Raw genomic sequence first — 288,358 nt, 5'->3', positions numbered from 1 at the left:
CCATCACAGGGGGTCTCCATTCCTTTCACAATACATTGGTTCTGGTCTGGTGGTTGGGTCCTGTTTGGCTTTTTTTCCTTTAATTCTAACTGTCCCTGATGGTGATTGTGCTGTCAACTTGATTCCCAATCATTAGCACTTGGTTTCTATCAGAGGCAAATGGAATGAGTTTTTTTCTTTATCCTGGGGCAAAATGTTAGGGATCATTTAAAAAAATATTAATAAATCAAGAACTGTCAGAAAAAAAACAATAAAGTCTGTTTTTGAAACTGACATAAATATTTACTTCAATGTAATGTGTAGCTTTATTTAGCCCTGAGTTTTTTTAAGCGTGTCAAACCAGTAAATCCCCTTGGGTCTACATGTAATAAATGTATGTCCATATCCTTCATTTCTGTTGATCCTATCCAAAACAAAACAAAAAAAATGCCACAGGCTTACATATAATGAACCGTCTCTACTCTTTTGCCTCTGGTTTGGACACATTTGAGGATGTTCATTCATATCTTCCCAATGACATTCACACACTGAAACCTAAGAATACAAGAAAAACAAGACAAAGCTTCTGGTGGAGAGATGCCTCCTTTTTTGTTATCTAAAGATGTGCAATCAGTTCAAGGAATAGAAGATAATGTCATTAGGACTATGAAAATACAGTAGAGCTTTGGGCAAAATGAATGGACTGGACAGTGGAAATAACACTGAAGGTGCCTTTCCTAATTTACATGTTCAGCTGATGAACGCTATTGGCTAATTGAGATAATTGGAATACTGGTAAATAACCAGTATCAATCATCATTAACGAAAGATGATATTTTAATGCATACCAAAGAAATATACAAGTCAACGCAGACAATCACATATCACTGGGACACTGGACATCCATGTAACGATGGATCCAAAAAAGAAGAGATTCCTATTCCTACACAACATAGATCACAGTTACAGTTGGCCCACCAGCAGCTTTGATATAGTCCAAAATAAAGAGCATGACCTAGAACACTTCATGCAGATGAATAGAATTTGTCCAGCCTTTACAACCCTAAAAACCAGGCAAGTTCTTGAACCAGATCAAAAATGGACCAAATCTGGGCTGGTGACAACCCTAGTTCCTAAAAAGAAGCTGGTTTCACATTAGCGGGTGCATCTAAAGAGTCTCAGAACCAATGTGACAGTAATGTTCTCGCATGTTCCAAAATCAATTCTGTCTCCTGTGGTTGTGCTTACCAGATCTCATCTTTAGATACCATACTATAGTTAAATGAGGTCAGATGAATTGACAATGACGAGCCAGAATGGTGCCTTTAAGTCTAAGGACAAAGAGAGTGAGAAGCATTTATTGGTGTTTTGTTTCCTTACTCTGTGTCTGCCCCAAGGATATTTAGCACTGGTTTCTTCTTCTGCTCTTATCTTTTGTCTCATTCTGCTCTTAAATCCAGTCTTTCCTCCTTCCATTGCTTTCTATTAAAAACCAAACCACCTTGCAGAGGATAGAAAAAAGCCTGTATCTTTTCTCTATTCCACCCCAAATCTCCATATATATCAGGTGCACCCCAATGTAAGAATGGCATGCTCAATGTAAAGTGTTCAATTGATGTTAAACTGTTTTTATACCTGAAAATAGTGTGAATATGTGATTAGATTAGTTTAAGGGCAATAGTGCATGGGTACCAAGTTTAATTTTCTGCTGATTCGATAAGATTGCACATACCCAGTGCTGGAATTGGGGAGGGATGTACAGGGATGTCATCCCTTCACTTCTTTATTTCTGTGAAATAGTATCCCCTCAGAGGGAATGCAAGATTTTCGAATCTTGGGACTCTCTTTGCTCCTCTCCACCTCTGCATGCAAATAAAATGGAGAGGTAAGGTAAAATATAGCTAAATATATAGAAGATAAAAGGAGAGAAATAGAGAAGAGATAGAGAAGTGTTAAACAGATAAAGAAGGTGGAGGCATCAGAGAGGGTTATGGAGAAAAGGAGAGAAGAGGGGAAACAAAAAGAGAAAATGAAGGTATTAAACAGCAGCAGATTATGAAAAAGGGAGAGAATTATATATATGAAATAATCTTGGGTAATATAGAATATGATGGGGTTGTGCTATGAAAAGGTGCTTTTTTCTGAGAAAGCTGAATTTGCAGCTAGTGATGGGCTAATTTATTCTCCGCCGACGAATACATTTGTGAAAAAAAATGGACGTTGGTTTTTTTGGATGCCGCTGAATGTGAGTCGGCATCTGAAAAACAGACACCGGCATCAAAAATGAGACCCCAGCACCGTATCGCCCCAAATTCACCCATCACTATTGGCAGCCAATAAAAAGTCATATGCACAATTTTTGTTTTGGGGGTCCCTACAGGTCACATATGTAAATCTATGCATACTGGGCATCAAACTGTGCTTTAGAAGGAAATACCTAAAAGGAAATAGCAAAATTGCTTTGCTTTAAAGTGGGTGAAACCAGAAAGTATTGGTGCGCGAGGCTTTTAATAACAATGGGTGTGGCTTATGGTTGTGGGAGAGGCTTGTTTAAGCAAGCCGCGCTACGCTCACCACACAGAGCATCCCTCCACTTTTTTCTTTTTTTTTTCTTTTAAGTTTTTTATTGATTTTCAGTCATAAATTTACAAAATTACAACAAACAAAAATATAATAAACAAAATAATAAAAAAAAAAGAAATAAGTGTTAAATTATATATTCCAAATAAATGAACGTGACTCTGGGAAACAGACACTTTACAATAATCTGTATTTGTGGGATTAGATAATTACACATGTCTTGATATCAGTCATTACATATATGGATACATTGCCAATAACTTGCTGTCTTGGAGATTGTCCCCTGAGTGCGGCCAAATGAGCATAAATTGCCGTTTGATTTAGTTTATGAACAATTGACTGAATTGGAGGGAAATCTGAAGACTTCCATTTCCTTGCAATTGCCATTCTGGTTGCAAATAAAGTTTGTTACATTGTAGTATTAGCCTTGAGTCCATTATAATTAATAACAGAATTTTAGTGATCTTTTGGATCATAATTTCCACTGATTTCCATAGAGTTTGTATAACCGGACCACCAAATATGCAAAAAACTACCCAGGCCGCCACAATTTCTCCGACATTTGTTTGGTGCTCCATTTGTTTTTTGTAATTTATTTGGTATTAAATACCATAGATGAATTTCCTGGTGCTCTCAAGGGGATTAACTCACTTGGAATATAGGGATGGAGATTTAAACGATTCATTCCATTGTTGCGTTGTAAATGTTTGTTGTAAATCTGCTTCCCATTTTTGCATGAACCGATGTTTAGGTGGTGTCAGGACTGCCAGAAGTACCCGACGGCGCTGTTTAAATTCCCGGCGGTCACAGTGAAGATCCAAGATGGCGGCGCCCATGCTGAACACATGGCTGCAGCGTCGCTGCATGATGATGTCATCACTGGTGCCGGGATCTCGTCATAAAAGGGCGCCCAAAACACTGTGACGGCGCCCAAGAATAGGATTTGCTGCCATTGATCCTGGGTTCCTGTTTGTGTTTCCTGATTCCTGATTCCAGCCTGTTTCCAGCTCCCAGTCTGTTTCTAGCTCCTGCCTTGGTTCTGACCCCCTGCCTGAACGCTTGATATTTGTTTCTGATCTAACCTGCCCTCGTTAACTCCTGCCTGTGACCACTACTACTGATTCTGCTTAACCCTTTGGATACCGCGACCTTGCTCCCTCAAGAGGGCTTCCTCCTTGATCCAGACTACATCCCTGGAGGGAGCTCCCGGCTCCCTGACAGGTGGATCCTCTAATAATACTAACAATTTATACACTTTTTTCACTCCAATTCAAGCACTGCACATTCCCCTAATTAGTTTAAACCCCCACTTGAATGTCCAATCTTTGGCCAAGGCCCCAATTGAGGGTCCCAATGTGCTGTTCTCCTCATAGTTAATTGCATATGTTATTATCAATCCTTCTTTATCTATGTTATTTTCTGTGCATTGTTGTACTGCTGCCATCTGCTGGCCAAAATTTGCATGCTGCACGCCTCTGTTCTTGTTAGTAAAGTTTTTCCTCTCGGGGGCGTGGTTTTCTGCCAGCTCAGTCCTTCTCACTTCCGGCAGCCATTTTTAGTGCCTCATTACTGTGTGACTGGACATTCAGACATTTTGGGCTTGTGAAGGCATCAGTTTTTGACCAGCAGTTAGCCTCAGGAAAGTCATCTACAGGCCAGTATTGATACCACTACTACAGAACAGTATTGTATCATCGTTTATTGCTGTATTCTGGATCAAATAAACCCAGGCTGATTTCATCCCTGTGTCTACGTTTGAATCCATCCAACCTGAGCGTCTGCCGGTCCGGTCTGCCCCACTGCTTGGATACGAAGGTAGGAAGCCACACAGCTAATGTTAGTTATACCTTCATTCGCCTTCATGTGGGGACAGAACAGTCAAAAACTGCCTTAATGCCCATACCCCGGGCCACAGATTACCTCACAGTTCAGTACCACACTCAGGAATCTCCCTGGCAACAGGCCCACCTGCAGCAAATCTGCCCAGATACAGTGCACTTCACAGAAGCCAAAGAGCAAGCACCACGTGTCTGCAGTATCTATACTCTCACCTGAAAGTCCTCCACAACCCATCAAGCCATTTTCTACATCCTGTATTAACCTTCGCTCGCATAGTACAAGAATTGTTAATGCACGCGGGGTCCCCCTCCAACCAAACCCCGCAATTCACTGAAAACACCTTAGGAACCTTGTCAGGGTGCCTCAGCGGAGCCGCACTGCTATTTTCAGCCCCCAATTCAAAAGTTTATTTTCTTAAAGAGACAGCGCACCTTAAATCAAAATGGCCGAAAAAGACCTCGCACAGTTTCCCAGTGATGAAACAATGCTAATGCAACCTGATACTGATCATTATGAAGAACAGGAAGCAGATTCCACACTTCCAGCAGACCAAGTCGTGCGACCAAGACGCTCTCTCAAACCGACAATAAAGGTCAGAGAAAACTATCAAACCAAGAAAGATGAGCTATGCGATAGCCTGGAAGAGCTATGGGAACAAGTCTCCTCCATCATGTCAGGACTTAAATCCTCAGGTGATGCCACAAGCTTACAAGTTGCTATAGGGCGGCTGAATACAGCTCATGAAAGATATAAGAGACTGTCCACAAGGTATATAACCTTTCTAAAAGATGCTAATAATGATGAAGCCCCGTCAGAACTGAGCAAGGCAGAATTAATAGACGGACAAAGAGACGCCATGGTGCTGCGTGCTAAAGATAAAGCGGAACTCCGTATCTCCCATCTGCAAGAAACTAGATCCCACAGATCAAATTCATCTAAACATTCCTCTCGGTCATACAGATCATCGTGCTCAAGAAGCTCAGCCCTAAGCGACCGACTACTAGAGGCCCGCATAAATGCAGAGCAATCCAAGGTGAGACGCTCCTTCACTGAAAAAGAAGCTCTCGCAAGGGCAGAAGCAGAGACAAAAAGAGCAGACGCAGAGGCTAAGAGGGCAGAAGCAGAGGCTCGGATAAAGATTCTTGAATCAGAGATGGAAGAGGAAATTGCATTAGCTAAAGTAAGACTACTTGAGCAAGCATTGAGCCAAGGCCTTGACCCAGTCTGCTTGCCACCACAGGAGATAGATGATCCAGCTGATCGCACCAGTGACTATGTACTGAAACAGTTACCTGCACCACCCCCAGTTTGCAGTACTGTCCAAGCCGACAACACTGAAACCCTCAAGTCAACCCTACCTACAGTGCCACCCACAGCACCTGAGCAACCTGATGACGTTCACCCAGATGTGCCCTCTCAAGGACAGGTGTTACAGCAAAAAGGCTACCCGGCATTTCCCGGCCTACCGCCACAGCTCAAGCAGCAGTCATCACAATCTACAGAGGCTAGACCACAGCTCAACCCTGCAGCAACATCATTCTACCCGGAAGCATCTCACCCTTTTACGCCACGCAGCCCACACGCCCCGGGGGCATCACAAGTTGTCATGGCAACAAGCAGTGAGAAATCGGATATGTCCGAGTTTGCCAGGTTTATGGTGAGCAGAGAGCTAATTAACACAAGTCTCTCAAAATTTGATGACCGTGCAGAGAGCTACAGAGCCTGGAAAGCAACCTTCAAAGCCGCCATTGCCAACCTCAACCTGACCGCAGAGCAGGAGCTCGACCTCTTGATCAAATGGCTGGGCCCAGGCTCCACAAGTCGTATTAAGAGCCTCAGAACTGTCTATGTGGGACAAGCAGAAGCAGGCCTCGCTGCCGACTGGCAGAGACTCGAACGTACGTTCGGCAGTGCAGAAGCAATAGAGAAAGCCCTATTCAAGAGACTGCAGAACGTCCCAAAGATCAATCTCAAGGATGTCCATAAGCTTCAGGATTTGAGTGATCTGCTCATGGAATTAGAGCTTGCCAAAAGAGACCCTCGCTTGACCGGCCTGTGCTACCTGGATACAGCCCACGGAGTGAACCCAATTGTCGTGAAGTTACCCTACAGTCTGCAAGAAAAGTGGGTGGCATCAGTCTCAAGGTACAAAAGAGTGCATAACGTCACCTTTCCCCCATTTATTCATTTCTGCAGATTCATCGATGAACAGTCCCAGATGAGGAATGACCCCAGCCTCGATTTCCTGGAGTTCAACACTACAGCTTCAGCGACACCATCTTCAAGGTATGAAAGTGTCTTGCATAAAAACAGAGACTTTAAGAGCAGCATGAGTGTCAGAAAGACTAACCTACCATCACCTGCAGCACCCACGGGTAAACAGTACAATACCTCATCAGGAGACAAGTCCTTCAATCGTGAATGTCCCATTCATAAAAAACCACACTCACTGAACAAATGCAGAGAGTTTAGATCTAAAACCATACAGGAGCGGAAGAAAGTCCTCAGCGAGCTTGGGGTGTGTTTCAGATGCTGCGCTTCATTGGAGCACATGGCTAAGGACTGTAAATCCATCATCAAGTGTGAGGAGTGTCATAGTGAAAGACATGCCTCAGCTATGCACCCAATTCCGCTCACCAGAGACTCAACAGCTGTCTTCACCACCAGTCCTGCTCCAAGTCATGGCGGGGAGCCTCAGAATCTCGCTAACACAGCCACCGCTGTTTCCTGCTCATGTTTGGAAGTATGTGGCGACAGCCAGAGTGAGAAATGTTGTGCCCGAATATGCCTAATCAAGGTCTATCCAGAGGGACTACCAGAAAAGGCAGTAAAAATGTATGCTATCATTGACGACCAAAGCAACCGGTCCCTAGCAGGACCTAAATTCTTCGATGCCTTTGGAATAGAGGGACCATCAGAACCCTACATCTTAAACACCTGCTCGGGCCGCATAGAGACTAGCGGAAGGAGGGCACAAGGATTCATTGCTTCTCCCATCAATGGGAATACAGAAATACCCCTACCAACACTGATCGAATGCGATCAAATACCTAACCATAGGGACGAGATCCCTACCCCAGAAGCTGCATTTCACCAGCCACACCTAAGGCACCTTGCCAACGTTATCCCACCTATGGACAACAACGCAGAGATTCTACTCCTGCTCGGCAGAGACAATCTAAGGGTGCACAAGGTGCGCCAACAATGTAATGGTCCCGACTACGCGCCATATGCCCAGAGACTGGACTTGGGATGGGTAGTCATAGGAAATGTATGCTCGGATCAACCAAGAATTAACTCCTTCAAAACGTACGTGTGTGGAGATGGACGCACAACTTGCATTAAGCCGTGTCCTCATCACTATGAAGTGAAAGAGAAGTCTCCAGACCTCATACAACCACCTGACATCATTTCTCCCCTTTTTGCTGACAACTTGGGGAGATCGGTCTTTCACACAACCAAAGATGACGATAAAGTAGCCTTGTCAGTAGAGGACAGAGAGTTTGTCAAGATAATGGACAGTGAGTTCTTTAAAGACAAAACCAATCACTGGGTTTCTCCATTACCCTTCCGAGCCACCAGGCCTATGTCTATAGGTTCTTTTACTAACTCTTCTTGGCTTACAGGTCCAGAGTTTCTGCTAGGAGAGGCGGATGAATGTGTACAGGAAGATTTCAGCATCCAGGATCCGGATAATGATCCAGAAATCCGCGCTGAAGTTAGTGCATTAGTCACTGAAGCAAGGCAAACCTCCAGCCTCCATTGTCATCGCTTTGAACGTTTCTCCAGTTGGATGAGACTCATTAGAACTATTGCAAGGTTAATGCACATCGCTAGATGTTATCACAATACTCAGGAAGATAAAGATTGTCATGGTTGGCATGTCTGCCATAAACCCTTCTCTGCTGAGGACATTTCTCATAGCGAGTCTCTCATAATACATCACGTCCAGCAGGGAGAATTTAACGTAGAATGGAAGTGCTTGTACAACAGACAGCAGATTCCTATAAAAAGTCCTCTTGCCAACCTAAATCCATTTATAGACAGTTTTGGCCTGCTCAGAGTTGGTGGTCATTTGAATCAAGCCCACCTAGGAGTTGCAGAACAAAATCCTCTAATTATTCCCAGCAAACATCATATCACCGTGTTGCTGATCCGACATTACCACAAAAAGGCTGAACACCAGGGCAGACAAATCACCGAAGGCAAGTTAAGGTCTGCAGGTCTTTGGATTATAGGTATGAAAAAACATGTAGCCCAAATACTGCATGACTGTGTGCACTGTCGCAGAGCAAGAGGGAAACAGCTACACCAACAAATGGCCGATTTGCCTGCGGATAGACTATGTTCAGAACCGCCCTTCACCTATACTGGCCTGGACGTCTTTGGGCCATGGATGGTGTCCGCACGCAGAACCCGTGGCGGTCACACAAACAGTAAACGCTGGCTGTGCTATTTACTTGCATGAGTGAGCCGTTCACATAGAGGTGATAGAATCCATGGACACATCCAGTCTCATTAATGCCTTAAGACGGTTCTTCGCAATCAGAGGACCAGTGAAACAGTTGAGGTCAGACCAAGGAAGTAACTTCATTGGAGCCTGTAGAGAACTGAACATCGACAATAAGCCCATTCAAGATCAGTTGACGGAGAAAGGTTGCACCTGGATCTTCAATCCTCCTCATAGTTCCCATATGGGGGGTTCCTGGGAGAGAATGATCGGGATCTCACGCAACATCTTAAATTCTATGTTGATGGATGTAAACTCTTCAAGACTCACACATGAGACTCTTGTCACCCTTCTTGCTGAAGTTTCGGCTATTATCAATTCAAGACCCCTTGTGCCAGTGTCTATGGATCCTGAAACACCAGCCATACTGACTCCAGCTACTCTACTTACCCAAAAAACCGAGAATATACTAATACCTAGTGAAGAATTTACTCACGCGACTATCTACCAAAAACACTGGAAACGTCCACAATACCTGGCGGATTACTTCTGGAACAGATGGCGAAAGGAGTATCTCAATATTCTTCAAGGAAGAAGAAAATGGCAACACCAAAAACCAAACTTGAAAGAAGGAGACCTTGTATTGATGAAGGAGCAACAAACCGAAAGGATTGCCTGGCCTATGGGACTAATTACAAAGGTTTTCCCTAGCAAGGATGGCAAAGTCCGAAAAGTGGAGTTGAAGATCTCCAGGAAGGGCGAGCTTAAAACGTTCGCAAGGCCAATTAACGAACTCATTTTGATATTACCAATCGAGAACGTTCCTGCAGGATGAACAGGACTGAAGTTGAACTATAGACATCTTCTCCACTACAAGCCAAGAAAGCCAACTATATTGTTATGTTTATTGCATTCTAACATGTTTTTGTTGCAGGTTTGTGTTATATTTCATGGACATTCGTCATAGTGAAATCTCCAAAGTAAATTTCAGACGGGGAGTGTGCTGTTCTCCTCATAGTTAATTGCATATGTTATTATCAATCCTTCTTTATCTATGTTATTTTCTGTGCATTGTTGTACTGCTGCCATCTGCTGGCCAAAATTTGCATGCTGCACGCCTCTGTTCTTGTTAGTAAAGTTTTTCCTCTCGGGGGCGTGGTTTTCTGCCAGCTCTGTCCTTCTCACTTCCGGCAGCCATTTTTAGTGCCTCATTACTGTGTGACTGGACATTCAGACATTTTGGGCCTGTGAAGGCATCAGTTTTTGACCAGCAGTTAGCCTCAGGAAAGTCATCTACAGGCCAGTATTGATACCACTACTACAGAACAGTATTGTATCATCGTTTATTGCTGTATTCTGGATCAAATAAACCCAGGCTGATTTCATCCCTGTGTCTACGTTTGAATCCATCCAACCTGAGCGTCTGCCGGTCCGGTCTGCCCCACTGCTTGGATACGAAGGTAGGAAGCCACACAGCTAATGTTAGTTATACCTTCATTCGCCTTCATGTGGGGACAGAACAGTCAAAAACTGCCTTAATGCCCATACCCCGGGCCACAGATTACCTCACAGTTCAGTACCACACTCAGGAATCTCCCTGGCAACAGGCCCACCTGCAGCAAATCTGCCCAGATACAGTGCACTTCACAGAAGCCAAAGAGCAAGCACCACGTGTCTGCAGTATCTATACTCTCACCTGAAAGTCCTCCACAACCCATCAAGCCATTTTCTACATCCTGTATTAACCTTCGCTCGCATAGTACAAGAATTGTTAATGCACGCGGGGTCCCCCTCCAACCAAACCCCGCAATTCACTGAAAACACCTTAGGAACCTTGTCAGGGTGCCTCAGCGGAGCCGCACTGCTATTTTCAGCCCCCAATTCAAAAGTTTATTTTCTTAAAGAGACAGCGCACCTTAAATCAAAATAGCCGAAAAAGACCTCGCACAGTTTCCCAGTGATGAAACAATGCTAATGCAACCTGATACTGATCAGTATGAAGAACAGGAAGCAGATTCCACACTTCCAGCAGACCAAGTCGTGCGACCAAGACGCTCTCTCAAACCGACAATAAAGGTCAGAGAAAACTATCAAACCAAGAAAGATGAGCTATGCGATAGCCTGGAAGAGCTATGGGAACAAGTCTCCTCCATCATGTCAGGACTTAAATCCTCAGGTGATGCCACAAGCTTACAAGTTGCTATAGGGCGGCTGAATACAGCTCATGAAAGATATAAGAGACTGTCCACAAGGTATATAACCTTAGTTATACCTTCATTCGCCTTCATGTGGGGACAGAACACCCAATTAGATCTTGAAATACATACAACTTTACTATATCAGGAAATCAATCATTGCTTCAATAATATCTATGGAAACAAATACATATTCACCCAAAATCTTTTCCTTTAAGTGACCATCAAGCTGGACTTTCAGCCAGGCCCGGACTGGCAATCTGTGGCTTCTGGCAAATACCAGAGGGGCTGCTGTAAGATGCCATAGACAGTCACTATTTATTGGGCCGGTGGAGGGTTGTTTGGGCCTTTGTGTACTTGAAATGCTAAGGCCTTTTTGAATCCCAGTCCAGACCTGCTTTCAGATGTATCTAGTAGAGCAACTGGGCAGTCTATCCAATTCTCACCATAGTCTGTGCCCTTCTGCCACTGCTCCAGAATTAAAGGGGACCCGTCACCCAAAAACATTATTAAAAATCTTATTTTATCACATTAGCAAGCAAAATGAACTTCATTTACACTATATAAATTATTTGAATCTTGTTTCCTTCAGTCTGGGAATTCATAATTATAACAAGCAGGCAGGAGCCATTTTGTGGACACTGTTATTAAGACAAGCCTTGTATCCGCTCAGAATCTTGTTTGTGCACCAGAATGGGGGACCTGATGTCCATTCCCATGTACTGGCTACACAATTAAATGGTGAAGAGAACGGTGGAATGTGGGGAGAGCAGTGACATGTAGGAAGTGCTGAATGGAAAGTGAAAGTAATTGTATTTAATTGTATGCCCAGGGCATAGAGGAGGGGCAGACAATATTTGATTGACAGCTGAGATTTTTAAATGAGCTTACAACAGCTATGAATGCTTTAATGAAAAATAAAAATTGGATTTCATGTTTAATTTGAAAAGGACTTTAATTATACAGATTTTTGTGTCTGGGTGACAGGTCCACTTTAAGGAATCCTTTCTGTGCCATCTTATGTCTGTTGCAATGAAACATGGGATGTGGTCAGGGTTATATTTACCGCACCCTGGGCACTGGACCTTTCACTTATGTGAGAACATTGCTTCCGGTGTTCCCACACTGGGTCCTGTACCCCTCCCCCCTTTCCGGATTTAAGCTGAAAGTCTCCACAGTGGCTGGAGGATTTTTTTATTTAATTCTGGAATAAAAAATCAAATATATTGGCACCCTAGGGCCACCCCCCAAAAGCTGCCAGCCTAGGCACAGGCCCTCGGGTGCCAATATAAATAGAACCCTGGATATGGTATAGGTCAAAAAATACACAGAAGAATGCTGGTAAATAAACATCAGAACGGCAAAAAGAAAATTATGAAAAATATTTTTAGAAACCAGCAACAGGACAAACTCTGAATGGTTTGATTTGCCTCCTCTCTATTTCGTTTCACTTGAACTTCATCTTTTACGGTGACATTTTTTTGTTGCTGCTGTTGACAACATTGCTGGCCCAGCGCCACCAGAGCAGACAATTCTGCAAAGAACAATAACACCAGACATTTAACGGGAGGGCAATAAAATTCATTAACGTTTCATTTACAACGTCATGCCCATTTGTTTTCATTGCACAAATTTCGCCGTGCCGTTTTTCCCAGCTGTTCCCTACGGTGCTACATGAACAAAAAGAATGTCCGTGTGAGGCTGAATAGAGTTGCTAGTGAAATAGTGTCCCACAGAGGCTGACTGTCATGGAGATAGCAGTGTGGCCCTTTGCATTTTATTGCACTGTTAATGGATACGACTGGATTTATGTACGGTGGCCTATTGACATTGATTAGAAATGCACAGGGTTCAAATGTTTTTAAGTAGAAGAAGATAAAAGAATCGTTGCTCAGGGGGTTCATTGTTTCTCTGTGGGATTATTTGATTTGTCTTTTAACTCTGGATTAGTTCTGGGGAGATATAATAGGATAACTCTGCATGTATTAAGTGCCAACAATATATATATATATATATATATATATATATATGCATTTATATTAAGAGCTGAATGTATAGTAATGTTCTTCATCCAGGTAAGATCTAATATAGGCCCACCATTCTTCACTGACTTCAAGTGGCCGCTTTCCTTATAACTTCAAATAACCTTCCTATAGGGTGATAACTGCCCGATAAGGGTGTGATCTGGTCTAAAGGGAACTTTGTCTGATGTTAATGAGATGCTGGCAGTTGGAAAGTATCCAGTTACCAGTTATCTTTGCTCATAACCTTAACAGGATTGGACTGGGGAGTGTGAGGCCCATCCCTGTGGCCCCCACACCCCTCTGGGACCTCTGCCACCCACCTGCTCAACCTCTGCCAGCCCCTCCCCGCATACGCGCACCTTATAATTACTTTTGCCGAGATCGGAGGAGGAAGGGAAGACAAAGAGCGATGGAGGGAGGGTAGGTGGGTATCATATCTGGGTCGCCGGGGCCCATTGGGTTTTTTTTTCCATCGTCCGCTGGCCCAGTCTGACCCTGATCCTTTACATAGAAGCACAATAAAACTATCCCAAAATAGACAATCCCTTGTACTAAGCACAACCCAATATAAAGTGGTCCCAATGTTTATTAATAGCCTGTACAAAGAGAGAGATATCTTTAACTATGCCGGCATAGGTATTCCCCTGTAATAAACACAATCCTGCAGGAACAGCTCATAGTCTAGGCCAGCATTAAAGGAGAATTCAACCCTAATTCTAGAAAAAAACCCTTCCCCCAACCCTACATAGACCCATCTCCCTCCTCCCCCCAGCATAAGTGATACCCCAGGCAAATGCCCCGAACGTGTTACTTACCACTCGGTGCAGATCCAAACATCGGAGTTCACTGGCGCCATCTTCAGCCGCTTCTGTAAACTTCGGAAAGAGACCGTCGGTTTGACAACTTTCGCGAGTTACCGCGCGTGCGCATGCACCACCATGCCGGTCTCAATCCGAAGATTTCTGAAGAGAAGAAGATGGCGCCAGTGAACTCCGTTAGGGTTGAATTCTCCTTTAAGATACTTCCATATATTTAGTTCCATCATCAGTAGGAACATTGCATTGCACAGTAACCTATCTAATTCCATTGCATTGTGTTGACCAAACATCTCACATCTAGAGGAATCTGCCCCCCACTTGTCACCCCAATGACCCCTGCCACCCAATCACCCCAGGATCTTAATAATAACCCCTCTGTCTATCAATGAGAATAAAGTTGTGGTAAGGAACCTGATCATGGGTCAACGTATAATATAGGAATAAATCTTAAAAGCTCAAGTATATAGTCTTCTTCTATATCAGTACCAAACAGCACAATATACAACCTATCATTCCCTGAATTTTCTCTCTGTGTATTGTAAAAGTGTAACTGTCCATGTCAGTAGGGTCTTAGTCACTGTGAATTATTGTTGTCGTTGTTTTCATTGGGAAGTTACAAAAGAAACCCCCCTCCTCTCTCTGGTCTGTACAACTCTGCACTATGGGGATTGCAGGCTTTGTGGCATACTGGACAGTTAATTGCCTGGAAATGAAGTTGACTGTGAGTTTTTATGACTCTGTAAACCCAAGTTTCCTCTGCAAAATATCTTCATAATATAATGTATAATATATTTAGCAGTGGCCTCCCGGCATGTGAAAGAATTTTGATCACTAGAATTTTCCTGTAAAAAAAAAAAAGCCCACTAGGAGGTTGGAGCATCTGGAGATCCTATATATATATATATATTGTGCTTCTGATATCAGCCTTGTATTAAAACAGATCATTATGGATTCATTTGAGAACGTGGCTCATTACTTCCATTAAATGAAGAATTGCTTTGGAAATGTTTGGTGTAACCTGATGGTTCTGCAATTCACCATAATTGTTCATCTTGTCTTCTTCTCTGAGGACCCAGGTTCAGCTTAAGAACCATCTCTACTACAAGTATGGGATCCATTATCTGTAAACCTGTTATCCAGAAAGCTCCGAAATCCAGGATGGCCATCTCCCATAGACTCCATTTTATCCAAATAATAAACATTTTTAAAAATGATTTCCTTTTTCTGTGTAATAATAAAACAGTAGCTTGTACTTGATCCCAACTAAGATATAATTAATCCTTATTGGAAGCAAAACCAGCCTATTGGGTTTATTCAATGTTTACATGATTTTCTAGTAGACTTAAGGTCTGAAGATTCAAATTACAGAAAGATCCGTTATCCAGAAAACCCTAGGTCCCAAGCATTCTGTATTACAGTAGTAATGTTTGTGCCTTTTTAATAGAAGAAGAAAAGATACAAAACAAAATTGTAGGAGTAACTTTCACAGCATAAGGACTGTTTATTGGGTCAACACTTTATATTAGAGTCTCTACATTAGACAAGTTGTATGTAAATCTTATAGAACTGTGTAATAATTGCCTGACTGGGCCACATTCCTGTTTGTAGATAGTGATGGGCAAATAAATTCGCCAGACAATAATTTGCGGCGAACTTCCACGTTTTGCCGCCAGCGAATACATTTGCGAAACTGCTGCAAAAATTTGCCGGCAAAAAATGTGCTGCGTTAAAAAAAATTGGTGCACGCATAAAAATTGTCACGCGTCAAAATTATTTTGCCTCCCATTGACTTTAATGCATTTGGACAAAATAGTTGCGCTTATAAAAATTGTTGCTTGCGCCAAAATTGACGTGCGCCAAAATGATCTTGACGCCCATTGAATTCAATGCCTTTCGAGAAAGTTGCAGTCATCACATTTTTCATTAGGTCATCACATTTGTAGATATTGATATTGTAGATATTGATACATTTGAAGCGGTTGGGGCACAAAAGGGCTTATTTATAAACACAAGTGCAGTTGCACAATTTTTATACTCGCAACTCTTTTTCCGAATGCATTAAAGTCAATGGGAGGCAAAATAATTTTGACATGCAACAATTTTTTTTGTCGCAGCAAATTTTTCCAAGCCGAATCCATGCCTGGTGATTAAATTCGCCCATCACCAATTGCAATAGGTGCCATTGTATCCACCTCTTCTGCACTATTGATGTTGTGGTTCCCTGAGATACCTCCAGGGCAAACATGGTGTCATTCCCAGGGTTCCAGTGCATTTTGCACATGGCTATAAATGAGCCCTAAAATATATCAGACATAACACTGGGGAGCACAGACAGCATTTTAGTTAGTGCCGGTAGTAGAGAATGTACTAAACTGCCCCATCAGGCATAATAAAGCATTTATTAGCTTACCCCAGAACATTAAGAAGGGGTGTGATTATTGAGTGGCTTTACATCCTGCGCAGTTTAGTAATTGAACCCAAATGTCCCATTCAAGTGCTGTTTGGTACAGTATAACGGAATACAAGAGCATGCCTATTAGAAAAAATACATTTTAAATCATTGCTGCACATTACTAGAATGTCTTGATTGACACAGTAGATTATTTCAAGAAAGGGCTGGATGCACTTTTTTAATAGCAAATCTAAAAATGCATTGTTTCTGATATTATTACTGTAATGAACTTACCCTGGTGGTCTAGCGACAGCGGGGTCCACGCCGCGTCCTCGGCGTGGTCGCCCGCTGTGCTGCCTTCTTCCTCCTATGCCGGTTCCTCTAGGGCGCGCGCACCGCGCGCGTGCATTCTTTAAAGGCGCAGTCGCGCTGGCGTCAACACGCCAGCACGCAATTGGCGCGAAATTCAAATGTATAAAAGGGGGAATTTGGCTTTCAGGTATTGCCCGTTGTTAGGTTCAATTAGCCTTGTTCCTGGGTGTTGTATACTACCTCTTCTGACTGATCTATTGTGTTTTGACCCTTGCCTGCCTGAATTTCTCCTCTGAGCTCTCCAATCCTGATCCTGCCTGTCTGTGACTATTCTGACCTCTCCAACCTGACCTTTGCCTGGCCATCGACTATTCTTCGCTCCAATCCTGATCCTGCCTGTCTTTGACTATTCTACTGCTTGGGCTGGTCCGGCCTACCTGTTCCTGGTGACTTCCTATCTTCCAGCATCCTTGTAAAACAGTCGTGCCCCATTGCCTGCCAGAACTTATGCCTTGCACCTCTCGTTAAGTCCAGGTGGCATCTGAGTAAGCCGAGGGCTCCTCCCGAGGCCAAAGGCGGTCACTTAACTGGTGAAGTCGAGCCGAGACCAGGGTGCTTGGCATCTGTTCTGGTGTAGGGTGCCGACCGTGACAATTACATATTATAGTGTGTTCACATATTCGTTGTGTTTGATTTGATTTGATACCTTTTTTGGCATCAACATAATTATTTAAAAATATAAGTATGGGTTCTATTATCTAGGAAGCTGTGAATTGTATAAACAAAACAGGTGGCACTTTAAGTTTGTTGAAGGCACTTGGGTGCAGATCTTTCCCAGCTTGGGTCCCGCCATATCACCATTGGTCTCAGGTGTGGTTGCCCTTATGGCAAGACTTAACCATGATGTTAATGCATCTTCTACCAGCTTCAGCGCGTATGAATATGTGAAATATGTCAGTTTGTTTGTGTCCGTATGAGTGAGAGTGGGCTGCGGGGAGCACCAGGTGTCAGGAATCGGGCGTCACAAATCCAATACTGAAGGATAAAGTGCTTTGCTGTCAAAGAGGGTTAATGTCGCACATTCAAGATATCTGCCCTGTTTGACTCCTATACATAGGAAATGAATAATCAGCAGGGTGAACTCATCTGCACCTGTTTTCCACCAGCCCACTTTTCCATATGCCATTAGAAATAATTGCAATTTCATAAGGGATTTGTGTTGTACAAGCAGCACGCCGTGCCATGGTTCAATTTATACTGAAGCAGCCGGTCTCAGTGTTAGACGTTTCTGAAACATGATCAACCCATGGAGAAGCATCATAAAGAAGAATATAATGACAAATATATATTCTCCTGCAGAAAAATAAAAAGACTCTTATAAACAGTTACACTGCCTCCACAGTAATCATAGTGATGCCATTGTTGATGGTGTAAAGGGTGTCCATCAAGAGCAGCCCTTAGCTTTTGTTATTCTCATTTATCTTTTCAATTAGCAGAAAGCCTGAACCAATATGTTTGTGAAAGAGAAATGAATACTTCCCAACTCCAATATGGCAGTTGCACGATCTTCCTGGTCAGTAATCCTGGAGCTCTGGTATCTAAAGAGAAGTCAAAAAGTCAATGAAGCAACTGTGTCACAAAGGTAAACAACTGGATTATACTGATCCCACCAGCTGCTTCTCTATGGGCCAATCAAAATGTTGCAGGGCAGCTCAATTTATTGGATTTGGCAATGATCCTATATAGGTGCAGATGGGTGTCAATGGTCAATATGGATATCTGTTATGGTCTTATGATCAGATTCATCTATTGTTTCATATACAGTAGGTGCTAATGTGCATCAAAGGTTTCCGTGTGTAATTTGTTATAGTTTGATGATTAGGTTAAGCAATAATCCCAAATATACTGTAGGTGCTGATATGTTTCAATGGTAACCATGGATATCTGTTATGGTCTTAATAAACAAAGAATAAAGTTTGGCAATGATTCCATACAGGTGCTTGTCATCATGGATATCTGTTATGATATGGATATCTGTCTGATTATGAAGTTTGGCAATGATGCCATATAGGTACTGATGGACATCAATGCTCATATCTGTTATAATTTGATAATTTGATGATTAGGTTAAGCAATAATCCCATATAGGTGCTGATCTGTGTCAGTGATAGCCATAGATAGCTGTTATGTTCTTAGAATTAGGTTTGGCAATGATTCCATGCAGGTGCTGATGGGCATCCATGGCCAACATGGATATATGTTATAGTCTGATTATGAAGTTTGGCAATTATCCCATATAGATACTGATGGACATCAATTGTCATCATGGGTATCTGTTTTAATTTTTGATTTGGTAAAGCAATAATCCCATATAGGTGCTGAACTGTGTCAATAATAACTATGGATATCTGTTATGGTCTTAGAATAAGGTTTGGCAATGAGTCCATACAGGTGCTGATGGTCATCAATGGTCAACATGAATATCTGTTATGGTCTGATTAGGAAGTTTGGCAATGATCCCATATAGGGCAGATGGGTGTCAATGGTCACCATGGATATCTGTTTTGGTCTGATAATCATACACTTTAGTCAGCAATAAACAACTGCTAGATTGGATCAACCAGAGTCAAAACATTTGCTAGGCTCAGCTCAGGACTGTTAGTTTAAAGCACAAAAAGTGAGGGCCAATTAAGTATGTTTTGTTCACAGTGGCCCAACAGCCATGTAAGGTCCAGAATCAGTTGTTTTGCTTGATGAAGGCCTTTACAAGCCGTTTTCTTCAACTTACTTCACCATCAAGGTGATGGCACCTTTTCAGTTGATCTAGAACATGGCTAGATTCAGATAATTGCCCCTAGTAATGCAAAAAGGTTGGGGCCCACATCTGGGGGAGGAATACAACCTAAATCAAGGATATTCAACCTGCAAAGTGATCGATAAACTTTGACATTGGCTGTCAAGGATGTCTAGAAGCCCGTGGGCAGTCTATACTAAAAATGTGTATATCAGTTGCCCTGCAAACTGCAACTGCACCAAGATCCCAGAATTCCATTATCAGCTCTTGCCACCGGGGGTCTTGGGATATCAGTTATTTGCTCAACTTTCAAGACCTTGCTGCTCTAGCAGTCTTTTAGGGAAATTCAATATTATGAATCTAATTGTACAATGATGAAATGCTGTGGGAATTTGATCAAATTACCAAACTTATTGTTATGGCATCATATTTATTATTGCCACCTGTTCATATTCAGAAGCAATGTAATTTCATACTGAGATCAACTGTGTGTTTATTTGCCGGGGGGATTAGAAATGTCTTCCCTGGAATGATTGATTGGGGTGCGTTGTTTCAGTGCCTCGGAATGTCATTGCCGCAGGCTACACACAATAACTGCAGAGATTCTCAGATACAAATCACAGCCCTCTCTGTACTCATTAAGCATCTGCCTTTACATGAATGAGTGGATCTTAAGGGAAACTTTGTCATTAAAAAGAATTTTTATGTATAGGGTTTTTTATTTTGTGCTATTTGCTTCGAACACAGAAAAAAACAACAAAAAATAAAAAATAAACCTGAAATTGGTGCTAAGAGAAAACAAAAAAAGATGCAAATTGGACCATTAAAATATTTGATGGTAAAGCTTTCTGAATCCAATTGGTGGCAAAACAATCAATTAAGGTATGGAGATCTAAATGACAGAAAACCCAGGTCCCAAGCGTTTCAGATAATAGATCCCATATTGTATTTTATGTTAGACGTGTTGCTTTAGGACAGTGTTCCCCAAACAGTGGCTCATGCGCAACATTTACTCACCCACCCATTAGAAGTTGCTCCCAGTGGCCTCAAAGCAGGTGCTTAGTTTTGAATTCCAGGCTTGGAGGCAAACTTTAGGTGCATAAAAATACCAGTCAATTAGGGGCCCATTTACTTAGCTCGAGTGAAGGAATAGAATAAAAAAAACTTCGAATTTCGAATGATTTTTTGGGCTACTTCGACCATCGAATTGGCTACTTCGACTACTACTTGACTTCGAATCGAACGATTCTAACTGAAAATCGTTCAAATATTCGACAATTCGATAATCGAAGTACTGTCTCTTTAAAAAAAACTTCGACCCCCTACTTCGCCACCTAAAACCTACCGAGGTGCAATGTTAGCCTATGGGGAAGGTCCCCATAGGCTTTCTAAAAATTTCTTTGGTCGAAGAAAAATCGTTCGATCGATGGATTAAAATCCTTCTAATCGAACGCTTCGAAAGATGTAATCGTTCGATCGAACGATTTTTCGTTTGAAGGTTCGCTCAAACTATTTGCGGCAAATCCTTCGACTTCGATATTCGAAGTCGAAGGATTCACATTCGGCAGTCGAATATCGAGGGTTAATTAACCCTCGATATTCGACCATATGTAAATCTGCCCCTTAGTGTTTAGCGCTTAACCGTGATCTTCTGGTGTGAATCGCTCAATATGAACGTATTTCGGCTTCCTTAACTCTTGCCGCCTCTGTGTAGGAACTCAAAACAGGTGGGAACACTACAAGGAGGCGCATATAAAACTCATGGGGGGAACGGAATATGCTTTGTTATCACAAAAAAAAACATTTGTAATGACGCTTGCTCCCGTTATGGACCGTTTTTGACCTCAACAACTTCCTCGCAAAGTTTGCGACCAAACTGCTTTTGTTACCGAGTGTATGTGAGTAAGTTTTGAGTGAAGTGATTGACATCATGCGCGTCACGTTGCAAATGCATGTGCAGGGGGTGCAAACGCGTTCAGAAAAGGCCTCACTTGTTCCTAATCATTTTGGAGTGTTTGTAGTTGGCTCATGAGTAAAAAAGGTTGGGGACTCCTGATTTAGGATTATTTGCATTCCAAGTGGCTCTCCAGTTTGCCATATAAACTGTTACCTGGATCCTGCCTGAAGGTCAGAATTAATATGAATTTGGAAAACTCATTTGGAGGTTTATGGAGCTAAAGTGAAGAATGCTATTTGTAAGTATTCCCAGTGCCTAGATATTTCCTTGCATGCCAAGGACCTGGAGATCCCAGGGGTTCCAATTTCTAAATAGTAAAAAGCTTTTTGGGTCTCCCCTCATCTCCTACAGTGGTATTTGCTGTGCCCCCCGAAATCAATTCTTTGTATTCTAACTTCAAATGGAGCACTTCTATAATATCCAAACTACTCTAGTCTGGTACACTATTGGGGTTATGTAATAAAAGACACTAAGTTGCCCCCGGAGCAATATCCCATGGCAACCAATGAGCAGTTAGCATTTATTGGTCACCTGTTTAAAAGCAAACATTTTGTACAGTCAGTACAAACCTTTTATTTGTATTCTGGCAAGAATACAAATAAAAGGTTACCTCCACTTTCAATGCCCACCTCCAGGTCATTAATAAACAAGTTGTGATGAGCAGATTTATTAGCCAGCCATGGATTCAAAGCGAAATTATGAATTCCGGCATTTGTGAATTTTTCGCAAAACTGCGGAAAAATTCCCAGAGACCCATAAGACCCATAAGAAAAAATGCCCATTGACTTTCATGCGTTATGACAAAAAAAGTCGCAATAAGATAAAATGCCGATCGACTATAATGCATTTGGAGCAAGAAAAACTGTTGCACGCGTAAAAACACGCGCGTTGACTTTATCGAGCCTTGTTTTTTTTTTGCAGTTTCACAAATTTTATCACAGTTTTGCAAATTTTTCAGCAAAGCAAAAACGGACAGATTCATCACTATAAACAAATACAGAGTCATGTGGTAACACTGGACCAATTAGAAAATGTTCCATTCCAAATTACACTGGGTACATTACGATACGCCTGATATAACTGTTTGAAATAACAAAAGCCAGACATTGACTGTTAATTTGCTTTTTATTTTCATTTTTCTTTTTTTTTCTTAGATTTTTTTTTTCTTAGATTTTTCCTTTTTCTTATTTCTTCATTTAAACATGTAACATGAAACATGTTTCCTTTGCTTTACATTTGCCCTTGTTTTGTTATATAATTGAAAATGCATAAATAAAGAGATACTGTGCAAATAGCAGAGGATGAACATGAAAGCCAATTCAATACTGACCAGAGCTGGGAATTCACGAGGAAACTTCGGGCGACTTCGGAAAACCAAAGTTATCTGAGTGCCATCCTGCTGGTGATTCACATTCTTGCCGGCGGGAAGGCATTTCGGGGAGATTGGTTGTCCGAAAAAGAGATTTGTAGCTGGTTGACTTATCTCCTTGGAATCTTAACGTGTGCAACCACCCTAAAGAGAGTGAGGGTGGAGACAAACAGAGAAGAAGAGGCAGCAACTGTCTTTATGGACAACCACAAAGAGTGAACTCTGAATTACTACTTACCATGCAGATTTGTATCCATGATAGTCCTACCAGTACAGGTAGAAACAATAAGGGATAGCATGTATTGCAGGAAAAATGGCAGCAGTAGAAATAAACGGCAGCAATAGAACAAAAGCATCATGAGAAAGGCAAAACAGCAACAAACACTTTGCCCTTCAGTTGCTGTAGTCCAACCATCTACAATTTGTGCCCCTCCAAAACACAATGGTGCTGGGGGTGCAGAGTAACTTCTCGTTCTTCCATGGTCTTCGTTCTTCAGAAGTAGCTCCTAGAGCTTGTGGGTGTACATTGGTGTGAAATGGGTTAATATGTAAATGTATATGTGTATACGTGTGCTAGATCAATGGATTTATTTCAAGATAACAAGCCTCTGGGATCACATTGTGTAGGTGGGTTTGTGTGGGATGGTGCCTTTGCATTAATCAAAGCACACAAACACTTCAATCAAACGATGGAAGCCCAGGAAAAAAAAGTCTGAGACTAAAGAAAGCAACCGGGGAATCAAAAAATCAGAAAGATGCCCTTGGGCTAGCTCGATATCAGTGGGGGGCTTCTAAATACAATGCGGTTCTGAATATATTACTAAATGCAAATCTGTTTTATTTATGCTGTTTAATCCTAATACAGCTACTGCTTTACTTATGTCCTTACAATAACAATGGTCATAGCACATAGTCTTAAAGGAATAGTTCAGTGTGAAAAGAAAAACTGGATAAATACATAGGCTGTGCAAAATAAAAAATGTTTCTAATATAGTTAGTTAGGCAAAAATGTAATGTATAAAGGCTGGAGTGACTGGATGTCTAATAAAACAGCCACAATCCAACTTCCTGCTTTTCAGCTCTCTAACTCTGAGTTAGTCAGCGACTTGAAGGGGGGCCACATGGTACATTTCTGTTCAGTGAGTTTGTAATTGATCCTCAGCATTCAGCTCAGATTCAAAAGCAACAGATATGACCCATGTGGCACCCCCTCAAGTCTCTGATTGGTTACTGCCTGGTAACCAGGGTAACCAGTCAGTGTAAACCAAGAGAGCTGAAAAGCAGGAAGTAGTGTCTGACTGACAAGTTATACATCAAATCACTCCAGCCTTCATACATTACATTTTTGGCTAACTAACTATATTAGAAACATTTTTTATTTTGCATAGCCTATCTATTTACCTAGTTTTTATTTTTACACTGAACAATTCCTTTACATGAAACCAATTCCCTAAGACTCCCAGCCATTAATGCATTGCTTATAAGTCAGGCTTAGCCTGCAAAGAAACTAAAATACCAGGACAGAATTAATTGTGTAGACAGAAAATGTTATTTACATGTATCAGCTGGACTGAGACTCGGCATTGTACTTGTCCAGAGTATATTCTGCATAAACTGAATTAATTGACCTCCACAGAGGTAGATGCCTTAATTACCGGTAATGCAAAGAGATGAAAGGATAAACACTACTTGTAAGTATGGGATCTTTTCATAAGAGTTCTATTAACAGGGTATAGTTTGTTGTTTCAGATGCTCCCTTCAATAATGGTATAATGGTCTCTATGCTATCAGTCAAGGAGTATCCATGGCAACAAATAAGCACCAAACCCACCCTAATTGTCCTTCAGACTGGGGCCCCTTAGATAATATCAAGATATTCAAAAATGGGGGTATCATTCTCCTGCTATAGATCCAGATGTATATAGGGCAGAAAATAAACATTCTAAAACACCCTAAATCTCACTCCAGGCCCCCTTAGCTCATAACAAGGTTACAGATATGTAGAAATATTAGGGTAACAGTCACCCTTCTATAGTTCCAGGGGTACCCAGGGCACAAATAAGCACTCACCCCAAATCTCCCCCTAACTGGCCTTCAGGCTGGACCCCCTTAGCTCATAACAAGGTTACTGATATATAGAAACATTGGGGTAACAGTCACCCTTCTATAGTTCCAGGGGTACCCAGGGTACAATTAAGCACTCACCCCAAATCTCCCCCTAACTGGCCTTCAGACTGGGCCCCCTTAGCTCATAACAAGGTTACAGATATATAGAAACATTGGGGTAACAGTCACCTTGCTATAGTTCCAGGGGTATAAATGGCAGCAGATGAGGTTCAGCCCATGTTTCATCCTCAGCATCAGGTTGTCCCACCCCTACACCCATTGCGTTGGTGCCTCCCTAACTGTGTCAGTCCAACGTTAGGAAACGACAGTCTATGCCGTGTTGAAACCAGTGCAGCCCTGCATTAAGCATTTATAATAAACCCCACTTATTTAAATGAAGTATTTGGAAACAAGTATGACAGCACATAAACAACGACATAAAATATATAAATACCTGTACAATTATTCTGCAGCCAATTAATGTGAAACAAGAATGTTCTCTTCTCCGGCTGCCCCTGGTCGTCTGTATCATTGAACTAATTACTTAAAAACATTCCGGAAATGTTTCGGTGCACAACTGCATAATTATCCTCCAGAACTGATGCAAAAGAGATAATTGTCTATAAAGACGACTCATCTGAGCACTTCATAGAGCGGAGGAGCGTAATTGGTTCCATAATAACTACCTAGGGGAAAAGGCTACCTCTTTTCACAACTTACCTAATGAAGTAGCGAATATCATTAACAAACATTAACTGGAAAATATTCTACAGATGCAGCCGACGCGCTGGTGGATTTTCCCCTCCAGTTTGTCTGGGTGCTAATGTGGCATCTTCATTGCTACTCGGAGACATTTGTTTTGGCACTGGAGTTTCTCTTGAGGCTCAGTTTGCCCCAAAAGTATTCAACGTTTTAATTTTCTGACCAGATTGATGCAAATTGCACTTGCATTGATAGAAATAAAATACGAAGAAAATTTGCGTCCAACACTGGTCAATTGCAGAAGTGGGTGCATGTTTCTATATGGGCACCCCCCAATTATTCAGGGATCTGTGCCATAGCATTGCATTGTGAGCAAAGTAACAAGGTGGATTCAATGCATTTTGTTGGTAAATAAGCCCCATGCAAAAGCATTAGTGATGGATTTTTCGCTGCAAATTTTCTACGCAGTTTCGTAGGCGGCGAAACACAGAAATTCGCAGCGAATCCATCCCTGCCTAATTTATTCACCCATCACTAATCAGCATCTCCCTATACATACTGGACTGGTTCCCTTTAGGGCAAGGGCAGACGTGGCGTATTTACGTTCCGTTTTTAAAAAAGCTCGGTTGGGCGTAAATACGCCACTGAAACCACACGCGACGATCAACATGCATTTTATCATGCGTTTTTCAGCACATAGGTTTCTTTTCCCAACATGCACTTCTCATTGGTCTCGTTCCCCATAATTCCGCTGGCTAGAAATAGAAAAGCTATTTACATGCAAAATGGGGCAGGAACGATCGTCAATACGCAACGTAATTATGTCAAAGCCTAATAAGTAGTGATGGGCGAATTTGCGCCATTTCGCTTTGCTGGAAAATTAGCAAATTTCCAGCGAAATTCGCAAAACTGCGAAAAATTTGCGAAAAATTTGCAAAACTGCAAAACTCCTTTTTTGACGCCGGCGTCCGTTTTTTTTTTTTGAACAAATTTTTTTGTCAGCGAATTTTTTCGCGGGCATTTTGTGAATCACACAAATTCGCGCCTGGCGAATAAATTCGCCCATCACTACTAATAAGCTGTAAAAACTTATATGCGTCATTTGTCTCGCAGGAATTTGGACACAATATTTAAAATATAGTATTTACGTAAAGTGTATTTTCAAACGTTCAGATCCCATAGAGTCTATGGATTTGTTTGTTTCTTGACGTATTGGTGTTTCTGCTGAAAAACTCCAATACTGGCGTCCTGTGGCGGATTTTGGCTTGCAAGCGCCCTGTGAGAATTGCCATAGTGTGTTTTCCCATTCGTTTCAGTGGTAGTGCAGTTTATGTGTATTTACGCCCGAAAGAGCTTTTTTAAAAGTGTAACGTAAAAACTCCATGTCTGGCCTTGCCCTTAGTGCTCATATAAAGACGACTACTGCCACGGGTCTCGATGTGCCTGGAATCTGGATATTGTTAAGCAGAAAATTAAGTTATTGAGAAGAGGAAAGTTTTGGGATGTGTTCTTCTTGGTTAGAGGAAATATTGGATGACTCTTTTCTGCTCATCAACTTCATCTTCTGACAAGAGCTACATGACTAAACTTTCCTGGTATTAATAATGATGTCTGAGCCTCTCCTGGACCAAGACAAAGGGAATTTCAGTGGCAGTTTACATGAAATAAAACATTTCTGTCTCTTATTTTCAGCACTTTACTCCTTATAGGAGAAGGAAAGCTACGGAGACATTTTATAGCCACAATAAGCTATAACACTATATTTATTCTGCAGAATGCTTTACCATTCCTGAGTAAAAAGCTCTAGAAGCTCTCCCTGTTTGTTTAGGATAGCAGCTGCCATATTAGTTTGGTGTGACATCATTTCCTGCCTGAGTCTCTCCCTGCTCACTTATAGCTCTGGGCTCAGACTACAGAAGAGAAGGGAGGAGAGAGGGAGAGAGAAGCAAACTGAGCATGCCCAAGCCCTAGCCCTGGAGGTTTAAGCTGAAAACAGGAAGTCTGATACAAATACTTCGTTTTAACCTTTTAACCTTTCCTTTATATTATAAATCAAATTGGTGGTTCAGGCTAAACGTGGCTTGTAAAAGGGGTCTCTGGTTCAACATCTATCTGTTCAGTTTTATACAAGTAGGTAATCTCTACTCACTGGGGCTCATTTATAAACTTTGCGCAGGGCAGATTGGTTCTCACAGTGAATATATTTGCCCTGCACACGGTTACATTTATACATTTATAAAGCTGAATAAGTGTGGTGCAAACAGAATTGCCATTTTTATTTTCAGACTGCGAATGTCTATAAGAGCTTTTTTAAATATGTCAAAAATCGCAAAATGATTGCACACTCTGCGTTTAAATTACGCCACAACTTTGGTGGCGGAGAAAATATTCACAAAACAGTTTCGCAAATTGCAAATTTAAGTTACTGTCAATGCTATTTTTGCACACAACAACCTCGCACACTGGGCGCACTCACGCAAACACCCGTCTCATTTGTGAGCCATTTGCGGAAATTTATCCTCAATGCGAATTCGCAAAAAAAACGGAGGGGCACAGCAGTGCAATATTTTAGCGTTCAGGAAAAAACACGGGCAATACAAACACTTGCGAATAAATATGCACTGTGCGAACGTTATAAATGACCTCCACTGTCTCTTCAGCTCTCATTTATGGCCATAGATAGACTTCCAGTACTCTAGGACTGTTATATGCGCTTCTTTCTACTGCCAGGCTCTCCCATATAAATTGTAGTAGGGGCCCTTTACCCGGGTCAAAGAGCAGTAAGAGGCACAACAGTGCTCCCCTTTAGTGTTCAAGCAGAGGGTGGGTGCAGTGTCGGACTTGCCCACCAAGAAAACTCCCGGTGGGCCCAGATGTCAGTGGGCCTCTTGCTTCTAACCATTTGGTCTATTTCATGGTCATTTCTTATTTCTATAGAACAGAGAGACTTAATAATGGAAGAATAAAGTAGAGTATGTAGTGAAAAGAGACTAGTAGAATAAAGAGGTTGAGTGAGGAGAGGAGGTATAATATTTTGGAAAGTGGGCCCTCAGCCTAAGGTTTTCTGGCAGGCCCCTGCCATTCCAGTCCGACACTGTTGGGGTCGTTGGATGATGTCTGTCAGTGGTTGGGGTGGGGATATTTAGTGGGAGACTCGTGATGTCAGGGGCAGGACTATGACATGGTCTATTTGCTGATCAATGTCCAGATTTCCCAATTTGGAAAAACTGTCAGTCTGTTTTGACACGGACAGTCCCTACATAATCCAGGCAATACCAGATAGGTGGCAACCCTAGCAGTGTGCCTTGTGCCATAAAAAATCTGTTGGGAGCCACAGGGCATACCATTAGTGGGCACAAGCCAGGCTTGTCCTTACCACCTCCCATAGGGTAAGGAGTAGGTACAGGGCCCCTGTTAGGGTCTGTGTCCACCATCACTCATTGACTTGCTGTCTCCCTTGGCCGCTCATGAATACAGTGCTACTTCAAACAGGCAGCTCTGCTCTGTATTCATGGGGGCAGTTGCAGGTTTCTGTTTCCGAAACAGAGCGCAGCCACCTGCACCAATTCATTTAGGCAGAAGTACATACAATTTGTGCACTTTGCACCCTGCCTAACAGTTACATTTCATGTACTCACTGTGTAGCTGTATATTATAACATACTAACAGTAACAGTTATAGAAGATATCCATAGGTATAAACTGAGGTACAAGCAGGGGCAAACAACTCAAGAGGGTGCTATACAGAGAAAAAGGAGAGTAGAAATGGACTTTCCACACGCCAGAATATGTTAAAATCCAAAAGCTTTATTAGTCCATGGTTAAAAGACACACATCACGTCTAGCTTGACGCGTTTCGGGCACATGAGCCCTTAATCATAAGCAAAGACTATTGACCAAGGCTTTTGTGCTGAAACATTGGGGTATTCTCATCCTTTGGCAAAGTGTATCCGTCCCTTGTGGTTTGTTTTTCTTCTTTTGCTTTGAAATTGGTGGTATGTATATACTTGTTAGTACTACTAGTATAGATATTGATCTATTTGATGCATATTTGATATCTATATATAAAAAGAAATTTACTCTACCACATTTGGTTTGTATATTATTTAGAATGTGTGAACCCACTATATGCAATACTGAATTTTGGGTTACTTGTTGGTGCTATCCCTGGGTTATCAGCACCTCTGACATTTGCTATATTATTGCATAAAAACCTTTTTTTCTAACTGGAGTGCCCTCCTTCGATTTTTGTTTAAATAAAGGAGATGATACAACCCCCCTCCTTGTACGTGTTACATACATCACACAAGTACAAGCTGCTTCATTATGTTTCTTGGGTGTAGGAATAAAGCACAATCCTTTGGGATTTGGAAGAAGAACATGAGGCATTTATTTAAATATCAGTCCATCTGGTTAGATGACAGTTTCCATATGCTTTAAAGCAATGGGGGGTAACGGATTATGGCATGTGGAACATTTCATGGGGACACAATGACCGAACATGTCCATCTCCGCATTGTCACAGAATTCCAGTGGTGTCAGTTATTCAGAGTCTTCCTGCAGTTCATAAGAGGTGAACTGATCTTATGAGCCGTGTCGGAATTTCAAATGACAGAGTACAGTATGTCAACTTCTAATCGATTCCTTTCTCGGGTCCCACAGTGCCGCTGATTAGTTGAAGTGTGTCTTTTATTAGGAGTTCTGCACCAGCATATTCCAGCCAAGAATCAATCTAGTCTTCTTTATATTCTAAACGGTTTTCGGAATCTTCAGCCCAGGAGATACATCACAGGTGCTGCTCAGATGTAGCCGGTTTGGTATTGTGGAATGAACTGATAAAACGAATCAGGCAGGAAGAAAAGAAAGTCTTTTCTGCTTTATGGAGTCCTAGATGATTTCAAATCAGAGTTGTCATTTACCTTCATTCCTTGGGAGAACACTTCTTCTTACGCTGGTTTGGTGGGGATAATCATCTCTGGGAAGGGAGTGTGACTGTGGGATAGCAGGTATAGTAGGGAGAGATGGTGCCTATAGTAACAGTGGATAATAGTCTCTGGGAAGGGAGTGTGACTGTGGGATAGCAGGTATAGTAGGGAGAGATGGTGCCTATAGTAACAGTGGATAATAGTCTCTGGGAAGGGAGTGTGACTGTGGGATAGCAGGTATAGTAGGGAGAGATGGTGCCTATAGTAACAGTGGATAATAGTCTCTGGGAAGGGAGTGTGACTGTGGGATAGTAGGTATAGTAGGGAGAGATGGTGCCTATAGTAACAGTGGGATAATAGTCTCTGGGAAGGGAGTGTGACTGTGGGATAGCAAGTATAGTAGGGAGAGATGGTGCCTATAGTAACAGTAGATAATAGTCTCTGGGAAGGGAGTGTGACTGTGGGATAGCAGGTATAGTAGGGAGAGATGGTGCCTATAGTAACAGTGGGATAATAGTCTCTGGGAAGGGAGTGTGACTGTGGGATAGCAAGTATAGTAGGGAGAGATGGTGCCTATAGTAACAGTGGATAATAGTCTCTGGGAAGGGAGTGTGACTGTGGGATAGCAGGTATAGTAGGGAGAGATGGTGTCTATAGTAACGGTGGATAATAGTCTCTGGGAAGGGAGTGTGACTGTGGGATAGCAGGTATAGTAGGGAGAGATGGTGTCTATAGTAACAGTGGATAATAGTCTCTGGGAAGGGAGTGTGACTGTGGGATAGCAGGTATAGTAGGGAGAGATGGTGCCTATAGTAACAGTGGATAATAGTCTCTGGGAAGGGAGTGTGACTGTGGGATAGTAGGTATAGTAGGGAGAGATGGTGTCTATAGTAACAGTGGGATAATAGTCTCTGGGAAGGGAGTGTGACTGTGGGATAGCAAGTATAGTAGGGAGAGATGGTGCCTATAGTAACAGTAGATAATAGTCTCTGGGAAGGGAGTGTGACTGTGGGATAGCAGGTATAGTAGGGAGAGATGGTGCCTATAGTAACAGTGGGATAATAGTCTCTGGGAAGGGAGTGTGACTGTGGGATAGCAAGTATAGTAGGGAGAGATGGTGCCTATAGTAACAGTGGATAATAGTCTCTGGGAAGGGAGTGTGACTGTGGGATAGCAGGTATAGTAGGGAGAGATGGTGTCTATAGTAACAGTGGATAATAGTCTCTGGGAAGGGAGTGTGACTGTGGGATAGCAGGTATAGTAGGGAGAGATGGTGTCTATAGTAACAGTGGATAATAGTCTCTGGGAAGGGAGTTTGACTGTGGGATAGCAGGTATAGTAGGGAGAGATGGTGTCTATAGTAACAGTGGACAATAGTCTCTGGGAAGGGAGTGTGACTGTGGAATAGCAGGTATAGTAGGGAGAGATGGTGTCTATAGTAACAGTGGATAATAGTCTCTGGGAAGGGAGTGTGACTGTGGGATAGCAGGTATAGTAGGGAGAGATGGTGTCTATAGTAACAGTGGGATAATAGTCTCGGGGATGGGAGTGTGACTGTGGGATAGCAGGTATAGTAGGGAGAGATGGTGTCTATAGTAACAGTGGATAATAGTCTCTGGGAAGGGAGTGTGACTGTGGGATAGCAGGTATAGTAGGGAGAGATGGTGCCTATAGTAACAGTGGATAATAGTCTCTGGGAAGGGAGTGTGACTGTGGGATAGCAGGTATAGTAGGGAGAGATGGTGTCTATAGTAACAGTGGATAATAGTCTCTGGGAAGGGAGTGTGACTGTGGGATAGCAGGTATAGTAGGGAGAGATGGTGTCTATAGTAACAGTGGGATAATAGTCTCTGGGATGGGAGTGTGACTGTGGGATAGCAGGTATAGTAGGGAGAGATGGTGTCTATAGTAACAGTGGATAATAGTCTCTGGGAAGGGAGTGTGACTGTGGGATAGCAGGTATAGTAGGGAGAGATGGTGCCTATAGTAACAGTGGATAATAGTCTCTGGGAAGGGAGTGTGACTGTGGGATAGCAGGTATAGTAGGGAGAGATGGTGCCTATAGTAACAGTGGATAATAGTCTCTGGGAAGGGAGTGTGACTGTGGGATAGCAGGTATAGTAGGGAGAGATGGTGCCTATAGTAACAGTGGATAATAGTCTCTGGGAAGGGAGTGTGACTGTGGGATAGTAGGTATAGTAGGGAGAGATGGTGCCTATAGTAACAGTGGGATAATAGTCTCTGGGAAGGGAGTGTGACTGTGGGATAGCAAGTATAGTAGGGAGAGATGGTGCCTATAGTAACAGTAGATAATAGTATCTGGGAAGGGAGTGTGACTGTGGGATAGCAGGTATAGTAGGGAGAGATGGTGCCTATAGTAACAGTGGGATAATAGTCTCTGGGAAGGGAGTGTGACTGTGGGATAGCAAGTATAGTAGGGAGAGATGGTGCCTATAGTAACAGTGGATAATAGTCTCTGGGAAGGGAGTGTGACTGTGGGATAGCAGGTATAGTAGGGAGAGATGGTGTCTATAGTAACAGTGGATAATAGTCTCTGGGAAGGGAGTGTGACTGTGGGATAGCAGGTATAGTAGGGAGAGATGGTGTCTATAGTAACAGTGGATAATAGTCTCTGGGAAGGGAGTGTGACTGTGGGATAGCAGGTATAGTAGGGAGAGATGGTGTCTATAGTAACAGTGGACAATAGTCTCTGGGAAGGGAGTGTGACTGTGGGATAGCAGGTATAGTAGGGAGAGATGGTGTCTATAGTAACAGTGGATAATAGTCTCTGGGAAGGGAGTGTGACTGTGGGATAGCAGGTATAGTAGGGAGAGATGGTGTCTATAGTAACAGTGGGATAATAGTCTCGGGGATGGGAGTGTGACTGTGGGATAGCAGGTATAGTAGGGAGAGATGGTGTCTATAGTAACAGTGGATAATAGTCTCTGGGAAGGGAGTGTGACTGTGGGATAGCAGGTATAGTAGGGAGAGATGGTGCCTATAGTAACAGTGGATAATAGTCTCTGGGAAGGGAGTGTGACTGTGGGATAGCAGGTATAGTAGGGAGAGATGGTGCCTATAGTAACAGTGGATAATAGTCTCTGGGAAGGGAGTGTGACTGTGGGATAGCAGGTATAGTAGGGAGAGATGGTGCCTATAGTAACAGTGGATAATAGTCTCTGGGAAGGGAGTGTGACTGTGGGATAGTAGGTATAGTAGGGAGAGATGGTGCCTATAGTAACAGTGGGATAATAGTCTCTGGGAAGGGAGTGTGACTGTGGGATAGCAAGTATAGTAGGGAGAGATGGTGCCTATAGTAACAATAGATAATAGTCTCTGGGAAGGGAGTGTGACTGTGGGATAGCAGGTATAGTAGGGAGAGATGGTGCCTATAGTAACAGTGGGATAATAGTCTCTGGGAAGGGAGTGTGACTGTGGGATAGCAAGTATAGTAGGGAGAGATGGTGCCTATAGTAACAGTGGATAATAGTCTCTGGGAAGGGAGTGTGACTGTGGGATAGCAGGTATAGTAGGGAGAGATGGTGTCTATAGTAACAGTGGATAATAGTCTCTGGGAAGGGAGTGTGACTGTGGGATAGCAGGTATAGTAGGGAGAGATGGTGTCTATAGTAACAGTAGATAATAGTCTCTGGGAAGGGAGTGTGACTGTGGGATAGCAGGTATAGTAGGGAGAGATGGTGCCTATAGTAACAGTGGATAATAGTCTCTGGGAAGGGAGTGTGACTGTGGGATAGCAGGTATAGTAGGGAGAGATGGTGTCTATAGTAACAGTGGATAATAGTCTCTGGGAAGGGAGTGTGACTGTGGGATAGCAGGTATAGTAGGGAGAGATGGTGTCTATAGTAACAGTGGGATAATAGTCTCTGGGATGGGAGTGTGACTGTGGGATAGCAGATGTAGTAGGGAGAGATGGTGTCTATAGTAACAGTGGATAATAGTCTCTGGGAAGGGAGTGTGACTGTGGGATAGCAGGTATAGTAGGGAGAGATGGTGCCTATAGTAACAGTGGATAATAGTCTCTGGGAAGGGAGTGTGACTGTGGGATAGCAGGTATAGTAGGGAGAGATGGTGCCTATAGTAACAGTGGATCAGGCCCGGACTGGCAATCTGTGGGTTCTGGCAAATGCCAGAGGGGCTGCTGTATGGTTCCATAGAAAGTTACCATATAGTGGGCTGGTAGGAGGCTGTGTGGGCTGGTAGGGGGCTGTTTGGACCTCTGTGTACTTGGAATGGCAGGGCCTATTTTGACTCCCAGTCCAGGCCTGCAGTGGATAATAGTCTCTGGGAAGGGAGTGTGACTGTGGGATAGTAGGTATAGTAGGGAGAGATGGTGCCTATAGTAACAGTGGGATAATAGTCTCTGGGAAGGGAGTGTGACTGTGGGATAGCAGGTATAGTAGGGAGAGATGGTGCCTATAGTAACAGTGGGATAATAGTCTCTGGGAAGGGAGTGTGACTGTGGGATAGCAGGTATAGTAGGGAGAGATGGTGCCTATAGTAACAGTGGGATAATAGTCTCTGGGAAGGGAGTGTGACTGTGGGATAGCAGGTATAGTAGGGAGAGATGGTGCCTATAGTAACAGTGGGATAATAGTCTCTGGGAAGGGAGTGTGACTGTGGGATAGCAGGTATAGTAGGGAGAGATGGCGCCTATAGTAACAGTGGGATAATAGTCTCTGGGAAGGGAGTGTGACTGTGGGATAGCAGGTATAGTAGGGAGAGATGGTGCCTATAGTAACAGTGGGATAATAGTCTCTGGGAAGGGAGTGTGACTGTGGGATAGCAAGTATAGTAGGGAGAGATGGTGCCTATAGTCATGGGTGTCCGCAGAAAATTTTCCAGGGTGGGGCAAGGAGGCATCTGTGGGCGGGCCTGTGAGATAGGTGGGTGTGTCACTGCCATCAGGGGGTGGAGCTATGCCACGGCGATCAGCCGATCGCCGGGTCAATCAAGGGAATCCTGCACAGTTTCCTTAATTTGAAAAACCATCCAGGAAGTTTTGACCCGGGCAACCCTTCAAAATACCGGTTGTCTGACAAGTGGCAACCCTAGTTCACACAAAGATGGCAAAGTGGCAAGTTCATGTATAAATACCCCCAGAACTCACAAACAGATGGCACAGGGGCAAGTACATGTATAAATACCCCCAGAACTCACAAACAGATGGCACAGGGGCAAGTTCATGTATAAATACCCCCAGAACTCACAAACAGATGGCACAGGGGCAAGTACATGTATAAATACCCCCAGAACTCACAAACAGATGGTACAGGGGCAAGTAATTGTATAAATACCCCCAGAACTCACAAGTACAAGGCTGCAGACTGCAATAGATATAGGGCTTTCCTTCCTTCGTTTTCTCCCGCGCTGCAATCTGTGCTACTGGCCAATCAGATGCTCCCTGGCTGCTCTCTCTCTCTGTCACAGCTGAAGTAATACGATCCGGCAGCACCGTGACAAGGGAGGGGGGAGCGAGCAGCTAGGGAAGGAGCTAAAAGAAAACTCTGCTGCACAGAAGAAAAATCTTCGAGGGATCGCGACAGAAACCACAGTAAGCTGGGGCCAATGCACGAACAGGTGGAAACTTATGTGCACAGTCCCAGGGGCATACCTCCCAGCATTTGTGATTAAAAAAGAGGGACAGAAGGTTCTGCCGCGCGCGCAAAATTTTTTGGCCATGCCCACTTTATGGCCACTCCCCCATAAGTCACGCCCATTTAACAAAAACATTCACAAAAATGCAGCTTGGTATGTTTGTTACCCTTTAGATAAGACTCTATTCACTCCTTTATCCTGCCTGCAGGGCCGTAACTATAGAGGAAGCAGACCATGCAGCTGCAGGGGGCCCAGGATTTATAGGGCCCCATGAGGCCCTAATTCATATACAATTATAATAATACTTGGTAAAACACAAATTCTAAACGTTTTCAGGGCCTGAAAAATAATTTGCTATGGGGCCCAGTAATATCTAGTTACGCCACTGCCTGCCTGCATACCTTGCTTAGATCTACCCCTCCAATTACGATACTCAGCCTTCAAGTCTCAGTGTCTCTGTGAAACTCAATGAAAAAACAATATAACAGCACTGTCAGTGGTCAGAATATCAGATTCAAGAGTTAAGCTGTCAAAGAAACAGTTATATAGGCAAACAAGAGCCACTTCCCTAAAGCCACAGACCTAGGCACATGCCTTTAGGTGCCTATATATTAAAGAGGGATGTTCACCTTCAAATTCACTGTTCGTATGATGTAGAGAGGGATATTCTCAAACAATTTGCAATTGGTTTTAATTATTTTATTGGTTTGTTTTGAGTTATTTAGCTTTTTATTCAGCAGCTCTGCAGTTTGCAATTTCATCAGTCTGGTTGCTAGGGTCCAAATTCCCCTAGCAACCATGCACTGATTTGAATAAGAGACTGGAATATGAGTAGGAGAGGCCTGAATAGAAAGATGAGGAATAAAAAGTAGCAATAACAATAAATGTGCAGCTTTACAGAACATTTGTTTTTAGATAGGGTCAGTGACCTGACCCCCATTTGAAAGCTAGAAAGAGTCAGAAAAAGCAGGTATTTAATTAAAAAAACCATAGAATATAAATAATGAAGACCAATTGAAAAGTTGCTTAGAATTAGCCATTCTGTAAAATACTTAAAGTTAACTTATAGGTGAAACACACATTTAATGCAGCCCTGGTAGCACTGCAGCTACATGCTAGGCAGGCAAATCATGGCTAATGATAACTGTAGAAAAATTATGATTAAAGAATGTTTCATAAAAAAAGCTACCTTTTTCCTCAATTTAACCACCTAAATACAGTCTAGTGAAGTGAGATTAAATACTTCTTTCTGTGCTCCTCCACGCCCCCCCCCCCTTCCCCACACACAACTTCAGCTCTCTCCTGCTTCAACTCCCCAGACAGTAACAGTGTATAATAGTCTCTGGGAAGGGAGTGTGACTGTGGGATAGTAGGTATAGTAGGGAGAGATGGTGCCTATAGTAACAGTGGGATAATAGTCTCTGGGAAGGGAGTGTGACTGTGGGATAGCAGGTATAGTAGGGAGAGATGGTGCCTATAGTAACAGTGGGATAATAGTCTCTGGGAAGGGAGTGTGACTGTGGGATAGCAGGTATAGTAGGGAGAGATGGCGCCTATAGTAACAGTGGGATAATAGTCTCTGGGAAGGGAGTGTGACTGTGGGATAGCAGGTATAGTAGGGAGAGATGGTGCCTATAGTAACAGTGGGATAATAGTCTCTGGGAAGGGAGTGTGACTGTGGGATAGCAAGTATAGTAGGGAGAGATGGTGCCTATAGTAACAGTGGATAATAGTCTCTGGGAAGGGAGTGTGACTGTGGGACAGCAGGTATTGTAGGGAGAGATGGTGTCTATAGTAACAGTGGATAATAGTCTCTGGGAAGGGAGTGTGACTGTGGGATAGCAGGTATAGTAGGGAGAGATGGTGCCTATAGTAACAGTGGATAATAGTCTCTGGGAAGGGAGTGTGACTGTGGGATAGCAGGTATAGTAGGGAGAGATGGTACCTATAGTAATAGTGGGATAATAGTCTCTGGGAAGGGAGTGTGACTGTGGGATAGCAGGTATTGTAGGGAGAGATGGTGTCTATAGTAACAGTGGATAATAGTCTCTGGGAAGGGAGTGTGACTGTGGGATAGCAGGTATAGTAGGGAGAGATGGTGCCTATAGTAACAGTGGATAATAGTCTCTGGGAAGGGAGTGTGACTGTGGGATAGCAGGTATAGTAGGGAGAGATGGTGCCTATAGTAACAGTGGGATAATAGTCTCTGGGAAGGGAGTGTGACTGTGGGATAGCAGGTATAGTAGGGAGAGATGGTGTCTATAGTAACAGTGGATAATATTCTCTGGGAAGGGAGTGTGACTGTGGGATAGCAGGTATAGTAGGGAGAGATGGTGTCTATAGTAACAGTGGGATAATAGTCTCTGGGAAGGGAGTGTGACTGTGGGATAGCAGGTATAGTAGGGAGAGATGGTGTCTATAGTAACAGTGGATAATAGTCTCTGGGAAGGGAGTGTGACTGTGGGATAGCAGGTATAGTAGGGAGAGATGGTGTCTATAGTAACAGTAGGATAATAGTCTCTGGGAAGGGAGTGTGACTGTGGGATAGCAGGTATAGTAGGGAGAGATGGTGCCTATAGTAACAGTGGATAATAGTCTCTGGGAAGGGAGTGTGACTGTGGGATAGCAGGTATAGTAGGGAGAGATGGTGTCTATAGTAACAGTGGATAATATTCTCTGGGAAGGGAGTGTGACTGTGGGATAGCAGGTATAGTAGGGAGAGATGGTGCCTATAGTAACAGTGGGATAATAGTCTCTGGGAAGGGACGGTGGAATAGCAGGTATAGTAGGGGGGAGGTGGTGCCTACAAGGGGCTACCTTTTTACTGTACACTTGGGACAGGACTATACACGTATGAGCCAGAGAAAGCTGTGACAGACAGTACAGGAGTTATTTCAAAGTGAACTTGGGATTTGCTCATAAAAACCAAACTAACTAAGGTATGACTATTCATGAGAACAAGGAACATATTTATGACTTATTTATGAATACAAACCCAAGTGTGAAGCGCAAAATAATGCTCATAATTGAAGGTACTTTAAGCTATGCACCTTGTGCCAATATTCCAGTTCAGATTACTGGGATAAATGATGTGCAAGGTGCAATGTAGAGGCTGACATTTCGGCTGACATTTGGGACAGGTTGCAGTGTTCCCTGCCGGTTCCCCCTGGTTGTCATTGCAGAGGATCTGTTTTTCTGTCTTGCAGCCAATATAAAAGCCTTCTTCCATTAAGTGTGTTGGCAGTAGCACGGCTCCAATCAATATCTGGGTAATTAAAGTCCCCCGTGAGACCCTGTGGTGGTGTCACAACACCGACATACTGCGTTTCAGATTATGCTTAACATACAGAATTACCATCTGCTTTTCTATTTACACTGCCCCTCACACAAGGTAGAGCCGTCAGTATTTAGTGCCCAGTTATTGGACTTATTCAGCCAATGCGGCATAGTGCTCACGTCATGAATGTATTTCAATGAGACAGAAAAAGTGTCATAAAAACACAACACAGAGTTCCCTTCCAAGACTTCAGGATTTTAGGATCAGGTCCATTATTTTTAGACATGACCAATTACATCTGACTCGTAGAATGTGATGGGCAATTGGAGGATATCCAACCAAATCTCAGGAGTAGTACAGCCCTAGCCCTGCTCCCAGGTAGTAGAATGTTTATATATGCCAATACAACTAGCTTCTGGCCCTCTTAATAATCTGAAATAATCCCTTCCACCCAGTGGAACAAGCAGACGCCATGGTCACAGGGGGGCCGAACCTCAGGGTCCACTTCATCTAAAGTTACATGGTACCCACCTCCCCAACTGCTTTCTTACCTTCGGAAGGGGAAGGAAGAGGCGGCTGCCGGGATACTCTGGTGCGGGGCGGGGGCAGGTATGGGCAGTGTGATTGCCCCTTCAAAGATTTTATTTTTGCTTGGGGCCCAGCCTGCTCTAGTTATGCAACTGCTTCCACCTCTCCAGTCCCCTCTGTTCCAGGTTATTCCACTTGCCTGAATTTTCATCAAGTCCCCTTGGAGGACCAAGGGAGTCATTGACAAAGTAACAGATATAGAAAAACATTGATATATTAGTTATTTAGCCATAGTTCCAAGAATATTAAGGACACTGAATACATTGCTGATGCTATATACTGTAATTAAATTATGATTATTTTCACCCCATTTCGTACGCTAATTGACCTTTAAGCTTGGCTTTCAGATGTATGTAGGTGTGAGGAGCACCCGATAGTGCTCCTCTTCAGCACCACATCACATCCAAGATGGCGGCACCCATGGTTCAAGTGTGTTGCAGCATAGGGACGTCATTGCTCCACCAGGACACCAAAGACCCAGGTTCAATGTCTGAATATAGAATCTGTTTCTGAGAGTCCCTGGGTGCACTATAATTGCTATTCCATTGATTTCTGGTTCCTGACCCTTCTGCTTCTATCGTTCTATTTTAAAAGCTGATGGCGGGGGAGGACTAAGCCCTTAGTGAAACCAATGCCCAGGTCTGGAGACACTTATCTTAAGAATTGCTACCATGCAGGGAGGGGCCAGCCTTTGAATACTATGACCGGAGGTAAATAGTTAGGGACCATCATATGGGGTTTACCTTGACTTGGTATGGTGGCTTACCAATTTTACGATCTTAACTTTGTAACTAAAAAACCCTGTTTTTTTTTTGTACATACATACATTTGTATATATACTGAATTACTTATGAGACAGGGGACCAGGGAATGTGTATTGACCAATCCCCCTTGTTTTTCTCTATTATCAGGTGAAACGAGGTGTGTGTAACTGCTATGTGCTGTGTAATCTCCAAAATATGGAGGGCAAAAATTAAACCACCAAGGGAACTCAGTCATCTAGCAGAAGATGAAGATGGTAGGCTTAATCCCACCTTAAGTGGGTGGTCACCTACAACTGAACCTAAACAGCCTGTAAGTGTTGGCAATGGTTAGCAGTAGCAGAGGGGTAGAGGAAAGAGGTCATTATCATTGATTGCAAGCCCAACCTACACAGCCAGGTCCCAGGCTCTAAACCCATCCGCTCCTGACAATAATCTTCTGTATCTCTTTCTACTCCAAGCTTAGTTTAAAACCGCCTTTCATCATCCTCTCCCCAAAGCCTTTGCACCATCATCACTGGAGTTTCGACCCATCCCTACATCCTGTAATAGGATCAGTCCAGTTCTCATAAAGTTCTGGTTGCTCCTCTGATGGAGAACATGGGGAGAACATGTACAAGGGTACTTGGAGAAGTCCCTGCCTTCAGCATTTCACCTACATTTCTTTATGAGGACTTCTCCCACCCCTTCTGGTGCACCACTACCATTAAGGCCAACATTATAGCCAATGCAATTACGCCAGTATTAAACTGATAATGCAGAACATTTGGCCCCTGCAACTACAGTGAAAATTCTAATGTGGCTACCATTATACACCCCCAGGGGTGCAAAGCTATTCCACTCCATAAAATAACTCCAAGATGATGAACCTGAAAGTGGCCGTTGGCAGGTATTCAAGCTATTTGGAGGGTCTTAGTTATTAAGTTTTCCATATTTGTTTTTCCTGGAATAAGGATACGCACAAGGTTATTTCATTATCTTGAGTAAATACATATGGGGTCATTGCAATAACTTCTCAGCAGATCTTTTCATCAATGGAGCTTTGCAAAGGACATGAGGGCATCAGCTGAGATTACAAGAATGACACCTTCACCTTCAGCTCCATAGTAAAGAGTGGCTGATATCCAAGGACTCGGGAGAAACCTGGATAATGTGTTGGATCTCTTGTTAACAAGACATTATATACAAGCTCATAATTGTGGCCCCAGGGTAAAATCTTATTTTCATATATGAAAGCCAATAACGAAATGGCTTTAATGAGTTTTTACAGCCGTGGAACAGAAAGAGCTGCGAAAATAAGTCCAAAGATCTAGGAAGCCCAAAGTCTCAGATACAAGGACTAGTGCAACTAAAAACAGAGAGAAATGTATTTGTTACTTTCCCAAAAATGTTACAGTATCAGAATTCATCCACAAGGTTTTAATTACCAAAATGCAATCGTGCAGCTAATTATTACACGGGGACTCGTTGACTCAGGGGCTGATCTTGCTTAGTTGCATAAAAATTTTATTTTTGCACAAATGACTGCACGTTCAGTTTTTAATAGTTTGTTAGCAGAAAATATGTCAAATTAGGGAGATTTTTCCTTTGTGGGAACAATTGTTTCTTTGTGTTTATTTGAAAGAAACCAAAGAAAAAAAACTAAGGCTGGAAATTTTGTGTTTTTCTATATATTGAACTTACTGTACCAGCCCAGTTTAAAAAGCCGGAGCATGGCTTGTCTTTGGTCTAAGACATGGATTAATAAAAGCTTTTTAATTCTTGAGAAGGTGCTGTTCCTTACTGGATTGAACGTATTGAACTGATCTTGGCCACAATGGAGCGTGCACCAGCTTTTTGGAGGAGTGTGTGTTGACTTAGAAGTTGTCCTGCCCAGAGTTTCAGCAGTCCTATAACAGTAATGATCCAGCCCTTCAAACTTTTCCCCAGCAGCTCCCTCTTGGATCTTGTTAGGCCATATTTAATGTGTCAGTGGCACTGCACATGCTCAGTGTGCTCTAGGCATTTTAAAAGCTGTATTTATATATTGAACTTACTGTACCAGCACAGAGGTTTAACAATCCTATAACAGTAATGATCCAACCCTTCAAAGTTTTTTCCCAGCAGCTCTACATCTTGGATCTTGTTAGGCCATATTTAATGTGTCAGTGGCACTGCACATGCTGATATTCTGAGACACTTTGCAATTGGTTTTCACTTTTTATTATTTGTGGTTTTTGAGTTATTTCGTTTTTTATTCAGCAGCTCTCCAACTTGCAATTTCAGCCACCCGGTTGCTATGGTCCATATTACCCTAGCAACTATGCACTGATTTGAATAAGAGACTGGAATGTGAATAGGAGAGGGAATGAATAGAAAGATGAGAAATAAAAAGTATAAATAACTATACATTTGTAGCCTTACAGAGCATTTGTTTTTAGATGGGGTCAGTGACCCCCTTTTGAAAGCTAGAAAAGTCAAGAAAAAAAGACAAATAATTAAAATCAATAATGAAGATCAATTGAAAAGTTGCTTAGAATTGGCCATTCTATAACATACTAGAAGTTAACTTGAAGGTGAAGCACCCTTTAAAAGCTGTATTTTATATAACTTATTGTAATCGCCCAGAGGTTCAACAATCATGATCCAACCCTTCAAAGTTTTTCCTAGCAGCTCTCCATCTTGTTAGACCATATTTTGTGTGTCAGCGGCACTGCACATGCTCAGTGTTCTCTAGGCATTTTAAAAGCTGTATTTTATATATTGAACTTACTATACCAGTCCAGAGGTTCAACAGTCCTATAACAGTAATGACCCAGGCCTTCATAGTTGAACCAAATCCCCATCTTGGATCTTGTTAGGCCATCTTTTGTGTGCCAGTGGTACTACACATGCTCAGGGGGCTCTAAGCATTTTAAAGGCTGTATTTTATATATTGAACTTACTGTAGCAGCCCAGAGGTTCAGCGGCTCTACAATAGCAATGATCCAGACCTTCAGAGTTGTCCCCAGCAGCTCCCCAGCTTGGATCTTGTTAGTCCATCGTTTGTATATCGGCCCAGTTTAAAAAGCCGGAGCATGGCTTGTCTTTGGTCTAAGACATGGATTAATAAAGGCTTTTTAATTCTTGAGAAGGTGCTGTTCCTTACTGGATTGAACGTATTGAACTGATCTTGGCCACAATGGAGCGTGCACCAGCTTCTTGGAGGAGTGTGTGTTGACTTAGAAGTTGTCCTGCCCAGAGTTTCAGCAGTCCTATAACAGTAATGATCCAGCCCTTCAAACTTTACCCCAGCAGCTCCCTCTTGGATCTTGTTAGGCCATATTTAATGTGTCAGTGGCACTGCACATGCTCAGTGGGTTCTGGACATTTTAAAAACTAAGCTTAGGGGTCATTGAAAATTATCGAAACCTCAGCTGAAAGTGACGTAGCTGATGCTAAAGAATGATTTTAGTTTCTGTGTGGCCATGTCATTTCTAATCAGCCTTTTATTGTGAATTTTATACTATATACAATATATATATATATATATATATATATATATATATATATATATATATATATATTCTGCGCATTGTGAGTCACTTTATATTCAGCATCATTTCATTTCCATAAATATACTGAGCCCGATTCCTATTTTAAAACCTGAGCCGTTCCAAAACCAACTGATTATGCAGAATTCAAATCCTATCAGCTTAGAGCTCCCAGCTGGAATTTTCTGCTGAAGGAAACCGAGAAGAAGGTAAAACTAGCGAGGCCTATTTATCATGTTACAAATGGTATTTCCCAGCACTGGCCGCCTGTGCAAATCCAATAAACCCCCACATCCCAAAGCTACTGTGATAGAGACGTGTTACATTATATTACCAGGCACCATACAGCACAGAAATCTGATAAATATTGAAAATTAATTGTGTTCCTGTTTGCTGCTTGCTCCTCTTTATCTGTGAGACACAGGAATTTGCTTTTGCAGCACGGTGGTTGCTTGGAGACAACTGAGAATAGGTGTCTGAGCTAATATGGCAGTTAAGACAACAATTGGGAGAGTTTGGGTCACCGGGTGATACTGACACCCTCCCCATTGTGATGACTTCAATGACAGGTGGTATTTCCAATCCAGGCTTCAGCCTTCACTGCATTTCTTTGACATTTCAGTTGGGTTTAAGCAGCATATTGTACTGTACAGGAGGAGCAGCCTTAATTCGTATCATTTTGGACAACTTTAATTTTTACTATTGTTAATATGAACAAGTTTAATATAGTTGGTTGTCTGGAGCTGTTATTTAGAAGTTGGTGGGGGGGGGAAACAAAGTCTTTATGGCTTTAGTCTAATGACTGGATCCAACAGGAGTTGAATTGAAAACCTAGACTGGAGCTCATTTATCTGGGCAGTTCCCCTCCTATTTGGACTCCCTATGGAGAGTTCTGGAGTCAGGATGCTTCATTTTAATAACCCACAGCAAGATGAGCTTCACGTTACATCATCGGAATAATCTGTCAGCAGGAAAAGGTCCCTTTGCTATTCTATACAGAGATATCACAGGTCTCCAGAACAGATGTGAGCCTATTTATATCCACCTATTTTAATTAAATGTAGGCGTTTGGAATTTAGAATGCTAAAATATTTCTTTGATCAACTGAATAGTACGATGCACCTGAGAAGGAACGTATAATGAGATTAATTCTGGGCTGGTTTAAGGGTACAGCAGAGAGAGTACTTGCTGTGGGTGCCCACAAACAGAGGGGTCTCTTGGGGATGAGATATAAACTATACTGCCAAAGTATCTAGACACTCCCTTTTAAAAGTAGTATGTCTTTAGCTGGAAAATGCACTGCCAAGCTCCAACATTGTCAGAACAAGAACTGCTAATGGGGAGCATGGCTATTTGATAGGCCCGTAGCTAGAGACAAAGCTACATCAATGTGGGCAATGCCAAACATCAGCTGGAGTGGTCTACAGGTCACTGGACTCTGGAGCAGTATGGGCATGTTCTCTGGAGTAATAAATGGCATTTCATCTGACAGTCTGAAAGATGAGTCTAAAGGTGGCCACAGACGCACAGATATTATCGTATGAAACAAATATTCGTACCATATTCGGTGCGTGTATGGTGGGAGACGACCCGACCAATATTGGCAGAAGACTTGGATATCGGCCCAGGCGGGAAATTTTGATCGGGTGCCTTTGAAGACCCCGGAACATCACCCACTGTTAGTGCTGAATCGTCATATACGAATTCTATTGTGGAATTCTATTGTTCCTACCTGTATATCTGACGATTCTGCTCTACAAGTGTTTATTGAAACAAGTGATCTTTCTAGGAATGATCTTTTCCAGGAAAGATCATAATTGTAACATCTATGGCCACCTTAATTCAACCATTTTCCAAAAAACCCTACCCCCCCACCCCAGATAGAACCCCTCCCCCTTCCCCCCAGCCTAGCTGCCCCCGGGGAAATGCCCCTATCTTTATACCTACCCCTCGGTGCAGATTCAGGCATCAGAGTTCACTACAGGCATCTTCCGGGTCTTCGGTAAGCTGAGTGGGAGATGGCGAAGCGGCGCATGCGCAGTTGGAGCAATTTGCCGGTTTACAACAACTGCGCATGCCTCGTAACAGACGCAAATTACCGAAGCACCAGAAGAAGACACAAAGCCGCGGAAGATGACTGCGGTTAACTCTGATGGCTGAATCTGCACCGAGGGGTAAGTATAAAGTTAGGGGCATTTGCCCAGGGGCAGCTAGGCTTTGGGGGAGGAGGGAGGGGGGTCTACGTGGGGTGGGGGTAGGGTTTTTTTTAGAAAATGGTTTAATTCTACCTTAGGTTGGGATGATGCAACCCGCCTTAATACATGTCAACTGTAACAATTGGCAGAGGAAGGATAATGATCCAGAGCTCACTAATGCTTTGACCTGTTGAATGGGGACTCTTATCACTGGGAGCGGGGGCTCGGTTAGTTAAGATGGGATGAAGTGAGATGGAATTGCTCTAAATGTTCTAAAGACCAGTAAAGCATGATAATGAGTGGCTCCATGTTAATCTGCAAGCAAGGCCCCAAGCAAATGGCTGTCAAGCAGTTGGCTACACTTTAAGCTTTGATGAAAAGTTACGGACCTGCTGTGACATTGAGGTGGAATAGTAATATTTACAAATACCTGTAGGTATCCCATAAGAAACTATTTTAAAGGATGACCCAAATGTGTCCTGGTTGGCAGCTGTTACAAAGTAAAAGCTGACTTTCATGACTTTTGAGTTTTAATGGGCAACCATGGCATAAACGTCTTGTCATTCAGTGAGTATATTTACAAGGAAGGTAAAACATCCACAAGTGAATGAATCTGTCAAAAATAACTTCAGCAAGTACAGTACATGTATAAATGGACAAACAGAACATTTCATTCCAGTTGTCCACAAATAACTCTCCATTACCTGATCTTCACCATCTTCTCTCCAAACCTCAAACTGCTAAAAAGAATGCATGAGTCAGTGCCGATACTATAGCCTAACAATAACTGGGCTATGCCCTACTGAGACTGCCATTAATAGAAGCTTTCTGGGCTGCTTCTGCTTCAGAATCAATTCCAGGTAGAATAGAAACTAAACATACCTTGGTTTTATTATAATTCATCTAATAACCTTTCTTGGTGTCTATATCAGACACATGAATTCATGCTATTAATATAAACCCCAGGAGAGTAACACTAAATAAAGATATGGACTTCATTAAAACTGTAAAGGTATATACATCCATTAAAACTGTATATTTTATGTATAGAAAGAGCAAGAGATGGATGAGTGAACATCATTGGTTTATTTGTTCCATACAGTGTCGGACTGGGATGCCAGGGGCCCACCAGAAAATTTTAGACCATGGGTTCACCCGAACTGTTAAACCAGTTTAACTCAACCAATTTATTCTCCTAGTCTTTTATATTTACTATATTCTTCCATTATTAAGCATTGTTTCCCCATGAAGAAATAGGGAATGACCATGAAATAGGCACCTGGGCCCATCTGGAGTTTTCCTGGTATCTCAGTGGGCCAGTCTGACACTGGTTCCATTCAATAATGTTCATCAAGCAAATTCACCAAATAAAGAAGATCCAACCACACAGTTTCTCTTCTCTGGACTATGCCTCATAGAAGACTCAAGGGTGTGATATGATGGAAATGTATGGCAAGCTTTGAGCACAGACAAGGTGAATGTAGAAGGTTCTATTTCTTTGGTCTACTTCTATGTTCTGTATGATTGCAGATAATATACAAACTTTGGGATGAGTGTGTGATTTTTCACCAGCATTACCTGCTCTGAATATGTCCATCAGCAAATGGGTCACTATCATGTAGATCTAAGAACATCAGTGAATGTCCGCCAACACACCATTAACCATTAAATCATGTATCATCAAAGTGTATGGCCAATGCACTGACAAATAAAATTGGACATTTTGACAGTCCTTCCCTTACCCCAATGTCAGGGAACCGGGAGTTCCCTCTGGGGAGTAGTCCGGATTTAGGAGGAAGCCCCTCAGGAGGGATCAGGATCGTGGTATCCAGGGATTTAGCAGAAGGGGTAATAGAGTTCAGGCAACAGGTCAAAAGGCAGGCAGAATATAAGCAGAGTCCAAAGTCCAGGCAGGGGGTCAACAACAAGAGATCAATCAAGAATATACTCAGGGATAACAGGAACAGCAACAGGGAACCCAGGAATCTATTCAGGAACAAGATCCTATTTTCGGGCGCCATCTTGGCGCCTCAGGCGTCCTTTTAAAGGGGATTTTTGGCGCCCTTGCGTCGGCGTCAGCACGTCTGCGACCGACGCGCTGCGCCTGCGTCCGTCGCGTCGTAGTGACGTCTTCGCGCCTGCGCACTTGCGCGCAGGCGTCTCTGCGCCGGCGCCGCTACCCACGTGGCGGCCATGGGCGCCGCCATTTTGGGAGCGGCGTCGGAAGTGATAGCTGCGCCGCCCGGAGCTCCTGGTCCTGCTCCGGGCGGCGATCGTGACAGTACCCCCCCCCTCACGGGGGGCCTCAGGACCACCGGGACAAGGTTTCTGGGGAAACTTGGCGTGAAAATCCCTCACCAGACGGGGAGCGTGAACATCACGGTGTCCTTCCCAGGAGCATTCTTCAGGACCAAAGCCCCTCCACTGAATGAGGTACTGAAGGGACCCTCTGGAGATCCTGGAGTCAAGGATTTTCTCCACCTCGTACTCGAGTTGACCCTCCACAGAGATGGCAGGAGGAGGAGATTGACCACCAGAAAACCGGTTGGTGATGGCGGGTTTCACCAGAGACACGTGGAACACGTTGGGGATTCTCATCTCTGGTGGAAGCTGAAGTCTGACAGCCACAGGGTTGATTATCTCCAAGATGGGAAATGGACCCACGAATTTTGGACCCAACTTGTGAGATGGTATCTTCAACCGGATATTCCTGGAAGAGAGCCAGACATTATCACCCACCTTGTAGGGAGGAGAAGATCTTCGACGACGATCCGCGAAAGTCTTATGAACCAAAGCGCTCTTCTCTAGGTTCAACTTGGTAGCAGCCCAAATAGCAGACATATGGGCTGCGGAATCGTCAGCAGCCGGGACGTCAGAAAGTACAAAGTCTTGGGGAAAAGCTTGAGGATGCTGCCCATACACCGACATGAACGGAGACCTTCCTGTAGAGGAATGACAAGCATTATTATGAGCGAATTCCGCCCATGGGAGGAGATCAGACCAGTCATCCTGGCAGAGGGATACGTGGTTCCTCAGGAACTGTTCCAGGGCTTGGTTGACACGTTCAGCTGCCCCATTCGTCTGTGGATGGTATGCAGAAGAAAACTGAAGAACAATTCCCAGGTTTTTGCATAGGGAACGCCAGAATTTAGCAGTAAACTGGGTGCCTCTATCAGAGACGATCTCCACCGGGAAACCATGCAGGCGGAAGATGTACTGGATAAATAGCTGGGACAGCTCCACCGCAGAGGGCAACTTCTTCAAAGGGATGAAATGGGCCATTTTGGAGAATCGATCAATGACAACCCAGATCACAGTGTTCCCACAAGAGGGAGGAAGTTCGACAATGAAGTCCATGGACAGGTGGGTCCAGGGACGGGAAGGAACCGGCAAAGGCTGTAGTAACCCACTGGGGCGGGAATGGCTTGACTTAGATGTGGCACAAACATTACAGGCAGCAACAAAGTCCTTCACATCTTTGCGGATATCAGGCCACCAGACCAGGCGTCGTAAGAGTTCAAGAGTCTTAGCTGGACCAGGGTGTCCGGCTTGCCGGGAGCAATGGGTCTGTTGCAGAATAGGCAGACGCAGCTCAGGAGGAACAAATGCCATTCCAATGGGAGTATCTGAAGGAGCAGAAGATTGACCAGCCAGGATTTGATCAGCAAACTGTGGATACAGGGAGGCAATAATCTTGACTGGAGGGATGATTGGCTCTTGTCTCTCAGGAGAGCGGTCCACCGGAGTGAAGCTACGAGACAAGGCGTCGGCCTTCTGATTCTTGGAACCTGGGCGAAAAGTCAAGATAAAATTAAACCGAGAGAAGAAGAGAGCCCACCTTGCTTGCCTGGGGTTTAGCCTCTTGAGGGACTGGATGAACTCGAGATTCTTATGATCGGTGTAAATCTGAACAGGAATCAGAGAACCCTCCAGGAGGTGACGCCACTCTTCAAGAGCAAGTTTAACAGCCAAGAGTTCTCGGTTCCCGACATCGTAGTTCTGCTCTGCGGACGAGAACTTCTTGGAGAAATAAGCACAGGGATGCAACTTCCCATCAGCGGGGTGTCTCTGAGACAGGATGGCTCCGGCTCCGACTTCAGAAGCATCTACTTCGATGCAAAAGGGTAGTTCAGGATTGGGGTGTCGGAGAACAGAAGCGGACATGAAGGCCTCTTTCAAAGACTGAAAAGCTTCAATGGCAGATGGGGGCCACAAGCTGGGTTTACCCCCTTTCCGGATGAGAGCCAGGATAGGTGCAATGCGGGAAGAGAACCCCCGGATGAACTGCCGATAGTAGTTAGCAAATCCGATAAATCTCTGGATTGCCTTGGTACTCAGCGGAATAGGCCACTCCTGGATGGCAGACACTTTCACGGGATCCATCTCAAATCCCTCAGGGGAGATAATGTATCCTAGGAAGGGGATCTTGGACACCTCGAAGACGCACTTCTCCAACTTGGCGAAGAGAGAGTTCTTCCTCAAACGAGAGAGTACCTCCTTCACCTGGGAGCGATGGCTTTCTAGGTCTTTAGAAAAGATCAGGATGTCGTCCAGGTATACGACTACGAACCTTCCTAGGAGATCCCGGAACACATCGTTAACAAACTCCTGGAAGACGGCAGGGGCATTGCAAAGGCCGAAGGGCATAACGAGATATTCATAGTGCCCATCACGAGTGTTGAAAGCCGTCTTCCATTCATCACCCTCACGGATGCGAATGAGATTGTACGCCCCTCGGAGATCCAACTTAGAGAATATCTTCGCCCCCTTCAGCTGGTCGAAGAGCTCTACGATCAAGGGCAGAGGGTACCTGTTTTTTACAGTGATTTTATTCAGGCCCCGGTAATCTATGCATGGCCGAAGGCCTCCGTCCTTCTTCTCCACGAAGAAGAAGCCAGCCCCTGCAGGAGAGGTAGAAGGGCGGATAAACCCCCGCTGGAGATTTTCTTGGATGTATTCCTTCATTGCAGTAGTCTCAGCAGGAGAGAGAGGGTAAGTGCGGCCTCTGGGGGGCATGGCTCCAGGCAGGAGTTCGACAGGACAGTCATAAGAGCGATGTGGAGGAAGGAATTCCGCAGACTTCTTACAGAACACATCGGAGAATTCCTTATAACAGGAGGGAAGAGACTTTAACTCGGTTGAGGAAATAGTTACCTTCTTGAGGGGTTTAGCAGGAAGGCAATGCTGTAGGCAGAATGGGCTCCAACGAGAGACCTGCCCTGTGGACCAGTCTATGGTGGGATTGTGCAGGCGCAGCCAGGGGAGACCCAAAACAACAGGAACATCGGGACAAGAGATGATAAGAAACGAAAGTCTCTCTTTATGCAGGGTCCCAACCTGCACAAATAGTTCACCAGTGGTCATCGTGAGTACAGACTCCAGGGGTTTATCATCAATGGCGACAATCCTCATGGGAGAAGGCAAAGGAAATAGGGGGATTCCCATGTTCTTAGCAAAGAGAGCGTCCATGAAGTTACCCCCGGCTCCGGAATCGAGGAAAGCATTCCCGAAGATGGTCTTATCGGTCAGACGAATCTGGAAGGGAAGGAGAAACCTGTGTGAGTTTTCTTGAGTCTTCCCCAGAGACCTATCTCGAGACTTTTGAGTAGTGCCCCCTACATGAGTTACCATAGACATACCTCGGGGTACAAAACTCTTAGCCTTTGCAGGACAGGCATTAGCGAAGTGGGAATGTCCGCCACAATACAGACACAGGCCTGACATCCGTCTGCGGAGTCTTTCTTGTTCAGTGAGGCGGGTTCTTCCCACTTGCATGGGTTCTTCCTGAAGAGAAATGGATGCTTGGGCAGGAGAGGTGACAGAAGCCTGCAGGAGAGGCCTCTCGAAGCGAGGTGCCAACATGGGTTGAAATTTCCTGACACGAACTCTCAGGGTTTGATGCTCTCTCAGAAGAGTGTCCACCTTGACAGCCAAGGCGATGAGGTCTTCAACTTGCGTGGGTAATTCACGAGAGACCAGGTCATCTTTGATGCGAAGGGAGAGACCATTATAAAATGCAGTATGGTATGCGTCGTTGTTCCAACGAGTCTCAGCAGCAAGTGTACGGAATTCAATAGCATACTCCGCTACACTGCGACTCCCTTGGCGGATTTGGAACAGACGGGACGCAGCGGAAGTCACCCGGCCGGGAGCATCGAAGACGATCTTAAATTCTTTGAGAAATGCTTCTGCGTCATCCATCAGTGGGGACTGCTTCTCCCAGTGTGGAGATGCCCACTCGAGAGCTTTCCCTGCCAGACGAGTAATCACGAACCCCACCTTAGCACGTTCAGAGTCAAATTCAGTGGGGTGTAGGGCAAATCGAATCTGGCACTGATTCACGAATCCTCGACAGGCTTGAGGATCGCCATCGTAGAGAGGCGGAGCAGGAATATGAGGACCAGAAGTGGAGGGCTGGGTAGCCATGGCAGCAGCCACTTGCGGAGGAGGTGCCGCCCGGGGGGTCGCTGGTGTCAACAAGGAGAGCTTTTCCAAGATCGCCTCCAGCGTGAGTCCCACGTAATTCTGCCGGGCTTCATACGCCTCCATGCGGGAATGCAGGCCCCGAAAGGCCCTGCCGAAATCTGGCTGAGCTTCTGGCTGAGCTTCCTCAGTGGAATCCATGGCCCGAAAATAATGTCAGGGAACCGGGAGTTCCCTCTGGGGAGTAGTCCGGATTTAGGAGGAAGCCCCTCAGGAGGGATCAGGATCGTGGTATCCAGGGATTTAGCAGAAGGGGTAATAGAGTTCAGGCAACAGGTCAAAAGGCAGGCAGAATATAAGCAGAGTCCAAAGTCCAGGCAGGGGGTCAACAACAAGAGATCAATCAAGAATATACTCAGGGATAACAGGAACAGCAACAGGGAACCCAGGAATCTATTCAGGAACAAGATCCTATTTTCGGGCGCCATCTTGGCGCCTCAGGCGTCCTTTTAAAGGGGATTTTTGGCGCCCTTGCGTCGGCGTCAGCACGTCTGCGACCGACGCGCTGCGCCTGCGTCCGTCGCGTCGTAGTGACGTCTTCGCGCCTGCGCACTTGCGCGCAGGCGTCTCTGCGCCGGCGCCGCTACCCACGTGGCGGCCATGGGCGCCGCCATTTTGGGAGCGGCGTCGGAAGTGATAGCTGCGCCGCCCGGAGCTCCTGGTCCTGCTCCGGGCGGCGATCGTGACACCCAATAACCCTCCCTCTATCTCTCTCCCTTCCTTACCCCATAACTTATCCCATCTCCCTTCCTTACTCCCATAACTCTTCCCATCTCCTTTCCTTACTCCCATAACTCCTCCCATCTCCCTTCCTTACCCCCATAACTCTTGCTATTTCCGTTATCCCTTCCTTACCCCCATAACTCTTCCCAGCTCTCTTCCATAACCCAATAACTCTCCCATTTCCCATCTCCTTTCCTTACTCTACAGTAAAAACGGTTCCCATATCCCTTCCTTACCCCCATAACTCTCCCGATTTCCCATCCCCCTTCCTTACCCCAATAACTCTCCCCATTTCTCTCTCCCTTCCTTACCCCATAACTCTTGCCATTTCCGTTAACTCCATAACGCTTCCCATCTATCTTCCTTACCCCCAATAACTCTCTCCATTTCTTATCTATCTTCCTTGCCCTATAACTCTCCCCATTTGCCTTCTCCCTTCCTTACTCACATAACTCTTCCTACCTCCCTTCCTTACCCCAATAACTCTCCCCATTTCCTCTCACCCTTCCTTACCCCCAAGATTGTGGTTCATTTAGCAGGCAGGATAGTTTGAATGCATAGATGTCCATTGTAAGTGTAAACATTGATTATCATGATATGTTATTTGCATGTGTTGATGTGGTATTATTTGTTTATTAAAGCTGTGGTCTTTGAACTCCAAACTAGATATGATTCTTTGTCTTGGGGAGAACAATTGTGTCTGCCCCTGTGTCCCCTGTCTCTTTGACACTTTCCCAGTCATAGCTGATTCCTACCGAAAAAGAATCAGTGTTGTGTGTTCCCTTATGTTGCAGAGCTATAGTCTAAAATTTACTTGCCATATAAAAGTGGGGCATTGATAAGAAAACATAAAAAAAACGGAAGGCACAAAAAACCTTGTTAGAGTAATAGATTTTATATATAATTTTTTACATATTTGATATCAACTGACATGAATACAATAGGGAAATAATTTCATATGATAAACATTCTGTATCCAATTACCTCGCCTTATCTCCCCTGGCTACAGGATAGTAAAGCAATAATTAGAGATATACTGTAGATAAGGACCGCTTGTCATACCTTATGATCTCTTATACAGACAGCTACAATCCTATGACTGGAAGAAGGATAAACAGAAAACATGACAATATCTTTATAAAAATAGCATGTTTCAGCACTCTTTTAAGCCACTTCACATTCCATATTGACTTATAATATAATAGATATAAATAAAAAATAAGGGTTAATTCTTAACTGGGAAACACCTAGAAGTGCTTGAGGATACAAGCTGTAAGGCACTCTTGGGATGTGAACTAGGGACTTCCCAGCTCCTCACTGACTTACTTAATACTATGGTAGGAGGGCAGTGAAGATGTCCCTGGTAAACATGGGCTTATATGACTTGTGTATTAAATTCCATAAGCCTCACTGGCTCTTTAGGTCCAAACAATCAATACAACGTTCTCCCTCTACAAGACCTAACATACTTTTGAGCCTGACCATTGTAGCCTGACCCAAACTCGTCATAATAATGGTTCTTTAAACTCCTTGTCCTGCTTTGTATCCTGATTTGTATCCTGAGTTGTATCCAGAGTTGTATCCTGAGTTGTATCCTGAGTCAAGGTATGTGTGGTCCCTCTGTCTCAATGAACCATTTGGCCTTGTGTTCCAATACAATGACCTTTCCCCATTTTCATATGAGAAGAAAAAGAATGAATAAAAAATGGAGAATGAAAAAATCTATTAAGAGAAGAAAATAAAGAAGAAGAGATAAGGATGTAGGATGTTGAAGAATGGACATGTAATCTAATATTTTCTGCTAGGTCTCCAGTACCTCAATACTGTGCAAGGCACTTTTTTTGGTGACTGAGCATTTCTGTGGGTTCAATAATTTATATAAAGTAGGGCCGTCCAACCTCAGTCCTTTCAGCTGTGATACTGTCATAGGAAAACATTTTTTTTCAAAGCACATCAGTTAATAGTGCTACTTCAGCAGAATTCTGCACTGAAATCCATTTTTTAATATTTAATTTTGAAATCTGACATGGTGCTTGAAATATTGTCACTTTCCCAGGTGCCCCCAGTCATGTGACTTGTGGTCTGATACTGTACTGTACTGCAAAATTGAGTGAAATCACCCTCCTCCCCCCCCCCAGCAGCATAACAACAGAACAATGGGAAGGTAACACATAGCAGCTCCCTAACACAAGATAACAGCTCCCTGGTAGATTTAAGAACAACACCCATAAAAATCCAGATCCAACTGTGATACATTCAGTTACACTGAGTAGGAGAAACAACAGCCTGCCAGAAAGCAGTTCCATCCTAAAGTCAGGGGCGTAACTACATAGGAAGCAGACCCTGCAGGGGGGCCCAGGAGGTATAGGGGGCCCCATGAGGCTCTCATTGATGAGCAATTTGAATATATATTGGTAAAAAAGGACAAACACTGGATATGTTGGGGGCCCTAAAATTAATTTGCTGTGGGGCCCAGCAACATCTAGTTACGCCACTGCCTAAAGTGCTGGCTCTTTCTGAAAGCACATGACAAGGCAAAATGACCTGAGATGCCCCTACACACCAATATTACAACTAGAACAAAATACAAATGTTGGTTCAGGAATTAAATGTTATATGGTAGATTGAATTATTTGCAGTGTAAACAGTGTAAATGAGGATATATGGTGTAGGACATATATAAACTACACCATAAAAATCATGACAGAATCCCTTTACAATAACACCTGAAGTCAAGGCAGCCCTGATCAGGACAGTGTATGGGGACCTCAACAGCAGTAGCCTAACACAGATGCCCTAACATCTCTCCTTTCACCACAACTTCATTTACCCATTAAAAACCTACTGTATGTCTAAACCAGTGAGCCTCATCCAGTTGCTCACCCATTGGATATTGTTCCTAGTGGCCTCAAAGCAGATGCTTATTTTTAAATTCCTGCTTTGGAGGCAGGTTTTAGTTGCATAAAAAAACGTGCTAATCACAGCACTTATTTTGCTCCACCCAGGAAAACTTTCACGCTTGTGTTGCTCCCCAACTATTTTTACATCTGAATGTGGCTAACGGTTAATAAAGGACCCCTGGTCTAAACCTTGCAGTGGGTGTAACTAAGAGCAGCCACCCTGTCCCCTTCTGAACCTCTAGCAATGTCCATCTGACCAACCTATTAAGAAAAAGTAGTGTTGCAAGGATGATGAGCACCATCTTGAGCCACTTAATGTTCTCTTCCCAGTGATCTTTTGACAAAAGCATGTCTTGTTGATCTTTTGGCAGTTGATGCTAATCTGGACCTGGCTGGTGACTATCACTTTGAAGAACATCAACCAACCCTGCTAAGATGCTCTGCTTTTTCTGATCAGGTAAGGCAAACACAGCTGTGTAAGGGGCCACAGTGGTGTGGTTTGGGGAGGGAGGCCTCTTTAGGGAAACTAAGTAATATAAATGCTTTTCATTGTCTTTTAAATACTTTGTGCCATGCTGAGGGCCTCTTTGCAGCTGACTGAAGGTCAATGAGCGACAGGTCTTGCAGCTCTGTTGCCATCTTGGTCCTACCAGACCTTGGATAATTTCCCGTATTTGTACCTTCTGCAAACAGCTCTGCCAAGAGTATCAGAAAGTTCCAATTTAGTTGTCACAGAATTGCAGATTCTTGTTACTGTGATAGTAAATTAAAGCTAAAGAGGGAGGGTGAGTGGGAAACTCTAATATCTCCTCAAAGGAGCAAGGTGGAAAGAATCAAAGATGGCCTACAGTTCCAGATTCAATAGAAATGCGTATGTGTGTGCATAACCATAAATAACCCGAAGGCTTTTGTAGATGATGAGAGGCAGCTGTGTTTTCTCTATGACTAATCAGACAATTGGAAAGCACAAGAGCGAAGGAGCGCAGTTACCTGGCTGTGAGCAGAAGGAACAGTGAGCTCCACGCTGGGAAATAACAATACTTTCGCCTTCACAAGAAAAACAGAGCAGAAAGTCTCCCGCAAGAAGCAAAAAGGCTCTTACTAAATTGCTCTCGCCCCTTATTATGTTCAGGGCTGTGAAGTGGCTCCGACGCTGCCTTTTGTAACTGGGGAATGTGAAGAACTTAGTACGGTGCCAGTTTCACAGAAGAAAATCCCTGGCCCAGAAGCACAAAATGTCATGCGCCATTGGAGACGGCCATTGTGCTTGGGACCTTTGAGACACAGAGTAGTCAATAGACCTTCACACAATGTGCCATGCCAAGCTGCTGTAAAGATCTTTTTGTGTGCCTTGGCATTTGGTTTTTCTACTTGGATAGAAATTGCTCCTAAATCCACCTGTGATGCTATTTTGAGCAGCCCCTGGATAGTCAAGAAGTGAATAGGATACACAGGGTTTCTCAGGGGGACCCTGGCTAAAGAACGGTCATGCAGGTTCCACGTATCAGATCATATAAAAATAATAATTCAAAGAAGGCTTTGGCGCTCTTAAATAGAAACATTCCATAGAGGACCACATCTGGCTAGTAAGTTATAAATTAACCTGGTGGTGGTTTATTGAAGGGAGCAGGTGTTAATTGTAGTTGTTAAATAGCAGATGGGATCTCAGCCCTGGCAGCAAATGTATGAAGCTTTCCAAGGTGGAACCATAAGGGGTTTTTCCCTTACGACACTCTTGAGTCCCTACACTGGCACATCATTCCCAGGTAATTGTCTTCTACAGGGATCAGCTTTAAACTGCTCTACTAAGTAACCCAAAGTAGTTCTTACCCTTAGAGTGACTACACAGCCCACTACTTGCTAGTGCACAGGGTCCCTCTTACCCAACTTCTTCTTGTCTTGCCCCCCACCCATGATGCTTTAATGCCTATTCCCCGATAAGCTCTATCCCCCTGACTCTCAGCCCACCCTGCCCACCAGTGCTCATTTCTTCAACGTACAATAATGGGGGTGCGTGGAAGCACTCTAAAGGCTAAGTTATAGTATATTTAAGTATAATGGAAGTGCTAGTTTTAATTTCCTGGTCCCCTCAAAAGTAAGTTTACAAAACAGGGGTTTTTAGTTATAAAGTTATGATCATCAAGTTGAAAAGCCACCATACCACATCAAGGTAAACCCCACATGGCGGTCCCTAACTTGTTTACCTCTGGTCATAGTATAAAAACCTTTTATACTATGACCAGAGGTAAACAAGTTCCCCCTGTTCGCTTTACTTTTCAAAAGTAGAGCAGGCAGTAACACGTCCAATATTCTCCTTGTCTCGCTGTATTATATTTATCTATATAATAGGTACCTACCAAGTGCTACAAACCAACCCCTATATCTGTAGAAAAAGAAGAGCAGCACTTTCAATATCTGTTATTATTGGCTTATTTTTTCCCTGGAGATGCCTGTCCCGGCCATTGCCTTCTTATTGAATCATTGGGATTGGCCAGAAAACACTAGGCCAGTGGCATATGGGTTGGGTTGCTGCCTTTCTTTGGTCAAAACAATCACATGATATGATCCATGTAGCCAATCACATTAAAGTATTGGAAGATATGAGGATACAAAGGCCCCTTTCCCTAATGTGCTTTGGAATCAGCCCCATCAGTGAGACAGAATCGGGTCGGGCAGGAGGAGAAAGGAGCCAATATTGAAAAGAGAATATAAATAATAAAGCCATTCTGGGGAGGGGGTACTATAACTCATAGTAATACATTTATTCACATACGGAGCTGATAAAGTGTAGACAAGACAAAGGATAGAAATGGTGAGAAAATAGCATTGATACCATACAAGCATCTGGCCGTACTCTCTGTGAATACACAACAATAGCTCCCACTTACACTATAACAGCAATTTGGGGCTCAGCAACAGCTGGGGGGACAACAGGTCAGAAAAAATAGAGAAAAGGGATCCAAATATATTGAAAGGCAGGTTAGAGACATCAGAAGTACAGGGGGGCAGTGAGATTAGAGACAGCAGCACTGCATGGGTTAATAAGAGACAGTAGCAATACAGGGGCAGGTTAGAGGCAACAGAAGTACAGGGGTCAGTTAGAGACAGCAGCAATACAGGGGTCAGTTAGAGACAGCAGCAATACAGGGGTCAGTTAGAGACAGCAGCAATACAGGGGCAGATTGGAGACAGCAGCAATACAGGGGCAGATTGGAGACAGCAGCAATACAGGGGCAGGACAGAGACAGCAGCAATACAGGGGCAGGACAGAGACAGCAGCAATACAGAGAGTCAGAGATAGCAGAAATACAGGGGCAGATTGGAGACAGTGACAATACAGGGGCAGGACAGAGACAGCAGCAATACAGGGGCAGGACAGAGACAGCAGCAATACAGGGGCAGGACAGAGACAGCAGCAATACAGGGGTCAGTTAGAGACAGCAGCAATATAGGGGCAGGACAGAGACAATACAGGGGCAGGCTTGAGACAGCAACAATACAGAGAGTCAGAGACAGCAGCAATACAGGGGTCAGTTGGAGACAGCAGCAGGATAACATTTCTTCAGTGGCTTCACTACCTAACAGGATTAAAATTCCATCATTGCCAATGAGTTGGTATGAAATAATGTTTCACACTGGGCACCTTTCTTCAAGTTGATTGGATCACATCAATTTATTTGTAAATACCTTTTCCAACAGTGCCCTCTAGTGGCTGTTCATAAAATCCTCCCTCAAATCCTTCCTTACATGGAATTCCTTTACACCTGCACACTGCGAAAGGCAAGAATCTGTCCAATAAAAATCACATTGATCCTTTATGGGGGAGGAATATTCTGTATTTCTCCAATATGTTTGCAATGCGCCCCATCTCCTTGCCATAGCCTGGATACTGAGTGCATTATGAAAAACATATTCTGATATAGAATTTTGCTAAAATTAAAGGAAATAAGATGGATAAGAAGAGGGGGATCATTCCAGCCATTGGGGCATGAAGAAAGAATATGATTTATAATACTGTCAATGCCATATCTTATGTGTTAATGGAGTTAAGAAATTCAAGTTTGATGGAATGGTTTTATGATTCTCCACCAGAGGGCACTGTCTGAAAAGTTATAAAGAGATACAGGGATCCATTATCCAGAAACCCGTTATCCACAAAGTTCTGAATTATGGTAAGATCATCTAAAATAGACTCCATTTCATTAAAATAATCCAAATTTGTAAAAATGATTTCCTTTTTCTGTGTAATAATAAAACAGTAACTTGTACTTGATCCCAACTAAGATATAATTAATCCTTATTGGAAGCAAAACCAGCCTATTGGGTTTATTTAATATTTACATGATTTTCTAGTAGACTTAAAGTATAAAGAACCGAATTACTGAAAGATCTGTTATCTGGCACACCCCAGGTCCCAAGCATTCTGGATAACAGGTTCCATACCTGTACCATTTAGGGTCAGGGCACACTCTCAGATTTGGGGAGATTAGTCGTCCAGTGACAAATCTCCTCTACTTCAGGGCGACTAATCTCCCAAAACTGCCTCCAGCCGCCTAAAATGTAAATCGCCAGTGGGATGGCACTGGGAACGCTTCGTTTTCCGAAGTCGTCCGAAGTTGCCTCACGAGTTGCCCAAATAAAGAGCAATTTCAACATATATTGGTAAAACAGAACAACCTCTAGATATGTTGGGGGCCCTAAAATTAATTTGCTGTGGGACCCAGTAACATCTAGTTTCGCCACTGATGGGGTCCACTTCCCCCGACTAAGGTGTCCAACATCCCTTAGGATCCAGGTTTCTTCTTTTCCTATTTTAGTCTATCCAGCACCAGCCACTCATCCCATGGAGCAGAGTTTAAAGAGAAAGAACATGGCTCCTCCATTCTAATTGAAAGGATTACCCATAACCAATAGGAACACTCTCCTCCCACAGGGCACAGGTGAGACACACGTGAGACACAGGTGAACTTTTAGTATGATGTAGAGAGGGATATTCTGAGATAATTTGCATTTTGATTTCATTTTTTTTTCATTTGTGGTTTTTGAGTTATTTATCTTTTTATTCAGCAGCTCTCCAGTTTGCAATTTCACCAGTCTGATTGCTAGGGTCCAAATTCCCCTAGCAACCATGCATTGATATGAATAAGAGACTGGAATATGAATAGGAGAGGCCTGAATAGAAAAATGAGTAATAAAAAGTAGCAATAACAATACATTTGTAGCCTTACAGAGCATTTGTTTTTTAGATGGGGTCAGTGACCCACATCTGAAAGCTGGAAAGAGTAAAAAAAGAAAAGGCAAATCATTCAAAAACATAAAAAAAGAAATAATGAAGATTATCTGATATGTTGTTTAGAATTAACCATTCTATAACATACTAAAAATGGACATGTAAAGGCAAAACAATACTTTACTTTCTTTAATAAAAAAGAAACCTATCTCCAATATCCTTTAATTAAAAAATGTGTTCCGTTTTTATTAAAAAAAAACCTGACTGTATGCAGTGAAATTCTCCCTTCATTTATTGCTGTGGATAGGAAACAATCATACATATGAACAGCAGGGGGAGCCCCGCCTTACTTCCCAGCCATGCAGAACTCAAGCAGCTTTGTTTGTTTCCCTGTAGAGCAGTCGGCGACTGTGTAGAGATTTGGATTGGATTTTATTTTTGCCTTTACATCCCCTTTACTGTTTCCAACTCCAGCTGCAGCGACAAAGATCATGGAGCCAGATTTAAACAGATAAACTGGGATTCTATTTGGAGGATTATTTTGCTGCAGCCACTGGTTCTGCAGAGTTGGAGAAAGTTTATATTAAACAATACAAAAACTATAAAATCCACATTAGATTACAAGACAACACAGGACCCAGTGGAGTCTGTATATTCTGATTATAAATCAGTCTTGTTGTATCGGATTCTGGCAGATATTATTTGACTTGTGCTCATGAAGATCCCTAAGCAGCCCAGACCACACTGAGCATGTGCACAGTCTTGGTCTTGCAAAGATGTTTAACAAAGTTACAAGATGGTGACCCCCTGTGGCCAACTTTGAAAGTATAACTCAATTGTTTGATTAGGCTTGTGGTGCAGTAAGTTCATGTTTATATTTAGTACACAAAATACAGCATTTCTAGCCTTATTCTAATTTAGACTTTACTTCCCCTTTAACATAAAGATGAATCACCCCTTTCTAAGAGGGCGCAACCCCAGCCGGCCCGACCAGGTAACCCCCACACATCACAGACAGACCCACAGATGGAAGATGCTGCTGTAGAGCCTTTAGTAACGTGAGAGCTCATTACATTCATTTCAAGTTATTCATCACCATATAAACAACTGAAACACTCAGCTCATTCCCATAAACTGTAATTCTGAGGTCAAACCACCAGGGGGCGACATTGTTCTACACAATGTAAAAGAGAAATAATTGAATGACTGCAGTGATGTCATTGCTGAAAATCTTACCATTGTTCATTCCTCTCATTTCATTTACTTTATATTCCCTCCAGAGAACTTTACTAGTTCAAACAAGTTATACCCACCTATGGCAATGAGGAACTGCTAACTAACCACGCCATTCTATGAGCTAAGATTTACTTATGAATTTGGTACAGTCTGGTACACAATTTGGTACAGTTACATTCCATGCATCATTTGGGATCTTTCACTGGAATATTTTTTAATTTAAGTAAGAGTTTTAAGATTGCAAGCTCTTGAGTCAGGCTGTTATTATATTGCAATGCAATGGAAAAGAGCAGCTTCCCAATATACATTCATTGCACGCTTCCAATGGCTTAAAGTTATTTGTCAATATAATTGCTATTGAATGCAGTGTCTGTCTGGCTGGTTATATTCTTTGAACTGCTGGTTCTGACTAGTGAAACAACATAGTAGGAGCTAGCAGGATACCTAGAGGAGAACTGACATAGTCAGAAACAGAGAGCAGAAATGGTCAGCCCGATAGTGCTTTCAATAAGAATTGTCATGAGTAATGTTTGTATATTGGGCAGTTACTTAGAATTTTGTGGATCGATGGATCGTAGGACCGTATAAACTATCCAATACAGTCCTTGATCACCAAAAAAATCAAACCTGCCCAATATCTGCCCGATTTTTGGCCTGGTACCGATCAGGGAGACCCCTACACAGGCACATAAGCTACCAAATCGGTTCATAGGACTGATATCTGCAGCTTTAATATATACAGTAGCTACATAGGGGCAACCCTGCCCTAGACTGTATAAGGGGAGGGAACATTTGCTTGGCCTCTTCTGGACTCCATTGTAGCAGGAGGTGGATCTGCCAGAAGGCATGAGATGGAGGTAGGTCTTAGTACAAGTTCATCCCTAAGGTCAAAGCACTGTGGTGTCCACTCCGCAGCCACGGTCTGGACCTTTCCTGCTGCCCGTTACATTGGCATCCCTTTAAAGAAGATAATGCAATTGTTTTTAAATGCTGAAATCTGAGTATGCATCCTAATTGTTCAACCTTGACTTCCAATGACATCTGTACCATTGTGCCATCTGACAGTAGGGATGTGTGACTGGCAGTGGCAAGGCCACACTATGCTGCAAGCCAAGATATCACTATTATTGTTTCTACACTGGGCAAGTTATGAAAATGATTTTATGTTTGTACACCATAAAGGAATTTCTAGAGAGATTCTTGCTGCAGGGCTTTCCAATGGTTGTGAGACTATCAGTTATTGGAGCTCCAACATTTGGCTATGGACCCCCTTAGCTCCTACACAACTTCAGATATGGGGAAACATTGGTGTATTAGTCATTCAACCACAGATCCAAGAATATCTAAGAAAGTAAATACATGTTCACCCCAAATCTCACCCTAAGTGACCTTGAAGCTGGGCTTTCAGGCTGGGATTTCAATTGTATTTAGATGAGTAAATAGACATTCTCCCTAAATTTGTCAGACTGGCCTTCAGATGGAGCCTCCATTCGGTTTAGTGACCAATATGTTGCTCACGTGCCTCTGGTTGGGGATCACTGCCCTAAGACATGACAAAAGTCAAAGGAAGAAGCAGTGGTGGGAAATACCAGAGGAATCTATAGCCAATGCCTTTTTTTGTACAAAGCTAATAGTACCAACAGAACATAAAGGATGAAGACTCAGACAACTATCTGAACAGAGCATTACTTCTCTGCTTATTTGCATATAGATATTTAGGAATGGGATCCTTCTAAGCTATATCTTATGTTAGATAGCAACAGTCAAGTCTGACCACCCATTAGATGACAAATTATTGTAAAGGTAGCCACACATGGGCTCATAACAGCTGTGGACTTGTCTCCCCCAGACCAAATCGACAGCATATTGGCACATGTACGAGGTTTTTCCAGTGTTGCCCACCCGGTATCTGGGTGAAAATCAGACAGGAAGCTATAGGACAGCTTAAGAAATCCCACTGGGCAAGACCCCTGTGGGTGGGACATATTTCCCATTTCCCAAGGGTTTTACATCAGTTCCTGATTCCCTAGACCAGGGATCCCCAACCTTTTGAACCCGTGAGCAACATTCAGAAGTAAAAGGTTTTGGGGAGCAACACTAGCATGAAAAATGTTTTTGGGGTGCCAAATAAGTGCTGTGATTGGCCATTTGGTAGCCCCTATGTGGATTGTCAACCTACATTGAGGCTTTGTTTGGCAGCGCACCTTGTCTTTATACAACCAAAACTTGCCTCCGAGTCTGGGATTCAAAAATAAGCACCTGCTTTGAGGCCATTGGGAGCAACATCCAAGGGGTTAGAGAGGTGGAGGTAGGTCTTAGTATAAGGAGACAAGTTCAACCCTAAGGTCACCAATGAAGCTGGGGCAGACTTGGCTCCTCCAGACGCTTATTGGCACGTGTATGAGGCCTTTCCAGTGTTACCCAACCAATATCTGGGGAAGATCAACCTTTTTTGATCTGATACACCTTGATCAGACTACTTTAGTAGATCTGGAGTTTCCTTCTATGACATTAGTTACCACCTCACTGCGCAAATATCAATAGATTATCAATATCAATAGATTTTTTCCATTCTAGGTTAGTTATTTATGGTCAACTGCTTGATTGATCGTTACATTCTTCCACATATTTTCTCATAATGAAGAGGAGCCACCCTCTACACCAGATCCATGGTATAAATGGCCTTCAGGCCTATTTCATCTAATGGGAGAGTGCACTTACTAGACCACAGTCAGGACCATCAGATCTGAAATGGAAGAATAGGAAACAATGGAAGCTTAGCCAAGGCTGAAACTGCAATTTGAGTCTGTTTCACCTTAACAGAAAGAAAGCAAAGAGGAAACAATCCTACGTTTTCCTTTTTAATATTTTCCTTAGTCAAACACAAAGAGAAAATACAAAAGGCTTCCAACATTCCATTCTCTTCTGGAGCATGAATTTCTTCAGATTGATATGTTTCATTAAAATCAGGCCCCTACAGCTTTCCCCCTAAATACCAGATCTATTAAATAGCAGGGAAGTAACAAGGAACCGCCGACGTCTCATTAGTCAGAATACAGCCTAGATTGTCCTGCTACTCCGGCACACTCCCGGGCAAAATAAAAGCATAAATTGGAAGAAAAGGCAAATACAGCATTCTGATTCTCCCAGAGTCCGTGTTTCTACATATCCCTCACTAGCACCGTTGCATTTCTACTCATCTCATCTACTCAGCTCTATTGCTTTTTTATTTTAATGCACCTCAGAGACAGAACTTTTGCCTACTCCAGAATTGTTATAAAATGAAAAGCAGTTGGTGGTTATAGAGAGCATTGCAAAACCTTTAAAGGAAACTATAGCTATTATTAAATATCAGAGGCGCAGATCCGATCTCATCCCCATTGTAAGCAGCATTCCTGTCCTGCTTTACGGCAGTTGAGATTCTAGCTATCTGTATAACAGAGCATTCTGTCCCAGTGGCTGCACAGATCTTATCTGATCCCCATTGTAAGCAGCAGTCCTGCCCTGCTTTATGGCAGCTGAGATTCTAGCTATCTGTATAACAGAGCATTCTGTCCCAGTGGCTGCACAGATCCTATTTGATTCCCATTGTAAGCAGCAGTCCTGTCCTGCTTTATGGCAGCTGAGATTCTAGCTATCTGTATAACAGAACATTCTGTCCCAGTGGCTGCACAGATCCTATCTGATCCCGATTGGAAGCAGCAGTCCTGACCTTCAGAGATCATAGAGGTTGCCCCCCTTCCCCTCAAACATTTTTGATGCTTATTTTATTAATAATAATAATAATATTGTAGGTGCATTTTGAAAAAGTGTTTGTGTATGAAAAGGCAGCACTCGAATAAAAACAAAATATATGTATAAATTAAGGGGGTCAGCATTGCTCAAATATGTTGGGGCCTGAAAGTATTCGTATCATGACTATGGCATCAATAATGGAAAGAGTTAACAGGACTAAAGATGTGCGCTAAGATTCTGTGTTCCTTTCTAAAAAAAAAACATGGTCATATTTGCAGCTTTCCAAATAGAAGTGCGTGTGTGTATAAATATACTGTATATACTGTATAGTTGTATAGTCTTTGTATGAGGAGGTCTTATGTGCTAGAAAAAAAGCAGAAAATCTATAAATAATGTCTGACACCTTCCCGCTCTGCTAGGCTTCTTATTAACTTTGCATTTCTAGAAGGTATGAGCATTCCCTTGCATTAACGCATGAGGGCACCTACATATAGGTCATTCCTTGTTTGTATTTAGTATTTGGGCACCAGACCGTCCTACATGTCATTCCCAACCCAAGGGGATTAATATGAAGTCATTCCTGCTGCAACAGCCCCTACACTTTGGGGAAGGCTTCTCACTAGGTGTTGGACCATTGTTGGTGGGGTTGCTAGAAAGAAGATACAAACTCCATGAAGATTGTGTCCCTGTTAAGCTGGTCATACATGCAAAGATCTCCTCTTTTTTTGAGGTCACCAAATGAAAGGATCTCAACCCGATATGCCCGTCTTGAAGTGGGCTATATTAGGCTGATCTGATTATGAGCTGTAGGGCCCAATGATCAGATCTCAATGACAGGAATACAAAAGGTCAGAGCGAGGATCCCATCAATGAGCAGATGTAGTCCTTGCTCCGACCGGATTTCAAATCCCATTGAAGAGCCCCATACACGTGCCAATAAGATGCCTACATTGTCTATTGGCAGCTTTTATCAGCTTGTGTATGGCCACCTTTAGAAGTAAGCTCAAGTCTACTTTATAGAAATTAAGGGCTCTGCACAGCTTGCTTTGCTCCGGGGGGTCCCCTTCACAAATAACCTTTGGATACCAATCTACAGGACAAGCAGGTGTGATTCATTTTATATTACTGTGCTGTGAGATACTTGTTCACCCTAATAACATGGGAACATGGAACTATAACATAGTCTCACAGCACTGAAGAAAAGGATCGGCCTTGCTGTACTCACCATATACATAGAATTATATCAGCAGGGCACCCATTGTAAATGGTTCCTCCAAAGACTGTAATAAAACAGCACCCTGGAGTGGCTAGAATGGCATGCTAAGATTTCAAATGCTAAGATTTCAAATGCATGCCTGGCTTTATTAAGTAATTGTGTATGAACCAAGAATCTCTCAGACGTGGGAGTACCCTTGATTTCTCTATGACTCCATTCCTGCCAACTGTCCCGTTTTGAGTGGGACAGTCCCGCTTTTGACAGCTCAACCCGATGTCACAAATTTGTACTGATAAGTCCCGGGTTTCTCTTTGATCTGGTGAACAGCCAGAAACAGATACAAAGTTTCTAACTTAATTGGGTCTTGGCAGACAGCCCAGAATAGATACTTGACATACTTTTGTAACAGTTTGATAAGATAAGAACTTAGACTCACAGCTTAAAGGGCAATTCACCTTAATTTGCAAAAGTGTAATAACACATAAAAAGCACAGAAATGTGTTCAAACTTTCATAACCTGAAAAAATTATATAAAATAAACATGTTAATTAGGCCCACAAAAATGGGCGTGGCCACACAAATTGACGGCCTAATCTTTTTGTTCCTCTTTCTGTTTCCTAAATGTTGGGAGGTATGTGACTCTCTATGCAAGGCCACCATCAGGAATGATAAGCTTCATATCCTTCAGGGATAGGTACTGGCAGGGTCCTCTGCCCAAGAAACTCCAATTATTCACACATTGATCACCTGGGCCCTGCCAACAAAACAAATAATTAAAAAAAAATGGCCTGCACACAAATACCCACTCTCTGATCTGTCTTGGTTACTCCACATTATGTTGCAACCCCACCAATTCCCCACAACCTCAACCCACTGATCCCCTTTCATGTCTCTGGGGGCCATATCTTCCATATAGGGATTCGAAGGCCGGTGTCTAGGGTGGCAGCTTTAAGGGAGGGGGTGATTCAGATGCATTTATGGTAAATATAGTTTTTGAGCAAAAAAAAAAAACCTCCTCTAGCTGGGTATATTCCAAGAAATCCGACGGCAGAGGTGGGGAGTATCGGGTGGCAGTTGCAGTGGGTGATAACACAAGCATGCGCAGTACATTGTGGTGTCACTTGCACATACATAGATAGGTGCAAAGAGGTCCAGTGAAATGGGGCGGAACCACAGCCCTGGTCCCTTCTGCACCCTACTCCCCCTGATGGAGGCCCTGTCTCTATGTATTCTCATTTGAACTTTACTTAAGGTTGCTACATTTTTTTGTTTCAATGGGCAGGGGGGGTCCAGTGATGTGGGGGGGGCGTGGTGGGTGACGTGGAGAGGCGGGCTGGTGATGTAAGGGGCAGGACTGACGACGTGGCGATCAGCGATTGACTAATCTTCATGTTATTCACTTCAATGTCCTGTCCGGATTTCTTAATTTCCTGGTTAGTCATAGTGATGGGTGAACCTGTGCCAAAATTCGGTGAAAATTTCGCAAAATGGCCGTCAAAATCATTTTGACACGAGTGTTAATTTTTATACGTGTGACTATTTAGTCCAAATGCATTAAAGGCAATGGGCGTCCAAATAATTTTGACGCGCACCAATTTTTATGTGCGTGCCAATTTTGAGGTGTGATGATTTTTTTTTCAGGTTCCGGATTTTTCACCTGCAGATTTTTCTAAGACAAATTGTCGCCGCAAATTTGTGTCTGCCAAATTCATTCACCCATCACTAGCTAAGTTGTCCTTTGGCCCTCCTGCTCACCTAACCATTTGTTGGGTACAAGGGTGTAGTTCTACAATGGTCATTGCCAAGATAGAAGAATATAAAGAGGAGAGTCTAGGACAGTGGTCCCCAACCAGTAGCTCGTGAGCAACATGTTGCTCTCCAGCCCCTTGGATGTTGCTCCCAGTGGCCTCAAAGCAGGTACTAATTTTTGACTTCCTAGCTTGGAGGCAAGTTTTGGTTGTATAAAAACCAGATGTACTGCCAAACAGAACCTCAATGTAGGATGACAATCCTACTAAATGGCCAATCACACCACTTATTTGGCACCCCAAGAACATTTTTCATGCTAGTGTTGCTCCCCAACTCCTTTTACTTCTGAATGTTGCTCACGGGTTCAAAAGGTTGGGGATCCCTGGTCTAGGAGAATAAACAAGTTTATAGAAGAAAGGAGGTTAATGAATTTGTAGATCCAGTCTGTTACCTAAGGCCTTCTGCCCAACATTGATGATTGACTCCTAATTATATAACAGGAACATTTCAGGTTCTCTCTGATTTTGCAGGGACACTATGGGGTCTCTAACATACTGCAAGGACACAATTAGGTAATCGCACGAACCATTTGGGCTCAGTACTGTTCTACAGAAATGCTACAATACCAACAGAGTTGCAGATTCAGTAGATTATATGAAAGGATAGAATATTCTTGTCCAGGATTTTAACTGGGACAGACTGTGGTTTCAAAATGGGAACGTTTTGCTTGCTGTGCAGCCTGTGTTTATAGTTAGAGTTCTATACTAATTAGCTGTGACATGTGCCAAAAACACTCTTACATGAACTCTGCTCTGACTTCTCCAAGACGATGCTGGAAAAGTAAAACAAAAGCACCAAAAAACAAGATTAAAAGATCAAGAAGAAAACATATTTTGTTGCACAAATAGAATCAAGCCATACTTAGCAAAATGTCCTTCTTAAATTTCAAATAATAACGTATTCGGTGGGTACAGTCTGGGTTTTATGTTATTTAGCCACTCAATAGGTTTGGGATTTATGTCTTGATAAAAGGTAATTAATGTTGGGCTGGGCCTAGAGCTCACCAGAGAACCTGAAATCTAGGGCCCACTTTGTGCATCATTAGCATGTACTAAATGGTATCTGTATTTCACAGCTTTATGGTAGAAATTACTGAACTGATAGGATTTGAGACACTGGGACATTCCCGGGAATCCTGTCAGGCATGTCTGTCCCTGATGATGGGCCATGAAGCCACCATGTCTGTCCCTGATGATGGGCCATGAAGCCACCATGTCTGTCCCTGATGAAGAGCCACGAAGCCACCATGTCTGTCCTTGATGATGGGCCATGTATATCCACCTTGTCTGTTCCTAATGATGGGCCATGAACCACCATGTCTGTCCCTGATGAAGAACCATGAAGCCACCATGTCTGTCCCTGATGATGGGCCATGAATCCACCATGTCTGTCCCTGATGATGGGCCATAAAGCCACCGTGTCTGTCCTTGATGATGGACCATGTATCCACCATGTCTGTCCCTGATGATGGGCCATGAAGCCACCATGTCTGTCCCTGATGATGGGCCATTAAGCACTTTGAAAAGAACTGGACTACTCTTTGCAAATATTTAGGTCCCTGATTACTTCTCTTTCAGTCTGGCATTTTTTTTGGTAGCTAGGTACAGTTGTACAGTATGGATTCTCACTTTCTTGCTCATTGCTATATCAGTAGTAAGAGTGACTGAAGTTTATCAGAGCACAAGTCACATGACTGGGGGCAGCTGGGAAACTCACAATATGTCTAGCCCTGTGTCAGATTTCAAAATTAAATATTAAAAAATCAGTTTGCTCTTTTGAGAGAAATATTTCAGTGCAGAATTCCGCTGGAGAAGCACTATTGACTGATGCTTTCTGAAAAAAACATGTTTTCCCACAGCATCCCTTTAAGAATCACCGGCACCCATTTATTGTGTATTTTATGATATGTGTAGTTCAACAATACCCTGCCGCCATGCCATTGCAAGGGCTCACTCGTATAGAGTCTTATCCAGGCAGCTATATGTTAAAGCTTATAGCTCTGGAGAAATGTGCGGCTCCAATTTACTATTACCTACATATAAATTATAGATTAGGGTCTTTAGTTGCCTTTGAATGGGCATCTTTGTGTTGGGGCATCTACCTTTGTCAATGTCAGTGTTGTTTTTTAATATCCTATACCTGGCATTAGCTCTAGTATCATGCTGCTCCTCAGTCCTGAACCTGGGCATCTTTGTCATCTCTAACTCATTAGCTTGGGCAAATGCCTGTAATTCTGCGTTACCTGCATTCATCTGTAGGTTTTACAAGATAACCATCAACAGAACTCTGTAACTACTGCCATGGCATTAGGCTTCATGGATTAAAAGAAACACTCTAAACTGTAGCTAGATGGAGTCTCGTAGTGCCATGGTGATATCTACAGTAATATTTATGTTCTTGGACTGGTATTTCTAAACAGAAGCTAATGATTTATTTTAATGGCTTTATGCTGGTGGCTCCCTGTTCAGTAGATGTTGGCATTCCCTGGTCCTTCATTTCAGGATAACTTAAACAAGATTTTATCCAACAGATCAACACTGAACGGCCCTGGCACCACCACAAATCTAAGCTCTTACCTCTTCACTGCTGGAATATTCACAAGCACCCGGTTTTTACTTGGCCCTTCCAGTCCAGAGCCATACGATGTTCATATCTAATTCAACTCTACTTTGAAGAATGGCGACTGTGCCACCATTGAAATATGCATTTGATTATTCCCATGAATAGATTTTTCATGTTTTCACTCAATTGTCAAGATTATTTAAGGGGTTTGTTGCAAGATCACACTCAGGATAAGGCTTTGGGGAAAAACAATGAACAACACTTGGCTTTATGTTGAAGAAATATGTTTTCATGGTAAAAATGATAAGATGTTGGGCAGCACTCTTGTAGGAGAGGTGATCAGCTCAAGGTGGCCATGCATGCCCAGAGTGGTTGTTTTATTGCTGTGAGGTTGGTGGTGAAAGGCCTTGAGGAGGCATTAACAGATGTAGACGCATTTTATCTGTTCCTTGACTCATATCAACTCATTGGGGCCATCAGTCCATGTCGCTAAATGACACCATATTGTACATTATTATTTAACCGCTAGTCCCTCATTGGATATCTCCGGGCACATTTACTTAGCTCGAGTGAAGGATTAGTATGAAAAATACTTGAATTTCAAAGGTTTTTTTTGGCTACTTCGACCATCGAATTGGCTACTTCGACCTTCGACTACTACTTCGTATCAAACGATTCGAACTAAAAATCGTTCAACTATTCGACCATTCATTATTCCAAGTACTGTCTCTGTAAAAAAAACTTTGTCACCTAAAACCTACCGAGCACCAATGTTAGCCTATGGGGACCTTCAGTTGTGATCGAAGGAAAATCATTCGATCGATGGATTAAAATCCTTCAAATCGTTTGAAATGCGGTAAATCCTTTGACTTCGATATTCGAAGGATTTTACTTCTATGGTCGAATATCGAGGGTTAATTAACCCTCGATATTCCACCCATAGTAAATGTGCCCCCTCGTGTCTCTGCCATTATATGAGGTCTTTGGATTTTGACAATGTTCCATATACAGAGAGGATGCAAAGAAGGGCAACTAAGCTGGTAAAAGGTATTGAAAATCTTAGCTATGAGGAAAGACTGGCCAAATTGGGGATGTTCACACTGGAGAAGAGGCGCTTAAGGGGTGATATGATAACTATGTATAAATATATAAGGGGATCATATAATATTGTCTCTAATGATTTATTTACCAGTAGGTCTTTCCAGCTGACACAAGGTCACCCATTCCGATTAGAAGAAAAGAGGTTCCAGCTAAATATTGGGAGGGGGTTTGTTACAGTGAGAGCTGTGAAGATGTGTAATTGTCTCCTTGAATCAGTGGTACAGGCTGATACATTAGATAGGTATAAGAAGGGGTTGGATGGTGTTTAGCAAGTGAGGGAATACAGGGATATGGGAGATAGCTCATAGTACAAGTTGATCCAGGGAATGGTCCCATTGCCATTTTGGAGTCGGGAAGGAATTTTTCCCCCTCTGAGGCAAATTGGAGAGGCTTCAGATGGGTTTTTTGCCTTCCTCTGGGTCAACTGGCAGTTAGGCAGGTTGTATATAGACTTAAGGTTGAACCTTCTTACTATGTAACTATACATGTTACATACAGTCTTTTGGTCATGGAAATTATGTTTGTACATGAATAGAGAATATACAAATGGTTTGTGTATAGAGAGTATTTGGCACCTTCTAAGTGAACTCAGGGTTTAAGTGATGCAACATAGGGATCTGTCTGTGCGGCACATTTTCCAATGGTTTGTGACCCAAGAGTAACTGTCAGTATCACATCCTCTAACTAAATTGGCGTTTCAGGTCATTAACCAATGGGTTTTGTGTACATGGATAGTTCATTTACCCTCGGTTGGAACTGAAAATTTTATTGGATGGAATGTTTTTCTTTGCAAATGGCACAAGCCAACTGAAAAAAAGGGAAAGTTATGCTCATTGCTAAACTTGAACATTTGAATACAGTCAAACCCCCATTTTATGGTTTCCAAGGGACTGGGAAAAATGTAAAATTCTAGAAAAAGGGATCTATGTAAAATACGGGGTTTTCTGTAAAAAGGTGGAAACTACAAAAAAAATATTTAAAATGCAGAAAAAGTCACATTCACAGGGGGAAACAAAGGTTTTTAAGAAAAATTGGGCAAACTATGGGGTTAAATGCAGGAAAACATTTGTGAATGGCTCCCCCTGAAATGCATTAGAACATGTAGGGAATGTAAAAATAAAAAATAAAATACAGGTAAAAGTAAAATGAGGGTAAGTTTCCTTGACAGTTAATTAATAAATCATTAAATGAGTTTAAAAAAAAAAAAGGCACACCTGCTCCGTTCTTTGCACACAAGATGCCGCCAGCGATGGAGCTCAGTAACATGTTCTTTTGTCCTTCCCTACAGTCAGATATGACGGGGCCAAGACTTGCCTCATCTAATTAGCTGCACTGGCTTTGGGTACTCACTGCCCTCAGTACAACGCTGGGAGACGGATCAGCAGACTCTGTGAGTTTCTGAATAAAGCAAATCATTATTGGCAGGCTCCAAGGCTTCTCTTCAGCATCACTGCTGTGTGTCTTGGACCTTTGGCCCCTTTGTCAACCAACAGATCATAGTGTGGGACAATACAGACCTGTCGGGAGAGGATGGAACCAAGGCATCTCTTCAGCCCTTGTCCAACAGGATTTCCTACAAGTTAAAAAATAAAATGGGCCCCAGATAATATTTTTTGTGGGAGGGGCCTATAGAGTATTAAAATAATACATTTGTGGCCAGGGGATAAAAAAAATACAAATTGGTGTTCAGCAGAATTGAACTTCTGGCTTCAGGACTTCGGTTTTTGGCTATTTTCGTGGCGTCGGGTCTTTTTGCCGATTCGGGACTTCGGCTGTTCGGCTTTTCGATGGTTCTGGATTTCGGAAGGGCGGCACGGCTTCGGCGCTGTGAAGGGGGGCCCGGGTCTTTCAAGAACTGCAGCACAACCGGGTATCCCTTCATGCCCGGGCCTGGTACACTTGTACCCCCTGTGCCTCCCTGAAGGCGGCCCTGGGCCCATATATATGGCCACCCTTATAGATACTTACAGGGTAATTCAGTTCTCCTAAATAGTGATGGGCGAATTTGCGCTGTTTCGTTTCGCCGAAAAATTTGCGAATTTCGCGCAACGGCAAAAAATTAGCGAAATGGCGCCGGTGCCCGTTTTTGACACCGGCGAATTTTTGGCGCGAATTTTCGCGGGCGTTTCGCGAATTTATTCGCTGGCGGCGAAATGCGCAGATTCGCCGCAAATTCGCGCCTGGCGAATAAATTCGCCCATCACTACTCCTAAAGGTACAGATGACCCTTACAGCTTGCCTAGAGGCATTGAAGACCATAGAACTGTGGCATTTGGGTGCGATTGTAGAACAACGATTACAGCTTGCCTGGAGGCCTTGGAGGCTTTAAACCTTGGAGCCTTGGAGCCATTAAACATTTTTAGTGACTCCAAGCACATGCTATGTATCCCTGTGATATCAAGTCTTCCTATACTGTAAAATATCCATTAGGGAGGCACCAAATTAAATATTAAATAAATATAATAATATAATATGGGCTTCTCAGGCTGAAAAACATAGAACTGTGGCATTTGGGTGCGGTTGTAGAAAGGTGTTGTGTGTTTATAAGTCTGTGCCGAGACTATAAATTAGCCCAGTCTTCATCCATGCTTCTGGCACTGGACATAGGACTTACTGTGGCGAATCTTTATGAAATAGAGGGCAATGGATTAGAGAACAGGCACTAGGACATAACTGGTAAACAGGCCAGAGGTCAGGAGCAGGCAGTCGAGCAGTAAAGAGGCCAAAGTCAGAAACAGAGAATCCACAAAATAAAGGCAATATAGAGATAAAGGCAAGAATAAAGAAACAAGGCCTTGCATTGAATTTAATGGATGGATGAGGTAGAGAAGCTTATGATGATTGTTTCCAAATTCAATAAATTCTCCTGCGTTTGAGCCAGGTCCAGGGCACAAGGTACAAGTCTCAATGCAAGGTAGGCCTAAAAACAAGTGTCATCCTTCAAATATTCTGTGTACAGATTATGTACAGGATTTCAGTGCCAGAGAACTGATAGGACAATGCTGCAACGCTGGAGCACTGGCTTCATGGTGGGCCAATGGGGACTTTCAGGTAGGTGGCAGGGGGCCAAGTACATAAATCCCAATAAACGTGAGTGCTTTCCATCCAGGCAATGTTTATCTACCGCCGAATTGATTTTGCTTCACGAGACACAACATGGATCAGACACTTAGGAGCAATAAGAGAGACACATCATAACAATTGGGGAGCACGTAAATCACCATCAGTTTTACTCTCAGCAGCTCATTGTGTTATGTGCCGCCAGAACTAATCTTTGTTGGTTGACTCGGTCACAAACCTTCTGGGGATCCACTCAGAGAACTGAGAGAACTGACTCCATCTGGGCTCCTTCCAAGTCCAAAGTTCTCAACTTTGGTTCTACGGATGCCACTTCCAGGACTATGTCTATGGTGGTACCACTATCTGACAGGCACCTTGTTTCTTTATCATTAAGACTGACCTAAAGGCGGCAGCTAGATGTCAGACAGTAGAAGTAAAGTGTTATAGTGTTAATTTCATAGTATATACAGAACAAGAAACCAGTGTAAATTACACTGTTTACGGTGCAAATAAATCACTCTACAATATAACATTTCATTCCTGAACCAGCAAGTGTATTTAGTTGTAATATTGGTGTGTAGGGGCATCTCAGGTCATTTTGCCTGGTCATGTGCTTTCAGAAAGAGCCAACACTTTAGGATGGAACTGCTTTCTGGCAGGCTGTTGTTTCTCCTACTCAATGTAACTGAATGTGTCTCAGTGGGACCTGGATTTTACTATTGAGTGCTGTTCTTAGATCTACCAGGCAGCTGTTATATTGTGTTAGGGAGCTGCTATCTGGTTACCTTCCTATTGTTCTGTTGTTAGGCTGCTGGGGGTGGGGGGGTGGGAGGGGGTGATATCACTCCAACTTGCAGTACAGCAAGTGACTGAAGTTTATCAGAGTACAAGTCACATGACTGGGGGCAGCTGGGAAACTGACATTATGTCTAGTCGGATTCAAAAATAAAAATAAAAAATCGGTTTGCTCTTTTGAGAAATTTGCACTTTTCCTTTGTACATGAGCCGTTATATATAAAATCTGACAATATGTAGGACGAGGGATGGAACTCAGCACAACATGTATAAGGCACTGAGCATTATATCATGAGTAATGTAGGTCACTGGGCAGCATATATATATATATATATATATATATATATATAATATATATATGTGTATATATATATATATATATATATAAATTTACATACAGGATAATAAGCCTTATATCTGTATTGTAACAAAGTGCAGTACAAGCATTTTGTTTTGTGATGTGTCAGGACATTATACATTATACACTACATCTGAGACGGAGTCCAGACAAGAGAATTAGTGCGATTCCCCTGTGGGTCCCACTGCTATTTCTGACAGATGGGTGACAGCCAGAGAAAGCTGCAGGCAGGGTGTCCTTAATGGCGCTCGCTAGTCACTCAGACAAGAAGAAGAAGAAGTCCTTGCATGTTCTACTAGATATATTAGTCATAGTCTTAGTTCTGCTTGGAAGTGAGCCCACTTTATTCCACCACTGTAACTGAGAAGCTGACACTCTAGAGTCCTAGTCCCAAACAGTCTCAGGTTAGAAAAGAATATTGTCTATTATATACAGTATACTCTCCCCCACTGACTTTCTAAAAACATGCATTAACTTATTCTTATTCCACTGAGGATAGCAATTGAACTGTAAATACATTTGGTCAGACTCACTTTTGCTAATGTTTCCTTTTAAAATGCTGAGGCTGTTATCCCTGAGCTCTATAATGTCTCCAGCTTTTATGCACAATCCTCATGTTGTGTGCCTGGAACTCCACTCCGCTATCTCTGCTGACAAGTGCAAAATACAGAAAATACATTTGAAAATGTAAAGGTTAAAGGAAAACTAAGCCTTAAACACAATAGGGCAAAAATGCTGTATTTCACTGAACCAGCTAGAGGTTCAGCAGCAATGACTGCTAGGCACCAGAATGGATGAACAAGTAGTGACTGCTTGGTAAATCATGCACAGACTACAATGGGCTCAATTTAAAAGATAGGAGAATGGTGTAAGGTTCCCAGAAAAATATAAGAAAAAGTTAACGTTTCTTTTATTATAAAAGCATAGAAAAGGATGGCCTAACGTGTTTCATACCTAATGGGCAACTTATTCATAGGCTCAATAGTAGTAGTCTTACTTATAGGCTCAATAGTAGTAGGCTTACTGATAGGTTCAATAGTAGTAGGCTTACTCATAGACTCAGTAAAGCAGCCTTACTCATAGGCTCAGTAGTAGCAATCTTACTCATAGGCTCAGTAGTAGCAATCTTACTCATAGGCTCAGTAGTAGCAGGCTTACTCATAGGCTTAGTAGCTGTAGGCTTTACCCTTTTGCTCAGTTTTATTAGGATTACCCATATGCTCAGTAGTAGCAGCCTTATCCATAGATTTAGTAATAGGCTTACTCATAGGCTCAGTAGTAGTAGGCTTACTCATAGGCTCAGTAGTAGCAGGCTTACTCATAGGCTTAGTAATAGGCTTTCTCATAGGCTCAGTAGTAGTAGGCTTACTCATAGGCTCAGTAGTAGCAGGCTTACTCATAGGCTCAGTAGTAGTAGACTTACTCATAGGCTCAGTAGTAGCAGGCTTACTCATAGGCTCAGTAGTAGCAGGCTTACTCATAGGCTTAGTAATAGGCTTACTCATAGGCTCAGTAGTAGTAGGCTTACTCATAGGCTCAGTAGTAGCAGGCTTACTCATAGGCTCAGTAGTAGCAGGCTTACTCCTAGGCTCAGTAGCAGCAGGCTTACTCATAGGCTCAGTAGTAGCAGACTTACTCATAGGCTCATTAGCTGAAGGCTTACTCGTATGCTCAGTAGTATTTGGCTTATTCATAGGCTCAGTAGTAGTAGCTTTATTTATAGGTTTAGTAGTAGCCTTACTCATAGGCTTAGTAGTAGTAGTAGGATTACTCATAGGCTCATTAGTAACAGGCTTTCTTATAGGTTCAGTAGTAGCAGACTTACTCATAGTCTCAGTAGTAGCAAGCTTACTCATAGGCTTATAGAAGAGTCCTCTGCACTCAACCCATTATCAATATATTTAAGACAGAGACATTTTGTGCATACTGCTACTAAAAAATGCCTTACCCTTTAAACAAAACAGGGATTGTTTGTCCATATATTGCAATATATTTAAGCTGAACAACTACGTCAAAGTCATCCCATATCTGGCCAGTCCTACGCTTAATTTTCATCTGATTCATTAAGAATTCTATTGCTTCATTATACAATTTACAAAGGGACTAAGTTTTACCTGCAACTTACTTGCTGCTTTCAAAGTAAAACTCCCAAACTTGGCTGCCCTTTTATTAGACACCAGTGGGATCACCTGACTATAGCTGGGAAGGGTGGGAGCTACAACATGGAGCTGGTCACTGCTCCTGTATAACTATAACAAACAAGGGAAAGTTGTGCTCACCACTAATTTTCAAAACCATTAGGCGGGGGTGCAATGAGGCTATGACCACAAAAATACATATAGTCAAACACAAGAGTCCTCTGCACTCAACCCATTATCAATATATTTAAGACATAGACATTTTGTGCATACTGCTACTGAAAAATGCCTTACCCTTTAAACAAAACAGGGATTGTTTGTCCATATATTGCAATATATTTAAAGGGATACTGTCATGGGAAAAACATTTTTTTCAAAATGAATCAGTTAATAGTGCTGCTCCAGCAGAATTCTGCACTGAAATCCATTTCTCAAAAGAGCAAACAGATTTTTTTATATTCAATTTTGAAATCTGACATGGGGCTAGACATTTTGTCAATTTCCCAGCTGCCCCTGGTCATGTGACTTGTGCTTGCACTTTAGGAGAGAAATGCTTTCTGGCAGGCTGCTGTTTTTCTTTCTCAATGTAACTGAATGTGTCTCAGCCCCATGGGTTTTTACTATTGAGTGTTGTTCTTAGATCTACCAGACAGCTGTTATCTTGTGTTAGGGAGCTGTTATCTGGTTACCTTCCCATTGTTCTTTTGTTTGGCTGCTGGGGGGGAAAGGGAGGGGGTGATATCACTCCAACTTGCAGTACAGCAGTAAAGAGTGATTGAAGTTTATCAGAGCACAAGTCACATGACTTGGGGCAGCTGGGATATTGACAAAATGTCTAGCCCCATGTCAGATTTCAAAATTGAATATAAAAAAATCTGTTTGCTCTTTTGAGAAATGGATTTCAGTGCAAACTTCTGCTGGAGCAGCACTATGAACTGATTCATTTTGAAAAAATTTTTTTTCCCAATGACAGTATCCCTTTAAGCTGGACAAACAATCCCTGTGTTGTATATGATCAGTAGTATTAGACTTACTCATAGGCTCAGTAGTAGTAGGCAGCAGCTCCTACTGACGCAGCCTGCACTGAAGCTGTTGGTGATTTTTGGCTTCTCCAGGCAATCATTGTGGGTTTCAGGCTACTAATGGCTGATATTCAGTATTTTTACATATTTGATGAGCCCTATATATGCATAACTGTCAAGATGTTGGCCAACTGAAATCTACAAAATGATTTGGACACAGGCTGCACATTGGCAACCCCCCCCCCCCCCACACACACACACAAGATAAATAGCTTAACTTACTCCCTAATGGCTCCTTGGGCAAAATTCTCTTTATTGCTCTGTGTAAATCAGTGGTGTTGGATCACCCATTGATCTTACTAAGACAGGCCTTTCACATCAGCATGTGACCATATATGTCACATGACCCATTCAAATGTGAATATAATAAAGAATTAAATGCACAAGGCCTGTAACTTGGGAACGTTATGAAGGTGATGGAGCTGCTTAGTGATAGCTAATATCCATCTATGTTTTAGATAAGGGGGAAATTATTCCCTATATATCTTCCATACATGACTCCTGGAAAACAAGACTAGTTATAGGATCACTTATCCAGAAAGCTCCAAATTACAAGAAGGCCATCTCCCATAGACTTCCTTATAATCAAATAATCCAAATTTTTAAAAATGAATTCCTTTTTCTCTGTAATAATAAAACAAAAGTTTGTACTTGATCCCAACTAAGATATAATTAATCCTTATTGGAGGCAAAGCAATTCTATTGGGTTTAATTAATGTTTAAATTATTTTTTAGTAGACGAAAGGTACAGTGATCCAAATTACGGAAAGATCCTAACCTCAGATCCCGATCATTCTGGACAAAGGGTCTGTACTAGAAAATACATTGCCCCCCTCCCCCATACAAGCCCAAAAATGAAGGGCAAATGAGGGTGTGTGTGTTAAACTCATAATTCTACCCCTAAGATTGTGCCAATAACAGACATGGGGAGGAACTAAAAAAACCTAAAAACTATATTTTCTGCTATCGATTTTTGTTTCTTAGGGCTCTTACTCACTGGCGTTCTGACCTGCGCTCCCCTGTGTTCCGTTTTTTGGCGTTCAGCCGCAGGGGAGCGCAGGAATAGACGCAAGTCATTATTTCAAATGGGGCTGTACTCACTCAGGCGCGTGTAGGCGCCGAACGCAGGTTGAGACGCAACATGCTGCATTTTTCCTGCGTTCGGCGCCTGCACGCGCCTGAGTGAGTACAGCCCCATTTGAAATAATGACTTGCGTCTATTCCTGCTCTCCCCTGCGGCTGAACGCCAAAAAACGGAACGCAGGGGAGCGCAGGTCGGAACGCCAGTGAGTAAGAGCCCTAACTCTGACTGATCATTTTGTGCATGTCTGTTTCTTTGAATTACCTGCATGAGATGTTTCCTAGAGACCTATAAGACATGTATTATTATATACATTACAAATAATAAACAGGGGTTAGTGCTGCCGCCATGCAGAACTGGGGTCCCGAGTTTAATTCTGACAGTACAGTAACTGCCAGGAGCTGGTAAGTTCTCCCTGCACCAGCTTAATACGTGTTTAGGTTGGGAATAACTCCATAAATTCCTACAGTCCTGTAATAAAACCTCATCTAAACAGTAGGCGACATGCACGGTGGGGAGCAATAAAAGGGGCCACTAACAGCAGAAGAGATGAGTGTTGTATGCATTTAAAATAATGGATATTTGTGGCTTTAAAATCTACGAGGCTCATTTAAAATAGTCTAGGTGCAAAATTGTGACCTTTTTGGACTTCTCCAATATCATTGATATAAATAGGCTACTAGGTAACGATGGGGGCTGCTCATTTAAATATGGCTTTAGGGCACATGATTGCAGGGCAGATGAACTCATATACGGACATTGAAAGGTATGGGATCTGTTATCCAGAAACCCGTTATCCAGAAAACTCCAAATTATGGAAAGGCCATCTCCCATAGACTCCATAACAACCCAAATGTTTAAAAACAATTTCCTTTTTCTGTGTAATAATAAAACAGTAGCTTGTACTTGATCCCAACTAAGATATAATTAATCCTTATTGGAAGCAAACCAGCGTATTGGGTTTATTTAATGTTTACATGATGTTCTAGTAGACTTAAAGGAGAAGGAAAGGTTAAAGCGAAGTAAGCTTTATCAGAAAGGTCTATATAAATACACCAGTAACCCCTCAAAGTAATGCTGCTCTGAGTCCTCTGTCAAAAGAAACACCACATTTCTTTCCTTCTATTGTGTACTCATGGGCTTCTGTATCAGACTTCCTGTTTTCAGCTTAAACCTCCAGGGCTAGGGCTTGAGCATGCCCAGTTTGCTCCTCTCTCCCTTCCTGCTGTAATCTGAGCCCAGAGCTATGAGTGAGCAGGGAGAGACTCAGGCAGGAAGTGATGTCACACAAAGCTAATATGGCAGCTGCTATCCTAAACAAATAGACAGATTCTAGAGCTTTTTACTCAGGTATGGTAAAGCATTGTACAGAATGTGGCTAATCTATTGGCAATAAAATGCCTCCATAGCTTTCCTTCTTCTTTAAGGTATGAAGAACCAACATACAGAAAGATCCCTTATCCGGAAAATCCCAGGTCCCAAACATTCTGGATAACAGGTCCCATACCTGTATTATTCTTACAATGTTCTTGCAAGAGAGAAAAAAAACCTTCTCCCCGAATCTCATAGTAACTGACCTTCTGGCTCACCCTCTGCTTCAACTGACCCAGAGCAGTGGGACCTAGGGGAGGCACCAAAGGGATATACGGCCCCTGTATCCAGAAAGGAACCAATTTTTCAAGCACTCTGGATAACAGGTCCTTTAGTACACCATAATGTAGCATTGCAAGTCTGCTGAATCTAATCTGCCAGTGATTAGTTATTCCTGCTAGTTTTTTGTTAACCAGAAGTACATTATGTGACAAGTTGGTTATTATAAACAGGCATGGGATCTGTTATCCAGAGTGCTTTGGACCTGGGGTTTTCCAGATAATGGATGTTTCCGTATTTTGGAATCTTCATACCTTAAGTCTACTTAAAAATCACTTAAACATTAATCAAACACAACAGGATTATTCTGCCTCCAATAAGGATTAATTATATCTTAGTTGGGATCAAGTACAAGCTACAGAGAAAAAGGAAATCATTTTTAATCATTTGATTTATTTGTTTATAATACACAAAAGCCATGAATATCTTGTAAATTATATCCTTATAAACGGTGAGTTCTGATGTCATCAGTTATAAACGGTGAGTAGTGATGTCATTTCTGTCACATGACTCACTGAAACTTGTGTATTATAATAAATAAAGTACCCCCAGTTGCAAAATATGAGGATATTAGAAGTTACCTCGGAGTTCCATGACCTGTATAAAAACACTCGACCTTCTGCCTCATGTTTTTATATGGTCATGAAACTCCGAGGTAACTTATAATATCCTTATATTTTACAGAGGGGGTACTTTATTCACTATATAATGGAGTCTATAGAGACAGCCATTCTTTAATTCAGAACTTTCCAGATAACAGGTTTCTGGATTACAGATCCTATACCTGTACAATGAACTATTGGCTCATCACCGGTGCACAACTGAAGAGCCATGGGCCCCAATGCAATGTCGTAACCAATGGCAACTGTTTGCTTTTAAAGTGGTGACCAGTAAATACTAACTGCAAGTTGGTTGCTATAGGTAACTAGACCCAGCAGCAAACTTTGCACCTGTTATTACATTTCCGCTGATGAGAAGGAAGACGCTCCATTAGAAACTGAATAAGCTGCATCTGTAATGAGTGATCAGTGATTTAGTGCAGTCGGCAGCCCATAGTCCAGCACAGACACCTCCTCAGGAGCCGAGTCCCACTAATGACTGATACGGAGTTAATGAGCCCTGACAGGGGGAGCCAAGAGTCTGCCATTATTTATAGCTGAACAAAATGCCTTTTCCTCTGATGCCAGTTTCATTCTCGCACACGGAAGGAGAAAAGGCTTGTTGCTTGTACTGCACACAGAACCATCAATCACATTAACCCTTGCCTTCCATAGTACCTCTGTAGTCCATCAAAGCCACCAATAACCTGCCTGCTCCCTGCTGGGTTATGTATTAACACTATAGATGCCTTGAATGATGCACAAAAGCTCTTAAGCTAAATTCCCTTATTTTTTTTGGAAAGAAGAAACACTGCACTTTGGGAATATATGGAATAGCGATGCCTCATTGAATGCCTCTAACTATAGCTGTAGAGGTTCAATACATTCTTTTTTTTTCTTATTATTTTGAGATATTAAATTTATAATCCAACATTTTTCCTGCTGCAAAATTATTTGGGCATCCCAAGTTCTTGAGCAAGTGACATAAGCACAGCCCCTGGCATAGCCTATTGCATGTCACGTCATATCAGTCTGAAATACACAGAAGGAATGAGTTGTTTGCAGCAGCAAAATGATGTTGAAGGAGCTCATTAATAAAAAAAAATCATGGAGCAATGTAACAAGAGACGAATCCCCATAGAGATTGATCCGCAGGTAGCATTTACTGGTCTACTGTGCAAACCTGGACCTATGACTAAGGGATAACTCCCGAAACGCGTAAGGTTTTTTGCAGGAACACGAATAAAACCCAATTTTCAGAAGTGCCGTCTCTTCTTTGAGCTTTCGTGGAATCTACTGTGCAAAAACAAAAATCTAAAAAAATAACTGGAATTTTTTTTTTCCGTTGATTTTTTTGTTGAATAGGGATGTAGCGAACTGTTCTGCTGCGAACTAGTTCGCGCAAACTTCGACCGTTCGCGTCCGTCAAACGTTCGCGAACGTTTGGGAACGTTCGCATTTTGAGTTCGCGTTCGATTCGAATACAAGTCGTTCGACCATTCGAATTCCCTCGACCGCTAAAATCGAACGATTTCCATTCGTTCGAACGATTGTAAGCATTCGATTCAATGAAAAGCATTCGATCGAATGGCTTCGATCGTTCGATTCGAATGAAAATCCTTCGATCGAATGATTAAAATCCTTCGATCGTTCGAATCGAGCGATTTTAGCGGGTGTTCGAAGTTCGCGAACTGTCCGCGAACGTTCGCATTTTTTGCCGGTGTTCGCGAACGGCGTTCGCGAACACCAAATCGGCAGTTCGCTACATCCCTGTTGTTGAACTTATACAATCAATTATAGACCTCTTTTAGTGCCCAACCCTATCCTCTCCATACAGACTTCTGGTGTTTGACGTTTATGAGGCACCATTATTTAATGGTCACCTGACTTGAGCACAGAAATTATATCAAATCAAAATTGGCCAAATCTTTGTGTAATGCAAAATCACAGCATATAAACAGCCAGGCAGATATTTAAAGGGGTTATTCACATTTGAGTTAAATTATAGTATGATGTAGAGCAGTGATCCCCAACCAGTAGCTCGTGAGCAACATGTTCATCACCGACCCCTTGGATGTTGCTCCCAGTGGCCTCAAAGCAGGAGATTATTTTTCAATTCCAGGCTTGGAGGCAAGTTTTGGTTGTATAAAAACCAGATGTACTGCCAAACAGAGTCTCCTGTAGGTTGACAAGCCACATAGGGACTACTAAATTCCCAATCACACCAGGGACCCCCAGGAACATTTTTCATACTAGTGTTGCTCCCCAACTCCTTTTATTTCTGAATGTTGCTCACGGGTGTTAAAGGTTGGGGACCCCTGATGTAGAGAGTGATATTCTGAGACACTTTGCAATGGGGTTTCATTTTTTATTATTTGTAGTTTTTTTTAGTTATTTAGCTTTTTGTTCAGCAGCTCTGTAACTAGCATGTTTGGCAATCTGGTTGCTAGGGTCCAAATTACCCTAGCAACCTTGCATTGATTTGAATGAGAGACACTGGAATATGAATCAGAGATTCACGATTTTAGGATTCAGATGAATCCTGAATCCTTTGTGAAAGATTCGGTCAAATACTGAACTGAACCTTAATTTGCCTGTGTAAATTAACAAAACGAGAGGGAAAGAGAACCACGCTTACAGCACACGTTTGACTTCCTTGTTTTACATAGTTACATAGTTACATCCTGGATTCGGTGCATCCCTTATATGAATAGGAGAGGCCTGAATAGAAAGATGAGTAACAAAAAGTAGCAAGAACAATAAATGTGGTGCCTTACAGAGCATTTGCTTTTAGATGGGGTCAGTGACCCCTGTTTGAAAGCTGGAAAGAGACAAAGGAGAAGAAGGTAAATAATTCAAAAGCGATAAAAAAATAAACAATGAAGACCAAATAAAAAGTTGTTTCGATTTGGCCATTCTATAACATATTAGAAATTAAGGTTAAGATGACCACCCCTTTAAAGACAATTACAACTTCATGTATATATGAAAGTTGCTTTGAACCATATTTTATTTCATTATACGGGTATGGGGCGTCTTATCCCGAATCCCCGGGACCTGGGATCTTCCAGATAACGGATCTTTCCAGTAATTTGAGTCTTCAGACCTTAAGTCTACAAAAAATCATGTAAAAATTAAATAAACCCAATCGGCTGGTTTTGCTTCCAATAAGGATTCATTATATCTTAGTTGGGATCAAGTACAAGCTACTGTTTTATTATTATAGAGAAAATCATTTTTAAAATTGATGCGGATAAAATGGAGTTTATGGGAGATGGTCATTCCGTAATTCAGAGCTTTCTGGATAATGGGTTTCTGGATAACGGATCCCATACCTGTATGAAATGTTGTTTTTGGGTGCAGTTCCATTTTAATGATATTGGACGAGGAACCATCAGCATTAATACAAATGCAAAAGCCCAGAATCTCAAGCCTGAACATTCATTCAGATTCTCTGACGCTCATCAAATACTTCCCCGAAATGACATCCTCTCGGCTCACTAATTAACTCTGAGAATGTGACTTATTCATTTCTTTTCACTTCTTGCGTAAAGGCACTAATGAGAAGAAACCCCTTACTGTGGGGGCAGATTAAACCTGATTTGCTTTGTTCTCTATATCTGTATCTCACCTCTGTATCTGCACCTATCTGTGTATCTATCTGTGTAGCTGGGTATTTTATTAAAACAACGTCCTTGTGGAACTAATTGTTTATGCATTCATCACTTCCTGCCTAGAGTGCAACTCCCAGCTCTGATTCCCTGCTTGAGGCTATTGTATAGAACAGTAAAAGCTATAGTTTTCCTTTTCTGCAAGTGTACAATTACTGTATTTTAATCTTGCTTTGCTTGTCCTAGTTTCTATAGCAGTGTTACTGGCTCAGCCTGCACTTTCAGCCTCCATATAATTCAGGGCGGGCACAGTGTTTTCTATTACTTCCTATAGCTTTGCACACTGTCAATATTATCTTTTATTCAGCAGCTCTCCAGTTTGCAATTTCAGCAATCTGGTTGCTAGGGTCCATGCATCCCCTAGCAACCCTGCACTGATTTGAATAAGAGACTGGAATATGAATAGGAGAGGCCTGAATAGAAAGATGAGTAATAAAAAGTAGCATTAAAATACATTTATAGCCTTACAGAGCAGTTGTTTTTTAGATGGGGTCAGTGACCCCCCCCTCCCCATTTGAAAACTGTTAAGAGTGAGAAGAAGATGACAAATTATTCAAAAACCATTAAAAAGCAAACATGAAGGTCCATTGAAAAGTTAGCCATTCTATAACATACTAAAAATTAACTCAAAGGTGAATCACCCCTATTAAATTAAGGCGGAACTCCACAAAAACATATTGAAAAGTAAACATAATTTCAAACAACTTTGCAACATAAATCAATTAAAAAATATGCAGACTTTTCATGATTTTTAATGGTTTCTTTCAGTTCCCTAAGCCTAGCCCCCTGCTCTCCTGTTGATCTGTCTGACTACTTTGCTGAGCTGACTGACTACTGTTACTTTGTATCAACAGCCATCTGTCCTTAGCCTGCATCCTCCAAACCCCACAATTCCCTGCACATGTGATTTCAATAAGGAGCAGAACATTACAGTGCAATGCATTGTGGGTTATGTAGTTCCTGCATGCTGTCTGTAAGCTGTGGAGTAGTTGTTACAGTGTTGGTTTGGAAGCCAGAGTTCCCCTTTAACCTTTGAACAGGTTGCATGTAACTGTGAATAGAACTATGCCACCATAATTATTTCCAAAACACAATTCAACAGGAACATCCCTCTAAGTTTGATTATAGCTCATTTAGTGTCTCCTTCATTCTCTTTATGACTTCTTTATAGTTTTATGAGTTTTATGAGCTTCTATTAAAATGGCCAATTGGCATGGGCACGGAACTTGAACCACATCAATATTGGCCAACTATTCCAGTAATAAATAACCAGAAAGGAATGTATTAATGTCAGTGGTACCCCTCATCCCTGTTATTTACATGGACTAGGGTTGCCACCTGTCTGGTTTTGACCCGGACAGCCCAGTAATTTGAAGGGCTGCCTGGGTCAAAACTTCTTGCCTTCTTTTCCAAATTAGGAAAACCGGGCAGGATTCCCCATGATTGACACAGCGATTGGCCAATCGCAGAGTCATGTCCACGCCCCTGATGTCATGACTCCGCCCCCTACCCATTCTCCACTGGCAGAAAAGGTGGCATCCCTAACATCGACTTTTCTGTATTATGCTATTCTGAATCATAAATTACACTTCAATAACAGTAAACAGCATTTTCATAGACAAAGCAAATGTATTTTGAATCAGGGTCAGATTGGTCAGACAGGACAGCGGGAAAAAACCTGGTGGGCCTGGCTCTAGTGGGCCCCGATGGCCCAGACCCACTGCCTGCACGAATCTTCTTCCTGATGCTGACATTCCTCCTTCGGGCTGATAGTGGCAAAAACATTACGTTTGGCGCATGTGGGTTTAAATGAGCGTTGCCACAGAGGGCCCGGAAAGGGGCTCTTAGACAGCAGCCCTGGTGGGCCCCGTGCCCTCCAGTCCGACCCTATTTTTAGGTTATAAATGTCAATGGTTTTACAGTTAAATATAATTGCTACTGAAAGCTGCATCAGTCTTTCTCTTTCTGCACTTTGGTTCCGACTCCTGAACCAATGTAGCAGAAGTAATGTATGTGCCAAGTCTGTTAATATTGTATCAGGAGTGCAGAGAATGTATTCCAAAGAAGGTGGCAACCCTGCATTTTTATATTTATATCGACTTCCTGTGTTTCTGCAGCTTTTCTTAGCAGTCTGACTGGCACTTCCTTTCTCCACAGAGCACTTCCTGTTTCTCCTCTAAAAACAACTTTATTGACAGTGTGTGGGCATTCCAGCTATTTTAGTGCCCTAAAAATTCCATTTACAAAAGAAAAGACATGAATGGTGAGACAGGAAACCCATAACATCAACAAATGTGGCAACACAATGAGACACTGATGAACTGACCTCGAATGGACATTAATGTTTATCATCTTTACATTATTCAAAACAGGAACAAACCATCACTTCTCTCTTATTCTGTATGAGCTAATGTCTCTGTAATTGGTTTGTATTGTACACTCATCCTATAGATCCAAAAATACCTAAAGAGCAGGGTCATCTTTGTGGTCATGGGATTTGGAACAATTTATATTTTGTAGGGCCTCCTTAATGTTACATAATATAACTGTGTGACTTATGGCCTTTAAGATGTTACCTGACAATTCCCACGGATGTCCATCATTCACATCACAGTATTCTATAAGTTGGACTTCAACAAGTGATGGGCCACAAATGGATGCAACTGACCTAGTTGCAAAAATTTCCCAAAAATATAGAGCAGTGGTGGGTCCTTTATGAGATTTTATTCCAGGTGTGCAAAAGTAGTACAACATCACAAAGCAGTGAAGGGAGGGGGAGTGGAAGACCTTATATGAGAAGGGTGAACTCTGGCATTCACATTTAGGATGTTCTTATAACCCCCCCCCCTCAGGTGGTGCCTATAGTAACAGTGGATAATAGTCTCTGGGAAGGGAGTGTGACTGTGGGATAGCAGGTATAGTAGGGAGAGATGGTGCCTATAGTAACAGTGGGATAATAGTCCTCTGGGAGGGAGTGTGACTGTGGGATACGCAGGTTATAGTAGGAGAGATGGTGCCTATTAGTAACAGTGGGATAATAGGTCTCTGGGAAGGGAGTGTGACTGTGGGATAGCAGGTATAGTAGGGAGAGATGGTGCCTATAGTAACAGTGGGATAAATAGTCTCTGGGAAGGGAGTGTGAGGGATAGCAGGTATAGTAGGGAGAGATGGTGCCTATAGTAACAGTGGGATAATAGTCTCTGGGAAGGGAGTGTGACTGTGGGATAGCAGGTATAGTAGGGAGAGATGGTGCCTATAGTAACAGTGGGATAATGGTCTCTGGGAAGGGAGTGTGACTGTGGGATAGCAGGTATAGTAGGGAGAGATGGTGCCTATAGTAACAGTGGGATAATAGTCTCTGGGAAGGGAGTGTGACTGTGGGATAGCAGGTATAGTAGGGAGAGATGGTGCCTATAGTAACAGTGGATAATAGTCTCTGGGAAGGAGTGTGACTGTGGGATAGCAGGTATAGTAGGGAAGAGATGGTGCCTATAGTAACAGTGGGATAATAGTCTCTGGGAAGGGAGTGTGACTGTGGGATAGCAGGTATAGTAGGGAGAGATGGTGCCTATAGTAACAGTGGGATAATAGTCTCTGGGAAGGGAGTGTGACTGTGGGATAGCAGGTATAGTAGGGAGAGATGGTGCCTATAAGTGGATAATAGTCCTGGGAGGGGGACTGGGGGTATAGTAGGGAGGATGGTGCCTATGGAACAGGGGATAATAGTCTCTGGGTGACTGTGGGATAGCAGGTATAGTAGGAATAGATGGTGCCTATAGTAACAGTGGATAATAGTCTCTGGGAAGGGAGTGTGACTGTGGGATAGCAGGTATAGTAGGGAGAGATGGTGCCTATAGTAACAGTGGATAATAGTCTCTGGGAAGGGAGTGTGACTGTGGGATAGCAGGTATAGTAGGAATAGATGGTGCCTATAGTAACAGTGGATAATAGTCTCTGGGAAGGGAGTGTGACTGTGGATTAGCAGGTATAGTAGGGAGAGATGGTGTCTATAGTAACAGTGGATAATAGTCTCTGGGAAGGGAGTGTGACTGTGGGATAGCAGGTATAGTAGGGAGAGATGGTGCCTATAGTAACAGTGGATAATAGTCTCTGGGAAGGGAGTGTGACTGTGGGATAGCAGGTATAGTAGGGAGAGATGGTGCCTATAGTAACAGTGGGATAATAGTCTCTGGGAAGGGAGTGTGACTGTGGGATAGCAGGTATAGTAGGGAGAGGTGGTGCCTATAGTAACAGTCGGATAAAACGAATGATTGATTGGGGTTGTGTTGAAAATGTGTCATTTATTTTTGTGGACAAAAGCACTATATTGTTGTGGACAAAAGCACTATATTGTTGTGGACAAAAGCACTATATAACCCAATTTCATTGCAAACATTTGTGAATATTTAGTTGGCTAAATATTGAAATACAGAATATCAATACAATGGTGATGTAAGCACAAGTATCAGATAGCCCTTGCTGACTCTTCCCCCCAAGATAATAAAAATCAATGTGTTGTTTTGTACCTGTTCAGAGGGAATAGTCTTCCTTTGCACTGGGCCTTCCAGTAATCCTACTGTGCCATATAAAGGCAGTATCCTGTTGTGAAGATCCAGCTTCCTTGGGAGCATACATTACTCTCTACTACTGGAAACAGGTGCAATCTGAACACATCTTTTTGTTAATTAATTGCAAAAATTGTACTTTAATATGTTTCCCTTTATATAGCTATATAAAATGTCAGTATATCATTTCTCAGCTCTCCCTAATATCATCTGTCTATCTATCTAACTATCTGTCTGTCTTTCTATTTATTTATATCTATCTATCTTTGTATTTTCCATTCTATGTAGCTGTTTATATATCTTTCTAGCTACTGTCTATCTATTATCTATCTATCTATCTATTATCTATCTATCTATCTATCTATCTATTTATCTATCGATCTATCTATCTATTAGTGATGTGCGGGTCGTGTTTTTCCCGACCCGCACCCAACCCTAACGTGCCCTCCCTCAGGCCACGCCCGCCCGCATCCGACTTCTGGGTTCCTTTTATAGACCTGCGCCATCCCGCCGATGATGTCACAAAAGGGGCGAGGCGAGTAGGCGCGGCTATAAAGCCGGAAGCCGGCATTTCGAAGGTGGTGGGTGGGGAGAGCAGAAGAAGAGCTCAACCAGCACCCGCCACCCACGAAGAGGAGTGCGAGGTCGTCTAAACCCGCAGGTCCTGTGGGTATTAGGCCGGCCTGCACATCACTGCTATCTATCCATCCATCTATCAATAATCTATTTATCATATATCTATCCATCCATCAATCATCTATCTATCTATCTATCATCTATATATCTATCTATCATCTATATATCATCTATATATCATCTATCTATCTATCATCTATCTATCTATCTATCTATCTATCAATCATCTGTCTATCATCTATCAATCATCTATCATCTGTCTTTATATCTATCTATGTATGCATATCAATTTTCTTTTTTATATAGGTATCTATAGTGTAACACGTGACATCACCAGGAATATACATTGTGCTGATTAATATCGCACAGGAAACATTATCAGCATCCAACAGCACACTGAGCATGCTCTGGGGTCACAGACCCTAAGTAAAGAGCTAACCAATATCAGAATGGCATGTTTTACTCAGAAACAACTTTGAAAGCATGGATCTTCACTGCTGACAGTCTACACAGACTATAGGCTCATAGTAAGTCCTCTGTTTAACGTACATCAGTCTTAGTCCAATCTTTTTTTCAGATACGGTACCAATTAAAGGAAACTTACTAGAACAGCATTAAAGGTTCAGATTCTGTGACACTTTCATATATATCAGTTACATTACGTTGCTTGTTTTCTTGCATGTTTCTTGGAAGCATCCTAGGCATTAATATGACCCCCAGCTGTTCCTAAATACCCTATAATCAGATGGGGCCATGGACATAACAACCAGGGTCACTTTTAGGGTAAGATATAGACAGAAATATCCTCATCCCCTGGCCTTAGAGGTTACCTTTGGCCAGACCATATCTCTGGTATAACCCTAAAGGACATTTTTATTAGGTGACCCTTTGGTTATTCTTCTTGTAGAGCCGGGGCTCTCAATTTTATTCTGGTTTGGGTACTTTCTGTTGTTCTCCTCATGTCTGTTTAGGTTCTTTCTGGTACTCCAATATCCTCCCCTACTCCAGAACCATATACTGTAGACAGGTTATCTGGCTTCTGATGCAATTAAATAGATACATATTTATGTATCTTCTGTTGCTGAGTGTTGTCTGTGTAGGGCAATGCTTTTTGGCATTTTTTGGTTCAAGCCCCCCTTGAAAATCCAACTATTGGACAAAGTCCCACTTAGCTCATTTATCATACAGATATAGGAAAATGTCGGCCATAGTTCTAAGAATATTTAGGAATATTTCACCTGAAATATCTCTTTGCATGGCCTTCATGGTGGGATCTCAAGTTAATATAAAGGATGGTGTGGAATGCTCTTATATATAAGAGGCGGGGGTACTCATTGCTCCAGGCCCCCTCAAAGAGGGCAGCCTCCCATTTTGGGAGACACTGCTGTAAAGGGATGAACTGTAGTTTAGCAACATCAAAGTGGCACCGGAAACCACTGGATGATCATATTATAACACCCCAACTCTAGGTACATGGTTAGTATTCCAATAAAGTTTAGAGTAAAACCAGTCCCATTGCCGGACACTTTTTAGCAACTCCTGTACATTTCCCTTGTGATGAATTATGTATATGCAAAGTATCCGAGGCTGAGCCGTGTGCATCATAAATAACCTAGAAAGAGAGGAGGGCAGAGGAGTTGTGGTCCCTCTATAAATCAATATATTGCTTTAACAAGCAGTGATGTGAATATCTGACGAGGGATAATGTACATTTGGGCTCCCAAGGCCGAGCTCAGCAGGATATAACTCTGTGCCCTTAACTCTCCAGATGGTGGAATGTCTGTGTAGTGTTCAGATTTCCTGTTGGACTGTTTGAATTTCCTGAAATCCCTCTGCTTTCAACCCAAGGGCTTTCCAAAAAAAAGGCAGTTTTTTTTTCTCTTATTCCTGCTCACATGCCTGATTCCCCTTCCTGCCCCTCTCTCTCTTTCCAGTGTTTTACATTAACCAGGAGGCTGCATGGATCTCTCCCAAACACTTCCCAGGAATGATCTGACTTAGAGCTTTGGATTCTACAAAAGAAAAATTTGTTCAGACTTTTTTTTCTCTCTCGCTCTCTCTGTGGGTTACACTTTTCGGAATATTTTTTTCCCTCTCCCTGTATGGAATTCTGTTTTCCTTCGAAACATGGAATAATGGATTTAATGGTGAGACGACAAGAGCCTGGAATGGGATTTGGAACTGGATGGTTTCTGGTGAGTGTGGTTTTTTTTAAAGCAGTTTGCTGCCGACCCCAAAGGAAAAAGAGTCAAATGAATGAAAGCAAACGAGAAATGGATTTAAGAGTTTGGTGCACTCTACGGCGGGTAATAAAGGGGGAAATATGATTTATAAGGAACACTGCTTGCATCATTGTAACATAATCAAGGCTTAATTGATTCGGGGAATCAAAGTCTGGCAGTATTTAGGGGCTTAAGGTTAAGAAACAAGGGGTTAAGGATTTTATTACAATAACCTGGAAATGAAATCTGCTTTTATGTAAAATTTTATACAGTTAGTGATGTTAGGGTTGAAGAAATGTGGGATTAAATATACTGATGAATGGACAATGCTGTTTGTATGTGTATATATATATACTGTATATATATTATAATAGAGATATAGAGCACCTTATAGGAGAACTTTAGACAGTGAATCGTATAAATTTAAAGTCAAGTCAGACAAAGGAATCTTTTTGCAGAAGTTCTTTTTTCAGGTTCTGCAGGAGGCAGATTAAGTATGTGAATGAGTGGGGGTACAGCCATATTGTGGGGTGATCTGGGGTCCTGCTGGATTAATTACAGACTTAACACTATCAGACTATTTCAGGAGCAATGTATGGACAGAACTAGTGTAGGGCAGCACAGAGTGTCTCAGGGGCCCCAACTTAAGGGACAATGTAAAGTAATAAATTAACTTACTTTGGCTGGGAGGTGTAGTTCATCAAAGGTTCATAAGCTGCACTGTTGTACTTACTGAAATATCTAACAGTCGCGTTAGATTTTTGCTAACACACGGGCATTAATACCAGTGCACACAAGCAGTTACGGAGTGCACTAAAAGTTCTGACTGCACGCACATGATTCAATGCAGTGCACTCTTTTAAAGAGATACACATAAGAGAGGGACCATAGCAGAGAACATTCCCTTGCTGAAAATACTGGTTTATGTAAGTGGCAGTGGTAAGACTGTCAGCAAAAGGATCTGAAAGATTTCTACCGTTGTGCAGCTGCAGCAGAAAAAATATTTGTGTCATTTTAGCACATTAAAAAAAAAATCAGGGATTGATCACATGGTCTGTGAATAAAAGAGACACTTCTTTGTGCACATTGTTGTCATTATATGCCCATGAGTGACAGGGGAAGGGGCAAAATGGTATAGAAAGGGTTACTGAGTGAGAGTAGGGACAAGGGGGGGCAAAGGAAAGATATTAAAGCTCATTGACAACTGCAAGTGCAGTGTGCTACGTAAAATTGCAAGCACAGTTTTTACCCACAACGCAGTGTTGTATTGTTAAAAATGTGCTTAATATATAGAAATAGAAACATGGGAAACGTGTAGGAAGGGTTACTGCCTGCTCTGTTTTCATTTCCCTACAGAAATAGGGATTGGTAGCACTAGATAGGTACCTAATATATAGAGACAAGAGGAAAGTGTTGGAAGGGTTACTGTCTGCTCTCTCTCATTTCCCTACAGAAATAGGGATTGGTAGCACTAGATAGGTACCTAATATATAGAGACAAGAGGAAAGTGTTGGAAGGGTTACTGCCTGCTCTCTCTCATTTCCCTACAGAAATAGGGATTGGTAGCACTAGATAGGTACCTAATATATAGAGACAAGAGGAAAGTGTTGGAAGGGTTACTGCCTGCTCTCTCTCATTTCCCTACAGAAATAGGGATTGGTAACACTAGATAGGTACCTAATATATAGAGACAAGAGGAAAGTGTTGGAAGGGTTACTGTCTGCTCTCTCTCATTTCCCTACAGAAATAGGGATTGGTAACACTAGATAGGTACCTAATATATAGAGACAAGAGGAAAGTGTTGGAAGGGTTACTGCCTGCTCTCTCTCATTTCCCTACAGAAATAGGGATTGGTAACACTAGATAGGTACCTAATATATAGAGACAAGAGGAAAGTGTTGGAAGGGTTACTGTCTGCTCTCTCTTATTTCCCTACAGAAATAGGGATTGGTAGCACTAGATAGGTACCTAATATATAGGACAGAGACAAGAGGAAGGTGTTGGAAGGGTTACTGCCTGCCCTGCTCTCAAGTTCCCTGAAGAAGTCATTATCAGCACGAGTTAAGATGTACATACTTTATATATATATTTCTCTTTATACTTTGTGTTTTGCCTGCCATCATTGTATAATATAGGTGAGGTGTAATTAGCTATAATAGGCCAATATCTCATAATGATCATTTATTCATTCAGCACAGAATGCCATATTGCTATTAGATATCACAATTCAATTAGATATGAATTCCATCGTTCAATGTAAGAATGTATGTTGAAATGGATATTGTTGTAAGTATCTAGTTACAGATAGATTTCATCTACTCCTCCTAATATAATGTTTTTTTTCTCCTCCCAAGATATGAAACAAGATCCACAATTGCCTCAAACTTTGATAATGTTTTTTTTTATAATCAGGCTTCCTGACTCAACCATTTAGCTTCCAGATCATATGAAGCCATTACCAACTCAGATCTATTACCGATAATTAACCAGAGTACTCAGTGGTGCTTCCTGCTTCTGTCCCATCAGTGAGATATCTATGGAGAGTATCTATTATGTTTAGTAGAGAAAACATGGAAGAGACCTGCACTATTATAATTTCATCATCTCTCCCTACTATACCTGCTATCCCACAGTCACACTCCCTTCCCAGAGACTATTATCCACTGTTACTATAGGCACCATCTCTCCCTACTATACCTGCTATCCCACAGTCACACTCCCTTCCCAGAGACTATTATCCACTGTTACTATAGGCATCATCTCTCCCTACTATACCTGCTATCCCACAGTCACACTCCCTTCCCAGAGACTATTATCCACTGTTACTATAGGTACCATCTCTCCCTACTATACCTGCTATCCCACAGTCACACTCCCTTCCCAGAGACTATTATCCCACTGTTACTATAGACACCATCTCTCCCTACTATACCTGCTATCCCACAGTCACACTCCCTTCCCAGAGACTATTATCCACTGTTACTATAGGCACCATCTCTCCCTACTATACCTGCTATCCCACAGTCACACTCCCTTCCCAGAGACTATTATCCACTGTTACTATAGGCACCATCTCTCCCTACTATACCTGCTATCCCACAGTCACACTCCCTTCCCAGAGACTTTATCCACTGTTACTATAGGCACCATCTCTCCCTACTATACCTGCTATCCCAGTCACACTCCCTTCCAGAGACTATTATCCACTGTTACTATAGGCACCATCTCTCCCTACTCTGCTATCCCACAGTCACACTCCCTTCCAGAGACTATTATCCACTGTTACTATAGGCACCATCTCTCCCTACTATACCTGTATCACAGTGAGACTATATCCACTGTTTATAGGCATCTCTCCTACTATACCTGCTATCCCAAGTCACACTCCCTTCCCAGAGACTATTATCCCTGTTACTATAGGCACCTCTCCCTACTATACCTGCTATCCCACAGTCACACTCCCTTCCCAGAGACTATTATCCACTGTTACTATAGGACCATCTCTCCTACTATACCTGCTATCCACAGTCACACTCCCTTCCAGAGACTTTTTATCCACTGTTACTATAGGCACCATCTCTCCCTACTATACCTGCTATCCCACAGTCACACTCCTTCCCAGAGACTTTTATCCACTGTTACTATAGGCACCATCTCTCCCTACTATACCTGCTATCCCACAGTCACTCCTTTCCCAGAGACTATTTCCACTGTTACTATAGGTGCATCCTCCTACTCCTTCCCCAGAAGACTTTATCCCTGTTACTATAGGCACCATCTCTCCCTACTATACCTGCTATCCCACAGTCACACTCCCTTCCCAGAGACTATTATCCACTGTTACTATAGGCACCATCTCTCCCTACTATACCTGCTATCACAGTCCACCTCCTTCCCAGAGACTATTATCCACTGTTACTATAGGCACCATCTCTCCCTACTATACCTGCTATCCACAGTCACACTCCCTTCCCAGAGACTATTATCCACTGTTACTATAGGCACCAATCTCTCCCTACTATACCTGCTATCCCACAGTCACACTCCCTTCCCAGAGACTATTATCCACTGTTACTATAGGCACCATCTCTCCCTACTATACCTGCTATCCACAGTCACACTCCCTTCCCAGAGACTATTTATCCACTGTTACTAATAGGCACCATCTCTCCCTACTATAACCTGCTATCCCACAGTCACACTCCCTTCCCAGAGACTATTATCCACTGTTACTATAGCCACCATCTCTCTACCTACTATACCTGCTATCCCACAGTCACACTCCCTTCCCAGAGACTATTATCCACTGTTACTATAGGCACCATCTCTCCCTACTACTATACCTGCTATCCCACAGTCACACTCCCTCCCAGAGACTATTATCCACTGTTACTATAGGCACCATCTCTCCCTACTATACCTGCTATCCCACAGTCACACTCCCTTCCCAGAGGACTATTATCCACTGTTACTATAGGCACCATCTCTCCCTACTATACCTGCTATCCCACAGTCACACTCCCTTCCCAGAGGACTATTATCCACTGTTACTATAGGCACCATCTCTCCCTACTATACCTGCTATCCCACAGTCACACTCCCTTCCCAGAGCTATATCCACTGTTACTATAGGCACCATCTCTCCCTACTATACCTTGCTATCCCACAGTCACACTCCCTTCCCAGAGACTATTATCCACTGTTACTATAGGCACCATCTCTCCCTACTATACCTGCTATCCCACAGTCACACTCCCTTCCCAGAGACTATTATCCACTGTTACTATAGGCACCATCTCTCCCTACTATACCTGCTATCCCACAGTCACACTCCCTTCCCAGAGACTATTATCCACTGTTACTATAGGCACCATCTCTCCCTACTATACCTGCTATCCCACAGTCACACTCCCTTCCCAGAGACTATTATCCACTGTTACTATAGGCACCATCTCTCCCTACTATACCTGCTATCCCACAGTCACACTCCCTTCCCAGAGACTATTATCCACTGTTACTATAGGCACCATCTCTCCCTACTATACCTGCTATCCCACAGTCACACTCCCTTCCCAGAGACTATTATCCACTGTTACTATAGGCACCATCTCTCCCTACTATACCTGCTATCCCACAGTCACACTCCCTTCCCAGAGACTATTATCCACTGTTACTATAGGCACCATCTCTCCCTACTATACCTGCTATCCCACAGTCACACTCCCTTCCCAGAGACTATTATCCACTGTTACTATAGGCACCATCTCTCCCTACTATACCTGCTATCCCACAGTCACACTCCCTTCCCAGAGACTATTATCCACTGTTACTATAGGCACCATCTCTCCCTACTATACCTGCTATCCCACAGTCACACTCCCTTCCCAGAGACTATTATCCACTGTTACTATAGGCACCATCTCTCCCTACTATACCTGCTATCCCACAGTCACACTCCCTTCCCAGAGACTATTATCCCACTGTTACTATAGGCACCATCTCTCCCTACTATACCTGCTATCCCACAGTCACACTCCCTTCCCAGAGACTATTATCCTACTGTTACTATAGGCACCATCTCTCCCTACTATACCTGCTATCCCACAGTCACACTCCCTTCCCAGAGACTATTATCCCACTGTTACTATAGGCACCATCTCTCCCTACTATACCTGCTATCCCACAGTCACACTCCCTTCCCAGAGACTATTATCCACTGTTACTATAGGCACCATCTCTCCTACTATACTGCTATCCCACAGTCACACTCCTTCCCAGAGACTATTATCCACTGTTACTATAGGCACCATCTCTCCCCTACTATACCTGCTATCCAACAGTCACACTCCTTCCCAGAGACTATTATCCACTGTTACTATAGGCACCATCTCTCCCTACTATACCTGCTATCCCACAGTCACATCGCTTCCAGAGACTATTATCCACTGTTTACTATAGGCACCATCTCTCCCTACTATACCGCTATCCCACAGTCAACTCCCCTTCCCAGAGTACTATTATCCACTGTTACTATAGGCACCATCTTCCCTACTATACCTCTATCCCACAGTACACTCCCTTCCAGAGACTATTATCCACTGTTACTATAGGCACCATCTCTCCCTACTATACCTGCTATCCCACAGTCACCACTCCCTTCCCAGAGACTATTATCCCACTGTTACTATAGGTACCATCTCTCCCTACTTATACCTGCTATCCCACCAGTCACACTCCCATTCCCAGAGACTATTATCCCACTGTTACTATAGGCACCATCTCTCCCTACTATACCTGCTATCCCACAGTCACACTCCCTTCCCAGAGACTATTATCCCACTGTTACTATAGGTATAATCTCTCCCTACTATACCTGCTATCCCACAGTCACACTCCATTCCCAGAGACTATTATCCCACTGTTACTATAGGCACCATCTCTCCCTACTATACCTGCTATCCCACAGTCACACTCCCTTCCCAGAGGACTATTATCCACTGTTACTATAGGCACCATCTCTCCCTAACTATACCTGCCATCCCCCAGTCACACTCCCTTCCCAGAGACTATTATCCCGCTGTTACTATAGGCACCATCTCTCCCTACTATACCTGCTATCCCACAGTCACACTCCCTTCCCAGAGACTATTATCCCACTTTTACTATAGGTATAATGTCTCCCTACTATACCTGCTATCCTACAGTCACACTCCCTTCCCAGAGACTATTATCCCACTGTTACTATAGGCACCATCTCTCCCTACTATACCTGCTATCCCACAGTCACACTCCCTTCCCAGAGACTATTATCCCACTGCTACTATAGGCACCATCTCTCCCTACTATACCTGCTATCCCACAGTCACACTCCCTTCCCAGAGACTATTATCTCACCGTTACTATAGGTATAATCTCTCCCTACTATACATGATATCCCACAGCCACAGACCCTCTCAGTGACTGACATCGCCACCGCTACAGATGGTACATTCCCAACACTTTTGATTGCTGTAGGGCTGTACTATTTCAGGGGCCAAAGGCAGTCTCTCTTGTTCAGACTTCCTAAAGATAACTGTAGCATCATGCAGCTTTGACCATGTTTGTTAATTTTGACTGTTAGAGAGACCCCCTAGAGTGCCCCTTTCCCTGTGCCTCTGTGACAGTCTGAGGGGAAACAATGAATCAGGGAGAGGATCCTTACAGCAGGCTATTTTTATTAAGTGCGTACACTTTTTGGCAGCTCAGGAAACGCTCCCTTAGAAGAAGACAAGTGGATAGGAAGTATTTTTACGATTTTGGACTTAAAACCCCTCCTCGGTTTTTACTCTGAACATAAACCATTTCCTGTTCTTTCTTTAATTAAGAAAGTATTTTAGACGCAGGGGCAGCCGGGGACTGGAGAACTGGGTATCAGTAACCAATGAGAGGGGGGCAGTCCAGATGTAGATGAGTGGGAAAGATTTGGAACAACACAATTAGGCATCTTTTTTTGTGTTGAACTGAAAATGTTTTAATTATAAGCAGTAGATGATTTATGATCACTAGGTACAAAAATTAGTGCTTCATTAAAATGTCAAACACAATGAGCTTGTACCTTATTTTGCTCATAAGGGGATGGAAATCCCTAATTCTACCCATCCACTCCCATGGAGACATCAGTAAACCTGCATTACCAGTACCATCAATTTATAGAAATTGGAAGCACAACTGGTCAGATATGGCACAATGTGGTCCATGTGGGGCTAGATTATTCTGGGGTAGAGAAAGCTAGAACAAAAATTACATGGAGCCATCAAAAAAGTGTATGTTAATGAAATACAGTAAATGTACACTTTTTAGATTGCAAGTGGATTTGTGTAAGCTTTGTTTTTGTTCATGAAATTTTTCCTCTTGTGTCTCATTTCCTCTTTTGGCAGCTTTTTCTGCTTTCTGCGGACCACATGTGCCCAGCCACAGCTAAATACTTTGCAGAATATTAGATTTTCAAAGAAGAAGAAAAGCTAAGGATGAGCAGGTATTTCAGAGCATTGAATACTGGCCCAAATCAAGTCACCACTGATTTAACACAAATAAGATCTAACAAGACACCAGGCATGGTTGTCCCTTACCAACCTGCTATTTTTTATGACCATGTGGTCTATAGTGACAATAATTAGAGAATATTGACAACTCAAGCAAACCAATGTAATACATTAATAAGAGACCTTTCAGAAGGGAAAGTCTGAATTAATAGACCTATGCAGACAAAATGTTGCTACGAAAATATGTTAAGTACGCCTATAGTATCTTAGATTATTTCACCCTGTGTCAACACAACTGCTTGATCCTCTTCAATACCATAGAGAAAACTTCTGACTAGGCAAAATTGCCTTCATCATTATAACAGCTTTGCAAAAGTTGCTCTTGTGTTGAGTTTCCACTCATAAATAACTTGGTTAGTCACAACATATGAACTTCTCAAGTCTCATTTCTGAACTTCTTCCATCCAAGTTAGTTCTCATAGACACCCCTAGGTTATGTACCACTGTAGAAATATTAGGTTGTTGATTAAGTGGGCGGGGGGTCTACAATTTCTATGGCATCCTTAACAAGCCACCAAGGTACAACCAATGCCCACATCAAGACAGATGGGAAGCAGATTTAGTCACCTGTAAGATGGTTTTGTAGTTTTCCTTGCGACCCCATTACGTTACATTACATTGTTTACTATATTCCAGGGGTTTTACATAGACTTTATCTATACATATAGTATCTCCATCTATAGCTGCTGGACACAGATCTATTTTATTAAAGATTATTAAAGATAAAAATGGTGCAGATCTAATTGATGCATCTGGCACACAGATGGTGGAACCATACAGGCACGTTTCAGGGGCTGCTGCCGCCTGAGGCAGCAGCCCCAATGCCGCCCCTCCTCCTGCTCCGCTCTTCTAACTACCAGCGTCGGAGCGGGTGGAGGAGGGGCCGCATCGCTAGTGCAGTGAGCGCTATTGCGCTCGCTGCGCTAGAAGAGCCGAATTTCCGTTTTAAAAAACGGAAATTCGGCTCTTAAAGTTACCAGAGGCGGCTTCTCACCTTGCCTCATGGCCGGAGCGGCCCTGGCATAGATACTAGAAGCTTTGGTTAAACCCAGGCTTGGGAACTATACTGCACACGCCTTTTAAAAAAGGGAACTGATGTTACATCACTTTCCATTAGTTGACTAACCCAATCTAGAGAAGTTATCAGTAAAACCCAACCCATCATCTACCTCATTTAGAGGCTCTGGAGCAGCAACCTTTCTATAGATATGTAGATATTAAAGATCTTTAATGTCAGTCCTTCACCACTTGACCCCTGCTTATAGACAACAAGGGATCTGGCTCACTGTTGATTGGGACCTTTCCCCTAGAGATGTGGGTTTAGATATCATTTATACTTGCAGTGATCCCCAACCAGTGGCTCACAAGCAACATGTCGCTCCCCAACCCCTTGGATGTTGCTCCCAGTGGCCTCAAAGCAGGAGCTTATTTTTGTATTCCAGGCTTGGAGGCAAGTTTTGGTTGAATAGAAAAAAACAGGTGTACTGCCAAACAGAGTCTCCTGTAGGCTGCCAGTCCACATACGGGCCACCAGTAGGGTTGCCACCTAGCTGATATTTTACCGGCCTAGCCGATAATACACCTGGCGAGGCCGGGGCCACTATTGCAAATTTACCGGCAATGTAGCTGACGGTTAATTTGTAATCCCCTAACAAAAGCCCTTGGCCTGCCCCCAATACGCTTGAAACATACCTTTTCTCCGCCTTCTGGCCATCACGTGCTGTTGTCCTTCCCCCTTTACATCATGGTCCACCCCTTTTATGTCACGCCCCACCCCTTTTGTTCCCGACTCCACCACCGGCCAGTGGAAATTTTATGAAAAGATGGCAACCCTAGCCACCAGTAGTCAATCACAGTTTATAATTGGCTCACGGGTAAAAAAAAGGTCGGGGACCCCTGATTTACAGTCTACTCATTACCTTTCTTCATTCCTTTCTAGTCTTGTCAATTTTCCTCTCATACCCATCCCATCTCCCTTCCTTTGTATATTCATTATCTCATAATCTCCTTCTGCCCCCATACACTTCCTGACTTTGCAGTGGCCCTACCCATTTCATAATAGTATGCATAAGTTAATTCATATTAATTAGTTTAAATAAAAATGTTAAATATGAAGAGTGGTACATATAGACTAGATTCTATATATCTGCCATTAAACATGGGTAAGAGTCAGAGCTGCCATAATTTGTGACCTAGCAAAGATGCTCTACACAGATAATAAACCATGCTACTATAAATGTATGTATTTAACAGAATTAAGAGAGCTTGGATAATCTCCAAATAATAATAACTAAAATTGGTGTGATTTTGTCCATTAATTCGACTCAAAGCCATGTCTATTGCACCAACCACACCCACAACTACAGGTTTACTGTTATCCAGAATGCTCAGGATTTGGGGTTTTCCAGATAATTAAGCTTTCCGTAATTTGGATCTTCATACCTAAAGTCTACTAGAAAAGCATGTAAACATTAAATAAACCCAAAAGGGTGGTTTTACTTCCAATGAGGATTAATTATATCTTAGTTGAGATCAAGTACAAGCTACTGTTTTATTATTACAATGAAAAAGGAACTATCTGGATAATGGGTTTCCAGATAACTGATCCCATACCTGTACCAAACCACTTCCTTTATGTTGTAAGTTCTCTCCTATAGGAGGTTAGGAATCAAAACAGAATCAGGAGTCAGGAAGGCTGACCATAATGTGTATTGTTTCTATAAAAAAGACATAGGGAGGAAGAGGGGGGACACTATAATACTGTAACTCTAACCCAGGGTCTCGAGAAGCAGCAGAGGGTGTACTGGGCAGTACATTGGATAATTTCTGGCTTTATCCCATTTGCCTAATTTTTTTTTTAAAGGTAGCTGCCGGTAAATTTGTAATCCCCTAACAAAAGCCCTTGGCCTGCCCCCAATCCGCTTGAAACATACCTTTTCTCTACCTTCTGGCCATCACGTGTTGTTGTCCTTCCCCCTTTACATCATGGTCCACCCCTTTTATGTCACGCCCCACCCCTTCTGTTCCCGCCTCCACCACCGGCCGGTGGAAATTTTATGAAAAGGTGGCAACCCTAGCCACCAGTATTCAATCACAGTTTATAATTGGCTCACGGGTAAAAAAAAAAGGTCGGGGACCCCTGATTTACAGTCTACTCATTACCTTTCTTCATTCCTTTCTAGTCTTGTCAATTTTCCTCTCATACCCATCCCATCTCCCTTCCTTTGTATATTCATTATCTCATAATCTCCTTCTGCCCCCATACACTTCCTGACTTTGCAGTGGCCCTACCCATTTCATAATAGTATGCATCAGTTAATTCATATTAATTAGTTTAAATAAAAATGTTAAAATATGAAGAGCGGTACGTATAGGATAGATTCTATATATCTGCCATTACACATGGGTAAGAGTCAGAGCTGCCATAATTTTTGACCTAGCAAAGATGCTCTACACAGATAATAAACCATGCTACTATAAATGTATGTATTTAACAGAATTAAGCGAGCCTGGATAATCTCCAAATAGTAATAACTAAAATTGGTGTGATTTTGTCCATTAATGCGACTCAAAGCCATGTCTATTGCACCAACCACACCCACAACTACAGGTTTACTGTTATCCAGAATACTCAGGATTTGGGGTTTTCCAGATAATGAAGCTTTCCGTAATTGTGATCTTCATACCTAAAGTCTACTAGAAAATCATGTAAACATTAAATAAACCAAAAAGGGTGGTTTTACTTCCAATGAGGATTAATTATATCTTAGTTGGGATCAAGTGCAAGCGACTGTTTTATTATAACAGAGAAAAAGGTACTATCTGGAATGGATAATGGGTTTCCAGATAACTCATCCCATACCTGTACCAAACCACTTCCTTTATGTTGTAAGTTCTCTCCTATAGGAGGTTAGGAATCAAGACAGAATCAGGAGTCAGGAAGGCTGACCATAATGTGTATTGTTTCTATTAAAAAGGAGACATAGGGAGGAAGAGGGGGGGACACTATAATAACTCTAACCCAGGGTCTCAAGAAGCAGCAGAGGGTGTACTGGGCAGTACATTGGATAATTTCTGGCTTCATCCCATTTGCCTAATTTTTATTTTTTTAAAGGATTTTATTTTGCATTTTAGACAACATAAACCAAAACACAAACAAGATAGGCATTACTGAAGTAAAGTGTGGTTGGTCACGCAGGACCCTTGTTAGGGTAAGTTGGACAATTATACATTGGAGCTTAAAGTACAGGATGCAGCGGGGTCAGACTAGCAATACAGAATAGATTGGGTCATGCAGGACTCAAATACATTAAGGCAAATCATCATTTTCTGCAGGGGTTGTAAGCGTAGTACATACAGTACATCATCACTTATGCGACATTCATGCTTACTGGGTCAGTGGACCTGCTTCTGTGCAGGCCTCTAACCAGGGTTCCCAGATTTTCTCAAACTTCTTAGGGCACTGCCTTGCTAGATATGTCAACGTTATCATCGGGACTCTGCTATTAACCGCTTTTACCCATTGCTGTACTGTAGGGGGTTGGGGGCTCATATGTGTAATGTATAATCCGAAATTGCACCATTTTAGCTTTTGTGGAGATGAGGAAACTGTATAACTCCCCTGTTGCGTCTTCCCAGGCATCATCATTTAGTGTGGGAATGAGGTCATTCCATTTACTTTTGGCTTTGCTAAATGGGTTACTAAGGGAGGATATCAGTGCCTTGTACAGCCCAGAAACCAGTTTTTGGGGATTTGGATTCCACAGTCTAACTTCATGTGGATGAGTTTTAAGATTAACGGACAGGGTGCCAAATTGAGCCGCAAAGGCGTGCCGGAGTTGAAAGTACCACTGCCATGCTATGTTAGGGTGGTTCCGTTTGGTAGCAAGTTGGGCAAGGGTAGGAAAGGTCACATTTGCCTAATTTTAAAATAGTTTTTGGTATTTAAACAGCCAGTATACACCAAAATATTCCCGTCTATTCAGTGTGGCACTGAAGGCTGCAAATATTAAATTTGTGGAGGATCCCATTAACATCAATTGATTTCTGCTTGTAACAAATGTGGGCTATGTAAGGTTATAGGGGAGGCTGGAACCTTCCAGCAAGAGGTAATGGCTGCTTAGACAAGGCTGAAACTGCAAGCTGAGAGAGTACGAGGAAAAGAAAATATGTAGCCTGACTACTAATCTGCTTTCTGGTTGTCAGGCGCAAAATCTCCGCAAACATAATAGCACTTTAAACTTAAAAAATAAACATTTGAAAATGAAGTGAACCTGCCATGTTTAAATTAGCATACTAAAAAAAAGTGTTATGTTCCCCTTTAAAGTTACTGATGCTCAAGTGTGCCCTGCGGACAAGGTTTGGCTGTGGACCCCTTGTATATAGATATATATATATATTTGTCTTAGATATATAAACTGGGCTGTGGCTTTGACCGCAGGATCAGCAACCTTTGAAGGCAAATTCCTCTAGAGAGAGAGAAGCAGAGGCAGTAACTAAAGAACAGGGTCATTTCCATACTGAGACCATAAGAAAAGCAAGCGAGGGCCACAGGCACGCACCATCTGTGTGATCTCACTGAAACCAGATCCCCTCTGAATTATTTAGACAGCCCTGCTGGAGAGCAGGAATAACAGAGACAGCTGATTTCTCTTCTTTATATTGGGCCAGTCCTGGTTTGCTCTTCTCAAAAGCCAAGGAGGAGAATTAGGACTCTGCAGCTTTCTATTGGGGACGCAAGTGAGATTAAATAGGAATATAAAGGTAGAATCCATTTAAAGGGACATGATCATATCAAAATCTAACCTTTTAGGGTAGTACTGCCAATGAAGAAGGCCCACTGTGACTGTTAGATATAGAGATATAAAGATACCTAGAATCTCAGCTGCCATAAAGCAGGGCAGGACTGCTGCTTACAATGGGGATCAGATAGGATCTGTGCAGCCACTGGGACAGAATGGTCTGTTATACAGATAGCTAGAATCTCAGCTGCCATAAAGCAGGACAGGACTGCTGCTTACAATGGGGATCAGATAGGATCTGTGCAGCCACTGGGACAGAATGCTCTGTTATACAGATAGCTAGGATCTCAGCTGCCATAAAGCAGGACAGGACTGCTGCTTACAATGGGGATCATATAGGATCTGTGCAGTCACTGGGACAGAATGCAGTTATACAGATAGCTAGAATCTCAGCTGCCATAAAGCAGGGAAGGGCTGCTGCTTACAATGGGAATCATATAAGATCTGTGCAGTCACTGGGACAGAATGCAGATCTGCATCTCAAATGTTTTTTTTACCCTCCTTTTAGCCCATTTATTACTCTATTTAATACTTGCAATGACACAATGTAAGTCTGCTGCACTATATAAATAGATGTAAGATGACATTCATACATACAAATATGCACTGCAATGCAGCATGCCTGAATATCCCTAATATCTAGGCAGCAGGGAAAGAAATTAAATGTGACTTAATTCAAGGGGATAAAATAGACTTTTTATTACCCAAAGTCATGAGACTTTTTATTACCCAAACAAGGAAGATAAAAAATGTTTTCTCTTCTACCCTTCTTTGCCCTAATTTGTATTCTGTATGTGGGATTCGGTGAAATCCCAAAACAGAGGAAGCAGACCTGCAGCTGCAGGGGGCCCAGGAGGTATAGGGGCCAAATAAGGCCCAAATTCATATACAATTTCAATAAATATTGGTGAAACAGGTCAACCTCTAGACATTTTGGGGGCCTGACAAATAATTTGCTGTGGGGCCCAGTAATATCCACTGATAGTATTTTTAATTCAGTTGACTATTTTGGTAGCTACTAACATAATGGCAATTTAAAAAATCATACAAAAAGGGTTGAACAGCCAATGATACATCTCCACTGGTGTTTGTAGTTTGAATCACGTGTCCAGTTACTATCAGTTGGTTCCCGATGTGTAAGCTCTTCTCCCTCAATTATCCCTAAATATATCAGGCCTAAAATACAAGTCTAAAGCAAGATTAGATGCCATAAATATATGGAGTAAGAGCACTAAGACAGCAGTTGAGGCTCTAGCCATCCTGCAAATAGCTTAGCATATTTATTTCACGTGGCTGGAGTCATAGCAGCAGTTCTGCTTGCCATATTGATATCTTTATTGATTTCTAGCCTGGCCTTTGTTACCCTTGGGTAGTACTGGAACAGACTATTCTGAAACAGTGTACAGCTTTAATGTATATAAATTATTTATAGCCACTTGATGCAAATGATGAATCGTTGGATACTTGTGGCTTTTTCAAATGTGCCCACGTGGACAATCTCTCTCTTTCTTTAAAGACTATTTCCAATCCTACGGAATTTTTGGTGGGATTCCAAATTCTTTCTTTTCTCCTATGTCATGAAAGTCCACTAGCCAAAGGAAGCTTGCATTCCTCTTAAGAAGGAGTCCTTTGGGTTCAGTCTTAAAACAATTCTTTGGCATTCAACCATACTTCAGCGCTCCGCTGACCTTTCCTTTCATTTACATTTCTATCATAGTCAAAGTGCTCACTAGACTGCAGAACTCTAATGCAGGAAATCTGTCTTGGGGGAAGAGTGGTTTTATTGATCCATGTAAATTGTGGAAAAACACATTAAAAGAAGGTGTTAAAAAACACATTGCATTTTGTATTTTCCACCAGATTTTAACACTTTCTTCACCTTACAAAAATTCCAGTCCATCCATTTCCATTATCTTTGTAATTATATATATATATTTGTAAGAGCAGTAACTGTACCAGTTGGATATTTTGTTTTCTTCTTAGTTGGTGGTCAAGGTCACTTTGATATGGGTGGGAGGAGGTAGTTTCCAATCCACACATGGTTCTTGAAGGCTCCAGTAGAGTAGGTGGCTTCTTAATTAGTATAAAAGGAGGAGAGGGTCCTGTTAGACCTGTTTTGTTCCAGTGTAGCTTGGGAAACCTCAAACAGGAGTTCCCATTAGAGGGAAAAGGTCCTCCAAGTGAGGGCTAGATAACCTTAAGCCTAGTAATAACGTGCCCTAGAAGCAAAAGTCTTAAGGTAGTTAGTGAGCACTCTATGGTGCCAATTAATAGGTAATGGGGTCAGCACCCTAGTGGGTCCCTGCCAGATTATGGATGTGGATGGGATGTATACCTTTAAATCAAGGGAATGCTGTTGAATATATACTGGATACATACTTTGTAAAGAACTCCTCAAATTAAGCACCCTATGGGGCGAAATGCACTAGGCAAGATTGATTCCGCTCAATGCAGTGTGGCTTGGGTAGCCTCAAACAGGAGTACCCATTGGAGGGAAAAGGTCCTCCAAATGATAACCTTAGGCCTTGTAATAGTTTATCCTAGGAGCAACAGTCAGGACTAGGGTAGCTATTGAGCAGTCTATGGGGCCAATGAGTAGGTACAGGGCTAGCAACTTAGCAACCCAGAGTATGGATGTGAGTGAGGAGGCCTAGATGGAACCTTTAAATCAAGGGATGGCTGGTAATATAAACTAGACACTAGGTGGAAAGGAACCCAAGCAGTAATTGACCTCAGAAGGGGAGTAACCAGAAACAGATCTGACCAGGTGGGGGTGTGCTCATGGCAGTGAAGTTTCCTTGGAAAGGATCTGCTTGGACAGTAGGAGGTTGACACCCAGCCTCAAGTAGAGAGAGTTCCATATCTTTGGAAGGTCCTTTGTAAACAGCTCCTCAAATGAAGCACCCTATGGCGTTAAAAGCATTGGGAGAGATTGGTTCCAGTGTGGTGCAGTGTGGCTTGGGAAGCCTCAGACAGGAGTACTCATTGGAGGTCCTTCAAATAAGGGTTAGATAACCTTAGACCTAGTGATAACTTGCCATAGGAGCAACGGTCAGTAGCTAGTGAGCAGTCTATTGTACCAATGAATAGGTAATGGGGTTAACACCCTAGTGGGTCCCTTCCAGAGTATGTGAGCAAGGAGGCCTAGGTCTAGAATGGATGCCTTTACATCAAAGGATGGCTGGTGAATATATACTGGACACTAGGTGGAAAGGAACAGAGGCAGTGATTGGCCTAAGTTTGGGAGTAAACACACACGGATCTGACCAGGTGTAGGGTGTGCTAATGGCAGTGAAGTTGCTTTGGAAAGGATTTGCCTGAGCAGTGGGAGGTTGTCACCCAGCCTCAAATACCAGACTGAAGGACAGTGGTGAGAGAGAGTTCCATATCTTTGAAAGATGCTTTGCTAAGAGCTCATCAAATGAAGGACGATATGGAGCAAAATGCTTTGAGGAGCTAAAGGACCATAAAGCATGAGGGCACTTCAGTCAGATGCCTTATATGTAGTCATACTTGCACCTTATAAACATATTATACTTGGAACTGCCGCATCTTTATTGATTGTTTATACTCTTCTCTATACTCCTCCTGCTGCATTCCAACAGCTACTTATACATTATGTGTTTATTCTGAGTTAGTAAGGCCCCTGCAGGGCTACATTTGGCTTTGGTACAAGGCCCTGCTCTAATTGTTTGTGTGATGTGCAAGGAAGCTGTGGGAAATGTTGGGGTATGAGCACAGGAAAGAAGAAAACCCAACCATGAAGCTGTCTGACAGATGGTATAACAAACGTTAGCTTGTACTAACTACATCACATCGGGTGACATTCACATCACGTTTGCAAATATGAGCAGGAAATCATGACATCCCTCTATAATTTGTTGTAGCACCTACGGGAAAATGAGAATTATAATCATCAAAGTTCATCAGAAGAAAAAAAGAAAAGCTGCCTAGTCCTTATATGTCAATCACAGCTGCCTGCGGAGATTACGGTTAGGGTAGACTTTCTGTGGTTGCTGGGAAAGTGCTGGAAGATCCCAAGTACAATGACCAAACCATATGTGAACCAAGAGATTATGTTGATCACTGATACCACATACATATTGCAATACGCAATGTGACCAATGACTCACCTTCCTATGTGCATGCTTTGGGCTTTTTAGTGGTTCCCAAACTATGAGGCTGACCCCATTTGGAGGATCCATAGCAGTGGATGTGGAGACCCAGCCTGAAGGCCATTTAGGGTGTGGTTTGGGTTAAAAAAACACATATTTGCTCTACTAGATAGTCCTGGATGCCCAGAAAGAAGGCCAAATCCTTCAGATGTTTTTGTTATTTAATGGCAACAATGTGTAAAGGTGACTAAATGTTGTACCTGAAAAGATGGCTCAAAACCAAAAAGTTCAAAAACCCGATTCCTACAGCCTCATGTTCACTTACTCGGCTTTAAGAAGCAACAGACCTGCCTCGGACATGGTGGGGTATTTAGTATGATGTAGAGAGCGATATTCTCAGACAATTTGCAATTGGTTTTCATTTTTTATTATTTGTGGTTTTTGAGCTTTTATTTAGCAGCTCTCTCATTTGCATTTTCACCAATCTGGTTGCTAGTGTTCAAATTACCCTAGCAACCATGCCTTGATTTGAATAAGGAACTAAAAGATGGATAGAAGAGGGCCTAACTAGAAAGATGAGTTATACAAAGTAGCAATATCAATAAATGTGTAGCTTTACAGAGCATTTGTTTTTTTTACATGGGGTCAGTGACCCCCATTTGAAAGCTGTAAAGAGTCAGAAGAAAAAAAGCAAATAATTGAAACATCATAAAAAAAAAAATTCAAAATCAATTGAAAAGTTGCTTAGAACTGGCCATTCTATAACATTCTAAAAGTTAATTTAAAGGTGAACTGCCCCTTTAAGAAGGATATCATTAGTGTGCAAGGCTCCACCCTATTTTTGTATTAAAAACAGTCCTGCTGGGAAAGTCCTAAATGTCCTAGTGAGATGCCTGCAGTTCACTAGCGCGGTTTGAATATTTAAACCACTTGTGGGTATATTGCACATGGGTACCCAACGCAATGCAGGCATCAGGTAGAAGAAATTACTCTCTTCTACCTGCCACTAGTTAATAAAATAGTTGTCCCCTGTAAGAGAGATTTTTTAGCAGTTCATAACCAAAAAGCAACAGAGGCCTTAAAGGGATACTGTTCTTTCTCAAAAGAACAAACTGTTTATATATTTAATTTTGAAATCTGACATGGGGCTAGACATATTGTCAGTTTCCCAGCTGCCTCCAGTCATGTGACTTGTGCTCTGATAATCTTCAGTCACTCTTTACTGCTGTACTGCAAGTTGGACTGATTTCACCCCCTTACCTCCCCCCCCCCAGCAGCCTAACAACAGAACAATGGGAAGGTAACCATATAGCAGCTCCCTAACACAAGATAACAGCTCCCTGGTAGATCTTAAGATGGCCATAGATGTTGAGATTTTTAAAAGATCTAATCCTCATCGTGAGACCACAATTTTCTCGGAACGATTGTACGAATTGACCATCAACTAAAAAGACCAATTTCCCAGGAAAACAAAGGGGAGCTGCCTGCTTGGCCCTGCAAACATAGATAGATTGGACTGGGGTCGACAAAGATTTTTTGACCTGGCCGATCAATTTCCTGACAGATGTCGGCCGTATAATTGTAAGATGTATGATTGTTCCCACTAACCGCACGATAATTTCGAAGGATTGGTCGGACTTCCCTAAAATCAGTCGTTCGACAAGAGGAATCGTCATGTCTATGGGGAGCTTAAGAACAGCACTCAATAGTAAAATCCAGGTCCCACTGTGACACATTCAGTTACATTGAGTAGGAGAAACAACAGCCTGCCAGAAAGCAGTTCCATCCTAAAGTGCTGGCTCTTTCTGAAAGCACATGACCAGGCAAAATGACCTGAGATGCACCTACACACCAATATTACAACTAAAAGTTTAATTAAATTTTATATTGTAGAGGGAATTATTTACAGTGTAAACAGTGTCATTTAGAAATCAAAACAACACCATAAAAATCATGACAGAATCCCTTTAAGCATGGGAAAATATACATTATCCAAAGTTCCCCTTTCAAGCAGGAGGTGGTTGACTTGGGTCCCTGCTGAAAGCATTTGTTTGGACCCACAAATCAAAACAAAGCCGTTCCTTGGCTCCAACTAATAAACACGCGCTCGGCAACTGTGGTCTCACAACCCTTCTCATATAAATATCTATAAAAGGTTAAAATCTAGATCTTCCCTCTATTTTACTGTCCAGTGTTCTCTGGATTTCTCCGGAAAAAAAACATTTCCATCCACTTCTGGGCGAGAAAAAGGACATTGAAGCCATCTGCAGACGCTGTTCAGGATTCCACAACTTTCTTCACCTTTTAGAAAATCCCGGTTTTGCTCTTGGACTATATGAGGTTTCTGTAGTGCCGACTGACTCGCAGATCTCTCCCTTTTATAAAACAATTCCCAAACGGATTGTGCCCAGCTGCTAACTCTCTTTGTAAGTCTCAGGGTCACTATTATGTGAATTTTTTAAAAACTGTACTAGATTTTATTTTATTTGAAATGTATGTTATTTATGAACACATTTGAACGTCTAAAATTCAATCTAATAGTCCTGACCCGAAAACTCAAATAAATTTCGAAGCAATTGAATTAAAATTTTTCATAAAAAAAAATTGAATGAGCGGAAGAAAAATATGTGACACGCAAAAGTCACGTTTTTTTTCTCCCATTGGGGAGTCATTTTCAAAGCAAAAAATTGGCTCATAACTACTATGAACATCTTCAAATAGTTCAAGGGACCTCTGCCATAGACTTCTACATAAACTCTGCAGGTTTTAGGTGGAGAATAATCAAATTAGAACTTTTTCACATTCAAATTGGAGTTGGTGGTTTTAAATTCAAATTTGTGAGTTTTGACCCAAAAAAAAATTAAAAATTTGTAATTTGAATTTACCATCCGAACCTTTGTAAATCTGTATCTATATAGAAAATGTCTTTAAAGGGGCAGTTCACTTTTGAGTTCACTTTTAGTATGTTATAGAATGGTATTATTTTAAGCCACTTTTAAACTTCAATTTTTCTTTTTTTCACTTTTAATTTTGTATGAATTATTTTCCTTCTTCTGAGTGTTTCCAGCTTACAAATGGGGGTCAGTGACCCCATCTAAAAACAAATGCTCTGTAAAGCTACAAATGTATGGTTATTGCTACTTTTTAATATTTATCTTTCTATCCCAGCCCTATTCAAATCAGTGCATGGTTGCTAGGGTAATTTGGACCCTAAAAACAAGATTGGTGAAATTGCAAACTGGAGAGCAGCTGAATAAAAGAAAAAATAACCAAAACACAAATAATAAAAAATGAACATCACTCTCTACATCTGGGATCAGCCACTTTTTTTTACCCATGATCCACTTTCAACAGTAAAGAAAACACTGGAGAGCAACACAAGCATGAACAAAGTTCCTGTACCCGACCCGTACTCGCAACCTGCAACCCGGACCTGCAATCCGCATTCTTACACGCTTGTACCTTATCCGCAACTCGCTGACTATCAAGAATCAGGAAGTGCTGTCATTGTAAACCTGGAAGTGACATCATCGGAAGTAGGCGTGATCAGAAAAAAGGAGTAAAACAGGAAGTGCTATCATTGTAAACCAGTAGTGACATAATCGGAAGTAGATGTGATTAAAAAAAGGATTATTGAGAAGACCCACGGCCTGACCCGCAACCCCGCATAACCGCCGACCCGCGTCTATACCCGCAGCCGGAACATCTACCCGCAACCCGCAGGGTACTGCAGGTATTTGCGGGTACCTGACCCGCTGCAGGACTCTAGCCCGTGTTCTTCTGGAGTAGGTACAAGGGTCAATTGGTGGGCTCAAAAGCACTACACTCCTTTGGACTATATATGTCAACAATGGGCTATACAGTATATGTCAAGATATAAGGGATCTGGGCCACTTTTTAGAAATCTGTAACTTAAAACAACTAATGGAAATACAATGCTGTTTGTACAGTGCAGTTGAACGGGATGAAATCCTCTATGGGGTTTGGTCAATTTAATAAAAAATGTAGAGGGATCTGGAACAAGACCAGCAATGGTCAGCTGCAATCCTCATGAATGATTTAGCTAATCAATGAGAAGAAAGTGTCTATACAAGTGAAACAAAAACAGAACTAAAATATAAAAGAGTTTGGCAAAGAATAGTTTACTGGTTCCAGGGCCAAAAACTAGAAGGGAAGCTATTTCTCCAATATCAACAATACCTGACTTAAGGTGGCCATAAAAGTAGAGATCCGCACGTTTGGCGGATCTCTCCTCAATTTGCCGATTGAAGTGGGCGATATCGGGCTGATCTGATTGTGGGCCCTAGGGCCCAACGATCGGATCATAATGCATCCGATACGGGTGGTCGTGTCACGGGACCGCATACTCACACAGATGCCACATATCAATTGGGGAAGCCCGTCGGATGGTACCACACACGAGCCAATAAGATGCCAACTCTGTCTGTCGGCAGCTTTTATCGGCCCATGTATAGGGGCCATTAGGAACTAATATTCTTACGTGGCCAGAGGCAAATGGTGAACCAACATTATTCACTAAATAGAAGAGGACACGAAAGTAACATTCCACATTAGCTTGAATAAAATGCTAAACCAGAGTTCTACACAGGCTACACAAGAGCCTATGAGCAAGAGACATTCGGTGCTTACTGCAGAATTATTAAAAGAAATGAATTTAATATCTGAGAAGAGCTAAAACTGATCAAATTAAAGATTTTTCACTTCTAAAGTAAACATATTGGTGGACATATTGCTGGACAATGAAATCTATGGGGTTCCACCTTCCAAAAATATTTATATTAAAGGAGAAGGAAAGACTAAAACTAAGTAAGCTTTATCAGAAAGGTCTATATAAATACACCAGTAAACCCTCAAAGTTATGCTGCTCTGAGTCCTCTGTCAAAAGAAACACAGCATTTCTTTCCTTCTATTGTGTACTCATGGGCTTCTGTATCAGACTTCCGGTTTTCAGCTTAAACCTCCAGGTCTTGGGCTTGAGCATGCTCAGTTTGCTCCTCTCCCCCACCCCTTCCTCCTCCCATGTCTGCTGTAATCTGAGCTCAGAGCTGTAAGTGAGCAGGGAGAAACTCAGGCAGGAAGTGATGTCACACCAAGATAAAATGGCAGCTGCTATCCTAAACAAACCGAGACAGTGTCTAGAGCTGTTTACTCAGGTATAGTAAAGGATTCCGCAGAATAAATATAGCGTTCTATCTTGCACTATTGTAGCTAATCTGTTGGCAAGAAACTGTCTTGTAGCTTTCCTTCTTCTTTAAGCCCATTTGCGAGATTTAAAATGACATGCTAACGTATTAACTCTGTGTTTACATTTCACAAAGGCATTAATGTATGAAATTCATTTAAATTGCAACTTGTCATTGTTTCCAGGTTGTTTTCTTATGGTGACGGCAGCGACATGCGATCTTCGGCCTCTAGACTTTCGAGTTTTTCCTCTAGAGACTCACTATGGAACCGGTAGGACGTTTTATACTTTCCCAATGTTTATGTTCCTGTTTTATAAACTGTTCTGCAAGCATCTCCAGAACTAGAACTGCCGCCTATGAGTTCACCATTTACAGTTCATTTATTAGTAGCAGTTTGGAAAGACAAGGGCTTCTTTGCTATGGAGCCTAGATGTTTGCAAATTGTTTAAAGGGGTTGTTCAGCTTTAAATTAACTTTTAGTATGATGTAGAGAGGGATATCCTGAAACTATTTGCAATTGGTTTTCATTTTTTATTATTTGCGGTTTTCAAGTTATTTAGCTTTTTATTCAGCAGCTCTCCAGTTTCAGCAACCTGGTTGTTAAGGCCCAATTTACCCTAGTAACCATGCATTAATTTGAATAATAGACTGGATTATGACAAGAAGAGGGCCTGAAAAAAAGATGAGTAATAAAATGTAGCAATAACAATTAGAGCATTATTTACTAAAATCCAGTCTGGCTTTTTGGGGCAAAACTCAAATTTTTTAAGGTTTTTTTTTTAAACTCAAATTTTTCAAGATTTATTAAAGCCCGATGGAGCAAAAAGCCCAAATCTGAAAATCCGCCATCTCAGACCTGCCAAGGTTGTGTATAAGTCAATGGCAGAGGTCCCTATCCTATTTTGAAGTTTCCGTGGTCTGCACTGGAATTAGCCCGAAAATCTAACCATTGCGGGCTTTCCGGGAAAAAGCCTGAAAAAAACAAAGGGATTTGGAAAAAAAATATGATTTAGGTTTTCAAAAGTTTTTCTCGAGTTTTTACCCGAAACAGATAAATCAAGCTTTTTTAATAATACATAAGGTAAAATTGGGTATGGGAGTTTGGTCGTGGTTTTTTAATTTAAAAAAATAAGATAGAATTGGAGCATTTGTTTTTTAGATGGGGTCAGTGACCCGCATTTGAAAGTTGTAAAAAGTCAGAAGAAAAAAACAAATAATTAAAAAACTATAAAATTAAATAAATAATGAAGACCAATTAAAGTTGCTTAGATCTGGCCATTCTATAACATACTAAACCTTAATTGAAAGGTGAACCGCCCCATTGAAAAATATTTTTGGAGTAATACCCCATCTGTTAATTCAAGTCCCGGCAATGATAATCACATCCGTAATGGCTTTTAGAAAGCCAGTCTAATGCACAGTCTCAAGGGCAAATGTGGGAATCACTTTGCTAAATGTTCCTCATCTCCTTTTCCTTTGGATTCGCTCACTCTTGGGGAATCATGGAGGTATGTGCTATACAGCAAGGTAATATCTGTCTCCCAGTTAGAAGAGTCAGACTCATTACAGGTACGGGACCTCTTATACAGAATATATACCAGATAACAGATCTTTCTGTAATTTGGATCTTCATACCTTAAGTCTACTAAAAAAAAATCATGTAACCATTAAATAAACCCAATAGGCTGGTTTTGCTTCCAATAAGAATTAATTATATCTTAGTTGGGATCAAGTACAAGTTACTGTTTTATTATTACACAGAAAAAGGAAATAATTTTAAAAAATTTGGGTTATTTGATTATAACGGAGTCTATGGGAGACGGTCTTTCCATAATTCTGAGCTTTCTGGATAACGGGTTTCCAGATAACGGATCTCATACCTGTTTTTATTTCCTGGTCAATGCATGCCACCAGCAGGTACTTTCTGGGCCTCATTTGGAAGTGTGAATGCGTGCTCACACCCTAAGTGGTGACTGATCATCTGCTACTGATTTAATGAGTACACATGGACATGACTGGTTGATGAATTAAAGACAATCAGCATAGATAGCATGGATGTGTATAAGGGTCAGATTAGTCACCCGGCAACAAATCTCCTCTTCTTTGGGGTTGACTAATCTCCCCTAACTGCCTCCCGCCAGCTAGAATTTAAATCGCTTCCAGGATGGCAGTCGGAGCGATTCGTTTTCTGAAGTCGCCCGAAATTGCCTCACAAGGAAACTTCGGGCGACTTCGGAAAACGAAGCACTCTGAGTGAGATTTACATCGCCGGCGATTTACATTCTAGCCGGCGGGAGGCAGTTCAGGGAAAACACCTTTTCAGCTTTATTTTGAAGATTCTGCTTATCAATACAACCATTTGTTGCCAAGATTGCAGCCTCTGCATAAAGCGCTGACACTAATAAAGGCATGGGATCTGTTATGCAAAACCCCATTATCCAGAAAGCTCCAAAATACAGAAAGGCCGTCTCTCATACACTTAATTTTATCCAATAATCCAATTTTATAAAAATGATTTCCTTTTTCTGTGTAATAATAAAACAGTAGATTGTACTTGATCCCAACTAAGATATAATTAATCCTTATTGGAAGCAAAACCAGCCTATTGGGTTTATTTAATTTACATGATTTCCTAGTAGACTTAAGGTATGAAGATCCAAATTATAGAAAGATTAGTTATCTGGAGAACTCCAGGTCCCGAGCATTCTGGATAACAGGTCCCATACTTGTACCAGGTGTTTCATGATAATGCCAGCCATGCATATTATATGTACAGTACTTAGCCAGAAGGTCCCACAAGTAGCAGGTTTTGGACTCAGTAATGGTTTAGCATATGCTACTGATCTGCTGTACAAAGGCAAGGCACCTGCAATACCCATGGGATTTCTATATGAAGGGAGAGTAGGCCATTCCCTAATTAATTATGCTTTTTATTTATTCACTAAGTAATAATTCATTGATTCCTTCACTGAGTGGCTTTTTTCAATCTCTTAACGTTTAAAAGCACAAGAACTGTAAATGCTTGCCCAGCACTCTAATGTCTCTATAGTATGATCTCAGTTTAACTTGCATACACCCAAAAAGCCTGGGGTCCCAGCTCTGAGCTTTCTCTACTGTGATTGGTCTGCATGAATTTATGGGCCTTATTAATCAAAGTCCGAATTTATCTGATTATTTTAATCAAAAAAGTCCAACCAAACCAGAATCTACTACTGGACCTTATTTATAATAAAAAAAAAATCCAATGTCCAAATAGTATGGTTTTTTTTCAGATTTATTTCCCGAATTACTCGATTTTTTTCAGGTTTTCTCCCGAAAAGAGCTAATTTTTCGGATATTTGCCCGAAAAAGTCAGATTTTCAGGCTAATTCCAGTGCAGACCACAGAAACTTCCAAATAGAATAGGAACCTCTTCCATTCCATATACAACCTCGGCAGGTCTGAGATGCTGGATTTTCTGATTTGGACTTTTTTCATCCTCGGGGTAAAATAAATCTCGAGGGTTTTTTTTTCCCACTAAAAATCCAGATATACTGTATACACTGTATACAGGTATGGGACTTGTTATTCAGAATGCTCAGGACCTGGGGTTTACGGATTAGGGATCTTTCTGTAATTTGTATCTCCATACCAAAGAAAACATTTAATCTGGCAGATATTTCAGTTTTCCTGCTCAAGCTTCCTAGTAATGTCCGTCACGGGCAGTAATTTAAAGGAAAACAGCAATAAGAGAGAACTGTAAATAATCTGAATTTCCCAGAAAGGCATTGGTCTCTGTGCCTGATTCATTACAAGACCTCACATTACCCCTTTACATCATGTTCCAGTATGCCGAGCTCTGGAATAATGGGGGAATGAGAATTAAATCTGTTGTGTGCAAATATTTTTATCTCGTCAAAGTTTATACCTGAATGAATGTTTTTTTAATTTATCAGTTTAGCGTCTGTGTTTATTTATGTTGTGCATAGGGGGGCCCCCATGGCAGGTCAATGTCAATGGCTGCCTCATCATTGCATCTAAATTGTGTGCAACATGAGTGGGACCCAGTAAAATACAAGGAAAGCTTCAATCCAAGGATGCCAAAAGTTAGGGCACCCCCAAGGATTCTATTGACTTACCTGATACCTCGGGTTGGTGCTCCTGTTAGCAGAAAACTGAACCAGCCGGGGGAACTAGTGAGCGATCCTCTTCCTCCTTACTTCTTTCTTCAAAATCCAGCAGCCAACTGATGCTCAGTAGAGCGAAAAAAACAGCTTTTTTGTTAAAGGGGTTGTTCCCCTTTAAATTACCTTTTATGTAGAGCAGTGGCATAACTATAGAGGAAGCCTGGACTCTGTAGATAAAGGGATACTGTCATGGGAAAAAGTTTTTTCCCAAAACGCATCAGTTAATAAAGCTGTTCCAGAAGAATTCTGCACTGAAATCCATTTTTCAAAAGAGCAAACAGATTTTTTTAATACTTAATTATGAAATTTGACATGGGGCTAGGCATATTGTCAGTTTCCCAGCTGCCCCCAGTCATCTGACTTGTGCGCTGATAAACTTCAGTCACTTCAGCCTAACAACAGAACAATGGGCGTGCAGCGTCTGCATCCGATGCGACAATTGAATTACTTACCTTATTTCCGTCACATCTGACGTGACGCCTGAGATTTTGCGCAGCGCGTCGGAATTGCCTGTTTAGTCCTGCCCTAGGGGTCGTCACTAATTATCCAGCAGACAATTAGTTTGGTCTGTAAGCTGATGCTACAGGGCTGATTATTAAATTCTGATGCTAATTGCACTGGTTTCTGTGCTGCCATGTAGTAATTATCTGTATTAATTACTAATCAGCCTTATATTGTGCCATTTCTATTCTATGTGTACTGTATATTGTGAGTGGGTCCCTAAGCTCAGTAAGTGACAGCAGCACAGAGCATGTGCAGTGAATCAGCAGAAAAGAAGATGGGGAGCTACTGGGGCATCTTTGGAGACACAGATCTTTATTGCTAAAGGGCTGTGGTTGCCTTGGGCTGGTACAGAAGCACAAAACATAATGTACAACATTTCTTTAGTTAAGCTTTAGTTCTCCTGTAATCAGGTGATCAGCCTAAAGTCATTGGAGATAGAGTCTTTGAATCAGTTCTTAAGGTGAGAATTACTATGGGTTCACACAATTCTCAGCTCTTACATCGGGGCCTCCGGGCCGCACACATTGAGCAAGGCGCTGTCTCATGCACAGATCAGGCTCACTTTGTGTCTCTCTCTGGACATTATAGGTGTTTATAAAGGATGCAGCTGGACTGCGGGAATATTATGTTTCAATAGCTCACCACTCAACACATGAGCGCACTCCATAAAAACAGGAACCGATGAGTCAGGGAATTCAACATGTGACATTACAGCCAATCTGTTTTCATTTGAAGCTCGTTTAGGCTCTCCTCATTTTGCTTGTGGAGCAATGTCACATACCCTTATCTGGCACCGTTCCTATGGGCAAACTGAGATGATCCACCCCTATACTTCCAAGCCTGATTCCCAGCATATGCAACGCACGGCACAACCTGGTTTCAATTATAACGCTCGCCGCTGCATTTATCATGAGATGAGTGGCCAAAATAGCTTTAACAGGAATCAGTGTAGGAGACAAAGAGAGAAAAAAGACTTGGAAGGAGAAACCAGGTTTCATTGAACTCATCTGGCCTTTAGTACTAGTATTTATATCAGGCCTTCACTTATTACGCTGGGCAACATATGCTTGCCATTAGCAAATTTAACCAATTAGGTGCCGCAGTTCAGCCTGCTTCCTTTAATAACATTCATTCTTATATATACATTCTCGTGGACTTTCCATTATACAGAAGGTCAATATTTTAACGGTTTGAAAGTTGTTTCAAAATGTAATTGCTTTTGAAACCAGTATTTATCCCTTTATGTTTTCTGGTTCCGACTCCTGAAACAACGCAACAGAAGTCACTTCTCTTCCAGGCCTGCGGCATTGTTTCAAGGAGTCAGAACCAGGAGTGCAGAAATTGTTTTCAAAAGCAGTTACATTTCCAAATCACTTTAAAACGACTCTAAGGGGGTTATTTATCAAAGGTCGAGTGTTAAAAGTTTTTTATACCTCGAATTAACTCACAACTCGAATGTTTTTTTTATTTAAAGGAGAAGGAATACCATTTTACACACCATTTATTTACCTGACACCCCGGGCCGGTGCTCCTATAAGCAGAAAACGGCACCGGCCCAGGTTTCTTCTAGTAAGCACCACAAAGCGATCCTCTTCCTGCTTCTTTGGGTCTTCTTGCGGCTGTGCAACTGCAATAGAGTGAAAAGCCGATTTTTAAAGAAAAAGCCGCTATTTCATTCTACTGCGCATGCGTCTGCCCCGGGAAATTTGTAAAACCGAAGAAGAAGGAAGGTGAACGTTCCGTGGCGCTCGCTAGAGTGGTTTTCTGCTGATAGGAGCACCAGTCCGGGGTGTCAGGTAAGTAAAAGTAATCAACTGGGGGTGCCTTACTTTTGGCACCCCAAGTGTGAAATGGTATTCCTTCTCCTTTAAGAAAAAACTTGAAAGGGAAAAAACAGATTCTGCGAGTTTGAGATACCCGAACACTTGAATTGATTGAGTTTTCGGGAAAAACCCTACAAAAAAAAAAACTGAGACATCATGCAGGCTGTTAACCTCTTCAAATGGTTCAAGGGACCTCTACCATTGACTTCTACATGACCTTGGCGGCGTGCGTCAAAACTTTTTTGGGTGTCTGCGACATTTCACTGGCGGCGAGTTTTTGGCAAAACTAAACGGGTCAAATTCGGCCATCCCTAGTTTTAGATGGTGTATTTTCTGATTTGAACTATTTCCAGGGTCGGGGTATAATAAATCTCAAAACATTCGAGTTTTATAAAAGAATTAAAAAAGATTTTGTTTATTTCTAACTCGAAAATGTGAGTTTTGAACAAAAAATGCAACTCGAATTTCTGTGGAAAACACAACTGGTGGTAGGTGTATCTGCTCCTTGCTGTATAATTGTAATACTTACTGTTTACTGTTATGTAATTGTGGCTATGTTTAAACGTTAGGTATATACCATGTAAGCTTATGTATTGTATTATACAGGCCTACTATTGTGGCTTTGTGTGTATTATTTGCATAAACAAGTAAAACTTTATTTTAAATATACCATACTTGCCTTCTTTTGAGTGTGCATACCTATCTATATATTGAAAACACAACTGGAACCTTAATGAATCTGTCCCTAAATGTGTAATAGATGTATACAGGTATGGGACCTGTTATCCAGAATGCTTGGGACCTGGGGTTTCCCAGATAACGGATCTTCATACTTTAAGCCTACTAGAAAATCATGTAAACATTAAATAAACCCAATAGGCTGGTTTTGCCTCCAATAAGGATTAATTATATCTTAGTTTGGATCAAGTACAAGCGACTGTTTTATTATTACATAGAAAAAAGAAATCATTTTTAAAAATGTGGATTATTTGGATAAAATTGAGTCTTTAGGAGACAACCTTTCCGCTACTGTAACGAGATTGATTGTTGTGCAGTTCATTAAAGGGGTGGTTCACCTTTAAGTTAATTTTTAGTATGCTATAGCATATATGGCTGATTCTAAGCCTTCATTTTTTTATAGTTTTTGTATTATATAGCTTTAATTTAAAGGTAAACAACCCATTAGACAGAAGGACTAAAACCTAAATGCCAGTTGCTTTATTGTACAACTCTGATGTAATCAAGGTGCTATTGTCATGTCTGTGATGTCATATTTACATTCCAGATGCAAATGACAAAAAACAAATAAGGCCAAATTATAAGACAAGACTGAAAGGATGTTTTTTACTGTTTGCCTATACGTATGTTTATGTACTGTATATCTGTAAGTGTTTGTAGGGCTAGGGAGTTGCCCAAACCTGCTCTAATGGAAGATGACTTTGAGCACTAAATACCAATGTTCATTGAAGATAATTGCTCTGCAATAATAACGTGACTCATGTACCTGTGAGAGTCGCCAAGTAAGAACGTTAGACTTTCATTTTTACACAACGCTTGCCTCCCACCCTCTAATTAGATAACATTTAAAAAGTTTTTTTTATGCAAATTAGATGATTTGTAAAATGATCATTCTTCATGTTTTCAGGTTTCATTTTAGATGATTTTATTCACAGTCCATGTTATGGTGGTACAGGTATGGGATCCATTATCTGGAAACCCATTAGCTGGAAAGCTCTGAATTTCAAAAGGGCTGTCTCCGACTTTTATTCAAATTTCTGCACTGAAATCCATTTCTTAAAAGAGCAAACAAATTTTTTTATATTCAATTTTGAAATCTGACATGGGGCTAGACATATTGTCAATTTCCCAGCTGCCCCAAGTCATGTGACTTGTGCTCTGCTAAACTTCAACCACTCTTTACTGCTGTACTGCAAGTTGGAGTGATATCACCCCCCTCCCTTTCCCTTCCCAGCAGCCAAACAAAAGAACAATGGGAAGGTAACCAGATAACAGCTCCCTAACACAAGATAACAGCTGCCTGGTAGATCTAAGAACAGCACTCAATAGTAAAAACCCATGTCCCACTGAGACACATTCAGTTACATTGAGAAGGAAAAACAGCAGCCTGCCAGAAAGCATTTCTCTCCTAAAGTGCAGGCACAAGTCACATGACCGGGGCAGCTGGGAAATTGACAAAATGTCTAGCCCCATGTCAGATTTCAAAATTGAATATAAAAAAATTTGTTTGCTCTTTTAAGAAATGGATTTCAGTGCAGAAGTCTGCTGCAGTAACACTATTAACTGGTGCGTTTTGAAAACCAATGACAAGATCCCTTTAAAAATGCTTCACTTGTTCTCTTTAATAATAAAACAGTATCTTGTACTTGATCCCAACTAAGATATAATTAATCCTTATAATTAATCCTTATTGCAAGCAAAACCAGCCTATTGGGTTTATTTAATGTTAACATGATTTTCTAGTAGACTCAAGTTATGAAGATCCAATAATGGAAAGATCTGTTATCTAGAAACCCCCATATCCCGAGTATTCTGGATAACAGGTCCCATACCTGTGTTATATTGATGATCATTAGCACTTAGCAGTTAGCTGTGGCCAGTCTGGTGCAGATAGAATAATGGTAGAAAATCCCTGAATGGCTTTTAGTTCAGCTACAATGACATAGTGCGGCTTTGGTAAGGACATGTCAGAACAGCCCCTGGTAGTTTTAATCCTCCTCTGCCTGGGCAGAAGTATAGATTCCCCAATACAGATGCAATGATTAGTGTTGTGCAAAGCAGTTATTATCGGGATTTATTGTCTTTTGTCATAAAATAAAATGCAGCCATATATAACCATAAAATAAAAAGGATTTGTGACTTTGCAAACAAGTCTGACCTGTTTATTTATGAGATGGAAATTGAAGCACATAATATTGTGTCCCATAAATTCAAGTTATTACTAGTTAAAGACAATTGTGACCCAACACAACAGTGAAAGGGCCACAAAGCCTCAAATCTGCCTGTGCTTAGTACAGGGGTATACTATATCTCTCTCTGTACCGGCTATGAGCAGAATTAAGGGGCTGTTCCTGCTGAATTGTGCTTTGTACAGGGGAATACCTATGCTGCCATAGTTTTATGGGATCTCTCTGTACAGACTATGAGCAGAATTAAGTGGCTGTTCCTGCTGAATTTTGCTTAGTACAGGAGAATACTTATGTTGCAATAGTTTTATGGGATCTCTCTGTACAGACTATGGGAAAACTTAGGGGCTGTTCCTGCTGAATTGTGCTTAGTACCGGAGAATAACTATACTGCTATAGTTTTATACGATCTCTCTGTACAGACTATGAGCAAACTTAGGAGCTTTTCCTGCTGAATTGTGCTTACTACACGGGAATACATATGATTCATGACCCAAAAACTAGTTAAACAACAGAATTCCTTATGGTAGGAGAACATTTTATTGTATTCAAGAGCAAGGCCACCAACAGTAATCATACTGTTAAGTTAGTAGGGCCCTCTCCCACGTGGGCCTCAATTATTAGCCCACTGGTCGCCCAAAGTGTTGTTGGCCTTGCCCCTAATCTGCCCTGGTTACCTTTTGGTTATGCCAAAGCTCCGCCCACAATACACCCAAACTCTGCCTATTTCCTTCAAGCTCTGTCCCTACCCCATATATGAAGAATTACTGGGCTAGGAGCAAATTTACAGCTTTGAGTGCACAAGAATACTTATACCTGTGCTGACTGATGTGGTGTTGATTTAGAAACATAGGATCGCTTTGTCTACATCCTACAGCAATCAATCAGCATTTGGCTTTCACTAGTAGAACACCCACAGAATGATGAAAGCAGACATCTGATTGGTTGGAATTGTGCATTGGATAGGTGTGCACATTGCCTAGGGCAGAGAGTCCTGCCTTGGTTCTCTTTTGCCAGGTTATGAAAGCCGGAACACATTTCTGTAGTTTGGTGTTACTACAGTTTTGGTAATGAAGGCGCATTGCTCTTTAAGCTGCAAATCTCGGTTTTCCCAAGAGACCTGATTATCATAAATTGTTTCTTTGCTTATCTTAAATTGTTACAAAAGTATTGAAGTGCAGCTGCCATGTATTGTGGGCTCTCTGCCAAAAGCCAATTAAGTTTTAGAAACTTTGTTTCTTTTCCTGGCTGTTTGGTGCAGGAGATCAAAGAGAAAGTCTGGACATTTCAGTAACAATCCAGGACAGCGGATTGAGCTGTCAAAACCAGGACTGTCCCATGAAAAACAGGACAGTTGGGAGGTATGCACATGAAAGCCTGCCAACCATCAATAGCTGTTTCTAGCTGCTCTCATACCTCCGAGTACTGTCAACATGGCTAAATATGCTATCTATTGGCAAAGCTTCAGCATATGACATTCCTATCAATGCAGATACTTGGTACTCTTATACTAATACTGCAGAACCAGTGCAAGATACATACCCACCTTTCCATGTATTTTGGGACAGGTCTTTCAACCGAACAAGATATATGCCAAAAAAGAATGAGCTATACCATCATACAAATAAACAGAGAAGGAATATACTGTGTATAACGTAATGGGGTATATTTTACCTTTATGGCTGGGAATATCCATTAAATGAGGAACAGCCAAGGATTCTTGATGTAGGTAAGACACAAGCATTACTTCTATGCTTCCCTCCAGCTCTTGTTCTATTTCATCATTCTGTGTGACTCACGTCTGCATGATGCCCCATTCCCCTCCCCAGATTGGGTTTATAAAAACGGAGAATTTCAGGGCCATTATGCTACTGGTTATACAGCGTCCAGACAAGGTGTTGTGATATATATAGATGTATAGCATAGATAATGTTAATACATATAACAGGAGAAAAGAGAGGACCACAGGGACATTTGGACTACAGAATATAGGACATATTGTTACAATTATCACATATATCCAGTATATACCTCTGGGATGTCCAACATGATGCCCTTTAGCTGCTATTGACCTGCAACTCCCAGCATCTTTTAACAGCTATATGCAGGGACCCAGGCTTTTCTGCAATGTCCTTGGATGGAATGTACAGTCTATTATCACCTGCTGTATTTGCAAAAGTCGTTCTGTAGCACAAGGCTCTTCCTTCTCTAAGTAACCAGCAAACACAAAAAAAAAACCACAGAGATTAGCAGGCGTGAACCTCAGCGTTTGTGTGTTTTTCATATAATGCACTGTATAACAATTCTATTATACACAAAACTCATGAATAACTTGTAACATAAATCCTTATTTATGTAACAGGTGAGTTTTAAAATCCTTATCATTTAAGGATACATTATTATCTATTAGTAGGGGGTACATCCCTTATAATACATGAGTGATACTCAGAGTTCCCTGTATAACTCAGCCTGCAGCCTTGTGCCTTTATATGGTCACAGAACCCCTCAGTGACTTCTAATATCCTTATCATTTACAGTAGGGGGTACATTATCCCTTATAATACATGAGTGATACTCAGAGTTCCCTGTATAACTCAGCCTGCAGCCTTGTGCCTTTATATGGTCACAGAACAACCCCTCAGTGACTTCTAATATCCTTATCATTTACAGTAGGGGGTACATTATCCCTTATAATACATGAGTGATACTCAGAGTTCCCTGTATAACTCAGCCTGCAGCCTTGTGCCTTTATATGGTCACAGAACCCCTCAATGACTTCTAATATCCTTATCATTTACAGTTAGGGTTGCCACCTGACCGGTATTTTACTGGCCTGGCCGGTAAAAACGATGGCTGATTCCAATGTTATTAATAGGGGGAAATAGGTAAATATATAGGAAAGCCGGTATTTTTTTCCAGAAAAGGTGGCAACCCTATTTACAGTAGGGGGTACATTATCCCCTATAATTAGGGATGCACCGAATCCAGGATTCGGTTCGGGATTCGGCCAGGATTCGGCCTTTTTCAGCAGGATTCGGATTCGGCCGAATCCTTCTACCCGGCCGAACCGAATCTGACTCCTAATTTGCATATGCAAATTAGGGGCGGGGAGGGAAATTGCGTGACTTTTTGTCAGAGAACAAGTAAGTAAAAAATGTTTTCCCCTTCCCGCCCCTAATTTGCATATGCAAATTAGGGTTCGGATTCGGTTCGGTATTCGGCCGAATCTTTCATGAAGGATTCGGGGGTTCGGCCGAATCCAAAAAAGTGGATTCGGTGCATCCCTACCTATAATAGAAGTCATTGAGGGGTTATGTGACCATATAAAGGCACATGGTTGCAGGCTGTGTTATACAGGGAACTCTGAGTATTACTTGTGTATTATAAGGGATAATGTACTCCCCACTGTAAATAAGGATATTAGAAGTCACTGAGGGGTTCTGTGACCATATAAAGGCACAAAGCTGCAGGCTGAGTTATACAGGGAACTCTGAGTATCACTTATGTATTATAAGGGATAATGTACCCCCTACTGTAAATGATAAGGATATTAGAAGTCACTGAGGGGTTCTGTGACCATATAAAGACACAAGGCTGCAGGCTGAGTTATACAGGGAACTTGAGTATCACTCTTGTATTATAAGGGATAATGTACCCCCTACTGTAAATGATAAGGATATTAGAAGTCACTGAAGGGTTCTGTGACCATATAAAGGCACAAGGCTGCAGGCTGAGTTATACAGGGAACTCTGAGTATCACTCATGTATTATAAGGGATAATGTACCCCCTACTGTAATTTATAATACATGAATAATGAGTGTCTTTTAAATCCATAGACAACAGCCTTCCCACAGATCTGTTCCTTAGGGGTTTCTACAAATCATAGCATTGGTCAAGCTCTTTCAACAGATCAAACACAGACCACAGACTAGTCCCTTAGTACAGACCACTGTGTTTCCCACCTTATGAGCACAGACCAGTTTCTCGCCACAATCATCTTCCTTCCTCATAACGTCAGGGTGTTATTTTAGTACTGGCCTATGGTAGGCTACAACCCCTGCACTAATAATAACAACTAGTAGATCCCTTTATCTCAGGCTAACAATAAAAAAAGAGAGAACTGGTTCCCATTTTCCATCAATAATTTTTCAGCAAGAAGCGATTTTGTGTCTCTTCCTAGGACACAGCAAAGTCAAGATACTTGAAAATGTACAGCAACTATCAATCAAAGTACTTAAGGAAATGAATGATTCAGACTATAAAATGATGAACTGGATATGGTTACATCAGAGAGGCCATCACATGTAAAGTAATGCAATATGTGGTACTGTGAGCTTCTTAAAGCAGAACTAAAGCCTAACTAAAGAAGTAGCTAGAAATGTTGTACATTATGTTTTGTGCTTCTGTACCAGCCCAAGGCAACCACAGCCCTTTAGCAGTAAAGATCTGTGTCTCCAAAGATGCCCCAGTAGCTCATCTTCTTCTTTTCTGCTGATTCACTGCACATGCTCTGTGCTGCTGTCACTTACTGAGCTTGGGGACCCACTCACAATATACAGTACACATAGAATAGAAATGGCACAATATAAGGCTGATTAGTATTTACTTGTAATACAGATTCTCATTTCATAGCAGCTCAGAACAAGGTGCATTCTGCGTCAGAATTCAATAATCAACCTTGTAGCATCAGCTTATAGGACATCAACCTTTTTTTGGCATGTTTATTTGCAATGACCCCCCTAAGCTTCAGTATTTCTATCCATATTTGTTGTTTGGGGTGGTATACCCCTTTTTTGCTTATTGTTTTAATCAGTTTTTGATATTTTTTGGGATAAACAATGGCCAACTTGAAGCTACTCCATGTTTATTTTTTGTGACAAACAGATAATTAGATTACCAATATATAAACACTCCCCTTCAACCTTTAAAATCCATTAATGAGGTTGTTTCCTTTTAAATTAACTTTTAGTATAATGCAGAGAGTGATATTCTGAGACAATTTGCAATTGGTTTTCATTTTTTTATTATTTGTAGTTTTTTTATGGTTATTTAGCTTTTTATTCAGCAAAATGGCAATCGGACCAGTCCCTGGATCAACTTGGACTATGAGCTATCTCCCATATCCCTGTATTCCCTCACTTGCTAAACACCATCCAACCCCTTCTTATACCTATCTAATGTATCAGCCTGTACCACTGATTCAGGGAGACAATTCCACATCTTCACAGCTCTCACTGTAACAAACCCCCTCCGAATATTTAGCCTGAACCTCTTTTCTTCTAATCGGAATGGGTGACCTTGTGTCAGATGGAAAGACCTACTGGTAAATAAAGCATTAGAGAGATTATTATATGATCCCCTTATATATTTATACATAGTTATCATATCTCCCCTTAAGCGCCTCTTCTCCAGTGTGAACATCCCCAATTTGGCCAGTCTTTCCTCATAGCTAAGATTTTCCATATCTTTTACCAGCTTAGTTGCCCTTCTCTGTACCCTCTCTAATACAATAATGTCCTGTTTGAGTGATGGAGACCAAAACTGTACGGCATATTCTAGATGGGGCCTTACCAGTGCTCTATACAGTGGAAGAATGACCCCCTCCTCCCGTGACTCTATGCCCCTTTTAATACAGCTCAAGACTTTATTTGCCCTTGATGCTGCTGACTGGCATTGCTTGCTCAACCAAGTTTATCATCTACAAGGACTCCAAGGTCCTTTTCTATAATGGATTTGCCTAGTGCAGTCCCATTAAGGGTATCAGTGATTTGGATATTTTTACATCCCAGGTGCATGACTATACATTTATCAACATTAAATCTCATTTGCCACTTAGCTGCCCAGATTGCCAGTTTGTCAAGGTCCTTTAGAAGATTCAGCAGCTTATCTGCCAATGTATGGGACCCTCCAATGGGCCCATCCGACCAATATCTAGTTGAAAATTGGCCAGATGTTAATCATGCAGGTTTGCTTTTCTCAATCTGATCAAAGTCCATGCTAGCTGGTTGAATTGTTATTGTAATCCGATTGTTAAAACCGAAAGATCGGATTTAGACCTTTGGTGGACAAATAGTGGGAGAAAAATCTGCTTCTATGCCAATCAAGCGGAACTTATAGTGTAAGTGAATGGCCAGCTTTATACATAGGGCGAGAGGATATTCATGCAAGAGATGTCCAGTAGTCATCCAATATCTGTCCATGTATGGTCAACTTAACGCTTGTAGTCCAATCATTAGAACATTTACAGAGCTAGACCAACATGGAGTCAGATCAGTAGAACATTAATAGAGCTAGACCAATTTGTTGTCAAAGCACTAGAACATTCTCAACACAAGTCCAACACTTGTAGTCAGATCACTAGAACATTAACAGATCTAGACCAACTTGTTGTCAAAGCACTAGAATATTCTCAACCCTAGTCCGACTCTTGCAGTCAGATCAAAGCTAGACCAGCTTATAATCAGAGCAACAGGACATTCACAGAGCTAGACCAGCTTGTAGTCAAAGCACTAGTTTTTTCATAGAACCAGATCAGCTTTTAGCCAGAGAATTCACAGTTCCATTATTAAAAAAACAGTTACCAATAACAATAGAATCAGCATTGGATTGTGTTCATGCCTCCAGCTTGTTTTACATCAAAATGTATCTCCCTATGTTGAGTGAGAGGATGTTGTGAGTTGTGGTTTCATAACACAGAGCTGTGGAGTCAGAGTAGACAAAAAAACTGACTCCGACTCCAAATAACTGAAAATAATCAAATCAGATTTAAGAGCTTCTGAAGTATGATATGACAGAAGCAATTCTGTTTCTAAGAACAATACATTAGTTAAATTTGGATTGTGTTTAACAACTATTCTACAGCTATATGCCAGGTCCAATTAATATATAAGTTTTCCAATATGTAGTTTAACTTTGATTTGTATTTAGGATTACCAAAGGATGTGGTTTATATTTATGAGCTTTGGCAGCGATAAAATGCCATGGAATAACATGGAAAATACATTAGGAACAGTACCACCAAAAAATGAAAGCATTTTAAAGTAATTAGCATACAACTTACCTTTAGCGTGCACTGGTAAAAACTTCAGAAACACTACTATAGTTTATATAAATAAACTACTGTGTAGCCATGGGGGCGGCCATTCAAGTTGGAAAAAAGTCTCTGGTTACATAGCACATAACAGATAAGCTATGTCCAATACAATGGTGTTTCATCTGTTATGTGCTATTTAACCTGTGCCATTTCGTCTACTTCCAGCTTGAATGGCTACCCCATGGCTACACAGCTTTTACCAGTGCAGAGCATCAGTACACTATATTTTAAGTACTTTGATAGACTTTCAGTTTTGGTGTTGCTCTTCCTTTAAAAACAGAGGAGTTGGAGCAGGGGGTACCATAAACCGAGGAGTCGGAGTCGAAGGATTTATGGACCGACTCCACAGCCCTGCAGTAGCAGTTGTGAATCCCAGCCCTAGAAAATGGAAAACAGAAGGAAAAATATCTGTGGGATGGAAAGAATGTAACATCTCTGAGTCAAGACCTGCTTGTTTTTCACTGGTGTCACTTGCAGTTTTGCTATAGTCTCACAGAAATGCTAGAAAATGAGAAAAACAAATGAACAACAACATCCATTAGAATTTCCATTGAGTCCTCATAATATCGCTTCCTGGCTGGGAAAATAATTCCAATGGGCTCAGCACATTTGTTACCTTGTGACACATCGAGCAGCAACATCTGCAGTTGAGTGAATTTATCTCTGAATCCCGGCGCAGCCAACCTTACACTAAGGGATCACTCTTAAGAGAAATGTTATGCATGGGTTCAATTCAAAGCAGGTCTGCCTGGTCTGTAACAGGATATTATGTGCTGAACGTTGAGCCCTTGCTCAGGCTCTAACAGCATTCCTAACGTCAAATATGTTGTTCCTACTTCCATATAGTATCTCTTGTACCATCACGACTAATGTTAGTGGTACCAGAACCAGGCACTATTTTTTATAAGGGGTTACTGCCCTTGACACCAATCATAGAAGGGCCACATAAAGCAACATTCATAGAAAGGAAAATAGTAGGTATTGTAGGGAGAGATGATGCCTTTTAGTAGCAGTGGGATAATAGTCTCTGGGAAGGAAGTGTGACTGTGGGATAGCAGGTATAGTAGGGAGAGATGGTGCCTATAGTAACAGTGGGATAATAGTCTCTGGGAAGGGAGTGTGACTGTGGGATAGCAGGTATAGTAGGGAGATAGTAGGGAGAGATGGGGCCTATAGTAATAGTGGGATAATAGTCTCTGGGAAGGGAGTGTGACTGTGGGATAGCAGGTATAGTAGGGAGAGATGGTGCCTATAGTAACAGTGGGATAATAGTCTCTGGGAAGGGAGTGTGACTGTGGGATAGCAGGTATAGTAGGGACAGATGGTGCCTATAGTAACAGTGGATAATAGTCTCTGGGAAGGGAGTGTGACTGTGGGATAGCAGGTATAGTAGGGAGAGATGGTGCCTATAGTAACAGTGGGATAATAGTCTCTGGGAAGGGAGTGTGACTGTGGGATAGCAGGTATAGTAGGGACAGATGGTGCCTATAGTAACAGTGGATAATAGTCTCTGGGAAGGGAGTGTGACTGTGGGATAGCAGGTATAGTAGGGAGAGATGGTGTCTTTAGTAACAGTGGATAATAGTCTCTGGGAAGGGAGTGTGACTGTGGGATAGCAGGTATAGTAGGGAGAGATGGTGCCTATAGTAACAGTGGATAATAGTCTCTGGGAAGGGAGTGTGACTGTGGGACAGCAGGTATAGTAGGGAGAGATGGTGAAAAAAATAAGAAAAACATACATATTTCTGATATCTTCAGCACAATCCCTATTCACTGAGATCAGATTGAAAAACCTCCCCTTTAAGGGATTCTATAGCAATTATGTGTATTTCCCAGTTAATAACAGACTAGTTTTGCACATCTAACAATTCTTAGAGTTTAAATAACTGTATTTGTTGCATCACTGAGGATGGGGGAACAGCTGCCTGCCTGAGTCGTCTGTGGCTTTGCTAATAGGTATGACTGATTTCTCAGAGGGCTTGGTAATTACCGTGTCCCAGATTTCAATGTGGGTTCCCTTACAGACGTGTCTTATTCCTCTCTGGATTCAGCAATACGTCAATGACTTTCCTTTAAGTCTGGCACAACTGGAGCGTGAGCTGGTACTGCTTACATTTATCTATGATTAAACGACACAGCAACATTGAGATATAAGTACCCAAAACATAAAAAAGCATGTTGTGTATTGTTAACAAAAAGATTTATTTTTGGTTAAAAATTATATATACAATTTTCATCCCGCATGCCTAATTAGCAGTTAATTTAGGTGTATGCTGCAGACCGCACTGCTTTCAAAGAAGCCAATTCGTTAGAAAACTAATATTTCAGGATGTCAGTTTTATGGATCTGAGTTTTTTGCATGGGAAGGTTATAAGAAGAGATGGTTATAAGAAAATTCGTAGGTGGGATTATTTCCAGTTAGATCTAAATCCAAAAAAATAAGATGCATGTTAAGAAAACAAGGTGAGATAAAAGGTCATGAGTTGAAATAATTCTTAAAGGGGAACCACTGCGAAAAATCTAAATTTAATATACGTTTTAGCATACTGAAATAGGAAACTTTCTGAATACAATCAATTAAAAATTCTGCATTGTTTCTGAAATAAACATGTTTATGTTCACTGTCCCTCTCTCAGCATCTGTTTCTCTTCATTCTGTCTTCATGCAGCAGTTTTATTACTCATCTTTCTGTTCAAGCCTCTCCTATTCATATTCCAGTCTCTTGTTCAAATCAATGCATGGTTGCTAGGATAATTAGGACCCTAGCAACCAGATAGCTGAAATTGCAAATGGGAGAGCTGCTGAATAAAAAGCTAAATAACTCAAACGCCACAAATCATAAAAAGTGAAAACCAATAGCAAATTGTTTCAGAATATCACTCTCTGCATCATACTAAAAGCTAACTCATAGGTGAACAACCCCTTTAACGTAATGGAAATATCATATACTGTTGCCCTGCACTGGTAAAACTGGTGTGTTTGCTTCAGAAACTCTACTATTGTTTATATAGATAAGCTGCTGTGTAGCAATGGTGGAAATTGAAAAAAGTCTTATGGCACAGGTTAAATATGGATAACAGATATTATTTTCTACAGAGCGTATCTGCTATCTGCTGTGTAACCTGAGCCTTTCCTCCTTTGCATGGCTGCCCCCATTGCTACACAGCAGCTTATTTATATGAACGATAGTAGTACTTATATGTTATTTACTGTGTATCCTGTGCTTGAATGGCTGCCCCCATGGCTACACAGCAGCTTGTTTATATAAACTATAGTAGTACTTATCTGTTATCTACTGTGTATCCTGTGCTTGAATGGCTACCCCCATGGCTACACAGCAGCTTATTTATATAAACTATAGTAGTACTTATCTGTTATCTACTGTGTATCCTGTGCTTGAATGGCTGCCCCTATGGCTACACAACAGCTTGTTTATATAAACTATAGTAGTACTTATCTGTTATCTACTGTGTATCCTATGCTTGAATGACTGCCCTCATGGCTACACAGTAGCTTGTTTATATAAACTATAACAGTACTTATCTTTTATCTACTGTGTATCCTGTGCTTGAATGGCTGCCCCCATGGCTACACAGCAGCTTGTTTATATAAACTATAGTAGTGTTTCTGAAGCAAACACACCAGTTTTACCAGTGCAGGGCAACACTACATTATATTTTTATTACTTTAATTTTTTGATGTTACTGTTCCTTTAAAAAGGAAATCCATGAGACACATGCCTTGATGTAGGAATATCATGCTTAAGGGAGATTCCCTTCATGAGACGGTGCTCTTGTGTGTACATAAGAAGAACAAGCTGATGCTTTTGGGTCAGCTGGTGGCAATTTGGGAAACAGTCCTGAAATGTGCCTTTCAGTCAATGAAGGCCAAGCTGTCTATTGACCAGTTAATTGATCTCTAACCTTTTAGCAGTGATGAGATCCCAAAATGACCCCATAACGTGCCCAAAAGCTTTTAGATAAAATAGAATTGTCTCTCTTAATCAGACGTGCATCAAAGAGCTTTTGGATCACGTTGGTGCTGTTTGTGGCTGCTATAGCCCACTAGCAGCAGTCAACACGAAGAGGCACATTTATCAAGGGTCGAATTTCAGATTCAATGGAGTTTTTAAAAACTCCTATAAACTCGAAATTCTAAACTCGGGTGAATAGGATCGACCCGAAAACTCGAATCGAATTTGATTCAAGTTTTTGTTCCAAAAAAACCTTGAATGTCAGGAAGGCTGCAAACATCACCAAATTGATCCCTGGACCTCTCCCTTGACAGCAATTCCGCAGGTTTTAGGTGGAGAATAGTCTAATTTGAGTTCTTAAAGGGCAAGAGTATGATAAATCTCAAAAATCTAAATCAGATTTTAGGCTTATACCACGGCGACAAAAGGTGCATCCTAGTGCCACGTAGTCATCAAGCTCTGCCCTCTTTATGCTTTTCACACCATTGGGGGCACTTCATCAGAATAGGAGAACCCAATGGCGCAAAATGTGTAAGAGGGAAGGGTATGAGGACCATGTGGCACTAAGATGTACCTTTTGGTGTGCTATGAACCTTTTGGTTTTCTGCTTTAAATTATCTGCAACCAATAAATGTTTTTTTACAGTCATTTTTTAGTAAATGTACTTTGTCGCACAAGGTTATTAGTAATGGTCTTATCTGGAACATTTTGGCTGGTGCAGAAACGCGTCATTATTAACCTAACCCATTTGATTCATTCATATTAATGGAAACGGTCTGTCCCTGTTCCACTTCATGGTTAAATCATACCATTAAACATTCTTTAAGTGTCCACCAGTGAGATATTGTATCTGGGGTGAAACTTAACCACCCGTCATCCCTCCAGACACAAAATGGTGAAATATTTTAGATACTGACCACAACTCTGCTTTTGTTAGAAAGGTGTACTTATTACCACTGGTGTTCCAGTAGAGCAATGTAGTCCAAGTCATCTTTCCATCACCCTCATCCCCTCATTACACAAACACATAAGGGTTATATACAGGACCGCCATCAGGGAGGCACGGGGGGGGGGGGGCATTGTTCCGGGCCAGATGGCTTCTATATGTTAATGGGGGTTTGGCTGTGCTGAATTTTCTGGATAAGCTGTGCCCCCTTGAATTGATGAAGTAGGAGCCGAGGTGCGCAGAAGTAGGAGCCGAGTTTTGAGGAAGTAGGAGTCGAGTTGTGCGGAAATAGGAGCCGAGTTGCACCAAAGTTAGGAGCTGAGTTGCACAGAAGATAGGAGCGGAGTTAGAGCCAAGTTGCGCGTAAGTAGGAGACAAGCTCTACACCGTTTTTTTTTTTTGAAACTTTGGCCAAACTTTTTTTCTAACTTGGGGGGGGGGCTTGGCTGCTGATATATTTTTTTTTAACTTGGGGGGCCCTGGCAGCAGTTTTATTTTAACTTGAGGGGGGTGGCCACAAATGTTTTGTTGAACTTGGGGGGGGGGGGCTAGAAAGTTACAGGGTTTTTTTTACCAGTCCCTGGCCACCAATGTTTTTTTTAACTTGTATAGGGGCCACACCACCAATGTTTTCTTTTTTACTTGTAGGGGCCCTGAAAATGTTGTGTTGGGCCCCACGAATTCTGATGGTGGCCCTGGTTATATATGTATACTACATCCTAGCCAAATGCACATGGCTAAAGTCCTATCTGCAGCACCCTCTGATTTTCACCACCCTCATCCTCTGACTGCACAATCACATAAGGGTTATACTACACCCTGGGCAGATGCAGATCCTCCATGCACACGGATAAAGTCCTGACTGCAAGAAGTGAAACGGCATCTTCATATCACATGGGCTTCCTGTACCTCCTGATTACACTCCACGTGCTGATCTTTCTTATGGAACCAGCTCTCCAAATACCTACACAATCCACAAGAAAAAATAGTTAAAAGAGCACCAGAATGTATGCTGCATAGAACATCTATTTTATTTACCTTTTAAAAACAATCACGGGCTTCCCGATCTATACCTGTCCGAAAGTCGGCCAGGGTAAAAAATCCTGTCTAATCGCGACCACATCTGTTCGTCGATGCAGTCCCGCGATCCGACTGCCCTTATCGCCTCCATTGTGATCCGATCGTTAGGCCCTAGGGCCCATGGTCGGATCAGCCCGGTATCGGCCACCTCAATGTGGGCATATCGGGGAGAGATCCGCTAGTTTGGTGACATCACCAAATGAGCGGATCTCCTTTTGTATGGCCACCTTAATACATATGCTAGGAAAGGAAGCCCCCCCCCATAAGATATATTGGATCATTCATCTGACACCTAACTGCTGCATGAAGAGAGAATGAAGAGAAACAGATGCTGAGAGGGATAGTGAATATAAACTTAATTTTTTTAGATACAATGCAGAATTGTTAATTGATTGTATTTAGAAAGTTTCTTATTTCAGTATGAGGGAGCTTATATTAAATTTTAATTTCTGCGATAGTTCCCCTTTAATGCATTTCATGGTGTTTAACCACTTCCTCAGAAGCAAAAATCCCCAAGAGGCTTCCCAATCAGGTCCAGTCACGGAGGCAAACATGGCAGAGAAACCGTGTTATTGTCTTTGAGTTCTGGCTTGCACCTTACCAGTACCATGAACACTACAACAGGTTATGCTGCCGACTTAAAGGAGAACTAAAGGTAAAATCACTGGAGGTATTACATGTGATTATAGATATAGATAGCTCTATAGTGTCTACCAAAAGCATCTACACTAAGCCTACAATGCTTTAGGGTCAGGGCACATGATCAGATTCAGGGAGATTAGTCGCCTGGTGACAAATATTCTCTTCCTCGGGGCGAACGGCTAGAATATAAATTTCCGGCGGGATGGCACTTGGATCGCTTCGTTTTCCGAAGACGCCCTAAGTTGCCTTTACAAGGAACCTTCAGGCAACTTCGGTAAACCAATCGCTCTGAGTGTCATCCTACCGGCGATTTACATTTTAGCCGACGAGAGGCGGTCGCCGGGCGACTAATCTCCCCGAATCTGAGTGTGCGCCCTGACCCTAAAGGGGTGGCTAACCTTTAAGTTAATTTTTAGCAATGGCCAATTGTAAGCAACTGTTCAATTGGTTTTTCATTATTGATTTGTTAAAGTTTTTTAATTATTTGCCTTCTCATCTTTGAAATGGGGGGGGGGGTCACTGACCCCAGTTAAAAAAACAAATGCTCTGTAAGGCTACAAATGTATTGTTATTGTTAATTACTCCTCTTTCTATTCAGGCCTCTCCTATTCATATTCCAGTCTCTTGTTGAAATCAGTGCATGGTTGCTAGGGGAATTTGGACCCTAGCAACCAAATTGCAAACTGGAGAGCTGCTGAATAAAAAGCTATAACAATGAAAACCAATTGGAAATTGTCTCAGAATATCACTCTCTACATTATACAGTTCATTTAAAGGGGAACAGGCCCTTAATTTCCCAGGCTAACTTGTTTTTCTTGTGGGGACTTCTCTGTGAATTCGGCCTCTTCCACTCTTCATTTACAGGGTCCACTAACTGATGTCCTAATGTTCCTGCGCTCTGTACCTCAGAGAAACCCCCCTATTCCATAGTGGCCTCCCCTCCCAGCACTGTCTGTTGGATTCCTCCAGGCCAAGCCCTGCAGCTAATAGAAGGGAAGGTGATTGCAAGCTCAGTTTCCCAGATGAGGGGAGTACAGGGAGCCCCAGTTGAATCAGAGTAATGCTACAGGGCACTCCCAGCTGTAGAGATGGGGGAGGGGGAATAAAAGAATGAAGGTGATGCAGGAAGGGTCCATTGCAGACGGCGAGAGGGGGGAATAAAAGAAGTAGTACCACACAGAGTGCCTCATACTCATGCCGCGCGATGTGCAAGGGCTCAGGAAGTCACTTAGTGAGACGCTTCCTCGTTTCGGGGCCGCGCTCAATGTGTGCGCGCCAGGCTAGGGTTAGGGAGTGTGACCGCGCCGCGCGTCCCCGCATAGGCGTGCTACTACTGCTACTTGTGTCGGAGGAGGAGAGTGAGTGAGTGAGGGCGCCATAGAGAAAGAGACAGAGAGAGACAGAGTCCGGCTGTGTGCGGCTGGGAGAGTCCGTGGGGATGAGCCAGTCAGCGGGCAGCAGAGCTGAGGGACAACAGGAGAGAGAGTGAGGCCGGCGGCAGCTCCGAAGGCGCAGGACAGGGCAGTGTGGGACTCACGGACAGACTCTACCACTGACTGCGGGGGGAGCACCTCGCACTACTGCAGCCTGACATGTATGTGATCCGCCGCATCATCATCAGCATGGGCTGTCTATGGACTGGCTCTCTTTCTGTCTCTTTTGTATGTGTGTGACACTGTGTGAGAAACTCCTTGTGTGTTTGATACCCACTGTGAGCAGTTATGTGTGTGTGATACTCTGTGTTTGTTAGGGGCACTCTATTCTACTTGTGTGTGACATACTCTTTATATATATATATATGTGTGTGTGTGTGAGGATACCCTGAGAATATGTGACACATGTCGGTGACCATTTATGCTTGTGACACTGTGTGTGTTTCTCTGTGTGACTTACTCTTATGTGAGATCCTGTGTGTGTGAGAGAGAGAAAATGATACTGTGTGATAATTTGTCACACTGGCCATTTATGTTTGTAATAAACTGTGTGTTGGTCTGAGACGTGCGATACTGTGTGTGTGTCTGTGTGTGACAGGGACAATGTACTCTACATGAAATGATTGGTGGCACTCTGCTGAAGTATATGTGTAATCCTGTGTGTAAATGTGTCATACTCTGTGTGTATGTGAGAGAGGCTTGAGACAGTCTGTGACATAGTCTTGTGTGTGAGACAGACTCTGATACTCTTGTGTGTGAGACAGTCTGAGATACTCTGTGCGTGAAACAGTCTGAGATACTCTGTGTGTGAGACAGACTCTGATACTCTTGTGTGTGAGACAGTCTGAGATACTCTGTGTGTGAGACAGTCTGTGACATACTCTTGTGTGTGAGACAGTCTGTGATACTCTTGTGTGTGAGACAGTCTGAGATACTCTTGTGTGTGAGACAGTCTGAGATACTCTTGTGTGTGAGACAGTCTGAGATACTCTTGTGTGTGAGACAGTCTGAGATACTCTTGTGTGTGAGACAGTCTGAGATACTCTGTGTGTGAGACAGTCTGTGACATACTCTTGTGTGTGAGACAGTCTGTGACATACTCTTGTGTGTGAGACAGTCTGTGACATACTCTTGTGTGTGAGACAGTCTGAGATACTCTTGTGTGTGAGACAGTCTGAGATACTCTTGTGTGTGAGACAGTCTGAGATACTCTTGTGTGTGAGACAGTCTGAGATACTCTGTGTGTGAGACAGTCTGTGACATACTCTTGTGTGTGAGACAGTCTGAGATACTCTTGTGTGTGAGACAGTCTGAGATACTCTTGTGTGTGAGACAGTCTGAGATACTCTTGTGTGTGAGACAGTCTGAGATACTCTTGTGTGTGAGACAGTCTGAGATACTTTTGTGTGTGAGACAGTCTGAGATACTCTGTGTGTGAGACAGTCTGTGACATACTCTTGTGTGTGAGACAGTCTGAGATACTCTGTGTGTGAGACAGTCTGAGATACTCTGTGTGTGAGACAGTCTGTGACATACTCTTGTGTGTGAGACAGTCTGAGATACTCTTGTGTGTGAGACAGTCTGAGATACTCTTGTGTGTGAGACAGTCTGAGATACTCTTGTGTGTGAGACAGTCTGAGATACTTTTGTGTGTGAGACAGTCTGAGATACTCTGTGTGTGAGACAGTCTGTGACATACTCTTGTGTGTGAGAGTCCCTTGTTTCAGATATGTCTAAGTTACTCTGTGGTAACGTGTGAATGTCTGGATGACATTGCTGTAGTGCGGTACTTTGTATGTGACACGTTGTTTGTGTTTGGAACTCTGATTTTTGTGTGTGATATGTGGTAAGTGATCGGACACGTGTGATACACATCTGTGATCATAATATTATAATCTGTATAATCACCTGGGAGATATGTGTGTGTGAGACATTATTTGTGCTTCCATGTGTGAGCATTCCTTTATAATCATGTCTCGTATGTATGTTACGTGATAATGTCTGTCGGGTAACTGTCAGATCATTTGTGTGAATTCAGTACCTTTGGTATTTGTGTATTTCCATGTTGTGTGTGAACCTTCGTGGATGTTTTTTCAGTTATTAACCCTTTCTGGGCTGTCAGGGGAGAGCTGATAACGTTTCTCAGAGCAGTTGAGTGTGTGAATTTGCCTTACGTAGTCGAATACAATTCATTCCTGAGTGTTATAGTTCAGCGCACAGCCTACTGATTCAGAAAGTGCCTGAAATAAAACAAGTTTAGTGTTGAATTTAATGTCATTTTTTCCTCTGTTCTTACTATTAAAAGTGAATGATTGTTGCAAAATAATCCCCTGCTTGATGTGAGGCTCTGTATGATGGCGGGTATGAGGTTTTGTATCTGTATGGTATATGCTAAGCTCCATGATCTTTGTATGATAATTGTAAGTGAGGTTTTGTATGATGATGTTGCTCTGAATATTGATGAGCTAAGTGGAGCTTCATAAGATGATGTATGCATTTGTGTGATGATGTTAGTGGCGTATTTGATGCTTTGTATATTGATGATGTAAATGGGATCCATATGATGATGTTTGCAAAGCTCATTATGATGATGTAAGTAAAGTTTTGTATGGTGATGTCTGTAGAGAATGACCATGAAGATAGGCAAGTGTAGCTCTGTATGATGATGTAAGTGAGGCTCCGATCATGATGTAAGTGAGGCTCTGATGATGATGATGATGTAAGTGAGGCTCTGATGATGATGATGTAAGTGATGCTCTGATGATGTAAGTGAGGCTCCGATGATGATGTAAGTGAGGCTCCGATGATGATGATGTAAGTGAGGCTCCGATGATGATGATGATGATGATGTAAGTGAGGCTCCGATGATGATGATGTAAGTGAGGCTCCGATGATGATGTAAGTGAGGCTCCGATGATGATGATTTAACTGAGGCTCCGATGATGATGATGATTCAAGTGAGGCTCTGATGATGATGATGTTGTAAGTGAGGCTCCGATGATGAAGATGTTGTAAGTGAGGCTCCGATGATGATGATGTAAGTGAGGCTCCGATGATGATGATGATGTAAGTGAGGCTCCGATGATGATGATGATGTAAGTGAGGCTCCGATGATGATGATGATGTAAGTGAGGCTCCGATGATGATGTAAGTGAGGCTCCGATGATGATGATGTAAGTGAGGCTCCGATGATGATGATGTAAGTGAGGCTCCGATGATGATGATGTAAGTGAGGCTCCGATGATGATGATTTAAGTGAGGCTCCGATGATGATGTAAGTGGGGTTCCTTTGATGATGTTAGTGGGGCTCCTATGATGATGTAAGTGGGGCTCCGATGATGATGTAAGTGGGGCTCCTATAATGATGTAAGTGGGGTTCCTATGATAATGTAAGTGGTGCTCCGATGAAGATTATGTAAGTGGGGCTCCGAAAATAGAATTACTTACCTTATTTCCGTCGCATCCGACGTGACGCCTGCGCATTTGCGCAGCGCGTCGGATCGCGGCAGAATCGTCCATGGAGTGCAAGTGAGGCATGATCCTGTATGTATTGCCCTACATAATGATGTGTTCATAGCTTTGTATAATGAAGGATGTGAGGTTGCAAGTGATTATGTTTGAGCTTCTGTAAAATCATGTAATTGAGGCCCTGCTGCAAGATGCTTGTGAGATTGTATGCTCTCTGGGTGAGTGATAGGTGTCATTTGCTGTGTTTGGTAGTCTGTCATAATGTATATGTCAGTTTTGTGTCTATGATAAGTTGAGTATGTGTGAGATCTATGGGATCCATTATCCGTAAACCCGTTATCCACAAAGCTCAAAATTACAGGAAGGCTATCTCCCGTAGACTCCATTTTATAGGAATAATCCACATTTTTAAAAACTATTTCTTTTTTTCCTGTAATAATAAAATAGTAGCTTGGACAGGTATAGAAGCCGTTATCCGGAAACCTGTTATCCAGAAAGCTCTGAATTACGAAAAGGCCTTCTCCCATAGACTCCATTTTATCCAAACTTTTAAAAAAGATTTCCCTTTTCTGTGTAATAATAAAATAGTAACTTATACTTGATCCCTACTAAAATATAATTATTCCTTATTGGAAGCAAAACCAGCCTATTGGGTTTATAAGATTTATATGATTTTCTAGTAGACTTTAAGGTATAAAGATCCAAATTACGGAAAGACACATTATCTGCAAAAAACCCTAGGTCCAGAACATTCTGGATAACATGTCCTATACGTGTTCTTGATCCCAGCTTAGATATAATTAATCTTGATTGGAGACAAAACCAGCCTATGTTTAAAGGATTTTCTTGTAGACTTCAGATATGAAGATCCAAATTACGGAAAGAGTCATTATCCAGAAACCCCAGCATTCTGTAAATGTATATTTGCCTGCTCTCTTTACTCGTAGATGATAGATCTGAGTGTGTATATACCATCTGTTTTGGCGAATACATGGGACATACGTTATGTTCTTTTATTAACCAACGTATCGTTTGTTATGCACAGTGCCTGTATACCATATCATTATTATTTCCCTGTTCTATGTATATAATTATCTGCTTGCATTACTGAAGATCTGTATGGTTGTTGTATAAATACCCCAGGAAGCTGAGTGCTCTACGCGCACACTCATCCAAAACAAATCAAAATAATGGCACACCTTGGATGGTTTTCCTGCTTCTGTTCCGTTCCCTACGACTGATAAAATATTATCTCTGCTGGGAAATCTGCTTTAATAATCATGTATATCCTGTGTTTTGGGCCAACTGTTGTTTCCATCTTACACATTCTCTGATTTGCATATGTTTAATATATTCTCACATGTATAGTTATATTGTTGGCTGAGTATGTTTATGCCAATTTGTTGTCATTTGTGGCTTTGCTGCCCATCACTAGTCATCGCTGGTATTTCAAAATGAGTCACAGAGTAACTTGCCCTTGGCATCCACTTTATTCTATGCTGCTGTGTACTTGCCTTTGCCCAAAATCTCCTCACACCTCTGCTCAGTACACTTATACATATTATGCTGGTGTTCTAGCTTCAGTTCACACAAGGGCTCTATCTGTACGGCTACATTCTCCCCTTGTCCGTGTATATACGGTACGGTATATCAGTATATGGGAAAAGACAGAGAAAGGAAAAGTAGCTGCAATAATAATGTAAAGCAAGGCACTCACAGGACTTTAAAACATGGTGAAAAAGAGATAAAATGTATTTATTATTCCAACGATTTGGTCTTCCTTGAGACCCTTCATAAAGGATATATATTTATATATATATATATAGATAGATAGATAGATAGATAGATACACACACATACTTGTAAAGGCTTAGGCACACATTTATAGCAAAACTACCTGGGTGCTATTCAGAAAAATTGTAAATCCATATTAAAATGCAAAAAGCAGACCATGATTTCTCAATTAAAAAACGTATTTATTGGATCGTCGTTTCGGTCCTCAGAAGAGACTTTTATCAAGAAAGGTCGACAAAGGTCCCTGTTGATCCCATAAATACGTTTTTGATTGAGAAATCCTGGTGTGCTTCAGCATTTATATATATATATATATATATATATATATATATATATATATATATATATATATATATATATATATATATATATATATATATATATATATATATATATATATATATATATATATATATATATATATATATATATATATATATTTATATTTATATATATATATATATATATATATATATATATATATATATATATATATATATATATATACAGTGTATATATATATATATATATATACAGTGTATATATATATATATATATATATATACACAGTGTATATATATATATATATATATATATATATATATATATATCCTTCAGAATGGACCTGCACTCAAATAATTCTTGTGACCTTGTTTGATCAAAAGAATTTTTTGGCGTGCTGGTGCATTCTGAAAGCTTTATATAATATTTGACCACAGCACCCACTATTGATTTTTGGAGGACGAGTGCGGGTACTTTTAGAACAAATATATATATATATATATATATATATATATATATATATAAGTCCAAACTCTGGTGCACGCATAACAAATGCTTCTGCCTAGGTGCTGGTTATGGTGAATCATAGATAAAGCAAAAAAAACCGCACTCACAGGACTTTTAAAGGTGCAAAATCAAAAATGATATTTATTTCAACGTTTCGGCTATTCACTTAAGCCGTCATCAGGAAGTGAAACTTTTATATACTCTTTGAAGCAGACATATGGCCGTGAGTGCTCTTTCTTGCTCAAATTAGATATCCCTTTGGATGAGCACCCGGTAGGCTGATCGATTGAATGGAGAGTGCCTATGGAAGCGGTGATTATATATATATATATATATATATATATATATATATATATATATATATATATATATATATATATATATATATATATGATATAAATTGCTAATCCCAAATGTCTATTTATTTATTTTAATTATTTAATATCTCTCCTGCCTCGTGGTGCTTTTATTTATCTAGGCTCATTGATTAACCCCTTGGGCAGCGGTAAATGCACCGCAGCACCTAAACAAAGGGTTTAAGTGACCTTGTTTCACACTGCAATGCACAACAGCTGACGTTCTGTCATCCCTCGGGATGTGTAATATCACGAACTGCCCCATTCTCACCGATGTTTATGCCGCACTCTTATTTCTACATATTTTGTGCTTCTTTTTTATTATACAAAATTCATAATACATTTGTATTATTAGGACAGCAACCTTGTGTAAGTAACTCTCCTCCCATATTATGTGTGTGTGTATACGATGTGGTTCAGGGCTTGCTGTCATCACTCCTGTTACTCTCCCCCCCCCTTCCTTCTCTGGACCTTCTCTCCTCATCTGCTTTTGTTTTTTTGTCTCCTCATCGCTAGGATGCCCGATCAGATCTCGGTATCGGAGTTCATATCGGAGACCACAGAGGATTACAATTCGCCGACCACATCCAGTTTTACCACCCGTCTTCAGAGCTGCAGGAATTCGATCAATGTGCTGGAAGAGGTAGGGTTTGAATCCCGTGCCTTAATTTATTCACTGGGTGGTGTATTGTCTAGACCTCGTTAGGATGCAAAGATCGTTTGTTCCTCGTCTGCTAACCTGCTTCTTGAGCGTTCCAATTTGCTACAAAGAAAATAGAGGTTTGGATTGATTTATCCTTTAGGGAGCGGTGGTCACACATTATTTATTTATTCCTTTATCTGACCTCTCCAGGGGACCACACACAAAATGGAGAATAGGATCTGTAGGAAGGAACTGGCTCACAGTAGACGATACACAGTATCTTCTAAACGGGATGCTGACACATCAAGTTCCTTTATAAATTAAACTATGATGCTCCATTCTTAGACCTGTATTTATAGCTTTTATTGCTTTTTCTAAAAATTTCACATGTGGTATTTCAGTACTTGCAGCATTTGGATCCTGCTTTCTTATACACTGAATGGCTTCTTCCGTTCGATTCAGAACTTGCCAGACTATTGTTGCCCCAGTCCGATAAACAATACAGCATGATATTACTTATATACAGACGTCATATACTTTGCATTGCAATATTTATGTAAAAATAATTACCAGCATTATAACTTTAATTTAGTGCTTTAAAGGGGAAGATAAGTTTTAGTATATGTTGTATAAATGGATTTAGCATGCATTTGGGTTTGTATTGTATATTTCTTTTTTAATTGACATTTTTGTTCTATAGATAATATGTTTTTTTTTAAAATTCATTAAATTCTTCATGCAGGAAGAATTGTAACACTGCATATATTAAGCATAAAGAGTAGCACTGAGAAAGATAAGTCTAATAGTAACCAACAGTAAAATCTGAGGGTAGCTAAACATCAGTAAATACAGTACCATAAATACTGAAAAAAAGAGAATAATTTTATACAGCTATATGGAATGAAACTAAAAGTGGCCATACGCGGGTCAACCTACATGGCATCCAACTGATCAGCCCACTTGCCCAACAGATAAAGTGTGCTTGACTTTTACCATGCCATTTACTGGTGTACCTATGCTTTTTATGTAGGGAAAATGTATTTTACCCCATTAGTAGTAGTAGTTTGTCTACTACGTTGGGCTGTACTAAAACACTGTAAGGGGAGTGGTGTAATGTCTTTAAATCAGCAGTGGGCCAAATTAACATATGATGGCAGCATACAGGGAGAATGCATGGTCTAACATTAATGGAAGCTAACAGGGTGGAGAGCCAAGGATTCTCAAATTGAAGTAGTGGCTTGGACAGTTTATATCAGGGCTGTCCAACTGGCGGCCCGCGACCTCCTTTATGTGGCCCTCCATATCAAAGTCTGTCTGCTGTGTCTGTTTACCATATGTAAAATTTAAAAGGTATCACTACAGAGATTGACTGGCCCCTGCATTGTTTAAACCTCAAATTCAGACTGTAATCCCCTGTATTGTTCACACCTGTGACACCTCTATTTTTCACACCCCTAAAGGCTTTTACTGATCACACCTGAAACACAGACTGAAACTGCCACATTGTTCATCTGTGCAAGCAAGCTCAGCAGCTATCCATCATACAGCCCTCCAGCAGCCATCATATTGCCCCAATCTTTACCTGTGCCAGCGGCAGCCAAAAATAAATCTGATGACATCATATGGCCCCCAAGTATTTATGTACCTGAGCCAGCACCCAGCAGCAGCAGCAAACATATGGCCCCAAATCTGTACCTGGCTGTGCCAGCAGGAAGCTTCACACTTTACAGTAATAGAAAGAAAGTCTTCAGTTCAGTGCAACTGTGCAAGTCTGAGAGCAGCAAGAGCCACACCAAGCAGCCCCCCAGCTCTCTGCCTCTCTCTGTCATCCAACACATCATTGAGGTCATTGACGCGTGTATGCATGTCGCTGTGCACCGCACAGAAGGAGCTATTACTTGCCGGCAAGAGGGAGAAGGTAAAGGAGATGAATTCCTCCCAACTGGGTGACCATGATTACTGAAACAAATTATTAAATAAACACTTTAAAAAAACAAAAAGATTAAAAACCAAAAAAAAGTGCGTCCCTCAATGATGGCGCCCTAGACAGCTGCCTACTTCTAGTTCCGGCCCTGATCACTGCAGTGAGCACCAACCATTTGGTTTTTTGGTGTGCTATTAATGTGGACATGGTTTAGCGGTAACATGGGTGTGGTTTAAAGTGGGTGTGGTCTAAAAACAGGGAGTGGCTGACTCTGGCTTCCGTTATCGGCCCTCCACCATGTAGATTAGAAAAATTCCGACCCTCGGTACCATAGAAGTTGGAAAGCACTGGTTTATATCATTGACATTAAAGTAACGTTGTTTAGAGGGGTTGTTCACCTTTAAATTAGCCTATAGTATGATGTAGAGTGGGATGTAATTGGTTTTCCTTTTTTTTTTTTGTGGTTTTTGAGTTATTTAGCTTTTTATTCAGCAGCTCTCCAGTTTGCAACTTCAGCAGTCTAGTTGCTATTGATTTGAATAAGAGACTGGAATATGAATAGTAGAGGCCTGAATAGAAAGACGAGTAATAAAAAGTAGCATTTGTTTTTTTAGATGGGGTCAGTGACCCCCATTTGAAAACTGGAACGAGTCCGAAGAAGAAGGCTAATAATTAAACAACTATTAAAAAGAAATAATGAAGACCAATTTAAAATCTGCTTAGAATGGGCAACTCTATAATATACTAGTTAACTTAAATGTGAACCACCCTTTTAGGTGGATAGGGCCTGTTATAAAAGGCATAAGGTAAAATAGCTGGAAACTGTGACTGCATTTGCTGTTGGTACCGTCTTGTCTAACCCCAGCTATTCTTTAATCTTTCTGTTGCTTGTTCTGTGTGTTCCATATTCCTGTTTCAAGGCCCTGGGCAAGCAGTAACATTCTCATCATGGGTTACAAGGCTGTAGTAAGTCACAGCCCCCAGCTCTTGATTGGCTGAGGATCATAATGATTGCCAGCCTCTTTAATAACCACAGATGACTGTTCCTGAACTCTATAGACCCCTCATATTTATGGTCTGCATTAGGCAGAAAAAGCCAGGAAGGGAATTGTAAAACGTGCTTTAATCTCTTGTGATGAGCTTCTTTTAGTGTCTTTTTAAGATGCTGTCTTGAAAAACCTTACAGCTTTATTTAGGTGGCTAGATATATTTAGAGGGTAAAGGGGCATAGTGTGCGCTACACTCAAAGGCAAATGTGTAGTAGATTTGCAGAGGACCTCTTGTGTTTGTCTCTACCTGCTCACTCATAGTTCTGGGCTCACATTACAGCAGAGAAAGGATGGGTTGAAGAGGAGCAAACTGAGCATGCTCAAGCCCTAGCCCTGGAGGTTTAAGATGAAAACAGGAAGTCTTATACAGAAGCCCATGTGTACACAATAGATGGAAAGAAATGTGATAATTCTTTTGACAGAGGACTCAGAGCAACATTACTTTAAATGTTTACTGGTGTATTAATATAGACCTTTCTAATAAAGCTAACTTAATGTTAGCCTTTCCTTCTCCTTTAAAGTTATTGCTGTTGCAGGCTGTGCCTGACTCCTTGCCTGATATCCTCCATTGATAACTCTAACTTGCTTCTGTGCTGTGTTTTTACAAGGTGACTCCTTGCACATATGCTCATAATAGAACAGACATAAGCTGGATAATACTCAGCAGGTAACAAGAACGAAACGGAAGAGATTTAATGCGGCTCAGCCAGGACTCAGTCCCTCCGTATCAGCATTTTATTCCATTTCCATTTAAGCGTCAGCTGGATAAAGGGGGAATATGACAGTTTTTTCATGTTTTTATTCCCTTCCAATTCCCTTTCTCTTTACTTTTCACCATCCCACTTCAGGAGTTAGACCTTTCTAATTCTGCCTTTGACAAGTACTCAGACTAACTGGTCCGAGGTTATGATCTGTCAGTAATGATAAAGCAGGTTTAGCTGCAAAGATCTGAATTTCCGGCTTTACTAATGTGCAGGGCCATGAACTCACTAAGGAAGTCAGAGACCACAGATGGTACAATGTGTTTGGGTGATGTGGGTGGATGGCACAACCTCCAGCTCACTCTTAACACAGAAGCTTCAAACATATGGCCTCTGTATGACTTTCAGTTTTTTAAGTCAGAAGAAGAAGGCAAATAATTCAAAAACTATAAAAAAAAATAATGACGACCAATTGAAAAGTTGCCTAGAACAGACTATTCTATACCATACTAAAAGTTAACTTTAAGGTGAACCACCCCTTTAACAACCTGAGAAGGAGAATAACTGGTTTTCAGCATCCTTGAGACAAGCCAGTGTTTCTGACCTGGGCGACGGGCTTGCAGAGAACTAAAGATAAGCCAGTGTTTCTGACCTGGGCCATGGGGTTGCAGAGAACTAAAGACAAGCCAGTGTTTCTGACCTGGCCGTGGGGATACTGAGAACTAAAGACAAGCCAGTGTTTCTGACCTGGGCCATGGGGTTGCGGAGAACTAAAGACAAGCCAGTGTTTCTGACCTTGGCCATGGGGTTGCAGAGAACTAAAGACAAGCCAGTGTTTTTGTTGGCCATGGGGTTGCAGAGAACTAAACACAAGCCGGTGTTTCTGACCTGGGCCATGGGGTTGCAGAGAACTAAACACAAGCCAGTGTTTCTGACCTGGGCCATGGGGTTGCAGAGAACTAAACACAAGCCAGTGTTTCTGACCTGGCAGTGGGGTTGCAGAGAACTAAACACAAGCCAGTGTTTCTGACCTGGGCCATGGGGTTGCAGAGAACTAAACACAAGCCAGTGTTTTTGTTGGCCATGGGGTTGCAGAGAACTAAAGACAAGCCGGTGTTTCTGACCTGGGCCATGGGGTTGCAGAGAACTAAACACAAGCCAGTGTTTCTGACCTGGCAGTGGGGTTGCAGAGAACTAAACACAAGCCAGTGTTTCTGACCTGGGCCATGGGGTTGCAGAGAACTAAAGACAAGCCAGTGTTTCTGACCTTGGCCATGGGGTTGCAGAGAACTAAAGACAAGCCAGTGTTTTTGTTGGCCATGGGGTTGCAGAGAACTAAAGATAAGCCGGTGTTTCTGACCTGGGCCATGGGGTTGCAGAGAACTAAACACAAGCCAGTGTTTCTGACCTGGGCCATGGGGTTGCAGAGAACTAAACACAAGCCAGTGTTTCTGACCTGGCAGTGGGGTTGCAGAGAACTAAACACAAGCCAGTGTTTCTGACCTTGGCCATGGGGTTGCAGAGAACTAAACACAAGCCAGTGTTTCTGACCTGGCAGTGGGGTTGCAGAGAACTAAACACAAGCCATTGTTTCTGACCTGAGCCATGGGGTTGCAGAGAACTAAAGACAAGCCAGTGTTTCTGACCTGGGCCATGGGGTTGCAGAGAACTAAAGACAATACAGTGTTTCTGACCTGGGCCATGGGGTTGCAGAGAACTAAAGACAAGCCAGTGTTTCTGACCTGGGCCATGGGGTTGCAGAGAACTAAAGACAAGCCAGTGTTTCTGACCTGGGCCATGGGGTTGCAGAGAACTAAACACAAGCCAGTGTTTCTGACCTGGGCCATGGGGTTGCAGAGAACTAAAGACAATACAGTGTTTCTGACCTGGGCCATGGGGTTGCAGAGAACTAAAGACAAGCCAGTGTTTCTGACCTGGGCCATGGGGTTGCAGAGAACTAAACACAAGACAGTGTTTCTGACCTGGGCCATGGGGTTGCAGAGAACTAAAGACAATACAGTGTTTCTGACCTGGGCCATGGGGTTGCAGAGAACTAAAGACAATACAGTGTTTCTGACCTGGGCCATGGGGTTGCAGAGAACTAAAGACAATACAGTGTTTCTGACCTGGGCCATGGGGTTGCAGAGAACTAAAGACAAGCCAGTGTTTCTGACCTGGGCCATGGGGTTGCAGAGAACTAAAGACAAGCCAGTGTTTCTGACCTGGGCCATGGGGTTGCAGAGAACTAAAGACAATACAGTGTTTCTGACCTGGGCCATGGGGTTGCAGAGAACTAAAGACAAGCCAGTGTTTCTGACCTGGGCCATGGGGTTGCAGAGAACTAAAGACAAGCCAGTGTTTATTGAGGTGAGCTGTTGTGCTGCGGAAAGCTAGCACAGTATTTTTACTCCTTCAGAACAGCTACAGTAAAGCTGAGTAATTTGTGTTTTTTCTGTGCTGGGTGCTTGTAATGGATATGTCAGGCCTACGTCTCTGTGCTCTGATGATCTCAGCTGCAAAATGCAGAGATGTGACTGCTGAATCACAGTGTGCTTTCTCTTATTTTATTCACTCACACACTTATTCCAAAACAGACAGGTTCTAGGAGCAGCTTCTTTTTTCCCATGTAAAGTATTACTCTCACTCATACTCCAATTGTGTATCCGATGATTCTGGGACTTGTCGTTAGTAGATGCAGAGCAGAGTTTCCTTTTCCAAAATTTTAAATGCATCCAGGTAGCAGAGAGAATGTGTTTGATTTTGGTTCTCCTAAAATTTCACCACTAAATCTCCCACCATACTTCATGAGCAGCTATGGCTGGTGGGATTTGTAGTTTTGTAACAACAGTATTAAATGTTGTCTATTTAGGGCAGACCTATAGTTCTGACCATTCTTTCATGTCACTTTATTGTGCTGTTACCCACCCCAGGTCTTGAGTATGTGTCACTGTCATAATGCGACAAAGCAGTCGGTATATGACAATATGATAATGTGTTCATTGTTTATCTGAGAAGGTTACAACACACTTAATTTTATTTTGAGGTTTAGTATGTCCTTTATGCTTGGTTAGTTTTATGATAACAGAAACACCGGGTTCCGACTCAGCAGGAGATAGCAAGACTCGATCAAGGAGAGAAACGTTTGCTGTGCAAATGACAGAAGCCTTTCCTTCAGCGCCATCCTTGTGCACAGGAGCTGATACTTCAGTGCATTTATTTTTATGACATTATTAGGCTTTATATAGTGCTGACGCATTCTGTAGTTCATTACAGATATTATACATCCTTAACATTGGTCCTTGCTTTTATACTGAAGCCATTTAACTATCCTGTATGTTTTTGGAGTGTGTGAAGAAACCGGAAATAACAATATTCCAATTTTACACTTTTATCAAACTTTAAAACCGTCTTATGCATAACAGGAAGTGCTTTCCTTCATGCCTTTTCATGCATGTTAAAATACTTGAGCTATTTTCAGGGACAATTTTTTTTTAAATGTAATTAACTCCAGCATGAATCCTAATACAGGGACCTGGTATCCAGAATTCTCAGGACCTGGGTTTTTCCAGATAATGGATCGTTCTGTAATTTGGATCTTCATACCTTAAAGGCGTTGTTCACCTTTGAATTAACTTTTAGTATGATGCAGCGAGTGATATTCTGAGACACATTGCAATTTGTTTTCATTTTTATTTATTTAAGGTTTTTGAGTGATTAAGCTTTTTATTCAGAAGCTCTCCTGTTTGCCATTTCAGTAATCTGGTTGCTAGGGTTCAAATTCCCTTAGCAACCATGCACTGATTTAAATAAGAGACTGAAATATGAAAAGGAGAGGCCTGGATAGAAAGATGACTAATTAAAAAGTAGCAATAACAATACATTTGAAGCCTTATAGAGTATTTGCTTTTTAGATGGGGTCAGCGACGCCCATTAGAAAGCTGCAAAGAGTTAGAAGAAAAAGGCAAAAAAATATAAAAAATAAATTATGAAGACCAATTGAAAGGTTGCTTAGAATTGGCCATTCTATACCATACTAAAAGCTACCTAAAAGGTGAACTGCCCCTTTTAAGAGATACTGACACCAGAAATTAAACCTTTTTTTTACATCTATCATAACAATTTGTTTGAATGCTAGCTCTAATTTTGCCATAAAGGTATTTGCAGATGCTTTTACATTACTCATCTGATCCCCCGTGTTCTTCTATGAGGAGGCTGTCATATTTAAGCTTCAGTAGTCGGTTGACATGTTGGCAAAACAGTCAGGTTTTTAGGAACTTCAAGTAAAAATTAATTACAAAAACAGACCTATCAATGAATCATGAGCTGTAGGTAACTATTACATTACATTAATATTTTGAAGAATTATTTTTTGGTGTCCGTATCACTTTAAAGGGGGTTGTTCACTTTCAAAACACTTTTTTCAATTCAGTTGTTTTTAGATTGTTCCCCAGAAATAAAGACTTTTTTCAATTACTTTCCATTATTTTTTTTTTTGATGTTTTTTAACGTTTAAAGGTAAACTGTACCCCCAAAATGAACACTTAAGCAACCAAACTTGTGTGTGTGTGTAAAAATATTGCCCTTTTACATCTCTTGCCTTGAACTGTGAGCAGTCTGTGTGCTGCCTCAGAGATCACCTAACCAGAAATACTGCAGCTCTAAATGTAACAGGAAGAAGAGTGGAAGCAAAAGACACAACTGTCTGTTAATTGGCACATGTGACCTAACAAGTAGGGTTTGTTTGGTATGTTTGTGTGCACAGGGGGCGGCCTTATATTTTAAAATTGCATTTTTTCATTTATGATTGCCCAATGGCACATACTACTAGAAAAGTATATTATTATGAAAATAGTTTATTTACATATGAGCTGTTTTATGCAATATCTTTTTATAGAGACCTATATTGTTTGGGGGGTATAGTTTTCCTTTAAAGTTGAATGTTGGTGTCTCTGGTGTTTGAGTCTGGCAGCTCAGTAATTCAGGTGCAGATTCTGAACTGTTAAAAGTTTGCAATATTTAGTTGATACATTTCTCAGCAGCATCTCTGGCGTATTAGTAACTATTGTATCAATTCTAACAGCCGCCTGTAATAAAACCCAGAGATTCTGCTCAACAGGCACAAAGAAAATAAATGTATCAACTAAATTTATTTATTTAGAACAGTTTACAGGGTCGGCGACCCCTCCTCCAAGAACGCTTCAGAAGGTGAAAATGACACTTTACACTTCATTATTAGAAAATGGTGACACATAGAAAATAGGTCATTGGAAAAAGTTGTTATTTTTGGTGATCTGTCTGAAAACAACTAATTGTTTGAAGGTGAACCATCCCTTTAAGGCTGCTAGAATTTCATCTAAACATTAAATAAACCCAATAGGCTGGTTTTGTGTCCAATAAGGATTAATTATATCTTAGTTATATCTACTGTTTTATTATTACAGAGAAAAAGGAAATCATTTTTAAAAATTTGGATTATTTGGATAAAGTGGAGTCTATGGGAGACGGCTTTTCCATAATAATTGATCCCATACCTGCGTATGTGAAAACATACATTATCATCTTTAAAAGAAGCAAAGGGCTGTAGCCTTGTTGCATAGACATCCTGAAATCCTGCTTTGAGCCATCAGAGAGAAGCTGGCAGGTGCCCTCTAGCATCCTGGGAGTTGTAGTACAACACAGTTTTAGGACTTTATGCAGTTTTGAGAAGTGTTTTTACAGAATAAAACCAACATAGGGCACTTTTTGCTCAGAGCCACACTCATTTTATCTGGCATCCAAGAAAAACACTGTGTTGGTGTCTTGCACAAGAGCCTGAAGATTCCCCAGCTGAAGACGTTGAACTACAGTTCCCAGAACCTAAATAGTAACTTCCTGTACTACTGGGTCATCAGGATAACATTCCAGTGATTCCAGCTGTGGGAAAAAAACACGAGTACCGGAGGGAAACTCACACAACACAGGGGTTTTCCCTTTTCTTTTTGATGGTGACATTCTGTAAGCATAATGATATTTAATAGTGATGATAGTTACAGTAACAGTGGAACCATTGCTTTTTTGGATTTATAGTCACAGAACTAGTGATTTCTCGTGTTAAATATGCAGAGTAGGTTAATATAGTGAATCAAGTACCCCCCTATTTCATACCTCACGTTTTTCGTGGCACAGTCACGATTTTGACAGCTCAACCCACAGTCCCGGGTTTTACTGTAATGTCCCGACTTTCTCTTTGCTCTCCTGCACTGAACAGCCTGAAAAATGTACAAAGTTTCTAAAACATAATTGGCTTTTGGCAGAGAGCCCAGAATACGTGCCAGGTGCACTTAGATACATTTGTTACAATTTAAGATAAGCAAAGAAACAATTGAAACTATTTAAGAGAAGCAGGTTTCTTGGGTAAACTGATTTGCAGCTTAAAGGGCAATTCACCTTCATTAGCAAAACTATAATAACACATAAAAATAACAAATGTGTTCAAACGTTCATAACCTACCAAATTTTATAAAATGAACAAGGTATTTAGGGGGTGTGGTCACAAAAAATGGGCGTGGTCAAAAAGTCACTGTGATCCATGCAGCAAATCTTTTTGTCCCTCTTTCTTTCTCCAAAATGTTGGGAGTTATTCTATTGTAAAATATTAGTATATTATAAGTTACCGAGGAGAATTCGGTGCATCCCTTATATAAAAGCAAGAGGCCGAAGGTCATCGAACTCCAAGGTAACTTCTAATAGCCTCATATTTTGCAATAGGGGGTACTTTATTTATTATAATACACAAGTTTCAGTGAGTCATGTGACAGAAATGACATCACTAAGCTCCAATTATAACCAATGACATCACTAAGCACAGTTTAGGATATAATTAACAGGCTATTCAGGCTCTTGTGTATTATAGTGTAGTATATTCACTCTGTGTAGTGGTTGGTGCTGGTGTTATACCTGCAGAGTAAATTGATTCCTGCTCAGAGTATTGTAGTAATCCCTGGTGTAGATATTATGCTCGCATGGCATTCATTTAAAGAAACCGTAACAGAAAAATATGAAAGTGTTTTAAAGTAGTTCAAATAAAATGTACCAATGGACTGCATTGGTAAAAGTTGTGTTTGCTTCAGAAAGATTACTATAGTCCATATATTTATTCACTGTAGGGGGAGGGTATTTAAACTGTTACACTTTCAGAACACACCATCCTCGATAAAGGTCCCCAGGTAGGACCGACACTTTGCAAAGTGTTGTGTTACAAATAAAAACACTTAATTCAACTTTACTACAGTGTGTTGATTCCTTCCTCATGTGCCCTCATGGCTACGCAGCAGCTTGTTTATATAAACTATAGTAGTACTTATCTGTTATCTACTGTGTATCCTGTACTTGAATAGCTGCCCCCATGGCTACACAGCAGCTTGTTTATATAAACTATAGTAGTACTTATCTGTTATCTACTGTGTCCTGTGCTTGAATGGCTGCCCCCATGGCTACACAGTAACTGGTTTATATAAACTATAGTAGTACTTATCTGTTATCTACTGTGTATCCTGTGCTTGAATGGCTGCCCCCATGGCTACACAGCAGATGTTTATATAAAGTATAGTAGTACTTATCCGTTATCTACTGTGTATCCTGTGCTTGAATGGCTGCCCCCATGGCTACACAGCAGATGTTTATATAAACTATAGTAGTACTTATCTGCTATCTACTGTGTCCTGTGCTTGAATGGCTGCCCCCATCGCTACACAGCAGCTTGTTTATATAAACTATAGTAGTACTTATCTGTTATCTACTGTGTCCTGTGCTTGAATGGCTGCCCCCATTGCTACACAGCAGCTTGTTTATATAAAATATAGTAGTACTTATCTGTTATCTACTGTGTATCCTGTGCTTGAATGGCTGCCCCCATGGCTATGCAGCAGCTTGTTTATATAAACTATAGTAGTAGTTATCTGTTATCTACTGTGTCCTGTGCTTGAATGGCTGCCCCCATTGCTACACAGCAGATTTTTTTATATAAACTATAGTAGTAGTTATCTGTTATCTACTGTGTATCCTGTGCTTGAATGGCTGCCCCCATGGCTACACAGCAACTTGTTTATATAAACTATAGTAGTACTTGTCTGTTATCTACTGTGTATCCTGTGCTTGAATGGCTGCCCCATGGCTACACAGCAGCTTGTTTATATAAACTATAGTAGTACTTATCTGTTATCTACTGTGTATCCTGTGCTTGAATGGCTGCCCCCATGGCTACACAGCAGCTTGTTTATATAAACTATAGTAGTACTTATCTGTTATCTACTGTGTATCCTGTGCTTGAATGGCTGCCCCCATGGCTACACAGCAGCTTGTTTATATAAACTATAGTAGTGTTTCTACAAACCAGTTTTACCAGTGCAGGGCAACACAACATTATATTTTCATTATTTTAAAAATAATTTCATTTGTTGGTTTTACTGTTGTTTTTTCTCTCTCTTTATTTCATCATCCCACTTGCACTAGCAGTGCTTTCTGGAACATAAGGACAGTGCTGTGCAGTAGTGTATTTTTAGTGCCTTTAGTCATGCTTTCTCTGTTTGGTTTTGTTTGTGTTTCTACTGTCTAAACACAGCAGATTTTATCAAATACATTCACATTCTTGCGACATAACCTTAAAGGGGTGGGTTTCCTTTAAGTTAACTTCTAGTATTCAGTAGAATTGCCGATTCTTAGCAACTATTCATTTTGTCTTCATAATTTCTTTTGTATAGTTTTCTAATTATTTGCATCCTTCTGACTCTTTCCAACTTCCAAATAGGGCTCACTGACCTCATCTAAAAAACAAATGCTCTGTAAAGCTACACATTGAATGTTACTACTTTTTATTACTTCATAGTTCATAGTTAGTTATTTCTTCATAGTTAAATTGGGTTGAAAAAAGACAAAGTCCATCAAGTTCAACCCCTCCAAATGAAAACCCAGCATCCATACACACACCCCTCCCTACTTTTAATTAAAATTCTATATACCCATAACTATATTAACTTTAGAGTTTAGTATCACAATAGCCTTTAATATTATGTCTGTCCAAAAAATCATCCAAGCCATTCTTAAAGGCATTAACTGAATCAGCCATCACAACATCACCCGGCAGTGCATTCCACAACCTCACTGTCCTGACTGTGATGAACCCCCTACGTTGCTTCAAATGAAAGTTCTTTTCTTCTAGTCTAAAGGGGAGGCCTCTGGTACAGTGATCCACTTTATGGGTAAAAAGGTCCCCTGCTATTTGTCTATTATGTCCTCTAATGTACTTGTAAAGTCTAATCATGTCCCCTCGCAAGCGCCTTTTTTCCAGAGAAAACAACCCCAACCTTGACAGTCTACCCTCATAATTTAAGTCTTCCGTCCCTCTAACCAATTTAGTTGCACTTAGTCTCTGCACTCTCTCCAGCTCATTTATATCCCTCTTAAGGACTGGAGTCCAAAACTGAACTGCATACTCCAGATGAGGCCTTACCAGCGACCTATAAAGAGACATAATTATGTTTTCATCCCTTGAGTTAATGCCCTTTTTTATGCAAGACAGAACTTTATTTGCTTTAGTAGCCACAGAATGACACTGCCCAGAATTAGACAACGTGTTATCTACAAAGACCCCTAGATCCTTTTCATTTAAGGAAACTCCCAACACACTGCCATTTAGTGTATAACTTGCATTTATATTATTTTTGCCAAAGTGCATAACCTGCATTTATCAAGATTGAACCTCATTTTCCAGTTTGCTGCCCAGTTTTCCAGTTTAGACAAATCACTGTGCAAAGTGGGAGCATCCTGCATGGAACCTATAGTTCTGCACAATTTAGTATCATCTGCAAAAATAGAAACAGTACTTTCAATGCCCACCTCCAGGTCATTAATAAACAAGTTGAAAAGCAAGGGACCTAGTACAGAGCCCTGTGGTACTCCACTAACACTGGTCCAATTAGAAAATGTTCCATTTACCACCACTCTTTGTAGTCTATCTTTTCGCCAGTTCTCTATCCAGGTACAAATACTATGTTCCAGGCCAACATTCCTTAATTTAACCAGTAACCTTTTGTGTGGCACTGTATCAAATGCTTTAGCAAAGTCTAAGTAAATCACATCCACTGCCATCCCAGAATCGAGGTCTCTACTTACATTCTCGTAAAAAGAAATTAAGTTAGTCTGGCAAGATCTATTACGCATAAAACCATGCTGGCACAAACTCATAGTATTATGATTTGCTATGAAGTCCAGTATCTTATCCTTTATTAACCCTTCGAAAAGCTTTCCTAATACTGACGTCAGACTAACTGGCCTATAGTTTTGAGGCTGAGAACGGGATCCTTTTTTGAATAGAGGCACCACATTAGCAATTCGCCAGTCTCTCGGCACAATGCCAGATCTCAATGAATCCTGAAAAATTAAGTAAAGAGGTTTGGCAATCACAGAGCTAAGCTCGCTAATTACCCTGGGATGAATACCATCTGGCCCTGGACCTTTGTTAATCTTAACATGTTCAAGTCTCTTTTGAATTTCTTCATGTGTGAACCATGCATCATTAGTTGTATTACTAGAATTGGGAGTGTTAAGAAGGAAACCTTCACTTACTGGTTCTTCATTTGTGTAGACAGATGAAAAATAGGAGTTCAGAATCTGCGCTTTTATTTTGTTTTCATCAACCAGCTGACCCCCCTCTGATAGTAAGGGTCCCACCCCTTCCTGCTTCATTTTTTTACTATTGACATATTTAAAAAATAATTTTGGATTTTTTTTACTGCTTGCTGCAATATCCTTTTCTATAGCAATTTTAGCTTGCCTTATAGATTCTTTGCATGATTTATTGGCCTCCTTGTACCTTATAAATGATTTGGCTGTCCCAGCTGACTTGAAAGCCTTAAAAGCACGTCTTTTCTTACCCACCTCAACACCAACGCTTCTATTGAACCAAAAAGGTTTAGCTTTGCAACGACGTTCCTTGCTTACAAGTGGAATATACTGACAAGTATATTTATTAAGCAGCATTTTAAAGACTTCCCATTTTTGTTCTGTGTTTAACCCTGTGAAAAGCATTTCCCACTTAAAATGTTGCAGAGAAGCCCTTATACCAGTGATCCCCAACCAGTAGCTCGTGAGCAACATGTTGCTCTCCAACCCCTTGGATGTTGCTCTCAGTGGCCTCAAAACAGGTGCTTATTTTTGAATTCCAGGCTTGGAGGTACGTTTTTGTTGTATAAAAAACAGGTGCATTGCCAAACAGAGCCACAATCTAGGTTGACTGGCCATTGTCCACCTAGGGGCTACCAAATGGCCAATCACAGCACTTATTTGGCACCCCAAGAACATTTTTCATGCTAGTGTTGCTCCCCAACTACTTTTACTTCTGAATGTTGCTCACGGGTTCAAAAGGTTGGGGATCCCTGCCTTATACTGTCAAAGTTTGCACGTCTGAAATTTAGTGTTTTAGTTACTCCCTTATAGAATTGCTTCTGCAACAGAATCTCAAAGGAGACCATGTTATGATCACTATTCCCTAAATGCCCCTCACCCACACAAATGTTACAGATGAGTTCAGTATTGTTAGTTATTACAAGGTCCAAAAGAGAGTTATTCCTAGTAGGTTCTTGAACGAGCTGGAATAAAAAGTTGTCATTCAGCATATTTACAAACCTACTAGCTTTTTCTGTCTTAGCAACCCCATTACCCCAGTCAATGTCTGGATAATTGAAGTCACCCATAGCAACAACTTGACCCAGCTGTGAAGCCGCTTGTATCTGCAAGAGTAGCTGGGCTTCATACTCGACACTTATACCAGGTGGTTTATAGCATACACCAATGATAATTCTTTTTGTTACCTTTTGCCCAGTCGAAATCTCTACCCAGAGTGATTCTACACCCCACCAGTGCCAGCTATTGTTATTTCTTTAGTGCATGGCTTTAATTCAGGCTTTACATACAAACCCACTCCTCCACCCTTTTTAATCCCTCTGTCCCTCCTAAAAAGGGTGTAACCATTTAAATTCACAATCCAGTCACATGTTTCATCCCACCAGGTCTCAGTGATACCAATTATATCATAATGTTTAGAGCATGCAATTAATTCTAGGTCTCCCATTTTACCTGACAAACTCCGTGCATTTGCCAGCATACAGCGGAGGTTACTACTTTTACTTTTGAAATGTGCATTACTTGGTGAAGAATTATTCGTTAAGTTAGTATTATTCTGTTTTTCCTTGTAACATTACTCATCTTTCTTTTCAGGCCTCTCCTATTCATATTCCAGTCTCTAATCAATGTTTGGTTGCTAGGGTAATGTGGACCATAGCAACCAGATTGCTGAAATGACAAACTGGAGAGCTGCTGAAAAAGCACCAATAATAAAAAATGTAAACCAATTGCAAATTGTCTCAGAATATTACTCTCTGCATCATACTTGAAGTTCATTTAAATGTGATCAACCCCATTTAAAGGGCACAGTTACTTGAATTCAGACTGTGGAATATGGAAGGATTTCCAGCAATAATTTTTCTCAGAATGTGTTCAGCTGCTTTGAGCATCTAACATGCCTCTGTCTGGTGATTTGTTAAAGGGGAACTATCACGAAAATGAAAATTCAATATAAGCTTCCTCATACTGAAGTAATAAACTTTCTAAATACAATCAATTAAAAAATTTCCATTGCTTCTGATATAATCAAGTTTATATTCACTATTCCTCTCAGCATCTGTTTCTCCTCATTCTGTCTTCATGCAGCAGTTGGGGGTCAGATGAACGATCCAATATATCTTATAGGGGGGCTCCTTTTCCTAGCAGATGTATTAGAGCTAGGGATGCACCGAATCCACTATTTTGGATTTGGCCGAACCCCCAAATCCTTCGCGAAAGATTCAGCCGAACCGAATCCGAAACCTAATTTGTATATGCAAATTAGGGGTGGGAAGTGGAAAGCATATTTTACTTCCTTGTTGTCTGACAAAAAGTCATACACTTTCCCTTCCCTAATTTGCATATGCAAATTAGGATTCTGATTCGGTTCGGCCTGGCAGAAGGATTCGGCCGAATCCAAATCCTGCTGAAAAAGGCCGAATCCTGGATTCGGTGCATCCCTAATTAGAGCTCACTCAAATAACTGATTCCAGTACAAACAAAATCTAACAAAATAACTGCCTTTTGCACAAATCCTGCATGTAGAGAGACTGGTGATTTTAATAGAGTGAGCTCTAATAGATCTTCTGGGCATAAGGAGCCCCCCTATAAGATATATTGGATCATTCATCTGACCCCCAACTCCTGAATGAAGAGAAACCGATGCTGAAAGAGGAACAGTGAAGATAAACTTGATTATTTCTGAAACGATACACAATTTTAAATTGATTGTATTTAGAAGTTTCTTATTTCAGTATGATGAAGCTAACAGGAAATTCTCATTTTCATGATAGTTCCCCTTTAAAGCGGAGCAGCAGTGCTTGTTTCTAACACCCCACCCAGCTGAAAATCCCTGGAAAAGAAAGGACAAAGTAAGTTTTTCTGTATTTAAGTTAATGGCATATGGTAGATTTGGATCGCATCTTGGGTGCTCACTCCCTCATTCTGAAGCAATCCCTTAGGAATTAATGGGAAACGGCTGCAGGCAAGTAAGAACATTTAATCACCACACTTTTCCCTGGGGGGCAGTCAAAACATTGTGTCATTAGCCTAAAGCAGTGGTTCCCAAACTGTGGGACTAAACCTCCACCCCCCCTCCCCCGTTATAGTGAGATGTAGAAACGCTGCCTACTTTTTTTTCCCTAGACTCTTCCAAAATCTTAGCTAAAAAGTCAATACACTTATTTGCTATCCTAGATAGTCTTAAATCTGTTCTCGTATGGTTCTGTTGCTGTTGTCCAGTTCCCACAGTGCCCTGCATTCTTCACAGCTTCTTCACAGCTTTCCATTATTTCGATTGTCGGAACCAGCAGTGCAGGCAATAGAAAGGGACCGAGAGACACCGATTAATGATTGGATGATTTCTTGAACAATCATAACATAAAAGGCTATTGTGATACAGTTATCGGAACTGTTATCTAGAATGCTCGGCACCTGGGGTTTTCCAGATAACGGAACTTTCCATAATTTAGAAACTAGAAAAATCATGTAAACATTAAATGAACCCAATAGGCTGGTGTTGCTTCCAGTAAGGATTAATTATATCTTAGTTGGGATCAAGTACAAGCTATTGTTTTATCATTACATAGAAAAATAAATTCATTTTGACAAAATATGGGTTTATTTGGATACAATGTAGTCTACAGGAGATGGCCTTCCTGTAATTCAGAGCTTTCTGGATAACAGGTCTCTGGATAACAGGTCCCATACCTGTACTATAATATGCAATTGATTTATATATTTGTATATATCATTTATATACTGTACATGAGTATAGGTACGGCTGTATGAGTGTGTGTGTATTATATAGTGAATAAAGTACCCCCTCTTGTAAATTCTAAGGATATTAGAAGTTACCGAGGAGTTTCATGACCATATAAAAACACGAGGCCGAGGTAACTTCTAATATCCTCATATTTCGCAGCAAGAGGTACTTTATTTATTATTATACACAAGTTTTAATGAGTCATGTGACAAAAATTACATCACTACTCACCGTTTATAACTGATGACATCACTAGTCGCCGTTTATTAGGATATAATTTACTAGATATTCATGGCTTTTATGTAATATATATATATATATATATATATGTGTGTGCACTTGTGTTCATTTGGAGGATTAAGCTTGATAGTCTTTTTTTAACTCCATATAACTATGTAACTGCTTAGAAATAATTATTTTCATTAGGCAGAATTGTATTTGTAACATTACAGCCCCTTAATCACCATTACCTGTTACCTATAACACCATGGGGCTGCAGGTTTTAATCAGTTCGAATTAGTTGAATTAATCAATGATCTCATGTAATTACTCATTCAAGCTCAATTATATTTTTTTTACACGACCAGGAAACCTTAATGTAGATCTGCGGGCCAGATGTATAGACGTCTTTGTAAATAATCGTCACTTTTATTGTAATAAATTAGGGATGCACCGAATCCAGGATTCGGTTCAGGATTCGGCAGGATTCAGATTCGGCCGAATCCTTCTGCCCAGCCGAAACGAATCAAAATCCTAATTTGCATATGCAAATTAGTAATGGGGCGGGAAATCACGTGACTTTTTGTTACAAAACAAGGAAGTAAAAATGGTTTCCCCTTCCCACTCCTAATTTGCATATGCAAATTAGGATTTTGTTCAGTATTCGGCCGAATCTTTCACAAAGGATTCGGGGGTTCGGCCGAATCCAAAATAGTGGATTCGGTGCATCCCTATAATAAATCCCTGGAACATGTGGAATGTCATACATATATGGAACCTGTTATTCAGAAATCTTGGGACCTGGGGTTTTCCAGATAATGGATCTTTCCATAATTTGCATCTTCATATCTTAAGTCTACTAGAAAATCATATAAACATTAAATAAACCCAATAGGCTGGTTTCGTCTCCAATAAGAATTAATTATATCTTAGTTGGGATCAAGTACAAGCTACTGTTTTATTATTACACAGAAAAAGGAAATCATTTAAAAAAAATACAGGATGGTGATTGCCTATGTATCTGTTCATGGCATAAGATTGTGTTGCTTCCCCTTTAATAATCATCATGCTGCCATTGGTACCAAGAGCTAATGGAAAACAGACGCCGCTCCCTCACTGGGCTCTTACAAAATATCCTCACATGATTTGGGATTACAGAGGCCTGCATGAGAACGTTGTTTGCACACTGTAATAACTGAGTGGAAGGAATTATTCCGTAGGAAAGTGATGCATAATTTCTAAGTATGTGAATTAATTAGTAATGAATCGTCACCAGTTGAATCACGGTGCAATTTTTAATAATTATTTGAATTTGGGATTTAAATTAAGAGCGAAATACTGCTTTAAAGGGGTTGTTCACCTTTAAATTAACTTTTAGTATGATGTAGAGAGTGATATTCTGAAACAATTTGCAATTGGTTTTCATTTTTTATGATTTGTGGTTTTTACATTTAGTTTTTTATTCAGCAGCTCTCCAGTTTGCAATTTCAGAAATCTGGTTGCTAGGGTCCAAATTCCCCTAGCAACTATGCATAGATTGGATAAGAGACTGGAATATGAATAGGAGAGGCCTGACTAGAAATAATAGTAATAAAAAGAGGCAATAACAATACATTTGTAGCCTTACAGAGAATTTGTTTTTTAGATGGGGTCAGTGACCCCATTTGAAAGCTGGAAAGAGTCAGAAGATTATTAAAAAAAACTATAAAATATAATTGATGAAGACCAATTGAAAGGTTGCTTTTAATTGGCCATTCTATAACATTCTAGCAGTTAACTTAAAGGTTAACCACCCCTTTAAAATAAATGTAAAATGACTGATGCAGACAGTGATAATCTTAGACAATTTGTAGTTGATCTTCATTTTTTTTGTGGTTTGGAATTATTTAGCTTTTACTTCAGCAGCTCTCTAGTTTCAGCAGCTGTATGGTCACTATGGTCCAATTTGCCCTGACAAAAAAAAGAGACTATTGAATGAGACTATTGGATAAATAAGAAGCATCTAAATAAATAGATAAGTTAGAAAAAGTAACAATAACAGTAGAATTGCACCCTAGTTTTTTGGCTGCTGTGGTCAGTGACCCTAATCTGAAAAAAGTAGAACATTTATGGTGGTATATGAAGATCTAAATTACAGAAAGATCCATTATCTGGAAAACCCCAGGTCCCATACCTGTATTGCCCTTTTTTTTGCCTATCCCAGGGATACCTTCACAGATACCCTGAGCTGTGCATATGAATAGAATTTAGAAAGCCAAACTTTTATTCTACTATGTGCACAGCCCAGGGCCACAACATAGATTGTGGGGACAGGAAACAAGATGGCGGCACAGTGCTCGCTAGAATAATACTTGGGTCTGTGTGGGCACCAGCCCAGGGTAAGCAATTAAAATCATTGGGGGTTGCAGAAAAGCAAAAAAAAACGAGCAGTTTCTGCTTTGAGATTTATTTATACACGTGAAATTAAGCTAGCCTATAGCTTGCGGCAATATTGTGAATATCTTTTGCAAAAGTGTAATTTACAAATGACGATTAGGGTAAGGCCAGACGACTAGATTCGGGGAAATTTGGTCGCCTGGCGACTTATCGCCACGTCTTTTGCGCGACTATCTCCCCGAACTGCCTCAGCGTCTTTTCCCCATAGGCTACAGCGCAAAATCGCCTGTGCTAATGCACACGTGGCGATGCGTTTTCAATAGTCGCCCAAAAGACGTGGCGATAAGTTGCCAGGCGACAAAATCTCCCCGAATCTCCTCATCTGGCCTTACCCTTAAAAGGTGCAGCAACAGGCCTTTTAGGAGATTCCACAGCAACAGCAAAACAAATTGATGATTAGAGATAACTCTTCCAACTTACTTAAATCAGCAAAGTACAAAATGTTTCAAAGTACCTATCAACAAGGCTATAAACAACATTATTATTCTTATGGGATACTGGCCTTTAGGGGAATGCCTTGGTTCGGGATTCCCAGCCTGTAGCTTTCCAGCTGTTGCTGAATGTCTGGCCTTGATTGGTCGGCACTTTTTTTCTGTAGCTCCGAGACTCAAGCTGAGAATCTTCAAATTGGGAAAACATCACTCAGGTCAGAAATGTAAAACTCGTAGCAGCCCTAATGTTTCAAACTGAGACAGCTGGTGGGCCGCAACCTGGACTGCCCTAGTTTCAGACTACCTGGGACAATGGGTGCTGGCTGTCCATCCTTAAAGGGGACATAAACCCAAAGAAACCATTTTAAACAACTTTCAATATACATTTGTTAAAAACTGTCAATTTTATACTGATGTGAAAAGGAAATTGCTGTTGAAAGCAGCGTTCTTCTGCGTTACTGGTTCTGTGTCTTGAAACAATGTATGTCACAAAATTGAGCAATGCATGCGTTACAGAAATAGACTGGGATAGAGAGATTCGGCTTTCAGTAGCAGTTATACAGGTAAGGGATACATTATCTGGAAACTCATTATCCAGAAAGCTCAGAATTACGGAATGCCCGTCTCCCGTAGACTCAATTTTATCCAAATAATCCAACTTCTCTGTAATAATAAAACAGTGCCTTGTACTTGATCCCAACTTAGATATAATTAATCCTTATTGGAGGCAAAACCAGCCTATTGGGTTTATTTAATGTTTACATGATTTTCTAGTAGACTTAGAGGGTTATTTATCAAGCTCTGAATATCCGAACCTTGAATTTTTCGAGATTTATTAAAAGTCCGATGGTCTGAAAACTCTGAATCAGAAACCCCCGCATCTAAAAGCTCTCAAGGTCCTGTATAAGTCAATGGGGAAGGTCCCAGTGTCTGCGCTGATGTCCGTACTGATATCCGACGATTTTGGGGTTTTGGCGAAAAAAAACGCAGAAGACTCAGAAAAAATAAGAGTTATCGGGGAAAGCTCCAAAGTTTGACTTACCCAATTTTTTTTCTTCATAAATAAGGTCCATTCGGGAATTCGCAGTTGCTCGAAGTTTGATTTTAGAAATACTGAGATAAATTCGGACCTTGATAAATAACCCCCTGTAGGTATGATGATCCAGATTAGGAAAAGATCCATTATCTGGAAGACCCCAGGTCCCGAGCATTCTGGATAAAAGGTCCTGTACCTTTAGTTGCAAGTATCTTTTACCCCAATATGAATTTTGAACAACTGTATATTAGAAACTTAAATTTTTCACAATTATATTTTTCGGTTTCTTTAATATTTTATCAGTGAAAAGAAAGATTAGCCATTAGTCTCGCAGTGCTCAGATCTCTGCTCTTATCCTTGTCTAGTGCCTGAGTGTTTGTGTTCATTAAATAAAAGGAGCACTTGGGTCACATCATACAATCGTACACAAATATTTGCAGCATACTCCAGAGGCCGTTGTCTTTATGACCCAACTTGTGAGACTTCAAGCTCTACTCGTTAGCCTCTTCCTGTTTTATGACTGATATTCCTCATTATTGCCCGTGACTTTTACTTTCTACCAGCACCGCAGGGCTTCTTGAGTAAGATAAAAGCCCCCAGTATAAGGGATTTTTTATAGTCTGTCATAATAATATTACTGTTGGATTATAAAAGAGCTGATTTTTTTTTTTTTAGATTTACGGGGTTATTTATCATAGGTTGAATTTTAGAGTTTTTTATACCTCGAATGAATGCACAACTCTAATGGTTTCTTATTTAAAGGGCATGTAAAGGCAAACAAATAAAATCCAATTTTTACTTTCTTTAATGAAAAAGAAACACATCCTCAATATACTTTTATTAAAAAATGTGTGCCGTGTTTATATATATAAAAAAAAAAGCATAAATCATTTGTTTGCTTAGGCTTGTGGTGCAGTAAATTCATGTTTATGATAAGTATACAAAATACAGTATTTCTAGCCTTATTCTGTTTTAGACTTTAAGAAAAACCTCAAATGTAAAACAACTTGAAAACTCAAATTGATAGTTTTCATGCAAAACCCTCCAAAAAAAATGGAAACATCATAAAGTTTCAAGGGACCTCTGCCATTGACTTCTACACGACCGTGACAGGTTTTAGATGCTGTATTTTCTTCCAGTATCAATTTATAATAAATCTCGAAAAATTGGAGTTTTTAGAAAAAAATAAAAAAAAAATATATTTTTGTTTAACCCGAAAAATAGATTTTTTACCAAAAAAATAACCTTGAAAAGTCGATTTTCGTGGAAAACACAATTAGATCCCCATAATGTTTGAAGTTAAATTTTGTTGCTTAGAATGATATTATTTTGAGTTTACATCCCCATTTAGTTGCTCATGTTGGGCTCTGGCAGAAGCCCTGGCTTCAGCTCCCTGTGAGACTTTTACTAGATATTTGCACTCATGACTTCCCAGTCATTTTCTGTACCTCTGCATTTTTTCAGTTTAAAAAGGCATCAATCGCTTCATAACAGTTCCTAATCCAGCATGAAACTAGGGCAATGCCTACGGGAATAGTTATGGGTTGGGTGGTTGGTTTTCAGCTGGAGTGTGGCCTGGACCCCGCCGACCCCATCCCCAAGCCCCACCCCCAGATCCCGCACACTCCACATCACAGTTAAAAGACCACCAAAATAGGTAACCCCCCCCCCACACAAGTTATAAAAAGCTATTGGGGAATAGGGCCCCCCTGTAAGTTAAAAAAAAATTTGGCACCAGGACCCCGATAAAAGTTTTTTAAAAAAAAATTGGGGCCCCAAAGAACATTTTTTGAAAAAAATCTCTGGTGGCAGGGGCCTATAGAGTATTAAAATAATACATTGTTGGCCAGGGGATTTAAAAAAAACAAAACACAAATTGGTGTTCAGAGGAATTGAACTCGTGGCTTCAGGGCTTCAACTTCGGCTGTTTTCGTGGCTTTGGGTCTTTTCGCCTCTTCGGGACTTCGGCTATTGAAAATTGATTTGTTTAACAGCTGCTACAGTACATCTCCAGCTGGCCATTGTGATACAGGTATGGGATCTGTTATCCAGAATGCTCGGGACCTGGGGTTTTCCAGATGATGGATCTTTCCATAATTTGGATCTTCGTACCATAAGTCTACTAGAAAATCATATAAACATTAAATAAAGCCAATAGGCTGGTTCTGCCTCCAATAAGGATTAATTATATCTTCGTTGGGATCAAGTACAAGCTACTGTTTTATTATTACACACAAAAAGGGAATTATTTTTTAAAATCTGGATTATTTGGATAAAATGGAGTCTATGGGAGACAGCCTTTTGCATATTCCATACCTGTACTGCCTAAATGTGGTAACCTTGCATTATCTATTTTTCCCATTTTTGTAAAGAATTTTTTTTTTAAACAGGAAATCTTAATATGTCAAGGGCTGGATGGAACGTTACGTTGCCACTGCTTGGGAAAATTTACTGAGATCCAACATGGAATTTAATTTTCCACTGATCTTCCCTGTGGGCTGCACAATAGCATGCGCTGCCAATCAGCTGGCCATTTAAGGGGAATGTGAAGCCAAAATAAATGTAAGCCATTGTCATTCCAAGAAACTTTCCAGTACAGATTAAGTATACATTTTTTTTAATGGATTTAACTTTATTTGTGAACAGAACTACCAGTGAAAAAATATATTCCCCTTCCTTTTCTGTGCCCTGGTGGCTCTGACTTTGGAAATAATGTAACAGAAGTCAGCTGATGAACAGACAAGATGTATGGAAGGCTGGCTTCTGCTACATTGTTTCGAGAGACGGAACCAGAGAACGGGAAGCGACAGACAAATACAGCTTTCAGTTGAAGCTTAAAAATCACTGCAAATGTTTAATGGACTTTGTTGGGGAAGTTGCTTAGAATTACCTTTTCTTTCATTAAGCAAAATGTTACTTTTGGCTTTACATGACCTTTAAAAGGAGTGTTCACCATCGAATTAAGTCTCAGTATGATGTAGAACGGCGGTCCCCAACCTTTTTTGTCCCGGGTCCGGTGAAGAGCCAAATTATTTTTGTAAGGCCCGGGAAGGGTCGGCGTTCGATTCTGGCGTGCAGGCGTCCAATTCGGGCATACCACGTTAATTGGTCTCTAGGCTCTGCGGCCCAGTTCAAGACTGGTGGTTGGGGACCCCTGATGTAGAGAGCGATATTCTGAGACAATTTGCAATTGGTTTTCTTTTTTTTTATTATTTGTGGTTTTTGAGTTATTTAGCTTTTTATTCAGCAGCTCTCCAGTTTGCAATTTCAGCAGTTTGGTTGTTAGGATCCAAATTCCCCTAGTAACCATGCATTGATTTGAATAAGAGACTGGAATATGAATAGGAGAGGCCTGAACAGAAAGATGAGTAATAAAAAGTAGCAATGACAATAAGGGGCAGATTTATCAAAGGTCGAGGTGAATTTTAGAATGAAAAATTCGAATTTTTAGCTATTTTTGGTGTATTTCAACTAGGGAATAGTCGATTAGAATTTGAAAAAAAAATCATAAATTAGAATATATAAATTTATCATTGTCTCTTTAAAAATTCAACTTCGACCATTCGCCATCTAAAACCTGCCGAATTGCTATGGGGGACCTCCTAGAACCCATTTGGAGTCAATTGGGGAAAAACATTGAATTGAATTCGATCGAATGCGTTATTCCTTCGATTCGTACGATTTGAATTCGGCCAAATTCGGACCTATTCGATCGAAAACTGACCTATTCGACCAAAAAAAAAAAAAAAAACTTCAACTTAATTTCAGTTGGTCTTTTTTAATTCAAATTTTTCAATTAGAAATTCGACCCTTGATAAATATGCCCTTAAATGTGTAGCCTTACAGAGAGTTTGCTTTGGGGGTCAGTGACCCCGTTTGAAAGCTGGAAAGAGTCCTAAAAAGAAGGCAAATAATTAAAAAAAACATAAAATAGAAAAAATGAAGGCCAATTGAAAAGTTGCTTAGAATTAGCCATTCGATAACATGCTAAATACTATGCCACTTATTGCTGATCTCATTAGAGTAGTGCCATGGTTTGTTCCCAATGCAATTAAAATGCTATTAGAGTTGGTACAACCCCTTGGAAAACATGGGATCATGTAACACACTGGCGTGTTGGTGCGTTGATTATTTACTGCCCTGGGTTGTGCATATTTGCAGTTGTAGGTAGGGAAGGTTGAAGAGGGGAATGATGGCAACAGTAGGGCAAATTTACGTTTGTAATAGTTTATATTAATGGCTTTGCAGCTGTCGCTGACCATTAAAGGGGACCTGTCCCACAGACAGAAAAAGCTGAATAATACAAGTCCTTTTCAAATTAAACATGAAATCCAAAATCTTTTTTTTATCAAAGCATTCATAGCTGTTGTAAGCTCATTTAAAAATCTCAGCTGTCAATCAAATATTGCCAGCCTCTTCTCTATGCCTTAGGCAATTACTTTCACTTTCCATTCAGCACTTCCTACATGTCACTGCTCTCCCCACATTCCCTCAGGTCTCTTCACCATTTAATTGTGAAGCCAGTGCATGGGGATGGACATCAGGTCCCCCATTCTGGTGCAGTGTCCACAAAATGGCTCCTGCCTGCTTGTTATAATTATGAATTCCCAGATTAATGGAAACAAGATTAAAATAATTTATATAGTGTAATTAAAGTTCATTTTGCTTGACTAACATGATAAAATAGGATTTGGAATATTTTTTTTGTTGGATGGGTCCCCTTTAAAGGTGGGGCCTCAAAAATCCATTGACCCTTTGTTTCCTTTTAAAGGGTAGTTCACATTTAAGTTAATTTTGAGTATGTTATAGAATGGCCAAGTCTAAGCAGCTGTTCAATTGGTCTTCATTGTTTATTTATGTTTTTTTTTTTTAATTCTTTGCCTTCTTCTTCTGACTCTCTCTAGCTTTCAAAGCGGGGTCACCGACCCCATCAAAAATCAAATGCTCTGTAAGGCTACAAATGTATTGTTATACCTACTTTCTACTACTCTTCTTTCTATTCAGGCCTCTCCTATTCATATTACAGTCTCTTGTTCAAATCAGTGCATGGTTGTTAAGGTTGTTTGGACCCTAGCAACCTGATTGCTGACAATGCAAACTGTAGAGCAAATTGTCTCAGAATATCACTCTCACTCTCCATTTGACACCTGGAAAGAGTCAGAAGTAAATGGCAAATAACTAAAAAAAAAACTATACAAATAAATATACAAAATAAATAATGAAGACCAATTGAAAAGTTGCTTAGAACTGGCAGCTCTATAACATACTAATAGTTAACTTAAAGGTGAACCACCCCTTTAAGAGCACAGATAATCTATCTTTGTGTTTATCCAGCTACAGCAGCTGTTATTTATTATGACAAAAATGTAAAGCACTTCATTTTATTTGGTAAACACGTTTCACTGAACCATATAAAATAAGTATATTTAAAATATACAGTCCGTTGTACATAGTGTACACTTTCCCAGTTATATTTTGTATTCACAGGGGAATATTGGCTAAAGGGCAATGAGTTAAATGGAATTTATCAGTAAAGTAAGCTGCTTTTCTACATTATTCCTCTATTGCTAAAGTCTTAGAGGCAGATTTATCAAAGGTCGAAGTGAAAATTCAAATGTAAAAAAAATCGAATTTTGAGCTAATTTTTCAAGCTAATTTTTGTAGTTTCTACTTCAACTAGGGAACAGTCCAAATTCGATTCAAATTTGCAAAAAAATTGAAAATGTGAAAAAAAATCGAAAATTAGAATTTCGAAATTTATCTTGTCTCTTTAAAAATTCGACTTCTAAAACCTGCTGAATTGCTGTTTGAGCCTATGGGGGACCTCCTAGACCCTATTTGGAGTCAATTGGTGGACTTTGAAAAATCAAAGGGTTTTTTTGAAAAAACTTTGAATCGAATTTGATCAAATGCGCTATTAATTCGATCGAAAATAGACATATTCGATCAAAAACTGACCTATTTGCCTAAAAAAATTTTGGTTGGTCTTTTTGAATACGTTTTTCAAATCCGAAATTCGACCCTTGATAAATCTGCCCCTGATAGTAAATTAAAGGGCAGAATAACCTCCCTTTTATAACATTAGTACAGTGACTAGAGTGGAACAGTCTTCCTATTGCTTCAATGAAGAAATATTTACATATTTTGAGTTCTTGAATTAAACGGCAAAATCCAGAAATGAAAGTAAAGACATATTTTACTTGCTGTCCCTGCAAACTTTACCAAAACAAACCGGCAGTCCAATGAGAGACCTCGGGTAATGAATTGCTCCTTATCTTATAGCCTAAAAGGCTGCAGATGGGTCCAGGCGGTTGTTTATAAAGGCGACTTGTCAGTGGACACCTGTTTAGTTTTGACTTTGTTTTGATATTCTGTTTTTTGAAATTCCCCTGATTTCTCAAAGAAAGCAACAGGCAAAATGTACATTCAGCGCAAGCCTTAAACATATGAACTATTGGTGAAAGATTATAGGTAAAATCAAACCAGCTCATGAAATTAATTCATATATAATTTTCCATTAAAATAGGCCGTAGTTAAATTATGGGGCAGCTTTTCGATTTGAGTTTTAAAAACTTGATTTCAGTTTTTTCTCTGAAAAAAAGCTCGAATGTCAGGAAGGCTGCAACAACTCAGAACTAATCCCATTGACATAAAGGAGAAGGAAAGGGTAAAATTAAGTAAACTTTATCAGAAAGGTCTATATAAATACACCAGTAACCCCTCAAAGTAATGCTGCTCTGAGTCCTCTGTCAAAAGAAACACCACATTTCTTTCCTTCTATTGTGTACTCATGGGCTTCTGTATCCGACTTCCTGTTTTCAGCTTAAAACTCCAGGGCTAGGGCTTGAGCATGCTCAGTTTGCTCCTCTCCTCCCTGCTGTAATCTGAGCCCAGAGCTATGAGTGAGCAGAGAAAAACACAGGCAGGAAGTGATGTCATACTAAGCTAATACGGGAGCTGCTATCCTTAACAAACAGCTTCTAGAGCTGTTTACTCAGGTATGGTAAAGCATTCTGCAGAATAAATATAGTTTTATAGCTTGCACTATTGCGGCTACTCTATTGGCAATAAACTGTATCCGTAGCTTTGCTTCTCCTTTAAACAGCAATTTGGCAGGTTTTAGATGGCGATTAGTCGAATTAGAGTTCTTAAAGGGCCAGAGTAGTGATGTGTGGGTAGGCATTTCCCACCTGACCCTAACCCGCCCTCCCTTAGCCCCCGCCCGTCCGCATCCGACTTCTTGGTTCCTTTTGTTGACCCGCCCACCGATGATGTCACGAAAGGGGCGAGGCGAGCAGGTGCAGCGGCTATAAAAGAAGAAGTCGGAAGCTGGCATTTGACAAAGCCCCCCGCAAAGAAGAGTGCAAGGTGGGCCCGTACCCGCCCGGCCCGCGGGTATTGGGCCTGCCTGCACATCACTACTCCAGAGTATAATAAACTTCGAAAATCAAATTAGAATTTTTTTAACAACTCCCTAGTCGAATTTGCCGGTTTTAACCATAAAAAAAATTGGAATTTGCTTTTTCAGTTCGACCCTGATAAATCTGCCCCTTGCTATTGGGGGGCACAGAACATTACTCTGTATTTTTGTATTAATGCATATGGGTATTTTTTCTCTTAAACAGTACTGTGTAAAGGCATGGGAAATGGCGTGCACAAAACCTTTCCTCTCTGTTTATATTTATACATATGAGTGGGAAACACCATATAACATACCTCCCAACTGTCCCGTTTTTAGAGGGACATTCCCTCTTTTGACAGCTTAACCCACAGTCCCTCTGCAAAGTCCAGTTTTTCTCTGCACCGAACAGCCAGAAAAAGAAACAAAGTTTCTAACTTAATTGGCTTTTGTCAGAAAGCCCAGAACAGCCACAACAGAAGATAAGATACTTTTGTAACAATTCAAATGTATCTAGAAAAGCAAATAAGTAATTGTAACAATATAATATATGGTAAAAGTTAGACTCGGACAGCTTAAAGGGCAATTCACCTTTTATTAGCAAATCTGTAATAACTGAAAAAAACAGAACTATTTTCAAACTTTTATAACCTGCGAAATTTTGTAAAATGAACATGGTAATTAGGGGGTGTGGCCACAAAAATGGGCGTGGCCAGACATTTTTCAAAAACCAGCTACCTGCGGCAACTTTTTTGTCTCTCTTTTTATTTACAGAATGTTGGGAGGTATGCATAAAGTTTGATCAAGGCATATTCCTAGAACAGTACTATATTACAATACTACTACATCTTGTGCTTCTCTAAAGAGAATGACTGAGGCAAGCAGTATGGCAGCATCTTGTTTCTTTATTGTTTATCTTTGATGTATTAGTGGAGAGTGAAGCTCCATTATAACTGGCGGTCGTTAGACTGGACTATTTCAGCCCTGCATACTGTAGCAAAGCCAATTTCAGATGAGAATATAGCTCCCTGTTACTGGAACGATTCCCCGACATATCTGCCAGGAAAAATGAAGGCTGGGAAAGCAACGCACGGATTTAATGCGCGTTTGAAAATTGGAAATGTCTCTCAGTATTTGGTGAAACCTTCTGTTTCTTTAATCTGCCATCTCCTTGTTTTGATAATATTTTATATTTAAGCGCGAGCTCAGATTCTGCTTTTTGCTGGATGCGATTAAATGGCAGATGGGTTTGTACGGCAAACATGGATTTAACCGGTCGGAAGCTACGCCGAACAAAGTCACTAGACCAGGGGTCCCCAACCTTTTTTTACCTGTGAGCCACATTCAAATGTAAAAAGAGTTGGGGAGCAACACAAGCATAAAAAAGTCCCTTGGGGTGCAAAACAAGGGCTGTGATTGGCTATTTGGTAGCCCCTATGTGGACTGGTAGCCTACAGGAGTCTCTACTTGGCACTATGCTCAGTTTTTATGCAACCAAAACTTGCTTTCAAGCTTGGAATTCAAAACTAAGCACCTGCTTTAAGGACCCTGAGAGCAACATCCAAGGGGTTGGAGAGCAACATGTTGCTCGCGAGCTACTGGTTGGGGACCACTGCACTAGACTCTTTAAACCAGGAGTGCTCATACTACTTTTACTGATATTGTCTCATTATGATTTACATCCATAAAAGCAATGTTTGTATTCTGTTACATGGAAACTATTACTTAAATATTGATTTATGAGAACATTTATATTTCTATTTTTAACAAACAACTATTTCGTATGTAACCTTAAAGGGATACTGTCATGGGAATTTTTTTTTTTTTCAAAATGAATTAGTTACTAGTGCTGATCCAGCAGAATTCTGCTCTGAATTCCATTTCTCAAAAGAGCAAACTGATTTTTTTATATTCAATTTTGAAATCTGACATGGGGCTAGACATATTGTCAATTTCCCAGCTGCCCCAAGTCATGTGACTTGTGCTCTGATAAATTTCAGTCACTCTTTACTGCTGTACTGCAAGTTGGAGTGATATCACCCCCGTCCCTTCCCCCCCCCCCCAGCAGCCAAAACAATAGGAAGGTAACCCGATAACAGCTCCCTAACACAAGGTAACCGCTGCCTGGTAGATCAAAGAACAACACTCAATAGTAAAAACCAATGTCCCACTGAGACACATTCAGTTACATTGAGAAGGAAAAACAGCAGCCTGCCAGAAAGCATTTCTCTCCTAAAGTGCAGGCACAAGTCACATGACCAGGGGCAGCTGGGAAATTGACAAAATGTCTATCCCCATGTCAGATTTCAAAATTAAATATAAAAAAATCTGTTTGCTCTTTTGAGAAATGGATTTCAATGCAGAATTCTGCTGGAGTAGCACTAGTAACTGATGTGTTTTGAAAAAAACACGTTTTCCGATGACAGGATCCCTTTAAAGGAGAACTAAATCCTAAAAATGAATCTGGCTAAAAATACCATGTTTCATATAGTGAACTTATTGCACGAGGCTAAAGTTTCAGCTTGTCAATAGCAGCAATGATCCAGGACTTCAAACTTGTCACAGGGGGTCACCATCTTGGAAAGTGTCTGTGACACTCACATGCTCAGTGGGCTCTGATTGGCTGTTGAGAAGCTAAGCTTAGGGCTCGTCACTAATTATCCAGCAGAAAATGAGCTTCCCTGGCTGTAATATAAGCTGATGCTACAGGTTTGCTGATTATTAAATTCTGATGCTAATTGCACTGGTTTCTGTGCTGCCATGTAGTAATTATCTGTATTAATTACTAATCAGCCTTATATTGTGACTTTTCTATTCTATGTGTACTGTATATTGTGAGTGGGTCCCTAAGCTCAGTAAGTGACAGCAGCACAGAGCATGTGCAGTGAATCAGCAGAAAAGAAGATGGGGAGCTACTGGGGCATCTTTGAAGACACCGCTCTTTACTGTTAAAGGGCTGTGGTTGCCTTGGGCTGGTACAGAAGCACAAAACAATGTACAACATCTCTAGCTACTTTTTTTTTTTTAACTTTCCTTATCCTTTAATCCTTCATGTCCTGTGCAAGTACAGGTAAGCCACACAGGCAATTCCTGGTAATTTTGCATGTTGTAGTGTCACTTTTTACAGGGAAAATCCCTAGAAGATTCAAGTCTTACCACAAAAGCTGGCCACACATAGGAAAATATGGCGAGGCAGCCAAAACGAGCCTATCTCTCCCTGAAATGCCCACCGGGGGCAACATCAGGCTGATCCAATCGTGGACCCTAGAGCCAAACAATCAGATCACAATAAGAAGAATACGGCCGGTCGGATTGAGGGCCGTATCAATGAACCGATTCGGTCCTCAATCCAACAGGATTTTTAAACCTGCCTGATCCACATCTGCCTGACTTTCTATTGACTAAGCTGTCAGAGGGCCCCATACACTGTCCACTTAATCTGTTGGTATGTTATATCTGCCCATGGGGGCCTTAAAGGAGAAGGAAAGGCTACAATTAAGTAAGCTTTATCAGAAAGGTCTATATAAATACACCAGTAAACCCTCAAAGTAATGCTGCTCTGAGTCCTCTGTCAAAAGAAACACCACGTTTCTTTCCTTCTATTGTGTACTCATGGGCTTCTGTATCAGACTTCCTGTTTTCATCTAAACCTCCAGGGCTAGGGCTTGAGCATGCTCAGTTTGCTCCTCTTCCCCCTCCCTTCTCTGCTGTAATATGAGCCCAGAGCTATGAGTGAGCAGGGAGAGACTCAGGCAGGAAGTGGTGTCACACCAAGCTAATACTACAGCTGCTATCCTAAACAAACAGAGAGCTTCTAGAGCTGTTTAGTCAGGTATGGTAAAGCATTCTACAGAATAAATATAGCATTCTTGCACTATTGCGGCTAATCTATTGGCAATAAAATGCATCCGTAGCTTTCCTTCTCCTTTAAGTAATGCTTAGAAAATACCATATTGTGGCACCTAGCACAGCATGACAAAGCTTAGGATAGTCATGGCATGTGTATAAGGATGGGCCAGTCATCACAAGTGTGTGCATGTGCAGCCAAGTTCCCCCGTCTCGGGGAAATGGGACAGCCCAGGAAAATGTGTGCAGTGCAGAATAAAGTTGCTGTCGGCAAGGCTAAACTAATGATGGGTGGAAGACTGCCAAGGGTTTTGGTTTGTTCAGGCATGCTCCTCTACATGCAACTCAAATGGCATCTTTTTGTCTGCGCTAAGCAATAAAATGTTCCTCTGACTACTCCAAAAGGCACATTTTTTTTACCCACTCAAGAAACAGAAGCGGAGGATTTAAAGGGGAAGTGTGCCTGAAAATTAACCTACTAATAAAATTTGCGTCTAATCTTTTATTTATTTAGTTATTGTATTTAGTGTTAATTCACTAATCTTAAAGGGGCTGTTCACCTTTTCATTAACTTTTAGTATGATGTAGGGCAGTGATCCCCAACCAGTAGCTCGTGAGCAACAAGTTGCTCCCCAACTCCTTGGATGTTGTCTCCTGTAGGCTGTCGGTCCATATAGGGGCTACCAAATAGTCAATCACAGTCCTTATTTGGAACTATATGCATGCTTATGTTGCTCCCAGTGGCCTCAAAGCAGGGGCTTATTTTTCAATTCCAGGCTTGGAGGTAAGTTTTGGCTTTTTAAAACCAGATGTACTGCCAAATAGAGCCTCCTGTAGCTGCCAGTCCACATAGGGGCTACCAAATGACCAATCACAACCCTTATTTGGCACCACTCAGGAAAATTTATCATGCTTGTGTTGCTCCCAACATCTGAATGTTGCTCATGGGTGAAAATGATTGGGGACCCTGATGTAGAGAGTGATATTCTGAGACAAATTGAATTGGTTTTCATTTTTTATTGTTTGTGGTTTTTGAGTTATTTAGTTTTTTATTCATGAGCTCTCCAGTTTGCATTTTCAGCCACCTGGTTGCTAGGGTCAGGGTTCCCCTATCAACCATTTGTTGCTTTGATTAGGAGACTGGAATATAACTAGAAGAGGCCTGAATAAAAATAGCAATAACAATAAATGTGTAGCCTTACCGAGCATTTTTTTTTTTAGGTGGGGTCAGTCACGCCCTTTTGAAAGCTGGAAAGAGCCAGAAGAAGACAATGACAAAATATAAATAATGAAGACCAATTGAAAAGTTGCTTGGAATTAGCCATTCTATAACATACTGAAATTTAACTTAAAGGTGAACCACCCCCTTTATGTATTTTATTGTGAGTGAACAGTGTTAAATTTTTTCTCCTCTGCTTCTGAAGTTACTGCCCTTAGGAACTAGGCCGTGGTTTTGAATAACTTGGTAATGAGCAGAAGAGGGTAGGAAAAGAATAAAGATGGCCATATTTGTCTAGATTGGGTGGTGTAGCTTGACCAATATGAAGGTAAAGCCTGAAACCTGGGCACTAACCAGCACCAAAAGAATTCTATGTTGCAGTCCTTGTGGGTGGGGACATTGCACAACATTTTTACCTTGGTCATAAAAAGGCACTTGATTCAGAAGCCTCAGAAATTAACTGTATAAAAATATAATACACCAGAAAATCAAATTTATTTTTTTTTTAAAGAGCAGTCTCAGAATAAGGGTGCAGGAAATCTACAGTCCAGCTCTCCCAAAATTCCCCAACAAACCTCTAGAGTTCACGGATCTTGCCTGAAATGATTGCTCTCCAGCTTTGATATCATTTTTAGTTGTCGGGAGGTCTAATATAATATCAGTTTTCCGCAGCTGCTTATAGATATTATTTTATGAGCGTATAAACCTGAGGTTCTGTACTGAGGCCGCTGAATGTTTGGAATGTGCCAGTTTATATTGGGCGCTGAGCAGGAGGGCAAGCAGGGAGCTGTTTTATTGATAAGGAGAATGCTATTCCATGCTTTGGCTCAGGCAGCTGTTTGGAAATGTAATCTAAAATAAACATTTGCACTGGAAAGCGCTGAAGATTACAGAGCTAATTGGCTAATCGGCTTGTGAAGTGCATGTGATAAGAGAATGCCGTGCGTGTGGGGCTCACTGCCAGTGGATACTGGTGGCCTGGACTCTTCTTCCAGGAAATTCCTGACTGAATCATCCTCATATCCCTTAGGAACTTCAGGTCAGTGTCCTCTTCCTGGGGGTAATGTTTCCTTCCCAGGAGCAGAGAGCCCCTTGCCGTAAACTGGCCATAGACGCAAAGATCCGATCGTACGAATCCTCTTTTTCGGATCATCTTGCCATGCCGATGGGTCATTCAGTCGATCGGACAGGTTAAAAGATTTCTGTCGGCTGACGATCATATGTCTGCGTGTATTGCCGATCTTCAGTGGGAGACTGTCACTGTCAGACATAAACTTTCCTGCGATTGCTGTGGGGCAGAATATCGGCTAATTTGTTCTTTACTGCTGTGTTTGATCTGAATGGTTAGTGGCAGGTCGGGAGATGAGGACGTACGATCGTTCGTTCCGATATTGCAGGGAAATCTTTGCGTCTGCGGCCAGCTTTACGTTTAAAGGGACAGCGCTCAGAAAAGTGTCAGTGCAGTGTCTGATCACATTGTATAATGGGGTGTGATGTTTGACACCTTTCTTGTTTGGCCTGCAGAATAATTTTCCAAATACAATGTTTATGGCTACCTTAAGCTTACTTATAGCCTCTACAGAAACAATTCAGCAGGAACAGTCAGGGCCGCGCTGCCGTTCGTCACCCCTGTCCCCTCCCCTTTATTCGTGCAAATTTTCATCATGGACTGGAGAAATGGGGATTGGCACATGGGAAAAAAAAATATTGTATCTCCTGCGCATTTCCAGTGTTTTTGAACTAATATGGGTGTGGTTCGGCAGCATGCAGCCCCCTAAAATCCTGCCGCCCTAGGCCCGGGCCTTTGTGGCCTTTCCATAAATCCAGGCCTGGGAACAGTCCCCTACGTTTGCTCATACCCTGTACAGAGAGATCCCATAAAACTATGGCAGTATAGGTATTCCCCTGTACTAAGCACAATTCAGCAGGAACAGCTCCTTAGTTTGCTCATAGTCTCTACAGAGAGATCCCATAAAACTATGGCAGCATATGTATTCCCCTGTACTAAGCACAATTCAGCAGGAACAGTCCCCTACGTTTGCTCATACCCTGTACAGAAAGATACCATAAAACTATGGCAGCATATGTATTCCCTGTACTAAGAACAATTCAGCAGGAACAGTCCCCTAAGTTTGCTCATAGTCTGTACAGAGAGATTCCATAAAACTATGGCAGCATATGTATTCCCCTGTACTAAGCACAATTCAGCAGGAACGGTCCCTAAGTTTGCTCATAGTCTGTACAGAGAGATACCATTACATAATGTCAGCAATGGGACTTCATTATGCTAGGTACAATTAGTTAAATATTTACTTTCGATGTTCAGTGTCTCTTTAAATCTGTCTAGGCTCAGCACTACAACACAGATGCGCAAAATAGAATTCCTTGGCATTGGGGGATGTACAAGACAAGCCGTGCTATTGGTCAGTGAGAGAAGCAGCCAGATGAGCCCATGTGATGTCACTGCTGATGTCACGGTTGGGATTATTGTGAAGCAGCTCTGCAGTCATGTGACAGCTTGTATCTGTGAGCCAATGGCTGGCAAGTCTTGCTGAGCTGCCACTATCCTCCTGGCAACAGGCAAGTGGCTGTGGGAAGCGGCTATTAGTTGAATTTGTTAGCAGAGGTTTAAGCTTCTCCCTCCTATTGAGCTGTATTGGGATCACTTGTCACAGCTTAGGGCACTTTTAACTGTGTGTGTTCCTGCTGTTTGATGGGTATTTGTAACACTAGTTTTGGGGGATCAGAATTCATTGCCTCTTAATGAAATATCTTGCAGAGCCTTTCACTTGGCACTGCTTGGGGTTTTCCCGTATATCTGATTTTTCTGTAATTTGGATCTCCATACCTTGTCTATATCATGTAAACATGAAATAAACCCAAAAGGCTGGTTTTGCTTCCAATAAGGAATAATTATATCTTAGTTGGGATCAAGTACAAGCTACTGTTTTATTATTACACAGAAAAAGAAAATATATATTTTTTTAATTTGGATAATTTGGATAAAATGAAGTCTACGGGAGATGGCTTTTCTGTAATTTGGATAACGGGTCCCATACCTGTACATGGGCAACAAGACATCTGGTTGTCCTTCAGGCACCCGCATATAAAGTCTGCCTTTGTGCAGAGCAGCGCTGTGGACTATCACTCCTGTAACCCACGAGGAAATAAACATGGCACTTCATCTCCATTCACCTGTTCCCTTTCAGTGTCCCTAAGGGGTTCCCAGAAGCACAGAAACATCTCTGCATTTAAATTGACCTACTTCTGCTATTCCTACTGATGCCGAGAGTTTGCCAAGACCTACTGAATGATGAAATATCTTTGCAGCGTCTAGTGTTTGGCTACAGAACTATATGAGATACTGATATGATATTTATATTTTTCTAATAACCAAAGAGCAGGGGTAAATATGAAATTATATATGACGGGCATCAATAGGAAAAACCTCCCATAAAATTCTCATAGTCCGTACAGGGATTGAGAGAGTGCATAATCATAGATACTTTTCATTATTTATAAAAATGGGGCCAACTTATGTCAAGAAGCTGTTTTCCATGCTGGAATGATTTCTGTGTGGGTGTGAGCTTTTCCAAAATTGCTGTTGCTCTGTTAACTTAATTTGATCAGTCCTCGTTAATTTTCATATTGTTTGTTAGAGCTCAGTGCTTTGCTGAGCTCAAACACCTTGAGGTATGGTGTGCGGCTGTTCAAAGCAATGGAACACATTCTGACAAACTGACATATACTGATGTGTTATGATAAACGCTGACAGTCAGGATTTATGATAAAAAATGTATTTGCTAAGAATCCTTTCGGGTTCCCCAGTTTGAATATTAATATCTAGATCCCCTAAGGTGTCCAATGACAAGCCCAGCTTTTGCTAAGATGCAAAGCACAGTTTACTTATCTTAAATATATCGGGGAATGATCATGTGATTTCAGGTATGTTTGCATTCCTCTTGCATTCTCATTGCCTCTGGGCCTTTCAGATAAAAATGTGGCAAGGTTTAGTATCAGGACGAGCATTATTTTTAGCTCAGTATGCAAACAAAAAGCCTGTAGAATTTCTCTAGATATGTAGTTGGAAAGAACTCAGTTTGGGTGCACTTGTCTTTTTGTTCATTTATTGAACAAATGATAAAAGTGGGAATGAAACACTGGATGCAGCATAATGTAATGCAAAATAATCACGGTGCTGATCCTTCAGCACCGTGAAATATGTGTTTGTGTGTGTATATAAAATATATATATATAATTTTTATAAAATATATATATAGTCCACGAGGTAGCCAGCACTCTCGAAAAGTAGTTCAAGATGCCTGGGTGCTGCATCAATAATATCAATACATATTCAGCAAGGAAGAGCCGCACTCTCAGGTCTTAAGTAAAAATGTAAAAAGTTTTATTACTTAAGACCTGAGAGTGCGGATCTTCCTTGCTGAATATATATATATTTATATATATATTTGCCATACATACATTTTGCTGCTACTAGTGATTCTGGAAATAGATTTTATATGCTGCAAAGTGTTTCCTTTTTCCAATAAGGGAGTGTTATATCTGAGGGTATTAAAGCAATACTATAGCCCCTGAACAATGTAGGTCTCTATAAAAAGATATTGCATAAAACAGCTCATATGTAAAACTCTGCTTCATGTAAATAAACCATTTTCATAATAATATACTTTTCTAATAGTATGTGCCATTGGGTAATCATAAATGGAAAATTGCTAATTTAAAAAAATAAGGGCCGCCCCCTGGGATCACAGTGCACACAAACATACCAAACAAACCCTACTTGTTAGGTCACATGAGCTAATTAACAGACAGAGTTGTGTCTTTTGCTTCCTCACTTCTTCCTGTTACAGTTAGAGCTGCAGTATTTCTGGTCAGGTGATCTCTGAGGCAGCACACAGACCATCACAATATGGTGGTTCAAGAGATGTGAAAGGGCAATATTTACTTAAATATATATTCCAGTTTGGTAAGATTCTTTAATATGCCAATTAATTTGCTATAAACTATCTGTTGCTTAAATGTTCATTTTGGGGTATAGTTTTCCTTTAACTTGAAGACCCCAGATTTCAGGCATTCAACTCTGCAGGGCAATAACCAGAAAGCCCTGGAATGACCTCTTGTAGTAGTGATATACGGGTTGGGATTTCCCTGACTCTAACCTGCCCTCTGTTGGCCCACACCAGCACTTCCGGGTTGCTTTTATAGACCTGCGCCGCCCCACTGATGATGTCACAAAAGGGGCGAGGTGAGCAGGCACAGCGTCTATAAAAGATGAACCCAGAAGTCGGAAGTCAGCATTTGACAGTAGTGGGCAAGGAGAGCAGGAGAAGAGCTCAACCCGCACCCACCTGCCACCCGCGAGGTCCGCCTAAACCCACCCGACTTGCAGGTCCCACATGTATCGGTTCAGCCTGCACATCATTATCTTGTAGGTAACTCTAGAATAAGGACGAGAGTAAGGATTGTATTAAAGGGGTGATTCACCTTCAAGGTAACTTTTAGTATGGTACAGAATGGCCAATTCTAAGCAACTTTTCAAGTGATTTATGGTTTTTTTTTTTTTTTTAATTATTTGGGTTCTTCCTCTGACTCCAGCTTTCAAATTGGGATCGCTGACCCCTTCTAAAAACAAATGCTCTGTAAGGCTACAAATTTATTGTTATTGCTACTTTTAATTGCTCGTTTTACTATTCAGGCCTCTCCTATTCATATTAGAGCTTCTTTTTAAAATCAATGCATGGTTGCTAGAATAGTTTAGACCCTAGCAAACAAGATGGCTGACATTGCAAACTGGAGAGCTGCTGAATAAAAAGCTAAAGAACTCAAAAACCCACAAATAATAAAAAATGAAAACCAATTGCAATTTGTCTCAGAATATCCCTCTCTACATTATACTAAAAGTTAATTTAAAGGTGAACAATCCCTTTAAAGGCTGGCATTTTAATTGCTACCCACCTCAGTTTGTATTCTATTATACACAGGCAATTACTCCTAAAACACCTGTGCCAGTGTGTTGTGTGCTCATTTCAAGTTGGTTTTATCTTACGCACAACTACTAGAACAAAACTAACACAACCCCTGACTGAGAGCTGGAAGCCATAAATTACTGTTCTTTCACTATTCTATACAAACTCACGGCAAGAAATGGATTATAATTATAGGGGGCGATTGCATTGCAGTCTTCTTCTGTACTATAAGAAATAAATAGCGCAATTAAACAGCAGTTGATATTTTATATAAATACTTTGTTGTGTAAAACACTTCAAGGGGAGATTTCACTTCATATAAGAGTCTTGGATGTTATCAGGTTACCCCTTCAGCCACATGGGGAGGCCATTCAGTCTAATATCTCTATACAGTGGGAGGTGAGCTGTGGATTTGAAATAGCAATGGAATTCCTGGCGCACTTAAAATGTTTTTGAACTCCTATCCATCAAACTTTCTTTTTCTAACCATCAAATTTGTTTTGGTTTCATCGCTTCGATTATTTGCTGTAATGTTATTGTTGGGTTACTTAAAGGAGAAGGAAAGGTTAAAACTAAGTAAGCTTTATCAGAAAGGTCTATATAAATACACCAGTAAACCCTCAAAGTAATGCTGCTCTGAGTCCTCTGTCAAAAGAAACACCACATTTCTTTCCTTCTATTGTGTACTCATGGGGGCATATTTATCAAGAGTCGAATTTGAAAAACTTTGTAATTCGAATTCAAAAAGACCAACCGAAATTACGTTATAGGGGTTTTTTTGGCCAATAGGTCCACTTTTGAATTTAGAATCGTACTCATCGAACTAATAGTGCATTCGATCAAATTCGAATCAAAGTTTTCCCCCCAAAAAAAACGTAGATTTTGATTCCAAACGGGTTCTAGGAGGTCCCTCATAGGCTAAAACAGCAATTCGACAGGTTTTAGATGCCGAATGATTGAAGTCGAATTTTTTAAGAGACAGTACATGATAAATTTTTTTTGAATTTGAAAATTCACCTCCACCTTTGATGAATCTGCCCCATAGGGTTGAAACCAGAAAATTTTACTGGCCAGTGGTGGGGGTGGGAACTAAAGGGGCGGACTGTGGTTAAAAAAAGGGCAGGCCGTGATGTAAAATGGGCGGAGCCGTTGGTTTTGTGTCGCAAAAGGGCGGGGACACGTCGCACAATGGCAAGAAGATGAAGTAAAGGTAAGTTCCACTGGAGGGCCAAGGGCTTTTTTAAGGGTATTACAAATTGCCAGCATCTACATTGCGGGTAAATTTGTAATACCGGCCGTGGCCTTGACAGGTGTTTTGCCAGCTAGGCTGGTAAAATACCGGCCGGGTGGCAACCCTATGTACACATGGGCTTCTGAATCAGACTTCCTTCTTTCAACTTAAACCTCCAGGGCTAGGGCTTGAGCATGCTCAGTTTGCTCCTCTCCCTTTTCTCCACTCCCTCCTCCCCTTCCTGCTGTAATCTAAACCCAGAGCTATGCGTGAGCAGGGAGAGACTCGGCAGGAAGTGATGTCACACCAAGCTAATATGGCAGCTGCTATCCTAAACGAACAGAGCTTCTAGAGCTGGTTACTCGGGTACAGTAAAGCATTCTGCAGAATAAATATAGTGTTATAGCTTGTACTATTGTGGCTAATCTATTGGCAATAAACTGCACGGGACGGGGAGTGTGTGGGAGGATGGGGATCAGAGTGCATCGGGCCCCTCTGAAGATTTTTTTTGCAGGGGGGCCGGTGCACTTTAGTTACGCCACTGATCCCTGCCCATCCTTGCCAACTGTTTCAGATTGTCTGAGGCTCTGACATTTATAAAACCACTCTTGAAGTTCTCTTGCAACATGTATTATGTTGGGATATGAAAATGTTTTCCCTATTACTCTTCTCAGTAGTGTTGTCATAATCACTTCCCAGCCTTTGTTACTCCGTATACACTAAGGAGCAGACGAGACATGGGGAAACGCCTGTCCTTAGCTGCATATTCTTCTTTTTCTTTTCTCAGCACTTCCTGTGAAATTATACATTTCCTGTTCACTTGCCCCTAGTAACCTTTTATATATTTGGTTACTGAACTTAGAAATGTATCCGTTTTTTTATACAGGTATGGGGCCTGTTATCCAGAATGCTTGGGACACAGGGTTTTCTGGAAAACGGATCAGGACCTGGGGTTTTACGGATAACCCCATAATTTGGATCTTCATACCCTGTCAACTAAAAAATTACCCATAAGGGTTTTTTGGCCTCCATCAATGTTTTATTAAATCTCAGTTTGGTTCAAGTACAAGATACAGGCATGGGACTTATCATCCAGATAAGACCTGGGGTTTTTCAGATAATGGATCTTTCCATAATTTGGATCTTCATACCTAAAAGTGATACTGACACTAAAAAATTTTTTCAAAATATCAATCTACATTAAAAGTTACAAATAAGTCGAGTTGATTGTTTTTTACTGATAGTTCTGCTTTTGTAAGTAATTAGTACTTGAAGTTCCTAAACCTGACGGTTTTGCCAACCTGACTGTCCCATCTCAGTCAGTCAGTTAGATTTTCTAATTGTATATATGGCAGCCTCCTCATAGAGGAACATGGGGGTAAGAAAGGTAATGTAAAAGCATCCGGCAGATACTTTTATGGCTAAATGATAAATAGCAAAGATAAGGTTATGATGGATATAAAAAAATATTATTTTATGGTGTCAATATCTTACTAGACATAAGGTATGAAGATCCACTTATGGAAAGATCAATTATCTGGAAAACCTCAGGTCTAGAGCATGCTGGATAATTGGTCCCATTATACATTATACTTGAATCAAATCGAGATTTAACGAATCATTAATGGTGACAAAACAACCTGTGCGGAACCAATTTGTTACCCGCATACTTACCCGCTTGGACGCACTACCTGACCCACAAGTACCTTATCCGCAACCCGATCCACTTACCATCAAGAAACAGGAAATTCTGTCATTGTAACTGGAAGTGACATCATTGGAAGTTGGCGTGATCAGAAAAAAAGGGGTAAAACAGGAAGTGATGTAATTGTAAACCGAAAGTGACATCATAGGAAGTAGACATGATCAGAAAAAAAGGCGTAAAACTCGCTATTGGGAAGGCCCGCGACCCGCAAATCGGAAGAACCGCTGACCAGCGTCTATACCCACTCTCAAAATTTCTACAAGCATCCTGCAGGGTACCGCAGGTTTTTATGGGTGACCTGCGGGTACCCCAACCGCTGCAGGACTCTACCTTATAGGTTATTTTTTAGTTGACAAGGTATGAAGATCCAAATTATGGGGTTATCCGTAAAACCCCAGGTCATGAGCATTCTGGATAACAAATCCCATACTTGTAGTCAAAATGTAGTCAAAGGCCTCTGTGTGGCCACCTATAGTCTGCAATATGACAGATGTACGAGTGATTTGCTTGGCCTTATCAATTACAGACCTGGATTTACATTACAGGTATGGGACCTGTTGTCCAGAAGGCTCGGGAACCTTAAGATTGAGGTTTCACTGTAGATATGAACTGTTCTAGAGGGAATCTCTCCCTAAATAAGAATCTGGAAGGGTTTTTTGTTTCCCACCACTGGTTATTTGGATGACAAGCTGCCTCCCAGAGCTGCCCTTCAATTTAGCAGCATTTGCAAAAGTACAAAGTTGTTTTCTATGTTAAATTGCTGCCTTTGGTAATTGGAGTAAATCTATTTTAACATAACACAACAGGAAATTAAAAGAAAAAAAAAAAAGCAGAACGCTCGTTCTAAAGGATGGTTTCAGTGATGTGCTTGCTAAGTGCGGCCCTGTTAGGAGATGGTGCATTAGTGGCTTCTACAGAAGACATTAACATTTGTTCTTCAAATCCGTAAATAGTGATTTTGTGGTAAACTGGGAATGTGCCGCACGCAGAAGCAAATTGGACTAAACAAAAGTCAATTGTAAACTGCCGGTTAAAACATTTGTGTTTATATTAAAGGAGAAGAAAAGCTACAGAAGCAGTTTAGAATAGACAAATTTTCTTTAACGGTACACATTTATTGCTACTTTTTTTTTTACCCATCTTTCTATTCTTGCCTTCTCCTATTCATACTTCAGTTTCTTATTCAAATCAGTGCATGGTTGCTAGGGTAATTTGGACCCTAGCAACCAGACTACTATGCATTGCAAAGTTGAGAGCTGCCAAATATAAAGCTAAATAACTCAAAAACTACAAATAATAATAAATGAAAACCAATTGCAAATTGTCTGACTATCACTCTCTAAATCATAATAAAAGTTACTCAAAACTGAACCCCTTTGGATCCCGGAAAGATCCGGGATCCAGCAAAGCATTTTGGATAACAGGTCCCATACCTGTACTTGTTTTTCTTCTTCAAGATTATAAACATTTATGTGGCTTAGGTTTATGTGGTGCAACAGCTGCAGCGGGTCGGGTACCCTCGGGTTACCCACAAAAAAAGCTGGCACCCTGCGGAATGAGGGGAGTATTTTCAGGTGCGGGTATAGCTGTGGGTCGTGGGTCTGCTGGTCTCATCTAAATTTCTTATATTATGTAATATTGTCTATATTTTACTCCTTTTAAAGTTTTACAAAACTTGTTTCTGTCCCCCACCCACTTTTGATGACTTCACTTCCAGTTTGCAGCAACATCACTTCCTGTTTGATGGTGGTCGGCGGGTTGCGGGTCTGGTTGTGTATAAGGCAGTTGCGGGTCAGGTTGAGGGTTCAGGGGTCGGGTCTGGGTCTTAGAAATTGGTTCCGCACAGGACTCTAGCAACAGCTGACAAGGGAGTGATTACACTATGGTCCTTAGAATGGATACAATCTTACCTGCAGGGGCTGACCAGTACAGGTATGGAACCTGTTATACAGAATGCTGGGAACCTGGGGCTTTCCAGATAATGGATCTTTCTGTAATTTGGATCTTCATACCTTGTCTACTAGAAAATCATGTAAACATTAAATAAACCCAATAGGCTGGTTTTGCTTCCAATAAGGATTAATTATATCTTAGTTGGGATCAAGTACAAACGACTATTTTATTATTACAGAGAAAAAGGAAATCACTTTTAAAAATTTGGATTATTTGGATAAAATGGAGTCTATGGGAGACGACCATTCTGTTATTCAGAGCTTTCTGGATAACCGGTTTCTAGACAACTGATCCCATACCTGTAGTAAGTACAGGTTTGAATGTGTTCATTTTGTAGAAGGGGCTGTTTTTTTATTGACATGTAGCAGGTCCTGCTCGTAAGGCTTGAAAGCTTATTCGTTTCTCCCTCGGTTTTGAGGATTGATATTGTGCTAACGGGTTGATCACTGCAGAGTAAATTAATTAGCCTGGCAGTCTCTGGTGAATTATTCCCTTGTGTTTTACTTGTTCTAATTACTGAAGTTGTATTACGCATGATGATTCATGATCTGCTGAAAGGAAGCGCTCTGTGCACTACTTGATATATACATATATATGTGTCTAAACTATTGTCAGGCAGGTTTATTTCTATAGTGTGATCTTCTGGGCTACTCATCTGTGTATAATTACTGAGCTTCTTAGCGGAAAAGCATCCCCATCTAAATTGAATTTTCTGATGTCTGGAATACCGTGTGTGATTGTTTACTTGAAATGGAATGTTATCTGTTTGTCACGGCTTGTGTGGGTTTATCTTGATTTGCAACTCAACACCCATTAAAAATATGTACATGCATGGGATCTATTGCAGGTATGGACCTGTTAACCAGAATGCTTGTGACCTGGGGTTTTCCGGATGGAATCTTTCTGTAATTTGCATTAAGTCTAATAGAAAATCATGTAAACTTTAAATAAACCCAATAGGCTGGTTTTGCTTCCGGTACAGATTAAAGTGGTTGTTCGCTTTTAGCTTTTAGTATGATGTAGAGACTGATATTCTGAGAGTTTTTAATTGGTTTTCATTTTTTATTGTTTGTGGTTTTTGAGTTATTTAGATTTTTATTCAGCAGCCTAATTTGCATTTTAAGAAATCTGGTTGAGAGGGTCCACATTACCCTAGCAACCATGCATTGATATGAATAAGAGACTGGAATATGAGGTTGTTATAATACGGTCTGGTTGCAAGGGACAGTGGCCCCGACAACCAGAGAGCAGATTAAAGGGTTTGTTCACCCTTAAATTAACTTAAAGTATGATGTAAAGGGTGATATTCTGAGACAATTTGCAATTGGTTTTCATTATTTATTATTTGCGGTTTTTGAGTTATTTAGCTTTTTATTCTGCAGCTCTCCCGTTTACATTTTCAGAAAACTGGTTGCTAGAGTCCAAATTACCCTAGCAACCATGCATTAATTTGAATAAGACACTGGACTATACATAGGAGAGGCCTGTATAGAAAGATGAGTAATAAAAAGTAGCAATAAGTAATGCTTGGGCTTAGTGTTTTTTCCCCATAGTTTGGGTCACCATACCCTGTCTACAAAAAAACTGTTACATTTTAAATCAATAGAATTGTTTTGCCAGCAACATAGATTGCATGTGTCGTAGCAACATACTCTTTCATTAGTACAGAAAATAATTTAAGAACAAATAGAAGAATGATTTGCTTTAAATCGCCTATAGGAGACATCACATAAATCAGTGTTTTCTGGATAAGGGATCCCAAACCTGTATCAAGTTCATAGGGCTGCTGTGCTGTTTGCATTGTTTTTTCAGATCTCTAACTTTAGTGGCATATGTTTGCTATACATAGAAAACACACAGAAGACCTGTCAATTGTACGGGCTTTATTATCTTTTAACACCGTTGTTGGTCTGATAACCTGCCAGTGATTCCCTCTCCACCCAGTGTAGTAAAAGCTACTGATTATTAGGATACTTCTCCCTAATCTGCTTGGGTTTATCGTTTCATTACACATCATAAAAGATCTGATCCCTGAATGTTATTAGACATTGACACTGGTTTATTGGGCAAGGTTTCAGGGACACAGAATTCTCTGAATGCTCTGTTATACAGATAGCTAGAATCTCAGCTGCCATAAAGCAGGACAGGACTGCTGCTTACAATGGGGATCAGATAGGATCTGTGCAGCCACTGGGACAGAATACTCTGTTATACAGATAGGTAGAATCTCAGCTGCCATAAAGCAGGACAGGACTGCTGCTTACAATGAGGATCAGATAGGATCTGTGCAGCCACTGGGACAGAATGCTCTGTTATACAGATAGCTATAATCTCAGCCATAAAGCAGGGCAGGACTGCTGCTTACAATGGGGATCAGATAGGATCTGTGCAGCCACTGGGACAGAATGCTCTGTTATACAGATAGCTAGAATCTCAGCTGCCGTAAAGCAGGACAGGACTGCTGCTTACAATGAGGATCAGATAGAATCTGTGCAGCCACTGGGACAGAATGTTCTGTTATACAGAACCAGAATCTCAGCCATAAATCAAGGTGAGACAGCTGTTTACAGTTTATTTTTGGTGGATTTACAATAGTTACAGATTGTCTTAAAAACATATTGTCTGTACGACTTCCCTTTCAAATCGTAAATGCTCCGTCGGCAGCCGTGCCGTTGAACTGTAACGTGTGCACTCCATGTCTGTTGGTTGAAAGCTGTTAAGAGACGGTACATACACCAGAGGTAGATGGTGAATTCCTCTTACAGTTATTACACAGTCCATTGTCCTTTTAGCAAGGGCATTTTATGAGCAATGATACTGCACAAAGGATGGACAGCCATCATCTTCTCCTGATACATCTGGATTACATTTAAATGCTGAGCCACAATGCTTGGCCATGGAGCTGAATTTAATTAAACCATGTTCTGCTGTCAGAGCCTGCAGTGTGTTCTGCCCAGTAACAACCAGAATTGCTCCCTGCTGCTTCCCCACAATCCACTGCAGAGGTCTCTCCGGGGCTGCACCGTGCGCTCATCTACTGGAGAGCTGAGCCAATGAACTGGCAGCACAATTGTAATAAAGGAGACAAACAATTATTAGGGAGAAGTAATGCTTATCTTCAGCCTCCAGGAGCCTCTGATATCTGATGGACATAAAATGTGTTGTGTACAGACCCCAAGCAATGACCTTGCCTCTCTCGTCTAAGTCCTAACCAGAATTTTTGGTGTTTAAAGGGATTCTGCCATGATTTTTATGATGTATTTTTTTATTTCTAAATGACACGGTTTACACTACAAAAAATTCACTCTACAATATAAAATTTCATTCCTGAACCAACAAGTGTATTTTTTTAGTTGTAATACTGGTGTAGGTGCATATCAGGTCATTTTGCCTGGTCATGTGCTTTCAGAAAGAGCCAGCACTTTAGGATGGAACTGCTTTCTGGCAGGCTGTTGTTTCTCCTACTCAATGTAACTGAATGTGTCTCAGTGGGACCTGGATTTTACTATTGAGTGCTGTTCTTAGATCTACCAGGGAGTTGTTATCTTGTATTAGGGAGCTGCTATCTGGTTACCTTCCCATTGTTCTGTTGTTAGGCTGCTGGGATGGGGGGAGGTGGATGATTACATTCCAATTTGCAGTGCCTCAGTAAACTGAAGTGACTGAAGTTGATCAGAGCACAAATCACATGACTGGGGGCAGCTGGGAAACTGACAATATGTCTAGCCCCATGTCAGATTTCAAAATTAAATGTTAAAAAATCAGTTTGCTCTTTTGAGAAACATATTTCAGTGCAGAATTCTGCTGGAGCAGCACTATTGACTGATCTGTGACCATATCAAGGCACAAGGCTTCAGGCTGAGTTATACAGGGAACTCTGAGTATCACTCATGTATTATAAGGGATAATGTACCCCCTACTGTAAATGATAAGGATATTAGAAGCCACTGAGCGGTTGTTCTGTGACCATATAAAGACACAAGGCTGCAGGCTGAGTTATACAGGGAACTCTGAGTATCACTCATGTATTATAAGGGATAATGTACCCCCTACTGTAAATGATAAGGATATTAGAAGTCACTGAGGGGTTGTTCTGTGACCATATCAAGGCACAAGGCTTCAGGCTGAGTTATACAGGGAACTCTGAGTATCACTCATGTATTATAAGGGATAATGTACCCCCTACTGTAAATGATAAGGATATTAGAAGCCACTGAGCGGTTGTTCTGTGACCATATAAAGACACAAGGCTGCAGGCTGAGTTATACAGGGAACTCTGAGTATCACTCATGTATTATAAGGGATAATGTACCCCCTACTGTAAATGATAAGGATATTAGAAGTCACTGAGGGGTTGTTCTGTGACCATATAAAGGCACAAGGCTGCAGGCTGAGTTATACAGGGAACTCTGAGTATCACTCATGTATTATAAGGGATAATGTACCCCCTACTGTAAATGATAAGGATATTATATGTCACTGAGGGGTTGTTCTGTGACATATAAAGGCACAAGGCTGCAGGCTGAGTTATAGCGGGAACTCTGAGTATCACTCATGTATTATAAGGGATAATGTACCCCCTACTGAGGCATCTCTCATTCATTCTGAGTGTATTGTATACATGGGTATATATATACAGTATAATAAATCACTTGGTGTTTATGATGTGATGCTGATACTGCAGATGTGCATCTTTAACACCCTGAACTGACGCCAATCATGTTTCCTAGTGGAAGCCGTGCAGGTGTATCTTTAATAAGAATCTTAATTACCTTTGCAGAGAAATTGCAGCCTATCATTTTCACCTAAAAATGAGTCCCTTTGCGGCCGCGGCTCATTTATTTCCACGAACGTCATCTCCTGTAAAGTGCTAATTAGAATCCCCTCGGCAGCAATGTGAGAAAACTGGGGCGACCCCCCGCATCGGGCACAAGCTGCAGTCATAAGCTTTCGGGAACGTCGGGGGGAAGCTGAATCCTCCAATCTGGGCCGTTGAGAATTTTGGCTGAGCTGATATTTTCTGGCAGTTTCTTCTCTCCTGCTTTTTAGCCAATAACACAGTATTCTGTAGCGTTTCTGAGGAACATTCTGCTTTGCTGCTGTTTTGTTTTGTATCTATGAAATGCTTCTGTGCAGAGAGACTTGTTCCTGGCAGTGTATTGAAAGGGGTTGTTCAGCTTTGAGTTAACTTTTAGTATGATGTAGAGAGTGATATTCTGAGACAATTTGCAATTGGTTTTCATTTTTTATTATTTGTCGTTATTTAGCTTTTTATTCGTCAGCTTTCCACTTAGCAATGTCAGCAAAATGGTTGCTAGGGTCGAAGTTACCCTAGCAACCGTGCACTGATTTCACTACGAGACTGGAATATGAATAGGAGAGGCCTAAATAGCAAGATGATGCAATTCTTTTTTAAAGCAGCTTTCCACTATACATTAATTACAAATGAGGTTATGACTTTCATGAGTCAATCTCACTGCAATTGAAAGCAGAATGTTACTCTGCACTGCTAGTTCTGACTGCATGCATTATCATGAGGTATATTGGCGGTCATTAAAAAGTTTGAGATTTAACTACACGTTGCAAATCTGTTGTCAAAGGGGTTGTTTGAGTTAACTTTTGCTATGATGTAGAGAGTGATATTTTGAGACAATTTGCAATTGGTTTTCATTTTTTATTTGTGTTTTTTTGTTATTTAAGCTTTTTATTCAGCAGTTTGCAGTTTCAGCAATGTGGTTACAAGGGTCCAAATTACTCTAGCAAGCATGCATTATTTTAAATAAGAGACTAAAATATGAATAGCAGAGGTCTGAACAGAATTCATTCAGCCTTTTTCAGCAGGATTATAATTCGGACGTATCCTTCTGCCCGGCCGAACTGAATCCGAATCATAATTTGCATATGCAAATTAGGGACGAGGAGGGAAATTGCGTGACTTTTTTTTTTTTTTAACAAAACAAGGTTAAAAGTTAAAAATGTTTTCCCCTTCCCACCCCTAACTTGCATATGCAAATTCGGATTCGCTTTGGTATTTGGCTGAATCTTTCGTGAAAGATTCAGGAGTTCGGCTGAATCCAAAATAGTTTAGATGGGGTCAGTGACTCCCATTTGAAAACTGGAAAGAGTCAGAAGAAGAAGGCAAATTAAAAAATCATAAAAAAGTATATAATGAAGACCCATTGAAAAGTTGCTTAGATTTAGCTATTCAATAACATACTAAAAGTTAACTTAAAGGTGAACCACCCCTTTAACTTACACCAATGATTTAGGCTATAGGAACCAAATATATTGCCTTTATTCTGCCGACCTGCATTTCCGTTTGTCCTGTGTTTAAAGGAACAGTTCTGTGTAAAAATAAAAACTGGGTAAATAGGCTGTGCAAAAATGTTTCTGATATAGTTAGCTAGCCAAAAATGTAATGTATAAAGGCTGGAGTGACTGGATGTGTAACATAATAGCCATAACACTACTTCCTGCTTTTCAGCTCTCTAACTCTGAGTTAGTCAGTGACTATAAGGGGGGCCACATGGGACATAACTGTTCAGTGAGTTTGTAATTGACCCTCAGCATTCAGCTCAGATTCAAAAGCAACAGATATGACCCATGTGGTCTCCCCTCAAGTCACTGATTGGTTGCTACCTGGTAACCAATCAGTGGAAAGCAAGAGAGCTGAAAAGCAGGAAGTAGTGTTCTGGCTATTATGTTACACATTTTTGGCGAACTAATTATATTGAAAAAAATTTTTTTTTTTGCACAGACTAGTTACCCAGTTTTTATTTTTATACTGAACTGTTCCTTTAACGCCTTCCCTCTATTGTGGTCCAGCTGTCATGAAACTTACCAGATATAATGGTACCACTCAGGGGGCAACCTAGAGATAAAATTCGGACGAATACTGAATCCTAACTTGCATATGCAAATTAGGGGTGGGAAGGGGAAAACTTTTTACTTCCTTGTTTTCTAGCAAAAAGTCATGCAATTTCCCTCTTTCCCCTAATTTGCAAATGCAAATTCGGCCGGGCAGAAGGATTTGACTGAATCTGAATTCTGCTGAAAAAGGCCGAATCCCGAACCAAATCCTGGATTCAGTGCGTCCCTCAATTATATTGATCAAATCTGATTGGTCAAGCATTGTTTTTGCATTGTACATTGTCTCCTATACATACACACAGATCTGATGAGATAATTGGACGCTTGTTTTTGGGGGGAAATATCTGCCGTAGATTAAGGCAGCCACGTGCCACTGTTCTTATAGCACAATGTCTGGCCTCCATCAGATTATATGAATTCAGACGCATGGCGGCTTGCCTAGAGGGTAAGAGCATGTTCCTAAATACTTGCTTTGTAAATCATTCAGCGCTCGCTTCTCTATAGAAAATGAATATGAATTCAGCTGGGCCTGAAATTAGAAGTGTGTGTTGTAACTTGCTGCCACAAAGAATGTGGTTATTCTTCATTTGTACTAGAACTTCATTCCTATACAACGTTTGTGCTGATATATGGTGAATAAAGTACCCCCTACTGTAAAATATAAAGATAGTATAAGTCACCTAGGAGTTCCCTGACCATATAGAAACACAAGGCCGAAGGCTAGTGATGTGCAGGTCGAGAATTTCTCAACCCGCATCGGACCCTAACCCGCCTCCTCCCAATCCGCACCCGGCCCGAGCCTGCTGCTGCCCTCTATTTATAGACCCGCGCCTGTCCCGCAGTGACATCACAAAAGGGGTGGGGGAGAGCGGAAGTCTATAAATTCTAAGGATGCACAGAATCCAAATGCTAATTTGCATATGCAAATTAGGGGTGGGGAGAGAAATTGCGTAACTTTTTGTCAGAAAACAAGGAAGTAAAAAATGTTTTCCCCTTCCCACCCCTAATTTGCATATGCAAATTAGGATTCGGTTCAGTATTCGCCCGAATCTTTCGCGAAGGATTCGGGGGTTCGGCCATATTAAATTCCGGCGTTGGAAGCGGGAATTGCTAGGTTGTGGGCGGGTAAGAGCAGGAGAAGAGCTCGACCCTGACCCGCCCGCAACCCGAAGATTTTGTGCAGGAATCGGTCCGAACCCGCCAGACCCGCAGGTTTCGGGCCTGGCCCGAGTGCTTTTATACAGGTCATGGAACTCTGAGGTTACTTCTGATATCAGCTAGTATGTAGAGCAGAACATACTGATAACAACTGTTACTCTGCATATTTGCAACAAACTATCAAAGTAGTCAAAACAAAACTGAAACAAACTAAGATGGAATGTAAGCAAAACACACTTCCATCTTAATGTAACAAGCAAACTAGTTCAGGTAACTGTTGTAACAATGTATATAAAACGTAACCTTTAATAAATGTTCCAATTAAAAAACTTGCTGCCCAGACCAACACAGACTCTCAGCATATTTAACTCATAGCCGTGCCGGACCATGTCCTTAAAATAACGTGTAATTAAGAAGTCGCATAGAGTGGAACGGTGGTGGCTATTATGTTCAGTTTTTGGATTCTAATCCATGTTTGCCACAGCATAGTATTCGATTTTACGAGACTTAGGTAGCCATTCATTCCCTCCCTTCCACCCGTTCAACCACTACCTATTTACGTTGGGAAGAGTGGGAGCTACTCACACCACCTTCCACCTACACCGCCCTACGCGTTTTGCTGTTTACACAGTTTCGTCAACAAAAGCTGTGTAAACAGCGAAACGCATAGGGTGGCATGGATGGAAGGTTGCGGCCCTAATTTGCATATGCAAACTAGGATTCCGTTCGGCCGGGCAGAAAGATTCTCGTTATCCAGAAAGCTCCGAATTACAGACAAGCTGTCTTCCATAGACTCCATCTTATGCAAAATAATAAAAAAAATGTAAAAATGATTTCCTTTTTCTCTGTAATAATAAAACAGTACCTTGTACTTGATCCCAACTAAGATCCAATTAATCTTTAAATGAAACAAACCCAGCCTATTGGCTTTATTTAATGTTTACATGGTTTTCTAGTAGACTTAAGGTATGAACTTTCAAATTACAGAAAGAGCCGTTATCCAGAAACCCCCCAGGTCCTGAGCATTCTGGATAACAGATCCCATACATGTACACAAGTTTCAGTTAGTCATGTGACAAAAATGACACCACTCACCGTGATGACATCATTAGTCACCGTTTATAACTGATGACATCAGAACTCACCCTTTATAACTGATGACATCAGAACTCACCATTTATAAGAATATAATTTACAAGATATTCATGGCGTTTGTGCATTATATAGTGAATAAAGTACCCCCTCTTGTAAAATATAAGGATATTATAAGTTACCGAGGAGTTTTATGACCATATAAAAACACGAGGCCAAAGGCCGAGTGTTTTTATACAGCGCATGAAACTCTGAGGTTACTTCTAATATCCTCATATTTTGCAACAGGGGGTACTTTATTTATTATAATACACAAATTTCAGCGAGTCATGTGACAGAAATGACATCAGAACTCACCGTTTATAACTGATGACATCAGAACTCACAGTTTATAAGGATATAATTTACAAGATATTCATGGCTTTTGTGTATTATATTCAGATTATATCAGTGTATATTGTCCTTTACACCATTTATGAACCTGTAACTTGTTAATCCGGATTTATTTGTGTTATTATTATTATTATTATTATTATAATGTGATAGCCATGTTTTTGGCCACAGATGCTTTTCTCATGTCCATCATGGTGCCAGGGAGCAGAACTTTGTGTTGTGCCTTGATTGGAATTGTGGTTGTCAATAAGCTAAGTGTTTATTCAGAGGGAAGTTCCACTCTAGAAAACTCAGAGAAGACTGGCTGAATGTTACTTGCCTAAGTGGAAATACAGAATTAAAGGATCTGTAACAGCAAATATAAAAGTATTTAAATTGCATGTACTGTTCCCATGCACTAGTATAGCTTTGTATTTGTTTCAAAAGCTTCTGTTACAGTTGGAGGCACATTTATGAAGGATCCAATTTTGAATTCATGTTAGTTTTTTAAAACTCCCATAAACTCGAAATCCGACCAATCAAAAAAAATAGTCTGATGAATAGAATCGACCTGAAAACTCAAACTTTTTTTTCTGAATAAAAACTTGAATTTTCAAGAAGGCTGCAAACGACTCAAAATCGATTCCAGGACGTTTCCCATTGACTAAAACAGCAATGCGGCGGGTTTTAGGTGGCGACTAGTAAAATGAGAGTTCTTAAAGGGCCAGAGTAAGATAAGTCTCGAAAATCGAAATTGAATTATTAAAAAGACTCAAATTGAATTTTAACAATTACCTAGTTGAATTTGACCGTTTTGGCCATAAAAAAAAAAAACGTTAAAATTGAAATTCTAATTTTTAATTCAACCCCTTGATAAATCTGCTTTTTAAAGTGAATAAGCTAGTATGCAGCCATTCAAATACAAATATCCAGAAAGCCGTATTTCTTACAGAATACAAAGGGCATATTGCAGTGGGCCGAGACTAGCTCAGCTCCTCAGCGACCCTTAGCAACAACCACCCACACCAGACACTCGCTTGTTATTCATAGGCTTGTGCCAGAGACGCGCAGCAATACGCCAAATGTCAAAAATGAGAAAATATTGACATTCATTTCTTTGTACTGCTGACACTGGTACACTGTTGTACATTATGTTTTGTGCTTCTGTACCAGCCCAAGGCAACCACAGCCCTTTAGCAGTAAAGATCTGTGTCTCTAAAGATGCCCCAGTAGCTCTCCATCTTCTTTTCTGCTGATTCACTGCACATGCTCTGTGCTGCTGTCACTTACTGAGCTTAGGGACCCACTCACAATATAGAGTACACATAGGGGCACATTTACTTAGGGTTGAATATCGAGGGTTAATTAACCCTCGATATTCGACTGTCGAAGTTAAATCCTTCGACATCGAAGTCGAAGGATTTAGCACTATTCGTTCGATCGAACGATCAAAGGAATTCGAACGATTCGAAGGATTTTAATCCATCGATCAAACGATTTTCCTTCGATCACAAATTGGCTAGAAAGCCAATGGGGACCTTCCCCATAGGCTAACATTGAGGTTCAGTAGGTTTTAGGTGGCGAAGTAGGGGGTCGAAGTTTTTTTTAAAGAGACAGTCCTTCGACTATCGAATGGTGGAATAGTCGAACGATTTTTAGTTCGAATCATTCGATTCAAAGTCGTAGTCGAAGGTTGAAGTAGCCAAAAAAATACTTTGAAATGCGAAGTATTTTTTATTCTATTCCTTCACTCGAGCTAAGTAAATGTGCCCCTCAGAACAGAAATGTTGCAATATAACGCTGATTCGTAGGGATGCCCCGAATCCAGGATTTGGTTCTGGATTTGGACAGGATTCTGCCTTTTTCAGCAGGATTTGTCCGATTTTGTATATGCAAATTAGGGGCAGGGAGGGAAATCGTGTGACCTTTTGTCACAAAACAAGGAAGTAAAATATGTTTCACCCTTCCCACCCCTAATTTGCATATGCAAATTACGATTCGGTTCGGTATTCGGCTGACTCTTTCGCGAAGGATTCGAGATTTAGTGCATCCCTACTGATTAGTTATTAATACAGATAATTACTACATGGCAGCACAGAAACCAGTGCAATTAGCATCAGAATTTAATAATCAGCAAACCTGTAGCATCAGCTTATATTACAGCCAGGGAAGCTCATTTTCTGCTGGATAATTAGTGACGAGCCCTAAGCTTAGCTTCTCAACAGCCAATCAGAGCCCACTGAGCATGTGAGTGTCACAGACACTTTCCAAGATGGTGACCCCCTGTGACAAGTTTGAAGTCCTGGATCATTGCTGCTATTGACAAGCTGAAACTTTAGCCTCGTGCAATAAGTTCAGTATATAAAACATGACATTTTAAGCCACATTCATTTTTAGGGTTTAGTTCTCCTTTAAGGTATAGTGACAGGCAAGCAGTGGATGAGTAGTGTTGTTTCCCCTACTACAGTGTGTTTGTTAAAAGTGATTTCAGAGGAATAGAATGAGCATCAGTGGGGAGCTCTACATATTCATGTTTTTATACTACACTTGCTGATATAATTTGTTGTTTGCGAGTAGTACAAAAGCCGTGCCGATGAATAGAGCGGCTGATTGCTGTTATTAGCCAGCTCATTATGTTAAGTGCCGGAACTTTAGGGAGGGAAGAATAGCACTGCTACATCTCACCTCCAGTATTAAGCTGAGAGGCAGACACAATGCTTTGCTTTACTCGCTACAAAGAATGTTTCACTATATAACACCACTGTTTTACCATTTCATTACATGCCCAGCATGGGAACACACTGTTTAATGCCACACGGGCTATAAAATACCTTGTTGCTGTTAAATGGACTTCGAAAGGCCCATTTATCAAAGTCCGAATCTTATTATTTTCTGAAAACAACTCAGACCAAATCCACACGGGTTTTTTCTCATTATTTTCTCATTATTTATTGATACAATTTTGAATTTTTCTGAAGAATTGTGAAAAAAACTAATCGTACAAAATGTTTCGGATTTTCCAACGCAGATCAAAATATCTTTGGGACCTCTTCCATTGACTTATATGCAACCTCAGCAGGTCTGAGATTCCGGATTTTCGGATTCGGACTTTATACATCCTCAGGATATAATAAATCCCAAAACATTTGTGGTTTGCAAATTAGGGGCAGGAAAGGAAACGGTGGGGAAAAATGTTTTTTACTTCCTTTTTTTGTGGCAAAAAGTTACGTGATTTCCCTACCCGCCCCTAATTAACATATGCAAATTAGGATTTGGTTCGGCCAGGCACAAGGATTCAACCTTTTTCAGCAGAATTCGGATACGGCCGAATGCTTGTGGTTGGCAGAATCCTGGATTCGGTGCATCCCTATAACACACACACACTTTCATTTGTTCTGTTGTTTTTAGAAATCAGCAGAACCATTTGTTTCCTGTGGCTTTTAATTACAGAAAAGGAAGCCATGGGGGCAGCCATTTAAAGGAGAAAAGGCTCAGGTTACACAGCAGATAAGCTCTGTAGAACATAATGGTGTTATCTGTTATCCACTATTTAACCTGTGCCATATAGACTTTTTTTCAGTTTTCCACCATTGCTACACAGAAGCTTGTTTATATAAACAAAAGTAGTGTTTCTGAAGCAAATAAATCAGTTGTACCAGTGCAGGGCAACACTACGTGGTATTTTCATTACTTTAAACCAATTTTTTCATGTTACTGTTCTTTTAAATCTTGGCTGTGTTCACAATGCCAGGTAGATGCCATTGAAGTATCTGGCTACAAGCACAGGGATGGTAATAGGTGGTATTGCCAGTTGGAAATCAAGCCCCCTACCTTTTGTCACTTCCCATCCATTAGAGAGGAAGCCACTGAAAGCCACTAATGCTCTTAAGTTGCCTTAGACCAACCTGAGAGCATTAGAACTATTAGAACTATCACAGGACTAGACCTAAGCCAGCAGAACTTTAGATATTGCCAAGGGCATAATCAACTGGATAGACCCGCCTGTTAGCTGCCCATATTTCACACTAGAAGTTTTCCTTTTTTTATACATTTCTTGCTTTATACGATAAATATTCATCACTCTTGCTTGGTTTGAGAGCATACACTCTCATTTTACAGAGGGTCTGAAATCAGCACCTGGACATATCATGATAAAAGTCTGCAACAGAAAGCCCCTTTAAAGGGATGCTGACATCACCAAAGAAAGGAAATTGTTCATCAAAACTGGAGCACAATTCCCTATTAGGTGCATGAAGGGATTCAAAATCTTCTGTTTGACTGGGCGTTGTAGTGCCATGCTGGGAATTGTAGTGCCATGCTGGGAATTGTAGTGCCATGCTGGGAATTGTAGTGCCATGCTGGGAATTGTAGTGCCATGCTGGGAATTGTAGTGCCATGCTGGGAATTGTAGTGCCATGCTGGGAATTGTAGTGCCATGCTGGGAATTGTAGTGCCACGCTGGGAATTGTAGTGCCACGCTGGGAATTGTAGTGCCACGCTGGGAGTTATAGTGCCACACTGGGAGTTATAGTGCCACACCGGGAGTAACTGTGCCACACTTGGAACTGTAGTGCCATGCTGGGAGTTGTAGTTCCACGGGGTGACCTTTGCTGGCATTAACACTAATGAGTGGAGTGTGACATAAAGTGTTGGCCAAATCCTGCTGCCTGAATTTTTAAAGGAGACATATAGGATAAAGAAAAAAAAATAATTTTGTAGGCAATAATATACACTATATGGTGCTGGTTTTACTTTGGGCCAAAAATTTTCATTTTCTTCAAAATTAGCCCCTTTATTTGAGCTCCCCATAGATCTTCTGTGGTCCCTGTCCCTGTTTCAAATGAAGGGTAGGCATGTCCTAAAGGTCCCTGCCAGAAACACAGTAAGAGGGGGACAGCCAATCACAGCCCTGCAGTCACACAGGCTTCACTTCCCTATCAGGACAGCCTAGCTGCTGATTGGTTCCTGTCCTACAGTGCAGTGTGCTGAGTGCCGCCGGCTCCCCTGTACAGCCTGGGAAAGGAGGCAGCAGGAAGTGAAACAGATGGGCGGGACTAGTAGGGTTTTTGCAGAAATTTTCAATAAGGTAAACCGAAACACTACTTTTTAAAGCACATTCCTTCTATAGTTAAGAGTTTAATTCACTGGTACATTCTTGTTTTTACATAATATGTCTCCTTTAATTAAATATACATGGAAGGGTCAATATGGTGTCATTCCCCTTGTAGCTGTCACATTAGGGCAAGTTTAGGGCAGTAGAGTGTGACTTGTGATATAGCAGGACTTATTTGTACTTACTTGTAGGCCTTAGGGCTCTTACTCATGAGCGTTTTTACCTGCACTCCCCTGCGTTCCGCTTTTCGGCATTTAGCCGCAGGGGAGTGCAGGAATAGACGCATTTCATTTTTTCAAATGGGGCTGTACTCACACAGGCGCATGTAGGTGCCGAACGCAGGTTGAGACGCAACATGCTGCATTTTTCCTGCGTTCGGCGCCTATGCCGAAAAACGGAACACAGGGGAGCGCAGGTAAAAACGCTCATGAGTAAGAGCCCTACGTCTGCTTTGACACAGTCACTTATTGCTATAGTCTAACCTTTAAGTTTGAATTCCACAGTCTATAAAGGGAATGGATAGCATTGTTACAAATCAGCTTTATCATATAAGCAATTATAAATGATATTTATGGCACCTGATTAAAATTTAGACTAAAGTGGATCATTTCAATTTTACTGGAGTTGTGCGTAGATGGTCCCTATCTCTGTGGCGGTGCCTTAAACGTCTTTCCCCCAGAAACACTAGTACGAGAGTAGCCAATCACATCTTTCCCTTTCCCACATGGAAATATATAATGCAGTTCCCTATCAGGTCCTGCAAACCCACCAATAAAGGTCTGGCTGCAAACCTGCAAGTGCTGAATGAAGTAATTGAATGACTGGCTGATGCTCGATGGTGTTTTTGGGGATATAATTGGTAAACTTTAAAGACATGTTTCTTCTAGTTTTAGAGATGATGAATGCAATGACAAATGCTTGTTTTTGACATATGATCTTTAAATCAACCATTTTTTTTTCTTCTTTTTTTCAGGCCTTAGATCAAGATAGGACAGCGTTACAGAAAGTGAAAAAATCAGTGAAAGCAATTTATAATTCTGGCCAAGGTAAGAGTAATTACTGCTGCATATATATATATCATTAAAGGAACAGCAACATTAAAAAAAATTTAAAGTAATACAAATATAATGCAGTGTTGCCCTGTACTCATAAAACTGGTGTGTTTGCTTCAGAAACACTACTATTGTTACATAAATAAACTGCTGTGTAGCAATGGGGGCAGCCATGCAAAGGAGAAAAGGCTCGGGTTACACAGCAGATAATGGTGTTATCTGTTATCCACTATTTAACCTGTGCCATATAGACTTTTTTTTAAATTTCCTCCATTGCTACACAGCAGCTTGTTTATATGAACTATGTAGTGTTTCTGAAGCAAACACATCAGTTTTACCAGTGCAGGGCAACAGTACTTTATATTTTCATTACTTTAAAACACTTTCATTTTAGGTGTTACTGTATTTCAGTGATAGCACCATCTCTCCCTACTATACCTGCTATCCCACAGTCACACTCCCTTCCCAGAGACTATTATCCACTGTTAGTATAGACACCATCTCTCCCTACTATACCTGCTATCCCACAGTCACACTCCCTTCCCAGAGACTATTATCCACTGTTACTATAGACACCATCTCTCCCTACTATACCTGCTATCCCACAGTCACACTCCCTTCCCAGAGACTATTATCCCACTGTTACTATAGACACCATCTCTCCCTACTATACCTGCTATCCCACAGTCACACTCCCTTCCCAGAGACTATTATCCCACTGTTACTATAGACACCATCTCTCCCTACTATACCTGCTATCCCACAGTCACACTCCCTTCCCAGAGACTATTATCGCACTGTTACTATAGGCACCATCTCTGTACTATACCTTATGTGTATATCACAGCCACAGTGTTTTTCTAGAGATTATACTGGCAACTAGTGTTGGACCGATGGCTCCATTGCTTGTGCCTACACAAGACAACTCTACTTTCCATGTGCAGTAGTAGAGTGTTCTGGGAGCACAGCAAGTTTTTACTGCATTCCTTATTGCCTAAATAAAAAGTGGTTCACGTTTAATTCATTGGCACACTTCTCTATAGTGTTCATTTTATAAAGTCCTTGTTGATTTAGTCTTCGGCATTTTCATGCCACTTGACTTTCTGAATTATAGTCACAAAACCATATACTAATAATATGAAAGGGCTGTTTGTTCAGCGTATTTTACATATAAAACCGTTCATAAATAAATAATATGGTTATTATTTCAACTTGGCTTGATTTTGCCGACATTTGTCATCTGCAAAGCTATTGTTACCTTTGGACTTTCTCACAGTAGCCAAATGCCAAGGCAATAATATATGACTTTCACATGGGTTGCAGTGTGCTGAGAAAATTTGGGGAGAATACTGCGGCTTGGAGTTATTGGTGGGGTTGTTTCTTGGCCAATTCTACTGCAGTAATGTGGATACAGGTGTGGGGCTTTCCGGATAACTGATCTTTAATTTGGATGTTCATACCTTAAGTCTACTAGAAAATCATATAAACATTAAATAAATCCAAAAGGCGAGGTTTGCCTCCAATAAGGATTAATTATTATTATTAATATGTATTTATATAGTGCCAACATATTGCGTAGCACGGTAAAGTAAATGTGATTAATTATATCTTAGTTGGGATCAAGTACAAGCTACTGTTTTATTATTACACAGAAAAAGGAAATCAATTTTAAAAATATGGATTATTTGATTATAATACACAAAAGCCATGAATATCCTGTAAATTATATCCTTATATGAGTTCTGATGTCATCAGTTATAAACGGTGAGTTCTGATGTCATTTCTGTCACATGACTCACTGAAACTTGTGTATTATAATAAATAAAGTACCCCCAGTTGTAAAATATGAGGATATTAGAAGTTACCTCGGAGTTCCATGACCTGTATAAAAACACTCGGCCTTCGGCCTCGTGTTTTTATATGGTCATGAAACTCCTCGGTAACTTATAATATCCTTATATTTTACAAGAGGGGGTACTTTATTCACTATATAATGGAGTCTATGGGAGACAACCTTGCTGTAATTCAGAGCTTTCTGGATAACTGGTTTCCAGATAACGAATCCCATACCTGTACTAGAATGAACAGGAGATTCTGTTTGTCCTGCATTTGCCATATCTATCTGTGCCATAAAGAATGCCCAATTGCAGTTTATCTAGCTGGAAGCAGGTATGGGTGCCTAGATGGGACATTTTTTTTCCTTTTTTTAAATTCACTGATAAGTGAAGTGCTACAAATTCTTTAAAATACAATCAACTCTATTACTTGCCAAAAAAAGTAAGTTTATAACCAAGTGTTATGAATTATTTAATCAATTTCGTCTTCCCCTTCTGCCAAAATGATGTCTCCCTGTTAGAAAATATGGCTGTTGTGGGCGTAGGCCTTTTAAAGAAATTACTTGTCAGAAGTCCTTGAGGTTTATGGATGTAAAAAGGGCCCGTTGGCTGCATTTAGAAAGCACAAAACTATTGATCTGTAAAGCATTGCCGGGTGCTTAGAAGTAATATAGTTTAACCTTGAGGAAGCAGATGTTGGTACAGCAGAGGGTGCGTGGGGCATAGACATCTCATTTAACGATTTTGATTTATTTGGAGTTATTTAATAAATGGTGTAGCTGGCACAGTGATAAATGGGTTCAAGCCAATTACATAGAAGCTGCTAAAGACGGGAAGGTTACCCATCATGCTTGAGTGAAGTGGCCCCATTCACCAATAATTTCATAAAGAAGCACCTGCTTTAAAGGAGTAGGGAAGCTTAAACTAAGTAAGCTGTATCAGAAAGGTTTATATAAATACACCAGTAAACCCTCAAAGTAATGCTGCTCGGAGTCCTCTGTCAAAAGAAACACCACATTTCTTTCCTTCTATTGTGTACTCATGGGCTTCTGTATCAGACTTCCTGTTTTCAGCTTAAACCTCCAGGGCTAGGGCTTGAGCATGCTCAGTTTGCTCCTCTCTCCCCCCTCTCTTTTCTCCCCTCCTCACTGTAATCTGAGCCCAGAGCTATGAGTGAGCAGGGAGAATCAGGCAGGAAGTGATGGCACACCAAGCTAATATGGCAGCTGCTATCCTAAACAATTGAGTTTGTAGAGCCATTTACACGGGTATGGTAAAGCATTCTGCATAATAAAGATAGAGTTCTAGTTTGCACTATTGTAGCTAATCTATTGGCATTGAACTGCCGCAGTAGCTTTCCTTCTCCTTTAAGGCCAGTGAGAAAAACATCCAAGGGGTTGGAGAGCAACCTATTGCTCATGAATAACTGGTTGGGGATCAGTGCACTTTGGAGTACTTGGGGGGAGCACCACAGCACCTCCCAGCCTGCTCTGATGATTGGTGTTAAAGCCTGCTCATTGACAGATGGGACCCCTATAATTTCATAGCCTGAACACGTCCATAGTTCCTGGGTTCCTCAATCCAACTTGTGTTGTTTACCAAACAGATGCAACTTAATGTGTGCCTGGATTTGGAGCGCTGGATTTGCAAACAAAAATTGCACTTCGGCACCATGATCCATGTTCACAGATGAGTAAATATTAAAGCAACACTGCACCTTAATTGCTTTTATTGCCTTTGCATTTCTTGGATGTATATTTAAAAAGATGAGTGTTGATGTTGCTTTATGTTCCATTGATTCTTTCAAGCAATTAAAGTAGGGATGCACCGAATCCAGGATTCGGTTCGGATTCGGCCTTTTTCAGCAGGATTCGGTGGAATCTTCTAACTGGCCGAACCGAATCGACTCCTAATTTGCATATGCAAATTAGGGACAGGGAGAGAAACCTGCCTGACTTTTTGTCACAAAACAAGGAAGTAAGAAGTGATTTCCCCTTCCCACCCCTAATTTGCATATGCAATATTCTATGTAGTGCAGGATTATTGCCTGGCAGCGGCCATACTGAGTGGTCCTATTAAGCTCACAGTGGGTCTTGCAGTTTTGCTCATTCCTAAAGCTTAGCATTTTATGAATCACTATATGTTATAGTTACCAAATGCCAGTCATTATTCATTATTTAGGTTACCCATGTTTGTATCGGTGGTTTTCTCTCCTCAATGCTGGATAGAAGCTGGCAGAGAAGTCTACATTCCTAAATGGACCTGGTGACCGGTGGATTCCATTCAGTATAATGGCTGCTTTCCTGAAATCACTGCAGCTACAGCTGAAGATTGCTTTTCTTTGCTCTTTTATATAAGACAAAAGGCAAAACTCTGGGAATGCTAATTGGGGGTGGGGGGGTTTGAGGGATGAAAACCAACTTTCAACAAAGATTGTCTTAAGTTGGCCATAGACGCACAGATATTGTAGTAGAAAACAAATATTTGTACAATATTCAGTGCGTTATAGCAGGAGACGAGCCGGCTGATATCGGCACAAGACTTGGATATCGGTCAGCTCCTCAAACGGCCGGGGCTGGAAAGTTTTGATCGGGCGCCTTTGAAGACACTAGAACATTGGCCACTGTTAGGGGCAAATTCACTAACCTCCTAAAATTCGCCAGAAACGGCTTCGCTCACATCGCCACACTACGCCAGGCGAAAATTTTCCAGGACAAAGCTAATTCACTAAAATGCAAAGTTGCGTACAGGGCACCGAACGATGGCGAAGTTGCGCTAGCGTTAATTCGGCAAGCATAGCGAAGTTGCACTAACGTTGGCTAATTTGCATACGGCGGGAAGTTAAAGTTCAATGGACGTATATGTTGCAGCAAATACATTACATTACACAAGGCCAGGGAAATCTTAATAAAATAAAATAAAATCATTATATTGCCCTACACATGAGCCCAGTGTATAGTTTGTGCCATATGTTAGTTAATATAGGGGGGAAGCCGGGTACCCTAAAAAAAATTTACGATATTTTGCAGCTTATCACCCTGAAAAACTGAAAAGTCGCTAGTGTTTTTTGGGACTTAGAAACATTTTCATCTATTTTTTGAGGAGCTCCTATCTAGTCTATTGCACTTCGCTTGGTCTGAGGTGGCGAAGGCAAGTCTGTTGCAAGAGGTAATGCTCAGTAAAATCTGCATCTTAGTGAATTTGCGTAGTTACGTCCATTCGCATGAGTGAAAATTCGCCTGGCGTTAGAGTGCAAAGTAGCGCTAGAGTCATGGCAGCACAGAAACCAGTGCAATTAGCATCAGAATTTAATAATCTGCAAACCTGTAACATCAGCTTATATTACAGCCAGGGAAGCTCATTTTCTGCTGGATAATTAGTGACGAGCCCTAAGCTTAGCTTCTCAACAGCCAATCAGAGCCCACTGAGCATGTGAGTGTCACAGACACTTTCCAAGATGGTGACCCCCTGTGACAAGTTTGAAGTCCTGGATCATTGCTGCTATTGACAAGCTCAAACTTTAGCCTCGTGCAATAAGTTCAGTATATAAAATATGGCATTTTTTGACCATATTCACTTTTAGGGTTTAGTTCACCTTTAAATAAGTTTAGTAAATAAGCATTTGGCAAGTTCACCAAGCAAGTGAATCCCATTAACAGCAGACTTGACAGTAGAGTTTATATTGATGGCTCCTTCGTGTGTTGGAGATCTTAGCAACCAAATGTTTCATGGGAAAATATGACTTGGACAAAAGCAACATTGTTATTGAAAGGTACACAGTGCGTTTGGGACAGTATTAAAGAGAAGGCGCTGTTCCTTACTGTCAGGGAACACAATGTCTTCTGTATCTCACCACTACTCTAATTTATTAAGATAAATTAAAATACAAAAGAATAAGCATAAAACGTAATACAATAGTCAGTTTTCCTACAGATCTTTCAGTTCTTTCCATTCTCATATGGAATTTTTAACATACAGTATCTGCTATGGGCTGGTTTAGGGGTGGTTCAACTTTTAAGTTAACTTTTAGTATGTTATAGAATGTCTTAATTCTAAGCAACTTTTCACACTGAGCGTGTGAGTGTCACAGACACTTTCCAAGATGGTGACCCCCTGTGACAAGTTTGAAGTCCTGGATCATTGCTGCTATTGACAAGCTGAAACTTTAGCCTCGTGCAATAAGTTCAGCATATAAAATATGGCATTTTTAGCTATATTCATTTTTAGGGTTTAGTTATCCTTTAAGAATTGATGATCAGTCTGAGTGAGTGATGTACCGCCTGTCATTCCTATATAGTGTAAGCTGGAGATGACAGTTAGCAACTTCATGCTCGTTCTACTCTCAGTGACAATGACAAGCTCCTCATTATTTATATCAGTGCTGGGTTCATGTATAATGGGAATGTATCATGTAGCCAGAGGGGAAGTATCTGAGTTGGCGGAACTATGTGTATCTCAAGCAGGGAAAGCTTTGATTTCTTCTGTTCGACAAGGACATTATACGTATCAGAAAAGACTCCTGGAAACAATAAAGATGCTGCGCTACATTTCTCTCTGACTAAAACAAGGACGCTCCTATGCCTGTGAGTTGCAAGTAATGTTTCAATAAATCTCCCTAAGCGTTCTAGCATTTTCTGTGACATTTTGTTAACAAAGGACATGGCTCTTTATATCGCAGGAGTTTATAGTTTTTTTTTTTTAACCCTACTTTTATTGACCTTATCTTTGCACTGCCAACATTAAGGACAGAGACACACGCTGCTATTTCGGGAGATTAGTCACCCATCGACAATTCGATTCTTCGGGCGACTAATCTCCCCGAACTGCCTTCCCGCCGGCTAGAATGTACACTTCATTTTCTGAAGTCGCTGGAATTTGCCTCACGAGGAAACTTCGGGCGAATTTAGAAAGCCGAAGCGATCCAAGTGCCATCCTGCCGTCGATTTACATTCTAACCGACGGGAAGGCAGTTCGGGGAGATTAGTCCCACTGAGACACATTCAGTTACATTGAGAAGGAAAAACAGCAGCCTGCCAGAAAGCATTTCTCTCTGAAAGTGCAGGCACAAGTCACATGACTTGGGGCAGCTGGGAAATTGACAATATGTCTAGCCCCATGTCAGATTTCAAAATTGAATATAACAAAATCTGTTTGCTCTTTTGAAAAATGGATTTCACTGAAGAATTCTGCTGGAGCAGCACTATTAATTGATTCATTTTGAAAAACATTTTTTTTCCCATGATAGTATCCCTTTAAAGGAGAACCACCGCTTTAAGCATAAGCAAAAATACACAATTAAGATTTGCAAAGCAATGGAAGATACATTCAAGGGTGCCCCGCCGCAGAGTGGACCAGAAAGACAATGCAAGGTTGTCCACGGAGCTCTGTATTGTATAAATAGCTCTGAGTCCTCCACATTGTAATTATTCATCAAAATAAAAACTGCATTCTTCTATTATTCTCTCTCTCTCTCGCGCGGGTGCCAAGACATTTGTTAAATAATAGATTAAGGCCATATGCTGCAAGAACACACTTTAAACTTCACAACACGTGTACTACAAGCAAATCAGTGTAATCAGAAGATTGAATATTTGGATTGAGGCCTTGGGACCGTAACTTGCGTCATTGAGATGATATTATAAATAGGAGCCTGTACCTCGTTCAATTAATGAATGTGATCTATAGCTAGAGCTAATTGCTTATTGCCGGGGCACTTTAAAGGAGAAGGAAAGCTACAGAAGAAGTATATTGACAATAGATTAGCCACAATAGTGCAAGCTATAACACTATATTTATTCTGCAGAATGCTTTACCATACCTGAGTAAACAGCTCTAGAAGCTCTCTCTGTTTGTTTAGGATAGCAGCTGCCATATTAGCTTGTCATGACAAACAAATGCTCTGTAACTCATCTTTCTATTTAGGTCTCTTCTATTCATATTTCAGTCTCTTAATCAAATCAAGGCATGGTTGCTAGGGTAATTTGGACCCTAGCAACCAGGCTGGTGAAATTGCAAAGTGGAGAGCTAAATCCGAATCCTGCTTAAAAAGGCCAAATCCTGGATTCGATGCATCCCTAGTTGCTAGGGCTCAAATTACCCTAGCAACCATGCATTGCTTTGAATAAGAGACTGGAATATTAATAGGAGATGCCTGAATAGAAAGACTAATAAAAAGTAGCAATGACAATACATTTGTAGCCTTACAGAGCAGTGACCCCCATTTGAAAGTTGGAAAGGGTCAAAAGAAAAAGACAAGATTAAGGAAAAAAATAAATAATGAAGACCAATTAAAAAGTTGTTTAGAAATGGCCATTCTATAACATACTAAAAGTTAACTAAAAGGTGAACCAGCACTTTAACATGTGGAGGAGCATGCAAGGCTGACTTCTACTACTTTGTTTCAAGACAGAAAGACAAGGGCAAAAAAGTGTCAGAAGGATGCTGCTATATATTGTAATTACATTTAGAATATTGCAAAATTGCTTATCATTACATTTTCTTTCTTTAGACAAATTGTTAATTTATTGGTTTATATCCCTTTAACTGTGTAGCCTCATACAATCTTTTTTTTTTTCATTCTGGGCTGTACCCTCCTCCAAAAGACTGAAGTACTGAAATATCTAAAGTATACACAAAAAGAGTGTCACATTCAAATATTTATGGCCTGGAGTTTGCAGCACCCAACAGAGATATTTCATCAATACTTAGTTGAGCTCCTTTTGCAAATGTAACAGCCTCTAGACGCCTCCTATAGCCTTTGATGAGTGTCTGGATTCTGGATGTGGCTATTTTTGACCATTAGTCCATACAAAATCTCTCCAGTTCAGTTAAATTTGATGGCTGCCGAGCATGGACAGTCTGCTTCAAATCATCCCATAGATTTTCCATGATATTCAAGTCGGGGGAGTGTGACGGCCATTCCAGAATATTGTACTTGTCCCTCTGCATAAATGTCTTTGTAGATTTATAAGTGAGTTTAGGGTGATTGTCTTGTTGGAATATCCAACCCCTGCAGCGTAACTTCAACTTTGTGACTGATGCTTGAACATTATCCTGAAGAATTTGTTGATATTGGGCTGAATTAATTTGACCCTCGACTTTAACAAGGGCCCCAGTAGTCCCTGAACTAGTCACACAGCCCCACAGCATGATGGGACCTCCACCAAATGTGACAGTAGGTAGCAGTTGTCTTTTCTTGGAATGCGGTGTTCTTCTTCCGCCATGCAAAGCGCTTTTTGTTATGACCAAGTAACTAAATTTTTGTCTCATCAGTCCAAAGCACTTTGTTCCAGAATGACTGTGGCTTTTGTATAAAACAAGCGACTCTGTTTTGTATTTGTGTGAGTGCAGAAAGGGCTTCTTTCTCATCCCCCTGCCATACACATGTTCTTTGTGCAAATTGCGCTGAATTGTAGAACGATGTACAGATACACCATCTGCAGTAAGATGTTCTTGCAGGTCTTTGGAGGTGATCTTTGGGTTGTCTGTAACCATTCTCACAATCCTCCGCATATGCCGCTCCTGCCAGACCTGGGCTTTACAGCAAATGTGCCTGTGGCCTTCCATTTCCTGATTACTTTCCTTACAGATGAAACTAACAGTTGAAACATCTGAGATAGCTTTTTGTAGCCCTCCCCAAACCATGATATTGAACAATCTTTGTTTTCATATCTTTTGAGAGTTGCTTTGAGGATCCCATGCTGTCACTCTTCAGAGGAGAGTCAAACAGAAGCACAGCTTGCAATTGGCCACCTTAAATACCTTTTCTCATGATTGGATACACCTGCCTATGAAGTTCCAGGCTTAAGGAGCTAATCCAAACAATTTGGTGTTGCCAATAATCAGTATTGAGCAGTTACATGCATTCAAATTAGCAAAATTACAAGGGTACCCAAATTTTTGCACAGCCAGTTTTTCACATTTGATTTAATTTCATACAACTGAATACTATTTAACTAAAAATCTTTGTTCAGAAAACACCCAAATACTCAAAGTGGAGTAAATTATTATGCAGGCTAAGAGGGGTTCCTAAACTTTTTCATATGACTGTATGTACCTATAGATAATGTGTGCACAGCAGTTGTGTTACTATAACAGGCCTTGACCACCATTATATAAATGTAGATGTATGCTGTATACTATTATTCTGTTTCCTGTATTGAAGAAATAGAAATACACACTATAAACTGCGGAGCACAAAGGGTTTTTTCGTATGCCCTCAGACCATGAAATATTTCAAATTTTTACAAGTTGATACAGCTTGGATTGAGTTTCAGAACAAGTAGGTCAGTACTAACCTACCCACTCACTACAGCGCACAAATGTTTTACATTTTTGTTAAAAGGTTAAATATTAGAGTGGACTACCAGATGCTGAAAGTACATGATCATGTACATGAATAACTTATTTGAACTGTGCATTTACAAAATCCCTTCTGTTACTTTGTCTCCTTTAAAGTGCATATCAGTGATTAGTCTTTGCAAGTGAAGCAATCAGTTCCTCAGTTTCTATATTTGCCTTTTTGATTACACAATTGAAGCATCTGTCTCCAGACATTGGAGACCCCATTCATGATTCCACAAAAGTTGGTCTATGAGCCTCAAATACATAAGGTTTAAGGGGAAATTTAGACATTCAAGCCAAATAAATGGTCCCACAGTTTTACATTTCTATATGTTCGTGTCTTTACTCAGTCGATACCATCACATCATGGGCAGGTCTATATGATGTCACTAAATTAACAGGTTAGCTGGAGTTTCTTAATACAGGTATGAGACCTGTTATCCAGAATGCTCAGGACCTGTGGTTTCCTGGATAATGGATCTTTCCGTAATTGGGATCTTCATACCTTAAATCTAATTGCTTCCAATAAGGATTAATTATATCTTAGTTGGGATCAAGTACAAGCTACTATTTTATTATTACAGAGAAAAAGAAAATTTTTTTTTTTTTACAATTTGGATTATTTGCATAAAATTCTTTAAACAATAAATAAACCCAATAGGCTGGTTTTGCTTCCAGTGAGGATAAATTATATCTTAGTTGGGATCAAGTACAAGCTATTGTTTTATTATTATTATTACAGAGAAAAAAAATTGGATTATTTGGATAAAATGGAGTCTATGGGAGATGGCCTTTCCATAATTCTGAGCTTTCTGGATAACAGGTTTCCGGAGAACGGCTCTCATACCTTTACAATCGACCATGCATGATTAGTGTCCTCTCCATAGAGGTAAACCTGGTCCATAGCTGCAAATGTTTTCACAGGTATGGGACCTGTTATCCAGAATGCTCGGGACCTAGGGTATTCCGGATAACAGATCCCATACCTGTACTCAGGTAATAGTTGCCCTAAAGCCACCTTCACTTTTCATTTGCCAACACAGGCATTGAGAACTTAATGTTTTTGTTTTGATTTTCAGATCATGTTCAAAATGAAGAAAACTATGCACAATCCTTAGATAAATTTGGAAGTAATTTTCTAAGTCGTGATAATGCAGATTTGGGCACCGCCTTTGTGAAATTTTCCACTCTCACGAAAGAACTGTCAACGCTACTTAAAAACCTGGTAAGTACACCCCCATACTATGAAACCCTACCATAGGTTTCACCCTATGGGCATCCATAATGCTGGAGTCATTGGGTTAGCTGGTTACTTGTTATGGCTGTTTAATGGGCAAACATCTCATGTGTCCAGATGTCAAGATACAATGCCCTGCAATCACATGGCCTCACAAATTCAGTAATAGTTTCTTGAAGACCAGGATCAAGTCAACCGCCTTCCCTTGCCTCCCAATCACCGGATCTTAAGATTGAACATTTATGAGAAGTTCTAGATCATAGAATTATAAGTAGATTTCTGGTTCCGTCATCCTTCAAAGTACAGATGGTTTTTAGTCTTGAGGTATAGCCTAATATCCCACCACACACAGAGAAGGACTTGTAGGACAGCTTTCCAGAAAGCTCTGAAGGCAAACAAAGACCCTTCTCTTTCTTAGGTACTTTGTATTAATAGATTGGTTTGGGTTTTCATTATTTCATTTGAAATTAAAGTACATGCTAGTTGAAGCTCGTACTATCTCTTCAGATATATGAACAAGTCATAGTTCCAACTGAATCCCAATGCTCAAAACTGGGTTACCTTGGGTATACGTCTTCAAGGATTCAGGTTCTGTAGGATGTGCTTCTAATTATTAGGTCTACTTTTAAAAAAGCATATCGGAAAAATTTTTTAATTTATATACTAGGATATACAGTAAGTGACCAGTCAAAAAAAGGCCATGGTTACTGGGAAACAGCCCCCAGTTCCATTACTATTCCAAAACAAAAAAAAACCCATAACTCATTAATACCATAAAAAGCTAGTTTTTATTCAAAAAGTAATGTTAAAAGAATAGACATACAGAAGCCATGGTATTCTGCCTTAAACGTTTCATACCCTCTGGTATTTAATCAAAGGCATTGATGGTACCAAATCTAAACCCAAAGATTGGTTTTTAAATCTATATGGAAGGGACCTCTTTGGGTTTAAATTATGTTGGCCAATTTGTTACCATCAATGCCTATGATTAAATACCAGAGAGAATGAAACACGTAAGGAGGAATAGCATGGGGTCTGTATGTCTATTCTTTTAACATGACTTTTTGAAAAAAAGAAACTAGCTTTTTATGGTATTGAGTTATGGGATTTTTTTTTTGTTTTTTTTTACTTTTAAAAGCAGGTCAGTGACCTTTAGTTTTTTTTTTTAGTTTTTTTTTTGTCAATCTTGTTTTGTTCTTTTCTCTCTCCTTTATACCATATTCATATTCTCTTTTCCTATTTTGTGCTTTTTTTCTCAAGTTTCATTCAGTCCCTACAGGTGGGAAAGATCGTATTTGTTATATCTATGGCCACCTAAAGGGTGTCGGCAGCTTATTGGCCCATGTATGGGGGCCCCCGACTGGCTTCCCCGATCGAGATCTGGCCAAAAGTCGGCCAGATCTCGATTGGATGGGACTAAAAATCCCATTGGATCACGGCCGCATCTGTTCGTTGATGCGATCCAACCACCCATTCCCGTTCGTTAGGATCCGATATTGCCCACCTCAAGGTGGGCATATCAGAGAGAGATTCGCCAAACGAGCGGATCTCTCCGTGTATGGCCACCTTAAAAGTGATACTGTCATGGGAAAAAAAGATTTTTTTCAAAATGTTGGTTAAAGGGGTTGTTTACCTTTTGATTAACTTTTAGTATGATGTAGAGAGAGATGTTCTGAGACATTTTGCAATAACTTTTAATTTTTTATTATTTGCAGTTTTTGAGTTATTTAGCTTTTTATTCAGCCGCTCTCCAGTTTGCAGTTTCAAAAATCTGGTTGCTAGGGTCCAAATAATCCTAGCAACCATGCACTGATTTGAAAAAGAGACTGGAATATGAACAGGAGAGGCCTGAATAGCAAGACAAGTAATAGAAAATATAAGTAATAATACATTTGTAGCCTTACAGAGCATTCATTCTCTAGGATGGGGTCTGTAACCCCCATTTGAAAGATGGATAGTGTCAGAAGACAAAGGCAAATGTGTCAAAAACTTTTAAAAAATATATAATGAAACAGAATTGAAAACTTGTTTAAAATTGGCCATTCTATAACATACTAAAAGTTAACGTAAAGGTGAACCACGTGTATAATGGCAAGGTTTGTGCCAATGCCACATAGAAAAATATATACGGTACTACTCAAAAATAACTAATCAAAAATTCAAAGTCAAATATTAAATAAATCTAAAAGGATTTACTCACAGTTCACCCCAGTCCCAGGGTGCAAGTCCAGAACAACATTTCAAAGATGTGAGGACCTCCAAAAGTAAAGAAGCAATTAGTTAAAAAACCTAACGCGTTTCGTGCCTGTTGGGGCACTTACTCATAGGCTGAACCACCCCTTTAATAGTGCTGGTCCAGCAGAATTCTGCACTGAAATCCGTTTCTCAAAAGAGCAAACAGATTTTTTATATTTAATTTTGAAATCTGACATGGGGCTAGACATATTGTCAATTCCCCAACTGCCCCCAGTCATGTGACTTGTGCTCTGATAAACTTCAATCACTCTTTACTGCTGTACTGCAAGTTGGAGTGATATCACCCCCCTCCCTTTCCCTCCCAGCAGCCAAACAACAGAACAATGTGAAGGTAACCAGATAGCAGCTCCCTAACACAAGTTAACAGCTCCCTGGTAGATCACAGCACTTAATAGTAAAATCCAGGTCCCACTGAGACACATTCAGTTACATTGAGTAGGAGAAACAACAGCCTGCCAGAAAGCAATTCCATCCTAAAGTGCTGGCTCTTTCTGAAATCACATGACCAGGCAAAATGACCTGAGATGCACCTACACACCAATATTACAACTAAACAAATACACTGTGAATCATTTGCAATATAAGCAGTGTAATTTAGAAATAAAAACAACATCATATAAATCAGAATCCCTTTAACTCACTTTACCCATTGTAGTCTTTCTCTATGCTACAGCTGCATTTTTTGCTTCTTAGAACTGCCATTCTCTTCATAAACCCGACAATCCCCGGCAACATTATCCAGTTAGTAATGTTCCCTTTCAACAAATGCCTTGTGAATCTGTAGGGAATCGCCCTCTTTCACTTCTGATATTAACTTCGCACTTAATCGTTCTGTTTATCCCCCATGAAGTAGTTGATGAATATGGCAAAAGGGGGGAAGGGGTACTAGTTCCTCTGTTTTCCCTTGTGTGCCCTGACTTAAATATTAGTTTCATTAGCAGAGTATAACTAAATTTCTCTCCCCAGGGGATGCAACAGATTGTGGCTCCATAACAGTATTTCTGTTCTTTTGTCATGTCACATTATAGTCACAGAAAGCTGCTGCATGACTATTGGTGCTGGTATGGGACCTGTTATCCAGAATGCTCAGGAACTGGGGCTTTCCAGATAACAGATCTTCCCGTAATTTGGATCTCTATATGTTAATTCTACTAGAAAATCATATAAACATTAAATAAACCCAATATGCTGGTTTTGCTTCCAATAAGGATTAATTATATCTTAGTTGGGATCAAGTACAAGTGACTGTTTTATTATTACACAGAAAAATCATTTTTATAAATTATTTTTATAAAATGGAGACTATGGGTGATGGCCTTTTCTGTAATATGTGGGCTTTCTGGAGAACAGGTTTCCGGATAACGGATCCCATATCTGTACTGCCATAGGAGTAGGGATGCACCGAATCCAGAATTTGGTTTCGGGATTCGGCCAGGAATTGGCCAGGAATTGGCCTTTTTCAGCAGGATTCGGCAAATCCTTCTGCCTGGCTGAACCGAATCCTAATTTGCGTATGCAAATTAATGGTGGGGAGGGAAATTAGGTGACTTTTTGTCACAAAACAAGGAAGTAAAAAATGTTTTTTAATAAATATACCACTATGGGAGATGGCCTTTCTGTAGTTTGGGGGCTTTCTGGAGAACAGGTTTCCGGATAACGGATCCCATATCTGTAATTCCATAGGAGTAGGGATGCACTGAATCCAGGATCGGCCTTTTTCAGCAGGATTCGGATTTGGCGAATCCTTCTGCCCGGCGAACCTAATCCTGATTTGCATATGCAAATTAGGGGCGGGGAGGGAAATTGCGTGACTTTCTGTCACAAAACAAGGAAGTAAAAAATGTTTTCCCCTTCCCACCCCTAATTTGCATAAGGTTCGGGAATCCAAACTAGTGGATTTGGTACATCCTTACACATTAATTTGTGCATAGAGAGAAAAATGATGTTTTATCAATGTGCTCTATATTTTACACCTTTGTTCCGTGAGGAAGAGAGTCTCTTGTTAATAGAACTTCATTATGATTAATATTCTAATAAATTATTTATTGTGCTTTTTTTCCCAACCAGCTACAAGGATTAAGCCACAATGTTATCTTCACCTTGGATTCTCTCTTGAAAGGTGACTTAAAGGGAGTCAAAGGGGTAAGTGACCACACAAACAATTTATTTTCTACACTTTTTAAATGATATCACAGTGCCGCTGAGTTAATTGTTGCTTATTTTCCCTCCGTCAGGACCTCAAGAAGCCATTTGACAGAGCGTGGAAGGATTATGAAACCAAATTGTACGTATGTTCCATCTTATGGAAACAATTAAGGACTAAACCTAATTCAGTTCCCCTTGGAGAATAACTGCATACTGGCTACAGTGTTGCATATTGTTTGGAGACACAGGTTTCCTAGAGAGTCAGATCTGCAACGTATTTGCCATCTGTTTCATTACTGTTGCTGGGAATAAATCCTAAAGATCTCTGACTGAAGCCAAGATGGCATCCAGCTCCTGCTTGGGGCAGATTTCATTTAAAGCTGCAGTATACAAACATGATTTTCCCAGTAAAATGAAAGGAGACATATAGGAGAAATGGAAAAAACCTAATTTTGTAGGCAATTGTAAGTAATATATGGCGTTGCTTTTACATGGGGCTAAAAATTAATATTATCTTTAGAAATAACCCCTTTATTGGAGCTCCCAATAGATTTTCACTGGTCCCTGTCTGTGTTTCAAATGAAGGGTGGGTGTGTCCTAACAATCCCTGCCAGAAGCACAGTAGGAGGGGGACAGCCAATCACAGCCCTGCAGTCACACAAGCACAGACAGGCTGCAGTTCCCTATCAGGTCTTGCTAGTTGCTAATTGGTTCCTGTCCTACAGTAAAGTGAGCTGATTGTCGCCGGCTCCACTGCAAAGGCTGGGCATTCAGGGAGCAGGAAGTGGAAGAGAAGGGAGGGATTATGAGGGGTTTTGCATTAAATCAGCCTGAAATACTACTTTTTAACCACAATTCTTCTATATCTAAATGAGTATAATGCACTGGTACGTTCTTATTTTTTACCCAAAATGTCTAATTTAAAGGAGATGGAAAGGCTAAAATTAAGTAAGCTTTATCAGAAAGGTTTATATAAATACACCAGTAAACAATCAAAGTAATGCTGCTCTGAGTCCTCTGTCAAAAGAAGCACCACATTTCTTTCCTTCTATTGTGTACTCATGGGCTTCTGTATCAGACTTCCTGTTTTCAGCTTAAACCTCCAGGGCTTGGGCTTGAGCATGCTCAGTTTGCTCCTCTCTCCACCTCCCCTTTTCCCCGTCCCTCCTCCCCTCCCTGCTGCAAACTAAGCCCAGAGCTCTGAGTGAGCAGGGAAAGACTCAGGCAGGAAGTGATGTCACACCAAGCTAATATGGCAGCTGTTATTCTTAACAAACAAAGAGCTTCTAGAGCTGTTTACTCAGGTATGGTAAAACATTCTGCAGAATAAATGTTGTGTTCTAGCTTGCACTATTGTGGCTAATTTATTGGCAATAAACTGTATTGGTAGCTTTCCTTCTCCTTTAAAGGACCAGTATCGCCAACAAAACTAAATGTATTCATTTGAAATGAAATACCAATTATTTTTTATCTTGTATGTGTAATAATCTGGGGGGGGAAGGAAAGAGGCAATCATAAAATAAGAGCATCTTCTTCTATTTAGCACGAAAATCGAAAAGGAGAAAAGGGAGCACGCCAAGCAACATGGGATGATCCGCACTGAGATTACTGGGGCCGAGATTGCCGAAGAGATGGAGAAAGAGAGGAGATTGTTCCAGCTGCAGATGTGTGAGGTACAAAGCATTAATATTAAAGGGACACTATCTCGAAAATGAAATTTTTTATGTAAGCTTCAGCATACTGAAATAAGAAACTTAAATACTTAAATAATGTAAATGGCATCAATTAAATATTCTGCATTGTTTCTGAAATAACCAAGTTTATATGTTCACTATTCCTCTCTCAGCATCTGTTTCTCTTTATTCTTTCTTCTCGCCGCAGTTGGGTGTATTATATTCACTGACAGTAAAGGTGGCCATACAAGGGCAGATAAAGCTGTAGATATCGGTCCTTTAGACCAATTCAGCAATTTATCTGCCCGTGTATGGGGCTTCCGACGGGTCTTCTCGATCGATATCTGGCCATGATATCGATCGGGAAGGTTTAATTTTTCCGCTGACTGACCCGTCGGAGCCCATTGCTACTCGTCGTAATCCTATTGTTCGGCCCGAGGGCAGAATGTTCGGATTATTCCGATATAGCCCTGCGGTTGGTGGGCATATCCGTGAAAGATCCGCGCATTTGGCGATGTCTCCAGACGAGCGGATCTCTTCATGTATGGCCAGTATACTTCTTAGATCCAGTATATCTTATAGGGGGGGCTTCCTTTCCTAGCAGATGTATTAGAGCTCACTCAAATGACTGATTCCAGTACAAACAAAATGTAACAAAATAACTGCCTTTTGCACAAATCCTGCATGTAGAGAGACATGATGTCTGGTGATTTTAATAGAGTGAGCTCTAATACATCTTCTAGGCAAAAGGAGCCCCCCTATAAGATATATTGTATCTAACTGTCAATGATTATCTTGACACCCAACTGCTGCATGAAGACAGAATGAAGAGAATAGATGCTGAGAGAGGAATAGTGAATATAAACTTGATTATTTCAGAAATGGTACAGAATTTTTAATTGCTTGTATTTATAAAGTTTCTTTTTTTCAGTATGCTGAAGCTTATATTAAATTTTCATTTTTGATATAGTTCCCCCTTTAAGTTATTGAGTGATACATATTCAATCACAAATAGGATGTTGAAAACAAACATCTGATTTGTTGCTAAAATGTGTTCTCAGTGCACTCTACGGAACCTTTCAGGTTGCTGTAACGTTTTTTTTTTGCCATTTTAGACAACTGTCAGGTGGCCATGACTCCAATGACATTATGCAATGGCCATTGGGCTGCCAGTTATCTCTCTGCTTCTTGGGTCTGTAGGGAGTTTGCCCAGGGTCATGATATATATATGGAGAGACACAATTGAAGGCAGAATCTGCAACGAAAACAAAAAGAACATGTCATTTTTATTAGTCATGTTTGTGGTGGTCACTTCTACTGACCCCAGATCACTTTCCTTGGTTCACATGGCTAATCAAACCATAGTGTTGGTTTAATCACCACCACCACAATTATCACAAGCCTGCGTGTGCCATTGCAATTGTTCCCAATGTGCTCCATTTGCTCCCTGCTATGTGTAGGACTTGAAGGAGCCATGTTGCTCTGCTTATTTGAGCAATGGTTTAGGGATGCACCAAATCCACTATTTTGGGATTGGGCCCAACCCCCGAACCCTTTGCGAAAGATTCGTCAGAAAACCGAACGAATTCTTAAACTAGTGGTGGGAAGGGGAAAACATTTTTACTTCCTTGCTTTGTTATTTTGCATATGCAAATTAGGATTTGGTTTGGCTGGGCAGAAAGATTTGGCCAATCCTGAATCATAATTTGCATATGTAAATAAGGGATGGGAAGGGGAACATTTTTTACTTCCTAGTTTTGTGACAAAAAGTCACGCATATTTTCCTCCCCTGCCCTAATTTGCATATGCAAATTAGGATTTGGTTCGCCCGGCAGAAGGATTCAGTCAAGTCTGAATCCTGCTGAAAAATGCTGAATTCCTTGTTTTGTGACAAAAAGTCACGTGATTTCCCTCCTGCCCCTAATTTGCATATGCAAATTAGGATTCAGATTGGCCAGGCAGAAGGATTCGGCCGAATCCTGCTGAAAAAGGCTAAATCCTGGTTCAATCCGGAACCGAATCCTGGATTCGGTGCATCCCTACAATGGTTGGAAGACTGCAGGCTAGGCAACCCTTATGTAAAGTGTTACAGGCACAATGAATACGCTGCTTTGTAAGAGCCACATCTATCTGAAACGTATTGCCAACCGGGGAAAGGAAAGAGAAGTGATTGCCTCAGGCCTGCCCAGTTCTGCATTTTCTTGGCTTTGTGGTTATTCTTACTAATGAAAATTCTATTTTCTCCTTTAAGGGTCCTCTATCTTAAATTATTGTTTCTTCTACAACAAGAATGTAAAAATCGGTAACTTTCACAGTCAGTCCTGGGAGTTGTAGCCATGTTGCTATATCTTTCCAATTAAAGGAAAACTATACCCCCTGAACAATGTAGGGCTCTATAAAAAGATACTGCATAAAACAGCTCATGTGTAAAACCCTGCTTCACGTGCTATTGGGTAACCATAAATAGAAAATTGCAATTTTAATAAATAAGGACAGCCCCCTGGTTCATGGTGCACACAAACATACCAAACATGTTAGGTCACATGAGCCAATTAACAGACATAGTTCTGTCTTTTGCTTCCACACTTCTTCCTGTTACAGTTAGAGTAAGGGCACACCTGGAGATTCGGGGAGATTTAGTTGCCCGGCGACTAATAGCCTCTTCTTTGGGGCGGCTAATCTTCCCAAACTGCTCTTGAGGAAACTTTGGATGACTTCAGAAATCAAAGCGGTGCGAGTGCATTGCCGCAGGTGTTTTCTTATTGAAGCAGGCGGAAGACCTGGGGAAGCAGTTCAAGAAGAAGTGATTAGTTGCCAGGCGACTAAATCTCCCTGAATCTGCCCGTGTGCCCCTTCCCTTAGAGTTTGTAGTATTTCTGGTCAGGTGATCTCTTCCTGTTACAGTTAGAGCTGTAGTATTTCTGGTCAGGTGATCTCTGAGGCAGCACACAGACCATCACAAAATGTTGGTTCAAGGCAAGAGATTTAAAAGGGCAATATTTACTTATATATATATATATATATATATATATATATATATATATATATATATATATATATATATATATATATATATATATATATATATTTCAGTTTGGTAAGATTCTTTAATATGCCACTTAGTTTATATCTAATTATCTGTTGCTCAAGTATTCATTTTGGGGTATAGTTTTCCTTTAATACACCAGACACAATATATTCTTTTCATGGCAAATACATATAAGAACGAGTGTGTCCGTCTTGCCTGTTCCTATTGTTTTCCCAAAACAAAAGAGCTGGATCCTTGCCTATGATTAACATAATAACCAGGGGGATGATTATTCAATTAGCTGTTCAGCTTGGAAAGGAAGATTCCTGACGCACAGCTCAGCTTGAATACCCGGCCTGCAACGTGTAATTATCAACAAAGCTCTTCGCTTTTGTTTTGGCAGTATCTGATTAAAGTGAATGAAATCAAGACTAAGAAAGGCGTGGATCTGCTGCAGAACCTCATCAAATACTATCATGCTCAGTGCAAGTAAGTGTCTTCCTATCCTGGAGCGGGTGTGGTAGAAACAGATCCAATGAGAAGTTTCGATGTTCGGCAAAAACATTGGGCAAATTGGGTATTTCCCATTGGCGGAGAAAATGCTAAAAACACCTATTGCTTCTCCAGTTTTTAAAGGACATGTAAAGCCTACATTTTCCTACCATGTATATAACTTAGGCATATCTTCCCCACCCAAGTCACATTATTTGTACTGCCTATACCCCAGCACCATGACATTTTCCTAAAACAAATACCAGCTTTCACCCGGCAGCCATTTTCCCTTTGACACATCATCAATAACACTGACATCTGCAAACGGGACATGTATGCTGTAAAGTTCATGCAATGCAGAATGCAGGGTTACACAGGCACCATATACTTACTTTGATAAAATGTTCTGCTAGGGTTAAACACTGTAATGGTTAAGCTGAGCTCAGGAGAAGTGGTTAGGAGAAAAAAATAGGATCAGACAACTAGAGCAGAGTTTCTGTGGGAACCAGCAATGCTATCTCTTCATTGGCTGTTAGACTGGAGGGTGTGATTAGAAATCTGAGCTGAGATGAACTGAGCATGCTCATAAAGCAACAGCCAAAGGAAATTTCTGAGGGAGTGGGCAGAGTGGTTTAGAGGAGGAGAAGGATTTCTAAGTGATTAGGGGGATGCTGCAGCCTTACTGTTAACTTTTTTAACAACAGAGTGGCAGTTATCTACAGATTTCAAAGAGTTTGTTTACTGATTAAATTTATGTGGAGGGGGTTTACATTTCCTTTAAGCAACATCAGTTGTACTCACCAGATTTCGACCTGAAATGCCAACCATGTGCCATCAGCCTAAGCCTATTGGATCTCATGATAAGAAGTACATATACACATTATTATTTATAGTGTACAGGGGATATTTATCAGAGGTTTTAGAGTTTTTTATACCTCGAATGAACTCACAACTCGAATGGTTTCTAATTTAAGAAGAAACTGGAATGGAATGGAAAACTCAAATCAGTGAGTTTGAGGTTAACGACCCGAAAACTCCAATTGATTGAATTTTCTGCAAAATAAACTTGAATTCGAGCAAAACCCTCCAAAAAAAACTTGAACATCATGAATGCTATTAACATATTCAAATGGTTCAAGGGATCTCTGCTATTGACTCCTACATGACCTTGACAATTTTTAGATGGTGTATTTTTGGATTTGACCTATTTCCAGGGTCGGGGTATAATAAATCTTGAAAAAAAAAAATTTAAACATGAAAAATCGATTTTTGACCAAAAAGTTCTTTGAAAACTTGAATTTTCGTGAAAAACATGGTGCATCAGTAAAGGGGTTGTTCACCTTTAAATACACTTTTAGTATAGAGAGTGATGTTCTGAGTGATAAGAGACTGGAATATGAATAGGAGAGGCCTGAATAGAAAGATGAGGAATAAAAAGTAGCAATAACAATACATTTGTGGCCTTACGGAGCATTTGTTTTTTAGATGGGGTCAGTGACCCCATTTGAAAGCTGGAAAGAGAAGAAGTAATTCAAAAAACTATACAAAAGAAAAAAATGAAGGCTTATTGGAAGTTGCTTATAATTAGCCATTCTATAACATAATACAAGTTAACTTAAAGGTGAACTACCCCTTTAACCTTTGGTTCACAATCCAAATTTGGACCCCATGCTTTTTAGGGTATGTACCTAGTAAAGAGTTAATCAAAATAAGGTTAATAATTAATTCTAAACCAGGGCTTAGCTGATTCCCAATCCTTAAAGTAGGGTATCTCTTACTTCTTGAATGGCATATTGTTAGAGCATAGGGAGTACGGATATACCATATTTTCCAGGGTGTAGTCACTAGTCCTGTGCCTTTGTTCAGTACTGGGGAAGCAAACGTTGTTTTAAGGAACCTGATTTCTCAATTTCCCCTTTTCTCCTTTCAGAGAAAGCATTTTCTGTTTTCTAGTTGTGACTACAATAACTGTATATTTTCATTTTTTTCCAATGAAATTGCCTTTTTCATTTTGGGTTATGCAAGTTTTCTACTCCAAAGGTTTCTCATTATAGGGCATTGTTTTTTAGTCCCATCAATGTTGTCTTAATGAGTGTGTGAGACCAGATTTAAGGGACTGTTCCTGCTGAATTGTGCTTAGTACAGGGGAATACCTATGCTGCCATAGTTTTATGGGATCTCTCTGTACAGACTATGAGCAAACTTAGGGACTGTTCCTGCTGAATTGTTCTTAGTACAGGGGAATACCTATGCTGCCATAGTTTTATGGGATCTCTCTGTACAGACTATGAGCAAATTTAGGGACTGTTCCTGCTGAATTGTGCTTAGTACAGAGGAATACCTATGCTGTCATAGTTTTATGGGATCTCTCTGTACAGACTATGAGCAAATTTAGGGTACTGTTCCTGCTGAATTGTGCTTAGTACAGGGGAATACCTATGCTGCCATAGTTTTATGGGATCTCTCTGTACAGACTATGAGCAAACTTAGGGGACTGTTCCTGCTGAATTGTGCTTAGTACAGGGGAATACCTATATTGCCATAGTTTTATGGGATCTCTCTGTACAGACTATGAGCAAACTTAGGGGACTGTTCCTGCTGAATTGTGCTTAGTACAGGGAATACATATGCTGCCAAAGTTTTATGGGATCTCTCTGTACAGACTATAAACAAATGTAGGGGCTGTTCCTGCTGAATTGTGCTTAGTACAGAGGAATACCTATGCTGCCATAGTTTTATGGTATCTCTCTGTACAGACTATGAACAAATGTAGGGGACTGTTCCTGCTGAATTGTGCTTAGTACAGGGAATACCTATGCTGCCATAGTTTTATGGGATCTCTCTGTACAGACTATGAACACCTGTAGGGGCTGTTCCTGCTGAATTGTGCTTAGTACAGAGGAATATCTATGCTGTCATAGTTTTATGGGATCTCTCTGTACAGACTATGAGCAAACTTAGGGGACTGTTCCTGCTGAATTGTGCTTAGTACAGGGAATACCTATGCTGCCATAGTTTTATGGGATCTCTTTGGAGACTGTTCCTGCTGAATTGTGCCTAGTGCAGGGGAAAACCTATGCTGCCATAGTTTTATGGGATCTCTCTGTACAGACTATGAGCAAACTTAGGGACTGTTCCTGCTGAATTGTGCTTAGTACAGGGAATACCTAAGCTGACATAGTTGTATGTTTTTTTCACTGTACAGGCTATGTGCATGTGTAACAAAGAGATATCACTTTCCATATGTTTCTCCTCTCATATTCACGTTGATATTTAAGAACTCTCTGCGCTCTAGTTTCTTCCAGGATGGATTGAAAACAGCTGACAAGCTCAAGCAGTACATAGAGAAATTGGCTGCAGATTTGTACAATGTAAGTCATGCATCATTTTTCCATGGTGGTGGGATGGGGGGGGGGTTGTTTGATTTTTTTTTTTGAGTGTTGCAATTTCGCTCAGCTGTGAATATGAACTGTCTCACTATTTATTTGCTTTTATAATTTTCCCCTTACGTGTGTTTTTTTACTCTTTTTACACAATTTAAAGGGATACCAACCATCATCTTAATACAAAACGTTTACTTCTACCTGAAAGCTCCGAAAAGAGAAAAATATCGACTTTATTAATGAAATAGATAATCGTGATTATTATTCTTACATGGATAAGCCTAGTACTAGTACTCAGGCCAGGACTTTCCACAACTTGCAAAAAATAGTGGGAGCACTTACCAGGTACTAGGATTCACCTGTGCATGTCACAAAACCGAAGATCCCAACGGTTGCTTCCAAAGAGAGAGTGAGTTTGTAGGTGCAGCACCAAGGAATCCAGGAGGTAGAAAAATTAAAAATATAAACCTTTATTCAAGCATTTTAAAATGGTAGTAGGAAAAAGCATGCCCCACACTAAACAAAGGGCTGTTCACTCAACGCGTTTCATGGCTCTCGCCACTTCCCCAGGACTTTCCACAGTTGCAGATGGACGGGGCATCATCTCTGCCTATAACCTCGGGGTTTGGATTTAGTGTGGCTTATCTAACAACTCCATTACACTCACACAATACATAGACATACTCCTTCCTTCTTCTCTCCCCTCCCTTTTCCTCCCTCCCTGCTGTAATCTGAGCCCAGAGCTATGAGTAGGGAGAGACTCAGGCAGGAAGTGATGTCACAGCAAGCTAATATGGCAGCTTCTATCCTTAACAAACAGAGCTTCTAGAGCCGTTTATGGTAAAACATTCTACAGAATAAATACAGTGTTATAGCTTGCACTATTGTAGCTAATCTATTGCCAATAAACTGTCTCTGTAGTTTTCCTTCTCCTTTAAAGGGGTGGTTCACTTTCAGGTTAACTTTTAGTATGTTATAGAATGGCCAATTCTAAGCAACTTTCCAATTGGTCTTCATTATTTATTTATTTTTTTATAGTTTATGAATTATTTGCCTTCTTCTCCGGACTCTTTCTAGCTTTCAAAAGGGGTCACTGACCCCGTTTAAAAACAAATGCGCTGTAAAGCTACACATTTATTGTTATTTCTACTTTTTATTACTCATCTTTCTGTTCCGACCCTCCTCTATTAATATTCCATATTCTCATTCAAATCAATTTGGACCCTAGCAACCAGATTGCTGACATTTGCAAACTGGAAAGCTGCTGAATAAAAAGCTAAATAAGTCAAAAACCACAAATAATAAGTGAAAACCAATTGCAAATTGTCTCAGAATATCTCTCTCTACATCATACCAAAAGTTATCTTAAAGGTGAACAACCCCTTTAAGGGGGCCACATGGGACATAACTGTTTAGTAATTTGAAAATGATCCTCAGCATTCAGCTCAGAATCAAAAGCAACAGTTATGTCCCATGTGTCTCCCCCCCCCTCAAGTCACTGATTGGTTATTGCCTGGTAACCAATCAGTGGAAAGCAAGAGAGCTGAAAAGCAGGAAGAAGTGTTCTGGCTATTATGTTACACATCCAGTCACTCCAGCCTTTATACATTACTTTTTTGGCTAAATAACTATATACAAATCGTTCCGAGTTCCATCCGCCGGCGTTCAGTTTCCTCGTGAGGCGACTTCGGAAAACAAATCGCGCCAAGTTCCATGCTGCCGGCGATTTACATTTTAGCCGGCAGGGGAGATTAGTCGCCCCAAAGAAGAGGAGATTTGTCGCTGGGCGACAAATCTCCCTGAATTTGCCTGTATCTGCCTGTGTGCCCTGACCTTACAGCAGCTCTGGTAGGGGGGTCGCTGACCCTGTAAACTTTTCTAAATTGATACATTTAGTTGATACATTTCTTATCTTTGTCCCTGCTGAGCAGAATCCTTGAGTGTCAAAGGCTGGTGTTAGAATTGATACAATAGTTGCTGATACTCCAGAGATGCTGCTGAGAAATGGATCAACTAAATGTTGTAAAATTGTAACCGTTTCAAGTCTGTATCTGAATTACTGAGCTGCCAGACTCAAACACCAGAGACACCAACATTCAACTGTAAAGTTAGATTTTGAAAAAACTATAAAAAATGGAAAGTAATTGAAAAAAAAGTCTTTATTTCTGAAGAACAATCTGAAACCAGCTGAACTAGAAAAAGTGTTTGGAAGGTGAACAAACCACTTCAACCTCAAACGGATTTAGACCAGGTATTGGGCAACACAAAGTCTGACTTTCACTGCTGGTTTGTTTTTGCCATTCGTCCTGTTGTATTCGTCCTCATGCAATCAATATCTATTGATCCCACTCGGGAAAGGTCTGGGCCCTTGCCAAAAAAACCTACGTGCATTACCAATCAGATAATTATACCTGCTTGTGAATTCCCATAACTGTCTCCCTAATTAAGCATCAGAGTTTATTAAAGAGCCGTCGGAGGGAGGGGGGTGATTTATCATTATTTTTTTCCCCTATCTGTCCTTAAATAACCTCCTTAGAGGAAAGAGATCGACACCAGGAGGGGGGTTCGGTACGAGTGTGACAGGGCAGTATTATATTGTGTGTGTTTATATAGTGAATAAAGTACCCTCTCTTGTAAAATATAAGGATATTATAAGTTACCGAGGAGTTTCATGACCATATAAAAGTACGAGGCCAAAGGCTGAGTGTTTTTATACAGTTCATGGAACTACGAGGTTACTTCTAATATCCTAATATTTTGCAACTGGGGGTACTTTATTCACTATATAAACACACACAATATAATACTGCCCTGTCACACTCGTACCGAACCCCCCTCCTGGTGTCGATCTCTTTCCTCTAAGGAGGTTATTTAAGGACAGAAAGGGGGAAAAAATAACATGTTTCAGTGAGTCATGTGACAGAAATGACATCAGAACTCACCGTTTATAACTGATGACATCAGAACTCGGAGTTCCATGACCTGTATAAAAACACTCGCTCTTCGGCCTCGTACTTTTATATGGTCACGGAACTCCTGAGTAACTGATAATATCCTTATATTTTACAAGAAGGGGTACTTTATTCACTGTATTATAATAGATATGAACATTTCACAGTTCATTTTATGCATATTTATGACATAAAGGTGCCTCTATTATTAGGCCTGGAAAGGACCAGCCTATTTTCAAAGCTTAAATAATCTCAGCCTTCCTTTAGCTGTGTTAAAGGGGTGGTTCACCTTTAAATTAACTTTTAATATGTTATAGAATAACCAATTCTAAGTTTTCTTAATTTTTTAGTTTTTTATAGTTTTTGAATTATTTGCCTTGTTCTTATGACTCTTTCCAGTTTTAAAATGGGAGTCAGTGACCCCCATCTAAAAAAACAAATACTGGGTAAGGCTACAAATGTATTGTTATTGCTACTTTTTATTATTCATTTTAATATTCAGTCCTCTCCTATTCATATTCTAGTCTCTTATTCATATCAGTGCATGGTTGCTAGGGTAAATTGGACCTTAGGAACTAGATTGTGAACTGGAGAGCTGCTGAATAAAAAGCTAAATAACTCAAAAACCACAAATGATGAAAAAATATCTATTTATCTCTCTCTCTATCTCTTTATCTTTCATTTATCTCTAGCTCTATCTATCTATCTATCTATTTATATATCTCTCTCTTTCATTTATCTCTAGCTATCTATATCTATCTATATCTATCTATATATATATATATATATATATATATATATATATCTATATATATCTATCTATATATAGATATATATATATATATATATAGATATATATATATATATATCATCTATCTATCTATCATCTATTTCTGTCTATCTATCTAGCTATCTCTATCTTTCTATAGCTATCTCTATCTATATATTTATTCATCTATTTATCCATCTATCATCTATTTATATATCTATCTCTCTATCTTTCATTTATCTCTAGCTATCTATATATATCTATCTTTATCTATCATCTATCTCATTCTATCTATCTATCTATCTATCTATCTATCTATCTATCTATCTATCTATCTATCTCTATGTGTGTGTATAAGATGTTTAACTGTATCCAATATAAAAGTGTCTGCATGCTTTTTCCCCAGATTAAGCAGACCCAAGATGAGGAAAAGAAACAGCTCACTGCCCTGCGAGACCTGATCAAATCCTCTTTACAGCTGGATCAGAAGGAGGTAAGAGGGATTTCAGGTTTCTGTGAAGGAAATGTGCTTCACACTCATTCTATACAATAGTCATCTTCAGCTGCTGCGGAACTGGTTGAAGATCACTGCCATTCATCTGCAACTTTATGTTGTGGCTTTAGCAGCAGAATCGTGTCTGGTCAGGGTCTGCGTCCAAAAAAGAGGTCCAGAAACCTTGTGCTCAATCAAAATGCAGTTTAGTTTCATACATTTGCTGTTTTTTTAATAGAACATTGGTAATATACAGTAGTACTTTTGACGTAGTGTATATTTCTAGAAGAAATTTCTCTTCCTTGGGAAACAGTTTAGTGCTGCACTTCTCACTTCCTATTCCTGACACTGCCCCCTGCTGCTGATTTAAGGTGTTAACGTAACAAAATTGAATGTAAGCTGTGGGCTGCAGTGTGTAGAGCTGCTTTCCTTCCAGTTTAGGGGATTTCTATGTGGGAGCTGTCAGTGCTGTACCATGCTGGTAGCCAGTGTAATGAAAGTTGCTCCTGGCAACCAGTGTTGTGCCTCCCTGGCTGCTCAGTGTGTATTTCATTTAGTCGCAGTGCACTGGGGGGACTATGTTAGGGATTCAATAGAGGGTATATCAGTGGGAGGAGCAGGGGAGACAAGCTTCTTTTCAGTTTGTTTTTATTGGTTTGAATTTTAATGTTACTACATGTAACAAGGAAGGCGTGGAGAGCATTAAAAGGGTGGTTTACCTTTAAGGTAACTTTTAGTTTGTTATAGAATAGCCAGTTCTAAGCAACTTTTCAATTGGTCTTCATTATTATTTTTTTTATAGCTTTATAGTTATTTGCCTTTTTCTTCTGACTCTTTGTAGCATCTAAAAAGAAAATGCTCTGTAGTGTTACAAATGTATTGTTGTTGCTACTTTTTATTACTCATCTTTCTATTCAGATCCTCTCCTATTCATATTCCAGTCCCTTATTCCAATCAGTGCATGGTTGCTAGGGTAACTTGGAAATGCAAATTAAAGAGCTGCTGAATAAAAAGATAAATTACTCAAAAACCTTAAATAATAAAAAATGAAAACCAATTGCAAATAGTCTCAAAATATCGCTCTCTACATCATACTAAAAGTCAACTCAAAGGTGAACAACCCCTTTAAAGTAGGAAGTAAAAGAAGAGAGGAAAAGAGATAGAGATAGCTAAGGGTGGGCATTCCCTTTAAATGGGGTGTAGGAATTCAATTGGGCACAGAACAAATACATGTGTAATAATACATTTTACATTTCAGATAAACATTTGTCCCACATTTCCCGTATTTGCCACGGCAACCTGTCGTTCACCAGATTCTTCCAGAAAGAAAGCGTTGGGGCCTCCACTGCTTTCACGGTCATTATAATGGCTTTCTTAGCATACAGGAAGAAGCTTAAAGGAGAATTCAACCCTTTAGCAAAAAAAACCCCACCCCATTTACACCCCCCTCCCTCCTTCCCCCCAGTCTAACTGCCGTCCCGGGGAAATGCCCCAAACTTTTTACTTACCTCGTGGTGCAGATTCAGGCATCGGAGTTACACGCAGCCATTTTCCGGGTCTTCAGTAAGCTGAGACGGAGACCGGCGAATCGACGTTTGCGCAGTTGGAGCATTTTCCTGGTTTGCAACAACTTGCACCAAAATGGACGGAAATTGCCGTAATGCCGGAAGACACAAAGACCCGGAAGATGGCTGTGGTGAATTCTGATGCCTGAATCTGCGCTGAGGGGTAAGTATAAAGTTAGGGGCATTTCCCCGGGGGGGAGTTAGGCTGCGGGGAGGAGGAAGGGAGGTCTACGTGGGGTGGGGGGTAGGGTTTTTTTTGCTAAAGGGTTGAATTCTCCTTTAAAGGCTATGGGAAAATATCAGTGAGATGTATTGGTAGAAAGGATAGTTAAATTTTGGATGTACCCAAAGGGATAGGTAACAAATAGCAAATTTCCCCATGGGCAGTAACCCATGGCAACCAATTAAATTACTGCATTCATTGCTCTACCTGTAGCTGGCTAATCACTGATTGGCTGATATGGGTAACTGCCCATGGGCAAATTTGGCCAGTCCAAAGTAGCAGTAGATAGACGGGAGCCGTAATAACCACGGGTAGTTTTAGAATAAAAAAAAGTCTTTATTTCCAAGCATCTTTAAAAACACAAACAGGTATCCTCCTGGATCCTCCTCCTTGTGTTTTTAAAGATGCTTGGAAATAAAGACTTTTTTTATTATATATATATGTATATATATATATGTATATATATATGTACATACTACATGCCACACCAACTTGTAATGTGTGTGTACACTGTGCTCTCCACCTCTGTGCAGCCTTTACCGTGAATACAGTGTCTTCCTACTCTCCTGCCTGTGAAGTGTATATACTGCATGACACCCCACGGCACTCATTGTAACATGTATATAACATGTATACACAACTGGGGTTATGTCATAAAAGGCACTAAGTTTGCCCAGGGGCAGTAACCAATAGCAACCAATCAGCAGGTAGAATTCACTAGTCACCTGTTTAAACGCAAGCATCTTATTGGCTGCCATGGGTTACTGCTCCTGGGCAAACTTAGTGCCTTTTATTACATATAGGGGTATATGTATTCTGTGTCTTCTATGCAGTATGTAGGGTGTATACTGTTTGTTTGTGCCTTCTCTTAGATACCATGTGCCATTTGATGCCCCTGAATAATCTGTTACAGACACATTCTTCTCCTTATATGAGCCACATTCATGTGCTGCCACTTTCCCTTGTTGAGTCTGTACCTGCCATATGCTCCATGTGTCTGCCATCTGCTGCCTACTGCTCTCTGCAACTGCCGCTTTCTGCTGCCAGCCCTGTGTGTGTCCAACTTCTGCCTGCTCGTCCTGTGTACCCCATAATCACATTCATTTCTCATAGGAGAGTGTTGGTGGGTCAGGAACCCTGTCACTGGCCACTTAAACAATCAATGCAGCCGCTGATACATGCCATGCTGTGTGTTTACAATGCTAGGAGGCAGATTTATCAAGGTTCGAATTGAAAATTCAAATTCGAAATTCTAATTTTCAAGTATTTTTTCTGATCAAAACTGTCAAATTCAACTAGGGAGTTATTCAAATTCGAGTTTTTAAAAAAATTTGAATATGATTTTCGAGATTTATCACACTCTGGTCCTTTAAGAACTCAAATTCAACTATTCGCCACCTAAAGTCATTGGGAAACGTCCAGGGATCGATTTGTTTGCAGCCTTCCATTAGATTTGTTTTTTAGGAGAAAAAAAACTCCTCAAATCGAGTTCTTAAAATTCGAATTGAATTCAATTGGAGTTTTTTGGGTTGATCCTATTCACCCGAATTGAAAAAAATTGATTTTTATAATAAATAAATAATCTGATTTCAAGTTCATGGGAGAAAAAACTCACATGAATTTGATATTGAACCTTTGAAAAATGTGCCTCTGAGGGGGTTATTTACTAAACTCTGAATGCAAAAATCACGAAAAATGTGTGATTTTTTTTTAAAAAAAATCACGAATTTTTCAGAATTTATTAAACCCAGAGGATGGAAAAGTCCGAATCTGAAAATCCGGCATCTTAGACCTGTGGAAGAGGTTGCATATAAATCAATGGGAGAAGTCCATTGAGATCGATTCGGACTTTGATAAATAACACCCTTAGTGTCTACAAAGTGATGTAGCCTTCTATTTCATGCCAGCATGCCCTTATTCTATGTACTTGCTATATATACTAATTGCTTGTCTTCATCTCTATATCTCACTCTATACAGCTGCCACTCACTGAGATCCTTTACCCTACACCTAGCTGCCCAATATATTGCACTCATTGATATTCTCTTAGACCTTTTATACATACGGTATTCCCTGTGTAAAGTTTGTGCTTGCAACATATTGCAACTACTGTATTTTCCTCACTAATAAAGGAGAACTAAAGCCTAACTAAAGAAGTAGTTAGAAATGTTGTACATTATGTTTTGTGCTTCTGTACCAGCCCAAGGCAACCACAGCCCTTTAGCAGTAAAGATCTGTGTCTCCAAAGATGTCCCAGTAGCTCCCCATCTTCTTTTCTGCTGATTCACTGCACATGCTCTGTGCTGCTGTCACTTACTGAGCTTAGGGACCCACTCACAATATACAGTACACATAGAATAGAAATGTCACAATATAAGGCTGATTAGTAATTAATACACATAATTACTACATGGCAGCACAGAAACCAGTGCAATTAGCATCAGAATTTAATAATCAGCAAACCTGTAGCATCAGCTTATATTACAGCCAGGGAAGCTCATTTTCTGCTGGATAATTAGTGACGAGCCCTAAGCTTAGCTTCTCAACAGCCAATCAGAGCCCACTGAGCATGTGAGTGTCACAGACACTTTCCAAGATGGTGACCCCCTGTGACAAGTTTGAAGTCCTGGATCATTGCTGCTATTGACAAGCTCAAACTTTAGCCTCGTGCAATAAGTTCACTATATAAAATATGGCATTTTTAGCCACATACATTTTTAGGGTTTAGTTCTCCTTTATGTTGTAATATGTTATTGAATGACTAAGCAACGTGGCTTTCTTTTTTTCTATTTTATAATTTTTTAAATTTTTTGCATTCTTCTTCTTTTGACTTTCCCAGCTTTCAAATGGGGGTCAAAGGCTCTGTTAGGCTAAACATTTATAGTTATTTTTATTTAAAGTTATTTATCTTTTTACTCAGGCCTCTCCTATTCATATTCCAGTCTCTTATTCAAATCAACGCATGGTTACTAGGGTAATCTAGACCCTAGCAACCAGACGGCTGAAATTGCAAACTGCTGAATATAAAGCGAAATAACTCAAAAACCACAAATAAATAAAAAATGAAAACCAATTGCAAATTGTCTCAGAATGTCACTCTCTACATCATACTAACAGTTGAGCAAGCTCTTTAACTCTATACTCACACAGCAAGTTAACCCTTATAGCGTGGGAAGGGTTGCAGAAGTATAACCCTAAAAAGCAGTGTAGAATATGTTATATATAAATAAAGGTTAATATTATACTGAGGGTGGATTGCATTCCATGGGGAAGGGAGTAGTAGATGTGCTGATCTCCAGGTTCCCTGCAGCAGTTTAGACTTCACAGGTCAGAATAGAGCCATGTGATACTGTATAGAGTATAGCGTTACCCTTTCCTTTATATACTGCTCTGTCTATGCATCAATACACAATAACCTGGGTGGGAGCTACAGGCTGAATACATACAATCTGCTGTTTGCTATTCCCTGTGTAACATATTGCAACTACAGTTCTGCCCTCTCTATTAACTCTATACTCACAAAGTCCCTTACAGTGTTTGGGCTATCTGGTTTGCAGAGGTATAGTATATAGGGAGTAGTCCATGGGCCCACCCAGCATATTTATGACACTATGTCAGGGTGTTAATGACTCAGCATGTGTTTAATTGCCTATCACATGCCTTTTTATTACATCAGAGGGATGGGAAATATCAGGAGAGTGAACAAGGCTCCCTCTAGTGGCCAGACAGTGCAATGCAGTCATGCTGCGGATGTAGTGCTGTTCAATCTGCAGTGTTTCTCTGACCTTCAGCTTTTGGGGGAGAGGACATAGTGACTATAATAGGAGAAATAATGAGGAAAATATCTGTTCGGGCATAGAACTGCTGGGGTAAATGAGAAAAAATATCTGCATATAGTTTTTTTTTAAATTAAATTGCAAGTGAGCATTATTTTGTAATTAACTGGCATGTCACTGTATGACAGCATGCATTTAATAATGAACTCATGCCTCACTCACCGGTGTACTCATGCTGCATTCACTGATGTACTCATGCCACACTCACTGATACAGGTATGGGACCTGTTATCCAGAATGCTCGGAGCCTGGGGTCTTCGGGATAACAGATATTTCCATAATTTGGATCTTCATACCTTACAGTATTCTTTAAACATTAAATAAACCCAATAGGCTGGTTTTGCTTCCAATGAGGATTAATTATATCTTAGTTGGGTACAAGCTACTGTTTTATTATTACAGAGAAAAAGGAAATATTTTTTTACAATTTGGATTATTTGGATAAAAATGGAGTCTATGGGAGAAGGCCTTTCTGTAATTCTGAGCTTTCTGGGTAACGAGTTTTCTGATAACAGATCCCATACCTGTAATTAATCCTTATTGGAGGCAGAACAGTTGTACAGATATGGGACCTGTTATCCAGAATGCTCGAGTATTGGGGTCTTCTGGATAACAGATCTTTCTGTAATTTGGATCTTCATACCTTAAGTCTACTAGAAAATCATGTAAACAAGAAATAAACCCAATAGGCTGGTTTTGCTTCCAATAAGGATTAATTATATCTTAGTTGGGTTCAAGTACAAGCTACTGTTTTATTATTACACAGAAAAAAAAAAAAATTTGGATTATTCGGATAAAATGGAGTCTATGGGAAACAGCCTTTCTTTAATTCGGAGCTTTCTGGATAACGGGTTTCTGTATAACGGATCCCATACCTGTATAATCACGTTTGACTGCTTTGGGACTCCACTGCTAAACAGGATAACGGTATTTGTATAAATGGGATAGCCCACCCCTTCTAAATGAAAGGGATCTATATTTTCGTCAGCTGCATATTACCTGTATCTGTGTGTGTCAGATAACTGTAATCTTATATAGTTATGCTACAGGGTGAGCAGACATTTGTGGCCTATTAGTGTACACTAAATTTTAGGAATTAGACTTCATAAACAAACATTAAAGCTGTTTATCCACCACTTCTTTACTACTGCCCCTATATCACCTGGACCCCCCAAGAGTCCCCATTTCTGCTTCCTCTACAACCTTGTAAAGGAGTTGGGGAGCAACACAAGCATGAAAAAATCCATTGGGTGCCAAATAAGGGCTGTGATTGGCTATTGGTAGCCCCTATGTGGACTGGCAGCCTACAGGAGGCTCTATTTGGCACTATACTTAGTTTGTATGCAATTAAAACTTGCCTCCAAGCCTGGAATTCAAAAATAATCACCTGGGAGCAACATCCAAGGGGTTGGAGAGTAACATGTTGCTCCTGAGCTACTGGTTGGGGATCACTGGTCTATAATCAAGTTAACCTGTAAGTTTGGCTTGTGTCTTGCAGTGTAGCTTTACTTTTTCTTTTATCAGGAGGGGCATAAAACATAATGATAAAGTATTGTAGTTTAACCAAACCTGTAACCTGTAGGCTTCTTGCCATTCCATAATAAATCATTATTTGTCTGATCTGTGGGAGCTGCCATAAAGACTGTTGTTTAATTGTTGCTTTGCTTTTCTTTCCCTGTTTTTTTTTTCTTCTGCTTTCCCCGATCGAAGTCTAGGAGAGTAAGTGTCACCTTTATTCATTGCTAATTGCTTTACAAACGTCTCTTTGTGATTGCCTCCATTTTTGTTCACCTTGCCTCTTGATCGTCAAACAAATGTCTGGTTGCTAGGTCAGCAACCCTAGCAACTGTATATCAAGTTTAAGCATGAAACTGGAAAGCCATATAACCCTACTCATCCATGTGTCCCTTCCCCAGGATTCCCAGAGTAAGCAGGCAGGCTACAGCATGCACCAGCTCCAGGGGAACAAGGAGTACGGCAGTGAGAAGAAAGGCTACCTGCTGAAGAAGAGCGATGGGTACGTTACATACTGTGCTTATTCTTTATTAATGACTAGGGATTCGGCCAGGATTCTGCCTTTTTCAGCAGGATTTGGATTCGGCTGCTTCCTTCTTACCGGCCGAACCAAATCCCCTTTCCACCCCTAATTTGCATATGCAAATTAGGATTCAGTTCGGTATTCGGCCGAATCTTTTGCGAAGGATTCAGCGGTTCGGCCGAATTCAAAATAGTGGATTCGGTGCAGCCCCATTAATGACAATGAATGGGAAGGATGTGGCCCTTCAGATAGTCAGTGACCATTTGAAACTGTTAAAGGGGTGGTTCACCTTTAAGTTAACTTTTAGTATGTTCTAGAATGGCCAATTCTAAGCAACTTTTCCATTGGTCTTCATTATCTATTTATTTTTAATTATTTGCCTTGTTCTCCTAAATCTTTCCAGCTTTCATAGGGGGGTCACTGACCCCATCTAAAAGCAAATGCTCTGTGAGGCTATACGTTTATTGTTATTGCCGCTTTTTATTACTCGTCCTTCTATTTACACCCTGTCCTATTCATATTCCAGTCTCTAATTCAAATCAATGCATGGTAGCTAGCGGAATTTGGACCCTAGCAACCAGATGGCTGAAATTGCAAACTGGAGAGCTTTTGAATAAAAAGCTAAATAACTGAAAAAACACAAATAATAAAAAATAAAAAAAAACAATTTCAAATTGTAATAGTATCACTCTCTACATCATACTAAAAGTTAACTCCTAGGTGAACAACATTTTATAATTATCTCTATATGGTCCCCTGTGGTGTTTGTGCGCTAGGTGCTCATGTTTGTGAGCAGCATCAGACAGGGGGGGACAGGGGCCCCCCAGCTGCAAAGACCACCAGCCACAGCCCCCCTACCCCTTTCCAACCTCAACCGTTTTTGAAGGGACCAGAAAGAAATGGTGTAAAATCCAGGAAAATGTATTCTGCATAATGTATAGGTGGAACCACAAAACAACAATGTAAAATCATTATCGTTTATTTATATAGCACCGACAAGATACGCAGTGTTTTACCTTAGTTATAACAAACAGGGAATAAATGCTGGATAACAAGCACGGGTTACAGAGTAAAATGAGGGAAAACTTAAAGGAGACATATAGGATAAATGGAAAACACCTAATTTTGTAGGCAATTATAAGTAATATAAGGTGTTGCTTTTACACTGTGCTAAAAATTTATATTATCTTTGAAAATTGCCCCTTTATTGGAGTTCCCTATAGATGTTCTCTGGTCCCTGTCTGGGTTTCAAATGAGGGGTGGGTGTGTCCTAACGGTCCCTGTCAGAAGCTCAGTAGGAGGGGGACAGCCAATCACAGCCCTGCAATCACACAAGCACAAACAGGCTTCAGTTCCCTATCAGGTCCTGCTAGCTGCTGATTGGTTCCTGTCCTACAGTGCAGTGAGCTGAGTGCACAGCCTGGGAATTCAGGGAGCAGGAAATGGAAGGGAGGGATTATTAGGGTTTTTGTAGAGATTTTCAATAAATCAGCCTGAAAATACTTTTTTTTTAAGCACAATTCTTCTATATCTAAATGAGTATAATGCACTGGTACGTTCTAATTTTTTATACAAAATGTCTCCATTAAAAATCGGGGGTTGTAAAATTGGGGTTTCACTGTATTTCTGTCACCCTTTGCTCTTCTATACTTACTATTGCCTACTGTCCCGACCGCCCACCCAGTGATTTGGGTTTTTTATAGCCGTATGAAGAATGATAGACTTCACTTTACGGGGTTGTTCACCTCTGAGTTAATGTTTAGTATGATATAGAGAGGGATATTCTGAGACAATTTGCAATTGGGTTTCCTTTTTTATTATTTGTGGCTTTTGAGTTATTTAGCTTTTTATTCAGCAGCTCTCCGCATTGCTAGGGTCCAAAATAATTAAGAGACTGGAGTGGGGCTGAATAGAAAGTAGGGATGCACCGAATCCAGGATTTGGTTCAGGATTTGTCAGGATTCGGCCTTTTTGAGTAAGATTCAGATTCAGCCGAATCCTTATGCCGGGCCTAACCGAATCCAAATCCTAATTTGCATATGTAAATTTGGGGCGGGAAGGGAAATCACGCGACTTTTTGTCATAAAACAAGGAAGTAAAAAAAAAATGTTTTCACTTTTTCCTTCCTCAACCCATTATTTGCATATGCAAATTAGGATTTGGATTCACTTCGGTATTCGGCTGATTCTTTCATGAAGGATTCAGGGATTCTGCCGCATCCCAAATAGTGGATTCGGTGCCTACCTAATAGAAAGTTGAGTAATAAAAAATAGCAAAATAATGATACATTTGTAGCCTTACAGGGCATTTGTTATTCGATGGGGTCAGTGACCCCCATTTGGAAGCTGGAAAGAGTGAGAAGAAGAATAAGAAAGTAAACAATTAAAAAACTATTTAAAAAAAATTAAGACCAATTGAAATGTTGCCGGCCATTTTAGAACATACTAAACGTTAACTTGAAGGTGAACCTCCCTTTTAACCTGCCTTAAAAATTGCATCATAAAAAAGGGAAGGTTGGTGGTGTCGGTATCTCTTTAACAAGTTAATCTACATTTAGTCCTGGCCTGTGAGTAATTTACCAGTGCCTTGTGCGTCTCTTACATGGCCTTTAAAGGTCTCCGGCACCCAAGGGATGAACAGCTTGTTTCCACCAGATTGTTCCTTTGATGCTGAAACGGCAAAACAAGTATAAAATTGCAGTTACGTGATACATCCAAGAGGCTCGTTCTTTTGCACAAGGGCATGCTGGGAACTCATTCTTCTTCCCCCTCTGCACTAATCTATTCTAAATGCTGCGACTTTCTACTCGCATTGTAACATATTTTAATTATCCCAGATTAGAGCCGACTCATTCTGTGCCTCTGCAATGTAGAATCATGATATATAATAATGCACGGGGAGTTAACCAGCTCTGCCTGATCATTATATAACGTTAACATTTGTGGGGAGAGGGACATATTATACTTATAAAATCATATATATTATAAGTATTATTATATATATTATTATAAGAATTATAATTATTATATCTTCTCCTGGCACACTGGGCCACATGTACAAATCCCACAGAGCAAGTTTTATTCCACAGCAGTTGATAAGAAAGCTGGACCCGCCAGGCATAAACATTCCCATCTGTAACTGGTTTCTAGTCTTTCCGACTGATAGGCCCCACTATGTCTCAATAGGGGATCACACCTCTGGGGTCCTAAGCCTGAGCATAGGCTTTCCCCAAGGATGTGTGCTTAGCCCACTTCTATTCACCCTGCTAACACATGATTGCACTGCCCAGTTCACTGCAAATCACATCATAAAAAAAATCACAAAAAATTTTTTTTTTCCAAAATGCATCAGTTAATAGTGCTACTCTAGCAGACTTCTGCACTGAAATCCATTTTTTTTCAAAAGAGTAAACCGATTTGTTTATATTTAATTTTGACATCTGACGGGCTAGACATATTGTCAGTTTCCCAGGTGCCTCCAGTTATGTGACTTGAGCTCTGATGAACTTCAGTCACCCTTTTAGGGTCTGGCCACACGGGCAGATTCGGGGAGATTAGTCGCCAGGCGACAAATCTCTTCTTCGCGGCGACTAATCTCTGAGATTTCCGCCGGGCTAAAATGTAAATCGCCTGGGGGCAGGCACACGGAACGCTTTGTCTTCCAACGTCGCCCATAATTGCCTCACGAGGAAACTTCAGGCGACTTCGGAAAACAAAGCGCTCCGTGTGCCTGCCCCTGGCGACTTATCTCCCCGAATCTGCCCGTGTGGCCAGACCCTTACTGCTGTACTGCAAGTTGGAGTGATATCACCCCCCTCCCTTTCCTCCCAGCAACCTAACAACAGAACAATGGGAAGGTAACCAGATAGCAGCTCCCTAACACAAGATAACAGCTGCCTGGTAGATCTAAGCACAACACTCAATAGTAAAATCCAGGTCCCACTGAGACACATTCAGTTACATTGAGTAGGAGAAACAACAGCCTGCCAGAAAGCAGTTCCATCCTAAAGTGCTGGCTCTTTCTGAAATCACATGACCAGGCAAAATGACCTGAGATGCACCTACACACCAATATTACAACTAAATACACTTGCTGGTTCAGGAATGAAATTTTATATTGTAGAGTGAATTATTTGCAGTGTAAATAGTGTCATTTAGAAATAAAAACAACACCATAAAAATCATGACAGAATCCCTTAATGTATATATGTATGTTTATATTATAGGATCCGGAAGGTATGGCAGAGGAGAAAGTGCACTGTGAAAAATGGGATCCTGACCATTTCCCATGCTACGGTAGGTCACTGATTAACCTTTGCACTGATGCTGCTGATGAACAAGATTTCTTGTGTATTTTGTTCTGGGAAGTTTAGTTGCAAAAGTCTGCTAATAAACAGGCAGTTATATAACAAGGCAAATGGCTACATGTGTGTCTGTCTGTTTGTCTTCACTTGGCCCTCTCATTAATACTAATAGTCACTTATTACTCCGCTGCATTTAAGTGCACACTTATTCTGGGGCATTCTGCTCAGTTTGCGAAGCTCCTCACAGTTGGCTCATAATTTTTAAACCATTGCCTCACAAGAAGCTCCAAATCCACTGACTTCTGTTTATGTACATGGTCTGACAAAAATTGCTGGTAATATTTTTTCTATAGCCGAAACAGATATACAGTAACATAGTGGAAGCTTAGGTATTTCTCTATACTAGTACAATTCAGCAGGAACAGCCCCTAAGTTTGCTCATAGTCTGTACAGAGAGATCCCATACAACTACAGCAGCATAGGTATTCCCTGTACTAAGCACAATTCAGCAGGAACAGCCCCTAAGTTTGCTCATAGTCTGTACAGAGAGATCCCATACAACTACAGCAGCATAGGTATTCCCTGTACTAAGCACAATTCAGCAGGAACAGCCCCCTAAGTTTGCTCATAGTCTGTACAGAGAGATCCTATAAAACTATGGCAACATAGATATTCCCCTGTACTAAGCACAATTTAGCAGGAACCACCCCTAAGTTTGCTCATAGTCTGTATAGAGTGAGACCATAAAACTATGGCAGCAAATGTATTCCTCTGTACTAAGCACAATTCAACATGAACAGCCCCCTAAGTTTGCTCATAGTCTGTACAGAGAGATCCCATAAAACTAAAGCAGCATTAGTATTCCCTGTACTAAGCACAATTCAGCAGGAACAGTCCCCTAAATTTGCTCATAGTCTGTACAGAGAGATCCCATAAAACTATGGCAGCATAGGTATTCCTCTGTACTAAGCACAATTCAGCAGGAACAGCCCCTAGGTTTGCTCATAGTCTGTACAGAGAGAGACCATAAAACTATGGCAGCATAGGTATTCCTCTGTACTAAGCACAATTCAGCAGGAACAGTCCCCTAAGTTTGCTCATAGTCTGTACAGAGAGATCCCATAAAACTATGACAGCATAGGTATTCCCTGTACTAAGCACAATTCAGCAGGAACAGCCCCTAAGTTTGCTCATAGTCTGTACAGAGATATCCCATAAAACTATGGCAGCATAGGTATTCCTCTGTACTAAGCACAATTCAGCAGGAACAGCCCCTAAGTTTGCTCATAGTCTGTACAGAGAGATCCCATAAAACGGTGCCAGCAAAGAAATGACAGTATTCGGTAGCATACAGGATAGATGAAGTGCAGCAAAGAAACGTGTGGTTCGGCAGAAAAGTACAGAATGTGTTTACACAAAGACGACAGTATACGTAATTAAGTAAATCTGCTCCACTGCATGTATAACAGACAAGGAATGGAAATATATTTACCTTGCGTCACCCAGTATTGTAGCAAGCGCAGATATCAGCTGATAGGATTTGGCAGCTGGAGCTTCAGTGAAGGCAGGCAGCAATTAGACACTTGCTCATGGACATCCAACTGCTTGGAACCGTCTGTGCGTCCAGCTGCTCCACTATCCTAAGCCTAGTACAGTCTGGCCTACAGGGAAATGAGCCAGAAAACGAGATATAACAGTAAGGGTTACCAAAATAGAACGAGGATTATTCCATCCAGCTCAATCAGAGCCATTTGCAGATCAGTCAGCTGCCATTTTGGTCAAGAGAGGCCAAGTAGGCCAATTCCTACTCATTTATGGGCCCCTTAAAGGGGAAGTAAAGTCTAAAATAGAATAAGGCTAAAATGTTGTATTTTGTATACTAAACATAAACATGAACTTACTGCACCACAAGCCTAATCAAACAAATTATTTATGCTTTTAAAGTTGGCCACAGGGGGTCACCATCTTGTAACTTTGTTAAAGATATTTGCAAGACCAAGACTGTGCACATGCTCAGTGTGGTATGGGCTGTGAACTTTGTCCCTGCAGCTGGAGTTGGAAACAGCAAAGGGGGTGTAAAGGCAAAAATAAAATCCAATACAAATCTCTGCACAGTCGCCAACTGCTCTACAGGGAAACAAACAAAGCTGCTTGAGTTCTGCACGGCTGGGAAGTAAGGCGGGGGCTCCCCCTGCTGTTCATAAGTATGATTGTTTCCCTGCAGAGCAGTTAGGAACCGTCTGACAATTCCTATCCACAGCAGTAAATGAAGGGAGAATTTCACTGCATACAGTCAGGTTTCTTATAAAAACGGTAGAAATTTTTTGATTAAAGTATATTGGAGATTACTTTCTTTTTCATTAAAGAAAGTAAAAATTGTATTTTTATTTTATTGCCTTTACATGCCCCTTAAAGGGGAAGGAAACCTCGGCGCTAACCCCCCACCCCCCCTCCCGTGTATTGCCCCCCTCCCTCCTCCCGCCTGGCCTACCCCTCCCGCTGGGCAAATGCCCCTAACTTGTTACTTACCCTTCTGCGCAGGTCCAGTCCAGGGAGTTCACAGGCGACACCTTCTTCAACGCGATCTTCTTCCTCCTTTGACCGGCGCATGCGCAGTAGGATCGGTTCGCCGGTACGATCTACTGCGCATGCGCGTGACTTTTGGCGCATGCGCAGTAGATCCGTACCGGTGAAATGCTCCTACTGCGCATGCGCCAAAACGCCGGTCAAAGGAGGAAGAAGATCGCGTGGAAGAAGATGTCGCCTGTGAACTCCCTGGACTGGACCTGCGCAGAAGGGTAAGTAACAAGTTAGGGGCATTTGCCCAGCGGGAGGGGTAGGCCAGGGGGGAGGAGGGAGGGGGGTTAGCGCAGAGGAGGTTTCCTTACCCTTTAAGGGTGAAGACACACACAGCTACTAGTAGCAGCTACTTGTCAGGGCTACAAAATAGATAATAGTGATAACTGCCTTTGCTAAAACACTACGTGTGTTTTAGCATAGGCAATTCTCGGGATTATCTATGGCAGGGTATTTTGTAGCCACAACAAGTAGTTGCTACTTGTAATGGCTACAAAATGGCAAAAAATACCCTGCTATAGACAATACTGAGAATTGCCTCTGCTGAAACACACGTATTAAAGGTAAAGTTGTATTTAACTCAAAAAATTTGAGTGTATTCTTCAGTCAAATCTCAAATTTTCAGGTTAAATTAAAAAAAAAAAATCAAATTTTTCGAGATTTATTATACCACAAAACTGAAAATAGCTTTAATCCAAAAATACTCCAGCTATAACCTGTCGAGGTCATGTAGAAGGCAATAGCAGAGGTCCCTTCAGCCATTTGAAGATCTCTGTAGCCTTCATGATGTTCAGGTTTTTTTAGGTGGGTTTCCCTCAAAAACTCGATTAATTTGTGTTTTCTGTTTTTTCAACCCGAATACACTCATTCTAGTTTTTTCCATTCAAGTTTTTTCTTAAATTGCAAAACAAAGTTGTGAGTTCATTCAAGGTATAAAAAACCTCACAAACCTATTAAACTCAACCTTTGACAAATGACCCCTGTAATGTCTTGGCAAAGGCGATAATCACTATTGTCTATTTTGTAGCCGTGACAAGTAGCTGCTACTAGTAGCTCTGTGTGTCTTCACCCTAAAGGAGAACTGCAGCTTATAAATAAGACTAGAAATACTGCATTACATATATTACTCTTATTGTAACGACAGAGATGATGTTCACTAGCCCTATAACAGTAATGATTCAGGTCTTCAAATATGTCCAGAGCAGCTCCCCATCTTAAAGGAGAACTAAACCCTAAAAATAAATATGGCTAAAAATGGCATATTTTACATACTGAACTTATTGCACCAGCCTAAAGTTTCAGCTTGTTAATAGCAGCAATGATCCAGGACTTCAAACTTGTCACAGGGGGTCACCATCTTGGAAAGTGTCTGTGACACTCACATGCTCAGTGGGCTCTGATTGGCTGTTGAGAAGCTAAGCTTAGAGCTCGTCACTAATTATCCAGCAGAAAATGAGCTTCCTCAGTAATATAAGCTGATGCTACAGGTTTGCTGATTATTAAATTCTGATGCTAATTGCACTGGTTTCTGTGCTGCCATGTAGTAATTATCTGTATTAATAACTAATCCGCCTTATATTGTGACATTTCTATGTGTACTGTATATCGTGAGTGGGTCCCTAAGCTCAGTAAGTGACAGCAGCACAGAGCATGTGCAGTGAATCAGCAGAAAAGAAGATGGGGAGCTACTGGGGCATCTTTGGAGACACAGATCTTTACTGCTAAAGGGCTGTGGTTGCCTTGGGCTGGTACAGAAGCTCAGTGCATAATGTACTACTTCTTTAGTTAGGCTTTAGTTCTCCTTTAACACATGTTAGGCCAAGAGTCAGTGGCACTGCACATGCTCAGTGTTCTCTGGACTGATGCTGAGAATCTAAGCTTAGGATCTTTATAAATCATCAGTAGGACGGGAGCTGACATCTGTTATAGAAGCTGAGGCTAAAGAGCTGATTATAATCAATCCAGGTTTGAGCTGCAGTCTAATGTGAATCTATATTAAAGGGACTGTATACCCCCTTTGATTTAATGAATGGGCTTGTACAGTATTACCAAGCATAATAAATAATTTTTCTAGCCTATTTCTTTGCTAAGGTTTAAAGGTTCTCCTTTACATACATGTTTTACTACATTTGTGTAGGGAGCTATTGTTCCCATTGAAAGGATATGATCTCCCTCTATTAATACCAAGGGTGTGATACTGTTGTCGAGAAGCAAGGAAACCACCCAGTCTATTGAAATGTGTCTGCTGACCCAAATTCCTCAAACTTTATTGCCATTTTTCCATTCCAGTCTAACCGGCCACCGGCAAAGCTGAACCTGCTCACCTGCCAAGTCAAGCCGAACGCTGATGAGAAGAAAAGCTTTGATCTCATCTCACGTACGTGATCATTGTGTATTCACCCATTTATTTCTGTGGTGCGCAATCAATACCGTTGTGCTGAATAAATAAAGTTATGCAGACCTGTGAGGTTCAGCTCTGGTTTTGTGCTGTGCACATCCATAGTAAGACCCATTGGAGAGAGGACAGTACTGGTATGGGACCTGTTATCCAAAATGCTCGGGACCTGGGGTTCTCCAGATAAGGGATCTTGTCTTAATTTGGATCTTCATGCCTTAAGTCTACTAGAAAAGTATGTAAATATTAAAGGAGAATTCAAGCCGTAATAAAAAAAAACCCTCCCCCCCCTACCCTGAGTAGACCCTCCTCCCCCCAGCTTACCTGCCCCCCCCCAGACAAATGCCCCTAATTTATTACTCACCCCTCCGTGCAGATTCTGGCCTTGGAGTTCACGGCTGCTATCTTCTTTCTTTGGTCTTTTTTGGAAGTTTCGGCGCAGTTGGAGTAAATTTCCGGTACAGAACCCCACTGCACATGCGCCAAAAGTCACGAAAATTTGCAAAAAAAATTCAGAAATTTTTGTGACTTTCGGCACATGCGCAGTGGTTCTGTACTGGAAATTTACACAAAGATTACCGGAGAAGAAGAAGATGGCTGCTGTGAACTGCGAAGCCAGAATCTGCACGGAGGGGGGAGTACAAAATTAGGGGTATTTGCCGGGGGTAGGCTGGAGGGAGGGGGGAGGTTTTTTTTTATTACGGGTTGAATTCTCCTTTAAGAGGCACATTTATTACAGGTTGAATTTCGAATTCATGTAAGTTTTTTTTAAAACTCCCATAAACTAGAAAATCGAGCAATCAAAATTTTTTATAAAAATCTAATTTTTTAAAACTCAGGTGAATAGGATGGACCCGAAAACTCGTATCGAATTCGATTCGAAATTTAAAAACTCGATTCAAGTTTTTTTCCCCGAAAAAAATCGAATGCAAGGAGGGCTGTAAACCACTTCAAATTGATCCTTGGACGTCTCCCATTAACTTAAACAGCAATTCAGCAGGTTTTAAGTGGCGAATAATCAAATTTGAGTTCTTAAACAGACAGAGTAAGATAAATCTTGAAAATAATTTTTTTGAAAAACTCGAATCGAATTTGAGTAATTCTCTAGTCGAATTTGAGAGTTTTGACCATAAAAAACTCGAAATTTCAAATTTTCAGTTGGACCCTTGATAAATCTGCTTATTTCAGTTATAGGTCTGTGTAAAACATTTAGCCCTGTCTAATTGCTGCGAGTGTGTACGATGCATCAGTTCTGTCGCTTTATGGCAGAAGTTCCCCTGACCTTTATTACAAAACATTTGGACCAGACTCATCTGAACTGATAATGCTAAATGAGGCTAAGGAACATAGATACAAAATTACATTTTTGTCTAATTTACCTCACAAATAGTATATTTTATTTGTTTATATTTTATTTTTTACATGTTTTAGAATGAATCTGTGTTCTGCCTATTCATACCTATATGTCATCATTTGCAGACAACAGAACATACCACTTCCAAGCTGAGGATGAACAGGAATATATAGCGTAAGTGAAAAACTCAAAATTGGTTCCAGTAATTTAAAGGAGAAAGAAAGCTACCTAAGCAGTTTATTGACAATAGATTAGCCACAATAGTGCAAGCTATAACACTATATTTATTCTGCAGAATGCTTTATCATACCTGAGTAACAGCTCTAGAAGCTCTATCTGTTTGTTTAGGATAGCAGCTGCCATATTAGCTTGCTGTGACATCACTTCCTGCCTTAATCTCTCCCTACTCACTCCTAGCTCTGGGCTCAGATTACAGCAGGGAGGGGAGGAGGGAGAGTGGAGCAAACTGAGCATGCTCAAGCCCTAGCCCTGGAGGTTTATGTTAAAACAGGAAGTCGGATACAGAAGCCCATGAGTACACAATAGAAGGAAAGAAATGTGGTGTTTCTTTTGTCAGAGGAATCAGAGCAGCATTACTTTGAGGGTTTACTGGTGTATTTATATAGACCTTTCTGATAAAGCTATTATTTGCACCATGGCCTCTCCTTTGCACCATCCTCCTTATCCCCAGGTGTTTCTCCTGGGGATAAGGAGGATCTCCCTGTAAGTTAAAGGGATTCTGTCATGACTTTTATGATGTAGTTTTATTTTTAAATGACACAGTTTACACTACAAATAATTCCCTCTACAATATAACATTTCATTCCTGAACCAGCAAGTGTATTTAGTTGTAATATTGGTGTGTAGGTGCATCTCAGGTCATTTTGCCTGGTCATGTGCTTTCAGAAAGAGTCAGCACTTTAGGATGGAACTGCTTTCTGGCAGGCTGTTGTTTCTTCTACTCAATGTAACTGAATGTGTCTCAGTGGGACCTGGATTTTACTATTGAGTGTTGTTCTTAGATCTATCAGGGAGCTGCTATTTTATTACCTTCCCATTGTTCTGTTGTTGGGCTGCTGGGAGGGGGGAAGAGAGGGGGCAATATCAATACAACTTGCAGTACAGCAGTAAAGAGTGACTGAAGTTTATCAGAGCACAAGTCACATGACTAGGGGCAGCTGGGAAACTGACAATATGTCTAGCCCCATGTCAGATTTCAAAATTAAATATGAAAAAATCAGTTTGCTCCTTTGAGAAATGGATTTCAGTGCAGAATTCTGCTTGAGCAGCACTATTGACTGATGTGTTTTGAAAAAAAAAGATTTTCACGTGAGAGTATCCCTTTAAAGGTGACCATACACGATAATATCAGCTCGTTTGGCAAGGTCAAATGAGCGGATCTTCACCCGATATGCCCATTAAAGGCAGGGCAATATCTGATTAAACTGATCGTTTGGCCCTAGGGCCAAACGATCGGATTACAGTGAAGGAAATTGGCGCCAACGGGACAAGGACCACATCAACAAGACAATAAAATCAAACCTGCCAAACCGATGTCTGGCCGATTTTTGGCCTGAAATCTATCGGGGAGACTAAAAACGCCCCATACACGGGCAGATAAGATGCTGAACTGGTCTAAAGGACTGATATCTGCAGATTTAATCTGCTCATGTTTGGCCACTTTAGTGACCTTCCACTTGTGACCTGTAGCTGTTGTGTAACAGACAACTAGGGGTGCTGGGAGTTTCAGCTGAGAAACACTTGATATAATGTGCTATGTAATGTAGCAGCTACAATGTCATCTTCAGAATTAGTTTACACAATATAAAGGGAGTTTCAGTGAGGCATAAAATACAATTTATTTTCGTTGTGTTATCCTGAAAGGAATGCAACAATAGATCTTTATTTTATGCAGGATTGTGTTTTGAATTCTTAGGAATATAGTCATTTCATGGTTAGTCCCTTAAACTCACCCACCCCTGCTGCACAAAGAGGCACATGGGTGTAGCACTTAGTTACTTTATTAGTGGGAAGCACTTTTGTTCCACTAGTTGAATGCAATATATTATACAAGTAGGTGACACATCACATATGAATCCTAATGTCAGCATTCAGCTTGCACTACATTGTTCAGGTTTTTTTTGCATGCAAAGTCTCCCATATTGGGTGACATCACTTTCCTCTTAAAGGGACATTATAGATTTTAAAGTATCAAAGTAACACAGCCAATGTGACGTTTCGGTCCTCTCCGGGACCTTAACTGTTGATATGAATACCCGGGTGCTGCTCCAGGGAAAAATATATACTTTTGTAAAAAGAGGCAGCGCACTCCTGGGATTTTTACAAACTATCACACTTTATTCCATGTTTGTCAAAAATCCTGCAATAAAGTGGAAAAAAACATGGAATAAAGTGTTATATTTTGTAAAAATCCCAGGAGTGCGCTGCCTCGTTCTACAAAAGTATATATTTTTCCCTGGAGATAGATAGCCTTTCTCAAATATCAAAAAAAATAAATAAATATACACATACACACACAGCTGTTTATGTTGAGTAAAAAGGGCACTCTCATATCTAATAGAGAGATTATACAAAATATACTTTGCACTGGGAACAGAAACCGCTTCATTCTTGTTTGCCTTTAGCGAGCAGTACTGTACCTTCTAGTTATCTAGTACAACATGGTATCCTGCTAACTAGTGAATCCTTACAGTCTGTCTATACTAGAACTAGAAAATTGTATATGCTCTGTTACCTATATACGAAGTTACTTAGTTAAGTTGGGTTGAAAAAAACTTCAACCCCTCCAAATGAAACCCAGAGCACATATATACTCAAAATGGTTTAAATTTCAGTATGTTATAGAATGACTGATTCTAAGCAACTTTTCAATTGGTCTTTATTATTTATCTTTTATTGGTTTTAATTATTTGCTTTGTTCTTCTGACTTAAATGGAGGTCACTAACCCCATCTAAAAGCAAAAGCTCCGTAAGGCTACAAATGTATTGTTATTGCTACTTTTTATTACTCATCTTTCTATTCAGGCCTCTCTATTCAAATCAACGCATGGTTGCTAGGGGAATTTGGATCCTAGCAACCAGACTGCTGAAATTGTAAAATGGAGAGCTGCTGAATAAAAAGCTTAGTAACTCAAAAACCACAAATAATGCAAACCAACTGCAAATTGTCTCAGAATATCACTCTCTACGTCATATTAAAAGTTAACTCCAAGGTGAACAACCCCTTTAAGGATTTTTTTCCTTAAATATCAGAAGTGGGTACAGAGATAAAATGCCATTAAAATAGCATTGTGTTTTTCTGTTACAGATGGATATCTGTGCTCACAAATAGCAAAGAAGATGCACTCAATATGGCTTTCCGGGGAGATCAAAGCACTGGCGAGAGCAGCCTAGAGGATCTGGCTAAAGCGATTATAGATGATGTACAAAAAACATCTGGCAATGAAGTTTGCTGTGATTGTGGGTCACCTGGTATGTAGCAATGCTCTTCTTTTAAAAAACTAATTTTAAAAAATTTAAAAAAAAATAAAAAAAGCGGGTTCAGTATTATTAAGGTGGGTACAAGTCAAACGGTCACATAGTGAAGCTTGCTCATATCACATAATACAGTGAACAGATTGCTTCTTGGGCCACTAGCCACACCATTAAGGCCCCCATACACAGGCAGATATTAGCTGATGACAGATTTAAGGTGGCCATACAAGGGCAGATTAAAGCTGCCGATATCGGTCCTTTAGACTGATGTGTGTGGGGGCTCAAGACTGGTCCTCCCGATCAATATCAGGCCAAAAATCGGCCAGATATCGATCGGTCAAGTTTGATTTTTTCTACGATCCCGTCGGCGCCCATTCACAGCATTGTAATCTAATTTTTTCGGATTCACCCGATATTGCCCAGCCGTTAGTGGGCATATCGGGTTAAGATCTTATAGTGTACGGCCACCTTAAATCGGCAGCTTATTGCTCAATATACGGGGCTTCCCTGATCGATATCTGGCTGAAAGTCCCGTCTGATCAAGGACCGTTATAGTTCATTGATGTTGTCCTTGATCCGACTGCCCATTATGATCTGATCATTGGGCCCTAGGGCCCACGATCGGATCAGCCCGATACCGCTCACCTCAAGGTGGGAACATCAGGGAAGGACCTGCTTGTTTGTCGACTACGCCAAATGAGTGGATCTCCATGGCCAGCTTTAGGCTAATGACAGACGGGGTAATTTCTTTACCATCTAATTGCCTGAAGAGAAATTTTCGAAACCACCTGCTTTTTAAGGTGACCGTACATAGGCAGATTTAAGCTGCAGATTCGGGTCCTTTAGACTGATTCAGCATCTTATCTGCTACGGGCATCCCGATATCTGGCCAAAATTCGGCCAGATCTTGATTGGGCTTTGCCTTTAAGCTACATTCCATGAATTGAGGGATTTATTAGCATCTAGAATGTGGTATTTCATCATTTAAAGAAGAAGGAAAGCTACCGAAGCAGTTTAGATTAGCCACAATAGTGCAAGCTATAAAACTATATTTATTCAACAGAATGCTTTACCATACCTAACAACTCTAGAAGCTCTCTCTGCTTGTTTAGGAAAGCAGCTGCCATATTAGCTTGGTGCCTGAGTCTCTCCCTGCTCACTCAAAGCTCTGGGCTCAGATTACAGCAGGGAGGGGAGGAGCAAACTGAGCATGCTCAAGCCTGTGCCCTGGAGGTTTAAGATAAAAACAGGAAGTCTGATACAGCAGCCCATGAGTACACAATAGAAGGAAAGAAATGCTGTGTTTCTTTTGACAGAGGACTCAGAGCTGCATTACTTTGAGGGTTTACTGGTGTATTTATATAAACACTCAGGTGTTGTAGTTCCTGAAGGTTTGCAAATCAGTTGAGGCAGACGAGCAATCAGTGCATTGTAGCCTAAATAAGCAAATCTTCAATCCTGCCAAGTCCATTACTCTGCTTTGGGGTGTCCCATGATGATGACTTAATTGAGTCTCTGGAGAGATAAGCAGAGAAAAGACAGTGTCCCTTTAATAATCCATGCATGAACAGCAGTAGGGAACATTGACTAGCTAGGCATTCTGACGCACAACAGTATTCCCACTGACAAGATCAATCATCATCTGCAGTCTCTTCACTGTCCAAAACTGTTTCAGCTTGTCTGGGAATTCAGTAGGACATGTAAGAGCTGCCCAGGTTGGAGATACGCTGCCCTCTGCTGGTAGTAGCCAATCATTACACTTGATTATTCATTGTGTTTTGTACCATTTTGGGCTGACTGCTGTGTTTCTTGGATTTTCCACAATTAAAAATATGCTAGTTCCTATGGTTTAATGGTGCCACTCAGAGGTTTATACTGTGAATGTTATTATTAATTTATGTTCACTAGTGTTTTCCGTATATTTTCACAGATCCGACATGGCTTTCCACAAACCTTGGGATTTTAACCTGTATAGAATGTTCAGGGATACATAGGGAAATGGGGGTTCATATCTCTAGGATCCAATCTCTGGAATTAGACAAATTAGGGACTTCTGAACTCTTGGTAAGTACTTTAAATATGCCTTGTTTATGTTATAATCTCCTTTCCTTCCGCTTCTCCTTTTTGCTCACCACCTATTCCAGCACTAGTTCTTTATCATTTGGAGGCAAGTTTTGTAACCCTGTCCTAGTCAGGTTTTCTAGGAGAACCTAGAAAACCAAATATTTTCCGAAAGTACACATTCTGACGAATCTAAAACGGATAATTACATCTTTCTACTGCAAACCACCAAACTGCAAAGCAATGCTAAACATAAAGCTTGCATTTTACCCCATTATGTGCCCCACATTTCGTAGCCTACCAGCATAAAGCATCCTAAATATGAACACAAGGGGTATACTTAACAGTTTGATGCCCAATATGCATAGATTTACCAAACTATGTGACATACAGAGACCCCCAAATCCAAATAGTGAATATGAATTTTCATGTATGGCACTTTGGTTGCTACAATATAAGCACCCGGTATGTGTATTGTGTGCCATAAGACCCCCTAAAAGTACAGAGACCCTAGAAAACCATACATTTTCCAAAAGTACACATTCTGACGAATCTAAAACGGGTAAATATGTCTTTCTACTGCAAACTACCAAACTGCAAAGCGATCAAAGTCTAAAAATGACCCCTATAGCTTGCAATTCACGTTACCGTATATACTCGTGTATAAGCCGACCCGTGTATAAGCCGAGGTACCTAATTTACCTAAGAAAACTGGAAAAATGTATTGACTCGTGTATAAGCCTAGGGGCCCCATGTCAGATTTCAAAATGTGAATATCGAGACATAAAAGTCAGCTCATTTTTACATTTAAAAGAAATGATTTAACAGATAAAATCATATTGAGAAGTTTGTAGACAATTTTGAGAAAAAGGAGTAACAAAAACTATGGAACAGAAAACTATGGAATCAGAGGCTGCACACTACCTCCCCACCACCCGCACGGGGCCCCCAGCCACAAATTCCCCTCTGTCCCCCCTTCTCTCCCAGTGTTTACCTTCTTCATGGGTATTACAGCTGCTATTGAGTGGGGGAGGTCAGGAAGGAGTGAAGGCAAGAAGCAGCTCTGCCAGCCGCAGGAGTGGATCTGGGCTGACGAGGCCCTGGGGGCCCACCTAATGTTCCCTCTTATTCCTTCTGCTATACGCTCCTTCCGCGGCCCCAGCAGGACTGTCTGTGACTGACTGTCACGATCGCCGCCCGGAGCAGGTCCAGGAGCTCCGGGCGGCGCGTCCGCGCCGCCATTTTGGGAGTGAACGCCGGCAGGGAAGGACGCGCCGCCCGGAGCTCCTGGACCTGCTCCGGGCGGCGATCGTGACAGTCAGTCACAGACAGTCCTGCTGGGGCCGCGGAAGGAGCGTATTACGGTATGACCCGCGTATAAGCCGAGGTTGAGTTTTTCAGCACATTTTGGGTGCTGAAAAACTCGGCTTATACGCGAGTATATACGGTATATCTTGAATGGTTTTAACAGTAAAGCAGCCTTATTTTTCAGTTGTCTATATTATGCTGGCATTTTCTGGACAGATTATGTGCTTTCAGACAGCCCTGTGTCTAACAGCTTATATTGTTGTTTCAATATTTGGATTTTATGAAACAATATTGTTTGGTGTTGGCAATAGCTGTAATGCGCTGTCTCCTTCTAAATACTCTGCTTCCAAGAACAATGTCATGCTTTTTTCTTCCCTCCGCAGCTGGCCAAGAATGTAGGAAACAATAGCTTCAATGACATTATGGAAGGGAATTTGCCTTCTCCGTCAGCCAAGCCTTCTCCCTCCAGTGATATGTAAGTAACCTGAATGCAGTGGCTCCCCACACCTACATGTAACTCCTGGCCTAGTCTAAATGTATTATCATGTTGCTCTATATTTAGGTAGCAGATTACAGATCCTTGTTATGGCTAGAGCATGCCCAGTTTGTAGTCTCTGCTTGGTTCCCACAGCTGTTTACAAATATAAATCAATATAGGGCACTCCAAATGCAGTAAAAGAGAAGAAAATCTTTTAACCTAGAAATTATTTTTAAGAAATATGAGGTGCAATCAACCCTGGGGTACCCGCAAAGTTAGTTGCCCAAAGCCATATACAAAATAGGGTATGCATACTCAAAGGAAAAAATCTTTGACTAACAAAGGTGGTATTCAAAAAAAAAAATCCTCTTTTATATAGTATATAACAAACAAGTATACATCAGATAGACTGGTATATCATACAAGACAGTTGATACATAGCGGTATCAACACAAATATATAGTATATATATATATATATATATATATATATATATATATATATATATATATATATATATATATATAGAAGAAGAATTGAAGATCGCACTCACAGGTCTTATGTGTAAATAAATCAATTTATTCGGCGACCCTTCACCGAATAAATTGATTTATTTACACATAAGACCTGTGAGTGCGATCTTCAATTCTTCTTCTACATCCATTTCCTACAAGGACTGCACCCAGGCACCATTCGTGACTTTATCGTGAGTGCTGGCTTCTTCTCCTCACTATATATATATATATATATATATATATATATATATATATATATATATATATATATATATATATATATATATACCACCTAGTTACAAGATCAAGGCAAAAAGAGAGACAAACCACAGGGAGCAGATACACTTGCCAATAATGAGAATGCCCCAACGTTTTGGCACTATAGCCTTTGTCAAGTGGAATTCCTACCTTGCTTATTTGTCTTAGTATCTTAAGTTAAGAAACCTGCAGTGGGCTGTATGTGTTAAAGGGCCACTGTACCCCCATCTCTACCTGATTGCTGGCAGCATAGAGACTGGGCAGCAACGTTTAAAGGGCATGTAAAGTCTAAAATAGAATAAGGCTAGAAATACTGTATTTTGTATACTAAATATAAACATGATTACTGCACCACAAGCCTAATCAAACAAATAATTTATGCTTTCAAAGTTGGCTACAGGGGGTCACCATCTTGTAACTTTGTTAAACATCTTTGCAAGACCAAGACTGTGCACATGCTCAGTGTGGTCTGGGCTGCTTAAGAATCGTCATAAACAAAGCTGTTTGAGTTCTGCATGGCTGAGAAGTAAGGCGGGGGCTCCCCCTGCTGTTCATAAGTATGATTGTTTCCCTGCTCAGCAGTTAGGGACTGTATGACAATTCCTATCCACAGCAGTAAATGAAGGGAGAATTTCACTGCATACAGTCAAATTTCTTATAAAAACGGTACACATTTTTTAATTAAAGTATATTGGAGATAGGTTTCTTTTTCATTAAAGAAAGTAAAAATGGGATTTTATTTTTTTGCCTTTACATGCCCTTTAAATAACATACTCCGCAATCAAGACCCCCTTATCTATCCTCTGTGCCGCCTTGAGATAAAGTGGGGTCTACTGTAAAGTAGTTACATCACTGACTGATCTGTGTGTCATAAACCATAATTGTAAGAGACTGCACTCTCAGGACTTATACATCAATTTTCTGTAATTTATTGTAGGCAAACAATCTGACGTTTTGGCTGGAACACCAGCCTTTCTCACTTTGAGAAAGGCTGGTGTTCCAGCCGAAATGTCAGTTTGTTTGCCTACAATAAATTACAAACTGGCGTTTCGGCTGGAAACGTTGTGAGAGTGCTGTCCAATTTTGATATATATATATACCGTGTGGAGGCGACGCATTTATGTGTGGGTTGAAGGAGTGAGAATAATGCATTTAATTTATGCAAAAAACATTGTTGCGACCAAAATAATCCATAAAAAATGATGTCTCTTACACAAATATTTCCTGTTTCGCTGCTTTGCTCGCAGGATTGCACGTAAAGAATATATCACTGCTAAGTATGTGGAGCGGAGGTTTTCCCGAAAGATCTGTTCTACCGGGGCAGAAAAACTGAACGAGCTGCTCGAGGCTGTGAAATCCAGGGATTTACTTGCACTAATCCAAGTCTATGCAGAAGGTGTAGAGATAATGGAACCACTGGTAGAATCTGGACAGGTAACGGTACTTTATATTCTTGCTCTTCGACTTTTCTTTCGACTTTTCTTATTTATTTATTTATTTTTTCAAACTACATCCACTCAAAACCAAAAAAATAATAAGGTTTTGTTACTCATTTCATGCTGACATGAGTAATGTGCAGAGCATATTTTATTTTCTAGGAGCCAGGTGAAACTGCACTTCATTTTGCAGTCCGGACTGCTGACTCTACGTCTCTTCCCTTGGTCGACTTCCTGGTACAAAACTGGTAGGATTTTCCTTTTGTATTTTTGCTCTGCTCTAAATTAACTGCATTATCCAGGCCGTGCATTGTCACCCCAACTCTGCCAAGCTTACAGATCTCTAATTTATACATATACCGTAAATGAGTATTCCATAGGGCATGCCAATAATCAAAACCCGGTTATATTACATCACACAGTTGCACTTTATGTATCTCGGCAAACCCAGTTTTACCTTTTAAGAAACAGCTGAAATGTATTTCCAGAGTCAGTGTAGTGCCTACAATTTTACAGCTACAGTTCAACTTCTCTGTGCATTATGTGCTCTGACATCACTTTACACCATCCTTTCTGACATCACTTTACACCATCTTTTCTGACATTACTTAACACCATCTTTTCTGACATTACTTTACACTATCCTTTCTGACATCACTTTACACCATCCTTTCTGACATTACTTTACACCATCCTTTCTGACATCACTTTACACCATCCTTTCTGACATCACTTTACACCATCTTTTCTGACATTACTTTACACCATCCTTTCTGACATTACTTTGCACCATCTTTTCTGACATTACTTTACACCATCCTTTCTGACATCACTTTACACCATCCTTTCTGACATTACTTTACACCATCCTTTCTGACATTACTTTACACCATCCTTTCTGACATCACTTTACACCATCCTTTCTGACATTACTTTACACCATCCTTTCTGACATCACTTTACACCATCCTTTCTGACATTACTTTACACCATCCTTTCTGACATCACTTTACACCATCCTTTCTGACATTACTTTACACCATCCTTTCTGACATCACTTTACACCATCCTTTCTGACATTACTTTGCACCATCGTTTCTGACATCACTTTACACTACGTTTTCTGACATCACTTTACACTACGTTTTCTGACATCACTTTACACTACGTTTTCTGACATCACTTTACACTACGTTTTCTGACATCACTTTACACTACGTTTTCTGACATCACTTTACACTACGTTTTCTGACATCACTTTACACTACGTTTTCTGACATCACTTTACACTACGTTTTCTGACATCACTTTACACTACGCTTTCTGACATCACTTTACACCATCCTTTCTGACATAACTTTGCACCATCCTTTTTGACATTACTTTACACCATCCTTTCTGACATCACTTTACACCATCCTTTCTGACATTACTTTACACCCATCTTTCTGACATAACTTTGCACCATCCTTTCTGACATTACTTTACACCGTCCTTTCTGACATCACTTTACACCATCTTTCTGACATCACTTTGCACCATCCTTTCTGACATCACTTCTTTGCACCGTCCTTTCTGACATCACTTTACACCATCCTTTCTGACATCACTTTGCACCATCCTTTCTGACATCACTTTATACCATCCTTTCTGACATTACTTTGCACCTGTCGGGCTAATTGTGCGAATATTTAATGAAATTATATAAAATTATTTAAAAGAATTTAAGGCTCCTTATAAGTAATAAACAGGAGGAGTCTTAAATAATATATGCCCAACTCTGAATTCGATATCGAGCTTTCCCAATCAATTGGTACAAAGGGTGAAAAATCAGGACAACTATTTAACAAAATAATTAATTTATTTATATATAATAATAACAAATCAAATTATCACTTCTTTTAAAATCCACCAAATACTTCTTGATATAAACACAAGATAAAATTTATCAACAGATATTAATTGATAAGACCAAAATCATTAATATGGCGAGCATCCACAAGACAATATACACTCATTATTAATAAGGTATTGGAATCAAAGGAGGAATATGTGACTGATTCTGATTTGCTAAGGAATTCTGTCCTTAAATTTTCCCCATTAAATCGTTAACTTGGATATCATATATATATATATATATTAATGAAAAATAAAATGGACCCAAATTAAACAGATTATTCCCAGTTTGCAATTCTGGGAAAGTCAATGCTTAGGGTATGACTATAATACACATAGGAATAATAAATATCCAAGCATACAACTTAATCGAGAAAAAGTATAACAAAAATTTATATTTACCAGATGTAGAGTTTTCACTGGCCTGTGATGTCACCCTTATCTCACTTTCTAGATCTTTAAAATCCACTGGTCCTTTTCTTTTTAGTTGAAGAATGAGTCTTCTTATAGTTGAGTCTCCAAGTAGTTTTAGATTTCTTTCCTTCTCTTTCTTTCAGATGTAGAGTTTTTCTTCTTCAGTCAGCCCTCCTTTCCTTATCCTCTTTAGTTTCTTTTTCTTTTTTTCTCTCTCCCTTTTTTAATTTTTTTTCCCTCCTTAGTAACCCAGTGTCTCCTAATTTATCCCTCCTTTCTGTCTAAAACTCAACCCCTGGGATTAATTAACTAACCAATTGGAATTGAAGGGTAGTCTCCAAAAGTTAAACTATCACCATTTAATCTAAATATTTTGTAAAATGTCAATCATTTACCCCTGGGCGTGATGTCCTACACTACCTGTAGATGGCACTATTGCCTCAAACATCGTGACCTAAAAATATCTAAAAAATACATAATAGCCTTTGACCTCCTTAGTCTGGTGTTAAACATTACTGTTGACATTGTCTGAGACTGAAACAATACTTTATGATTCCTTAATACTTTTGGTACATATAATATACTTGTGAACACACTAGCCATTCAAAATTGGTTTGGTCTTTGATTAATTATTACCCTCTCAAACAGGTGTGCTCTATACTGTGGATAGTTTGTAAAATCCTTCAAGGTGTTCTCATCTTATTCACACAGACACCAAGGATTATACAACCTTTGAGATTTGCTTTAAGCACAAAGGTTATACACCTGTGTTAGGAGTCTGATAAAACATCCTTTTCAGAACAGAAGTTTCTTACCAACTAAACATTAATTTATATAAAACAAAATATAACTTCATTTCTCACCACTATATGATTAATCAAATATGCATAATATCAATCATGAATATGTATTCTATTGAGTAAAATAATCATACGTTATCATTAATAAACCTGAATATTCTTATAGTTAATATTCATCTTATTTGAAAATCCGACACACCGTCCTTTCTGACATCACTTTACACCGTCCTTTCTGACATCACTTTACACCGTCCTTTCTGACATCACTTTACACCATCCTTTCTGACATCACTTTGCACCATCTCTGACTTTTTTTGCCTGCAAAAGCTTAATACCCCTTCACATCACTCAACAATATATTTTAGCAAACAGTTTGAATATATATTGGCCATGGTCTGGGTAATGGTCCACATAGCATCAATGCCCTGGCATAGTTCAGCCACAACTCAACTGTATATACTTGTTCTATTTATTTCAATAGTTACATTGCTGAGAACTCAGAAGCCCTTGTGTTTTAGGTGTGAGGGAAAGTGAATGCTATTAGTAATATGTAATGCTGTCTCAGTATAATATGTATTGCTGTTTGGAATTTTCTTGATGTCTCTTCATTAGGATGGAAATGAGCAGCGCTGTGATTCATTACTCTCACCCCTAATTCATTTTTATTGCCTTATTTTTCCTGCAGTGGAAATTTAGATAAGCAGACTGGAAAGGGCAACACTGCTTTACACTACTGCTGCTTATATAACAAGCCGGAATGCTTAAAATTGCTTTTGAAGGGAAAGCCAACTATTGATGCTGGTAAGAAGCACAATGTAGTGTCTTGTTATTTAGCTGTTACTTGGTCCCACTTTCTGAATCCCTTAATCACTAAGGCTATAAGATCACTAGGTATGTCATTGTGTATAATGCTCTTGTTTTGTCTACATAGTAATCCTGCGCCGTCACACTGATTCTCATGCAGAGTAAGGCACTACACAATTTAGCCAGTATTAATCATTGTCGTTTTTGTAACAGTCAACCATGTCGGTGAGACAGCTATCGACATTGCAAAGAGACTGAAAGCAACTCAATGTGAGGAGCTGGTAAGTAGCAGACTTAAGATTCCAATGTGATATCAGCCATAACAATTGCTGGCGTTTTAAACCTGGATCGGTAGGGACGCACCGAATCCAGGATTCGATTCGGGATTTGGCCAGCAATTGGCCTTTTTCAGCAGGATTCCGATTCAGCCGAATCCTTCTGCCCGGCCGAAACGAATCCTAATTTGCATATGCAAATTAGGGTCTGGGAGGGAAATCGCTTTTTGTCACAAAACAAGGAAGTAAAAAAATGTTTTTGCCTTCCCACCCCTAATTTGCATATGTAAATTAGGATTTGGTTCGGTATTCAACCAAATCTTTTGCGAAGGGTTTGGGCCGAATCGGTGCATCCCTAATTAAAGGGGTTATTCACCTTTCAATTAACACTTTTAGTATGATGTAGAGAGTGATATTCTGAGACAATTTGCAATTGGTTTTCATTTTTTATTATTTGTGGCTTTTGAGTTATTTAGCTTTTAATTCAGCAGCTCTCCAGTTTATAATTTCAGCAATCTCGTTGGGTCCCAATTACCCTAGTAACCATGCATTGATTTGAATAAGAGACTGGAATATGAACAGGAGAGGCCTGAATAGAAAGATGAAAAGATGAAAAATAGAATGTGTAGCTTTACAGAGCATTTGTTTTAGATGGGGTCCCCCCCCCCCATTTGAAAGCTGGAAACAGCCTGAAGAAAAAGGCAAATAATATAAAAACTATGAAAAAATAAATATTGAAGCCCAATTGAAAAGTGGCTTAGAATTAGTCATTCTATAGTATAATAAAAGATAACTTAAAGGTGGACATTCCCTTTAACCCAAAACCCGAAGTTTGCTTGGGAGGCAACTTCAGAAAACTAAGTGCACCGATTGCCATCCCACCGGGGATTTACATTCTAACTGGCGGGAAGGCAGTTTGGGGAGATTAGACATCCGAAGAAGAGGCGATTTGTTGCCGGGCTACAAATCTTCCCGAATCTGCCTGTGTTCCTAATTAGTGGATAACAGATAACACCATTATATTCTACAGAGCTTATCTGCTATCTGCTGTGTAACCTGAACATTTTCTTCTTTGGCCGTTATCTACTGTGTATCCTGAGCTTGAATGGCTGCCTCCATGGCTACACAGCAGCTTGTTTATATAAACTATAGTAGTACTTATCTGTTATCTACTGTGTATCCTGTGCTTGAACAGCTGCCCCCATGGCTACACAGCAGCTTGTTTATATAAACTATAGTAGTACTTATCTGTTATCTACTGTGTATCCTGTGCTTGAATGGCTGTTCCCATGGCTACACAGCAGCTTGTTTATATAAACTATAGTAGTACTTATCTGTTATCTACTGTGTATCCTGTGCTTGAATGGCTGCCCCCATGGCTACACAGCAGCTTGTTTATATAAACTATAGTAGTACTTATCTGTTATCTACTGTGTATCCTGTGCTTGAATGGCTGTTCCCATGGCTACACAGCAGCTTGTTTATATAAACTATAGTAGTACTTATCTGTTATCTACTGTGTATCCTGTGCTTGAATGGCTGCCCCCATTGCTACACAACAGCTTGTTTATATTAACTATAGTAGTACTTATGTTATCTACTGTGTATCCTGTGCTTGAATGGCTGCCCCCATTGCTACACAACAGCTTGTTTATATAAGCTATAGTAGTACTTATCTGTTATCTACTGTGTATCCTGTGCTTGAACGGCTGCCCCCATTGCTACACTGCAGCTTGTTTATATAAACTATAGTAGTACTTGTCTGTTATCTACTGTGTATCCTGTGCTTAAATGGCTGCCCCCATGGCTACACAGCAGCTTGTTTATATAAACTATAGTAGTACTTATCTGTTATCTACTGTGTATCCTGTGCTTGAATGGCTGCCCCCATGGCTACACAGCAGCTTGTTTATATAAACTATAGTAGTACTTATCCGTTATCTACTGTGTATCCTGTGCTTGAATGGCTGCCTCCATGGCTACACAGCAGCTTGTTTATATAAACTATAGTAGTGTTTCTGAAGCAAACACACCAGTTTTACCAGTGCAGGGCAACACTGTATTATATTTCTATTACTTTAAAACACTTATATTTTTTTATGTTACTGCTCCTTTAAGCAAGGCTAAAATGCAAACAAAACCAATAATATATGCATATAAATTAGAGGGATCTCTTTAAAGAACATACAATTACATACTTTAAAGATCTTACAATTATTAAAAACCTTTTATGTCTATTTATGTCAATATAAACAACTGGTGCCATACTGCTTTTTGTAAACCGGTAGCAGAATCCTTACTTATGGCCAATGGGAATAAGTGTCCCTATGGAATCAATCTCCCCTCCTCCTCCTTAGATTCTATACAAGATCATTTAACAGAATGTTTCTGCTGCAGATTTCCCAAGGCCTGGCAGGGAAGCTGAATCCTCATGTCCATGTGGAGTACGACTGGAACCTCCGACAGGAAGAAATGGACGAGAGTGATGATGATTTAGATGATAAGGTTAGCTAAAATTTTAATTATATATCTTTCCATGACCCCATGTTATATTAAGTGCTCCGTATATTCACGTGCATTTTGCACTTACTATTTCAGTTATACTGTGCATAGTGGGTGGTAAAGTGTGTGCTGATATACAGTGTATATATATATATATATATATATCTATATATATATATATATATATATATATATATATATATATAGTGAATAGAGTACCCCCTCTTGTAAATTATAAGGATATTATAAGTCACTGAGGAGTTTCATGACTATAGAAATGAGGCCGAATGTTTTTATACAGGTCATAGAACTCCGAGGTTACTTCTAATATCCTCATATTTTCCAACAAGGGGTACTTTATTTATTATAATACACACGTTTCAGTGAGTCATGTGACAGAAATGACATCAGAACTCACCGTTTATAAGAATATAATTTACAAGATATTCATGGCTTTTGTGTATATTATAAATATATATATACTGTATGTGACTAACAGACTTTCATTTGTTTCTCCCAAAAGCCAAGTCCAATCAAGAAAGAGCGTTCCCCCAGACCCCAGAGCTTCTGCCATTCGTCCAGCATTTCCCCACAAGACAAGCTGTCACTGCCCGGTTTTATTACTCCTCGGGACAGGCAGAGACTCTCTTATGGAGCCTTCACCAACCAGATATTCATGTCTACAAGCACAGACTCCCCCACATCTCCTGTTGCAGATGGCCCTCCGTTGCCCCCCAGGAATGCAGGCAAAGGTACAGTGCAGGCTCTCTGGCTTTATATATATATAACAATATGAAAATGCAGAGTCCTTTTAGTAATATAAACAAGTAGGGATGCACCGAATCCACTATTTTGGATTCGGCCGAACCCCAGAATCCTTCGCGAAAGATTCTGCCGAATACCAAATCCGAATTCTAATTTGCATTTGCAAATTAGGGGTGGGAAGGGGAACATTTCCCTCCCCGCCCCTAATTTTCATTTTACATATATTCGGATTCGACTTATTTTGATTCACAGTCCAGACCTGATAATAAGGTGTAAGTGCTCCCCAGGTAAATCAGTTTAATTTTTTCCAGGGTTTTAAAGGAACAGTTCAGTGTAACAATAACAACTAGGTAAATAGATAGGCTGTGCAAAATAAAAAATGTTTCTGATATAGTCAGTTATCCAAAAATGTAATGTATAAAGGCTGGAGTGACTGGATGTGTTACATAATAGCCAGAACACTACTTCCTGCTTTTCAGCTCTCTAACTCTGAGTTAGTCAGTGACTTGAAGAGGGGCCACATGGGACATAACTGTTCAGTGATATTGCAATTGATCCTCAGCATTCAGCTCAGATTCAAAAGCAACAGTTATGACCCATGTGACCCCCCCCCCTCAAGTCACTGATTGGTTACTGCCTGAAAACCAACCAAGAGAGCTGAAAAGCAGGAAGTAGTGTTCTGGCTATTACGTTACACATCCAGTCACTCCAGCCTTTATACATTACATTTTTGTCTAATTAATTATATTGAAAACATATGTTATTTTGCACAGCCTATCTATTTGCCCAGTTTTTATTTTTAAACTGAACAATTCCTTTAAAGTCTTATTCACTTCTGGGTCATTGGCTCAGAGCATAATTCCTTATGCTGGAAAGTTTCTGCAGTTAGTAGCCCCCTGCATTGGATGCCCTTAATTTCCATTTCTCTGCTGTTATGGCACTATGTTGGGTTTGGGAGGTACGCAGCAGCACCACCAAGCCCTGCACGGTACTGTGAATCCCCGAATTCTTGTACTTTGTTCTGATAGTGATTTCACAGGGACACTGCCCCTCCAATAAGCTACATGACAAAAGGGAGCGAGGACTGTTGGGGCAAAAGAACGCTATATTGAAAATTATTACAAATCATTTGGAGCACAATGCATAACAGCGTTAATATTAGGCTTCTTTCAGTGTATTTAGGTTGATGGATAATTTTAATATATTAAAGGATAAGTAAACCTTTAAAATAAGTCAGACGAGAGTGCTGTTATAAGCACATTTGCAATGTACATTCATTATTTATACTTTTTTCATTCCAAGATATTAAAGGATTCGTGTACTGTTAATATGAATTAATTTTGTTTAAACAGCGCCACCTGCTGGTCATTTTCTGACCAGTCTGACCACCAAGTAGTCATGGAAGTTGTCAGGAGAAAGAAAGAGACTGCTCTGATGTTCTTCTGGCTAGGAAAGATTTGAGAAAGGTTTCTAATTGTTCTCCTAACCAGAAGAACATCAGAGCAACCTCTTGCTTTCTCCTGACAACTTCCTTGACTACTTGGTGGTCAGACTGGTGGGAAGCTGACCAGCAGGTGGCGCTGTTGTAACAAAATTCATTTATATTAACAGTACATGAATACCATAATATTTTGGAATAAAAAGAATATAAATAATGAATGTAAATGACAAAAGTGCTTGGGATAGCACTCGCATCAATTTTACATTCGGTTATTTGAAAGGTTTACTTATCCTTTAAATGTTTAAAAAAAAAAAACTTTTTTAGTGTCTTTAACTGTTTTCCATTCCCCTCCCAGTGTTCGGATCATCTGAAAACAACGGTCTGCAAATTGAGTGCATGAAAGATTTCAGATTTGCTTTTACTCCTGTGCTGAGCAGAAGTGAAAGATGTTCATAGGGAACCTATTACATTTAGTAAGATTTCTTTATGCTTTTCTAGTGGCGAGTGGCCCTACTTCAACCCTCCCTCTAAGCACCCAATCCCCTAGTGGCAGTTGCACTCTGTCCAAGAAGAGACCTCCTCCCCCACCCCCGGGACACAAACGAACCCTCTCCGACCCACCAAGTCCGCTACCTCATGGCCCCCCCAGTAAGGGCTCAGTTATTTGTGGTGAGTTCTGAAGTGAAAGCTCTCTGGCCCAGTGTGTGCCTTTCCTCGTCTTCCTCTTTCCTTCAGCTCCGTGCTCTGATGCTGCACTTCTCCGAGGTGTATCCTTCCTCTTCACAGCGTTTCCACCCCATTCTGCAGACAGTTCTCAGCCAATGGCTGCAGCTTGTGCTCATTCTGGCTTTGCCAACATCTGTCAAACTGTTAGACCACCCATAACTTACAAAACAAATTTTCCGATTATATTTGGTGTGTGTGTGGGGGGAGATAAGACATGATATCGGCAGGAGACTTGGATATCGGTCGGCTGGATGGAAAATTTTGATTGGATGCCTTTGAAGGTGTTATATTTTGGGTAGCCAAGAATGAGTAGAGTATAACAGTGCTTTATTAGCAGGCTCATGCAGCCATTACACAACAGTAAGCAACTCTTAACACCACAAGCTGTATAGAAAGTATGCACAGTATAAGTCTTGAGCACAGTGACATCTACAGGCCATTTGTATAAACACCACAGAAGGCACCCGAACATCGGCCACTGTTAGTGCTGAATCTTCAGATACAGGTAGAATTATATTGTTTCTATCTGTATATCTGACAATTCACCTACACGTGTGTATTGAAACGAACGATCAGATATACAGATAGAAACAATAGAATTCTACCTGTATCTGACCATTCAGCATCTGACACTTATACAGGTATGGGATCCGTTATCCAGAAACCTGTTATCCAGAAAACTCTGAATTACGGAAAGGTCATCTCCCATATACTCCATTATATAGTGAATAAAGTACCCCCTATTGTAAAATATAAGGATATTATAAGTTACCGAGGATTTCCATGACCATATAAAAGCACGAGGCTGAAGGTCATGGAACTCCGAGGTGACTTTTAATATCCTCATATTTTCCAACAAAGGTACATTATTTATTATAATACACAAGTTTTATTGAGTCATGTGACAAATTACATCACTAGTCACCGTTTATATAGTGAATAAAGTACCCCCTCTTGTAAAATACAAGGATATTATAAGTCACCGAGGAGTTTCATGACCATATAAAAGTACGAGGCCGAAGACCGAGTGTTTTTATACAGGTCATGAAACTCCGAGGTAACTTCTAATATCCTCATATTTTGCAACTGGGGGTACTTTATTTATTATAATACACAAATTTCAGTGAGTCATGTGACAGAAATGACATCACTACTCACCGTTTATAACTGATGACATCAGAACTCACCGTTTATAAGGATATAATTTACAAGATATTCATGGCTTTTGTGTATTATATCCTTATAAACGGTGAGTTCTGATGTCATCAGTTTGAAACGGTGAGTAGTGATGTCATTTCTGTCACATGACTCACTCAAACTTGTGTATTATAATAAATAAAGTACCACCAGTTGCAAAATATGAGGATATTAGAAGTAACCTCGGAGTTCCATGACCTGTATAAAAACACTCGCTCTTCGGCCTCGTACTTTTATATGGTCATGAAACTCCTCGTGACATAATATCCTTATATTGTGGGGCTACTTTATTCACTATATAATACACACAGCACCTATATATGTTGCTTTCATTCTGAATAATGGCCATTGACTAACTGCCCTCAGAAACAGACTAAACCAGGGATCTTTCTCTTGCAGCTCATCGGCTCTTGTAAGTTCGGCTAAGGATTCTGGGAGCAGTAATTATTTAAAATGAGAATTATGAGTAACATAAATACTGGGGTATTCCTCTCTCTTTCCATTCTAGCTTCCTGCTTTCCCTTCTCTAAGGCCTTTGTTTTATTGCCAGTTTCAGATGAGCACTGGTCGAATATACATTGTTTATCAGCAGGGGTTTTCTTTCAATATGATCATTAAAGGAACAGTAACACCAAAGAAAATGTAGCTTTGCCCTGCACTGGTAAAACGGATGTTTGCTTCAGAAACACTTCTATAGATATAAACAAGCTGATGTGTAACCATGGGGGCCGCCATTCAAGCACAGGACACAGTAGATAACAGATAAGTACTACTATAGTTTATATAAACAAGCTGCTGTGTAGCCATGGGGGCAGCCATTCAAGCACAGGACACAGTAGATAACAGATAAGTACTACTATAGTTTATATAAACAAGCTGCTGTGTAGCCATGGGGGCAGCCATTCAAGCACAGGATACACAGTAGTTAACAGATAAGTACTACTATAGTTTATATAAACAAGCTGCTGTGTAGCTATGGGGGCAGCCATTCAAGCACAGGATACACAGTAGATAACAGATAAGTACTACTATAGTTTATATAAACAGCTTGTTTATATAAACTATAGTAGTACTTAGTAGTACTTATCTGTTATCTACTGTGTATCCTGTGCTTGAATGGCTGCCCCCATGGCTACGCAGCAGCTTGTTTATACAAACTATAGTAGTACTTATCTGTTATCTACTGTGTATCCTGTGCTTGAATGGCTGCCCCCTTGGCTAAACAGCAGCTTGTTTATATAAACTATAGTAGTACTTATCTATTATCTACTGTGTATCCTGTGCTTGAATGGCTGCCCCGTGGCTACACAACAGCTTGTTTATATAAACTATAGTAGTACTTATCTGTTATCTACTGTGTATCCTGTGCTTGAATGGCTGCCCCCATGGCTACGCAGCAGCTTGTTTATATAAACTATAGTAGTACTTATCTGTTATCTACTGTGTATCCTGTGCTTGAATGGCTGCCCCCATGGCTACACAGCAGCTTGTTTATATAAACTATAGTAGTACTTATCTGTTATCTACTGTGTATCCTGTGCTTGAATGGCTGCCCCCATGGCTACACAGCAGCTTGTTTATAAAAACTATAGAAGTGTTTCTGAAGCAAACACATCAGTTTTACCAGTGTAGCGCAACACTTTCATTGTTACTGTTCATTTAAGTAGACATATATACTTACATGGAAGTGAAACTAGTACGTTTAATGTTCATAAGATGAGAGAGAAGAGTGAGTGCAGTATGGCAGTACCCACTCATGTATTATGTTTATATAGGGTACCCTGCTTATAAACACTGTATATTGTCTCTCTAAATGACACTTTGGCTAATGCTTTTTTGTGTGGTTTTACATTTTTAATATTTATCTCTGCCAGGTAATGACATGGGCCCAAGTGCTGCAGACAAAACTCTGAACAAGTTTGAGAGATTGTCATCAAGGTGAGTTGTTAGGGAATTGTCAGACAGAGATCCACATATAGAAATCTTCATATCAGAAGGTTTAACTCTTGATGTATTTCAGTAAGACTAATAAGGTCTGGAAGCCTGTGTATCATTTGTCTTTTATTTTCCATTAATTATTTTAGCACAGGAACAACAAAGACTGCGTTAGGCCCAAGAGTCCTACCAAAACTACCTCAGAAAGGTAAGTCTTTTACAGTTTGTCGTCTCACCCTTTCTCTCCTGTACATTAAATGTGAGCTTTGTGTGTGTGTGTGTGTGTATACATTTATATGGTCACAGAACCCCTCGGTGACTTCTAATATCCTTATCATTTACAGTAGGGGGTACATTATCCCTTATAATACATGAGTGGTACTCAGAGTTCCCTGTATAACTCAGCCTGCAGCCTTGTGCCTTTATATGGTCACAGAACAACCCCTCAGTGACTTCTAATATCCTTATCATTTACAGTAGGGGGTACATTATCCCTTATAATACATGAGTGGTACTCAGAGTTCCCTGTATAACTCAGCCTGCAGCCTTGTGCCTTTATATGGTCACAGAACAACCCCTCAGTGACTTCTAATATCCTTATAATTTACAGTAGGGGGTACATTATTCATTTTAATACATAAGTGATACTCAGAGTTCCCTGTATAACTCAGCCTGCAGCCTTGTGCCTTTTTATGGTCACATAACAACCCCTCAGTGACTTCTAATATCCTTATAATTTACAGTAGGGGGTACATTATTCATTTTAATACATAAGTGATACTCAGAGTTCCCTGTATAACTCAGCCTGCAGCCTTGTGCCTTTATATGATCACAGAACAACCCCTCAGTGACTTCTAATATCCTTATCATTTACAGTAGGGGGTACATTAACCCTTATAATACATGAGTGATACTCAATATATGCTCACAGAACCCCTCAGTGTTATGTATTTGAAGTGTTTTTTCAGAATAAATTGTGGTCATAGAGTAAGGATTTTGATTCCCTGTCGTTTGTATGTAAATATAGGATTATTAATTTCACATCATTATTGTTTCTCTGATGTCTAATTATTTAATTATTTCTTCTTTGTTTGTCCTCAAAGTGGCACTTAGAAAAATAGACACCTCTCATCATCTCTCAATGGATAAGTATAACCAGCAGCCCGAAATCTTCCAGAAATCTCCCCAGCCTGGAGATCTGCCTCAGAAGCCACAAATTGCCGATCTTCCTCCAAAACCGCAGCCTTCGGATATTGCCCAGAAACCACATGTCGGAGATCTGCCTCCCAAGCCCGGAGAATTGCCCCCTAAACCTCAGCTGGGAGATTTGCCCCCGAAACCCCAAGATTTACCTCCAAAGCCCCAGCTGAAAACTCTTCCTCCCAAGCCCAACCTTGCAGAGGTGATGTCTAAACCAGCTGCTGGGGATGTGCTTCCCAAACCTCACTCTCATGAAGCCAATCAAAATGCTCAGCCGGTGGATGTGACCCATAATGCACAGCACACAGACCACACCCCTGTCCAGAAACAAGTTCCAGAAACTTCCAACAACGGCCCCCCGCCACTTCCAGAAACGCCTGTGCCCCTTCCCCGAAAGATTAACACCGTAAGTGCTGTGATTGGTCAGCATTTCATAAGAGATTCTGATGTACAGCTATGGGACCTGTTATCCAGAATGCTCGTGACCTGGGGTTTTCTGGATAATGGATCTTTCTGTAATTTGGATCTTCATACCTTAAGAAAACCATGTAAACATGAAAAAAAAAACAATAGACTGGTTTTGCCTCCAATAAGGATTAATTATATCTTAGTTGGGATCAAGTACAAGCTACTGTTTTATTATTACACAGAAAAAGGAAATCCTTTATAAAAATATAAAATGATTGATTATAGTGGAGTCTAAAAGAGATGGTATCCTACACCCCAGGGTGACGATCTAGGAAAGGATTGTTGCTCTTATTTCTTATTTATTTTCTTTTAAAGGGGAAGAATAAGCTGAAACGAGTTAAGACAATATACGACTGCCAAGCGGACAATGATGATGAACTGACGTTTGTGGAGGGAGAAGTGATTATCGTGACTGGAGAAGAGGACCAGGAGTGGTGGGTGAGTAGTCAGGATATGGTGTTATATATGTATTATATATATATATATATATATATACACACAGTCATATGAAAAAGTTTGGGAACCCCTCTTAATTCTTTGCAGTTTTGTTTATCATTGGCTGAGCTTTCAAAGTAGCAACTTCCTTTTAATATATAACTTGCCTTATGGAAACAGTAGTATTTCGGCAGTTTATTGGATTAACAGAAAATATGCAATATGCATTGTAACAAAATCAGGTGCATAAATTTGGGCACCCAACAGAGATATTACATCAATACTTAGTTGAACCTCCTTTTGCAAATGTAACAGCCTCTAGGCGCCTCCTATAGCCTTTGATGAGTGTCTGGATTCTGGATGAGGCTATTTTTGACCATTAGTCCATACAAAATCTCTCCAGTTCAGTTAAATTTGATGGCTGCCGAGCATGGACAGTCTGCTTCAAATCATCCCATAGGTTTTCCATGATATTCAAGTCGGGGGAGTGTGACGGCCATTCCAGAATATTGTACTTGTCCCTCTGCATAAATGTCTGTAGATTTCCAAGTGAGTTTAGGGTCATTGTCTTGTTGGAATATCCAACCCCTGTGTAACTTCAACTTTGTGACTGATGCTCGAACATTATCCTGAAGAATTTGTTAATATTGGGTTGAATTCATCCGACCCTTGACTTTTTGTTATGACTAAATAACTAAATTTTGGTCTCATCAGTCCAAAGCACTTTGTTCCAGAATGACTGTGGCTTTTGCATACAACAAGCGACTCTGTATTTGTGTGAGTGCAGAAAGGGCTTCTTTCTCATCCCCCTGCCATACAGATGTTCTTTGTGCAAATTGTGCTGAATTGTAGAACGATGTACAGATACATCTGCAGCAAGATGTTCTTGCAGGTCTTTGGAGGTGATCTTTGGGTTGTCTGTAACCATTCTCACAATCCTCTGCATATGCCGCTCCTGTATTTTTCTTGGCCTGCCAGACCTGGGTCTTACAGCAACTGTGCCTGTGGCCTTCCATTTCCTGATTACATTCCTTACAGTGGAAACTGACAGTTTAAACCTCTGAGATAGCTTTTTATAGCCTTCCCCCTAAACCTTGATACTGAACAATCTTTGTTTTCAGATCTTTTGAGAGTTGCTTTGAGGATCCCATGCTGTCACTCTTCAGAGGAGAGTCAAACAGAAGCACAGCTTGCAATTGGCCACCTTAAAGGGATACTGTCATGGGAAAAAAAAATTTTTTTCAAAACGCATCAGTTAATAGTGCTACTCCAGCAGAATTCTGCACTGAAATCCATTTCTCAAAAGAGAAAACAGATTTTTTTATATTCAATTTTGAAATCTGACATGGGGCTAGACATTTTGTCAATTTCCCAGCTGCCCCCAGTCATGTGACGTGTGCCTGCACTTTAGGAGAGAAATGCTTTCTGGCAGGCTGCTGTTTTTCCTTCTCAATGTAACTGAATGTGTCTCAGTGGGACCTGGATTTTGCTATTGAGTGTTGTTCTTAGATCTACCAGGCAGCTGTTATCTTGTGTTAGAGAGCTGTTATCTGGTTACCTTCCCATTGTTCTTTTGTTTGGCTGCTGGGGGGTAAAAGGGAGGGGGTGATATCACTCCAACTTGCAGTACAGCAGTAAAGAGTGATTGAAGTTTATCAGAGCACAAGTCACATGACTTGGGGCAGCTGGGAAATTGACAATATGTCAATATTCCAGTCTCTTATGCAAATCAATGCATGGTTGCTAGGGGAATTTGGACCTTAGTAACCAGATTGATGAAATTGTAATCTGGAGAGCTGCTGAATAAAAAACTAAATAACTCAAAAACCACAAATAATAAAAAAAATGAAAACCAATTGCAAATTGTCTCAGAATATCACTCTCTACATCATACTAATGGTTAATTTAAAGGCAAACAACCCCTTTAAATACAGTATTCTATTTTTGTGACACAGATGTTTAGATAAAACCTGCCTCTCTGTGTTTATTCATTGCAGATTGGGCACATTGAAGGCTTCCCGGACAGAAAAGGAGTATTCCCTGTGTCCTTCGTCCACCTGTTGACTGAATAATAAGAAATTCATATCTGTGCCCCGGCGTGGGCCCCCGCTGCAATCTGCTCTGTGCTCCAGTCTGTAGTGTATATAAGCTGCTGTTACTCAGTCCATTTCATCCTGAACCTTCATCTTGTGCTGAACTCTATATATGTATGTATTGTCCTTGTACCATGTTCTTCTGCCTTTGCCAGTATTACAGTAGCCCAGGGGGCAATCCGTGGTCCCTGTCCTGCCAATATTCTTCATTCAACTCTATATATATATATATATATATATCTGCCAGGGAAACGCTGCTTCTCCTTGGACTGCACCCGTATAACCCGCCAACAAGCCCCAGAACACAAGTATGAACACAACAAGCAACTCTAGGGGGGTTATTTACTAAACTCTGAATGCCAAAACCCCGAAAAATTTGTGTTTTTTAAAGGGAAACCATCATACTGAAATAAGAAAATCTCTAAATACAATCAATGAAACATTCTGCATTGTTTCTGAAATAATCAAGTTTATCTTCACTATTCCTCTCTCAGCATCTGTTTCTCTTCATTCTCTCTTCATGCAGCAGTTGGGTGTCAGATATTCATTGACAGTTAGATCCAATATATCTTATAGGGGGGCTCCTTTTGCCTAGAAGATGTATTAGAGCTCACTCAAATAACTGATTCCAGTACAAACAAAATCTAACAAAATAACTGCCTTTTGCACAAATCCTGCATGTAGAGAGACATGATGTCTGGTGAGTTTAATAGAGTGAGCTCTAATACATCTTCTAGGCAAAAAAAATCCCCCCTATAAGATATATTGGATCTAACTGTCAATGATTATCTGACACCCAACTGCTGCATGAAGAGAGAATGAAGACAAACAGATGCTGAGAGAGGAATAGTGAAGATAAACTTGATTATTTCAGAAACAATGCAGAATATTTAATTGATTGTATTTAGAAAGTTTCTTATTTCAGTATGATAAAGCTTATTTTAAATTTTCATTTTTGCGATTGTTTCCCTTTAAGTATAAAACCCTAATATTTAGTGGAAAAAAAAAACCTATATATTTTTCTGGATTTATTAAACCCCGAGGATGGAATGTCAGAATCCGAAAATCTGGCATCTCAGACCTGCCGAGGTTGCAGATAAGTCAATGGGAGAAGTCCCAAAGATATTTGGATCTGCACCGGGTTTTGTGCAATAATCCAAAGATTTTGTGGTTTTTGAGCAAAAATCAGTTTTCGGGTTGAAAATCCGATACATTCGTACGCAAACAAAATTTCCGTAAAGTGTATTAATAAATAAGGAGAAAAAACCTTTGCGGAGTTGTATTTAGAAAATATTTCGATAAATTCGGACTTTGATAAATGGGCCTCTAGGAATTTATTGTATCCATGGCAAAATCCCGTGTAGATTTTAACTATTTGATGGTATTAATGTGTCTGTTCCCTACTCATCGGCCGCCTCCACTTTCCTACAAGTAGTACAGAAAACTAAAGCTATATTTCTATCTAAAGACTTCTTTTGTTAGAAGGATATACATATATAAATATATATATACACACACACACCAGTCTCTCTCTCTCTCTCTCTATATATATATATAGATAGAACATTTCCGGTTTATTTCGTGGGACGACTGCTAAACGATATTGGTTTACACTATGCATGCATTTCTTAATCCCATTCCAGCCTACTTGAAACCTGCCTTTAAACAAACAGGATTTACTCGTTGTAGTCCTGATCTATTTTAATGGGGGCCAACGGGGTGCGACGCAGAGATTCTATTTTTTTCCCCCATGTAAACGACTACATGGAACAGACAGTGTTAAATATGGCGTCTCGGTAATAAATATCATTAGTACCACGGCTATGTACAATTATCATTTCTTTGTATATAATTTAACCTGTACCATAAATTATTCAAGGTAAGGGTGACTTTTATGTATATGGCTAGTGATAGAGAAGCTTATTGGCTCTTAACAAAATGCGATTAAAGCTGGAGGGAGTCTCCAGCGATCGGTTCTAGGTAGGGGGCGGAGTCCCGTCTACACGCGTCTCCTTACGTGAACAATCGCGTGATTCCAAATCATTGTCAGTGGGGCGATCTGTGGTAGCTTTTTAGTTTGGGAAGGGGTGAGGGAGAACTCTGTGGATACAACTCATGTCTTAAAGGGATAAGTTTCACCTTAAATTAACTGTTTGTATAATGCAGATAGGGATAGTGTAAGACAGTTTGCAATTGGTCCTTTGGTTTTTTTTAAATGATTTAGCTTGGAATTTCAGCAGCCTATCTGGTTGCTAGGGGTCCAAGTTCCCCTAACAACCAGGCAGTGCTGTGAATGGCGGCATGGAAGATGGATGGGTCTAAATAGAAAGATAACGAAAAAAAAGTAAGAATAACATTTTAGCCTCACAGAGCAATAGTATAAGGTTGCCAGGGTCAGTGACCCCCATTTGAAAGCTGAAAAGATGCAGAAGAGGAAGGCAGATACAGGTATGGGACCTGTTATCTAGAATGCTAGTGACCTGGGGCTTTCCAGATAATGGATCTTTCTGTAATTTGGATCTTCATACCTTAAGTCTACTAGAAAATCATATAAACATGAAATAAATCCAATAGGCTGGTTTTGCTTCCAATAAGGATTAATTATATCTTAGTTGGGATCAAGTACAAGCTCCTGTTTTATTATTACACAGAAAAAGGAAATCATTTTAAACATTTGAATTATATGATATAAATGGACTCTGTGGGATATGGTCTTCCTGTAATTCAGAGCTTTCTCCATAACGGGTTTCTGGATAACCGATCCTATGCCTGTAATTAAAAAACAGAAGACCAATTGAAAGGTATCTAAGAATAAAACGTTCTATAACGTACTAAGGATTAATTTAAAGGGGAACTCCGCCTTAAACAGACTATTAAAATCATTGTGTATTCATTACAGTTGCCCCAATGAACCCCGGACTGACTAAGCTAAAAGGCATTTGAACCCTTTCCCTATTAATATGCACTTGGGTTAACGGATTTATTTTGGGAACCAATGCCTATCGTAGCTATAAGGCACATAATTTCTGCATGTAAAATTGACTTTATTTATATTTCCTAGTTTTTTTGGGGGGGGGGGGAAGAGGTTTCCTCCCTTTTTTTTTAGTACTTTTTGATTGGTTCTGGCTTTTATGAATAAATTTATAAAATTCAAAAACAGAAACCAATGAGACTTTGCATGGAGAAGTCCTATTTATTTGCAGTTATTCTGGCGACATCATATCAGGTGGAGTTAAAGGGAAAGCGCACACACGTGAGACGAGAGTGTAGGATTATCAGCCGCAGTAATGCCCTTGCTCAGTACTCCCAGCACATGGTACAGTAGCCTGTAAGCTCATTTTTATTAACCATTCCATAATATAGAATAATAAAAAAATGTTTTAACGTCAATCCAACAAGAGCATTTGTGTCATTATTGTGTGTCGTGTGTGTTGGGTGAGCCCCAAAAAAAATGTGAATAAATATATATTTAGTTGGCGCACCCCTGGCTGGCGGTAATGAAAATGCCACTTTCTAGGGGTCTCTTTTACGCCCAGAGAGGCATTTGAGGCAGATGTTCAAGGAGAGATTTCTATATTCAGTTCCTTCAGCACTGGAAGTTATAGTCAGAGGGATGCGAGGGCCCCTTTAAGAGCGATTAGTTGATAAGGGTAGTAGAGTAAAAATGGAGACACTTTATAGGAAAACT

At 40.7% G+C, this 288,358-nt stretch overlaps 1 protein-coding gene and 1 long non-coding RNA gene across 7 annotated transcripts; one reads left to right on the top strand and one right to left on the bottom strand.

The window, feature by feature from the left end:
- The first annotated feature begins 94,970 nt into the window (after positions 1-94,970).
- asap1.L (ArfGAP with SH3 domain, ankyrin repeat and PH domain 1 L homeolog) lies at positions 94,971-285,112 on the top strand. 6 transcript variants are annotated; one of them, XM_041566640.1, is made up of 31 exons: positions 94,971-95,215; positions 118,628-118,714; positions 149,952-150,078; positions 211,194-211,266; positions 222,530-222,675; positions 227,011-227,085; positions 227,178-227,227; positions 228,632-228,761; positions 232,193-232,278; positions 235,577-235,652; positions 239,791-239,877; positions 247,212-247,220; positions 247,418-247,518; positions 251,765-251,834; positions 256,709-256,796; positions 258,294-258,342; positions 261,497-261,660; positions 263,594-263,727; positions 265,416-265,507; positions 267,531-267,717; positions 267,882-267,967; positions 271,515-271,630; positions 271,847-271,914; positions 274,306-274,413; positions 274,934-275,162; positions 277,115-277,285; positions 280,414-280,477; positions 280,624-280,682; positions 281,578-282,080; positions 282,458-282,580; positions 284,575-285,112. In XM_041566640.1, the coding sequence occupies exons 2-31, from the start codon at positions 118,656-118,658 to the stop codon at positions 284,647-284,649; spliced, it is 3,405 nt and encodes a 1,134-aa protein (XP_041422574.1). In that variant the 5' UTR covers positions 94,971-95,215; positions 118,628-118,655; the 3' UTR covers positions 284,650-285,112. The 6 variants fall into 6 exon arrangements, with proteins under 6 accessions (XP_041422574.1, XP_041422577.1, XP_041422575.1 ...); XM_041566643.1 differs by lacking the exon at positions 277,115-277,285 and having other exon boundaries at positions 284,575-285,111; XM_041566641.1 differs by lacking the exon at positions 247,212-247,220 and having other exon boundaries at positions 94,972-95,215; positions 284,575-285,111.
- Positions 229,934-253,422, bottom strand: LOC121394766. Its single transcript, XR_005962011.1, has 3 exons — positions 253,335-253,422; positions 250,141-250,208; positions 229,934-230,016 (listed from the first exon to the last, which is right to left on the bottom strand). It is a non-coding gene; the product is annotated as an uncharacterized LOC121394766 (long non-coding RNA).
- Positions 285,113-288,358: the final 3,246 nt, after the last annotated feature.

This window comes from Xenopus laevis, chromosome 6L (assembly GCF_017654675.1).
Source record: "Xenopus laevis strain J_2021 chromosome 6L, Xenopus_laevis_v10.1, whole genome shotgun sequence".
Taxonomy (NCBI): domain Eukaryota; kingdom Metazoa; phylum Chordata; class Amphibia; order Anura; family Pipidae; genus Xenopus; species Xenopus laevis.
Note: the sequence above shows the minus strand (reverse complement) of the source record. Positions and strands in the feature narration are given on the sequence as shown.

Bases quoted from the DNA above. Each gene is read 5' to 3' on its own strand.
- asap1.L (XM_041566640.1), top strand. From the start codon at position 118,656: ATGCGATCTTCGGCCTCTAGACTTTCGAGTTTTTCCTCTAGAGACTCA. The intron at 150,079-211,193 runs GTAGGGTTTGAA...TCTTTTTTTCAG, and splicing joins CGATCAATGTGCTGGAAGAG to GCCTTAGATCAAGATAGGAC. The intron at 228,762-232,192 runs GTACAAAGCATT...TTGTTTTGGCAG, and splicing joins TCCAGCTGCAGATGTGTGAG to TATCTGATTAAAGTGAATGA.